Below are 288,358 nucleotides of genomic sequence, written 5' to 3' on the forward strand. Positions count from 1 at the left end.
CTTCTTGGGGCATGCCCCGCAAAGGGCCCTGTTCAGGGCTGGTAAGGTAAAAGAGCTTTGAACTTTAGTAATTTAGAATAGGGTAGGGCATTTTTTTATTTTGGGGGGGCTTTGTTATTTTATTAGCGGGCTTAGAGTAGGTGTAATTAGTTTAAAATTGTTGTAATATTTTTCTTATGTTTGTAAATATTTTTTTATTTTTTGTAACTTAGTTCTTTTTTATTTTTTGTACTTTAGTTAGTTTATTTCATTGTAGTTATTTGTAGGTGTTGTATTTAATTAATTTATTGATAGTGTAGTGTTAGGTTTAATTGTAGGTAATTGTAGGTATTTTATTTAATTAATTTAATGATAGTGTAGTGTTAGGTTTAATTGTAACTTAGGTTAGGATTTATTTTACAGGTAATTTTGTACTTATTTTAACTAGGTAACTATTAAATAGTTCTTAACTATTTAATAGCTATTGTACCTGGTTAAAATAAATACAAAGGGGGGAACTTCCGGGCGGCGGCCATGACTGGTCGCACTTCTGTGAGCTGCTCCAGCTTCCCTGAGCTTACCACCAAATATAGCCCTCTACACGAAGCATTTAATACTAAATTTGGCATATCTGAAACCTACTATTAAAAGCCTACCTAGCGAGACCATCTTTACCAGGATTGCTGTTAGCTGCAGAGCCCGGAGCCACTTTGAAGGCCAGAACATCGGCCACGTGAAATACCCCCCAGCAGGTTGCTTCACAGCTCCTGTTGTTAGTCTGCACTATAAGTGTATCTGTAATCTCCTATCTAATGTGCTGACCTGCGATCTATGCAAGAGATCATTATGGACAAGACAAGTTCCACTGTTGTTCTACAAGCACTGCGTGAACTCCTCTCCGATCACCATGCGGCCTTGGAAGAAGAGCTGATAGCAGCATATAATTTCGGAGCCTTCATAGCACCTCAACAAACCACCTCGGTCAGGTCTATTTCAGTGACACAGTTAGATGATAGTGCTCTGGGGCCCCAGCACTGTATACTTACCCTGGCTGAGACGCATAACCCACTCATCACTGCAGGATCTATTGTTAGAGAGAAGGCCTCCGCAGATGTAAAGCCCACACAGCCTACAGTCGATTATGCAACTGCTGCAAATTACGGCAAAGGGACTGCAGGTGAGACCCAGTCAGCTTCTCTCTTCATCGAGGACCATGCACACAAGAGAGCCCCCGCAAAACGACCACTCCGTGATCACAGAGGTAAAGGGGCTCAATCACAGAGACTAGTAGTGACTAAACAATTTGGGAAAAGCCCCGGTTACACTGATGGGTGGCTGCTTAATTGGGACATTACTCGGACACAGAAACACTGTCTTGCTGCCATCACATATGTAGGGCTTAGACTTTGGGCTACTTGGCGAGCAACTAATAACAATGACTATGCCAGAGAGATCCGCACAGGAGTTGGCTGAGCTGAAGTGTTTAATCAGTACCATGCTAAATATTCTATTTACAGTTACCCAGCTTTGTTTGCAAGTTTCATTACTATTATTCCTAGTGTTTATAATGTGTGGTACAATCTGAATTTCTCAGTGACTCTCTATGTTGTTTTACTTTTGCCTGCATATAAGCCATAGCCTTCTCTCATACTTGTTCTCTAGCATTCAGGGGTATGCCTTTCCTCATATACTGTAGCTACTGACATTGTGGCATTAACCTCAAAGCATATATTTACTCAATGCTTACTTTATCCGCGCAGGAGTTGGCTGAGCTGAAGTGTTTAATCAGTACCATGCTAAATACTATATTTACAGTTACCCAGCTTTGTTATGATTCCTAGTGTTTATAATGTGTGGTACAATCTGAATTTCTCAGCAATTCTATATGTTGTTTTACTTTTGCCTGCATACAAGCCATAGCCTTCTCTCATACTTGTTCTCTAACATTCAGGGGTATGCCTCTCCTCATAAACTTTAGCTACTGATATTGTGGCATTAACCTCAAAGCATATGTTTACTCAATGCTTACTTTATTGTATTATCTACCTGTTGTGCGGTGGTGCATGGCCTGCGGCCGGGGTCGTGCACTTTACGCAGAGTGCCATAATCAGCTTTTATGCATAGCAGAACAGGCTGAGTAATTCTGGGTCCAAGTTGAGGTTGTCCATATAGGTAACCTCTAAAGATATTGTTATTAATATAGCTGATCCCCTATATCCATAGTTAAGCACAGGTTTAAGTTTGAAGGTCACATCAAAAACCACTTTTCTTTTTTTATTAATATGGTTGATCCCCTATATCCATAGTTAAGCACAGGTTTTAAGTTTTAAGATCACATCAAAAACCCCTTCTCTTTTTTCCCACCTTGCTCATGCTAAACAGTTGCATAAAAAGTCCTGAGATTTTTTCCTTTTTTTTGTTTTTGTTTTTTCTCTCTAAGTGGGTCAGCACAGACAATTTATGTTACAGCATATAACACCATCATTCCATCAAGTTGGTAACAAATATTTTAAAACTCAACCTATCTGTTCAAATATTGTATCTATTGTTGCCTCCTTAACTATGCCTTGTTACTACAAAACATTTAAATTACCATACGGTAACATTTTCAGTTATCAGTTATAGCATTCTACTTCTTTATTAAAAAATAGAGGTTCTCATTTAAAGATCCAAAAGTGGTCTTTTACATTTGAAATAGCCCCCTATATATGATTATATACCACTGGTTGAGGTCCAAGAGTGGCCTCTGTTATTATCTAGGGAGCATATAGAGTGCTAGGCATTGTACTTTCACAACGCAATATTGAATTATTTTTTTTTCTTCAGGTATGCATTGTGTCTCTACTCAAATCTATGTTATAATCTACCTGTTATCTTTTTTTTTTTATTTTATTGTGACGCTTTGTTTATTATATTCTATGTATGCCTTATTCTGAACCTCAATAAAAATATATATAAAAAAAAGAAAAATAAATACAAAGTTGCCTGTAAAATAAATATTAATCTTAAAATAGCTACAATGTAATTATAATTTATATTGTAGCTATATTAGGATTTATTTTACAGGTAAGTATTTAGTTTTAAATAGGAATAATTTATTTAATAAGAGTTAATTTATTTTGTTAGAATAAAATTATATTTAACTTAGGGGGGTGTTAGGGTTAGAATTAGCTTTAGGGGTTAAAAAATTAATTAGAATAGCGGTGAGCTCCGGTCGGCAGATTAGGGGTTAATTATTGTAGGTAGCTGGCGGCGACGTTGTGGGGGGCAGATTAGAGGTTAATAAATATAATATAGGGGTCGGCGGTGTTAGGGGAAGCAGATTAGGGGTACATAGCTATAATGTAGGTGGCGGCTCTTTGCGGTCGGCAGATTAGGGGTTAATTATTGTAGGTAGCTGGCTGCGACGTTGTGGGGGGCAGGTTAGGGGTTAATAAATATAATATAGGGGTCGGCAGTGTTAGGGGCAGCAGATTAGGGGTACATAAGTATAACGTAGGTGGCGGTCGGCAGATTAGGGGTTAAAAAAATGTAATCGAGTGTCGGCGATGTGGGGGGGCCTCGGTTTAGGGGTACATAGGTAGTTTATGGGTGTTAGTGTACTTTAGGGCACAGTAGTTAAGAGCTTTATGAACCGGTGTTAGCCCAGAAAGCTCTTAACTACTGACTTTTTTCTGCGGCTGGAGTTTTGTCGTTAGATTTCTAACGCTCACTTCAGACACGACTCTAAATACCGGAGTTAGAAAGATCCCATTGAAAAGATAGGATACGCAATTGACGTAAGGGGATCTGCGGTATGGAAAAGTCACGGCTGAAAAGTGAGCGTTAGACCCTTTTTTTAATGACTCCAAATACCGGCGGTAGCCTAAAACCAGCGTTAGGAGCCTCTAACGCTGGTTTTCACGGCTACCGCCAAACTCCAAATCCAGGCCTAAGTTGATATTTAAAAAAGCAAATTCTCTGTTTTAGTGTTTTTTAATAAGTGTATTACTTTCTAACACCTAGATTACGAGTCTTGCGTTAGCCTTAAAAAGCAGCATTGAGGGGTCCCAACGCTGCTTTTTAACGCCCGCTGGTATTACGAGTCAGGCAGGTACAGGTGTACCGCTCACTTTTTTTCGGCGATTTTCACATACCGCAAATCCCCTTTAGTCAATTGCATATCCTATCTTTTTAATGGGATTTTCCTAACGCCGGTATTACGATTGCTGGAAAAAGTGAGTGGTAGACTAACGCCGTAACATAAACTCTTAACTAAAGTGCTACAAAGTACACTAACACCCATAAACTACCTATTAACCCCTAAACCAAGGCCCCCCCCCCCCACATCGCAAACAGTTAAATAAAAATTTTAACCCCTAATCTGCAGTTCGGACATCGCCGCCACTGTAATAAATATATTAACCCCTAAAAGGCCGCACTCCCGCCTCGCAAACACTGCTTACATTTTATTAACCCCTAATCTGCCGTCCCTAACATCGCCGACACCTATCTACATTTATTAACCCCTAATCTGCCGCCCCCAATGTTGCCGCTACTATATTAAATTTATTAACCCCTAAACCTAAGTCTAACCCTAAGTCTAACACCCCCTAACTTAAATATAATTTAAATCAAAAGAAATAAAATTACTATGATTAAATAAATTAATCATATTTAAAACTATATACTTACCGATAAAATAAACCCTAAGATAGCTACAATATAACTAATAGTTACATTGTAGCTAGTTTAGGATTTATATTTATTTTACAGGCAACTTTGTATTTATTTTAACTAGGTACAATAGTTATTAACTATTTAATAACTACCTAGTTAAAATAAGTACAAATTTACCTGTAAAATAAATCCTAACCTAAATTACAATTACACCTAACACTACACTATAATAAAATTAATTACCTAAACTAACTACAATTAATTACAATTAAATTAAATAAACTAAATTACGAAAAAAAAACACAATTACAGAATGTAAAAAAATAATTAAACATTTTTTAAGATAATTACACCTACTCTAATCCCCCTAATAAAATAAAAAAGCCCCCCAAAATAATAAAATTCCCTACCTACTAAATTACAAATAGCCCTTAAAAGGGCCTTTTGTGGGGCATTGCCCCAAAGTAATCAGCTCTTTTACCTGTAAAAAAAAATACAATACCCCCCAACATTAAAACCCACCACCCACACACCCAACCCTACTCTAAAACCCACCCAATCCCCCCTTAAAAAACCTAACACTACCCCCTTGAATATCACCCTACCTTGAGACGTCTTCACCCAGCCGGGCACAAGTGGACCTCCAGAGGGGCAGAAGTCTTCATCCGATCCGGCCAGAAGAGGACATCCAGACCGGCAGAAGTCTTCATCCAGGCGGCATCTTCTATCTTCTTCTATGCGGAGCGGGTCCATCTTGAAGACATCCGACGCAGAGCATCCTCTTCCATCCAACGGCGACTGAAGAATGAAGGTTCCTTTAAGTGACGTCATCCAAGATGGCGTCCCTTCAATTCCGATTGGCTGATAGAATCCTATCAGCCAATCGGAATTAAGGTAGGAAAAATCCTATTGGCTGATGCAATCAGCCAATAGGATTGAGCTTGCATTCTATTGGCTGATTGGAACAGCCAATAGAATGCAAGCTCAATCCTATTGGCTGATTGGATCAGCCAATAGGATTGAACTTCAATTCTATTGGCTGATTGCATCAGCCAATAGGATTTTTCCTACCTTAATTGGCTGATAGGATTCTATCAACCAATCGGGATTGAAGGGACGCCATCTTGGATGACGTCACTTAAAGGAACCTTCATTCTTCAGTCGCCGTTGGATGGAAGAGGATGCTCCGCGTCGGATGTCTTCAAGATGGACCCGCTCCGTTCCGGATGGAAGAAGATAGAAGATGCCGCCTGGATAAAGACTTCTGCCGGTCTGGATGTCCTCTTCTGGCCGGATCGGATGAAGACTTCTGCCCCTCTGGAGGTCCACTTGTGCCCGGCTGGGTGAAGACATCTCAAGGTAGGGTGATCTTCAAGGGGGTAGTGTTAGGTTTTTTAAGGGGGGATTGGGTGGGTTTTAGAGTAGGGTTGGGTGTGTGGGTGGTGGGTTTTAATGTTGGGGGGGTATTGTATTTTTTTTTACAGGTAAAAGAGCTGATTACTTTGGGGCAATGCCCCACAAAGGGCCCTTTTAAGGGCTATTTGTAATTTAGTATAGGGTAGGGAATTTTATTATTTTGGAGGGCTTTTTTATTTTATTAGGAGGATTAGAGTAGGTGTAATTAGCTTAAAAAAATTTAATTATTTTTTATTTTCCGTAATTTAGTTTATTTAATTTAATTGTAAATAATTGTAGTTAGTTTAGGTAATTAATTTAATTATAGTGTAGTGTTAGGTGTAATTGTAATTTAGGTTAGGATTTATTTTACAGGTAAATTTGTATTTATTTTAACTAGGTAGTTATTAAATAGCTAACAACTATTTAATAACTATTGTACCTAGTTAAAATAAATACAAAGTTGCCTGTAAAATAAATATAAATCCTAAGCTAGCAACAATGTAACTATTAGTTATATTGTAGCTATCTTAGGGTTTATTTTATCGGTAAGTATTTAGTTTTAAATAGGATTAATTTATTTGATTATAGAAATTTTATTTATATTTATTTAAATTATATTTAAGTTAGGGGGTGTTAGGGTTCGACTTAGGTTTAGGGGTTAATAAATTTAATATAGTTGCGGTGAAGTTGGGGGCTGCAGATTAGGGGTTAATAAGTGTAAGATTAGGGGTGTTTAGACTTGGGGTTCATGTTAGGGTGTTAGGTGTAGACATAACTTTTGTTTCTAGCAATGCGCTAGGAGCTGAACGCTGTTTTTTTTCAGCCAGTTCAGCCCCATTGTTTCCTATGGGGAAATCGTGCACAAGCACGTTCAGCCAGCTCACCGCTGATTTAAGCAACACTGGTATTGAGGTGAGATGTGGAGCTAAATTCTGCTCAACGCTCACTTTTCTGAGGCTAACGCCGGCTTGCAGAAAACTCGTAATACCAGCGTTGTCTTAAGTGAGCGGTGAGAAAAAAAGGCTTGTTAGCCCCGCACACCATTACCGACAAAAACTCGTAATCTAGGCGTCTGTTACTAAGTAAAAAAACACAAGCAGCACATTTCACTACACTACACCGTGACCATGTCTTATAATCTCCCGGCAGCAAACAATTATTTTAATTTCAATAAAAAATAAAAATGCATAAAAATAACCCTGGAAATATGGGCCGATTAATTTCCCAGCTACTACAGGAGCCACAACACAATCAGTGGCAGCCCCCACTATAGACACAGCCACAACAGCAATAATGGTGCAACTCTCTGCCACTGCCTGCTGCACCAGCAGAAGTGCTAGAGACAGAGGTAGACGGCATGTTGTTTCTGTGGCTGGCACCCCACCACTCAAAAAGCATGCTAGTTCTTCCTTTCTGGAATCTCAGCCACAGCCATCAGCTGAAACAGAAACTAGTAGTATAACAACTGGCAGAGTGTTTGAAATGTTAGGGTCACGACCTGCGGCCAGTGCTGCATGTAAATTATTTGTTACTGACCCACTTAAAAAAAGTAGCAGTGCAAGTACCACCAGCATTGCTACTGTGACCAAAACACCAATCCATAGCCTCCTCCACTCCCGCCTTCAGTGCCACAGTCACCAGCAGTCCCCTCTTGTTCCCAGAACTTAGTAGTACTCCCTGTGGGCAAGAAGTAACCAGCAGCAGCAGGCCTGAGGAAGAGGAGCTTAGCCTAATGTTAACACCAAAAACTAAGCAAGCGTTAGATGCCAGTCTCATTCCTGTCACTGCCCAAATATGTACTGACCTTGCTTTGAAGAGGAGGAATTAGATTACAAAGAATAGCCAGATGTGTCTGTAATAGAGGAGAGTTCAAGATATGAGTGTATAAACACTGCCTCTCCTCAGCCATCACCACCTCTTTCTGGTAGTTCTTCTGGAGCTGTGCCAATTCAAAAATAACATAGTGACAGCCCAGAACTAGTTCCAGTTCATCCTCTGCAAGGGCTAGGCCTAGTCCTCCTTCTACCAAGGCAGACACTGAGCAGCAGCCCCCCTCTACCTCACGGTGTGCAGCAGCTGGTTCAGCTGTGGAAAAGTGTGGGAGATGGCAGTTTGCAGAAAAGATATTAGCTATGGTAAAGTGTTGAGACATCTTACGAGCTCAGGGATGAAGCAACACTTAAATTCATACCTTAGGGCTATTCTTCTTGGTAGGAGCATCACTGCCACAGAAAACCACAGCACCCCAAGACTGCCATTGACCTCCAGTAGTAGCAATACCAACAGCCAGGACAAAAGAAAAGCTTCAACGTCAAATGTCCTCTCAAGAGCAGGGTCAGAGAAAACGTCAGGTCAGGGCAGTCGTCAGCAGTCGTCAGCAGCAGCAGCCCATCCTTGAAGAGTTTGGTAGTTTTCATTTAAGGGGGTTGTGCAAAAAGCAGTCCAATAAGGGGACACGTCTTATTGGACAGTTTATTGCTATCGGAAGTGCTACTTTTTCAATGATTGAAGGAGAGCCCTTTAAGTAGATGTAAGAGGCCATGAACCCACTATACCATGTACTGTCTCAAACCACCTTTAACAGAAAGGTGATGCATTTACTTTACTATTCCCGCGTGGTAATGGTGAAGGAAGAGGAGCCTGCACTTCACTTCCGACCGATGGAGTACATCCAGCGCACAGCATGCATTTCTATAATTGACAGCGCACTGGTGGCAATGCAATGCCTCTAGGGAGAGAACCGTGGCTGAAAGTACGGGAACTTGGGTATAATTCCTTTCTTCTCCACACTGAGGTTATGGATGAACAGCACACCTCTGCAAATATATTTGCAGGTATGAAAAGAATAATGGAGTGATGGGTTGGAGAGTTGGGACAAGTGTTCACATAGGCTTCATAGTTACAGATGGAGCAGTGAACATGGTCAAAGCCCCTTGAGATAGGGATTTTGTGGGTCTGCCTTGTGTGGTGCACATCCTATATCTGGTTGTGAGAGTCTCTCTCCCAAGAGATGGTGAAGGTAGGCTAGCTAGCATCATAGATTGGTGTTGTAAGATCACTAACACTTCCACCTTAGTGTAAAGGCTAGCCAGATGGTTATGTAAGGAAAAGACAGGGCACGTCTGCCCCAGCGCTGCCTTGTTCAAGATAAGATGAGACTACCCGCTGGAATTCTACTTTGAACGTGCTTGAGCATATCCTTAAACAGCAGAGGGCAATCCACTCTATATCTTCCCAAGAGAACATTCGGCGACAAACCCTCTTGGCAGAGATGAATGGCTGAAAATCAGGCAGGTAGTGGAAGTCCTTAAGCCATTCAGGGATGCCACTCAAAACCTATGCAAAGATAGTGCAAGCCTGGGTCAGGTAGTACCAATATTTCACCACCTGATCAGCACTATGAACAGCTTCCTTCATGGCACCGATTACTGAGACTTTGATAGTGCTGTTCTGCCCTTCTGCCGCCTTCCACACCATGGATCTGTTGAAGCTACTACACTCTTGTTGTGACTGTTTGACCTCTGTTGTTTACCAAACATATATTTAATTAAATCCTTTGCCTACCGCTAGGGTGAAGGATCCAAGGTCGCAGCGCCAATTACTGAGACTTTGATAGTGCTGTTCTGCTCCTGTGTCCACAAGCTGCCGTCTTACACCATGGGGTAGATTTATAAAATTTTGGACGGACATGATCTGCTGTAGCTCATCATCGCTAAATGCCGACAGTATATGCTGTCGGCATTTAACATTGCACAAGCATTTCTAGTGAAATGCTTGTGCAATGCCATCCCCTGCACATTCGCGGCCAATCGGCTGCTAGCAGTGGATATCAATCATGATGATTGCAGTCCACCACCTCAGACGTGGCTGATGAGTTAAGGAGCAGCAGTTTTAAGACCGCTGCTTCTTAACTTAAAGTTTCCTGCGAGCCGGAAACTTTGGGGGTAGATTGCAGTATCCGCTACTTGATAAATCTACCCCCCATGAGCTTGTTGAAGCTACTACACTCTTTTTGTGACAGTCTGTATCTGTTTATCAAACATATATTTAATTCAATCCTTTGCACACTGCTAGGGGGAAGGAACCAAGGTCTCAGCGCCAATTACTGAGACTTTGATGATAGTACTGTTCTGCTCCTGTGTCCACAAGCTTTTTACTACAAACTTCCTATGTAGTGTATCTTTTAGAGTGTAGTTGTGGAATGAAGTATGTAGGTCGTACGAAGAGGTGCCTATCTAAGAGATTTAGCGAACATGTTTATAATATTAAGAAGCCGATCTTAAAACATAGTGTACCAATCCACTTCTCCCAAAAACATGCTTGTGATCCCAAATGCCTGACTGTGATGGGCATAGAAATGGTTAAACCAAGTTCCAGGGGTGGTGACAGACTTTTGTCCCTCAGGCGCAGAGAGACTTTTTGGATATACAAATTGGGAACTCTTGCGCCTAAGGGCCTAAATGTTGATCTAGATGTGGCAGCATATATAACATAACTCAATAAATTATAATATAAGATATGTGAATAATTATTTTTATTTTTATGAATTGATATGTTTTATTATTATATATATCTTTTAGTATTTATATTGTAGTTATATGTAAAAAAAATGTTTTATATATATTTATGGAATGTGGTATATTGTTGCCTTTTATGAAGTGTGTTAATTTTAATCATTTATGGATTTATTTATGATAATTTTATCAATGGTAATGAATTTTTAGGACAATTGATTGATCAGATTTTTTTAGGTATATTTATATATTTTATTGTGTAGAGATATTAACTTACCCATTGGTAATGAGATAATAGCAAGTAGAAAATATAGTATAAATATTTAGGATTTTAATTATATGATGTTACATTTATTAATTTTATCCTTCATTTTCATCTCAGTGTATATATGTGCCTCCTTTTGATCAATTATGTTATTTTATTAATTAGGTTAGATTGCAAATATTGATGTAATTTCTGATATATGAATAGGATAGTATGTAAAATTGTCATATAACTTTTGGCCAATATCATGTAAATATGAAGCGTAATAACAAGTTCAACAGACAGATGGTGCTGTTGCACTGGATATAAATAAGAAATGACGATACAGCAAGATAGATCATCATTCCTCTTGAGAAAGCGCCCAGTAGGGGGCGAGAAACGCGTTGAGGCTGCAAGCTTTGGGAGTCTGTGTGCGCAAGGACTAAGGGAAACTTGTATCAGCTGTTTGTCGGGTGTTGATGTCACACGCCGACCGGAAAATCTGCTGCTGCTTCTCCAAGTGTCCTCAGACCACACAAGAACTCGGCGATATTGCCATTTTGAGAAAAGAAACCTTTCTGTGCATGTTTATATGCCTAATATTGTGAATATTTTGGCATATATATTTTTACTGTTAATAAAGTGCTTGTTCACACAATATTGCACTATTGGAGTCCACCTTTTTGTATTCACAGACTGCGCTGTTTTTTGTGGGATTGGAGTTAATAAGTTTATTGAAGCTAATACTCTCTTGTTGTGACTGTCTGTGTCTGTTTAACAGCATATATTTAATTCAATCATTTGCCCACCGCTCGGGTGAAGTATCCAAAGTCTTGGAACCAACTACTGAGATTCTGATGATAGTACTGTTATGCTCCTGTGTTCCCAGAGGCAGAACTTTTTTCACTTTCTGCAATGAGATTTTTTTAGTGACAATTTTTCTGCAGTATCTCTGAGGAGTCGGTGTTGCTGTGTTTGTTACCCTTACCCAGTGAGCATGGACAGCTTAATACACAGCCTTGCTGCTGTAGGTTCCCACAGTGTCAGTCTGTGAACCTGCTCTGCTGTACTGCTGGGGTCTATATGCTTTGCATGACAGCACAAGGGGCTAGATTCACACATCACTTCCCTTTGTGCTGTGGCCTTTTCTTTTATTGCCAGGTCCCACAGTTTCAGCACATGAAGACCCTGGGAGAAAGGAGCAACTCCTGTGCATTACAGTCACTTCCTTACCCCTCTTCTGCCAAATGTTTCTCCTCAGCGGAGCAAGAACAAATGTCCACTTATTTTTAAACCCTGACTACCAGAGAGGATTGCAAGTGTAATGCAGTGCACTACAGCCCTCTTTGGCAGCCATTAGGTTAACTGCTCTGCCTTCTAGCTACACACACACAAAATATATATATCCCTCTGAGGAGGAAGGAAACTTTGAAACGCGTCAGGGACGGTGTTCTTATATGTATTGAGTGATTGTTATCCTGAAGTGGTATTCTCTCCGGTATCCATTTGACTCTGTATAATATTGTCTCTATTTTATGCCTTACTCTTACCTCATATTGATTGAGGTCTGACTTGTGAGTGGGATTGTCTTAATCTGTGTGTTTTAAGTGTTTGAAATAAATGTACTTCACTATTTTTGGCAAATTTTTTCTCTCACATATGCTTGTTCTCAATATTTGAGATGAAGTAAGAATGTATACCAAGGAAGTCTAACTAACATATGTTAGGATCTGCACAGCTGAGTAACTCTTCTGGTTCTTTTCCTGTTTACAAGCCTGGAGACACCAGCGAGTGGGGCATTCTTTCTATACGACGACTACTTACCTCATATTGATTGAGGTTCCTAGAAGTAAGTGTGTGGTGATAGGGGATTCACACCCCATAATATTTTGTATACCATACTATCTATATATACACACAGTCTTTTGTTCATATATATATATATATATATATATATATATATATATATATATATATATATATATATACATATACACATATATATATATACATATATATACATATACACATATATATATATATACATATATATATACACACATATATATATATATATACATATATATATACACACATATATACACACACACACACACATACGTACGTGTATGTATATATATATTCAGTATATATACACACACACATACAGTATATATACACACACACGTACGTGTGTGTGTATATATATATATATATATATATATATATATATATATATATATATATATATATATATATATATATATATATATATATAGAGACTAGAGAGAAATGCACTCACAGGAACGAACAACCAGCTCAATATCAGCCTGTTCTATGGTGATTCACCACCTGGGTGCAACTTCTTTTAGCCCAGTAATGCTTTTCACAGAGTAGAATTCTCCTGTAGTATATCAGTCTGACCCCGCCCATTACGGCCAGTCCAGCACCGAAATACCAGGCAACTCCTCTCTGAACAAGGAACACAGCAACCCCAGACAATCGTTTCGGCCTTCATTGGGCCTCGTCAGTGAGGTGTAGCAGTATTCCTCTAAGCACACTGAGCAAGGGGTCCACGTCTGGGTTACCCTTTTTCACATAGGGAGACTAGAGAAAAATGCACTCACAGGAACGAACAACCAGCTCAATATCATTGTTAGCCTGTTCTATGGTGATTCACCACCTGGGTGCAACTTCTTTTAGCCCAGTAATGCTTTTCACAGAGTAGAATTCTCCTGTAGTATATCAGTCTGACCCCGCCCATTACGGCCAGTCCAGCACCGAAATACCAGGCAACTCCTCTCTGAACAAGGAACACAGCAACCCCAGATGATCGTTTCGGCCTTCATTGGGCCTCGTCAGTGAGGTGTAGCAGTATTCCTCTAAGCACACTGAGCAAGGGGTCCACGTCTGGGTTACCCTTTTTCACATAGGGAGACTAGAGAGAAATGCACTCACAGGAACGAACAACCAGCTCAATATCATTGTTAGCCTGTTCTATGTTGATTCACCATCTGGGTGCAACTTCTTTTAGCCCAGTAATGCTTTTCACAGAGTAGAATTCTCCTGTAGTATATCACTCTGACCCCGCCCATTATGGCCAGTCCAGCACCGAAATACCAGGCAACTCCTCTCTGAACAAGGAACACAGCAACCCCAGACGATCGTTTCGGCCTTCATTGGGCCTCATCAGTGAGGTGTAGCAGTATTCCTCTAAGCACACTGAGCAAGGGGTCCACGTCTGGGTTACCCTTTTTCACATAGGGAGACTAGAGAGAAATGCACTCACAGGAACGAACAACCAGCTCAATATCATTGTTAGCCTGTTCTATGGTGATTCACCACCTGGGTGCAACTTCTTTTAGCCCAGTAATGCTTTTCACAGAGTAGAATTCTCCTGTAGTATATCAGTCTGACCCCACCCATTACGGCCAGTCCAGCACCGAAATACCAGGCAACTCCTCTCTGAACAAGGAACACAGCAACCCCAGATGATCGTTTCGGCCTTCATTGGGCCTCGTCAGTGAGATGTAGCAGTATTCCTCTAAGCACACTGAGCAAGGGGTCCACGTCTGGGTTTCCCTTTTTTACATAGGGAGACTAGAGAGAAATGCACTCACAGGAACGAACAACCAGCTCAATATCATTGTTAGCCTGTTCTATGGTGATTCACCACCTGGGTGCAACTTCTTTTAGCCCAGTAATGCTTTTCACAGAGTAGAATTCTCCTGTAGTATATCAGTCTGACCCCGCCCATTACAGCCAGTCCAGCACCGAAATACCAGGCAACTCCTCTCTGAACAATATATATATATATTATATATATATAATATAATATATATATATAAATAAACAAACACAAATATTAATTCCAGTAAGGAGATATTTAAAAAAAAATCATCAGAGGAAGCCTGGGATAGAAACACTACATATAATGCTGCTGTATTTTATTTAACTGTGTTTATTATGTTATTATGTTAATAGCCAGTCCATTTAAATATTGTTTTCTTTGTTATACATGACAAAGGCTGAAGCTTTCCCAACTGAGTTAATGGGATATTCACAATGGCCTGGAAAGGGTCCACAACCCCATTTTATGAATACTGTGCATAGCCAATTAACTTATTTAGGAAAGTTTCAGCCTTTGTTATGTATATACACACACATACATTTATTAAAGTTCAAAAAATAATCTGGCTCCTAAGTATTTTGGTTGGCTCCTAGACTTTGTTAAGCCCTGACTTACCTGTTTTGCAATATGCTGTTACTCTACATTGTGCACCGCACTGGAGTTCAGGAAGGGGGAAGAAATTGAAGCAGAGAGAGGAACGATGTAAATATTTACATTGAGAAAGAACGGAACAATGCCACCTACAGGTAGAAATGAAAAGTGCAGGCACAAATTTTATTTTAACTGTCACTGACTGCTCCGTTCTTTCTGCAGACATGAGGCATTTTCTGCTATAAGATTTCACATCGCAGCATGTTCTGCCTTGGGGCCTGTGTCCACAAGCTACCTGCCTTCCATACCATGAGTTTGTCTGATGGCTGTTGTTTATTAAACATATTTAATTAAATCCTTCACCCACCACCAGGATGAGGGACCAGATACTCTTAGCACCAATTACTGAGACTATATTTCTGCTGCTGCCGCCTGCCCTACACCCTATAAAAATGTTACCAGGCTTCTACATGCTATACTCTGGATGCTAAAATTAATAAATATTCTATAGTTCATACAATGTTAGGATGAGGAACCAGATAGTCTCAGCGCCAGTTACAGAGACTTTCTGCTGCTGCTGCCATCCTATACTATCTAAAAATGCGGCCTGCTTTCCTCCACACTTTAAGTTCTACACACTACACTCTGGGTGCTAAAATGCAAAACAACACATATCCAATCCTTCACTCATTGCCAGGATGAGGGAACTAAAATCTCAGTGCCAATTACTGAGGCTTTGTCTTCCTGCTGTTGTATCAAAACATAATGTTGCCTTTAATCCAATGGTGTGGATCCTTAGGGAACAGAGCATGGCTGTCTCCATGGAACAGACCCCTCCGGATGATGATACATACAAATTATCCTTCACCCACCTCCAAGGTGAGTGACACAAAGTCTTAGTGCTAGTAATTACTGAGACTCTAAGACTTCATCATCTTTCTTCATCATCTTTCCAAAAACCAAATTATAAACAACCTTTCTAACTAACTAGCTAGTGCTACTAATTATCATTAACCTTTAGACCAAACCAACCTCTCTAACTTAACACTAGTATTACTCTAACTCATCTCATTCTCCAGTCTCTTGCGTCTCTACTACTAGTTCCAACCCTTCACCTTCCAAGTGTGAGCATTAACAAAAGCATAACCGTAACCTAACCAACCTCACAAGAGCTGCTGGTGCAATGCTGAATATGGAGAGCGTATTGCTCTCCGCATTCAGCGATGTCTGTCGGACCTGATCCATACTGTCGGATCAGGTCCGACAGACATTTGGTAAATAGGCCTCTGTGTGTGTTGTATTTGTTCTTTGTTGTACTTGTTATCATTTGTAATAACTTGTACTAATTTATTTTATTAACAAAAACACTGGAACCAGGTGGCACACAGCAAATTCACTCATTTCCTGCTAACTCATATTGCAAACTTATTATCAGCAGCTGGTATAATGTATTCTAATCTCTTTAAAGCAGGTGCCAGGCACAATCTAAAAAAACAACAAAAGCCAGAGGGGGCTCTATGTCAGGGCGTGTCTGGAGAGACCACTGTACTCTGTAATGGATCCATGATTTTGTCCTCAGAATGTTGGTACCATGATGCCGGCCGGGATACTTTAGTTTTGATGGAAATGTCATGAGAGAGGAGAATTTCCTGGCAGTAATTATAAGTAAGTATAATCCATCCCACCCCCTCAGAGGTATAAACATGAACATAAAAGTATTTTTTCAGCCCATGAACTTCAGCTTTTCATCAAGGTGTCATCAAAGGCGCATGCACTGCACAAACACCTATATTATCTTTTTCATCATAGGTTTGGATGGAAAAGAAGAAACACACAACGCTGAAGCTTGTCTTCTGTCCTGTCTACCTGCATAGTTACTGTACTTTTAAGTAATATTTTTAGTTTTACCAAAAATGTAGTGCACAAAATTTTGATATATAAATAAAAGATTAAGTTTAAAAACGGCATAGAATGACAAAGCTAAAGCTAATATAGATGATTACAGCTTCAAAATGGCTCAAATCTGCACTGTAGCTCAAAACGAAAATTTTAGTTAAAAAATAAAAATTTGAACAAAATTAATTTGAAATAAATGCGTCCATGAATGAAAATGAAGTAAATGTTCCCCTTGCACATCTCTAGTCTATACATAGGTGCAGTGACGTGCCATCATATGAGGCAGGTGAGGCAGTGCTTCATCTGCTAATGAGAGAAGAAAATTTTAAGGAAGATTAAAAAAAAAAAAAAAAAAAAAAGTGGTCTCATTGTTAATGATGCATCATGGTCATGCATAAATGTTTACTACACCCTCATGCCCCCCCAGGTCCGTCTGAATGATCTCAATCTGATTGATTTTTAATGAGTCGCGAAAACCAGCGCCACCCAGTGGTGCTTCTTCGCGGCTCATTTCTTCCTAATAGAGGCACCCGAATCTGCAACCGCCCTTGCTATAGAGCCAATCAGCGGAGTGCATGCACTTTGAAAAAATGAGTGACGTCCGAGTCACATGGACTGGAGGGAAGAGAAAGTTCGCATGTGTGACTGTGTGACGCCGGAGAGTTGGAGACAGATGAGACACGGGCGTGAGAGAGAAAGTGGCAGCAGCAAGATAGGAGGACAGGACTACTAGGAGACTGAGTGCACTGTGCAGTGAGTGGCGTGCACTGTTGACTGTGTGACTCGAGTGAGGTTGAGGACCTGCCCTGGAGGGTAAGTGGGTAAAGTATGTGGCTCATGCAGTACAGTACTACTTTTACCTTTTTTTTTTAACTTTTGTTAGTTTCACGTGTGATGTATGTGATTGTGACTCACTGTATCTATCTAGATAGCAGCCGGCCAGACTACTCTGTAAAGTGCTAACTGGCACATCCCTAATGTCTCTTCCTTTTTATAACGGTGTGCCACTGCTGACCACCTCCTCACTTACTGCCTGAGGGATTTTATTTGGTTTTTCAGCTCCCTATTTTTGGGAGACATTTGTTAACCCTTATTCTGCACAAGTCGTGAAGCAGCCAGGGCTGCCAACTAGCAAAGAAAGCTTTTGGAGGTGAAGGGAGTGGGGACACAGGCCCCAATAATCCAAATTGCATGTCTTAGTTCATGTAGTAAAAGTTCTGGTATCCTTTCATGCAAATCTTAAGTCTTGTGCTGCCCACTGCATGTTGCTTCTTTTATTGTCAGCTCAAGAGTACACTTTTGAACTTTTATTCTCCCATGCTTTTATAGAACCATATCTGTATTGGTAGGTATAGGGACACTGGATTAGGTAGGAAATTCCTAGTACCTAATCCAGTGTCCATATACCAAACCAATACAGATATGGTTCTATAAAAGCATAGGAGAAAAAAAAAGGTCAAAAGTGTACCCTTGAGCTGACAATAAAAGAAGCAACATGCACGGAGCAGCACAAGACTTATGGGTTGCATGAAAGGATACCAGAACTTTTACTACATAAACTAAGATATGCAATTTGGGCCTGTGTCCCCTCACCTCCAAAAGCTTTTTTTGTTAGTTGGCAGCCCTGGATGCTTCATGATTTGTGCAGCATAAGGGTTAACAAATGCCTCCCAAAATTAGGGGGCTGAAAAATCAAATTCCTCAGGCAGTGAGGAGGTAGTCAGCACAGTTATAAATAGAAAGAGACTTCAGGGAGGTGCCAGTTAGCACTTTACAGAGAGACTGACTATGATCTGTAAAGTGAAGAGAAAAAGAACCTCTCATATAAGAGGTTCTCTTTTTCTTTACTTTACAGAGCACAGTCAATCTCTCTGTAAAGTGCTAACTGGCAGCTCTCTGTTGTCTCTTCCTTTTTATAACTGCTGACTACCTCCTCACTGCCTGAGGAATTTGGTTTTTTAGCCCCCTATTTTTGGGAGGCATTTGTTAACCCTTATTGTTTTGTGCATACACAGCCTTACAAGAGGAGAAGTTAAGACTAGAAGAAGAGGCATTATATATATATGCTGCACAAGTCTTGAAGCAGCCAGGGCTGCCAACTAGCAAAGGAAGCTTTTGGAGGTGAGGGGACACAGGCCCCAATTGCATATCTTAGTTAATGTAGTACTTTACAGAGAGACTGACTGTGCTCTGTAAATTGAAGAGAAAGAGAACCTATGAGATATATTCTCTTCCTCTTCACTAGTTTACACTACAAAGCACAGTCAGTCTCTCTGTTAACTGACACTTCCCTGCCTCTTCCTTTTAAAACTGCACTGCTGACCACCTCCTCACCACCTGAGGGATTTGGTTTTTCAGCCCCCTATTTTTGGGAGGCATTTGTTAACCCTTATGTTGCAGAAGTTGTGAAGCAGCCAGGGCTGCCAACAAGCAAAGAAAGCTTTTGGAGGTGAGGGGACACAATTGCATATCTTAGTTCATGTAGTAAAGGTTCTGGTATCCTTTCATGCAACTCCTAAGTCTCATGCTGCCCACTGCATGTTGCTTCTTTTATTGTCAGCTCAAGAGTACACTTTTGACCTTTTTTCTCCTATGCTTTTATGGAACCATATCTGTATTGGTTTGGTATATGGACACTGGATTAGGTACTAAGAATTTCCTACCTAATCCAGTGTCCATATACCTACCAATACAGATATGGTTCTATAAAAACATGGGAGAAAAAAAAAGGTCAAAAGTATACTCTTGAGCTGCCAGTTAAAGAAACAACATGCAAAAATGTTAACAAATGCCTCCCAAATATAGGGGTCTGAAAAACCAAATCCCTCAGGTGGTGAGGAGGTGGTCAGCAGTGCAGTTTTAAAAGGAAGAGGCAGGGAAGTGTCAGTTAACAGAGAGACTGACTGTGCTTTGTAGTGTAAGCTAGTGAAGAGGAAGAGAATATATCTCATAGGTTCTCTTTCTCATCACTTTACAGAGCACAGTCAGTCTCTCTGTAAAGTGCTAACTGGCACCTCCCTGATGTCTCTTCCTTTTTATATATGGGCTTCTCGGGCGTATCAAAGCCAGTGCCTCACAAGCTTCTGACCTCACCGCACGTCACTGCATAGGTGTGTGCAGAATATGTACAATTCTAATGCAGAGCAGTCTTTTATTAGTACAGGGTTGCAGGGTCATCTATCTATCATTTATCTTTCTATCTATCCCCAAAATAATTATTACTCCCAATAACTTCCATTATAGCTTCATATAACATTTCATTATAACTGTTTCTTTTGTTTCATATAACCTCTAGCTCTGACTTTGCTATTATTCATTATGTTAACCTTTATGTTCTTTCCTTATAACTTCTATTGCCCCATATAACTGATCCAAGTTTCTGACTGTTACAAAAAGCAGAAGTCAGGTTGTTGTTGACTCACATATTAAATGATTATGTAATTTATGCAACAAACACACTATTATACATATATGCTGAATCCTTGGTATAACGGTATACTGGTCATAAGACAGCTAACAGAAAATAACTTTAATAAATGCAAATTTTTTTATATATATATATATATATATACACGATTCATTGGGTTTACACATTATGGGCTAGATTACAAGTGGAGCTCTAATTATCTCTTGCGCACAAGTGAAATTAGCGCTCCACTGAGTAACGCCAGCGCACACAAATGTGCACTAGTATTACTAGTTAAGCACAATGTGATCCCAGCTCATGTTCGCATTGCTAGGAAGCATTGCGCTCACGAGATTGTTAATATGTGTATTTACACATAAATATATATGTATATAAGCATATACATATATAAATACAGGGAACACACAGTTCCCATAGATTGCAATATAAAGGCACTTTTCAGTTTTGTTCTAACACCCCACTCTCGCCAACTTTACCCCTAAAATACTGATCTCTGGATAATTTTATAACCGCTAATTGCTACCGCGACCACTTGTAACGGCTGGTTATTTATCATGCGCCTACAAACATATCAGTCATCTGCATGGGGCAGCATTGCACCAGCAGTTCACAAGAACTGCTGGTGCAATGATAAATGTCGACAGTGTATGCTACATCGTATCATGTCCGCTCGCACTATGATAAATCGACCCCATATTATCTACATATACTTCTTAAATTGGTGTCAAGAGCCATTTCAGAGTATCTTGTACATGCGCAACATAAAATAATTATTCCAGATCATCTTTGAATACAAATGTAACAAAAAGGCCAGTTTGGGACTTTAGCAAGTGTCTTTAGGTGTCACATTCAGTAACTAAAAATGGACTACAAACCTGTTAAAAAGTATTGAGAAAATTTTGGTGTCATTGCCTCCCACAGTAAAGTAAAGTAAAACGCCTCTTGGCTAGATTGTTTCTAACAATAATTTCAACCCTTTAGGACATTTCACCTGCAATTTTAAGTGGGTACCTATATAACATAGCACTATTATGATGATGCTTATAACATTGGGCAGAGCATACTGAGGTAGGCTCATGAGCATTCACATGTTTTGAGCACTACTTGCATAAGATTGTAGAAAACACAACTGCCACAAACTGCACGTTACTGAGCCTATCCAGGTATTCAGTTATGGAAATTAATTGCATTTCAACATGTTGAAATGTTTTTTAAAAATTGCATATTTTAATTGAATCATGAAAGTACTATTCTTTTTTACCTTTTACTTCTTAAATTATTGCATTTGGTAGGTTATTTGAAAATGTATTTTTATATACTGTGTATATATATATATATATATATATATATATATATATATATATATATATACACACATATACATACATACACACTATGAGTAAAGAAAGACTAAATTACATACATTACTGTCACTTTAAAGAAAGGGAAATTTGCACACAAAAACGTTTTAGAGAGAACAAAGTTCCTCTCGTGTTTATTAGCTGCAACTTGCAGGTGTCAGAATTAGATATCATTTACAAGGATAAAAGTGATATATGTGACATTCAAATAAGCAAACAGTATGAAAACAAAACAAACATATATACAAAAGAAATTGGAACAAATACAGGAGGATACTAACTCCCAGGGTAAAGAGGCTAATACGGTAAATATGTATACAAATGATAGCAAACAAACTTCTGCTAATTAAGCTGGCCAGCTAACTACTGTAAACAGACCAAACATGGGGGTACCTCCCAAAAACTGTAGAGAGAACTGTATAATGGAGGCTTGTAAACAGTTAGTAGAAAAATGGCTGCGTCATGCCATAAAGCTGTACAAACAAACTGCATGCTCCTCTTATTGGAGCTTCCAAAGCTCATAGCAGTGATGTCACAGTAAGGGTGTGTCAGCAGCCATACACACCTCTCCTCCAATTGGTGGAATCTCAATCACTCTGCACAAATCACAACAGAGCCCGTCCTGGCTCAAACAATTGTGATACAAAAGACTGTAGATTAGTGCATAGGTAGATTGTCAAGCTGAGAGCAAAGCGTGGCTATCTCAACTCTTGCAGTGTACTCCGTTCAATACACACTTGCTTGGCGGGGTAAAGCCGGACACATTTCTCAGGTCACTCCTGGATATCCGGAAGACTCCTCCCACCAGCTTCACAGGACACTGCAAACTCACAGACCTCACACGATGCAAAGTCAAATGTCCCAATTTTCAATGAGAATAATGAACACAGATGTTAGCAGTGTCCACATACAAGCAACACATTCAGTGTCCAGGTAAACACACTTGGTGCCAACATCATAAGCGTTTCACCCCCACAAATCTCATGTGTGTCAGGGGCTTCCTCAGGGCATGATTAGTAACTCAGAACCACCTCCTTTTATAGCACCTGTCTGTGCTCAGGTGATCCACCTCTTAATTACTTAAAGTGAACTTGCATATCATGCTGCAACTTATACATACATGCAAAGAACAAAGTTATACCCAGGTTAAACACATACTATAAACAGATAGCTTAAGTAATAGCAACATTATTCCTAGTGCACATTAACACAGCTATATGTCTATCAACTGCTGACACATATATCACAAAGTGATATGGCACTCACTCTCATAAATTCAAAGTGTTAGATAGGAAAGATACTAATATTATTTAAGAAAAGTTTCAGGTAACTAGCTGGATTTGAACTCACAACCTTTGGCTTGGGAGGCAGTTAACCTAACTACTGGGCCACAGCAACCTCAAAGGAACAATAGGGAACATGTCTCAGATTAAAAGATGTTAACACATTATAAAAAACAAGCATATTCACACCTTTCATTAAGGCCAGAAGGGAATTTAGTCCCCAGCCTAAAAATCCATTTAGCTTCTTTTTGAAGCAGAACTTTATTATTATCACCACCTCTCCCAAAGGAAATGCAATTATCAATTATTACAAAAGTAAGGGAGTGCACATCAGCATTATGTGCAAGCGCAAAATGTTTTGCCACATTAGTGTCCCTTAATTTTATAATGTCATCTCTATGTTCTTGTACCTTTTGGTTTTACCAACATAAAAGACCGGGCACGAACACCGTAGGAGATAAATTACCCCTGTAGAATTACAGTTGTAAAAGTATCTGATGTCATAGCTGTCATGAGATGCAGGACATATGCAGGACACAGCAATGATGGTACAACTCTATTTTATTACAGAGCATAGCAATACACATCCAGACAGGTTGATTGTACTAAACTAACTGCGACACAGACACCGGACCTAAGCCCCGCCCACATGCTAGTGACATCACATCCTGCTATCATCACATCTTCCCCTTTTTCAAAGGCAAAGCATACATTTGCATATATTAAATAACAAGGTACACCAACAGGGTATACAACAACATTTTGTTTTAGAACATTATAGAAACAGATAGATTAGAAAACATGAACAAATAAATTACATCCTGACTTGGACATCGGGGTAGACTACCCTAGTCCACAGTGACCATGGGATTATTCTGCCCATACTTCCGGTCACTGTTCTAGCTAAAGTCAGTCCCTGTATCGGGCCGGAAGCCTCACCACTCTTCCGCTTGATGTAACTTTGCATGAACTGTCCTCTGATACAGAAGATGGTGAACAAGAGTCTGCTGGAGGCAAAGATATATCCCCGCTATGATCTTGCTGAGGGGAAGGCACCTCTCTTAGAACAGGAGATCCCACCGGCGGTGGTACTGAGGTATCCGGTTCCAGACTCTCAGGTACAGGCTGAAGATGTCTTCGGTTACGGCGTGTAACCGTCCCTCCCTCTGTAAGGACTGTGTAAGACCTTGGTTCTGGAGAGCGGCCCACTACCGTAGCAGGCGTCTTCCATTTCTTCTCATCATCCAGTTTAATTCTGACACTTTGGCCCGCTTTCAGTTCCTGTAAAGGCCTGACAGAATGTCTCCTGTCGTAGAAGAAACGATAACCCTTTTTGGCCTCTTCATCCCTCCTAAGGACTTCGTCCCGAGGAACAGGGCCAGGCGGCTTGAAGACACCCACTGAGGGTAAAGTGGTGCGAATCTGGCGTCCTAGCATCAGCTGTGCCGGGCTAAACCCGGTGGCTTGAATGGGCGTCGCCCTGTATGACAAGAGGGCTAGGTACGGTTCAGATTGCTTTAGAATGAATTTTGTTGTTTGAACTGCCCTTTCAGCCATTCCGTTGGCCTGCGGATAATGTGGACTTGACGTGGAATGTACAAAATCATATTCCCTGCTGAAAGCACTGAACTCTGTAGAAGCGAACTGCATGCCATTATCACTCACCAGCTCCATTGGAATGCCCCAGCGGGCGAACAAGCTCTTCAGGCGAATGATAACGGCCTGACTTGTGATATCATTCAGGGGTGCTATTTCCAAATACCTGGAATAGTAGTCGATAACAACAAGAAACTTTTTCCCGTGCAGTTCGCACAAATCAGCAGCTATTTTCTGCCACGGCCCCGCAGGCAGCGGAGTAGACATTAAGGGCTCCCTTCTCTGAGTAGGCCGGCGTTCCCGGCAAAAGGCACATTTAGACACGTGATTTGCAATGTCGGAGCTGATCCCAGGCCACCACACAGCTGTAGCTGCTCTTTCTCTGCACTTTGTAATGCCTAAGTGGCCATCGTGAATCCTGTTTAACATCTCCTTCCTCATGCTGACAGGAATTACAATACGGTCTTGGAACAGCACCAACCCCTCCAGCTCCGTGAGCTGTGACCTCTCTGGCTGGTAAGCATTTAAAGACATCCAGGCTGCCCGGCTCTCGGGCCAGCCATCTCTTATGTACCTTATAACTTCTTGCAGATCTGTGTCCAAATATGTCTCTTTCTTTATCTCTTCCAGTTTCCTTGAAGAAATGGACTTAGAGGCCAGAACTGAATCAACATACACTTTTACATCCGACTCTGTGGAGGATTCTTCAGCAGCAGCCAGCGGGAGCCTGGACAGTGTATCTGCCACAACCAGCTGCTTCCCCGGCACATGCACTGCCTGAACATTGAACCTGAGCAGTCTCATTAAAAGTCTCTGGCATCTCAAGGGTGTTTTGTCGATGTCATAAGAATTGATAAGAGGGACTAGCGGTTTGTGGTCAGTTTCCAGACTAAATTTCTCCAAACCCACTAGATAACGCTGAAAGCGCTCACAGGCCCAAACTGCAGCCAGGCACTCTTTCTCAATTTGAGCGTATTTCGACTCCGCAGCCGTCAGTGTGCGGGAACAGTAGGCGATGGGCTGTAGTTTGTTGTCATTCAGCTGCAGGAGTGCAGCCCCCAACCCATAACTGCTTGCATCAGCACTAACCACAGTCTTTTTTGAAGGGTCGTAGAACCCCAGCACTGGGGCAGACCCCAGTAGGGACTTAGCATGCAGGAACGCTTTTTCTTGTGAGGGTCCCCAGACCCAGGCAACATCTTTTTTAAGCAACTCCGTGATAGGGTGCAAAACTGTAGATAAATCTGGAAGAAACTTGCCAACGTAATTTACTAGGCCCAATATCTGTCTCAGCTCATGTACATCAGAAGGGCTTTTCATCTGTTCGATAGCCCGAATTTTCTCGGGGTCCGGCTTGATGCCATCCCCGTTGATGATATGCCCAAAGTAGCATAATTCAGTTTTCCTAAAATGACATTTTTCTTTATTCAGCTTCAGCCCAGACTCTTTGATAGCCTGCAGCACACAACTCAAACGCTGATCATGCTCCTCCACTGTAGACCCATACACTAGAATGTCGTCCATGACGACTGCTGTGCCCACGTGGCCACTCAGGAGAGAACTCATTTCCCTCTGAAAGATCTCAGGAGCGGAGGATATCCCAAAGGGAAGTCTGCAGAAACAGAACCGACCTACCGGAGTGATAAAGGTAGTCAGTTTGCGGCACTTTGGATCCAGGGGGATCTGCCAAAAGCCGCTAGAAGCGTCTAATGTGGAAAAGAACTTCGCCCCAGCCAACTTCGGGGCTATATCTTCCAGTGTCGGCAGCACAAATCTCTCCCTCTTCACTGCCTCATTCAACCTTTTCAGGTCCACACAGATGCGCACCTTTCCGTTTTTCTTTGCAACTGGAACAATGGGGGCACACCAATCAGTTGCTTCAACAACCTCTTCAATAACCCCCATAGACTTCATGCGCATGAGCTCTTTCTCCACTTGAGGCATGAGCGGGAACGGAATTCTACGAGGAGTAGAAATACTGTACGGGACTGCGTCACTTTTAAGTGCTATACGGACAGGTTTGCAGCTCAGTAGGCCCAACTCGCCAAACATATCTTCAGAGATCTCATTCACTCTGGCCACGAGGCCCAAGTCACAGGCTGCTTTTCTGCTCAATAAACTGTTAACACACTGACCTCGGATCACATGCACCCACATGGTGAACTTCCTTTGTTTGTACTCACAGCTGGCAAGAAATTTCCCCACACAATCAATGCGGCCACCAGGACTATGAACATTTGTAGTAACCTTCGCCAGCTGGGGCTGTCGAGGCAGTCTCATAAATTCAGCAAAAGACATTACAGTGATATCAGCTCCTGTGTCAATCTTAAAATCAACATTGGCTCCCATTACAGTAAAGGTAACTTTCCAATCTTCCTCTGAGCTTGTCCGTTCCACAACAGACCCCACAAAAGACACTTCCTGACCCTCCTGGTCACTGTCCACCTGCATCTCCTTAATGTATTCAGTTTTACACACCACTTCAAAATGGCCTATTCTGTTACATTTTCTGCATCTTTTATCTCTGGCCGGGCATATAGCACTCTGATCATGAGCCCGGTAGCACCGTGTGCATCGGCCATGTTGCGCCCATCCACTTCTAGGCCTTTCCAGTACTTTAGATCTACCGCTCACACTGTGCCTTTCACTAGTAATTTTCCTAGACTGTTGCACTTCATCCACAATACTCTCAGACCTCAGATCAGCACTTTGCTTTTTCACCAGTTCACTCTGGCGGGCCATCCTAATAGCCCCGTCTAATGTTAAATCAGGCTCTAACTGCAGCTTCAGGGAGACTTCAGCATCTGCAATTCCAATAACTATTCTGTCTCTGATTTGCTCTTCTTTAGCAACACCAAACTCACAGAATTCAGCTAATTCATACAGGCTGCGCACAAATGACTCCACAGATTCTCCCACACGCTGATTACGTTTGTGAAAACAAGCTCTCTCATGAATCACATTTCTTTTGGGCACAAAGTGGGCACTGAGTTTATCCATAACTATATCAAAGTTAACTTCTTCCCCTTCTTGGAAAGTAAAAGCATTGAACACTGGCTCTACATCTTTCCCCATAGAGTATAAAAGAGAATTAACTTGTACTTCACCACTCTCCTTGTTCAGTTTGGATGCAATCCTGAAGCGCTGAAACCGCTGACGCCATGTGGGCCAAGCTGCAGGCTGAGAAAAGTCAAAAGGCTCAGGTGGGGTAAACTTTGACATCGTCATCATCAGAAACAGAAGCGTAGTCCAGAACTTCTGACACCATGTCATGAGATGCAGGACATATGCAGGACACAGCAATGATGGTACAACTCTATTTTATTACAGAGCATAGCAATACACATCCAGACAGGTTGATTGTACTAAACTAACTGCGACACAGACACCGGACCTAAGCCCCGCCCACATGCTAGTGACATCACATCCTGCTATCATCACAATAGCGTTTTACACCATCTACAGAAAAGGTTTTGGTACTATCCATATGGGTACAGTAAACACAATGGCCGCAAGGAAAGCTTCCCTTAATTCCTTTATTTTTACGAAGCAAATCAGAACTTGATGGCCCTTTGATAAATTGGCTTTTCACCAACTTATCTTTTAAACTGAAAGCCTTTCTTGCAGCCATTGAGGTTACCCTACCTACTGCTTCACCTACTTTCTAATCCATTAACAAAAGATACCAATTTTACTTAATAATTAACCTAATGTCCTCCCATTGTTTGTTATATCTGGTAATAAACCTTATGCTGTTGGACATCGGTCTCTCTTTCTTTTTATAGAGGATATCATCTCTTGACTAAGCTTTGAAAAATGTAGTAGGGGATAGTAGGAGTTAGTCAATAATTAGATGTAGTTCCTATTTTGTAAATCACAGAGGGTATATAATATACCAGTACTTAGTAGTCACTTATAATAGTTGTGGTGCACATCTAATGTGGATTCTTAAAGGGTAGAACTAAACAACTAGGAATACTAATTGTACAAAGAGATACGCTTAGAATTAGAAAAGAATGCCACATAGAAAATTATTTCTTTAACTCCAAATGGTCATATGAATATGAAAATTACTCTATTAATTTAAAATGTTCCATTACATTCATACTTTAATACTTTATTGTTTTAACTAGGAACAAACATTCACACAGAAGTAGCCTGAAAGGGTTAAAAACACTTAAACCCAGGAGAATATATTGTAAGCAATGTTCTATGTTTTCTGCCTGATGCCCACAGATTTATAATAAAGGATAAGCTAAGCCCTTACAATCCGAGGGCTATTTTACTTTTAAATAGTTATATATTCTAAGGTAAATGGTAGGCACCAGGATTAAACAAATATAATGATAGATTCAGATTCTATTGTTCACTAGGCAAGCAGTTAAAAGAGCGACAGACAGGAGAGAACTAGCTTCTCCTGCTGGACCCCTGACGCGCGTTTCACAGAACGCTTCCTCAGAGGGGGTGCGGGCCGCTGCTATTCGGCGTTATTTATGTTGGTGGTTGTCCCACCTCAAGCCCCTGATTTGTTGTCCCTCTCGATTTCTAATGGTTCTGATTGGATGCTCATTCTGTCGGTAATATGAATAGACAGTGACATCCGGTATTGCGTAGCGAGAGGAGGGAGTGTGAGTAAGGGACCGTATGCGATGTTGTTAGAAGGCCAATCAGTACCAAGTAAACAAGGGGTGTGTATGTTCTGTGGTAATGATTGGCTGATCGCTGCGGATTGTAAATAAGGCATGGAGGCTTAAGCATTATTATGTATCTTACCATACCACTACTAGTTAGTGATTTGTTATATCGTACCGTAATAGCATAATTGAGATCTTAGTCTTTAGGGCAAATACATAAAATATGAGATTCGTAAGCGGGCGCGTTACGGGATATATCGAGATTATTCAAGGGTTGTGAAACCGATTGCTGCATACTATTAGGAGGATAAGGAACAGACTGTAGTCTAGCTGCTACTTAATCATTATTATTAAAATGTGCATATAGTGCATTCTGACAAATAGGTTAACCTTTGAACAATTGATTATCATCTCTTGACTGCTTTCTTGCTTTCCAAAAGGCTTTCTTTATGCAATTTTGAGAATAGTCTCTTTTCAAGAAACGTTTCCTCATCAAAGAGGCATGATAGTCAAAGCTCTTGAGGGAGGAACAATTCCTTTTCAGGCGCAGAAACTGGCCATAGGGAACACCTTTTTTAAGGTGGTCCATATGTCCACTGTCCGCGTGTAGTACGCTATTCGTTGCCGTGAGCGTCCTAAAATTTTCAGTCAAAATCTCCTGTCCTTCCCTCATGATAGTAATGTCCAGGAAGGACAGGGACTTATTACTGGTCTCAGAGGTCAAAAAAATATTCCTAGCATTCTTATTAAGAATTGATACAAATTCTTTAAACTCATCTGCAGTACCATCCCATAGGATGAACACGTCATCCACATAGCGTACCCATATCCGTACATGATCCTCCACAATATCACTGTATTTATCGAACACATCCTCAAGTTCCCAGGCCCCTAGATGTAAACATGCATAGGTGGGGGCACAAACTGCCCCCATGGCTGTACCTCTCAGCTGTCGGTACATTTTGCCATCGGACATGAAAACATTGTATTCCAATACAAATTTTAATAGCGAGATCACAAAATCAGTATGTTCTTTAAATTCTGGGCCTCTACTATTCAAGAAACACTCCGCAGCTTCCAAACCAGTATTATGAGGAATTGACGAGTACAAACTTTCCACATCTAGTGATGCCAGAATACACGTATATATGTACCTTTTTGTATACTTCATTATGGGATAGATTAAAAGTGGAGCACAAAAATGTTAGCACTTATGTGTGTTAACATCGCTTGAGCGCAATCAATAGTGCTTCTATTTCTGTGCTCATATTAAGTCCAAAGTTATTTTTACCGCTTGAGCAATAGTCTAGTGCACTATAATAACTGGACTTGGAAATCCACAATTATGAAACTTAAATTACAGGAAAAGGGAGCAAAATAAATAATGAAAGTATACTGCAAATTTGTTTTACTATGCATAATTTAAAATATTATGGCTGATGGTGGAGCCTCTGGCGATCAGACTTCGGAAGACCCCGATTATTCAAAGCCTGGTGCTTTATGACACCCCGCACACTTTAGCGCTTTTCGCAAATGACTTAACAGTGTTCTTATCAGAGCCGGAGGATTCGCTCCCGGAGCTGTTCAAAATTCTGGCTGAGTTTGCGGACTTATCGTATTATAAACTTAACAATAATAAGACAGAAGCATTTGATCTGGGGTTGGTCACCACCAGATTGGATAATCTGAGGAAACTATATCCATTTTAGTGGTCCACAAATGGCCTAAAACATTTAGGAATAATACTTTCTCATGATCCCAAGATAATTATAACTAAAAACTATGAGTCCCTCCTTCATGACCTTAGTCAGACGACTAGGAGATGGTCGGCTTCGGAGGTTTCATGGACAGGTAGGGTGATGGCCCTAAAGATGCTGCTGCTCCCTAGATTGACTTATCTCTTCAGGTGTCTTCCTGTGGCTGTCCCTGCCTACCTTCTTAATCATTTCCAGTCAGTCTTCACTAAATTTATCTGGAAGGGCGACCTCCGAGGCTATCTCTCCCTCAATTACAAAAGCCCAAGAAATGCGGTGGTATCTCGGCTCCTAATATTGTTCATTATTATAGGGCGGCCATGCTCTCGCATATAGCAGCTTGGGGGGTTCAGGCCTGTACTTCACGTTGGTTCCAGATAGAACAGGCTTCGTTGCCAGCTGCAGTTGATCTGACTGACCTGATCTGCATCCCGGATCATGCTGATATCATCAAAGGAATTCATGGCCGCATAATAAAGACTTGTTTACAATGTTGGAGGGAGCTTCGCTTTCATAAAATGGTTGCACCACACCCCTCACCAATCCATTCAATTAAGGCATTAATGCAGTGCCTTCCCAATTCGAGACCTAGGAGGTGGGATACTCTGGGAATCAGGCAGGTCTCGGACCTCTACAGGGGTGACACCCTAATGCTACCGCCTAATGATTACCTGCTAGAAGACTTTCCTAGGGACCTACAATTTGAGTATCTTAGGTTAACGTCGCTTCTCCTGTCCTGGGGTTTTCCCAGTCCAGGCACCCGCTCTCTTACTCAATGGGAAAGAAGATGGATGGCGGGCAGATCTCTTCGGGGTACCCTTTCGTTCCACTATAAGCTTTTATTCGACTCCCCACATTTTGTCAAAACACCTTCCACAAGGGACTGGGAGAGGGATCTGGGAGTAGTGTATCCAGACAGGGTCTGGCAGCGCTCTCTCCAGGACATCAACACTGCAGTCCGCTGCTCTAATTTGTTTGAACTATACATTAAAATATTACTCAGATGGCATTGGGTCCTGACCAGGTTGCATAGAATCTTTCTTCTAAGATCGCTGGAGTGTTGGAGGGGATGTGCACAGAGAGGCACTCACCTACATGTCTGGTGGGATTGCCATAAGCTAGGGAGCTTCTGGGCCCAGGTGACAGACTTATTATTCCATTTGCACCTGGTGAAGCGACTCACGGGGGACACAGCACTCTTCCACCTGGGATTACGGGAACTTCCAAAGCCGGCAAGAACACTGTGTGTTATCATCCTCCTGGCCGCTAAGCTAGTGATAGCTAGACAAGGGGCTAGAGACTCCCCTTTAACAATGATACCAGTACTAGAAACCCTTGACTATATACAGAAAATGGAAGAATACTCATCCCATATGTACGTCTGGTACATATGGGATGGGTACCGGAAGAACAGCTTACATCTTGACTTGACTGTTTAAACTAAGTGAATAGCGAGATGATGTTCTATGCCAAGGTGAGGCTACTGGCGGACAGGCTCCTGTTCCCCTCCTTGACCTCCAACCGACCTCCAACAGACCATCCCTCTCACTCTCACTATCCAGTCATACCATTGCCTATCTCTCTTCCCCTCCCCTTCCCCCCCCCATTTTTTTTTCTCCTTCTCTTCCCTCCCCTTCTAAAAGTTCCAGGGTATAGTCATGATCCTTCTGAAGTTCTTCGGGTTCCCTTTTCAAACACACTATAATGTTTGTATTTCATATTTTCACTGTTATATATTTTATTATGATTGTTGTTCTCAACCTAATGCTAGTATAGCTGTTCATGCCTAAACATGAGAAAAACTAAGCATACTGCTTCCTTAACACTGTATTTGTTGTCATTGACTCTTCAAGATATTAATGGTGTGCCTACAGCTGTACCTCAGGTTTCAGGTCCCTTGGGTGGATCTCTCTAGTGTTGAGGACACTGTGAAGTTATAGCAATAAAATTGAGGTGGTATAATGAAGGGCAATCTTTCGAATTGGTTACTCAGGAACCGACTTTATTAATACTTGTTGTATTGAACTGTGTATCCAATAAAAATTATTCCTATTCTAATACCCACTTTAAAAAAAAACAAACACCCCAAAATAAAAAAACCCTAATCTATAATAAACTACCAATAGCCCTTAAAAGGGCCTTTTTGTGGGGCATTGCCCTAAAGAAACCAGCTCTTTTGCTACAAAATAAAAACAACCCCCCCCTAACATTACAAACCCCCACCCACCCCAAACCCACAAAATAAAAAAAACCTAACTAAAAAAAACTAATCTAAAAAATAAAATAAAAGAAACACTATAAAAAAAAACTAATCTACCCATTGCCCTGAAAAGGGCATTTGTATATGCATTGCCCTTAAAAGGGCATTCAGCTCTTTTAAGATTGCCCATTAGCCCTAATCTGAAAAAAAAACACCCCAAAAAAACCTACCACTAACCCCTCTTTTCAGGGCAATGGGTAGATTAGTTTTTTTTACAGTGTTTCTTTTATTTTATATGTTTGGAGGGTGGGGGTTTTTAATGTTAGAGGGGGTTTGTTTTTATTTTTTTTTATCAAAAAAGCTGATTTCTTTAGGGCAATGCCCTACAAAAGGCAATTTTAAGGGCCCCCAAAAGGCCCTTTTTAAGGGCCCTTGGTAGTTTATTATAGATTAGGTTTTTTTTTATTTTGGGGTGTTTTGTTTTTTATAAAACGGGGTATTAGAATAGGAATAATTTTTATTGTTTTGGATAATTTCGTTTGTTATTTTTTGTAATGGTAGTTTTTTTTATTTTTTGTAATTTTAGTTTTTATTATTTTTTTGTAATGGTAGTTTTTTTTATTTTTGTAATGTTAGGTTTTAGTGTAAGACAGCTTAGATTTTACTTATATTTCACAGGTAAGTTTGTATTTATTTTAACTAGGTAGTAAGTAAATAGTTAATAACTATTTACTAACTAGTCTACCTAGTTAGCTATATTGTAGCTAGCTTAGGTTTTATTTTTATTTCACAGGTAAGTTTGTATTTAGTTTTAAATAGGTATTATTTAGTTAATAATTGTAACTTTAATTATGTTAAAGTTAGGGGGTGTTAGGTTTAGGGTTAGGTTTAGGGGTTAATATTGTTTAATTTAGGTTGTTGCGATGTGGGGGCCAGTGGTTTAGGGGTTAATAGGTTTAGTTAGTGTTGGCAATGTTTGGGAACGGCGGCTAAGGGGTTAATAGGTTTAGTTAGTGTTGGCGATGTTTGGGAACGGCGGTTTAGGGGTTAAAAGGTTTAGGTAGTGTTGGCGATGTGGGGGTGCGGTTTAGGGGTTAATAGTTTTAGTTAGTGTCGGCGATGTTAGGGAACGGTGGTTTAGGGTTTAATACCTTATTTAGTGATTTAGTTTGTGTTGCCGATGTTTGGGAACGGCGGTTTAGAGGTCAATAGGTTTAGGTAGTGTTGGCGATGTGTGTGGGGTGCAGGTTTAGGGGTTAATAAGTTTAGTTATGTTGGCGATGTGGGGGGTGCGGTTTAGGGGTTAATAGGTTTAGTGTTGGCGATGTCGGGGAACGGCGGTTTAGGGGTTAATAACTTTATTCATTTAGTTAGTGTCGGCGATGTGGGGGGGCGGAAGTTTAGGGGTTAATAGGTTTAGGTAACATAGTAACATAGTAGATGAGGATGAAAAAAGACCGAAGTCCAACAAGTTCAACCTATACAAATCTAATATACTTATAAAAAAATAAAAAATAAACTCCAGTTGAACTTAAATTAATCCCACCCATTTAATACAAACAATTATATCCATTAATTTTTAGTTCTAGCCAGAAATGTATCCAAATCATTTTTAAATGTATCTAGGGTATTGGCATTCACTACCTCCTTTGGTAATAAGATCCACAATTGTATTGCTCTTACAGTGAAAAAACGTTTCAGTTGCGGGAGATTGAATCTCCTTTCCTCCAACCTTCAATTGTGACCTCTTGTCACAATCAATTTTCTTGGAATAAACAGAGCTTCTAGATAAATTATATTTTCTCAAAGAGAGAATATATCTAAGTCTCCCAGTAGGTGGTGCTATTTGTTTAAGGCAAAAGACACAGTGAAACCTCAACACTGTGTATAGGTTAAAGGGACATGAAACCCAATTTTCTCTCTCTCTCGTGATTTAGAAAGAGCATGCAATTTTAAACAACTTTCTAATTTACTTCAATTATCTATTTTGCTTCGTTCTCTTGATATATTTTGCTGAAAAGCATATCTAGATAGGCTCAGAAACTGCTGATTGGTAGCTGCACATAGATGCCTTGTGTGATTGGCTCTCCCATGTGCATTGCTATTTCTTAAACAAAAGATTTCTAAAACATGAAGCAAATTAGATAATAGAAGTAAATTGGAATGATGTTTAAAATTGTATTCTCTACTTGAATCATGAAATACATTTTTTGGGTTTAGTGTTCCTTTAAATATCTTATGACAAAAATGTTTTTAAATGCGCCTAAGATATTTCTAAAATAGAAATTACTCAGTCTAAATTTGCATAAATTTGACATAAATTTGACATAAATTTCACATAAATTTTATAATTGAAATTACTTAGTCTGAATTTGCATGTATTTTTCACATAAATTTTAAAGATGGAGTCTGATTCCAGACTGGTTGCTCTTAAATCAGTAATTTACTTATGTATTTAATAGTAAGATATGGACTATAGAATAGATGGGGGTCTACTTGTGGATTTATATTGGATACAATTAATAGAAACTTTTTGTAAAAAAGAGAGGACAAACACTTCAAGTGTTAGAATATAAGAAAAATAATTTTACTGGTTTGTTTAAAAAGACAAGCATATAAAATATTAAATATTAAAGTAGATTTCGTTTTGAAAGATTATTTAATTAGATTTTTTCTTAGAGAAATGTAATTTTATGCTATATATATTATGCAATTGTTATATTTAAAAACCTACGGCTAGATTACGAGTTGTGCGTTAGGGTAAAAAAGCAGCGTTAAGAGGTCCTAACGCTGCTTTTTTACGCCTGCTGGTATTACGAGTCTTGAAGGTTTAGGGTCACCGCACACTTCTTTGGCCTTATCACAAAACGACTTACGCAAACTTTGTAAAGTCTTTTTTCTATGGGACTTCCATAGCGCTGGTATTACGAGTCTGTCCTGGGAGGCCAAAAAGTTAGCGATACACCCTCTACCTCCAAGATTCCTAACGCATTTAAAAGTCAGTAGTTAAGAATTTTATGGTACAACGCCGTAACATAAAACTCATAACTAAAGTGCTAAAAAGTACACTAACACCCATAAACTACATATTAACCCCTAAACCGAGGCCCTCCCGCATCGCAAACACTATAATACATTTTTTACCCCTAATCTGCCGCTCCGGACACTGCTGCCACCTACATTATATTTATTAACCCCCAATCTGCTGCCCCCAATGTCGCTGCCACCTACCTACACTTATTAACCCCTAATCTGCCACCCCCAATGTCGCCGCCACCTACCTACACTTATTAACCCATAATCTGCCGCCCCCAATGTCGCTGCCACCTACCTACACTTATTAACCCCTAATCTGCCACCCCCAACGTCGCCACCACTATAATAAACATATTAACCCCTAAACCGCCGCACTCCCGCCTAGCAAACATTAGTTAAATATTATTAACTCCTAATCTTCCGTCCCTAACATCGCCGCCACCTACCTACATTTATTAACCCCTAATCTGCCGTCCCCAACGTCGCCGCCACTATACTAAATGTATTAACCCCTAAACCTAAGTCTAACATTAACCCTAACACCCCCTAACTTAAATATAATTTAAATAAATCTAAAGAAAATTCCTATCATTAACTACATTATTCCTATTTAAAGCTAAATACTTACCTGTAAAATAAACCCTAAGCTAGCTACAATATAACTAATAGTTACATTGTAGCTAGTTTAGGATTTATTTTTATTTTACAGGCAAGTTTGTATTTATTTTAACTAGGTAGAATAGTTATAAAATAGTTATTAACTATTTAATAACTAACTAGCTAAAATAAATACAAAAGTACCTGTAAAATAAAACCTAACCTAAGTTACACTAACACCTAACACTACACTATAATTAAATAAATTAACTAAATTAACAACAATTAAATCAAATTAAATTAGCTAAAGTACAAACCCCCCCCCACTAAATTACAGAAAATAATAAACAAATTACAGATATTTAAACTAATTACACCTAATCTAATAGCCCTATCAAAATAAAAAAGCCCCCCCAAAATAAAAAAAACCCTAGTCTAAACTAAACTACCAATAGCCCTTAAAAGGGCCTTTTGCGGGGAATTGCTCTAAGGTAATCAGCTCTTTTACCTGAAAAAAAATACAAACAACCCCCAACAGTAAAACCCACCACCCACACAACCAACCTCCCAAATAAAATACTATCTAAAAAAACCTAAGCTCCCCATTGCCCTGAAAAGGGCATTTGGATGGGCATTGCCCTTAAAAGGGCAGTTAGCTCTTTTGCAGGCCCAAACCCTAACCTAAAAATAAAACCCACCCAATACACCCTTATAAAAACCTAACACTAACCCCCTGAAGATCGACTTACCAGGAGAAGTCTTCATCCAAGCCGGGCCGAAGTCCTCAACGAAGCCGGGAGAAGTCTTCATCCAAGCCGGGCGAAGTGGTCCTCCAGACGGGCAGAAGTCTTCATCCAGACGGCATCTTCTATCTTCATCCATCCGGCACGGAGCGGGTTCATCTTCAAGACATCCGACGCGGAGCATCTTCTTCATCTTAATCGGAATTAAGGTAGAAAAAATCCTATTGGCTGATGCAATCAGCCAATAGGATTGAAGTTCAATCCTATTGGCTGATCCAATCAGCCAATAGGATTGAGCTCGCATTCTATTGGCTGATTGGGGGGTTGCTTGTATTTTTTTTTTCAGGTAAAAGAGCTGATTACTTTGGGGCAATGCCCCGCAAAAGGCCCTTTTAAGGGCTATTGGTAGTTTAGTTTAGGCTAGGGTTTTTTTTATTTTGGGGGGCTTTTTTATTTTGATAGGGCTATTAGATAAGGTGTAATTAGTTTAAACATCTGTAATTTGTTTTTTATTTTCTGTAATTTAGTGGGGGGGGTTTTGTACTTTAGCTAATTTAATGTAATTGATTTAATTGTTGTTAATTTAGTTAATTTATTTAATTATAGTGTAGTGTTAGGTCTTAGTGTAACTTAGGTTAGGTTTTATTTTACAGGTACTTTTGTATTTATTTTAGCTAGGTAGTTATTAAATAGTTAATAAATATTTAATAACTATTCTACCTAGTTAAAATAAATACAAACTTGTCTGTAAAATAAAAATAGATCCTAAGCTAGCTACAATGTAACTATTAGTTATATTGTAGCTAGCTTAGGGTTTATTTTATAGGTAAGTATTTAGTTTTAAAAATGTAGTTAATGATAGGAATTTTCTTTAGATTTATTTAAATTATATTTAAGTTAGGGGTGTTAGGGTTAGGGTTAGACTTAGGTTTAGGGGTTAATACATTTAGTATAGTGGCGGTGACTTTGGGGGGCGGCAGATTAGGGGTTAATAAGTGTAGGTAGGTGGCAGCGACATTGGGGGCAGCAGATTAGGGGTTAATAAATATAATGTAGGTGTCGGCGATGTTGGGGGCAGCAGATTAGGGGTTCATAAGTATAATGTAGGTGGTGGCAGTGTCCAGAGCAGCAGATAAGGGGTTAATAAGAATAATGTAGGTATCTGAGATGTCAGGGGCAGCAGATTAGCGGTTAATAAGTGTAAGATTAGGGGTGTTTAGACTCTGGGTTCACGTTAGGGTGTTAGGTCTAGACATAACTTTTATTTCCCCATAGGAATCAATGGGGCTGCGTTACTGAGTTTTACGCTGCTCTTTTGCAGGTGTTAGACTTTTTCTCAGCCGGCTCTCCCCGTTGATTCCTATGGGGAAATCATGCACAAGCACGTACGACCAGCTCACCGCTGACTTAAGCATCGCTGGTATTGGAGTGCGGTAATGAGCAAAATTTTGCTCAACGCTCACTTCTTGTCTTTTAATGACGGGTTTCTGAAAACTCGTAATAGCAGCGCTGCAGGTAAGTGAGCGGTGAGAGAAAACTGCTCGTTAGCACCGCATAGCCTCTAACGCAAAACTCGTAATCTAGGCCCTACATAGGGTTAAACGGATCCGTTTCAACTATCTAAAACTCTTTCATATAAAATAGAAAACTCTTTATGTTGACATGTGTTTATGTGATATAAATCTATATTGTCTTATTTGAAGTATCGGTCTGTTATGATATAGAAATAGTTTTAATTGTAGAGACAGATACAATTTTGATACAATTATATTCCGATAGTAAGTAAAAAATTGTTTAACTTTTATAACAAATGTTCCTAAAACATATTGGATTAATACACTGGAAAGCAAATTGTTAAACACATTACAATCCCATATGGATAAAACCAATGATATAGTGCTTCCCAGCGATAATTAAAGGAAGTATCATCTAGAACATACACAAGAAATTGACAGCTACTTTTATATAGAGGGCTTTGTATTTCAGACTTCAAATCTGACTGGCGGTACTGTCCCAAAATAAATGTCTGAGTTACTTGCCCGGGGCTTATGAATATTTGCTGTTACCTTCAGTTAAGGCAGAGATATCTAAACAGAAGAATTGTTCCCTCTATACCGGTATCGATCTTTTCCTCAATGTAAACGTGGGTAGACTTGGGTTTATTCTAAGAACCAAAGGTGTTTTTTCATGTACTTTACCTCTGGCTGTGATCCCAGTGTTTTCTTAGCAGCTTTTCAGATAAGGCAATTCCGTGATGCAGAACTGTGCAGACCAGGGTACGTCCTAGGAGCCAAACAAATATTCTCCTTGTATTTTTCTTCTTTTACTGCGATCCCAAATGAAGTATTCCTAGCAGTATACAGGTGGAATGTACTTCTCATACAGTTTGGCTCACAATAGGCTTACGTCCCCTTTATCGGTTCCTGCAGTGCTATATAAATGTTGCGGTTGGGACACAATAATTTATGTCCGGATCAGTTGTAAATCCAAAAGGTTAGATAACAATATGTACGTGTTTCGGCTGTCAACTGCAGCCTTTTTCAAACATACTGCTCTTCTGTGTTTTGGCGGCCTTTTTTTTAAACTATCAGGAACCCTCTTACATTGGTTACTTGAAACGGTGTCTCACTAGTTTGTAATTCCACCAATAGAGCGGTGTTGTTACCTTTTCTTGCACGATTTTGTTCTTATTCGTTCATGTCATTTTAAAAATATACGACTTTACAGATTATATTAGTCTCATCTAGACTATCTTACTTGAAACCCCTATTCTGTTTTTTTGTATAACAGGTGTATATAAATCTTCAGTTACATATTCAAAAGTTGCTATTGGATATTGGGTACTATAACATAGACTTTAGATAGTAATTCTCAAAAAAATTAAAATAGAGGGTAAATTGTTCACGAGTAGCTCAGAAACAGATAACTCAAGTGGTGATGATCAACATAACACTAAATCTTTCAGAGAAAAACAAAAAAGTTTTTTAGATCCAAAATCGAACACAAAAGGAGAAGGGGGGAGGAAACATAAACAGTCAAAGAGGGAGGAGACGATACCAAACAATGTTCCAACAGAAAGAAAAACAGAACACATAAATGTAGTCAAAATGTCCACAAAAGCCCTAAAAAATTAACACATAGAACTACTTAGTAAAGGCCTTACATTTTCCCCTACAGCAAAGTGTGACAAATTTAATCTAGTTAAAGATCTTAATTTATTTGCGAGAAAGGTTTCTTTTAAAAAAACAGTATAGACATAAGCAAAGTACTCAAACTTGGAACATGCATGAATTAGAATCTTTACAGAGTTTAGAATCCCTTGAAAAGGAAAATTTACCAACTAACCCCCAGGAACAAATAGAAGAAGATACAACTAATATTGGTTTTAGTAATCTGAAACCAAAATCTGAATACATGCCGTCTCTCTCAACAATATCCTTGGTACATAATTTCGTGAAAATGGTGGAAAAAGACATAAATCTATTGGACACAAATAGTGATTTTGTGGACAATATACGTCAGATACAAAGGAAAGCTATGAGAGAACTAATTGAAGATACATCCATTACAATAAAGCCATCGGATAAAGGTGGCAATGTAGTGATACTCAATACCAAAGATTATATAGAAGAATGTGAGAGACAGTTAAAAAACCAGAAGCAATATAAACTTTTAAAATCTGACCCAACACAGAAATATAATAATCAACTAAGGTTAATACTTTCCAAAGCCCTAGAAGAAAATTTAATAACTAAAAAGGAGTTTCTATACTTGCATGTAAAACATCCCATAATACCTACATTCTACACCATTCCAAAACTACACAAAGCTAAAATTCCTCCTCCAGGGAGACCAATAGTCTCAGGACTAGGGTCACTCACAGAAAACATTTCATAATATGTAGACTTTTGTTTAAGACCACATTTATCAAATTTACCATCATATATTAAAGATACTTTGGATGTTCTTAAAAAAATAGATGATATTACAGTAAAAACAGATACATTATTGGTCACAATAGATGTAGAAATGTTATATTCATCAATCCCACACAATTTGGGAATAGATGCATTTAAATTTTATTTACAACAAAGAAGGACAGCATACAGCAAACATACTGACTTTGTATTAGAACTATTGAAATTCATCCTGGAGCATAATTATTTCACATTTAATGGGAAATTTTATGAACAGATACTTGGAACAGCAATGGGGACTTGTTGTGCCCCAACTTATGCCTGCCTATACTTGGGGAAATGGGAACATGACTGTGTTCTTGATTGTGAATTAAATCGTAACAATAGCATTAGTTTGTGGCTAAGATTTATAGATGACATTTTAGTCATCTGGGAAAACACAGAAGACAATTTAGTCAGATTCATGGAAAAACTAAATTTAAATAAATGGAATTTGAAGTTCACTTTTTCACGAGATAAAGCAGTCATATCCTTTCTAGATCTGAATGTAATGATATCACAAAATAAGATAGAAACATCCATGTATAGAAAGCCAACAGCAGGCAACACACTTTTGGCATATAGCAGTCATCACCTGCAAAATTTAATAAACAATATACCATATGGTCAATATTTAAGACTAAAAAGAAATTGCTCTGATGAGAATAAATTTAAATTGGATGCCAGGGAGCTAAAGAATAGATTCATAGATAGAGGGTACCCAAATAAAACCTTAAAAATAGCCTACAATTGTTCAAAATTAAAAACAAGAGAGGATTTACTGTATAAAAGTAATGAGAAGAATTTACTAAACTCAAGCCCAGTTAGATTCATAACAAATTACCATAATAAATGGAAAGAAACAAGAAAGATCTTAGAAAGATATTGGCACATATTACAAGCAGAACCATCATTAGCTGAGATCATAGGGGATAAGCCCTCCCAACAGCAAGAAAAGCAAATGTTTTAAAGGACACGCTAGTAAGAAGCCATTTCAGCCACAAACCTAAATTGACTTGGTTGGAAAAATGGAGAGATAGGAATGGAAATTACAAATATAGCTATTGTTCAGTTTGTCAAAATATGGAAACAAACAGCAAATTCACTGACAAACATGGAAACACACACAAGATAAAAGGCCATATATCCTGTGGTAGTGAGGGAATTATATATATGCTATTTTGCAAGTGCCCGATGTACTACATAGGTAAAACCTATAGGGAATTACGTGAACGTATAAAAGAGCATAAAAGGGACATTAAAAATGTGAATATTAAAACTAATGCGGTAGCTAGACATTTTTTAGAGTGTCACCAAAGTAACAAAAAACTGTTGAGATTTAGAGGCTTAGAAGCAGTGAATTTCAAAGGTAGAAGGAGTGACCTGGATAAAAAAAAAACTTTTACAATTGGAATGTAAATGGATCTTTAATTTAAAATCCCTAAAACCCCTGGGTCTGAATGAGGAAATCAACTATGCTCCCTTTCTGTGAATATTGTTAAAATAGAATTGGAACCCTGATGTACGTCTAGGCTAATTACTATGTTTGACAATAGGTACAAATTAAATGTGTAAATAAGGTTGCAAGTGTAAATATAAAACCTTAGAATCCTATTATTATCTGTGTTACTGGGTCTGTTACTAGGTATATATATATATATATATATATATATATATACACATATATATACACGTATTCTTGTTATTTCTGTTTCCCTGTCCCTTTAAAGTTTCTTTAAGCTTTATTTCTGAATGCCTCGTAAGGAGCAATATTATAAATAATAGCGTTTACTATATATATCTGTATGTGAAGAACGGTCATGTTTCAGAATTTTTGTGTTATTATGTTTAACATAGCACTATAGTAACGTTTGTGGCAACAAAGTATCTATTTCAATACACTATTTCACACCTGGGAGTAAAAGAAAGGAAAAGGAGGAGTTTTCAGGCAGACTTAAGTCGCTACGGATCTGCAAGTAATTACAACTCAGCCGGAAGAAGCCTGATGATTTGTGGGTGAAACACGCGTAACTGTTGTCTAATGCTGGTGGGGAAACAGCTGAACCCTGCCGTCTATATGCTGGAGCTCCCACATTGATAGAAGTCGGGAGGAGAAGCCCTGCATGAAGTAAGGCATGGAATACACCACTAAGTGCCTTAAACACCTTGTAACATCCGTGATAGATGAAGCATATGGATCAGGTAAAATAAGTGACTTTTACTAAGCAGCGGATAAACAGTGGAATTGGTACGCTTGTTCCTAAGTCGATCTTAGGTATATTCAGAGTTGCCGTCATAGCTGTTGTGCTGTTGTGATACAGCGGAAGTATTCAGTACACCTGTCCAACCTTACATCATATTTGTACAAGGCTCTGTTGCTTCATATTGCAATTATTGCAGGATGTCCGCTTTTGGAGACCTACTTATGGAACATTTATTGTTTCACCTTGGAGACCAGGAATAAGCTTATTTTGAAAAATTATTACCCTGGGATAGAGGCCTCTATAAGGGTTATTTCTATATGACTTTTCAATGTTAAATGGGACTCTCAGCTTAATATACTAAATATATTAACTTTTTGTTGCCACATAGGATTTGTATATTTTGTATACTTTTTGTTGCTATACTTTGATTGTTGATAAACTATTTGAATTGTATCTGCTGTCCGCCTGTGATTTTAGGGTAGGCTCTAATCCTGGCTCTTTAATTTTTTCTATCCCATTGTGCTGGACTAAGAGTTACTTTGTTCTTATATAATGTATCCAATTATTTAACTCTCCGTGCACAGGTAGAGGGTGTGAATTGAGGGGTCGCCCCATATTCCGTTTACTTTTGGGGGGCATTGTATATTGAATGTAGTGCTGATATATCTTATTATATTATATATATATATATATATATATATATATATATATATATAAATATATATATATATCTTTTAGAAAAATAATATTTATATTTCAGATTTCAGATTTTAGAGATGTTTGTCTTTTTTGTCATAACCAGAGCTTCTGCCATCTCTGTATATGGGCCTTGAATATATTTATATAAAGTAATCATGTCACCTCTCAAGCGCATTTTTTCTAGGGAAAACAGACCCAGTTTGGCTAGCCTCTACTCATAGCTTAAATTCTCCATTCCCCTTATTAGCTTTGTGGCCCTTCTCTGAACTTTTTCTAGTTCTGAAATATCTTTTTTTGCGATTGGTCCCCAGAACTGCACTCCATACTCAAGGTGAGGTCTTACCAGGGATTTATAAAGTGACAGAATTATGCTTTCCTCCCTTGAATCAATGCCTCTATTATTACAGGCTAGTATCTTATTAGCCTTTAAAGGGACAGTCTACCATAGAATTGTTATTGTTTTAAAAGATAGATAATCCCTTTATTACCAATTCCCCAGTTTTGCATAACCAACACAGTTATATTAATATACTTTTTACCTCTGTGATTACCTTGTATCTAAGAACCTTCTGACAGCCCCCTGATCACATGACTGTAATTGTTTATTATCTATTTTCTTGCATTTAGCATTGCAATGTGCTAAATCTTAAATAACCCCCTGTGCCTGAACACAGTGTTATCTATATGGCCCACGTGTACTTTCTGTCTCTTTGTGTTGAAAAGAGATTTAAAAAGCATGTGATAAGAGGCAGCCCTCAAAGGCTTAGAAATTAGCATATGAGTCTGCCTAGGTTTAGTTTAAACTAAGAATACCAAGAGAAAAAAAGCAAATTTGATGATAAAAGTAAATTGGAAAGTAATAAGTTGATTAAAATTAAATGTCCTATCTGAATAATGAAAGTTTAATTTATACTAGACTTAGACTGCCCCTCTAAAGCCACTGCCCTGCATTGTGCATCCATCTTTAGCTTGTTAGCTATTACTACTCCCAAATCTCCCAGACTGTTTGGCTAAGTCTTGTCCCATTTAAATAATACATTGACTGCTTATTTTTACTTCCAAAATGTAGAACCTTGCCCTTTCCTGTATTAAATCTCATTTTCCATTTACCTGCCCATATTTCAAATTTTTGCAGATCCCTTTGTAATAAAAGTTAATCCTGCTCTGGGGGGAGGAGCCACCACTGGAGCTGAGCGGCCGCATCTCATTGTGGCTCTGGCCACACTATATATATAAAACAAATTTAACGGCCACTTAAGCTCCCTCATTTCAATAACAGCTAATACTTGTGTGACCAGTGACTTTATTAAACCAACACCGGGCAACACTGCAGCTTATAGACGCATTTTGGCTTCTGATGCTTGTCTAGCTGATCGGAGTGCTGAGCGGCGGCCATTTTAAAACCCACGCGGCATACAACTAAAGAGATAAGAAATTGGCTAATAATAGCCATATTACATTTTCCAATGACATTTATCGCGAGAGACAACATGGACCTAGCGACATTCATCCTCAGAGAGCTGAGGAAACTTCTGGACAACTACCAAGTCGAGTTTACACGCACGCTTCAGGCGGCGACTCATTTGGCCGAGGCAGATCTTACAAGCCCTGATGCCTTATATCATGTCTCCACAACCACCTGCGATGAGGCTGGCACCCTGGGGCCCCGGTGTCCATCGCTCATCCCGCATAACACACGGAGAGGCATAGAGGTGTGCTTTGTGACCGCAGCGCCCTCAGCTGAGGTGCTGACTGATAGCCCGACCAGATGTGAGGAGGCGGACATAATCTCTCCTCCACACAAATATGGATCTATGGAAACAGCATTCGGCATAGTCCCTGCAACTGCCCAGACATTCCCTAAGCTTAGAGGTTGGAAGTGCCTTCCGACGCTGCCGGAGTTGATAGCTGAGGAAATCTTTGGGGAAGTCTACCTACTTGTTGCTGTAGTTGAGAAGAACAACCTGGAACCCCTGCCAGGCTCGGAGTTACTTATTCCTAGAGGTATCGGCTAGACATGCTCTCTTGCAGACCGCTAAGCCTGCTGAGGTTTCTGAGACGATTGGTTTGAGTGCCTTTGGTCTACTGACACCTTACTATATGCTTAATGTACAGAACAATAGTCCTATGCTTTGCACAAGATAAAATGCCAAATCCCTATGTGACATATTCTATGCCTTACTTTAATAATGGCGGAGCCACATGTGTTCCTCTGTGACGCAGCTGAGTTCTTGTCGGTCCTTGAACGATTGGGCATGGGATAAGTGTATAGCCCGTAGCTATCCAGAAGCCTATATTTAGGCACAATCTTAGACGCTCTTCATGTTTGACTATACCTGTATGTGTCCCGGACATTGCTAAAAAACACATTCTTGTTTATGGACAATATCAGTACGCTTCAATGGACACCTGGCTTTGGGGGTGGCCAGATGTTAATCTATAATGGGACTGTACTTCTACACTAACTTCTAAACCAGCGTATCTGTTCCATAGTCAAGAGACTGCTTGTACTTTAATATTAAATTGCCAATTAACCAGCTTCAGGTCTTATGTGAGACATAGTACTATATGGTCAGAGGGGTCAGGTGATGTTATCATGCTCTTATTTAAGGTTGCTTGATATGCAGACTAACTAATATATATTCTCTCTACAGCTAACAACCATCGCAATCCACTCTACTGTTTAAGTTATTGCATGTACCCCATATGGTATTGTACCGTATATGATTCAGGCAATGTTATACTGTTGTCGCTTAAGGCTGCTCAATATGTATATTCTCGGTTATGCATTTAAGGGAGCCGGCATGTAACACGTTCCATTCAACTGTTTATAATATGTTCCCCATTATGTCCTGTATTTATGTTTTAGGATTGTTAGTTGGTTCTGTGCTTCACAAAAGCTGATTAAGTGGGCTTGGGCATCTTATTTTTCAAAGACCCCCTCAGCATATTATAATTATATTTATCTGGTCACCTCCCCCCCACACACTTAATGAACCTCCTTATTTAGGAGAGCTAATCATGCGGCTTATCTTTTTCTTGTGCCGCAACCTTACTACAGTTTTTATTAATAATAACCCTTGCAATATGTTTTGATGTTAATTTAATTCTACTAGTTCTACCGTAGCAGCGCCGTTTGGGTAGTCAGAGCAATATATTTACTCATCTTATCATATCCTTTGTACAGTTAACTGATTTTTTCATTTTTGCTACCATTTTAAGTGTTTATTGCATTGCCATTCCAAGGTTATAAGTTCAAAAGTGATAATTTGATTTCCTAATCTTGGCTTATATGGAAAATGACAACAAAGGGAAAAAAAGAAAAAGGGGGTTTCAGTCTCTACTATTGGAATGTCTATATTGGAAATTTTTTCTTTTTATCTATAGAGACTCTGTTAAAATGGAATACACTAATCTTGATTGTTATAATGATATGATATTCCATATACATTGTATTGTTTTCGCAAAACCTCAATAAATAAAATGTAAAAAAAAAAAAAAAAGTTAATCCTGCTCTGACCTAATGACCTTACTTAACTTAGTATCATCTGCAAAAATAGAGATGTCGCTATTTAATCTTTGCTCCAAGTCATTGATAAAAATATTAAAAAGAACAGGGCCCAGTACTGATCCCTGGGGGACTCCACTGATTACCTTTATCCAATCTGAGTATGATCCATTCACTAATACTCGTTGCTTCCTATCTTTTATCCAGTTATTTATCCATGAGCTAACATTTTCAGCTAATCCCAGGCCCTTAATTTTGTGCATTAATCTCTCATGTGGCACTGTGTCAAACGCCTTTGCAAAGTCTAAGTAAATCACATCAACTGATTCACCTTTATCTATATTTTTACTTACTTCCTCGTAGAATCTAATTAGATTAATTTGACATGATCTATTTCTCATAAAACCATGCTGATTTGAACTCATAATCATGTTTACATGAATATGCTCATCAATATAATCCGTTATAATCCCTTCAAATATCTTTACCCCTATTGATGTCAGACTAACTGGTCTATAGCTTCCGGGAACATCCCTGCTTCCCTTTTTGAAGAGTGGCACCACATCAGCTTTACGCTAATCCTGGGGTACTATGCCTGAGGATAATGAATCTTGAAAAATTAAGAGTAGTGGTTTTTCTATAACATTGCTAAGTTCCCGTAACACCCTTGAGTGTATTCCATCTGGGCCTGGAGTTTTATTTACCTTAATATTATTGAGTTTTTTCCTGATATCCTCTAGACATAACCTAGTTAATGGTAAGGGCTGGCATGTTCTAGTTTGTTCCAAAGTATCCTCCATTGGTTCCTCTCTTGTGTATACTGAAGAAAAGAACTGGTTTAGTACCTCAGCCTTCTCCCTGTCACTGTTAATCATGCTACCCTCCACGCATTTTAATGTACCTATATTGTTCTTCTTAGATTTATGTAGTTAAATAACCTTTTAGGGTTAGACTTAGAATCCTTTGCAATTAATCTTTCATTTTCAATTTTGGCTAATGTGATTGCCTTTTTGCATGCTTTGTTACATTCCTTATAAGTTTGGTATGTTGAGTCTGTGCTATTTTCTTTGAATAATTTAAATGCCCTACGTTTTTTCCTAATTTCTCTTAACACATTTTTATTTAGCCATATTGGCTTTAATTTTTTATTTTTATAACCATATGGCATATGTTGATATGTATATTTATTTAACAAAGTTTTAAACGTTATCCATTTATCCTCTGTATTTTTATTAGGTAGTGTTAGTGATGTGGGGGGACAGTGGTTTAGGGGTTAATAGCTTTATTTAGTGGTGGCAGCGGTTTTACATAATTTTGTTTCGGCAATCGCCGGCACATTAGTTACGTTAAATTTTTCGTTTTTTTTTTATCCGAAAAAACGAACGGATCCGAAACCGATATAATGTAACGTAACTAATTTGCCAAAACAATTTTTTTTTTTAAACATAACTAAACTAATTTTCCGAAACAATTAAATTTTAACCAATTGAAAACGAAACAAACCGATTTTTTTAGCGGCACACAAGTCTAATCCATATGAGCTTAGAGCTATCGAGGAAGGAGTATGTCACAAATCACAAACAAACAGGTAGAGCGCCGCTGGAGCGTCTTCCGACTCCACTTACTTAGATACCTGTATCTTCCTGTGTGGCTGCTCCTCCTAACTGTAATTCACTCAAACAATGGAGCCTTCCTGGTACTGTGGTCCGTGGGGGGTTCCCATTACAGGTATGCTGCAAAACCACCAACGCGTCTTATCGTGTGTTTCGCTCCTCCGTACATGCAGTCAGGAGCTTCTTCCTGGTGATGTCATCATCCACAGAATGGGTCCTTTTTATTGGTTTCAAAGGGTCACGTGTTCTTGCACAACACCAATTAGCAGTCAATTCCTACAGTTCATTCAGTGCAAGTCTATATGACATAGTTAAACACAGGACTATCCTTGCTTCTTTTCCCTAACAAACAAAACTATTAATTTTGTATATTGATACAGACCACATTCTAAACATAGCATAACATGAGTTTGCGTCAAAATGGAAAAGAGACAAATGTAGATAGTATCGCTATAGTACGTAGATATTCAAAAAATTACTTATCTCTTAACATAATTTGTATCAATATTCCCACCTCTTTTGCTGGGTTTAACCAACTCAATACCAGTGATAGGCAAGTCATTCATATTTGAATTGTGATATTGACAGAAATGTCTAGCAACAAGGCAATCAGTATTAACAGCCTAAATGTCATTACGATGTATAGTAATGCGTGATTGAAAATCACAGTATCTTTTACCCACGTAAAAACGTGGGCAAGGACATGATAAAAAGTAAATTACCCCTGCAGAAGAACAGTTAATAAAATATTTTATCTTATATATTTTTCCAGTTGTAGTACTGAATGTTTTTGTTCTTTGGACAAATTTACAACACACACAATGGCTGCAGGGAGAACATCCCGCTAGTTTATTGCATTTTTACTTATTGCATCAGCCAATATTGCATCAGCCAATAGGATTTTTCAACTTTAATTCCGATTGGCTGATAGAATTCTATCAGCCAATCGGAATTCAAGGGACACCATCTTGGATGACGTCACTTAAAGAAACATTCATTCGGGAAGAAGACTTCGCTTGAAGAGGATGCTCCGCGCCAGATGTCTTGAAGATGGACCCGCTCCGCGCCGGATGGATGAAGATAGAAGATGCCGTCTGGATGAAGACTTCTGCCCATCTGGAGGACCACTTCTGCCGGCTTGGATGAAGACTTCTTCCAGCTTCGTTGAGGACTTCTTGCCGCTTCGTTGAATACTTCTCCCGGCTTCGTTGAGGATGGATGTCCGGTCTTCAAAACTGTAAGTGGATCTTCGGGGGTTAGCGTTTTTTTAAAGGGTTTATTGTGTGGGTTTTATTTTTAGGTTAGGGTTTGGGCAGCAATAGCGCTAAATGCCCTTTTAAAGACAATACCCATACAAATGCTCTTTTCAGGGCAATGGGGAGCTTAGTTTTTTTTTTAGTTAGGATTTTATTGGGGGGTTGGTTTTGTGGGTGGTGGGTTTTAATGTTGGGGGGGTTGTTTGCATTTTTTTTACAGGTAAAAGAGCTGATTTCTTTGGGGCAATGCCCCGCAAAAGGCCCTTTTAAGGGCTATTGGTAGTTTAGTTTAGGCTGATTGGCTGCAAATCTGCAGGGGGTGGTATTGCACCAGCAGTTCACAAGAACTTCTGGTGCAATGATAAATGCTGAGAGCATATGCTGTCGGCATTTATCGATGTGCAGCGGACATGATACGCTATATCGTATCATGTCTGCTCGCACTATAATAAATTGACCCCCTAGAGTGCTAGACATTGTACTCTTTCTCCAGCCCTATGCTGGAACAATTCTTAGAACCGAGAAGTACACTATTAGATGCAGTGGGTTTACGGTAAACTTCAGTGGTTATTATGTTTTGCTTTTTACTGATCAAAAGATCAAGAAAATGAATACACTAATAGTCACTATTGCACGTTAGTAATATATTATAATCATTCTGATTTAACACAGAAATAAACTCAGAAAGTTCTTGTTCCTTACCTTCTACAAAATCTAAATATCATCCACATAACATATCCAGGATCCAAGTATTGAACAGGATTCTTCCCCAGTCTCTGTTTTGGCAATGAGGATCTTACTGCAACTCCAAGCATGTTTGCAATAGCCTTTACTCTAGACCAGGATGAGGAAAAAAAGGAAAAGGAGGGCATGCTTTGTGAGGGAAAAGTGCAGCAGCAGGAGGCAGATAATATTTTTTCAACTCCTTCCAGCAGCTAAAGCAGCAGCACAACACAGCTGAGTGAAGCAGCTGCATTTTGATCAGAGGCAGTAGACTGTTTGGTTGAACCCACTGAAGTGTCTCAGACATGGTAAAGGCTTATCTTTGAGAACCTTCTCTTCCCCCTACAGCAGACCCTCCAAGCTATTGGGATGACAAGAGGACTTTGTGGCCTGCCCTGGCTATAGTAGCTCCTCTCTTTTCCCCCAACGACTGTGCAAAGTGAGCAAGTGTTTTGATTAACTGGTAATATGCTGAACCCTCAGCACTCACAAATGTCTCTGTAGCTCATGGAGCAAACGGCATTTCTCAACTGTAACATTCCAAAGCTAGGTTATCCTGCCCTTAGCTTTGACACTGATTGGTTTTAAAATGTTTTCCACTCCAGCTCCTGCACTTCCTGTTCTGTGGTAGTCATCATCTGTCAATGCCAAATCCTCAGGGAACTGCTGGCTGCTGTGTTCAAGGGGTTCTAAGCATGTGTGTGTCCTCCTCCTCCCTTGTAGGTGTATTTTGGAGGATTTTGTACTGTGAGGCCTACCTAGTTTACTAACTCTGCTGATGCTACCACTCCAGCTTCTACCCTCTCTGCTCTGTGGTGGTTATCATTTGTCAATGCCAAATCCTCAGGAAACTGCTGGCCGCTGTGTCCAAGGGGGTCTGGGCACGTGTGTCCTCCTCCTCCCTTTGTGGTGTTTTTTTGAGGGTTATGTACTGTGGGGTCAGTTCAGTAACTCTGCTGCTGCCATTCCCGATCCTGACCCTCTTGCTCTGTTATGTACTGTCAGGCCTAACTAGTTCAGTAACTCTGCTGCTGCCATTCCTGATCCTGACCCTCCTGCTCTGTTATGTACTGTCAGGCCTAACTAGTTCAGTAACTCTGCTGCTGCCATTCCTGATCCTGACCCTCCTGCTCTGTTATGTACTGTCAGGCCTAACTAGTTCAGTAACTCTGCTGCCTACTGGTGCCGCTTTTCCTGCCCCTGCTCTTACTTGAACCAAGTCTCCAAGCTACCTTTTGTAATTACAAACTTGTTATGGAGCAGGTGTGTGAGAAAGTGAGAAATGTGGGTAGCATGAGAGACTTGAAAAAACAAAAAATTATAGAGTTGAATGAAGAAAAAAAAAATATTGCACAGAAAGGCTGTAGTGGTACCTTTAATTTCAGTTTGTTATTTGAATTCTCTATGTAAAACTCGTTATAGTCCCTGCATGTTTTCGTGTCCCAGTTAGCAATGAATCTTTGGATCGTTTGCATTTCCTAGCAGTGTAATTCATTTTCAGGGTTTCCCGAAGGCTTTAATGCAATGTAACGAATTACATTCATGTCAAGCAAAACTCTTATTCAAATATTCAGCCAAACTAAATGCGCCGGCAAACGAAATTCTGCCGACCAAAATCAGTAGAAAATTCTGAACTGAAAATTTCAGACAAACCAAAAATTTCCGCTGTGCACATGTGTAGAAAATTAATGGTTTACGTGTGTATGTGTGAAGTGATTTAGGCTTAAAGGGATACAAAACCAATTTTTTTTCTTTCAATATATGGATAGAGTGTGCAATTTTAAGCAATTTTCTTATTTACTCCTATTATCAATTTTTCTTCATTATCTTGGTATATTCTGTTGAATAACAGGGACGTATGCATAGGAGCCAGTCAATTTCTGGAGCACTATATGGTAGCAATTTTGCAAGAATGTTATTAATTTGCAAGAGCACTAGAGGGCAGCACTATTTCCTGCCATATAGTGCTCCAGATGCCTACCTAGGTATCTTTTCAACACAGAATATCATGGGAACGAAGCAAATTGAACGCTTTTTTAAAAACTGTCTGAACCAAAAATGGGCAGGCTCCTAAGCTTTCATTCCTGCTTTTTTAAATAAAGATACCAATAGAACAGAGAAATATAGATAATAGGAGCAATGTTTCCTCTAAGGTGCGCAACAGCGCAGCCGTGCCTCTTCCCTCCCGATGTAGCGCAGGCAGAATGTCAGGCCGCACAACACCTGAGGGATGGGGAAAGTGAGGTATCGCCAGGGTCATTTTTAGGTGAGCGCAAAGGCTCCATCAGAGGCGGGATGTGACTTGCACTTTCAGCACCATCTCAGAGCTGTATACAGGAAGCAGGCTGGATGTGTGCTGGGTACAATCTGCAGCTTTTTTAAAATTCAGCGAGGGGACTGGATTTCTCCCATGACTGCCCTCTCTATGGTACGTTTCTCATTACTGGTCATTAAACTTTTATAACATCTCTCAGATTTTGCAGGGCTAAGCGGTGCAAAGCGGCTGTTACAGATTAAATCAGCACCGCTTGGCCCTGCATATGATATGGTTGGAAAGAGCTCTGCATGTTTGTGTCTGAAAGTCTAAAGAAGTACCGTTTATTTAACCCTCTCCCTTCTGAATCACTTTACATAATAATAATAATAATAGTTAACACATATGTTAATTAGGTGTTGCTCCTGTTATTTATTCTGTTTCAATATATTTTGTGGGTGTGAAGTCTGTGCATGTATGATTGTCGTGTGTGTATGTGTGTGAATGTATGATTGTCGTGTGTGTGTATGTGTGTGAATGTATGATTGTCATGTGTGTGTGTGAATGTATGATTGTCATGTGTGTGTCTGAATGTATGATTGTCATGTGTGTGTATGTATGTGAATGTATGATTGTCATGTGTGTGTGTGTGTGTGCATGCATGATTGACGTGTGTGTGTCTGAATGTATGATTGTCATGTGTGTGTGAATGTATTATTGTCATGTGTGTGTGTGAATGTATGATTGTCATGTATGTGTGTTCATTCATTATTGCAGTGTATGTATGTGTGTGTATGAATGTATGATTGTCGTGTGTGTGTGTAAATGTATGATTGTCATGTGTGTGTGTGCATGCATGATTGACGTGTGTGTGTCTGAATGTATGATTGTCATGTGTGTGTGTGTGTGAATGTATGATTGTCATGTATGTGTGTGCATGCATTATTCCAGTGTGTGTATGTGTATGTGTGAATGTATGATTGTCATGTATGTGTGTGCATGCATTATTGCAGTGTGTGTGTGAATGTATGATTGTGATGTGTGTGTGTGTGAATGTATGATTGTCATGTGTGTGTGTGTGTGAATGTATAATTGTCTTGCGTGTGTGTGCATGCATGCATGATTGCCGTGTGTGTGTGCATGTATGATTGTCGTGTGTGTGTGTATATATATATATATATATATATATATACTGTATATATATATATAAGTGCCACACACAAGCCGCATCAAACCCGCACAAAGAAAAAAATAATTGCATGCACGGGAAAAAAATTAAAGAGAACATTGAATAGGAGTAAAGTAGAAAGTTGCTTAAAGGGACATAATACTCATATGCTAAATCACTTGAAATTGATGCAGTATAGCTGTAAAAAGCTGACAGGAAAATATCACCTGAGCATCTCTATGTAAAAAAGGAAGATATTTTACCTCACAATCTCCTCAGCTCAGCAGAGTAAGTTCTGTGTAAAAAGTTATACTTCACCTGCTCCCAGCTGCAGGTAAAAATTAAAAAAAATGAAGAAATGAACAGCAGCCAATCAGCATCAGCATTGCTGAGGTCATGAACTCTTACTGTGATCTCATGAGATTTGACATAACTCTCATGAGATTTCATAGTAAGCTTCCTTTACCTGATTGGTGAAATAATATGAGAGTGCACGATGCTAGTCCCTTCAGATGTCCCAGGACAGACACACTAAAATGCTGCTTAGAAATCCTTTACAATGGGAGGTGGCTACTGAGGTAAAATATCTTTCTTTTTTACATAGAGATGTTCAGGTGATATTTTCTAGTCAGCTTTTTACAGCTATGCTGCATCACTTTCAAGTGTTTAAACATTTGGGTATTATGGCCCTTTAAAATTGCATGCTCTATCCAAAAAGAAAAAACATTGGGTTAAGTATCCCTTTAAGATGTAAATTAAGTACTCAACTATTTGAGCTGATCTTTTAAGCTCAAGTGGCTAAGTGCTTGAGCATTATCCAATATGAATATTACTGCACACCCCCATAGAAGTCTATTATGTAAGGGAATTAACGCACCGCTGCTATATGACATGCAGATGTCAGCACACACTAGACTATCTCTTGAGCAATAAGAAATAACTTTATAATATGTAAAACTTGAAGCATTGTGGACTGGGCTCGAGCAATGTTACTCACCATAGCTCTAACATTTGTGCTCTCCACTTCTAACCGAGGCCTTTATGTGCAGATCAGGGCCTCGATCCGATATGCAGCGTCGCCCGCAAAAGCCAGCGACGCCAAATTTTGCGCTGGTTTGGTATCACATATATGGCGTAACATAGAAGTTACGCTCGTATATTTCTGCCATCGGCCGTAGTTTTTTGGCCCATAGACAGGTATACCAAACCAGCGCAGTTCTGTATCCAATATACAGCATAAGGACTTACGTGGCGAAAATGGAGAAATCTTACTCCATTTTCACCTCGCCACAAATTGCAGGCGTAGTAAGCCTTACACTGTGTATTGGAGCCCCGTAACTCCCTAAACTACCTGCAAAATAAAACCTAACACCTAACGCATGCGCAATGTCTATCTACCTGTCAACCGCAATCCCCCGCCGCAATCCCTAATAAAGTATTTAACCCCTAAACCGCCGCTCCTGGACCCCCCCGCCACGTACATTAACTACCCCCTAATGTGAGCCCCTTACTCCGCCGCCACCTACATTACCTACCCCCTAATGTGAGCCCCTTACACCACCGCCACCTACATTACCTACCCCCTAATGTGAGCCCCTTACACCGCCGCCACCTATATTAACTACCCCCTAATGTGAGCCCCTTACTCCGCCGCCACTTACATTACCTACCCCCTAATGTGATCTCCTTACACCGCCGCCACCTACATTACCTACCCCCTAATCTGAGCTCCTACCCCGCTGCCAGCTATATTAAAATTATTAACCCCTAATCTAATCCCCCTACCCCGCCGCCAGCTATATTAAAATTATTAACCCCTAATCTAATCCCCCTACCCCGCCGCCAGCTATATTAAAATTATTAACCCCTAATTTAATCCCCCTACACCGCCGCCAGCTATATTAAATTAATTAAACCCTAAAATACTAAAATATCCCTACCACTAAACCTAAGTCTAACCTACAAATAACCCTGAAAAGGGCTTTTTTTGTGTCATTACCCCAAAGTAAACAGCTCTATTGCCAACCCTTAAAAGGGCCTTTTGCGGGCCATTGCCCCAAAGTAATCAGCTCTTTTACCAGCCTTTAAAATGGCTTTTTGCGGGGCATTGTCACAAAGTAATCAGCTCTTTTGCCTATAATCTAAATCCCCCTACACCGCCGCAACCTATAATAAATGTATTACCCCCTAATCTAATCCCCCTACACCGCTGCCACCTATATTAATTATATTAACCCTAATTATATTAGGCGTAATATAGTTAATATAGTTATTATATTATATATATTAACTATATTAACCCTAATTATATTAGGGTTAATATAGTTAATATAGTTATTATATTATATATATTAATTATATTAACCATAATTATATTAGGGTTAATATAGTTATTATATTATATATATATATATTAACTATATTAACCCTAATTTTATTAGGGTTAATATAGTTAATATAGTTATTATATTATATATATATTAACTATATTAACACAAAGATAGGGGTGTCCGGAACACGGTCAGGCCATCGGTAAGCAATTTTTGAAAGGAGCTGCTATATAGAGCTACTTGGAGTGCCGTAGCCTGCCGGCTGATCAGGCCATAAAGGTGCTGGAGGAGAAATAATGGATGCAATTAAAACATGAAAGGTTCCCAAACAGAGGGCAGGCATAGTTAGAAACAGTCTAACGTGTTTCACGCCCCCTAGTGGCGCTTATTCATAGACTAGAGTAAAGGGATGCACACAGGACATTTATACCCTTAATTGTGAACAAGTTAACCCTTGTAGTCCCAAACGGAACAATAACAAGTGAAAATTTCTTTATATAAAAAACAACAGTATATTTAAAAAAACAATGATAAGCAGAGGAGAGAATATGCAGACACCTTAATAATAATATTAAACAATAAGTGGTAAGTAATAAACAAAAACCACTAGATATGACGTTTAAGGAAAACCTTAACACTAAGGCTAGGCATAATGATATCTTGGGAATAGGACCTGCAAATATATTCAAGCATAGATGTAGGATACAAAATCAATAATTGGTGAAAATTATTCCTTAAACTAATTTTTCTTTGAGGTGGTTGCAGTGGAATTAACTATAACTACATAATAGTGTAAAAAACAGCAAAACATCACTTTAAAAGTATGACCTGCTGGCAACTAATAAAAACCCTTAGCAAGAAGAATTGATTGGTGGCCAACAAAAGCTCAATATATAAGTCAGAATATTATAGCATCATTAGCCAGTCAACTATTGCATTTATCAATTATTCTAATTGTCAATAAAGTAGCTGATGTCGAACTCTTTGTTCATGCCAAGTGGTACTCTTGTCCTTAATTTCAGATTGAGCTTGCATTCTATTGGCTGATCGGAACAGCCAATAGAATGCAAGCTCAATCTGATTGGCTGATTGGATCAGCCAATTGGATTGAACTTGAATCTGATTGGCTGAATGAATCAGCCAATCAGATTTTCTTACCTTAATTCCGATTGGCTGATAGAATCCTATCAGCCAATCGGAATTCGAGGGACTCCATCTTGGATGATGTCATTTAAAGGAAACTTCATTCGTCGTTCAGTCGTCGGGCCAGCTGGATGTTCCGCGTCGGAGGTCGGAAGAAGCCGGAAGAAAGAAGATTGAAGATGCTGCTTGGAGCAAGACTTCGTCCCGATGGAGGACCTCTTCTTTGCCGCTTGGATGAAGACATCGCCGGGATGGAAGACCTCTTCTTTGCCGCTTGGATGAAGACATCGCTGGGATGGAAGACCTCTTCTTTGCCGCTTGGATGAAGACATCGCCGGGATGGAGGACCACATCTGGATGAAGAGTTCTGCCCGGCTGGGTGAAGACGACTCAAGGTAGGGAGATCTTCTGGGGGTTAGTGTTAGGTTTTTTTAAGGGGGGTTTGGGTGGGTTTAGAGTAGGGGTATGTGGGTGGTGGGTTCTAATGTTGGGGGGTGGTATTGTGTGTTTTTTTTACAGGCAAAAGAGCTGATTACTTTGGGGAAATGCCCCGCAAAAAGCCCTTTTAAGGGCTGGTAAAAGAGCTGGTTACTTTTTAATTTAGAATAGGGTAGGGAATTTTTTTTATTTTGGGGGGCTTTATTATTTTATTAGGGGGCTTAGATTAGGTGTAAGTAGCTTAAAATTCTTGTAATCTTTTTTTATTTTTTGTAATTTAGTGTTTTGGTTTTTTTGTAATTTAGTTTAGTGTATTTAATTGTATTTTAGTTTAGATATTTGTAGTTTATTTAATTTATTGATAGTGTAGGTGTATTTGTAACTTAGGTTAGGATTTATTTTACAGGTAAATTGGTAATTATTTTAACTAGGTAGCTATTAAATAGTTATTAACTATTTAATAGCTATTGTACCTAGTTAAATTAAATACAAAGTTACCTGTAAAATAAGTATAAACCGTAAAATAGCTACAATGTAATTATTAATTATATTGTAGCTATCTTAGGGTTTATTTTATAGGTAAGAATTTAGATTTAAATAGGAATAATTTAGTTAATATTATTAATATTATTTAGATTTATTTTAATAATAATTAAGTTAGGGGTGTTAGAGTTAGATAGGGTTAATATAGTTAATATATATATAATATAATAACTATATTAACTATATTAACCCTAATATAATTAGGGTTAATATAGTTAATATATATATAATATAATAACTATATTAACTATATTAACCCTAATATAATTAGGGTTAATATAGTTAATATATATAATATAATAACTATATTAACTATATTAACCCTAATATAATTAGGGTTAATATAGTTAATATAGGTGGCGGCGGTGTAGGGGGATTAGATTAGGGGGTAATACATTTATTATAGGTGGCGGCGGTGTAGGGGGATTTAGATTATAGGCAAAAGAGCTGATTACTTTGTGACAATGCCCCACAAAAAGCCCTTTTAAGGGCTGGTAAAAGAGCTGGTTACTTTGGGGCAATGGCCCGCAAAAAGCCCTTTTAAGGGCTGGCAATAGAGCTGTTTACTTTGGGGCAATGCCACGCAAAAAGCCCTTTTCAGGGCTATTTGTAGGGTTAGACTTAGGTTTAGTGGTAGGGAAATTTTAGTATTTTAGGGGTTAATTAATTTAATATAGGTGGCGGCGGTATAGGGGGATTAGATTAGGGGTTAATTAATTTAATATAGGTGGCGGCGGTATAGGGGGATTAGATTAGGGGTTAATTAATTTAATATAGGTGGTGGCGGTATAGGAGGATTAGATTAGGGGTTAATTAATTTAATATAGGTGGCAGCGGTGTAAGGGGGTCACATTAGGGGTTAATATAGTTTAAATAGGTGGCGCGGTGTAGGAGGATCATATTAGGGGGTAACATAGTTAATGTAGGTGGCAGCGGGGTAGGGGGCTCACATTAGGGGGTAATATAGATAAAATAGGTAGCAGCGGTGTAGGGGGCTCACATTAGGGGTAATATAGATAAAATAGGTAGCGGCGGTGTAGGGGGCTCACATTAGGGGGTAATATAGATAAAATAGGTAGTGGCGGTGTAGGGGGCTCACATTAGGGGATAATATAGATAATGTAGGTGGCGGCGGGGTAGGGGGCTCACATTAAGGGATAATATAGATAAAATAGGTAGTGGCGGTGTAGGGGGCTCACATTAGGGGGTAATATAGATAATGTAGCTGGCGGCGGGGTCCGGGAGCGGTGGTTTAGGGGTTAATATATTTATTGTTAGGAGTGAGAGGGGGGGTTGCGGATAGAGGGGTATACGTGTCGGGCTATGTTTGGGAGGCGTGTAAGACAGTGCGGGTGATTTTATAACTTAGTCAGGTTTTTTTATGCGGTGGCAGTTTCTAAAGTGCCGTAAGTCACTGGCGACTCCAGAAATTTGTACTCACGCAGATTTCTGGACATCGCTGGTTTGTCAGACTTATGGCACTTTAGCATCTGACGGCGCCGTATATGTGATAGATCGAGTTGCGAGCTGAAACTACGGGCGGCGCAGGTTTCCACGCTTGCGCCGAAACCTGCGCCGTATATCGGATAGCGCCCCTTGAATTTAATGTCTCTTTAAAAATGGAGCAAAATGTTTTACCTCCCGGAAATGATTAAAAAGAAAACAAAAAAATATTACAAGAATATATACATACTTATAGAACATTAATCAATTTATTGTAAAAAAGTTAAGGAAATAAACATACTTTTTAGAGGCATACTGGCACTAGGAAATAAAACTCAAATAGCTTTTAATCCCATTTTCCTGCTAAATTAAAATATTATAACAATATCAATTTTATTGGCAGAAGTTGCCATGACGTAATTGCTTTTGGTTGCCCTCCACTAACCTTGTGAGAATGTGACTCAGCTGATGTTTCCTGGGAGACATAAATAAAGGACAAACATTGCAACATATGAAAATGCATTTGATGAGACTGCTTGTGTTTTTACTCTAAACAATGCTTGTATAGGCAGCTTAGTGATAAATTATAATTTCTAATGTTCACTCAGACTGCTGTTTACCACTTAAAAGGATATGAAACCAAACCATTTTCTTTTGTGATTCAGTTTTTAAAAAGTGTCCATGAGATGACATGACTAAGAACCTATTATAGGTTTGAAACGTTTTTTCTGATGGACCCTGCTTGAAGAAATAAAGGTATTTTTATTGATTATTTGGAGGCTGGAATTTTTTTTAATTATTTCAGTGTGATTGGACCTGGCTAGTCCCTTTTCCGTGCCCCACTTTGGAGAGAGTGCTATCTTCACCTGTGGATTCTACTCCTAAGCATACGTCACTGCTATAACAGTAGATACCAAGAGAATGAAGAAAAATTAATAGAATTAGATTAGAAAGTTGTTTAAAATTGCATTCTGAATCATGAAAGAAAATGTTGGGTTTCATATCCCTTTAAGCATTCAGTATTTCTGGGTCTCCTGAGCTGTGGCTAAATTTACAAATATAGATACTACCTGTCAGGATATCTGTGAGTGTTATTAAATAATATATATATATATATATATATATATATATATATATATATATATATATATATATATATATATATATATATATAGAGAGAGAGAGAGAGAGAGAGAGAGAGAGAGAGAGAAATAGTTAGATAGATGATAGATAGATAGATATTTATCTACACATAGATATATGATAAGACCAAGAATTCATTTTATTTGTGAAACCCCCTTTTGTTCTGAAACATAGATGCGTAGAACAAAAGAAATAGACACTTGTAAAGCTCAAGATGTCACTTCAACAGACTAGCCCCCCTCTCTCATTTATCAAGGACGCATTGCAGGTCTTTGTCCCAATTCATCAAAGGAATTGTTTTCAAGTTATCTTAAAAAGATCACTTCAAAGAAAGCCTGTATTAAGAGTTCCCCTATCTGGAGGAGTGGACGCTCCGTCTGTAAGGATAATGGAATATACAACCATTCTCAAAGGATGCAGCTCATATCATCTGGGTGTTAAGTGTCCCCTACTGAGTCTCAAATACACGAAGCTGAGACGTACGTCTCATTTGAAAATAGCATTAGAAAACAGACAGACATGTTTAACCCTATGAGTGCTGAAAGCATATAAGAAATTAAATCTTGGTTTTAAAAAGATGTTAGAAATTCATCTCTATGAACTGTATAATTCTCAAAGATTTAATTGATACTCAGACTGTATAAATAACTATATATGGATCTGGGAAATGCATTTCAGATTTGTAATAGATTAAATAACAATTGTAATAATCCCATCTTAAAATATGTAACATATTTTTGTTTTTCTATCTTCCAGACATCTAAGGGACAGATTGGGCTCCAGGTGGGGCTTATAGATGCTGATACATGATTGCCTGCATGGTGTGACCTAAGTCATATCATTTAGTTACGCACTAAATATTTATATAACTGGGAAAGATAACTTTAAATTACATTTTTAAGTAGTGCAGTACCTAAGTTTTCTAACAAGGGAACCAATTCTATAATTGACCACTTAGTGACTTATGAAAATGCTTTAACCATAATGAATGTTACTAGTGAGCAGTCAAAAATTTAATTTCTGCCCTGGGTATTTGAGGGTAAACATCATAAATTATTTGCTTCACAAAAGGATATAAATATTCATTCCTGGAGTGAAACAACAATTCAGTGCAAAAAGGAGTTTGGGCAATATCGCACTAAAACCGCTTGCGAAAATAGCTGTATACGGTTTAAAATGTAGTGCCAATCAAAGCCCTATAGAATTACTTTCTGTACTAAAAAGTGCATACAGTATGGCTGAAGACTACCCCATATTTGAAAGCTCAGAATTTGTGAATTTATTTTACGAAGCATTGCCCGCGCACATCAAACTTAACTTAGCTAGAAATTTTGATGAGAACTGCTCATTGGACTGGCTTATCAAAGAGAGTACAAAGTTATACAATATTCAACAGTCCAGTGAACAGGGAGTTAAAAAGGAACCAAGGCCCAGCTCCAAAATTGTGGCAGAAACTAGGGTGTCACCTAGCCCCCTCAATTTAAAGTCTAACAAGAAAACTTATTACGGAAGTGGCCTGAGAAAACAGGCCTTCCCCACAAAGTTTTAACTCTGCCCCTCCCCCATCACAGGCCAAGGTGCAGAGAGAATATACTCAAAATGGGGGGCATACCTAAATAAATAGTTATCCCCAAAGAAATGAAAACCCACAAGGTTATCGGTATCCCCGTAAAAATAAATACCAAAAGTGGTGAAAATACTCTCAGGGTAACTAGACACCCCAAGTAAATAGTGCTCCCCAAAATATTAATGCTGAACAAGTTGAACCCCAAAGACAACCACATCAAAATTGGAACAATAGCTATGATTCTGAGGGATCCCAAGGATCCAGGAATCAATACCCTGGGATATCAAAAAATCGGTCCATGGGTAAAAATGGCTTGTCCGTTCAAGTGGGCCAACTCAGTACGCAAGTAAGTCAATTATGTACACTATTTACTAATATGAGCCAAGCTTTGACAGCTCAGAAACCTAAAAAATCCTTTTTTTTTAGGGGTACAGCCAGTGGCCAGCAGTGGGCCACAGGCACAGTAATAAATACTGCAGTATTACCTGAGAGAGAGGGGAGAGATATACCCAATAAAATGATAAATGTCAATAATGGTACTAATCATGTTCTCTCCTTGCAGTACAGAAACGGACGATTTAGCTGTGATGACCAGCAACCTCAGCCTGGAAGCTCTATTAAACCTCTTCCTTTGCAGTTTGCTCCTAACTTTATTCCCACAGATGCAGTACACAGGAACCCAATCAGCCCTATTATAGAGGAAGTGAATGGTGAGCATGAAAATTCTCCTGCATCAGGTAATGTGGCGGATTCAGGTAACTCGTGGCAAAGCCCACAGATGTGTAATCATGCCAATTTTATGTGTGAAATGGTAGAAACTGCAGGGAAATATTATTTATTAGCTGAGCTCCAGGATTCAATTGCTAACCCTATCATGGGATTAATTGATACTGGATCTCAGGCAACTATTTTATCCCATAGGTACTACACATAGCTAAATGAGCTAACACCCCACAAACCTAAGATAAAAGAATTTGATGGTTCACTAATAGGTGTTGGGGGTGACCCTCTCAAAGTCAACGGTACGGCATGGTTAAAGCTAAGACTGGGGAACAGGGTAATAAGACACCCTGTCATTATAGTGGATCTGCCAACTGATCGTTTAATAATTGGTAGTGATCTCCTGAAACGGTTAAGCACCATAATTGATTGCATAAATAATGTAATTTGGTCACAAGTAAAAAGGCCTATTAATTATGAGCGGTCTGGTATATCTCGCACCAGACATAACTGTCACGTGGTGGAAGAGAAACCAGATGCTGTGGAGATTTATTTAAGGAATAACTCTGTACCTGAAATCACTATCCTACAAATAGATGATCAGACTCCTTTAAGTGGCTCTGATGGTAATACTTTTAAAATTTTGCCTGGAAAGATAGCAAATATTTCCTTAGACAGCGATGTATTAACCATATACCTCCACAAGGGGGACCCTAAATCCCCTAAAGGGGGAGATCATTTGCAATTCCTCACAGAAATTGCGAAAGTTAAGGATGATCACTTTATCCCTATGCAAGTGCATGACCTTGGTAAAACCAAGTATGCTAAATTGAGCTTAAAACAGGAAGCTAGCTATATAAGCGAAGACTTATTGGCGCAGATCGCTGAACCTCAAGTGATTAAATATCTTTCTCCCCAAGATCTCTGGGTCCAGGACCTAGATGACAGGAGTGAAAGCTATAACATCACAGCTAAATGTTTATTAACTATCTCCATAGGAAATAAATCAGCGAAGCACCTGTTTTTAGTTTTAAATACTCCCCATAATCAAATATACATTGGCAATGATCTCTTACATAGATATGCCATACAAATAGATTTGATTAACCTTTACCTATGGAGCAGGTTAAAGGGGGACCCTGAAGTATTTCAGGATGAAAAGGCAGCCCTAAAATCAAACCTGCAATTGCCATACGCTGTGAATATGCAGGTGTCTAACGATGTTGTAATCCCTGCTGGGGCTTATAAATTCCTCTTATACCTACAGGTATAAAGAGGTCAGAAAGCTTCTGAAACACTAATTTGCCTCTCCCATAGAATACAAAATCTGGGTATAACAATGACCCATACTCCTATGGTAAATATTGGAAATATTCCAATACATGTTATTGTGCATAACATGACCCCACAGGATATAACCTTATGCAAGGGAACTACCATAGGATATGCACTGGAATCAAGTTATTACACTTTTGGATTCCAGAATAATGTAATTGGGCTTATACCTAAAGGATACTTAACTTAAGAAAATGTAATAGAACAATCTGTTGCATCTATGCCAGAGGGACTATTTACAATTCAGTCTATTTATCCCTTGAGCTCAGAGGAAGGCATCTGTAAAATTGAAGAAGCCTCCTTAGTATTTGATCAGCCGATCAAAGAGCAAGAATATCTCAGTATCCAGAATCATGGGGGCAATGTAAATTATAATCAAGGGGATCTCACCTCTAGGTTGGAAGAAGCCTATGAGATAGGACAGTCTGAAATTTTTCCGGGATTTCAGCAAATAGTAGAAGAGCAAATCTCCTTAACTAATAGCTATTCCAGTGATGATGAACGCCGACAGCTACGAGAACTCCTGATAGAGTATAAGGATATTTTTTCTAGGGATTCTTATGACTGTGGGACTACATACTTACACATTGCAAGAATCCAAACAGATCCCAATGCACCACCTGTCTTTGTTAAACAATACAGACTTCCTTTAGCCTCATGATTATGATGAAATCATAAGGAACTTGGAAGAAAGAGTTATTATTAAACAGGTGCATAGCTCTTATACCAATCCTATTCTAGGTGTTCTTAAGCCCAATGGACAATGGCGATTGTGTGCTGACTTATGACAGCTAAACAAACAAGTGTACATGTCTGGCTGGCCTGTGCCATACATTGACCAGTGTCTAGCACAGATGCAGGGATCCAAAATAGTAACTGCTATTGATTGGGCACAGGGATATTGGACCATAAAGGTACATGAGGAGGACCAGTATAAGCTTGCATTCTCGTTCCAAAAGGTCCAGTATGCATTCCAAAGGCTCCCGTTTGGATACATAAATTCAGGACATAAATTTACTGTATTCATGCATAAGGCTATGCCTGATGCACTGGAAAGGGGGACCTTATCTTATGTTGATGATGTTTTTTTTTTTTTTTTAAATATTTTTTTTATTGAAGTTAAGCATAGATCATCACAACAAGAACTCGCCCTAAGGCCAAAATTACAACAAAGAAAATAATACATTGTCTATACAGAGATATTATTGCGAAAGTAGTATACACATACATTTCAAATCTGAGTATGAAGATAGACAATATCTTAGGCGAGAGAAAATAGAACTTCATTTTGTATTATCACCGTATGAACTCCACATTTTAATAATATTTAACCTAGGACCAAACCATCAGCCTGTGGAGATTTAACATGAGTATCAGCCACTCTTGGGCTGAGATATGTAGGGGGGAGGGGGATATTCAGCGGGTAAGCACCGCTATACGCATAGGGAACAGGGGTGGGGGGACGGAGCCATATATAAATTAAGTAACATAGGGTGCCTGATTTGGACATTGAAGTGCCCGATCGTAGAAATCATATATTATTGAAGCTTATAGAACTAAGTGGGGGAATTAACAAAATCTCCTGCAGATACATATAGGCTAAGAAATAGATGGGCTGCAGAAGGGTTGATTTAAGTTGCAAAATTTATGTGACTATATGGAATGGAGCAGATATTTTATTGTTTAGACTAGTAGCTGTTGTCTTGAGTATAATTATCTAGTTATTGGCATAAGCCAAGATTTATGCGGTGTCATGCAGCAAACAGTCAATCTATCTTAGTACATATGAGAGATATTTTAAGCATATCTAAGACTTAGAATACATGAGGAAATCGTGAGAAAACATATAGTATATAACATAACATAAGAGTTGTATAACAATTAGCCAACATAAACAGATACCAGTAGGTCTAAGAATAAAATTGTGTCTATATATAATAGAATTAGTCAGGTTTTAATTACTGTTCTTTTTATGTATGAAACCGCTAAAACACATGAGAGTTTGCTAAGCGGCAAGCTTCTCCTCAGTTTTACTTCTTGATGTAGTGACAGTGTGTCATTGCAAATTATATCACGCCCTACGGCGAGTTGGTCACTTATTAGATTAATAGTTTAAAAAGGAGACCTTTAAGAAATGAAAGTTAGCCACTACTAAAATAAAACACATAACAAATACCCCATGGTAGATGTAGTGGCTCTATAGTGGGCTGTTCTGTTAACTCTAATATGTAACCTAATTTTCAGGGGGATATGTTGCGACTATCAGTAATAAACTCCTATTATGGGAAAGCAACTTGGAGGAAATCTGAGCGAAACTGACATCTAATACTCGGTTCCAGTGATTCTTGTCATAGAGAGTATTGGATAAATGTCTCCTGAATCTAGGATCATTAAGAAATAAGCTACAGAGTATAATTAGTTAGCTCTCCCCTAGATATCATCAAACAGTGTCTACTATAAGTGTATGCAGTCTGACCTACAGGAATAGCTGCTCCTCTAATAATCAGAGGATGTAGAGAAATAAGATATGGACTGGATCCTGCAAAAACAGACATCTCCTATGAAAGCATTTTCATGCCCATTGCTAATATCCTGTATGAAATATTTTAACTGTAGTGATAGGGCAAAATTATAGAAATGCTGCAAATTTGGAACTTTCAATGGAATATTTACAATTTTTACAGAGTTTTACTACTTAGTTTAAGCTGCAAAGTGAAATTGAGTATCTGCATGAATGACTATTCACATGTTCAACAATCTGAGTTATCAGGTTTGACAACTTTATATAATATCTGTCTAACCTAAAGGCAACCCCTTATCTGCTAATATATGGCTGATTAGTAGGCTTGTATAAACTTTGAGATTGAGATAAAAGCCTTGCCTGTTAAGTTAACGAACAAATGGTTACGGTGAAGGAGAAATTACATACAGACACCACAAAATGCTGTATGATTTTGTCTGAACAGAAATTTTAATATAGGCTGTTATAGTAACTGCACTAATCTCCTTCAACTTCAGATAGCTTTGCAGCCATTTTTTTTTATATCTAAGCAACCTCAGTATATCTTTCTCTGCTTGCTCAGCTATACTATGCTAGTGAGCTGAGTAGGATAGGTTAAGGGTAGCAAGCAAGCCTGGGAGTTTATACTAGATGACATAGATCACAGATCCTGCCTAATGCAACCATGAGACCCCTATACACAGCATAAATATAACCTATATAATATGAACCATAACAGCAAAAAGACTTGTACATCTAAATGTAAAACATCAGATATCACACATATGCAATATTGGTCTCATATAAACCTATAGAAATAATTAACTTGCAGGTACCAACAGGGTAAATGCTTATATGTAGGTAGGGATTGGATTTATTGATACTGTGAGAGATAGTCTGAGAGATTTCAGACCATCGTAGAATTGTGCAAACATAGGTGAGGCAAAGTAAATACAGTAAACTGTACATTTATATATTGTAGGTGTAGCGTTATAGCCTAATCTGCTTTAAAATTTGAAGCAAAATTGAAGCCTGATAACCTTTATCTATACAGTACATTATTATATCCCATTTTTCAGGCCATTAAACTTCATATAGAATATTGATAGTCCTTAAATATGGCGCCTACAGCAAGCAGAATCCAGAGTCCGAGAATGTACATAAATTAGCAAGGCTTAATAGGGCATCCCCCTAACAGTTAGCCCATCGCCAAATTAGAGTCTGACCTTCTTCAACCTATTCCAGTTCTCATGACATGTATTCCAATTAAACAAGCAACGAAGTACCCAACAGCAGCCCAAATGCATCCCAGAGCCTGTGCCATAGCTGAGCATATAGTGAAAAGGTATAGCCCTAAATTACCAGCCTGGAATAGTTCCGGAATTCTTGGGTCTGCAGGGATTCCTATGCACTGTGCAGCGGTGTCGCATGCGTGTTTCAGGGGACTGTGGTAAGGCCAGCTGCAATCATAATAAAACACAGCTGAAGCGCTAAGGGATTCCAGGCCTCCGGTGTATTTAGAAGCGATGAGTGTGTCAAGATACAGACCTGTATCACAGGGAGCCGGGCGTATATGCCTGAAGAACAAAGTCCCTGTACTTGTATGCCCCTCTAGCGTGGGGAGTTGTTTCACCGAGGACACGGGCTGAGTCTTCCTGAGCTCATTGAGCGCTGGGTGTGAAGATGAAGTCTCGATCTGCGTGTCAGCGAGATCTGGGGTTAGTCCTTCATGGCCCGGTCTGTAGTGTACACTCTGCTTACTAGGAAATAACAGGTGGTCGTCAGGCCAAGCGGGGTTGTCGCTGTCCGTGCCCCTGCACGCTATAGTTAGATCTGCAAAGTAACAGTCCATCTTAGCCTCTAAATTTTGAAGCAGGGATTGTAAGGTGGTGCGGCATCTCTCCATATTCAGGGTATATTAACCGCCACGTGGCTTAGTATCTATGAATCCAGATCTTGCCGTTATGTTGATGATAGTCAGCTCTGCAGGGACGCTGGATGGTGTCAGAGATATCTAGGCACTGCTAGGAGGTGGTGATAGCAGTTTTTTAAAGACTTATAAAGTGGTAGCTAGCCTCTTCAGCTTACAGTTAGTCAGAGCCCCATGAGTTAGCGGCCATCCATGCCAGCAGTTGGCTCCGCCCCCCATGTTGATGATGTTTTAATCAAAAGCACAGACTTTGAGAAACACATCACAGAACTTAAAGATGTCCTCAGCCAACTTAAAAGGGCAGGTATTATCCTGTATATCTTGGACGATTACACTTATGCAACATTTGGTTTCTATTTTATATGACTCACAATGAGAAATTTTGAATCTAAGAATTCTGTCTTCTGATGAGTACCAGTTACCAGATCCCATGAGTGGATCTACTTTACATTGTTGACGTTTGAATGTTCTGTTATTTAACAAAACAAATGAGGCATCACTAAGGTCAATACCATGTTCCCATTACTGTTCAGTGTATACATGTTTGTAATAAGGAATTAATGTCATGTACTATTATCTGAAATATTGTCCTTCACACTGTGATTGTAACTCTGACTTCTTTTATTGCCTCAATAAAAATATTAAAAAAAAAAAAAAAAAAAGGGCAGGTATCAAATTATCCCTACAAAAAGCTCAATGGTGCCGCTCTCGTGTAAACTTTGTAGGACATGAGGCTACTTCTGAAGGGTTAAATCCTCAGAAGAAAAAGGTGGAAGCTATAACAAATTCTAAAAACCCAACTAACTTAAAGGAATTGAGATCATTCCTGGGTAGGACAAATTATTCTCGCAAATTTATTGATAATTATGCAGAATTAGCTAAACCCCTGCTACTTCTTCTAAAGAAGGATGTGAAATGGCACTGAAGTGAGGCTTAAGAGACAGCCATCAGAGAACTGAAGAGAAAACTCACTCAAGCACCTTGCTTAGCGTACCCTGAAGGGGGTAAATCTTTCTACTTAGAGACAGTTTACACAGATATAAGCATGAGTGCTGTTTTGTACCAAAAGCATGATAGTTTAAGCAAACTCATTGCTTATGCGAGCAAAACTTTATCCCCAGTAGAAATAAAATTTAGCGATTGTGAAAAAGCCCTCTCATCTACTGTATGGGCTCTACAAAATTTCCTCAGCTATATACAGGGCGGGAAAATTATTGTAGAAACGGCCCACCAGTGAGAGAATAAGAGATGGAAATTTGTCTAATAGCCGCATAACAGCTTGGATTATTTCCTTACATGGCTGGCCTTTAGAAATTCGCTACAAGCAAAATAAAAAGAATCCAGTTGCACAGGGGCTTGCTGAGCTCCATGACTGTACTGCTAAGGATCATGGGGAAGAGTTATTAGAAGATGATTTCCTGGAGGAACAATTGCTTTCCCCATATAAAATATACAATGAGGACCATTGTCAAACATTACCTTGGGTATATGTTGATGGTTGTTCTTAACATGCCACTATTGATAATGAGCACAGATTAGTCGCTGGCATTGGTTTAACTTGGGCAAATGAATTCCCAAACATTCCTGTAGGTTTCAACATTGAACTAAGATCCAGTCAAGTTGCAGAACTAACTGCTGTTTTAAAAACCATTGAGATGGCAATTGAACACGATATTCATGAATTACTGACTCAAATTATGTGCGTGACAGTTTTGTTGAATACTTGCCAACTTGGAAAAGAAAAGGCATGCAGAAAACTAACAGCAAACCAGTCAAACATGGCAAGTTTTTCTGCAAGATTGATAATCTAGTGGTGTCCAATGATTTAACCATACACTGGAAAAAGACCAAGGGTCATTCCAGGGTTCTAGGTCCTGATAAGGAAGGCAATGATCTTGCAGATTCATTAGCCAAACAAGGAGCCATAACTGGAGAACTCCTTAATATCTGTGTGATATTGATTGCCTGGGAATGGTCAGAGAATCACCAGAAAGAATGGAAGTTTTTGAAGGACATGCTTACTACTGCACCAACTCTGCAATTCTTTGATCCAACAGCAAAAACAAAGTTGTCAACTGATGCTTCACAAAATGGATTGGGAGCAGTTCTATTTCAAAATCAAGGCTCGGGATGGATGCCTGTGGCTTATGCATCTAGGGCATTGACAGATACTGAAAAATCATATGCTCAAATTGAAAAGGAAACACTGGGACTAGTTTACGGATGTGAAAAATTTCATGTTTATTTGTATGGAAGAGTATTTTCAGCAGAAACTGATCACAAACCTTTGATTCACATCTACCAAAAGGGCTTGATAGATGCACCTCCAAGAATTCAACGTTTGTTGCTGAGACTTCAAAGGTATGACTTCACCTTGGATTTTATACCTGGCAAGGAGTTGGTGGTAGCGGATGCTCTGTCACGAGCTTACTTACCATTTAACAATGAGGACTTAGAGTTGCAGAAAGAGGTGACTGTTCACGTCAATCTGATCTTGAAGACAGCCCCGTTTAGTCATGCAATGTGGGCAGCAATAGAGCAGGCTACAGAAACAGATGCTCTTTTAAGTCAAGTGAAGAAAGCAGTTTCTAGTGGCAAATCTAAGACACTAATGCCATCACTGTATAGACCATACATTTCTGAAATTTCTTTGATAAAAGGGGTACTTTTGAAAGGACAAAAGATAATTGTACTAGCGAGTTTGCAAAGTCAAATACTGAAAAGACTACATGAAGGTCATTCAGGTATAGAAAAGACAAAAAGACGAGCTAGAGACATTTTGTACTGGCCAAATATGAATGAAAACATTGAGACAATGATCACTCAATGCCGGACTTGCCAAAAATTCAGACCTCAGTTACCTAAAGAGCCTATACTGGATACGGACTTCCCGTTGGCACCCTGGGAAAAGTTAGGAATGGACTTGTTTGTTTTCAAAAATCAGCATTATATCTTAGTAATGGATTACTTCTCTAATTACCCAGAGATAGCATTATTGGAAGATGAGTCAGCATGTACAGTGATCAAAAAAGTAAAAGCAATTTTGGCGAGACATGGCATTCCAAGAGTAATAATATCAGACAATGGTCCTCAATTCAATTGTAGAGAGTTTAGGGTTTTTGCCAGTACCTATGAATTTGAACATCGAACATCCAGCCCGGGATATCCACAAGCAAATGGATTAGCAGAAGCTGGAGTAAAAATAGTGAAAAACATACTTCGTAAAGCAACAGATGCAGACGAGGATCCATGTCTGGCTCTTCTTAGCTATAGAGCTACTCCTTTAAAATGTGGGAAGTCACCGGCAGAATTATTGTTTGGCAGACAGCTGGTCACACGAGTACCAGTTGTGAAACCTTGGAAAAGGTTCCCACAAAAACATGTAATAGAAACCAAATTGAAACTCAGAGAAAAAAGGAATGAATACTATGACCGAGCTGCAAAGCCTTTGGAGAATCTTCAGGTACAAACTCCTGTGCGAGTACAAGGTTCAAACAGCTGGAATACTGAAGGGACAGTTATCCAGCAATATTCTCCAAGATCGTATGTAGTTCAAACCAATGATGGGCAATGTTTACGTAGGAATCGTAGACATTTGATGGCTATTCCATCAGTTCACAACAATTCGGCAGTGAAGGAAACCTGTGAGGATACATTGAACACTCCATTGCAGCTGGAGAATGAAGATGCCAGAGAAACTTTGCAAAGCTCGACTGACTTGCCTGCCAGTGATGCAATGCAAACAAGGTCAGGTCGATATATCAAAAAACCTAATCGTCTAATTGAACAATGTTAAAAGGGACTGAAGTTTTTTCACATAGAAAACAGTTAAAAAAAAAAATGTACTTTAAGTTTTCTGTTTAAAAAGAAAAGAAAAAGGGAAATGTGTGATATTGAGATTATCAGTTGGTATGAACCATATCAACCTGTTGTTATGTGCACAATGGTAGAGTCAGGAAGTGCCTCTTGCATAGTGTGTGTGTGTATAGCATTCTTAATAAAGTTTACAGTTATGAAGACCTGTGCTTGATCTCCTTATAAAAACTAAGATAAAACAATATCGACCACCTAATGGGTGCAATTCAGGTAGAAGCCATTACCAGAAACCAGGCTAAACAACAGAGTGAGCATAACCTGGTACAATGGAGTCAGGATTCTCCTAGTGAGGACTTGATCACTAGTCAATAAGAAGACCCCATTGTAGGCATCTTCTATAAACACATAGAAGATCCTGAAAGCAACCCCATCTCAAAAGTGGACGGTAATGGCAAGGAAGATCTTAGAATCTTAAGGAAATCCAGATCACAATTCAAGTTGCAGGATAGTTTGTTAATTAGAACCTCAAAAACTGGTATCCAGCAATGGGTGGTACCTACAAAGTTCAGAGGTCTCATGCTTCAACATGCCCATGATGCTCTCACATCTGGTCATTGTGGCGCCAAATTAACGTATGAAATATAGTGTGATTACGCTTTTTGGCCACACATGTTGAAAGATGTTCAAACCTACTGTCAAGGTTGTTTAATCTGTCCACAGTTCCAACCCACTGTGCCAATGCATAGAGCACCATTGCAGAAAAGGGGGATGATAATGCCATGGTCAGATATACAAATTGATTTTATTGGTCCAGTAACAAGGTCATCAAGAGGTAACAAATACATGTTGACAGTGACATGCCTGTTCACTAAAACAGTAGTGCTGAAACATGCGCAGCATTGCTCATTAACCACGTGTTTTCCAGATTTGGTTTACCCCAGAGAATCGAATCCGATCGTGGAGCCCAGTTCACTAGCAAAGTGATGACCAAAATGTTGAAAATACTAGGGGTCAAAAGAAAGCTCCATATTGCATATAGAGCTGCCTCAAGTGGTGGCGTAGAGCGTTACAACCAGTCCATTGTGAAAATCCTCAAAAAGTTTCTGAGTGAAACGGGTAAAGACTGGGATGTAAAACTACCTCTAGTCCTAATGGCATTAAGAGCAACTCCAAGTAGTGCTACTAAGATGTCACCTTTTGAATTGATGACTGGTAAAAGTATGGTTCTACCTCAACATCTACTGTACCGTACATCAGACCAGAACTTGATAAATGCCGACAATACGCATCAATATGTGAAGAACCTAAGGAAGCACCCGCAATATGCCTTTGCATTTGCTCAAAGGAACATAGAGCGTGCCATCCTAGATCCCAACTACAAGTCATAGAGGGAGAATGAAGTGTCATATCCCCAAATGCACTAAAGAAATATTGTAGTTAAAGATGCCTAGCTTCAGAGGGTTAGTGTTAGGTTTTTTAAGGGTGTATTGGGTGGGTTTATTTTTTAGGTTAGGGCTTTGGGCTGCAATAGAGCTAAATGCCCTTTTAAGGGCAATGCCCATCCAAATGCCCTTTTCAGGGCAATGGGGAGCTTAGGTTTTTTTAGTTAGTATTTTATTTGGGGGGTTGGTTGTGTGGGTGGTGGGTTTTACTGTTGGGGGGGGTTGTTTGTATTTTTTTTTTACAGGTAAAAGAGCTGATTACTTTGGGGCAATGCCCCGCAAAAGGCCCTTTTAAGGGCTATTGATAGTTTAGTTTAGGCTAGGGTTTTCTTTATTTTGGGGGGGCTTTTTTTATTTTGATAGGGCTATTAGATTAGGTGTAATTAGTTTAAAGATCTGTAATTTGTTTTTTATTTTCTGTAATTTAGTTGTTTTTTTTATTAATTTAGCTAATTTAATTTAATTTATTTAATTGCTTTTAATTTAGATAATTTATTTAATTGTAGTGTAGTGTTAGGTGTTATTGTAACTTAGTTTAGGTTTTATTTTACAGGTCAATTTGTATTTATTTTAGCTAGGTAGTTATTAAATAGTTAACTATTTAATAACTATTCTACCTAGTTAAAATAAATACAAACTTGCCTGTAAAATAAAAATAAACCCTAAGCTAGTTACAATGTAACTATTAGTTATATTATAGCTAGCTTAGGGTTTATTTTATAGGTAAGTATTTAGTTTTAAATAGGAATAATGTAGTTAATGATAGTAATTTTCTTTAGATTTATTTAAATTATATTTGTTAGGGGGTGTTAGGGTTAGACTTAGGTTTAGGGGTTAATAAATTTAATATAGTGGCGGCGATGTTAGGGGCGTCAGATTTGGGGTTAAAAATATTTAACTAGTGTTTGCGAGGTGGGAGTGCAGCGGTTTAGGGGTTAATATGTTTATTATAGTGGCGGCAATGTCCGGAGCGGAAGATTATGGGTTAAAAGTTTGATTATAGTGTTTGCGATGCGGGAGGGCCTCGGTTTAGGGGTTAATAGGTAGTTTATGGGTGTTAGTGTACTTTTTAGCACTTTAGTTATGAGTTTTATGCTACCGCGTTGTAGTGTAAAACTCATAACTACTGACTTTAGAATGCGTTACGGATCTTGGAGGTAGAGGGTGTATCGCTCACTTTTTGACCTCCCATGACAGACTCGTAATACCAGCGCTATGGAAGTCCCATAGAAAAAAGGGTTTACGAAGTTTACGTAAGTCGTTTTGCGGTAAGGCCAAAGAAGTGTGCGGTACACCTATACTTGCAAGACTCGTAATAGCAGCGGTAGTGAAAAAGCAGCGTTAGGACCTGTTAACGCTGCTTTTTCAGCTTAACGCAAGACTCGTAATCTAGCCGATAGACTTTGGGCCAAGTATATCCTCTGCCATTTTGGGACACTTTCTTAAACAAAGGGAGATGAACAATTTTGAGACCTGTACCACTGCACATGGTGGATAAATCCTTCTTAGATGACCCACAAAAAATTCTGGAAACTGAATAATCATTTGGTTATGTTGTAATGTATGGCAGTGACTATAATTTAATATTTGAAAGCAAATACATTTGTTATTGCTACAGTAATTTAAAAGGGCACTTCGTATTTTATTCTATATATCCATAGTCCTGTGTAGTCTTAGCTAGTCATATAAATTGGCTGTTTGCATTAATAATATACAGCCAGATTACGAGTATTGCGTTATGGCTGGCTCGCTAATAACTTTCAAGTTATTTCCACCACTCACCTTTAATAGCGCTGCTATTACAGGTTTGCAAAAAACGGGCGATATGGCTGCGTTGAGCTCCATACCGCATACAAATACCAGCGCTGCTTTGAGCTGCTGTTACGTGCTCGTGCACGATTTCCCCATAGACATCAATGGGGAGAGCCGGGTAAAAAAACCTAACACCTGCAATCACGGAGCGTAAAGCTCCGTAGCGCAGCCCCATTGATGTCTATGGGGAAAGAAAATGTATATTTAAACATAACACCCTAACATAAACCCAGAATCTGCTGCCCCTAACATCACCGCCACCTACATTACACTTATTAACCCCTAATCTGCTGCCCCCAATGTCGCCGCCACCTACATTAATTTTTTAACCTCTAATCTGCCGCCCCCAAAATTGCCGCCACCTAACTACACTTATTAACCCCTAATCTGCTGCCCCCAATGTCGCCGCCACTATACTAAGTATAATAAGTTATTAACCCCTAAACCTAACCCTAAGTCTAACCCTAACGTAACCCTAACACCCACTAACTTTAACCTAATTAAAATAATTCCAAATAAAAATTACAATTACTACCTAAATTATTCCAAACTAAATAAATACTTACCTGTAAAATAAAACCTAAGCTAGCTACAATATAACTAATAGTTATATTGTATCTAGCTTATGTTATATTTTTATTTCACAGGTAAGTTTGTATTTATTTTAACTAGGTTGATTAGTTAGTAAATAGTTATTAACTATTTACTTACTACCTAGTAAAAATAAATACAAATTTACCTGTGAAATAAAACCTAACCTGTCTTACAGTTAAACCTAACATTACTCTAAAATTAAATAAATTACATTAATGAAATACAATTAACTAAACTGCAAAATAAAAAATACTGTTGCACAAAATAAAAAAGCAATTATCAAATATTTAAACTAATTACACCTAATCTAATAGCCCTATCAAAATAAAAAAGCCCCCCAAAATAATAAAACCCCTAGCCTACACTAAACTGCCAATAGCCCTTAAAAGGGCCTTTTGCGGGGCATTGCCCCAAAGAAATGCAGCTCTTTTACCTGTAAAGAAAAATACAAACAACCCCCCAATAGTAAAACCCACCACCCACACAACCAACCCCCCATTTAGCTCTTTTACATTGCCCAAAACCCTAAGCTAAAAATAAAACCCACCCAATAAACCCTTAAAACAACCTAACACTAACCCCCGAAGATCCACTTACAGTTTTGGAAGACCGGACATCCATCCTCATCCAGCCGGGAGAAGTCTTCATCCAAGCAGCAGGAAGTCCTCAACGAAGCCGGGAGAAGTCTTCAACCAAGTGGCAAGAAGTCATCCTCCAGGCGGGCAGAAGTCTTCATCCAGACAGCATCTGCTATCTTCATCCTTCAGACATGGAGCGGCTCCATCTTCAAGACATCCGGCGTGGAGCATCCTCTTCATACGGTCCCACTGAAGGTTCCCTTTAAGGGACGTCATCCAAGATGGTGTCCCTTGAATTCCGATTGGTTGATAGAATTCTATCAGCCAATAGGAATTAAAGGGTAAAAAATCCTATTGGCTGATGCAATCAGCCAATAGGATTGAGCTTTAATCCTATTGGCTGATCCAATCAGCCAATAGGATTGATCTCACATTCTATTGGCTGACTGGAACAGCCAATAGAATGCAAGCTCAATCCCATTGGCTGATTGGGTCAGCCAATCGGAATTCGAAGGACCCCATCTTTGATGACGTCCATTAAAGGGAACCTTCAGTGTACGGCTGGGGCCGTATAAAGAGGATGCTCTGCGCCAGATGTCTTGAAGATGGAGCCGCTCCGCGTCAGAAGGATGAAGATTCCATCTGGGTGAAGACTTCTGCCCGCCTGGAGGACGACTTCTTGCTGCTTGGATGAAGACTTCTCCCGGCTTGTCCGGAGCGGCAGATTAGGGGTTAATAATTTTATTTTAGTGTTTGAGATGCGGGAGGACCTCGGTTTAGGTGTTATGGGTGTTAGTGTACTTTTTAACACTTTAGTTATGAGTTTTATGGTACAGCTTTGTAGCGCAAAACTCATAACTACTGACTTTCAGGTGGCGGTACAGATCTTGTAGTTATAGGCTGTACCGCTCACTTTTTGGCCGGACAGGCAAACTCGTAATACTGGCACTATGGAAGTCCCATTGAAAAAGGACTTTTTGAAAGGTGCAGTAGTTACGTTGCGTGACGGCCAAAAAGGTGTGCGGTACACCTATACCTACAAGACTCGTAATAGCAGTGGTAGTGAAAAAGCAGCGTTATGAGCCATAACACAAAACTCTTAATCTAGCTGATATACAATTTCTGATGTTTCTAATTGAAGTTATATAGAATCATTTGTGGGCTTAATAACTTAATTATACTTGTCTGAAAGTTATCTTAAATCTATTGAAACCCAGTAAAATTTGTGTGAAGTATCTTGGTATATTGTTTATCTAAACACTGTGAAGTTAGTGTTCCATATTCTGGTATTTTATTGTGGTATTTTAATGCGATTCATTGTGAGTAAGGTTATTTTTAAAGATATATTTTTATGATCGGTTGTATAGAATATTATAACATCATAAGCCTGTATAATTTGATTCATAGTCTGGTTTCTATAAATATATTGCAATGTGTATATAAATCTTAACTAATCTAAAGAATTTATGAATAATTATTAATTTCAATTGTTTCGTATATACATTTTAATTGGGGGTTTGTTATAAAGAATAATAACAAATTAATTGTATTATAACCCTGGTATATACTAACATACCAGTAGGAAGTTGCTTATGCACTGCATAATTGTACATGCTTTATTCCACATCCTTCTGGTGGTGATATATGTGTTACAAGTAGTTACTTAAAAAAAATATATGTTCTGTGTTTGTTGCTGGTAGCTATCAAGGGTAAAATTACTGCTCTGTGTGTGTACCTGGTAGTCAAGGGAAGGGACGAATCATAGCTGTCAGAAAAGGAGAATCAAATAACTACTCTTTGTTTGTTACCATGAGACAAGGTATAAACATATAAGTGGTAGTGAAAGGGGACTTAAAATCACAGTGTTTGTTACTAGCAGCCAGGAGGGGGTTAAATCATTTCTTTGTTACTGGAAGCAATGAGGGGGTTAGATCACTACTTTTTGTTACTGTCAATCAAGTTGAAAAATTGAAAAATGACATGACAGAGCAGACTTGGGTTGGAGCTTAATGTATAGCTTTTGGAAAGGACCATGGCCTGACCCTACCACAGTCATTCTCTGGGGATATAGGATTTTCATAGAGGACAGTGGGTAATCCTGCTCCTCAGGTGGTATTCATAAGATAAACAAATGTATTTTATAGTTATCAAAATAGGTTAGTTCAGCCTGGTGTAAAGAACCACACAAGATTCCTTTCTACTCTTTACCATATGCCTCTTTGTGCATTCCCAGGTAATTATTCACTTAAACTGCAAAAATGTGTGTAGAATACAATTCCCCCTTTAAAATGCTTCTCATTGGAAAATTGGATTCTCCTGTTGCTGTTATGTATTCAAACTGGAATAAAATTCTTCTTTTGAAAAAGAAATCTCTTGTTAAATAACAAAAAAATAATATTTATTTTATGTTCAGAATCAAGTTTATTATAAAACAAGTTTCTTTACAAAGATAACAAAAGCGATACACATAATCGCCATACCTTTTTTCAGGAGAGTATTTTTTTTTCTATTCTTTTATTGATAATCCACCAATAAAATAATCAATTTTTAAAAGTTTTGAATGTGTAGAAAAAGAAATTATGAGACCTACGGGTACCATTGGCTAAACTTTCATCTTTTAGACAAAGTACAAATACAATTTCAAAAAGGTACAGTCTGTTTTATGGAAAATGTTGGTATTTTGTTAAAGTTAACCTAAATGTAGAAATATGATGTATTATACTTTTTTGTGTATTGCCATACTCTATATTAAAAATATTAGGAGCCATTACTTCATCGGAAACAACAGATATGAGGCCATTTGCCTATATTATACTCATTCTTTCAATCCATATGAGATTCAGGGAAAAAAAATTAAAACATTGAAATTCCTTATAAATAAATAAAAAAAAAACAATTAAGATCAGATATATTGGATGGTCAGACCATTCTGCTTTTCATTTATTTATATATTTTATTACATTTGCTGGGATCTAGTAAAGTGATGAGTGGTTTGCACTGATTTATAGAATTACAATTAGAGGCTAAAGGTTGCATGGTTCCCAGCTAGACCAGCAATTCTAAATAACTGGAAGCCTCTGCACCATAACCTACATATATAATGGTTTGCAACACCGTTATAATAAGCTCAGAAGATACAAGAGACTAAGGGGCTGACTATCTATTCCTCGCCAGATCAGATGTTTTCACGCTGACCCTCGTAAGGGCGAGAGGTCTCCTATTGAAGTTAATGGAGCTCGCTCGAAAAGGAAACTGCTATGTAGAGCAAAGTTAGAAGTGAGCAGGGGGTGCACTTTAAAAATGAAATCCTGCAGCCAATATACATCACATTACGCTGCTTTCTGAGTATAGCATCTTACAATAGCCTCTATTTTCACATGTATGTGTCTTTCTATTATATTAAAGGGAAAGTCTTCTACCAAAAATGTTATTGTTTAGAAAGATAGATAATCCCTTTATTATCCATTCCCCAGTTTTGCATAACCACAAATTTATATTAATATACTTTTTTTTACCTCCGTGATTACCTTGTATCTAAGCCTCTGCAGACTGCCCCCTTATTTCAATTCTTTTGACAGGCTTGCATTTTAGCCAATCAGTGCTGAATCTTTAATCAACTCCACGGGAGTAAGCACAATGTTATCTATTTGGCACACATGAACTAGTGCTGTCTAGCTGTCAAAAACTGTCAAAATGCACTGAGATAAGAGGCAACCTTCAAGGGCTTAGAAATTAGCATATGAGCCTACCTAGGTATAGCTTTCTACAAAGAATACCAAGAGAATAAAGCAAATTTGATGATAAAAGTACATTGGAAAGTTCTTTAAAATTACATGTCCTATCTGAATCATGAAAGTTTTATTTTGACTAGACTGTCCCTTTAAGTATTTTGAGTATTTTGTGACAACCTCGACACCTTTTAGTTTGCAAGAAAAAACAGTGAGAACTGAAAGGTGGAAATGTTTAGAGAATTATGCTGAGAATTGATAGAAAATTTCATATAAGCCCATGAAACGCCCATGTTCAGCCAATTTTCTGAAAGCATTGTATTTTGATGTGATATGATTTTTGGTGAAGAATTTGTTACGATTTTTGATTCACCTTAAAGGGACACAAAACCCAAATTTTTTCTTTCATGATTCAGATAGAGCAATTTTAAGCAACTTTATAATTTACTTCTATTATACATTTTTCTTTGTTCTCTTGCTATCTTTATTTGAAAAAGAAGGCATCTAAGCTAAGGAGCCAGACATTTTTTTGGTTCAGACCAATGGACAGCACTTTTTTATTAGTGGGTGCATTTAGCCACCAATCAGCAAGCACAACACAGATTGTGAACAAAAAATGGGCCGACTTCTAAACTTACATTATTGATTTTCAGATAAAGATAGCAAGAGAATGAAGAAAAATTGATAATAGGAGTAAATTAGAAAGTTGCTTAAAATTGCATGCTCTATCTGAATCAAGAAAGAAAAAATTTGGGTTCAGTGTCCCTTTAAAGGGACATAAAACCCACAATTTTTCTTTTGTGATTCAGATAGCACATACACGCTTTAACAACTTTCCAATTTTATTCTATTATCAATTTTTCTTGGTTTTCTTGTTATCCTTTGTTGAGAAGCAAGAAGATAAGCTCAGGAGTGCTTGTCTATGAGGCACTATATGGCAGCAGTTTTGCAACAACGTTATACATCAGCAAGAGCAATAGATGGCAGCACTATTTCCTGTCATGTGCATGCTACCTATCTAGATATCTTTTCAACAAAGAATAACATGGGAAAAAAACAAATCGATAATAGAAGTAAATTGAAAACATTTTTAAAATTGTATTCTTTATCTGAATCATAGTCCTTTAGATAATTGTCCCATATATTAGTAAGCTGAGTTTGCAAAAGTTAGAAACTATCGGCTAGATTTAGAGCTTTGCGGCCAAAGGGGTGCGTTAGCTACGCGTGGTTTTTTCCCCCCGAACCTTTTAAATAACGCTGGTATTTAGAGTTCTCTGAAGGGTTGTGTTAGGCTCCAAAAAGGGAGCGTACAGGCATATTTACCGCCACTTCAACTCTCAATACCAGCGTTGCTTACGGTAGCGGCTAGCTGTAAAAACGTGCTTGTGCACGATATCCCCATAGGAAACAATGGGGCAGTTTGGGCTGAAAAAAACCTAACACCTGCAAAAAAGCAGCGTTCAGCTCCTAACGCAGCCCCATTGTTTCCTATGGGGAAACAGTTTCTAAGTCTGCACCTAACACCCTAACATGAACCCCGAGTCTAAACACCCCTAACCTTACACTTATTAACCCCTAATCTGCCGCCCCCACTATCGCTGACCCCTGCATTATATTATTAACCCCTAATCTGCTGCTCCGGACACCACCGCAACCTACATTATAGCTATGTACCCCTAATCTGCTGCCCCTAACATCGCCGATACCTACATAATATTTATTAACCCCTAATCTGCCCCTCCCAACGTCGCCGCTACCTACCTACACTTATTAACCCCTAATCTGCAGACCGGACCTTGCCGCCACTATAATAAATGTATTAACCCCTAAACCACCGCACTCCAACCTCGCAAACCCTATAATAAATAGTATTAACCCCTAATCTGCCCCCCTAACATTGCCGACACCTAACTTCAAGTATTAACCCCTAATCTGCCGACCGGACCTCGCCGCTACTCTAATAAATGTATTAACCCCTAAAGCTAAGTCTAACCCTAACCCTAACACCCAATCAGATTGACCTTGCATTCTATTGGCTGATCTGAAGAGCCAATCAGATTCAAGTTCAATCCGATTGGCTGATCCAATCAGCCAATCAGATTGAGCTCGCATTCTATTGGCTGATTCAATCAGCCCATCAGATTTTTCCTACCTTAATTCCGATTGGCTGATAGAATCCTATCAGCCAATCGGAATTCGAGGGACGCCATCTTGGATGACATCACTTAAAGGAACCTTCATTCGTTGGTAGTTGTCGGTAGGAAGCGGATGTTCCGCGCCGGAAGTCTTGAAGATGGAGCCGCTCCTCGTCGGATGGATGAAGATAGAAGATGCCGCTTGGATGAAGATGTCTGCATCTAGATAGTTATTAAATAGTAAATAACTATTTAATAGCTATTGTACCTAGTTAAAATAAATACAAAGTTGCCTGTAAAATAAATATAAATCCTAAAATAGCTACAATATAACTATTCGTTATATTGTAGCTATATTAGGGTTTATTTTACAGGTAAGTATTTAGTTTTAAATAGGAAGACTTTAGTTAATAATATTTAATTTATTTTATTAGATTAAAATTATATTTAACTTAGGGGGGTGTTAGGGTTAGGGTTAGACTTAGCTTTAGGGGTTAATACATTTATTAGAGTATTGGCGCGGTCCGGTCGGCAGATTAGGGGTTAATACTTGAAGTTAGGTGTCGGCGATGTTAGGGGGGGGGGCAGATTAGGGGTTAATACTATTTATTATAGGGTTTGCAAGGCGGGAGTGTGGCGGTTTAGGGGTTAATATATTTATTATAGTGGCGGCGAGGTCCGGTCGGCAGATTAGGGGTTAATAAGTGAAGGTAGATAGCGGCGACGTTGGGAGGGGCAGATTAAGGGTTAATAAATATTATGTAGGTGTCGGCGATGTTAGGGGCAGCAGATTTGGGGTTCATAGGGATAATGTAGGTGGCGGCGGTGTGCGGTCAGCAGATTAGGGGTTAAAAAAAATTATTAGAGTGGCGGCGATGTGGGGGGACCTCGGTTTAGGGGTACATAGGTAGTTTATGGGTGTTAGTGTACTTTAGAGCACAGTAGTTAAGAGCTTTATGAACCGGCGTTAGCCCAGAAAGCTCTTAACTACTGACTTTTTTCTGCGGCTGGAGTCTTGTCGGTAGAGGGTCTACTGCTCACTTCAGCCAAGACTCTAAATACCGGCGTTAGGAAGATCCCATTTAAAGATAGGATATGCAATTGAAGTAAGGGGATCTGCGGTATGGAAAAGTCGCGGCTTGGAAGTGAGCGTTAGACCCTTTCCTGGCTGACTCTAAATACCAGCGGGCGGTAAAAAGCAGCGTTAGGAGCCCTTAACGCTGCATTTGACGGCTAACGCAGAACTCTAAATCTAGGCGTTAGTATCCAAGCCACTCACTTTGTTGATAATGATACAGTGCCCATTCTCAATATAACGTATAAAACAGTTGCTACGTATAAAACAGTTGCTACGTATAAAACAGGTGCTACGTATAAAACAGTTGCTACGTATAAAACAGGTGCTACGTATAAAACAGTTGCTACATATAAAACAGGTGCTACGTATAAAACAGTTGCTACGTATAAAACAGGTGCTACATATAAAACAGTTGTTACGTATAAAACAGGTGCTACGTATAAAACAGTTGCTACGTATAAAACAGGTGCTACGTATAAAACAGTTGCTACGTATAAAAAAGGTGCTACGTATAAAACAGGTGCTACGTATAAAACAGGTGCTAAGTTGTAAATCATGTTACTTATGTTTATCACTTTCATTCTCTTGCAACAGTTGTATGTTCAAATTAAAAATGTCCTTCACCCCCAAAGAGCATTTGCAGCAATTAGCGCGCCTCAGCAGTGCTCAGTGTACAGACCGTTTACAGACCATTCCTCTATACACACATTGGCCCCTATTTATCATAGGTCTTGCGGACCTGATCCGCACTGTCGGATCAGGTCCGCAAGACCTCGCTAAATGCGGAGAGCAATACGCTCTCCGCATTTAATATTGCACCAGCAGCTCTCAAGAGCTGCTGGTGCAACGCCGCCCCCTGCTGACTCGCGGCCAATTGGCCGCCAGCAAGGAGGTGTCAATCAACCCGATCGTATTTGATTGGGTTGATTTCCGCCGATTCCTGTCCGCCTGCTCAGGAGCAGGCGGACAGGGTTATGGAGAAGCGGTCTTTAGACCGCTGCTTCATAACTTATGTTTCTGGTGAGTCTGAAGACTCGCCAGAAACACGGGCCCACAAGCTCCCTACGGAGCTTGCTAAATGGGCCCCATTATCTCTTCACTGGTGGTTATAAAACAATAGGCACTGCGTGATTCAAAGAGCCCTCTCGGCTTTGTATAACCACAAACGAATAACAATAGCGAATCCAGCAGAACAGAGTACTTCGTAAGGGCTCACTGACAAAATGCACGAAATGCGTAGGATATTGTTGCTATTTGCACCTCAGCTGTTTGTGGTGGCTGTAAACTGTTTTTACTTTTGATGAGTAAATAGTATATTTTAAGGTTTAATTTTCTAAGTACCCCATTCTGCTGGATATTGTCCCTGTAGGGAGTAAACATATTTTTGAAAGAGGAACACAGTTAAAAGGTTCACTCAATGCTCTTTATGTGGCTGAGAGAATGTGGCTAATGCCTGACCTATGATGGGATTAATCATTCACTGTTCTATGTGTGGGTGACAGAAGAGGGGAATTATTCACTGCTATATTTTTAGTTTACAGACAGCTTCACAATGTATGTTACTGGCATTCAAAGAAGTTGAGTAAAGTTAATAACTCAGTATTAACAGAGTGACTGTGACATTTTAAGTTGCTACTGTGCTACTTTCATAGCTCACTCGTACAAATAGCAACATATATAATTTCAAAAATGTACCTTAAAGGGACAGTCTACACCAGAATTGTTATTGGTTTAAAAGATTGATAATCTCTTTATTACCCATTTCCCAGTTTTGCATAACCAACACAGTTATATTAATATACTTTTAACCTCTGTGATTATCTTGTATCTAAGCCTCTGCAAACTGCCCCTTTGTTTAAGTTCTTTTAACAGACTTGCAGTTTAGCCAATCAGTGCCTGCTCCCAGATAACTTCACGTGCGTGAGCACAGTGTTATCTATATGAAATACATGAGCTAACACCCTCTAGTGGTGAAAAACTGTTAAAATGCATTCTGAAAAGAGGTGGTCTTCAAGGTCTAAGAAATTAGAATATGAACCTCCTAGGTTAAGCTTTCAACTAAGAAAACCAAGAGAACAAAGCAAAATTAGTGATAAAAGTAAATTGGAAAATTGTTTGAAATTACATGCTGTATCTGAATCATGAAAGTTTTTTTGGCCTAGACTGTCCCTTTAAATGTACCTTGGGCTTAGCAACATATATAACTATGCATCATATGATTTGAAAACTGCATATTTCCAATTTATCATTAGATAGGAGGACAAGAGTCCCAGCTAGTAAATCTGTTTGTCTATCTTTGCGGCGAGTTGGCACAGACATTATATATCCGCTGCCCACATTTATCATTGCACAAGAAAGCTCTTGTGCAGCAATTTAACCTGCTTTTGCAAGACCTATTGTGTGAGTGCAGGGCCTGTCAATCACCCCAAGGTGATGGAGTATTTAAGAAGTAGTGTTTGTAAGGCACCTTCAAACTCCTATGCATTACTTGACCTAAAGACAAGTCCGTCTTGCTATGTCCCCTATTTCACCCTCAGTAGTAAATGCATGTTTATGCTCATCACAACTCTTTTCCAATACTCTAATTTTACAATTGACAACTGAGGCAATACTTGCTGGTTCCTGAATCAGACTAGACAAGCATATCCAAGTTAGTGTGTCTGGCCACACTGGTGTATCACAACATCTGTATGACAGTGTCACAGTGAACTGGGATGATTGAAAATTACTGAAATATATAGAGAATATGTTAATGCTGTATTTAGTATGTTTAAAATAGGTAATATGACTTCAATATGGTGTCTGACCATTGTCTGTACAGCAGAAGGCCTTCTGGGGCATTACCTGAGTACAAAATGAGTTAAGTTATCAAATGAAGAAACTGGAAGAACATAGAAGAGACCACAAAGTAAGGACAGTTATGACTTAAATGTCCATAATAAAGGACCCAATTTAGCATATATTTAAATTAATTTAGTTATTTTTAATACATTCAGACTTCAGTACTTCAGTATAACATAATATAAAAGCTACTTTAAAGTCAGAAAAATAGTCCCACGCCAAGCCATTTCAAGATGGGCGTTTTTCTTCATTCCTGATGTCCTATCAGCATTGACTTTTTCATCAAACAGTGAAACGCACATGCAATATTGCCCTGACAGTAGAAGTCAGTAAACGCCGACTGACACTAGCAGGAGAAATGGTTGCTCTTAGCAACGTTTACACAATCTCTGCAAGCATGTCAGTTTTGTCAATTTTCAAGAGCCAGGAGCTTATTAACATGATATTTATATATTTAAAAAACTGACAGCATAAAACTATTACAGGATATAAAAACATATTTAAATAAGTGTATATAATTTGTTTAGACTATTATATGAAATACAATTTGCTATTAAAATTAACAAAATACTCATACCGTCAAAATAAATTCTTTCTATAGAAAAATTAGTCATCCAAGGAGTCATCCAAGGAGAAAGGGCTAAAGCTTCAAATTATTCAAATAACAGGTTCCAAAATGAAATTATAGCAGCGACTATAGGCTTTCAGTGAATGAAGCCACTGGCAAGCTCAAAAACATGAGAGGATATAAAGTGGTAAACTACTTGAAGCTCCTTTTATGCAGACTGTCATCTGCTTTGAAGGCGCTTCAAAGGCCACCATAGCAACCATTGTCAATGAGCTCCCTCCTGATCGCTCACAGAGAATCCGGATAACTTTTTGATTGACGTTTTCTAGCCTGCGCTTGCGTGCCGAAGCTGTGAGGATAAAGAGAATAGCTGGATTGCACTAGCACCAATTTACTGGTCTGTTATAAGACTCAATGGATCATTGGATGAAGAATTGTAGTTTTCAATGTGCAGTAGGAACGATATCTGTTAAAAAACAAATTACATGTAATAGATGTATATTTGTGAATTTTTAAGCAATTCAAGTACTGTTTAATAACTCCTTGATGAAAAATGACTATAACGGCCCTTTAATAATAATACTGTATTGAAAGAATCTTCCAGGGAGTTTGATATTCTTAAACCACAAGATTTCACCTTATATGGATACTGTGATAACACACATTGAGGGATAAAAAACATTCATTTCATTGTTGTAATAAAAAAAGTAATGGTTTATACTTAAACGGAAGCATCACAATATATATTTTTCTTCCTTTTTAAAGGAGTTTACCTTTTATTTTTATTTAAACTTCAGTTTTGCAGGGTCCATTACATACCGACATAAACTAATGTCATAAATTTGCAAGAGTAAACTAAGCTGGTGTTCTGTCAGAAGAGCTAATTCATCAGACTAAAAGTGACATTCAATCAGCTGTCTGATAACAAATCCATATCGCGCATGCTCTCCTCATGGTAGTCTCATTCCAAAGTGACTACGCCATAACCTAAAGTTCGCTCTTCTGATAGAACACCACACGCACTAACAGCCGTTGGACTCTAACGTGTCACTTGTCAGTGAGCGTTTGGTATTCACTGCTGTGTCACTTAAAGGGACAGTATACTCTGAAATTGAAACGTCAAAATTACATGTGCAACATGTATTTAACATTAGTTTCATTCATCAAATTGTAAAAGAAAAGTTTTTATCCTATATATTTTCTCATCAAATTTTTACCCCTTGTGTATTCACTGTCCGCCTCCATGACCGCAGCTTTTTTTCCCTATATTTGAAGAATTACCACTCAACCTATAGTGGTGATATCTGTCGCGCTATGTACCAGCTATGAGAACGCGCACACGATGACATTGTCAGCTTCTGGTTTCCTCTATTCCTAGTTATGCGCAGTAGCATTATCTAAAAATAAAAAATGCTTGTTATACACAGAAGCATGAGCGAGCGTCAGTGGGAGGAAAAGAAACTGGGCGTCACATCATTTGCATGTGAGAAGTACAGAGTCGGTCTATACCGCCCACATTTGAGATGCCGTGGAGGAGTTGGAAAACGGACGTCGATTAACGGTTAGGCTGCAATAATTATTATTTCATAAAACATGTTAGAATTAATATTTTTTTAAATTTAACAATGCGGTTCTAATGTAAGGATATAGAGGAGGTTAGCGTTAGCTTTTACAACGTCTGAATTTACTGACCCTTTAATACTAATACTGATAGTGTTACCTTTATTACGTGTGTACAGTAATAATACTTCTTATGGTCACTCTCTGAACGATTATATCTTATTTATATGTGTATTGTCAAAAGAGCGTATTCATCAGATATAACCACGCAGCGAGTGAACATTAGAAATATTATTACTGCACACACGTAATAAAGGTAACACTATCAGTATTAGTATTAAAGAACCAGTCAACACAGTAGATTTGCATAATTAATAAATGCAAGATAACAAGACAATGCAATAGCACTTAGTCTGAACTTCAAATGAGTAGTAGATTTTTTTTCTGACAATTTTAAAAGTTATGTCTTTTTCCACTTCCCCTGTACCATGTGACAGCCATCAGCCAATCACAAATGCATACACGTACCATGTGACAGCCATCAGCCATTCACAAATGCATACACACTTATTCTTGCACATGCTCAGTAGGAGCTGGTGACTCAAAACGTTTAAATATAAAAAGAATGTGCACATTTTGTTAATGGAAGTAAATTGGAAAGTTGTTTAAAATGGCATGCTGTATCTGAATAATGAAAGTTTAATTTTGATTGAATGTCCCTTTAAGTGACACAGCAGTGAGTACCACACGCTCATTGACAAGACAGACACATATAAATACGATATAACCATGCAGCGAGTGAACATAACAAGTATTATTACTGTACACTAAGAGATCTGTTGGAAGGGATCAGGAAAGCATGAGGAGAGATCCCTACACTACAGAAATTAAAAATAAATACATTTAAAAAATGGTGCACAGCTGCAATTAGCTGGCTTCTAATTGGCAAAAAAACAATAACAAAGCCATGCATGTCTGTTCTGTCTGAACATAGGGGATCCCAAATGAGCTTTTACAACCATTTGTCTTATGACTGCAGTAGTTTGCAAAAAAGTTTTTTTTTTTATGATCGTATTTGACGTCCAAATAGTAGCATCAAATATACCAAAATGAACCTAGATCAATTCCTTGGGTGGCCTACTTTAACAATATATATATAGTTTTCATAAATAAAAAATAAACATCTAGATTACGAGTTTATGTCGGTAAGGCTTGCGGCTCTAACGCTCCTTTTTGTCTCACTGCTCCCTTAAGCCAACGCTGGTATTACAGGTTTTTTAAACCTGGCGTTAGCCGCAAAAAGGTGAGCGTTGAGCAAAATTTAGCTCCACATCTCACCTCAATACCAGCGTTGCTTACGGTAGCGGTAAGCTGGCTAAACATAGGAAACAATGGGGCTGAGCTGGCTGGAAAAAAACCTAACACCTGCAAAAAAGCAGAGTTCAGCTCCTAACGCAGCCCCATTGTTTCCTATGGGGAAAGAAAAAATATGTCTGCACCTAACACCCTAACATGAACCCCGAGTCTAAACACCCCGAATCTTACACTTATTAACCCCTAATTGATCTTGCATTCTATTGGCTGATCCAATCAGCCAATCGGATTGAACTTCAATCCGATTGGCTGATTAAATCAACCAATCAGATTTTTCCTACCTTAATTCCGATTGGCTGATAGAATCCTATCAGCCAATCGGAATTCGAGGGACGCCATCTTGGATGTCGTCATTTAAAGGAACCGTCATTCGTCGTTAGTCGTCGTGCTGGAAGGATGCTCCGCGCCGGATGTCTTCAAGATGGAGTCGCTCCTCGTCGGATGGAAGAAGATAGAAGATGCCGCTTGGATGAAGCCTTCTCCCGGTTTGGATGTCCTCTTCTGCCCGGATAGGATGAAGACTTCTGCCGGTCTTGATGTCCTCTTCTGCCCCATTGGATGAAGACTTCTGGCCGGATCGGATGACCACTTGTGCCCGGCTGGGTGAAGACGGCTCAAGGTAGGGTGATCTTCAATGGGGTAGTGTTAGGTTTTTTTAAGGGGGTATTGGGTGGGTTTTAGAGTAGGGGTGTGTGGATGGTGGGTTGTAATGTTGGGGGGTATTGTATTTTTTTTTTACAGGTAAAAGAGCTGATTACTTTGGGGCAATGCCCCGCAAAAAGCCCTTTTAAGGGCAATTTGTAATTTAGTATAGGGTAGGGCATTTTATTATTTTGGGGGGCTTTTTTATTTTATTAGGGGGCTTAGATTAGTTGTAATTAGTTTAAACTTCTTGTAAAAAAAAAATCTGTAATTTAGTGGGGGGGTTTTTCCGTAATTTAGTTTATTGAATTTAATTGTAATTAATTGTAGGTAGTTTAGGTAATTTATTTAATGATAGTGTAGTGTTAGATGTAATTGTAACTTAGGTTAGGATTTATTTTACAGGTAATTTTGTACTTATTTTAGCTAGGTAGTTATTAAATAGTTATTAACTATTTAATAACTATTGTACCTAGTTAAAATAAATACAAAGTTGCCTGTGAAATAAATATAGATCCTAAGATAGCTACAATGTAACTATTAGTTATATTGTAGCTAGCTTAGGGTTTATTTTATAGGTAAGTATTTAGTTTTCAATAGGAATAATTTATTTAATTTTGTTAAATTTATTTCGTTTAATTTAAATTATATTTAAGTTAGGGGGGGTTAGGGTAAGGTTTAGACTTAGGTTTAGGGGTTAATACCTTTAATATAGTAGCGGCGATGTTGGGGGTGGCAGATTAGGGGTTAATAAATGTAAGTAGGTGTCGGCGATGTTAGGGCAGGCAGATTAGGGGTTAATACAATTTAACTAGCGTTTGAGAGGCGGGAGTGCGGGGGTTTAGGAGTTAATACATTTATTAAAGTGGCGGCGATGTCCGGTCGGCAGATTAGGGGTTAATAATTGTAGGTAGGTGGCAGTGACGTTGGGGGCGGCAGATTAGGGGTTAATAAATATAATGTAGGTGTCGGCGATGTTAGGGGCAGCAGATTAGGGGTTCATACGTTTTTGGGGGTGTTACCTCCGAAACGTTGTGGTTGTTTGGATCTTATCCCATGTAAGTGAATAAAAGGATTTTTTGCATGAATTGAAGACCACCTTTTTCCTTTTGTTTTTGGCAGTTCTCACTGTGGGACTCCTAACAGGGTTGTGCTGGCTTCTTCTTTTCAATAACTTAAATTATGCTTACCTGATAATTTTCTTCTGACAGGAAGAGTCCACAGCTGCATTCATTACTTTTGGGAATTCAGAACCTGGCCACCAGGAGGAGGCAAAGACACCCCAGCCAAAGGCTTAAATACCTCCCCCACTTCCCTCATCCCCCAGTCATTCTGCCAAGGGAACATGGAACAGTAGGAGAAATATCAGGGTGAAAAAGGTGCCAGAAGAAGAAACTAAACTACGGCCGCCTCATTGATAAAACGCGCGGGGAGCTGTGGACTCTTCCCATCAGAAGAAAAGAAAATTATCAGGTAAGCATAATTTAAGTTTTTCTTCTTAAACGGGAAGAGTCCACAGCTGCATTCATTACTTTTGGGAAAACAATAACCAAGCTATAGGGGACACTGAATGCAAACAAAGGACGAGTACAGAAGGCGGTCCCTTCGAAAAGGCACCATAGCTTGGTATTACCCATAAAAAACAGTATAAAAGAAACAAGGTAACTGCCCATCAGTTGAACTCGCAACCTTAGCCATGTGGGCAACTGGCAACCCATCAGGCTGAACAAGCTCCTTAGATGAAGAGCCAAAATCCTCCCAGGATCATACTCCCAGAAATCCCTTTACTACACAAGGAAGACCATAGAAAACCCCACAACTCCTCTGCAGGGCGAACCAGGCGCGGTTGCCGGGGAAAAAAGGGGTAGAAACTCAACCCCTGTGCTCCCTCTTATGAGAGTGTGCGATACGCAGAAACAAAAGAAGACGACATATCCGCACTTCTAAACTCAGATGACCAGACCACCCTAAAATGGAAAAAAGCAGTCCCAGCAACCTCAATAGGTACCGGTGACTACCACAAGAAAAACAAACACCCCTGTAAGATACCATGATAGAACGATAAAACATCATCCAAACTGGTACCCGGGCTATCCAGCGGTCATCCAGACCTCCAAACCCTTGGGAATGGGGAAACTCCGGTTCCGAGGCCAAGGACCTCCAGAACCCACGAGGAGACATAGACAGGTCTGCACCTGGACCCCAACCTAAGGAAAATGGTAGAGGAACAAACCCTCTGACACTCTGTTCACTGAGGATGAGGAGCAGGTTGATGTATAAGAAAACAAAAACACCCCCTCAAGTAATTGGATAAAATAAACATAACACAAACACGTGGGTGACATGAACCATAAGGAACAGCAGCTAGAGCCAGACCAGTACCTGCCTGGTACAAGGAACTCCCCTGAACTGTCCAAGGTCCAAGAAAAAAACAAAGCCCCAAAGGGATCGATAACATAAACTATAATCATATAGAATGAGCAGGTTCTAAGGAAGTGCACACGCGAGCACAAAATCGGAAGTATCAGTTCCAGAGAAGAAATGTTCCCACAATGGACAATTATAACAGACATGAGCTTCATAAAACAAATCAAAAATATCCTAACCAGATTCAAATAAAAGAAAGGCAGCACCCTAGGGTGAACGACCAAAGAAAACAGCACGCCGACCAAACCAGTTGAACTGGAACAGATACTTAAAAGAAAGAAAAAAACGGAGACGTTAAAGAGATTGTCTTCATCCCTACATGTCTAACCCAGTTTGCCGTCCGGCACAGAAGATCGAGGATCCCTCAGTCCAGTAGGGCTGGAATCCTCCACCAAAACATAGCTTAGTAGAACACGCAGACGTGCCCGTCTATAACAGAAGGAAAAATGATCCCCTGCCGGGTCAATGGATGTCCCCAGCCTGAGGGTAGGGCCCCTGAAGCCTCAGAGATGATCGCTTCCCCAGATGGTCTAACTGACTCAGGCGATCCCACGCCCGACGAACCCTGGTTAACAGAACACGGACAGTATCTTAAAAATACCTCTCTAGAGAGATAAAAATATGCCAATGCCATAGATATGGCCATGCGGAACCATGCCGTAACCTCTGGAGGAAACAAGCCGCCTTCCGGAGAAGGAGTAACGGCCATAGGAACACCTGCTTGCGTAGCAAAGAAGGTTCTGGGGCACGCGCCTCGTAGGACATGGAATCCTCAGGGGCGGATGGCTCAGCGCACTCCTGATTCGGGGGAAGAGAGTACTCTAGAATGACAATCGGCACATAACTGATGGGCATGGATAACCCGGACCGTTTCATATTTGTTGCAAGACGTATACTCTGAATCAGAGATATCTGTCCCAAAAAAATCAGAATCCTCGATAACTTGGAGATTATAATTATGGACAAACACTAAGGGCACCTTACACTCCCCAATGGCTGGGGCACTCACCACCTCCCATGAACCAGACAACTAACGAACAGACTCTCTCCGTCGCCACTCGGTCAAGGTGCGGAAATGGAATACAATGTGATCACACCCGTCACGAGGTGCATCGTGTAAGCCAAAAAAGCATGCCAGTCCCTAGGACCACACAATCTGATGATATAAGGCTGTTATATCTGAATAGCCATGAGCCCAAGTATCACTACACATTAGCAGACAAAATCACATAACAAACATGATACCCCCTGTTCAATAACCCCCTTAAGGAGATATTAACCCTTGATTCTATTTAAGATAAAGGAGTCCCACTGGGGCCCTGGCTTCTTTCATTAACATATCGAAATAAAATTAAACGATCTTACCGGAATCTACGCCATGGAACAGAAACACAGCCCTTCAAGTGTGACAGATAGTAGCATCGCTTACGACATGGACTTGAGAGATAAAAGGCAGGCAGTGAAACTCGTCAACGCTGATTGCCCAGGAGCTGTTAATATGAGTCGGGATGGTTTCGCAGAAAGAACTCCCCCTGCATCTCCGGACTCTAACTTTCATCCATGCTCTCCCTGAGAGGCTGACAGGATTACTTAAAACTCCAGTCCCATTTCGAAGAATACTACCCTCCTAAAGAGACTTCTTCAATCTTCTTCAATCTTCTAACACTTCTCTGCCAACCTCCTGTGACGAAAGGCAAAGAATGTTGGGGATGAGGGAAGTGGGGGAGGTATTTAAGCCTTTGGCTGGGGTGTCTTTGCCTCCTCCTGGTGGCCAGATTCTGAATTCCCAAAAGTAATAAATGCAGCTGTGGACTCTTCCCGTTTAAGAAGAAAATATATGTTTTATACCTTATGCGAGGTTGCACAAAAGACAACGTATCCTGAGTTACCAGTTACGCTCCACTTGTAATCTAGCCCATAGTAAAGTAGGATCGGTAATGCAAAATGTGCATGCTCCTCTTAACTAAATTGTGAGCTTGAGTGCTTTACAACTTGCAGTGTACTTAGGATAAACGTCAATCTACTATTAACGGTAATTCAAAGGTAGGGATCATCTTTCCTTTTGTTTCACGTTGTCGAATAGTGTAAAGTCATTGTCCAATATATGTAATTTACCATGTACAGGGCTGAGCAATATGAGACTACAGTTGTGAACCCATAAACCTGTGACTTAAAAGGGACAGAAACCCAGAATATTATAAACAACTTTGAAATGTACTTCTATTATTAAATTGTCTTTGATCTGTTTGTATCTTTTGTTGAAAAGCAGGTATGTAAGCTCAGGAGAATGCACATGTCTGGAGCTCTGTGTGTCAACAGTTTTCCATGAATGCTATCTATTTGCAAGAGCACTATATGGCAGCACTATTTCCTGCTATGTAGTGCTCCAGACACCTACCTAGGTATCCCTTCAACAAAGAATACCATAGGAACAAAGTAAATTTGATAATAGAAATAAATTGGAAAGTTTTTTTTAAATGAACACAGAAAGTAACCAAAATGGATCAGCAAACTATGTCTATAATCTATTGTATATAAAGAGTAAATTATGAATAACAAAGTTATCTATTCATACCCCATATTCATAATAGATTCAACAGATGTTAACATGAGTCTATACCTCAATGCAAACAATGCTTTTTAGAAGGTATAACCTATTAAACACAATTAGGGGCCTAGTTATTAAGCCGTCAACCTCAAATACGCTGGAATTCCGCAGCGTATTTGTGGCGAGGCTGATTCGCCTTAGTTATCAAAGGCTCGAGACCGGCAAAAGTAGAATTTTGTGACGTAAACTTCGATCCGCCGGACTCAGTCCGACACAGATCGATTCTTACGTCACTCCAGATGTTCCGCACACAAGTGCGGCACATTCTCACTACTTTTGCTAGTTATCAAAAAACTAGCAGGTACGCTCGGCACTTTTACGGCCCAGCGTACCTGGTTTTCAAAGCGCCAGCCTGGAGGCGGTGGATCCCATAGGAATCAATGGGAGTCTGACCATAGCGAAAGTACAAGTTCGCTGCTGACAGACATCCCATTGATTCCTATGGGAGCTGTCTACACCTAACACCCTAACATGTACCCCGAGTCTAAACACCGCTAATCTGACCCCCCCTACACCGCCGCAACTAAATAAAGTTATTACCCCCTAAACCGCCGCTCCCGGAGCCCACCGCAACTATAATAAATGTATTAACCCCTAAACCGCCGCTCCCTGAACCCGCCGCAACCTATATTAAATGTATTAACCCCTATCCTGCCCCCCCTACACCGTCGCCACCTATAATAAATTTATTAACCCCTATCCTGCCCCCCACTACGCCGCCGCCACTGTAATAAAATTATTAACCCCTAAACCTAAGTCTAACCCTAACCCTAACGCCCCCCTAACTTAAATAATTAATTAAATAAATCTAAATAAATTAACTCTTATTAACTAAATGAATCCTATTTAAAACTAAATACTTACCTTTAAAATAAACCCTAATATAGCTACAATATAATTAATAATTATATTATAGCTATCTTAGGATTTATATTTATTTTACAGGTAACTTTGTATTTATTTTAGCTAGTTAGAATAGTTATTAAATAGTTATTAACTATTTAATAACTACCTAGCTAAAAGAAATACAAAATTACCTGTAAAATAAATCCTAACTTAAGTTACAATTAAACCTAACACTACACTATCATTAAATTAACTAAATAAACTACCTACAAATAACTACAATTAAATACAATTACATAAACTAACTAAAGTACAAAAAATAAAAAAAGCTAAGTTACAAAAAATAAAAAAATAAGTTACAAACACGTTAAAAATATTACAACAATTTTAAGCTACTTACACCTAATCTAAGCCCCCTAATAAAATAACAAACCCCCCAAAATAAGAAAAATCCCTACCCTATTCTAAATTAAATAAATTTCAAAGCTCTTTTACCTTACCAGCCCTTAAAAGGGCCATTTGTGGGGGCATGCCCCAAAAAGTTCAGCTCTTTTGCCTGTAAAAGAAAAATACAACCCCCCCCCAACATTAAAACCCACCACCCACACACCCCTAATCTAACCCAAACCCCCCTTACAAAAACCTAACACTAATCCCCTGAAGATCATCCTACCTTGAGTCGTCTTCACTCAGCCGAGCCACCGATGGAACTGAAGAGGACATCCGGAGCGGAAGAAGTTAATCCTCCAAGCGGCGCTGAAGAAATCTTCCATCCGATGAAGTCATCATCCAGGCGGCGCTGAAGAAGTCTTTGATCCGGCCGATGTCATCTTCCAAGAGGCGCTGAAGATGTCTTCTATCCGGGTGAAGTCATCTTCCAAGCCGGGTCTTGAATCTTCCTTCCGCCGACGCGGAACCACCTTCTTCACCGACGGACTACGACGAATGACGGCTCCTTTAAGGGACGTCATCCAAGATGGCGTCCCCTCAATTCCGATTGGCTGATAGGATTCTATCAGCCAATCGGAATTAAGGTAGGAAAATCTGATTGGCTGATGGAATCAGCCAATCAGATTCAAGTTCAATCCGATTGGCTGATCCAATCAGCCAATCAGATTGAGCTCGCATTCTATTGGCTGATCGGAACAGCCAATAGAATGCGAGCTCAATCTGATTGGCTGATTCCATCAGCCAATCAGATTTTTCCTACCTTAATTCCGATTGGCTGATAGAATCCTATCAGCCAATCGGAATTGAGGGGACGCCATCTTGGATGACGTCCCTTAAAGGAGCCGTCATTCGTCGTAGTCCGTCGGTGAAGAAGGTGGTTCCGCGTCGGCGGAAGGAAGATTCAAGACCCGGCTTGGAAGATGACTTCACCCGGATAGAAGACATCTTCAGCGCCTCTTGGAAGATGACATCGGCCGGATCAAAGACTTCTTCAGCGCCGCCTGGATGATGACTTCATCGGAGGGAAGATTTCTTCAGCGCCGCTTGGAGGATTAACTTCTTCCGCTCCGGATGTCCTCTTCAGTTCCATCGGTGGCTCGGCTGAGTGAAGACGACTCAAGGTAGGATGATCTTCAGGGGATTAGTGTTAGGTTTTGTAAGGGGGGTTTGGGTTAGATTAGGGGTATGTGGGTGGTGGGTTTTAATGTTGGGGGGGTTGTATTTTTCTTTTACAGGCAAAAGAGCTGAACTTTTTGGGGCATGGCCCCACAAATGGCCCTTTTAAGGGCTGGTAAGGTAAAAGAGCTTTGAAATTTATTTAATTTAGAATAGGGTAGGGATTTTTCTTATTTTGGGGGGTTTGTTATTTTATTAGGGGGCTTAGATTAGGTGTAAGTAGCTTAAAATTGTTGTAATATTTTTAACATGTTTGTAACTTAATTTTTTATTTTTTGTAACTTAGCTTTTTTTATTTTTTGTACTTTAGTTAGTTTATGTAATTGTATTTAATTGTAGTTATTTGTAGGTAGTTTATTTAGTTAATTTAATGATAGTGTAGTATTAGGTTTAATTGTAACTTAGGTTAGGATTTATTTTACAGGTAATTTTGTATTTCTTTTAGCTAGGTAGTTATTAAATAGTTAATAACTATTTAATAACTATTCTAACTAGCTAAAATAAATACAAAGTTACCTGTAAAATAAATATAAATCCTAAGATAGCTATAATATAATTATTAATTATATTGTAGCTATCTTAGGGTTTATTTTACAGGTAAGTATTTAGTTTTAAATAGTAATAATTTATTAAAGTATAGTGTAGTGTTAGGTGTAATTGTAACTTAGGTTAGGATTTATTTCACAGGTACATTTCTCTTTATTTTAGCTAGGTAAGCTATTAAATAGTTAATAACTATTTAATAGTTATTGTACATGGTTAAAATAAATTGAAAGTTACCTGTCAAATAAATATAAATCCTAAGATAGCTAGAATATAATTCTTATTTATATTGTAGCTATATTAGGGTTTATTTTAAAGGTAAGTATTTAGTTTTAAATAGGATTCATTTAGTTAATAAGAGTTAATTTATTTAGATTTATTTAATTAATATTTAAGTTAGGGGGGCGTTAGGGTTAGACTTAGGTTTAGGGGTTAATAATTTTATTACAGTGGCGGCGGCGTAGTGGGGGGCAGGATAGGGGTTAATAAATTTATTATAGGTGGCGACGGTGTAGGGGGGGCAGGATAGGGGTTAATAGGTTTAATATAGGTTGCGGCGGGTTCATGGAGCGGCGGTTTAGGGGTTAAACTATTTATTTAGTTGCGGAGAGGTGAGGGATCAGCAGGATAGGGGTTAATAATTTTATAATAGAGGGCGACGGTGTAGGGGGGGCAGGATAGGGGTTACTAGGTATACTGTAGGTGGCAGCGGTGTCCGGGAGCGGCGGTTTAGGGGTTAATACATTTATAAGAGTTGCGGCAGGGTCTAGGAGCGGCGGTTTAGGGGTTAATACATTTATAAGAGTTGCGGCGGGGTCTAGGAGCGGCGGTTTAGGGGTTAGTAACTTTATTTAGTTGCGGGGGGCTCCGGGGGCGCCGGGATAGGGGGTAGAACAGTGCAGTTTAGTGTGAGTGCTTAGTGACAGGCTAGCAATAAAGCTGGGAAAAAGCCGAAGGGCAGCGAGATCGGATGAGTGATAACTGTCACAGTCCGCTGCTCATCGCCCCGCGGCTTTTTGACAGCTTTATTTGATAACTTAGGCGAACGTATTCAAGGTCCGCGGCGGCGAAGGTAGGCGAGCTTAGGCGGGCGTATTGGGCCGGCGAAGCCAGAAAAGTAGACGGCTTGATAACTACCCCCCTATGTCCATAAGTCATGGGGGGTGCTCACTGGCCTAATTATGACTTAACAAAAAGGGAAAAGGACAGAAAAGTGGACAGTTTAAGAGCACTCGTAATGTATAAGATTCTTAGTAACTGGCAGGGGAGATCCCCAAAAACAGGGGGAAATCCAATAAATAAAACTTAACGTTTAATATTGACTATTAAAATATGGAACAAACAGTGTGTGCATTAAAACTTATATTAATTAAAAATGTAAAGAGTACCAGTATTCACAAAGGTTTATTATAGCAAGAAGTCAAATAAGTCCTGTAACTCACACAGCTCAGCACAAACAAGGAATGGCTCACGTACCACACAAGAAAATTAACTAGAAAGAAGGATTGACCTCGCAACGATTACTTCTAAAAAATGCAGTTCTGGTGTTAGTAAGTGCTGGTCTGTGTGATCAATTAACAGGAGTAAAGAGCGCTAAGTATATTAGCAAACTGACTAAATAATAGAGGCAAATATAGTGAACACTGGTCTCTATGAGCGTCTGATGCGCATTTCGTCGTAAACGCGGCTTTCTCAAAGGCTAACCCGAGACATATTTAGTCCAATCAGGGGTTAGTATTGTCACACACCCCAGTCTAGGCCTATCACAGTCCTAGGAAACTGATTGGATAAGGAAACGTCACATGGGTTGTCTTAGCCAATAGAACCATTGCATCCTGTATAGTGACATTATCCCATGAAACTAAGATTGACAGGGTTAAAATACCCTGCATTCATATCGTTACAGGGCTTGTATTAGGATTCGATATTAGTCATAAGTCAGATACAGTCTGATATAATCATACCACATGATATCTCTGACAGATATGTTGATTCTTATATTGCTTGGAGATAGAGCCTATCATGAAACAGATTGCAAACAAATCAATCGATGGCTAATACCACATTGGTGATGATATGTGTATCAAATCATCCACACCCATATAAGAAAGGGAGTATTGTTAAAAAAAAATATAAATAAAAGTCAGAGATAATGTTACATGACATACATATCATAGCCTTAGCTATAAACTTATATGTATCAAGTATAGTTAACATTATGAGTTGGACAAAGTTACCTGCATACAATATAAGGACATCTCCTTAACATGAAGTCTTATAGATCATATTGGGATTCATTTTCACTTTTATTTTTTATCTTAAGGTATGGTTAGAAAAAAGAGAAGATAAATAGAAAATCTGTACAAATGATTGGATTATACCTTATCTAGTGCTTATATGGACTGTCATGAGATGCAGGACATATGCAGGACACAGCAATGATGGTACAACTCTATTTTATTACTGAGCATAGCAATACACATCCAGACAGGTTGATTGTACTAAACTAACTGCGACACAGACACCGGACCTAAGCCCCGCCCACATGCTAGTGACATCACATCCTGCTATCATCACATCTTCCCCTTTTTCAAAGGCAAAGCATACATTCGCATATATTAAATAACAAGGTACACCAACAGGGTATACAACAACATTTTGTTTTAGAACATTATAAAAACAGACAGATTAGAAAACATGAACAAATAAATTACATCCTGACTTGGACATCGGGGTAGACTACCCTAGTCCACAGTGACCATGGGATTATTCTGCCCATACTTCCGGTCACTGTTCTAGCTAAAGTCAGTCCCTGTATCGGGCCGGAAGCCTCACCACTCTTCCGCTTGATGTAACTTTGCATGAACTGTCCTCTGATACAGAAGATGGTGAACAAGAGTCTGCTGGAGGCAAAGATATATCCCCGCTATGATCTTGCTGAGGGGAAGGCACCTCCCTTAGAACAGGGGATCCCACCGGCGGTGGTACTGAGGTATCCGGTTCCAGACTCTCAGGTACAGGCTGAAGATGTCTTCGGTTATGGCGTGTAACCGTCCCTCCCTCTGTAAGGACTGTGTAAGACCTTGGTTCTGGAGAGCGGCCCACTACCGTAGCAGGCGTCTTCCATTTCTTCTCATCATCCAGTTTAATTCTGACACTTTGGCCCGCTTTCAGTTCCTGTAAAGGCCTGACAGAATGTCTCCTGTCGTAGAAGAAACGATAACCCTTTTTGGCCTCTTCATCCCTCCTAAGGACTTCGTCCCGAGGAACAGGGCCAGGCGGCTTGAAGACACCCACTGAGGGTAAAGTGGTGCGAATCTGGCGTCCTAGCATCAGCTGTGCCGGGCTAAACCCGGTGGCTTGAATGGGCGTCGCCCTGTATGACAAGAGGGCTAGGTACGGTTCAGATTGCTTTAGAATGAATTTTGTTGTTTGAACTGCCCTTTCAGCCATTCCGTTGGCCTGCGGATAATGTGGACTTGACGTGGAATGTACAAAATCATATTCCCTGCTGAAAGCACTGAACTCTGTAGAAGCGAACTGCATGCCATTATCACTCACCAGCTCCATTGGAATGCCCCAGCGGGCGAACAAGCTCTTCAGGCGAATGATAACAGCCTGACTTGTGATATCATTCAGGGGTGCTATTTCCAAATACCTGGAATAGTAGTCGATAACAACAAGAAACTTTTTCCCGTGCAGTTCGCACAAATCAGCAGCTATTTTCTGCCACGGCCCCGCAGGCAGCGGAGTAGACATTAAGGGCTCCCTTCTCTGAGTAGGCCGGCGTTCCCGGCAAAAGGCACATTTAGACACGTGATTTGCAATGTCGGAGCTGATCCCAGGCCACCACACAGCTGTAGCTGCCCTTTCTCTGCACTTTGTGATGCCTAAGTGCCCATCGTGTATCCTGTTCAACATCTCCTTCCTCATGCTGACAGGAATTACAATACGGTCTTGGAACAGCACCAACCCCTCCAGCTCCGTGAGCTGCGACCTCTCTGGCTGGTAAGCATTTAAAGACATCCAGGCTGCCCGGCTCTCGGGCCAGCCATCTCTTATGTACCTTATAACTTCTTGCAGATCTGTGTCCAAATATGTCTCTTTCTTTATCTCTTCCAGTTTCCTTGAAGAAATGGACTTAGAGGCCAGAACTGAATCAACATACACTTTTACATCCGACTCTGTGGAGGATTCTTCAGCAGCAGCCAGCGGGAGCCTGGACAGTGTATCTGCCACAACCAGCTGCTTCCCCGGCACATGCACTGCCTGAACATTGAACCTGAGTAGTCTCATTAAAAGTCTCTGGCATCTCAAGGGTGTTTTGTCGATGTCATAAGAATTGATAAGAGGGACTAGCGGTTTGTGGTCAGTTTCCAGACTAAATTTCTCCAAACCCACTAGATAACGCTGAAAACGCTCACAGGCCCAAACTGCAGCCAGGCACTCTTTCTCAATTTGAGCGTATTTCGACTCCGCAGCCGTCAGTGTGCGGGAACAGTAGGCGATGGGCTGTAGTTTGTTGTCATTCAGCTGCAGGAGTGCAGCCCCCAACCCATAACTGCTTGCATCAGCACTAACCACAGTCTTTTTTGAAGGGTCGTAGAACCCCAGCACTGGGGCAGACCCCAGCAGGGACTTAGCATGCAGGAACGCTTTTTCTTGTGAGGGTCCCCAGACCCAGGCAACATCTTTCTTAAGCAACTCCGTGATAGGGTGCAAAACTGTAGATAAATCTGGAAGAAACTTGCCCACGTAATTTACAAGGCCCAATATCTGTCTCAGCTCATGTACATCAGAAGGGCTTTTCATCTGTTCGATAGCCCGAATTTTCTCGGGGTCCGGCTTGATGCCATCCCCGTTGATGATATGCCCAAAGTAGCATAATTCAGTTTTCCTAAAATGACATTTTTCTTTATTCAGCTTCAGCCCAGACTCTTTGATAGCCTGCAGCACACAACTCAAACGCTGATCATGCTCCTCCACTGTAGACCCATACACTAGAATGTCGTCCATGACGACTGCTGTGCCCACGTGGCCACTCAGGAGAGAACTCATTTCCCTCTGAAAGATCTCAGGAGCGGAGGATATCCCAAAGGGAAGTCTGCAGAAACAGAACCGACCTACCGGAGTGATAAAGGTAGTCAGTTTGCGGCACTTTGGATCCAGGGGGATCTGCCAAAAGCCGCTAGAAGCGTCTAATGTGGAAAAGAACTTCGCCCCAGCCAACTTCGGGGCTATATCTTCCAGTGTCGGCAGCACAAATCTCTCCCTCTTCACTGCCTCATTCAACCTTTTCAGGTCCACACAGATGCACACCTTTCCGTTTTTCTTTGCAACTGGAACAATGGGGGCACACCAATCAGTTGCTTCAACAACCTCTTCAATAACCCCCATAGACTTCATGCGCATGAGCTCTTTCTCCACTTGAGGCATGAGCGGGAACGGAATTCTACGAGGAGTAGAAATACTGTACGGGACTGCGTCACTTTTAAGTGCTATACGGACAGGTTTGCAGCTCAGTAGGCCCAACTCGCCAAACATATCTTCAGAGATCTCATTCACTCTGGCCACGAGGCCCAAGTCACAGGCTGCTTTTCTGCTCAATAAACTGTTAACACACTGACCTCGGATCACATGCACCCACATGGTGAACTTCCTTTGTTTGTACTCACAGCTGGCAAGAAATTTCCCCACACAATCAATGCGGCCACCAGGACTATGAACATTTGTAGTAACCTTCGCCAGCTGGGGCTGTCGAGGCAGTTTCATAAATTCAGCAAAAGACATTACAGTGATATCAGCTCCTGTGTCAATCTTAAAATCAACATTGGCTCCCATTACAGTAAAGGTAACTTTCCAATCTTCCTCTGAGCTTGTCCGTTCCACAACAGACCCCACAAAAGACACTTCCTGACCCTCCTGGTCACTGTCCACCTGCATCTCCTTAATGTATTCAGTTTTACACACCACTTCAAAATGGCCTATTCTGTTACATTTTCTGCATCTTTTATCTCTGGCCGGGCATATAGCACTCTGATCATGAGCCCGGTAGCACCGTGTGCATCGGCCATGTTGCGCCCATCCACTTCTAGGCCTTTCCAGTACTTTAGATCTACCGCTCACACTGTGCCTTTCACTAGTAATTTTCCTAGACTGTTGCACTTCATCCACAATACTCTCAGACCTCAGATCAGCACTTTGCTTTTTCACCAGTTCACTCTGGCGGGCCATCCTAATAGCCCCGTCTAATGTTAAATCAGGCTCTAACTGCAGCTTCAGGGAGACTTCAGCATCTGCAATTCCAATAACTATTCTGTCTCTGATTTGCTCTTCTTTAGCAACACCAAACTCACAGAATTCAGCTAATTCATACAGGCTGCGCACAAATGACTCCACAGATTCTCCCACACGCTGATTACGTTTGTGAAAACAAGCTCTCTCATGAATCACATTTCTTTTGGGCACAAAGTGGGCACTGAGTTTATCCATAACTATATCAAAGTTAACTTCTTCCCCTTCTTGGAAAGTAAAAGCATTGAACACTGGCTCTACATCTTTCCCCATAGAGTATAAAAGAGAATTAACTTGTACTTCACCACTCTCCTTGTTCAGTTTGGATGCAATCCTGAAGCGCTGAAACCGCTGACGCCATGTGGGCCAAGCTGCAGGCTGAGAAAAGTCAAAAGACTCAGGTGGGGTAAACTTTGACATCGTCATCATCAGAAACAGAAGCGTAGTCCAGAACTTCTGACACCATGTCATGAGATGCAGGACATATGCAGGACACAGCAATGATGGTACAACTCTATTTTATTACTGAGCATAGCAATACACATCCAGACAGGTTGATTGTACTAAACTAACTGCGACACAGACACCGGACCTAAGCCCCGCCCACATGCTAGTGACATCACATCCTGCTATCATCACATGGACCTTATTCCACTATTGATTTTGAAATATAGATAGCAGGAAAAGTAAAAAACTATACTGATAACTATGTCTAATTCCTAAAATGTCCTGTGATATCAGGGGCCTACCTGAATACGCTATGACTAATATTGTTAATATTGGAGGATTTGTTTGTGCAAGAAGAGAAGAGACCATTCTCTCCCATATATTGCTTCATAGGAATTATCCATATCCATCTTGTTCATTCAAGCCATTTGGTGTAAGTGTATTTAGCCAGAAGACCACCTACATTCTGCTTGTAATAACATTGTTTCAACATTCCCAACTCTTATACCTGGTTTGATAGCTTGAAGTACTGAAACTTTTAGGTCTGGTTTAGTTCCATGTTTGTAAAATAATGATGGGCAACAGGAGTCAGGTTTTTATCCTTTTTCTTGTCATTTTCACAATTCTTAATATTATTTATATGTTCACCTAATCTTATTCGGAGTTCTCGTGTAGTAATCCCTATATATCTTATAACACATTTGCATAGGAGGCAATGGACAACATTTTTTGTCCTGCAATTGGCGAAACCGTACAGAAACTGCATGAGCCACATGTATATGTTCCACAAATATTTCTGTTGCTTGGGTTCTTTCTAATGAAATGACTCCTCACTAGTTTATTGCCAATCGTGTGGGCCCTTCTCCAACTGGTACTGATTTTGATACCCACAAATTGGAGTTAAGTATTTCATTAATCACTTTATGATCTTCATTGAATGATTTAACAAATTTCACTGTTTCGTCAGTGGTATTCATTTTCCTTTTGGGAACTAGTAGTTGGTCTCTAGAAGTGCTTTTAGCTCTCTGAAATGCTATACAGATTATTTTGCGTGTATATCCTCTTTCTTTCAGGCGTGATCTTAATTCTTTTGCTCGTTAATAAAACACAGCATCATCTGTACAGTTTCTCCTTATTCTAAGGAATTCCCCAGTAGGGATAGCTTTCTTTGTTTGCCAAGTATGACAACTGTCAAACTGTAGTATTGAGTTAGTCGCTGTTTCTTTCCTGTAGAGATCAGTTTTTAGTTTATTATGTTCATCCTTATAAATTATCACATCTAAAAACTCCACCCTTTCTTTGCTCATATTATAGGTGAGTTTTAGGTTAAAGGGACACTGAACCCACATTTTTTCTTTTGTGATTCAGATAGAGCATGCAATTTTAAGCAACTTTCTAATTTACTCCTATTATCAAATGCCAGCTCAATCCTATTGGATGATTGGATCAGCCAATAGGATTGAACTTCAATCCTATTGGCTGATTGCATTTTTTCTACCATAATTCCAATTGGCTGATAGAATTCTATCAGCCAATCGGAATTTAAGGGACGCCATCTTGGATGACATCATTTAAAGAAACCTTCATTCTTCAGTTGGACTTTGTTTGAAGAGGATGCTCTGCGTCAGATATCTTGAAGATGGAGCCGCTCCGCGCCGGGTGGATGAAGATAGAAGATGCCGCCTGGATGAAGACTTCTGCCGTCTGGAGGTCCTCTTCTTCCCGTATTCGATGAAGACTTCTGCCTGTATGGAGGACCACTTCGCCCGGCTTCGTTGAGGACTTCGGCCCGATTGGGTGAAGACTTCTCAAGGTAGGGTGATCTTCAAGGGGTTAGTGTTAGGTGTTATTAAGGGGGGATTGGGTGGGTTTTAAAGTAGGGTTGGGTATGTGGGTGGTGGGTTTTAATGTTGGGGGGTATTGTACTTTTTTTACAGGTAAAAGAGCTGATTACTTTGCGGCAATGCCCCGCAAAAGGTCCTTTTAAGGGCTATTTGTAATTTAGTATAGGGTAGGGATTTTTATTATTTTGGGGGGCTTTTTATTTTATTAGGGGGATTAGATTAGATGTAATTAGTTTAAAAAACTTGTAATTATTTTATTATTTTCTGTAATTTAGTGGGGGGGGGGGGTTTCGTACTTTAGATAATTTATTTAAATTGTATTTAATTTTGTTTAGTTTAGTTAATTAATTTTATTATAGTGTAGTGTTAGGTGTACTTAGGTTAGGATTTATTTTACAGGTAAATTTGAATTTATTTTAACTTGTTAGCTATTAAATAGTTAATAACTATTTAATAACTATTGTACCTAGTTAAAATAGATACAAAGTTGCCTGTGAAATAAAAAACATAATTTATGCTTACCTGATAAATTCCTTTCTTCTGTAGTGTGATCAGTCCACGGGTCATCATTACTTCTGGGATATTACTCCTCCCCAACAGGAAGTGCAAGAGGATTCACCCAGCAGAGCTGCATATAGCTCCTCCCCTCTATGTCACTCCCAGTCATTCGACCAAGGACCAACGAGAAAGGAAAAGCCAAGGGTGAAGTGGTGACTGGAGTATAAATTAAAAAATATTTACCTGCCTTAAAAACAGGGCGGGCCGTGGACTGATCACACTACAGAAGAAAGGAATTTATCAGGTAAGCATAAATTATGTTTTCTTCTGTTAAGTGTGATCAGTCCACGGGTCATTATTACTTCTGGGATACCAATACCAAAGCAAAAGTACACGGATGACGGGAGGGATAGGCAGGCTCTTTATACAGAAGGAACCACTGCCTGAAGAACCTTTCTCCCAAAAATAGCCTCCGATGAAGCAAAAGTGTCAAATTTGTAAAATTTGGAAAAAGTATGAAGCGAAGACCAAGTTGCAGCCTTGCAAATCTGTTCAACAGAGGCCTCATTCTTGAAGGCCCAAGTGGAAGCCACAGCTCTAGTAGAATGAGCTGTAATTCTTTCAGGAGGCTGCTGTCCAGCAGTCTCATAAGCTAAACGAATTATGCTACGAAGCCAAAAAGAAAGAGAGGTAGCGGAAGCTTTTTGACCTCTCCTCTGCCCAGAGTAAATGACAAACATAGAAGACGTTTGTCGAAATTCCTTAGTTGCCTGTAAGTAAAATTTTAGAGCACGGACTACATCCAGGTTGTGCAGTAGACGTTCCTTCTTTGAAGAAGGATTTGGGCATAAAGAAGGCACAACAATCTCTTGATTGATATTCCTGTTAGTAACTACCTTAGGTAAGAACCCAGGTTTAGTACGCAGGACTACCTTATCCGAATGAAAAATCAAATAAGGAGAATCACAATGTAAGGCTGATAATTCAGAGACTCTTCGAGCCGAGGAAATAGCCATTAAAAATAGAACTTTCCAAGATAACAACTTTATATCAATGGAATGAAGGGGTTCAAACGGAACGCCCTGTAAAACATTAAGAACAAGGTTTAAACTCCATGGTGGAGCAACAATTTTAAACACAGGCTTAATCCTGGCCAAAGCCTGACAAAAAGCCTGGACGTCAGGAACTTCTGACAGACGTTTGTGTAACAGAATGGACAGAGCTGAGATCTGTCCCTTTAATGAACTAGCAGATAAACCCTTTTCTAAACCTTCTTGTAGAAAAGACAATATCCTAGGAATCCTAACCTTACTCCAAGAGTAACCTTTGGATTCACACCAATATAGGTATTTACGCCATATCTTATGGTAAATCTTTCTGGTAACAGGTTTCCTAGCCTGTATTAAGGTATCAATAACTGACTCAGAAAACCCACGTCTTGATAAAATCAAGCGTTCAATTTCCAAGCAGTCAGCTTCAGAGAAGTTAGATTTTGATGTTTGAAGGGACCCTGTATCAGAAGGTCCTGTTTCAGAGGTAGAGACCAAGGTGGACAGGATGACATGTCCACCAGGTCTGCATACCAAGTCCTGCGTGGCCACGCAGGTGCTATTAGAATCACTGATGCTCTCTCTTGTTTGATTCTGGCAATCAAACGAGGAAGCAACGGGAAGGGTGGAAACACGTAAGCCATCCTGAAGTCCCAAGGTGCTGTCAGAGCATCTATCAGGACTGCTCCTGGGTCCCTGGATCTGGACCCGTAACGAGGAAGCTTGGCGTTCTGTCGAGACGCCATGAGATCTATCTCTGGTTTGCCCCAACGTCGAAGTATTTGGGCAAAGACCTCCGGATGAAGTTCCCACTCCCCCGGATGAAAAGTCTGACGACTTAAGAAATCCGCCTCCCAGTTCTCCACTCCCGGGATGTGGATTGCTGACAGGTGGCAAGAGTGAGACTCTGCCCAGCGAATTATCTTTGATACTTCCATCATAGCTAGGGAGCTTCTTGTCCCTCCCTGATGGTTGATGTAAGCTACAGTCGTGATGTTGTCCGACTGAAACCTGATGAACCCCCGAGTTGTCAACTGGGGCCAAGCCAGGAGGGCATTGAGAACTGCTCTCAATTCCAGAATGTTTATTGGCAGGAGACTCTCCTCCTGACTCCATTGTCCCTGAGCCTTCAGAGAATTCCAGACGGCACCCCAACCTAGAAGGCTGGCGTCTGTTGTTACAATTGTCCAGTCTGGTCTGCTGAATGGCATCCCCCTGGACAGATGTGGTTGAGAAAGCCACCATAGAAGAGAATTTCTGGTCTCTTGATCCAGATTCAGAGAAGGGGATAAGTCTGAGTAATCCCCATTCCACTGACTTAGCATGCACAGTTGCAGTGGTCTGAGGTGTAAGCGTGCAAAGGGTACTATGTCCATTGCCGCTACCATTAAGCCGATTACCTCCATGCATTGAGCCACTGACGGGTGTTGAATGGAATGAAGGGTGCGGCAAGCACTTTGAAGTCTTGTTAGCCTGTCCTCTGTCAGGTAAATCTTCATTTCTACAGAATCTATAAGAGTCCCCAGGAAGGGAACTCTTGTGAGTGGAACGAGTGAACTTTTCTTTTCGTTCACCTTCCATCCATGTGACCTTAGAAATGCCAGCACTAACTCTGTATGAGACTTGGCAGTTTGAAAGCTTGAAGCTTGTATCAGAATGTCGTCTAGGTATGGAGCTACCGAGATTCCCCGCGGTCTTAGTACCGCCAGAAGAGCACCCAGAACCTTTGTGAAGATTCTTGGAGCTGTAGCCAATCCGAATGGAAGAGCCACAAACTGGTAATGCCTGTCTAGGAAGGCAAACCTTAGGTACCGATAATGATCTTTGTGAATCGGTATGTGAAGGTAAGCATCTTTTAAATCTACAGTGGTCATGTACTGACCCTCTTGGATCATAGGTAAAATTGTCCGAATAGTCTCCATCTTGAACGATGGAACTCTTAGGAATTTGTTTAGGATCTTTAAGTCCAGGATTGGTCTGAAAGTTCCCTCTTTTTTGGGAACCACAAACAGATTTGAGTAAAACCCCTGTCCCTGTTCCGATCGTGGAACTGGATGGATTACTCCCATTAACAAGAGCTCTTGTACGCAGCGTAGAAACGCCTCTTTCTTTGTCTGGATTGTTGACAATCTTGACAGATGAAATCTCTCTCTTGGAGGAGAGTATTTGAAGTCCAGAAGGTATCCCTGAGATATTATCTCTAGCGCCCAGGGATCCTGAACATCTCTTGCCCAAGCCTGGGCGAAGAGAGAAAGTCTGCCCCCCACTAGATCCGATCCCGGATCGGGGGCCCTCAATTCATGCTGTTTTAGGGGCAGCAGCAGGTTTCCCAGTCTGCTTGCCCTTGTTCCAGGACTGGTTAGGTTTCCAGCCTTGTCTGTAGCGAGCAACAGCTCCTTCCTGTTTTGGTGCAGAGGAAGTTGATGCTGCTCCTGCTTTGAAATTATGAAAGGAACGAAAATTAGACTGTCTAGTCTTGGCTTTGGCTTTGTCCTGAGGCAGGGCATGGCCTTTACCTCCTGTAATGTCAGCGATAATCTCTTTCAACCCGGGCCCGAATAAGGTCTGCCCTTTGAAAGGTATATTAAGCAATTTAGACTTAGAAGTAACATCAGCTGACCAGGATTTTAGCCACAGCGCCCTGCGTGCCTGAATGGCGAATCCTGAATTCTTCGCCGTAAGTTTAGTAAGATGTACTACGGCCTCCGAAATGAATGAATTAGCTAGTTTAAGGACTCTAAGCCTGTCCGTAATGTCGTCCAGAGTAGCTGAACCAATGTTCTCTTCCAGAGACTCAATCCAGAATGCCGCTGCAGCCGTGATCGGCGCAATGCATGCAAGGGGTTGCAATATAAAACCTTGTTGAACAAACATTTTCTTAAGGTAACCCTCTAACTTTTTATCCATTGGATCTGAAAAAGCACAGCTATCCTCCACCGGGATAGTGGTACGCTTAGCTAAGGTAGAAACTGCTCCCTCCACCTTAGGGACCGTTTGCCATAAGTCCCTTGTGGTGGCGTCTATTGGAAACATTTTTCTAAATATCGGAGGGGGTGAGAACGGCACACCGGGTCTATCCCACTCCTTAGTAACAATTTCAGTAAGTCTCTTAGGTATAGGAAAAACCTCAGTACTCGTCGGTACCGCAAAATATTTATCCAACCTACACATTTTCTCTGGTATTGCAACTGTGTTACAATCGTTCAGAGCTGCTAACACCTCCCCTAGTAATACACGGAGGTTTTCCAGTTTAAATTTAAAATTTGAAATATCTGAATCCAGTCTGTTTGGATCAGAACCGTCACCCACAGAATGAAGTTCTCCGTCCTCATGTTCTGCCACCTGTGACGCAGTGTCTGACATGGCCCTAATATTATCAGCGCATTCTGTTCTCACCCCAGAGTGATCACGCTTACCTCTTAGTTCTGGTAATTTAGCCAAAACCTCAGTCATAATAGTAGCCATATCCTGTAATGTGATTTGTAATGGCCGCCCAGATGTACTCGGCGCTACAATATCACGCACCTCCCTCTGAGCGGGAGATGTAGGTACTGACACGTGAGGCGAGTTAGTCGGCATAACTCTCCCCTCGTTGTTTGGTGAAATTTGTTCAATTTGTACAGATTGACTTTTATTTAAAGTAGCATCAATACAGTTAGTACATAAATTTCTATTGGGCTCCACTTTGGCATTGCAACAAATGACACAGGTATCATCCTCTGAATCAGACATGTTTAACACACTAGCAAATAAACTTGCAACTTGGAAATACAATTCAATTAGAATAATATTAAAACGTACTGTGCCTTTAAGAAGCACAGAAGATCTATGACAGTTGAAAATTAATAAATTGAAACAGTTATAGCCTCAATCCTTGTAAACAACACAACTTTAGCAAAGGTTTAATCCCATTAGCAAAGATAACAAATTCTGAAAGCAGGAAACAAATTACAGAATAAACGTTTTTTATCTCAGTCAAACTATAATTCTCACAGCTCTGCTGAGAGAAATTACCTCCCTCAAAATAAGTTTTGAAGACCCCTGAGCTCTGTAGAGATGAACCGGATCATGCAGGGAATACAATGAGTTGCTGACTGAAATATTTGATGCGTAGTAAAAGCGCCAAAAAACGGCCCCTCCCCCTCACACACAGCAGTGAGGGAGAACAGAAACTGTCAGAAAACAGATTAAGCAACTGCCAAGTGGAAAAATAGTGCCCAAACATTTATTCACTCAGTACCTCAGCAAATGAAAACGATTTTACATTCCAGCAAAAACGTTAAACATAATCTCTAGTTATTAAACAGCTTTATGTATTTCTTACAGTGTAATTCTAGTGAAGTACCATTCCCCAGAATACTGAAGTGTAAAGTATACATACATGACATTATATCGGTATGGCAGGATTTTCTCATCAATTCCATTGTCAGAAAATAAAAACTGCTACATACCTCTATGCAGATTCATCTGCCCGCTGTCCCCTGATCTGAAGTTTACCTCTCCTCAGATGGCCGAGAAACAGCAATATGATCTTAACTACTCCGGCTAAAATCATAACAAAAACTCTGGTAGATTCTTCTTCAAACTCTGCCAGAGAGATAATAACACACTCCGGTGCTATTTTAAAATAACAAACTTTTGATTGAAGATATAAAACTAAGTATAATCACCATAGTCCTCTCACACATCTAGTCGTTGGGTGCAAGAGAATGACTGGGAGTGACGTAGAGGGGAGGAGCTATATGCAGCTCTGCTGGGTGAATCCTCTTGCACTTCCTGTTGGGGAGGAGTAATATCCCAGAAGTAATGATGACCCGTGGACTGATCACACTTAACAGAAGAAATAAACCCTAAGCTAGCTACAATGTAACTATTAGTTATATTGTAGCTAGCTTAGGGTTTATTTTATAGGTAAGTATTTAGTTTTAAATATGAATTATTTAGTTAATGATAGTAATATTTATTTAGATATATTTAAATTATATTTAAATTCGGGGGGTTAGGTTTAGACTTAGGTTTAGGGGTTAATATGTTTATTATAGTGGTGGCGACGTTGGGGGCGGCAGATTAGGGGTTAATAAGTGTAGGTAGGTGGCGGCGACATTGGGGGCGACAGATTAGGGGTTAATAAATCAAATGTAGGTGTCGGCGATGTTGGGGGCAGCAGATTAGGGGTTAATAAGTATAATGTGGGTGGCGGCGGTGTCCGGAGCGGCAGATTAGGGGTTAATAATATTATGCAGGTGTCGGCGATGTCGGGGCAGCGGACATGGGGAAATTGTGCACGTGGGGAAATTGTGCACAAGCACGTTTTGCCAGCTCACCGCTACCGTAAGCAGCGCTGGTATTGAGGTGAGATGTGGAGCTAAATTTTGCTCTACGCTCACTTTTCTGCGGCTAACGCCGGGTTTCTAAAAACCCATAATACCAGCGTTGTCTGTAGGTGAGCGGTGAGGGAAAACTGCGCGTTAGCACCGCACACCATTACCGACAAAACTCGTAATCTAGGTGTATATGTCTATATACAGCTGTTCTCGATAATAGGAGGTTTTATCATTTACAACAAACCTAAATAATATGTGCCCATGTGTAAACGTATGTATCTGATGTTGATTGTCACCTAGATATATGGTGATTACAGATTAGGCTTACTATATGTATTCGTAATACACGCTGACTATAATTGATGTTTTATGGGATCATGTCACTATATGGGATGCATGATTCTATTGGCTAAGACAACCCACTTGATGTTTCCTTATCCAATCAGTTTCCTACGACTGTGATAGACCTAGACTGGGGTGTGTGACAATACTAGCCCCTGATTGGACTAAATATGTCTTTTAGGCAGGGAGGCTTCCCCAATTTGAGTTAGCGTTTGAGTAAGCCGCGTTTACGGCGAAATGTGCATCAGACGCTCATAGAGACCAGTGTTCACTATATTTGACTCTATTATTTAGTCAGTTTGCTAATATACTTAGCGCTCTTTACTCCTATTAATTGATCACACAGACCGGCACTTACTAACACCAGAATTGCTTTTTTAGAAGTAATAGTTGCGAGGTCAATCCTCTTTTCTAGTTAATTTCCTTGTGCAATGCGTGAGCCATTCCTTGTTTGTGCTGAGCTGTGTAAGTCACAGGCCTTATTTGACTTTTTGCTATAGTAAACCTTTGTGAATACTGGTGCTCTTTACATTTTTTATTAATCTAAGTTTTAATGCACACACTGTTAGTTCTATATTTTAATAGTCAATATTAAACGTTAAGTTTTATTTATTGGATTTCCCAATGTTTTTGGGGATCTCCCCTGCCAGTTACTAAGAATCTTATACATTACCAGTGCTATTAAACTGTCCACTTTTCTGTCCTTTACCCTTTTAGTTAATACAATGTATTGTAGAATAAATTAAAGGGGCATTTAAATATTTTTTATATATGAATCAGAAATGAATCACTGTTTTGCAACCCCCCCCCCCCCCCCCCGATATTTTAAAAGCATAATTTAACACATATTTTTATTGTTTTGTGGTCTCTGGCAAATTCTCATTGAAAAGTTGTTTGGATATTGTTTATCTTATCTCCAGTTAAATGAAATTACACAAAACATGCAAGTTAATTAAATAATATGCATCGCAGAGGGTTTTTTTTTCAATACAGATAATAAAACACTTTATTATGATTTACATTTTGAGATTAATGTCCCTTTAACTCTTTTCTATTGCTAGACACACTGCAAGTCATGTGATAGACCCAACAATGCTTCTATGGGTGAGAAATTAAAGCAGATTGCACACTTGCTGACCTGTGATGAAAACAACAGAAAGTACAAATTTATAATAAAGAATCATACAAAAAAGAAATACAAAGGAAAGGCTGTTTATTCTCCTCCAGCTACAAATGGTATGTATCACAGCTTACAGTATCTTGATACTGCACACTTTACAAAGCACAGAAAGGGCTGCACACTCATATCCGGAGTGGGTAGTACTGGGTACATATCCCATGCTGCCCCTGGCAGAACTCACAGCTATTGGTGCTAATCAGCACTCACAGGAAGCTTCCTTTGCTCCCAGTGACTCAGTTAACCACATACCAACTTGGGTACAAAGCCAAACACAACACACAGAAAATCTGGCATGCATAATGCTAAAATAAAACTAAACTGGAAGAGTTAGCTTCAGAATTTGGCTCAAATCTTCTGTATGGGTCTCAAACCTACAGTCACACCTGCTAGTAAACAATCAAACTGAGATACAAACAAGGGTGACACAGACTTTTGTAGTTTACCTAGTCACATACAAAACACGGAAAAGGACTACACTCTCCAACCGGATTTGGTACACTTCCCATGCCTTTGGCAAAACTCACAGCCCTCTGTGTTCACCAGCACTCGGTGCTCACTAAATCACCTTTAACCAGGAGCTAGAAGCTAGAACAACCTTCTTTGTTAAGAACTACTGACCCATTTAAATATACAATTCTCTAAAGAAAACAAACAAACTGCGAAGTCCCTAAATAATATGTGTGATACATTTATACAGAAACAAAAAAGCAACATCACTGAGATTATGAAAGAAAGAATGTTTTTTTGTTATTTTGGGGTTTTTAAATATGTTATTATAAAATGCATTAGATTTTTGTTTTCTTTAGTTTTGAAACAGTTATTATTGTGCTGAATAAACCTATATGATTTGCCTCTTATAGTGCAGCACTGAGGACCTACATGGGGGCCCATTTATCAATGTCTGTCCGACATGATACGCTGTAGTGTATCATGTCCGACAGACATCGCTGAATGCCGACAGCGTATTTAACATTGCACAAGCAGTTCACCAGAACTGCTTGTTCAATGCCGCCCCCTGCAGATTTGCGGCCAATCGGCCACTTGCAGCCTCAGAGGCAGCGGATCAGTTCCTAATTCCTAACTGCTGTTTCCAGCAAGCCAAACAGGGGCATTGGAACTTCATAATTCAGCCCCATGGTGTTTGTTTCTGTCACATTTCTAAAGCAAAGGAATAAAGAGGGAGCTAAAAGCTAAGTTCTCCACCACATTTAGTCAATAATGGAAATAGACACAATGGATTTAGGGTTACAACTTTACTATCGAATAAAATTAAAATGCAATATTATTACAATACAATACATAAGAGAAAATGCAAGGGACGTCTCCCTGTTTATTTAAAAATAATAAAAAAGGACTGGAGTACCACCTTAAAATTGTTTAAAAAAGGTATTTTGTATATATTTGATTTGATACAATGTGAATAAAGGTATCAGTCAAAAATCAAAAATCAGTCTGTCCCAATTTATGATATGTGGTTACAGAGTTTCTTATAATAGCTGTTCACCAAATGTTGCCACTGTGACAGATAGGGTCAGCGTGAAAATTTGTAAAGTATAGCCCCCTTTAGGGAGAATTAGACGATGGAAGACACCTTAGTATCAGATCTTTTTTTCTTACTCACACTTTCTTTTCAAAGTAGCTTACTGACGATTTTATGGCTCACGGCTTTGGAGATTGGACACAGGCAAACAGCGTCTCCCAATGCTGATCACCTTTGCTGGTGTCGGCTGAACCCGGTCAGCGTGAATGAAGACTGCTCGTTACTCCAGCGTTTGTGGTGCGCCAAGTTGATCCCAGTGCAGAAGGGATAAAGGAGATTCACACACCCGCACTTAGCGTGATACACGCGCGGGCAAAGATATAGAAAGCTAGGTACCTAGATTTTCAAATTGTGGTTAAAGTCCTTAGCAGGATACAACACAGATTCAATCTACGCGTTTCACCCGTTAGATAGGGCTTTTTCAAGATCGTGATAAAATGACATACTCTAACGAGAATTTGCTCACTATAATGACCTTTATCTATGTGTATAATGCAAGTTAAGGTGCAATAATAAAATTAAAAATACATTAGATTATTTTCTTTTTTACTGAGTTATTAATTGAACAAAAACTGCTCATACTGCTCAACCTACGCAAAATTGTTTATTTTTTTCCATTAAAGGGACAGTCAACACCAGATTTTTTGTTTAAAAAGATAGATAATCCCTTTATTACCCATTCGTCAGTTTGGCCTAACTAACACTGTTAAATTAATATACTTTTTACCTCTGTGATTAACTTGTATCTAAGCATCTTCTGACAGCCCCCTGATCACATGGCTATTCGTTTATTATCTACTAGTCCTAAAGCCTGTGTACACGGGCCATTTTTTGCAGTACAGCGGTCCCACCGCCTTGCTCTCTCTCTATATCCCCTCTCTTTTGCTCTCTCTTTCTCCCCTCTCCTTTGCTCTCTCTCCCCCCCACTCTTTTGCTCTCTCTTTCTCCCCTCTCTTTTGCTGTCTCTCTCCCCCCTCTCTTTTGCTCTCTCTCCCCCCTCTCTTTTGCTGTCTCTCTCCCTCTCTTTTGCTCTCTCTCTCCCCCTCTCTTTTGCACTCTCTCCCCCTCTCTTTTGTGCTCTCTCCCCCTCTCCCTTTTGCGCTCTCTCCCCTCTCTCTTTTGTGCTCTCTCCCCCCTCTCTTTTGCGCTCTCTCCCCCCTCTCTTTTGTGCTCTTTCCCCCCTCTCTTTTGTGCTCTCTCCCCCCTCTCTTTTGTGCTCTCTCCCCCTCACTTTTGTGCTCTCCCGCTCGCTTTTGTGCTCTCTCCCCCTTCTCTTTTGTGCTCGCTCCCCCTCTCCCTTTTGCGCTCTCTCCCCTCTCTCTTTTGTGCTCTCTCCCCCCTCTCTTTTGCGCTCTCTCCCCCTCTCTTTTGTGCTCTCTCCCCCCTCTCTTTTGTGCTCTCTCCCCCCTCTCTTTTGTGCTCTCTCCCCCTCACTTTTGTGCTCTCCCGCTCGCTTTTGTGCTCTCTCCCCCCTCTCTTTTGTGCTCTCTCCCCCTCTCTCTTTTGTGCACTCTCCCCTCTCTTTTATGCACTCTCCCCCCTCTCTTTTGTGCACTCTCCCCCTCTCTTTTGTGCACTCTCCCCCCTCTCTTTTGCTCACTATCCCCCTCTCTTTTGCTCTCTCTCTCCCCCCTCTTTTGCTCTCTCTTTCTCCCCTCTTTTCCACCTCTCTTTTTCTCTCTCTCCTCCCCCCTCTCTTTTGCTCTCTCTCTCCCCCCTCTTTTGCTCTCTAGTTCTCCCCTCTCTTTTTCCCCTCTCTTTTGCTCTCTCTCTCCCCCTCTCTTTTGCTGTCTCTCTCCCTCTTTTGCTGTCTCTCTCCCTCTTTTTTGCTCTCTCTCTTCCCCCCTCTCGTTTGCTCTCTCTCTCTCCTCTAATTTGCTCTCTCTCTCCCTCTCCTCTCTTTTGCTCTCTCTCCCTCTCTTTTGCTGTCTCTCTCCCTCTCTTTTGCTGTCTCTCTCCCCCTCTCTTTTGCGCTCTCTCCACCTCTCTTTTGCGTCTCTCCCCCCCTCTCTTTTGCGCTCTCTCCCCCTCTCTTTTGTGCTCGCCCCCTCTCCTTTGTGCTCTCCCCCCTCTCTTTTGTACTCTCCCCCTATCTTTTGTGCTCTCCCCCTCTCTTTTGTGCTCTCCCCCCCTCTCTTTTGTGCTCTCGCTCTGTCTCTTTATCCTTTCTCCTCTGTATCTCTCTCCTCTCTCTCTCTCTCCTCTCTCCCTTCTGTCTCTCCCTTTCTCCATCCCCCTCTGTCTCTCTCCCCCCTGTCTCTCTCTCTCTCTTTCTCTCTCTCTCCCCTCTCTCTCTCTCTCCCCCCCGTCTCTCTCTCTCTCCCTGTCTCTCTCTCTCTCCCCCCTTATCTCTCTATCTCTCCCCCTCTGTCTTTCTCTCTCTATCTCTCCCCCTCTGTCTCTCTCTCTCCCCTCTGTCTCTCTATCCCTATCCCTCCCCCTCTCTCTCTCTCTCCCCCTCTCTCTCCTCTCTGTCTCTCTCTCTCCCCCCTCTGTCTCTCTCTCCCCTCTGTCTCTCTCTCTCTCCTCTGTCTCTCTCTCTCTCTCTCTCTCTCCCCTCTGTCTCTCTCTCTCCCCTCTGTCTCTCTCTCTCTCCTCTGTCTCTCTCCTCTGTCTCTCTCCTCTGTCTCTCTCTCTCCTCTGTCTCTCTCTCCCTCCCCCTCTGTCTCTCCCTTTCTGCCTCCCCATCTGTCTCTCTCTCCTCTGTGTCTCTCTTTCTCTCTCCCCCTCTGTGTCTCTCTCTCTTCTCTCTCTCTTTTTCTGTCTCTCTCTCTCTCTCTCTCTCTATCAATCTCTCTCTCCCTGTCTCTCCCACCCCCTCTGTCTCTATCCTTATGTGTCTCATTCTCCCCCATGGTCTCTTTGTCTGTCTCTCTACCCTCTGTCTCTCTCTCTCCTCTGTCTCTTTGTCTCTCTCTCCCCCTCTGTCTCTCTCTCTCCTCTGTCTCTTTGTCTCTCTCTCCCCCTCTGTCTATCTCTCTCTCCCTGTCTCTCCCACCCCTTCTGTCCAATTTACATCTAATATCTAATATCCTTCATTCTCTTGATATCCTTTGTTGAAAATCATATCTAAATATGCTCAGTAGCTGCTGATAGGTGGCTGCACAATAGATACCTCATGTGATTGGCTCACCCATGTACATTGCTATTTCTTCAACAAAGGATATCTAAAGAATGAAGGCATATCCTAGCCAGTGCCTCACCTGCCTCTGACCTCACTGCACGTCATTGCTCTCCCCCCTCTCTTTTGTGCTATCTACCCCCTCTCCTTTGCTCACTCTCCCCAATCTCTTTTGCTCACTCTCCCCCCTCTCTTTATCGCCCTCTTCTGCTCTCACTATCCCCTTCCCCTTCTTTTTAGAGCTCTCTGTCTTATGATTCACTCACTGTACACAGCCACACACCCGGCATCTAGCCCCGACCAGCCCCGCCCGTGTCACGCTCGACCCCGCCCAGCCCCGTCCACGTCACGCTCTGCCCCACCCGGCCACGCCCACGCCCCATCCACGGCATGCCCGCCGGCCACGCCCACTCCACCACACGTGACGCCAAGGGGAAGTAATCAAGACAGTTAGAAGGCCAGGTGTGTTTGTCCTCGTGCGCAGTCTCTACTGCGCATGACAGCTTCGGACAAACACATTTGGCCTTTTTATTATATAGGATTGACTTTCATTTTAGCCAATTAGTGCAGTGTCTGCCACAATCCACGGGCGTGATCATAATGTTATCTATATGGCTCACATAAACTAGCTCTCCCCTGTTGTGAAAAGCAAATAAAAAAAAACATGTGATAAGTGGCAGCCTTCAAGGTCTTAGAAATTATCATATGAGCCTTCCTAGGTTTAGCTTTCAACTAAGAATACCAAGAGAACATAGCAAAATTGGGGATACAAGTAAATTGGAAAGTTATTTAAAATTACATGACCTATTTAAAACGTGAAAGGTTTTGTTTGGACTTGATTGTCCCTTTAAAGGGACATAAAAGCCAAATTTTTCTTTCATGATTCAGATAGAACATACAATTTGAAACAACTTTCCAATTTACTTCTACTATCAAATTTTCTTTTTCTTCTTCTTATCCTTTGTTGAAAACCAGGAGGATAAGTTCAGGAGTGTGCACATGCCTACAGCACTATATGGCAGCAGTTCTGCAGCAATGTTATACACTAGCAAGAGCACTAGATGGCAGCACTATTTCCTGTCATGTAATTCCTGTCAATGCTCACTACCTATCTAAATATCTAAAATAATAAGAATAACATGAGAACTAAGCAAATTTGATAATTGAAGTAAATTGGAAACTTTTTTAAAATTGTATTCTCTATCTGAATCATGGAAGAAAAAAAAATAGGGTTTACTGTCGCTTTAAGTAATTTAATCACCTTTTAGCAGCATTGCATTATAAAGTAAGTTATAAAATACATCATTGTCGCTTGTTACTCGCAGAGCTCTGTAAGGCGCACCTTGCTTACTGCACGCCGTCGCTGTACTTCTCTATATTACTTTTACACAGTTGCATTGTACATACCACATGCCTGCAACCATGTGACAACAAAACCATCGCCAGCTGTGCTGTTCCCTCTAAATATAAGAAATCATTTTATAAACTGCTAAGTAATCTTTTCCAATCGTTTCTCAAGCAGCTGAAGGAAAACACAACGGCAAAAAGGGAGTAACTCCCTAAGGCGACAGTAAAAAAACAAACCTGTTTAACTGCTTTAAATCTTTCAGTATTGTTAGAAAATAATAAAAAGACAGTAACAAGACTCAGAGTAGCAAATGTTTAAATAAATATAATGTTAACCATGGAGACTATGTGGGATTTTTTTTTAAGGATGATCCAGTCTGAAACATGTACTGTATGTTCTCTTTTCTGGTGAGGTTTGTTAGTACAAATGGTTGATCTAGTTTCTTCATAGAGAATCTGGGTTACCCCATTGGCCCTAAAAAACAAGCCCAGTTTAGCAAAGGAAAATCCAGTGCAAGAGATATTTTGCACTCACAAAATACTTAGTTATAACTAATAATAATAATACACATTTAAAAATGGATTGATTTCCAGATAAGGCCTTAGTGCTTTTTAGCCAGAATTTGACTTTAGAGCATATGTATCGTCCCTACCATACATATGACCTAATCTTTGAAATAATAGAATGATATGTCCAGGGGTATCCTGTTATATGAAGTGCCACACTGTTTTGTTTTTTCCGGCAGACACAGGGAACACAATTCTATCAATTAAATGATATATATATGACCCTGCTTCAGGATTCTGATTTTTGAATTATGCAACAAATATATGTTTATTGGATGAGCATTGTGTGGGAAGTACAAACAGACTGGGACCAAAAATAGGCCTGTGCATTTTAAGGCAGAACAGCCCACTCCTTCTCCTTTTGTTATTTAACCATGCCCCAAAAGTGATATGCTCTTTATAGTAGTATGAGACACAAAAACATTACGGGCTAGATTACGAGTGGAGTGCTTGTGAGAGAGATGATCATGTGCACCTGCAATGCTTGTGAGAGATGACCAGGCGCATCCTCACCTAGTGCCTACAGTGCTTGTGAGAGAGGTGGTCAGGTGCAGCCTCACCTAGTGCTTACAGTGCTTGTGAGAGAGATGATCATGTGCACCTGCAATGCTTGTGAGAGATGACCAGGCGCATCCTCACTCGGTGCCTACAGTGCTTGTGAGAGAGGCGGTCAGGTGCAGCCTCACTTAGTGCTTACAGTGCTTGTGAGAGAGATGATCAGGTGCATCCTTACCTAGTGCCTACAGTGCTTGTGAGAGAGATGATCAGGCGTATCCTCACCTAGTGCCCACAGTGCATGTGAGAGAAATAATCAGATGCAGCCTTACCTAGTGCCTACAGTACTTGTGGAAAGATGATCAGGTACAGCCTTACCTAGTGCCTACAGTACTTGTGAGAGAGGTAATCATGTGCAACCTCACCCCTTGTGCCTACAGTGATTGTGAGAGAGATGATCAGGTGCAGCCTTACCTAGTGCCTACAGTACTTGTGGAGAGATGATCAGGTGCAGCCTTACCTAGTGCCTACAGTACTTGTGAGAGAGGTAATCATGTGCAACCTCACCCCTTGTGCCTACAGTGATTGTGAGAGAGATGATCAGGTGCAGCCTTACCTAGTGCCTACAGTACTTGTGGAGAGATGATCAGGTGCAGCCTTACCTAGTGCCTACAGTACTTGTGAGAGAGGTAATCATGTGCAACCTCACCCCTTGTGCCTACAGTGATTGTGAGAGAGATGACCATATGCAGCCTCACCTAGTATCTGCAGTGCTTGTGAGAGAGATGATCAGGTGCAGCCTTCAATAGTATCTGCGATGCTTGTGAGAGAGGTGATCATGTGCAACCTCGTCTGGTGCCTACAATCCTTGTGAAAGAGATGATAATATGCAGCCTTACCTAGTGCCTACAGTGCTTGCAAGAGGTGTTCATATGCAGCCTCACCTAGTGCCTACAATGCTTGTGAGAGAGATTATTAGGTGCAGCTTCACCTAGTACCTACAGTGCTTGTGGTGCCTACAGTGCTTGTGAGAGAGATGGTCAGGTGCAGCCTCACCTAGTGTCCGCAGTTTTTGTAAGAGAGATCATCATGTGCAACCTCACCTAGAGTCAGATTACAAGTTGTGCGGTAAACCCGTTGCTTACATACCGTGAGAAATGGGGCTGTACCGCTATTTCCATAGCGCCGCCATTACAAGTCACCATAAAACTTTATTTTGTTGTGCGATATGGTGCGGTAAGCCACATACCTCACAAAAAACAAAGTTCTGACTTGGCGTGCTTGTGCACGTACTCCCCCATAGAGATCAATGGAGAAAAAATGTAGGGAAAAAACCTAACACCTGTGATTGCGAAATCGCTACAACATTATTTCATTCCCCATTGAAGTCTATGGAGAAAAAAAAAGTTTTACAAAAACCTAACATAAACCCCTAGTCTAATAACCCCTAAACTGCCTTTCCCCCACATTGCCAACACTAAATAAACTTATTATCCTATAAACCCGCCATCCCCCCCACATCTCAACTACTAAAATAAACCTTTTAACCCCTAAACCGCCGTCCCCCCACATCGCCAATACTAAATAAACATATTAACCCATAAACCGCCGTCTCCCCCAAATTATACTATTAACCCCTAAACCTAACACCCACTAACTTTAAATTAAAGTTATAATATACTAACTACCTTAAAATAAATAAAAACTTACCTGTGAAAAAATAAATAAAACTTAAGCTTAAACTACAAAAAAAATAACAATACTTTTTAAAAAAAATAAAAAAATTCCAAAATAAAAAAACCTACATTACCAAAAATAATAAAACCTACCATTACAAAAAAAAAAAAAAAACCGAACTTTACAAAAAATAATAAAAATCTAAAATTACACAAAATAAAAAAAATCTAAAATTAAACAAAATAAAAAAAGCTAGCATTACAGTAAAAAACAAACTACATTATTCCTATTCTAATACCACCCTGTTAAAAAACCCCACCCCAAAATAAAAAAACAACTAATCTCTAAATAAACTACCAATAGCCCTTAAAAGGGCCTTTTGTAGGGCATTGCCCTAAAGTTAAAAACTCTTAACTAAAAAACAACTAACCTACCCATTGCCCTGAAAAGGGCATTTGTATGGGCATTGCCCTAGAAGGGAATTCAGCTCTTTAAGCCCATAAAATATTAAAAAAGCTCTAATCTATTAAAAAAAAAAAAACGCCTCAAAATAAAAAAAAACCTGGCACTAACCCCAAAATCAGTACTCATCATTGCTGAAGTCCGGCGATCCATCTTCATCCAGGCATCTCCATCTTCATCCATAGCGGGTCCATCTTCTATCTCCTTGGTGGAGGCGTAGAGCATTTTTTGGAGGTGCGGAGCCGGATCGGTCGGCGGCGGCGGTCAATAGTGACGTGGAGGTCCTTTTCATGAGATTGTCCGCCGCACTCTGAAGATTGAATGCAAGATACCCCTTTTATATGGGCCCAGAGGCAGAACTTTTTTTTTTTTTTTTTTTTTTTTTAACATTTTATTTAGGCTTTATTCCACATTTACACATAATAATTGTTAACAAAAAGAACAATTCTAAAAGTACCTCATAATTAATAAATCATATTTAACGCATTTGGTCATTATATGTTCTTTTTTCATATCTATATTAAATTAAAGTCCATGATAGTCCATCAATAGACCCCTTCGGATTCCCTGGGGTCTCTTACTGTCCACATAATTATTTTCCTTAAAATGCAAGCTAAGGATTCCAAATGTATGTAAAGCCTAATAAAGCATAAAAAAATAGCAAAGGAAAATTATTCTCATGGATATAATATTGCATTGTTATTTAAAACATCTTCAGCAACAGACAATTTTTATAACTACTTTAATATAATACATAAATATATACCTCATATTTTCATTTGTAAAAGATTTTTTATATTGTAATACAGATCCAACTGATCTACTGATTGATAATATAGTTTCTCCATAGATATAGAATATTGTATTTGTGACTGCCATTCTATTATTGTTGGGGCTCTTTTCTGTTTCCATAATCTCAGTATTATCTGCTTTGCACTATTTAAAAGTATATATAATGCTTTATCATATTCTATTGATAATTTTAAAACAGGCTTGTACAATAGAACTATTGTTGGTTCTAATGGAAGTTGTATTGATAATAATTTATTTATTTCTCTAATTATTAAAGACCAATAATCAAATATTATTGGGCATGACCACAAAATATGTATCAGTGTACCTTTCTCTCCACACTCTCTCCAACATTGTCCTGAAGAGTTAGGAAATATTGTTTTAATCCTATTCGGTGTTAAATACCACCTCATCAATAATTTATAATTTGTCTCCTGTATACTGGCTGATATTGAGGTTTTTGCATGAAGTTGAAAAATTACACCCCATTCTTTTGTTGTAGGTGATACTGCTAATTCTCGTGACCAAGCTTTGGTATATGTTGGTAATTCTAAAGTTGTTGCTGTAATCAATAATTTATATACCAAAGATATTGTCCCCTTTACTAATTGGTTTCCTGAACAGATTATTTCAAAAGGGGACCTTTGTCTGACTAGTTCTATTCTCTTTGGGTGAGTAGTTAAAAATGATTTAAGCTGAAAATAGCTCAACCATGGACTTACAATCTGCACCCCATTATTAATTAATTCTAGTTGTGATTTTAGTATATTACCATTCATACGTGTATAAATTGGGATTAGATCCTCCAGAGTTCTTATATTAATATCTCCTATAAATTCACAGAATGGTAAAGAGTCATTTAATATAATAGGTGTAAGTAGGGATGGAATAGTTGTTATTGGTTTTTCCATTTTAAGAATAATATTCCATGTTCATAATAATTCTTTTAGGATAGGATATTCTTGCATTACTTTCGGCCAAGCTTTTATTGATAGCCAACACTTACCTCCTAATTGTTTACTTTGTATTATATTGTGTTCCAATTGTACCCATTCTTTCTGTTCTATATTCTTACACCAGTCAATAATCCTCTGTAATATGGATGCTCTCCTATATTTTATTAAGCATGGTACCCCTAACCCTCCCTTTTCCTTAGGGAGATACATAGTTAATCTTGATACTCTCACAGTCGTGCCGTACCATACATATTTGTTTAATAAAGATTGGAATTTATCAACATAAGAGATTGGTAAAGGGATTGGTAATGTCTGGAATAAGTATAGCAGTCTTGGTAGAATAGTCATTTTCACCGCTTGAATTCTCCCAAGCCATGATAAGTTTCTATTTTTCCATCTATTTATTTCTATTTGGGTTTCTTTAAACAGTTTATCATAATTTAGTATAACTAGTTCTTTATGACTAACTGCTATCATAATCCCCAAATATTTTATCGTATTTGAAGTTTCTTTTAAATTAACATTTTGTCTAATTAATTGTAAACTATTTCTGTCTAATCCATAACTAAGCAATTCGGATTTCGACTGATTTATAGAAAAGTTGGAATATTTACCATAATCCTTAAGTGTATTTAAAACTGCAGGGATAGATTGCACCGGGTCAGAAAGTGTAAATATAACATCGTCTGCATATAATGAAATTTTACAGCTAATGTTACCTACATTAATACCATGTATTTCTTCATTTTGTCTTACTTTGGATGCCATAATTTCTATTGCTAAAACAAATAATATTGGTGATAAAGGGCATCCCTGTCGTGTTCCATTATTTATTTTAAATGGTACCGATAAAGAGTTATTAAATTTAACAGTCGCATAAGGGGCGTTATATAAAGAAAAGATTCGTTCTACAAATAATTTACTAAAACCAAAATGATATAAAGTGAGATGCAGGAATTGCCAGTTCAGCCTATCAAAAGCTTTTTCAGCATCCATCGCCAGAAGAGTAGACGGTATACCTTTATTCTTTATATATTCTAGGATCTGTAAAACTTTATTAGTGTTATCACGCGTCTCCCTTCCTGGGACAAAGCCTACCTGGTTTAGGTGAACTAGATAGGGTAAGAAGTTATTTATCCTAGTGGCCAAAATTTTACCATATATTTTTATATCTAAATTTAAAAGAGAGATAGGTCTGTAATCACTAGGTGTTTCCATTAATTTCCCTGGCTTTGGTATAACAGCAATCCAGAACTTTTTTTCAGTGACAATTTTTCTGCAGTGTCTCTGATGAGTCGGTGTTACTGTGTTTGTTACCCTTACCCAGTGAGCATGGACAGGTTAAAGTGAATGTAATTTTTGATGCTAAAGTGCACGGTTTTTAAAACTTCGATTAAAAACAGGGGCACTTTAATTCATCAAAATTTACATTTCACTCCTGTTGTAAAAAAAAAACCTTACCTTTTAATCTTCACAGCAGCTCCAGCTTCCTCCGGTCTCACAAGCCATTTCTTATGTCAGAAATGATTGCTAGGTCATCCTCCAATCACAGCTTCCCCCCCGAGGGAATCAGTGTCTTATTCAACGCTGTGATTGGAGGAAGCCGGATGCCTCATTTTAGACCCAGGAAGAGGCTTTGAAACGGGTGGAGGAAGCTGGAGCTGCTGTGAAGATTAAAAGGTAAGTTTTTTCACAACAGGAGTGAAATGTAAATTTTGATCAATTAAAGTGTCCCTGTTTTTAATCGAAGTTTTAAAAACCGGGCACTTTTGCATCAAAATTTACATTCACTTCAATATACAGCCTTGCTGCTGTAGGTTCCCACAGTGTCAGTCTGTGAACCTGCTCTGCTGTACTGCTGGGGTCTATATGCTTTGCATGACAGCACAAGGGGCTAGATTCACGCATCACTTCCCTTTGTGCTGTGGCCTTTTCTTTTATTGCCAGGTCCCACAGTGTCAGCACATGAAGACCCTGGGAGAAAGGAGCAACTCCTGTGCATTACAGTCACTTCCTTACCCCTCTTCTGCCAGATGTTTCTCCTCAGCGGAGCAAGAAAAAATTTCCACTTATTTTTAAACCCTGACTACCAGAGAGGATTGCAAATGTAATGCAGTGCACTACAGCCCTCTTTGGCAGCCATTAGGTTAACTGCTCTGCCTTCTAGCTACACACACGTACAAATATATATATATATACTTACATACATACATACACACACATATATATATATATACATATACACACACACACATACGTAAGTGTGTGTGTGTGTGTATATATATATATATATATATATATATATATAAACACACACAAATATTGATTCCAGTAAGGAGATATTTTTAAAAAATCATCAGAGGAAGCCTGGGATAGAAACACTACATATAATATTGCTGTATTTTATTTAACTGTGTTTATTATGTTAATAGCCACCCCATGTTAATATTGTTTTCTTTGTTATACATGACAAAGGCTGAAGCTTTCCCAACTGAGTTAATGGGATATTCACAATGGCCTGGAAAGGGTCCACAACCCCATTTTCTAAATACTGTGCATAGCCAATTAACTTATTTAGGAACGTTTCAGCCTTTGTTATGTATATACACACACATACATTTATTAAAGTTCAAAAAATAATCTGGTTCCTAAGTATTTTGGTTGGCTCCTAGACTTTACTAAGCCCTGACTTACCTGTTTTGCAATCTGCTGTTACCCTACATTGTGCACCGCACTGGAGTTCAGGAAGGGGGAAGAAATTGAAGTAGAGAGAGGAACCATGTAAGTATTTACATTGAGAAAGAATGGAACAATGCCACCTACAGGTAGAAATGAAAAGTTCAGGCACACATTTTATTTTAACTGCCACTGACTGCTCTGTTCTTTCTGCAGACATGAGGCATTTTCTGTGATAAGATCGCACAATGTTCTGCATTGGGGTATATGGGTGTACCCTTGCATTCCCATTGGCTGAAAATTAAAATCAGCCAAAAGGATGATAGCTGCTTACATCCTATTGGCTGATTAGACTTTGAGCAAATCAGCCAATAGGATGTAAGCAGCTCTCATCCTATTGGCTGATTTGAATTTTTGTGAGAGATGATCAGGTGCAGCCTCATCTGGTGCCTACAGTGCTTGTGAGAGAGAAGATCAGGTGCAATCTCACCTGGTGCCTACATTGCTTGTATGAGAGATAATCAGGTGCAGCCTCACCTGGTGCCTACAGTGTTTGTGAGAGAGATGATCAGGTGCAGCCTCACCTAGTGCCTACAGTGCTTGTGAGAGGGATTATAAGGTGCAGTCTCACCTAGTGCCAGAAGTGTTAGTGATGCAAAACATAGGTTGCAGACACATTATCTCCTTGGAGGGCTGGGGAAAAGAGATAGAGCGGTAGTTGTGGATAAACAGAAGACCTGCCAATCAAGAGACACAGGTTTGCACTGGTAGCAGTGTGTGCCGCTGTGTTGTGCATGCACAGAAGTGTCCTATATCAGTGGTTGCCAACCACGGTCCTCAAGGACCCCCAACAGTCCTGGTTTTCATTATAGCTGAACCAGTGCACAGGTGAAATAATCAGCTGATGGATGAGAGCAGGTTGGTTACAGATCAGCTGATTACTTCACCTGTGCACTGGTTTAGCTATAATGAAAACCAGGACTGTTGGGGGTCCTTGAGGACCGCGGTTGGCAACCACTGTCCTATATTATGTATGTGTTTGGAGAGAGTGGGTCACATTAGTGGCTACACTGATATCGCACTAAGCCATCTCTAAAAGTGTACTTGAATGGCTGAGAAATTACTGGCATCTGTACTCTTCCAAGCAAGCTTTGGAGCTGAGTTTACCTATAAGCCGCATTATTGCTAGGGGTTCAACACATTAGCCTCAATGCACTACTGTGATCTAGCAGAATGACAAGATAAATATGTGTGTAGCAACCAATCAGCAATTAGCTCTTAACAATGCAAGCATGCTCTGAAGCTAACATTCATGATGTGCTTACAGGGGTTAAGCACATAGGTATATTGCAAGCAACAGTGTAACAATAAAAACTCAGAGCATTTACATTTTGCACTTTTGCTCCTTTAAAGTGAATGTAAATTTTGATGCTAAAGTGCCCAGTTTTTAAAAATCAGATTAAAAACAGGGGCATTTTAATTCATCAAAATTTACATTTTACTCCTGTTGTGAAAAAAAAACTTACCTTTTAATTTTGACAGCAGCTCCAGCTTCCTCCAACCGTTGCAAAGCCTCTTCCTGGGTCTAAAATGAGGAATCCGGCTTCCTCCAATCATGGCTTTGAATCAGTCACTGATTCCCCCGGGGGGGGGGAGCCGTGATTGGAGGATGACCTATCCATCATTTCTGACATCAGAAATGGCTTGCGACGACCGGGGAAAGCTGGAGCGGCTGTCAAGATTAAAAGGTAAGTATTTTTTTCACAACAGGAGTGAAATGTAAATTGTGATGAATTAAAGAGCCCCGGATTTTAATTAAATTTTTATAAACCGGGCACTTTAGCATCAAAATTTACATTCACTTTAAATAACAATAATTTGGAAATATAATGCTGGGAATTCCAAAAATGCCTTTTATGTCCACATACAAAATAAATATTAAGCTTTTTTTAATATAACTACAGAATGGGCCCTGGTTTTTATGCCAATTGCATATACTGTTTCTTTAATAAATTGGAACTGAACATTATACATAGCTGTTTCTCAGTTTAAACTGAAAAGACGTCATTGGGATTTGGGAGCTCTGAATCGTCTATACCAGGGATAGTGAACCAAGATGGTGTTCATAACAAATTGCTGGCACTCTGTTACTGGGCTACCATTATGTCCATTATGTTTGGATTTTAGTGGCTACAGTTGTAGCACCTAATCAATTATTTTTCCTATACGTCTATGATATATACCAGCAATTGGGCTTTAATTATTGATTTAGTATGGATTTATAAGAACGGCTAACTTTAACGTTTCTTTAAATGAGGAAATAGGTGACATGGGCATTTAAAGGGACATGAGACAGATTTTTTTTTCTTTTGTGTATCAGATGGGGTGTCAAATAAAAACAAACACTGATTTATTTTTATAATCAAATTTACTTGATACCTTTTTTGAAATGCAGGTAGGTTGGTTTAGGAGCGTGCATGTTTGTGGAGTAATACATGGCAGCAGTTTTATATACATTCACAAGTGCACTCGATGACAGCAGTGTTTGCTTACATACAGCACTTTAGACATGGGAATAATACCTGTCCAGGTATTTAAAAAAAAAAAAAAAAGCAATTTTTATAATAGAAGTAAATTGTAAACTTTTTGGGGGGCGCGGTTTCTTATCACTTTTTTAATATATTACTATTTTCAGTTTAGAAATATTGTCTTAAGCAGGTTTGCCAACCCTGCTCTAGACTGTAATTGAGTAAGAACTGCATAATAGCCAGACAGTAACTTGTTGAGTTGAGCAAGATGACACTGGGATAGGAAGAAGTTAATGTTGCTGTGTTGTCAGTGATCACATGATAAAACTGAGATGACAACACACGATCATAGATGCTATGTCACTCCCCCTCTTGTCTTGTCAGATGCACAGTAGGCAACTGCACGCTGGTAAAATGCATATGAGGTGTCAGTTGAAGAAACCCTCCTAACTAGGCGAGGGTGGACTATAGAGAGAGAGAGAACAGAGCATACGGATGTGGGGCAGATACTGCTAGAGAAAACAAGGAGGGGAAATACAGACTGAGAGAAGGAGAGGCATTGAAGCGCAGGGAAACCTTGCTAAAGAAATTATTATTAGGGAGTGGAGTACATACAGAGAGAGGGAGTGATTATAGCAAAGGGAGCCACAAACTCTGAAAGGGAAAATGAAACAGTGTAACAATGACTGAATGGATAGAACTGAATAAATAAGGTAGATACAGCAAGAGAGAGGATAGATCAGCAGTGCTGGAAGAAAGGCTCTTATAGTCTCTCTCCTAAGAGAGGAAAATGTGTATGAGGATCCCTAGTTTCTCTGCTGCGTAAAGGAAGCCACTTACTGTACCGGAGCATCTCTTAACATAACTGTGAGTATCAATCTGCTGTGTATGAGTGTTTGTGTTAGACAGACATACAGAAAAGTATATGCTAGAGGTAGACAGACAGAGGATAGACTGATTGATATATACATAGATAGAGTATAGATATTTATCCCTATATATAATCATGTATATATATATATATATATACACATATAGATATAGATAGGTATAGATATATATTGTACCAAGATACCATCAGAAATATGTATTTATGAATAAATAGAACATATTCTGCTATATGAAGAACACTGGAATGTGAAATATTCATATTTTTATGTCGGTTTACCGTCCTTGAGAAGATGCGATCGGGTTTGCGTGCGAGTGGGTTTTTCCCCCCACATCATTTGCTCCATTGTGATATTGTAAATTCGGGTTAACGCGCCAGTGAAAACAATTTTCTTTCAACTTGTAATACGAGCGCAACCCAAGGTGCGCAAAAAGCTTACTTCTAGCATAGTTAACGCTCCCCTTAATCTGTCCCAATGTGTTTTACCTCTTTGCAGGGGTTACACACACAATTATATGCAAGAAAAATTGCAATAATAAAATAAGAGCATTTTCTTTTTGCACTTTTATATCCCTTTAAATCTATATTTCATTCTATTGTATAATCCTTTGGTATTGGGTGGAATACAAATGTATATGTGTGTGTGTAAATAAATATATATATATATATACATTTATTTATATATTTAATATGTGATATCTCGTACAGCTAATGAGTTCTCTAGAAAATATGAGAAAACCAAAATCACGACTGCAATATCTAGAAATGGCATTTTGCGACCCTGTTCTTAAAATGTTGCTGTTTATTTCATACTTGCATTTTTGTGATTGTAATTTAAAGTAATTTTGTCCTTTAAGAAAGTGATTTCTATTAGCCATGGTGTTCTCGCGATCTGTATTTATCTATTTACTGTTCCATCTTGTTTGTTGGCGAGGTTCTTAACATATTTTTTTTATGTTTTTTAACATATTAAATCTGTCACAGTAGATGATTTTAAATATATTTTTTTAAAGATTTTTTTTTTAATAAAAAACATTTTTATGTGCCAGCAAAGACATGCCTCGCTATCTACAATGAGGTTTGGAACTTCTGCCAATATTTTAAACCTTATCATGATTTACTTATGGAATTGTAAAAAAAACTCCTGTTATGGAAGGTGATATCACTTGCAAACTTAACTTCCCAGGCACAAAATAGAGAATAAAGAACGGCACAAATAGGTGTGCTGTAGTTAAAATCCCAAATGTATTCATTAAAAGTTAAAAACAGCAACATGCAGACAGGGTATCGTCTAGGAGAGGAAGTGTCTGACGCATTTCATGCCCCCTAGTGGTGCTTACTCATAGACTGAGGTCTCTATTTTATGCCTGGCCTGATTAACTTGCGATATCAGCACTCCAAGCTGGGTGATACTTCATAATGACACATTTCTGGGTTCAGAGCTCAGAACACCGGAGGTAAGAGTGTTTGGATTAAATAATTTCCTTCGCTGTTCTTGATTTCAGGTGTAACTCTCACCAAATCAGAAAACTGTGTTTTCTCAATAATTGAAAAAACTTTTAAAAATACTTTAAAAATATTAAAAGTAAAAAAAAAAATGAGCACAGTACACCCATCATACCCATATGCAAATGGCATCCAGAAAGTGTAACACTTTTATACATGTAAATTACTTTTTTTATCTCTTAGACGTAAAAAGGTATCAATCTAAACACCACAATGTTTTTAATATTTTTTTTGAACATTTTTTAACACAGCTGTGCCCCATCTCTGTACCGTTCCATCTGCTTTTGTGAGAGGTTTTTGGTCAAATTTTGGCAGTGGTTAAAGGCCCATTTTTGGTTCAGTACCCTGGATAGCGCTTGCTGATTGGTGGTTACATTTAGCCACCAATCAGAAAGCAGAACCCAGGTGCTGAATCAAAAATGGGCCAGCTCCTATGCTTAGATTCCATCTTTCTCAAATATATACGGCTAGATTACAAGTTTTGCGTTACGGTGTGGTATGGCTATACCGCTGAAAAATTAGCCATTGCGCGTGGAATGGCAGGTAACGCATATTACAAGTCGCGGCGGAATCGCTATACTGCAAGCATTTTAGCCTTAGCGCAACCCTCCATTATGCACTCAAAAAATTTCGTTTGAGTTTTTCCATAGCGCCGTATTACAGGTTGTGCGGTCCGGCTAAAATGCTTGCATTACAGTCTATACCGCTGTGAGCCATTTCGCGATCTGAGACTAGTAGTTATGGATTTTGCGAAACAAAAATGTTTCACAAAACTCATAACTAAAATGTTACAAAGTACACTAACACCCATAAACTACCTATTAACCCCCAAACCGCTACCCTCCCACATCGCAAATACTAAAATAAACCTATTAACCCCTAAACCGCGGACCCCCCACATCGCCAACACTAAATAAATCTAGTAACCCTTAAACCGCTGGCCCCCACATCGCCAAGACTATAATAAAGTATTAACCCCTAAACTGCCTGCCCCCCACATCGAAAATTAATAAACTAAAGCTATTAACCCCTAAACTGCCAGCCCCCTCACATCGCAAAACACTAAATTAAACTATTAACCCCTAAACCTAACACCCTCCTAACTTTAAATTAAAAGTTACAATATAGCTATCCTAAAATAAATAAAAACTTACCTGTGAAATAAAAAAAACTAAGATTAAACTATAAATTAACCTAATATAACTATTCTAATAAAATAAAATAAACTACCAATTAAAAATCCTAAATTACATGATTAAAAAACCTAGCACTACGAAAAAATAAAAAACCTAAATTACAAATTTAAATAAACCTAATACTGCGAAAAAATAAAAAACCTAAATTACAAATTTAAATAAACCTAATACTGCGAAAAAATAAAAAAAAATCTAACATTACAAAAAAAGATTACAAAAAATACAAAAATAAATTATCCAAAATAATAAAAATTGCACCTAATTTAATAGCCCTATCAGGCCTTGGATTTTGTGCAGTATGGAACTTAACGCACCATAACGCACAGCAACAAAGAGGTTTTTCAGTAACTCATAATGGAAGCGATATGGAAAGTGCGATACCGCTAATTTTTTTGCGTTCTTACGCATCCAGTATAGCGCAAAACTCGTAATCTAGGAGAAAGATAGCAAGAGAAAGAAGAAAAATTGATAATAGGTGTAAATTAGAAAGTTGCTTAAAATTACATGCTCTGTCTGAATCATGAAAGAAAAAAATTGGATTTAGTGTCCCTTTAAACTGCAGGAAATTATGGCAAAAAAATCAAGTCCTTTTCATTGGGGGTTTTTTTAATTTATTTTTATTCTATGCTCTATCTGAATCATGAAACAAAAAATTGGGTTTGGTGGCTAGAAATTGTGGTTGGTAGAAAAAAGGGAAAATAAAAATACCCCACACACCTCACAAAAATAACCCATGGCTGGCAGAGTCCTGCACAAGTGATTCATTTAATGGCAAAACCAAAAACAATTTTTGGGTTTAGAGACTAATGAATCACATAGACATGGTTGTGGGGAATGGTGGGTAAAGCACCTGCATGTTTGTACAGAAGGGCTGGGGGAGTGATGTATGTACATGTGTGTGTATATGTATGTATGTGTACATGTGTGTATGTGTATACATGTGTGTATGTGTATGTACATGTTTGTGTGTATGTGTGTATGTATGTGTGTACATGTGTGTGTATGGGTGTACATGTGTGTATGTATGTGTGTACATGTGTGTGTGTGTGTGTATGTATGTGTGTACATGTGTGTGTGTATGTGTATGTATGTGTGTATGGGTATATGTGTGTATGTATGTACATGTTTGTGTGTATGTATGTGTGTACATGTGTATGTATGTGTGTACATGTGTGTGTATGTGTGTACATGTGTGTGTATGTCTGTACATGTGTGTACATGTGCGTGTATGTGTATGTATGTGTGTACATGTGTGTATGTGTTTACATATGTGTGTATGTGTATGTACATGTATGTGTGTACATGTGTATGTATGTGTACATTTGTGTGTATGTGTGTACATGTGCGTGTATGTATGTATGTGTGTGTGTGTACATATGTGTATGTGTCTACATGTGCGTGTATGTGTATGTATGTCTGTACATGTTTGTGTGTATGTGTGTCTATATGTGTACATGTGTGTGTATGTGTATGTATGTATGTACATGTGTGTGTAGATATGTGTGTATGTATGTATGTGTGTGCACATGTGTGTGTATGTGTTTACATGTGCATGTGTATGTATGTGTGTATGTGTGTGTGTGTTTGTATGTGTGTGTGTGTGTGTGTGTGGTTGTTTGTGTATGTATGTGTGTACATGTGTGTGTTTGTGTGTACATGTGTGTATGTATGTGTGTACATGTGTGTGTGTGTCTGTGTGTGTATGTGTATGTATATGTGCGTGTATGTGTATGGTATGTGTGCCACATGTGTGTGTATGTGTATGTATGTGTGTACATGTGTGGTATTGTGTATACATGTGCATGTGTGTATGTATGTATGTATGTGTGTGTACATGTGTGTATAAATGTGTGTGTATGTGTATGTATGTGTGTACATGTGTGTATATGTGTGTACATGTGTGCGTATGTATGTGTATATGTATGTATGTGTGTATGTATGTGTGTGTATGTATGTATGTGTGTATGTGTGTGCAATGTGTGTATATGTATGTGTGTGTACAGTATGTGTGTATTTATGTGTGTATATGTATGTGTGTGTACAGTATGTGTATGTGCATATGTGTGTGTATATATGTGTGTTTGTGTACTGTATGTGTGTATGTATGTATGCATGTGTGTGTATGTAGGTATGTGTATGTATGTATATATATATATGTGTGTGTGCATGTGTGTATATGTATGTGTGTGTGTACAGTATGTGTGCATGTATGTGTGTATGTGTGCATATCTATGTGTGTGTGTGTGCATGTGTGTATTTATGTGTGTGTATGTATGTATGTATGTATGTGTGTATATGTGTGTGTGTACAGTATGTGAGTATCTATGTGTGCATGTGTGTGTGCATATGTATGTGTGTGTGTGTATCTGTGTGTGCATGTGTGTATATGTGTGTGTACAGTATGTGTGTGTGTGTGTGTATATATGTATGTATGTGTGTGTACAGTATGTGTGTGTGTGTGTGTGTATATGTATGTATGTATGTATGTATGTGTGTGTACAGTATGTGTGTGTGTGTATATGTATGTATGTATGTGTGTGTACAGTATGTGTGTGTGTGTGTGTGTATATGTATGTATGTATGTGTGTGTGTGTGTGTATATGTATGTATGTATGTGTGTGTACAGTATGTGTGTGTGTGTGTGTATATGTATGTATGTATGTGTGTGTACAGTATGTGTGTGTGTGTGTGTGTATATGTATGTATGTATGTGTGTGTACAGTATGTGTGTGTGTGTATATGTATGTATGTATGTATGTATGTATGTGTGTGTACAGTATGTGTGTGTGTGTATATGTATGTATGTGTACAGTATGTGTGTGTGTGTGTATATGTATGTATGTATGTGTGTGTACAGTATGTGTGTGTGTGTGTGTGTATATGTGTATGTATGTGTGTGTACAGTATGTGTGTGTGTATATGTATGTATGTATGTGTGTGTACAGTATGTGTGTGTGTGTGTGTATATGTATGTATGTATGTGTGTGTACAGTATGTGTGTGTGTGTGTGTGTGTGTATATGTATGTATGTATGTGTGTGTACAGTATGTGTGTGTGTGTGTATATGTATGTATGTATGTGTGTGTACAGTATGTGTGTGTGTGTGTATATGTATGTATGTGTGTGTACAGTATGTGTGTGTGTATATGTATGTATGTGTGTGTACAGTATGTGTGTGTATATGTATGTATGTGTGTGTACAGTATATGTGTGTGTGTGTGTATATGTATGTATGTATGTGTGTGTACAGTATGTGTGTGTGTGTGTGTGTATATGTATGTATGTGTGTGTACAGTATGTGTGTGTGTGTGTGTGTATATGTATGTATGTGTGTGTACAGTATGTGTGTGTGTGTGTATATGTATGTATGTGTGTGTACAGTATGTGTGTGTGTATATGTATGTATGTGTGTGTACAGTATATGTATGTATGTGTGTGTACAGTATGTGTGTGTGTGTATATGTATGTATGTGTGTGTACAGTATGTGTGTGTGTATATGTGTGTGTATATATGTGTGTTTGTGTACTGTATGTGTGTATGTATGTATGTGTGTGTGTGTGTGTATATGTATGTATGTGTGTGTACAGTATGTGTGTGTGTATATGTATGTATGTGTGTGTACAGTATGTGTGTGTGTGTATATGTATGTATGTATGTGTGTGTACAGTATGTGTGTGTGTGTGTGTGTGTGTGTATATGTATGTATGTATGTGTGTACGTTTAATTGTGGGAGAATGGTGAGGGTTTGTGGGTAAGAGTAGCAGAGCATTTTTATGCAAAAAGCTGGGAAGAGCATCTGTGTGTGAGTGTGAAAACATGGGAGAGTGCCTGAAGGGTGTAACTAGGAGTACTCTGTCTTGCATAAGGGTGAGTGTCCTTGCATTGTGAGTGGTCATACGATTGGGAAAAAAACATGGCAGTGACCGGGTAATGCCGAAGTAATCATTAAATAATAACAATGAACAGAATCACTGTACAGTACTAATTTTGTGTTTGTTTTTTAACTTTTAGCATTTTTGAGCTTTGTTCTTTTGGGAACTTCTTACAATGTTGCCTTAGGTCAGATTTGTCATTTTGTAAGGGAGGCAGATGGCTGTTGTTACTTTCATTCAGAGAATGTTCTGTCTGACTGATTTAGTGGCACTGTGGCATTGTACATAATGGGATATGATTCAGATACAGCATGAAAGTTTAAGACACTTTTTAATTTACTTCTATTATACATAGTACTTCCTTCTCCTAGTATTGTTTGTTGACAAGCATATATAGGTAGGCTCTGGAGCAGTATTGCAGTGCTGGAGAGAGCTGCTGTTTGGTGACCACTCACACATTCATCTTCTCATTGGCTTACAAGTTGTGTTGAGATTGCTGATTTGGGCGCTGATGTTAACTATGGGCCATTTTACAAATGGAGCGCTATTAAACATGTTTGCTAGAGCACTAATTGCGCTAAAAATTCTCACCACGAATCTGATGCGCGCAAAAAGCCGAACTTAGAATATATTTAGCTCTATAACATATACCCCCCATAGAAGTTAATGTAGGGGAAAAAAAGTTGAAAAAGAACACACAAAACCCGATCACATATTCTCATGTGAGCTAACTCCAACATGAAAAATATAAATATTTCACATTCCAATGTTTCTCACATTGCAGAATATATTCTATTTATTCATAAATACATCTCTCTCTTCTCTCTCTCTCTCTTCCTCTCTCTCTCTCTCTCTCTCTCTCTCTCTCTCCTCATCTCTCTCTCTCTCTCTCCTCTCTCTCTCATCTCTCTCTCTCTCCTCTCTCTCTCTCTCTATATATATATTATATATATATATAATAACTCATTGTGTAGTTCATTAACAAATCTAGACAGGCCCAGAGGCTTGTTTTCCCACAGAAAACCTCTAAATTACATTGTTTCCATTGCAGCAAAGGATTCTGGGTAAGATATGCAAATGAAGTACACAATGACAGCAGACTGAAGTAAAAAGGTGTGTCATTGTGTACTTCAATTTGCAAATCTTACCCAGAATCCTTTGCTGCATTGGAAACAATGTAATTTAGAGGTTTTCTGTGGGAAAACAAGCCTCTGGGCCTGTCTAGATTTGTTAATGAACTACACAATGAGTTATTTTTTCTATATTTTGTGCGTAGTGTAGGATTTTAAACTCGCCTTTTATCTCCCCCTAATTTATATATATATGATTTTTTGGTACAAATGTATATCTTTACCTATATATAATTATAGATGATTATATATACATGCTGCAGGAGCAGAAAATATATCCTGTGTGAAACAATTGAAAATGGATTTACAAATCTCAAAAGGTCTTGAATCTGATCATTCAAATTGACAGGAAGTTTTTTTCCTGTTAGGTTTGAATATCACGGATGACAGAGAGGATTTTCAGTGCAAAAAATAGATTTGAATACCATGATTGACGATTTTTAGTAAAAAACAAATAGATTTGAAAACCAAATAGATTTGAAAACTGCTAATAGAACTAGAATAAAGTCTGCTATGCTTTAGTGCTTTTGGAAATAAAAATAAAAGATCTCTTCAAAAAGCACTGAGATGTGAAACAAAAGTCTTGTAAAGCTGTAAAATCTTTCAAAATTAAACAGAGAAATTAAAAGACTTTATATAAAATAAGATTGCAGTGCAAATAAGTATATATACTGTATTGTATTTGTTAATAGATCGTTTTATACTTTGTCACTGACTAAAATAGTTTATAAATGTTATTTCTGAATTATGAAGAGAATAAAAAAGGAGGGACATTATTTTTGTATTTTTCCTTTGTAAATTGTAAAATGAGTCCTATTGTGAATGCAGACGGGCAGCTGGCACTGCAGGATAGGACCCATGTCTGTGTATAAGTTGCCATAACTTTGTCTGGGCCTGCAGAGATACTTGGAGAAGCTGGCAGCTTTCCATTTAGGCCCATTCAGTAGATGAATGCTCCAGTGATTACAGAACTATAGCTGCCCATTATTACTTACTAAAAAGAACTTGTGTCTTTTAAATTAACTTTAACAAATATATGACGGTTTTACAGTTTTTAAATGGTTCGAAAAATAAATTCAAATAGTTTTGACTAGGTTCAAACATGGTTAGAACACATTGAATAGAAAATTGTATTGTGATTTGTAATAGGCTGGTAGAGAGTTTTAAAGGAGCATTAGTCTGCAAACGTTACTTACGCTAATTGTTTAGAGCATGCCTTTATATATTGCTGACCCTATCTAGTTAGCTGTGCAATTAAGGGCTACAATTTAAATGTGTGCTCATTGTTAAGTTACCAATAAATATGCAAGGGCTAAACTGAATAAAAATATTTTCATCTTCTACTTCACTGCACTGCACTGTCTTGTAAGTGATGGTTATTATTGTCATGATAAAAAAGAAATACAAATAAATAGAACAGACTAAACAAAACAAAGGCAAGATGAGGAGAGTCCTGCTCCAAGGAACTTACAATCTACAGGTTGAAGGGTGGTGAAAAAGAGTGAGGTCCCTAAATAGGCTCCAGAGCTTATAGAGGGTACCTTCAAAAATGTACAACTGGCCCTTTGCCCCCCTGGGTCCACAGTGCTGGCTATACTCTATTATACCTAACCTTTAGTTATTACTCAGCAATAACTAATCTGCTGGCTATACTCTATTGTACCCTAACCTATAGGTATTACTCAGCAATACCTAACCTGCTAGCTATACTCTATTGTACCTAACTTATAGTTATTACTCTGCAATACCTAACCTGCTGGCTATATTCTATTGTACCTAACCTATAGTTATTACTCGGCAATACCTAACCTGCTGGCTATACTCTATTATACCTAACCTATAGTTATTACTCAGCAATAACTAACCTGCTGGACATACCGTACTCTATTGTACCTAACCTATAGTTATTACACTGCAATAACTAACCTGCTGGCTATACTCTATTGTACCTAACCTATAGTTATTACACTGCAATAACTAACCTGCTGGCTATACTCTATTGTACCTAACCTATAGTTATTACACTGCAATAACTAACCTGCTGGATACACTCTATTGTACCTAACCTATAGTTATTACTCTGCAATACCTAACCTGCTGGCTATTACTCTATTGTACCTAACCTATAGTTATTACACTGCAATATCTAATCTGCTGGTCACACTCTATTGTACCTAACCTATAGTTATTACACTGCAATATCTAATCTGCTGGTCACACTCTATTGTACCTAACCTATAGTTATTACTGTGCAATATCTAACCTGCTGGCTATATTCTATTGTACCTAACCTATAGTTTATTACTGTGCAATATCTAACCTGCTGGCTATTACGCTATTGTACCTAACCAATAGTTATTACTCTGCAATACCTAGCCTGCTGGTCATACTCTAATTTTATCTGATGCCCATTCTCATTATACTTATCCTGTTGTGCATATAATTTTAAGACCTGTTATGCATATTCTGCCATTACCAAACCTGCAGTGCACATTTTACTATTCTAGTTCTGCTGTTGACCTTCTTCAGCCTATTGGCTAAGCTATATATCTTTTTGGCTATATATCCTCCTGGCAATTTTCCATTCTTCAGCTTCTGCGAGACTCAAACCTCACCTTGTGGTCCTCCACTTCTCCTTTACAGTTCTGCTGTTCTATAGAAGTGTCTACTACTGCTTTTGGAATTACCCCGTCCAGTTGCTGTTATCCACTAACAATGAATACTTCAGTTAAGCTGTACACATTCTATAATGCAATATCTGATCTGTTCACACGTTCCTAGCTACCTGTTACCCAACCCCCAACCTACTCAATAGAGGACTTTGGTGCAAAAAAAAATTTGGCCCCCAAAGGTAACTTGATAGTAAGCAATAGTAATAATACACATACTGCTCTGTATAATCATTTTGAATATAGATAAATAGACCAGCAACCTGCATTGATAAAAGTCTCCCCTGCATTAGGATTGCACATGTTTTACACACACCTAGGTATAGACTGCCTGCTATGGGCCCCCCTCCACCTGCTACACCTATGGTAGCTCCGCCCCTGCTAGTGTGACAAACACTGACCTTGCAGCACCTTTTTCTAGGAAAAACATGTGACCTATTTTTTTTTATCTGTTTTGCTTTTAGCTTTTCATGAATTCTCGTACAAAGGTGGATCTGAAAATTAACATTATTGGTCCAATGGGGTAAGAATAAAAAATAAGATCTATAATAGTAATTTGCCATTATGTATATCTAACAGACAGTAACTAAACTAGCAGCCTGCATAAAGTTAAAGGGACATGAAAAAAAAATATTTGTTCATGATTCAGAGAATACAGTTTTTAAACAACTTTCCAATTTACTTCTATTATCTAATTGCTTCATTCTCTTGGGTATCCTTGTTGAAAAAATGACATGCACTACTTGGAGTTAGCTGAATGCATTGGGTGAGCCAATAACATGAGCATATATGTGCAGCCACTAATCACAGTTTCCTGAGCCTACCTAGGTATCCTGTTCAAACAAAGTAGACGACGGGAACAAAACAAATTACATAATAGGTTTCATGTCCCTGTAATGTATGCATAAAATCCTTCCTGTTTTATTTGTTGTTTAAAAAAAAATGTTTTCTTTCTAATACTAAAAATAATTTAATTCCCAGACAAATGTGGTTCCAATAATAATGTAATAAACTATTGGAAAGTCCATTTAAATCTTTCAGTTATGTTAGTTTTCCACTTTCCAGCTACAGATATTTTCTGAATGCGTCCATCAGAGTTTCATAAAAAAATTGCTTAAAGGAACATAGCAGTTCACATATATAGTGCAGCTATATATAGTATATAATTTAATGTGTGCCTTTTGTAAATGTTCCACAGACCTTACACTCAACATTTAATCCTATAAAAAGTTTAATTAAGGAGAATGAAATAACATTCAACTATATATTCATTATTTATGTTAATAAATACCTCTGAAACATTAGTATGTTCCACTCCCTTCAGAGAGCCGTGTCTATCACATTTAAAGGGACATAAATGAGTAAAAAAAAAATGCTCTAAATGTGTTTTAATTAATTGAGCATTTTATTATTGCACTGTTGCTGCAGAGTGAGTAAACACATTGTTAAAGGGACAGTCTAATCAAAAATAAACTTTCTTGATTTAGATAGGGCACGCAATTTTAAACAACTTTCCAATTTACTTTTATCATCATTCTTTTGGTATTCTTTGTTGCTAAACCTAGGTAGACTCATATGTTAATTTCTAAGCCCTTGAAGTTTGGCCTCTTATTTCAGGGCATTTTGATAGTTTTTCACAGATAGACAGCACTTAATGTGTTCCACATAGATAGCATTGTGCTCACGCCCGTGAAGTTATTTATGAGTCAGCACTGATTTGCTAAAATGCAAGTCTGTCAAAAGAACTGAAATAAGGGTGCAGTCTGCAGAGGCTTAGATACAAGGATAATCACAGAGGTAAAAAAAGTGTATTAATGTATTAATATAATTGTGTTGGTTATGCAAAACTGGGGAATAGGTAATAAAGGAATTATGTATCTTTTTAAACAATAAAATTTCTGGAGTTGACTGTCCCTTTAAAGTCAGCTCCAGAGCACCAACACACTACTGGGAGCTACCTGAACACATCTGGGGCCAAGATTACATATGTGGCCGCAGGCTTCAGCGCAACTACTGAAACCTGCGTCGCCCGTAAATTCACCTCACACATCGGGGAATCACATAAATCGAGCCGGCAGTTCATAAACTGCCGTAAGTCGGATAAATTGGTGATTTCCAGAAATGTGCGTAAATACACATTTCTGGAGTCGCCAGTGACTTACGGCAGTTTAGTAACTGCCGGCGTGTAATAAAAACACAAATAATCCTACATCGCCCGTAAAAGTCTAACCTGCCTCACAAAATAAACCTGACACGTAAAAAAAACCTATACCCGCCATCACCCTACATCACAAATACTAATAAATGTATTAACCTCTAAACGTCACCCCCACAAGGCAACATACCTTAATAAACTATTAACCCCTAATCCGCCATCCCCCCCCCACATCGCAACTAATAATAAAAGGGATTAACCCCTAAACCGACATCCCCCCACAACACAATATACCTTAATAAACTATTAACCGCTAATCCCGCCGCACCCACATCACAATCTACCTAATAAATGATATTAACCCCTAAACCTCCATCCCCCACAACGCAATATACCTAATTACCCTATTAACCCCCTAATCTGCCATTGCCCCATAACACATTAAACTTAATTAACCTATTACCTCCTAAATCGCCATCCCCCACAACGCAAATACCTAATTTAATCACTAAGCCCCCTAACCTAACACCCCGTAAATTAACCCCAATTAGATCAAATAAAAACTACTAAGTTAAAATTAAATAAAAAAACCTAACATTACAAAAAATAAAAAAGTCTAAAATTACAGAAAAAATAAACAAAATTATTAAAAATAAAAAATTAAACTAATCTAATACGCCTATAAAAATAAAAAAGCCCCCCAAAATAAAAACACCCCCCTAATCTAAACTAAACTACTAAAATCCCTTAAAAGGGCCTTTTGTAGGGCATTGCCCTAAGTTAAACAGCTCTTTTACATAAAAAAATACTAAGTCCCCCCTAACAGTAAAACCCCCCCACCCACCAAACCCCCCAAAATAAAAAACCTAACACTAAAAAAACCTAAGCTGACCATTGCCCCTAAAGGGGCTTTTGTATGGGCATTGCCCTTAAAAGGGCAATCAGCTCTTTTGCAGCCCATGAAAATAAAAAAGACCCCCCAAAATAAAACACCCCCTAATCTAAACTAAACAACCAATAGCCCTTAAAAGGGCCTTTTGTAGGGCATTGCCCTAAGTTAAACAGCTCTTTTACATAAAAAAAATACTAAGTCCCCCCTAACAGTAAAACCCCCCAAAATAAAAAACCTAACACTAAAAGAACCTGAGCAAAACCATTGCCCCTAAAGGGGCATTTGTATGGGCATTGCCCTTAAAAGGGCAATCAGCTCTTTTGCAGCCATGAAAATAAGAAAATCCCTAATCTAAAAAAAAAAGCCACCCCAAAAAAATAAAAATAAAAAGTCTAACCCCCAAATAGGTACTCACCGTTCCTGAAGTCCGGTGAAGGTATTCCTCTAGGCGGTGACATCTTCTTCAGGTGTGGGACCGCTTCTATCTTCATCCAGGGCAAAGGCAGCGGAGAGCAGAGGTGACTGCGGAGCAAGAATGCCGGCCGTGGAGCCATCCAGCGTGGAGGATCCTCTTCATGTGGTCACCGCCGCACACTGAAGATTGAATGCATGGTACCTGTTTTATATTTGGGTACCTTGTATTTCTATTGGCTGAAATTTTCAAATCAGCCAATAGGTTGAGAGCTACTAAAATTCTATTGTCTGTCACCTCCACTCCACGCCGCTTCGCCCTGAATGAAGATAGAAGAGGTCCCCGCACTGAAAGAAGATGTCGCCGCCTGGAAGAAGACCTTCACCGCCTGGGCTGCAAAAGAGCTGATTGCCCTTTTAAGGGCAATGCCCATACAAATGCCCCTTTAGGGCAATGGGTATCTTAGGTTTTTTTGGTGTTAGGTTTTTTTTTTATTTTGGAGGGTTTGGTGGGTGGGGGGGGTTTACTGTTAGGGGGGACAGTATTTTTTTTTATCTAAATGAGCTGTTTCACTTAGGGTAATGCCCTACAAAAGGCCCTTTTAAGGGCTATTGGTAGTTTAGATTAGGGGGGTGTTTTTATTTTGGGGGGGGTATTTTCATAGGGGATATTAGATTAGGTTTAATAGTTTAATTTTTGATAATGTGGTTTATTTTTTTGTAATTTTAGATTTACTTATTTTAATTATTTAATTAGGTTGTTTTTTAAGTAATGTTAGTTTTTTTTATTAATTTTATCTTAGTATTTTTTATTTTATCTAATTGGGGTTATTTTAGGGGGTGTTAGGTTAGGGGGCTTAGTGATTAAATTAGTTATTTGCATTGTGGGGGGATGGCGGTTTAGGGGTTAATAGGTTAATTAGGTTTAATGTGTTGTGGCAGAATGGCAGATTAGGGGTTAATCACTTTATTAGGTATATTGCGTTGGGGGTTGGCGGTTTAGGGGTTAATAGTTTAATTAGATATTTTGCGAAGTGGGGGTTGGGGGATTAAAGGGTTAATAGATTTTATTTAGCTATTGCGGTGGGGGGATGACGGTTGACAGGTAGATATTGCACATGTGTTAGGTGTTAGTTTGAACTTCCAGAGAGATACGGTACTTATATATTCAGCGCAAAGCTTGCTGCGTCTGCCTATGTGTGGCAAGGTGAAAATGAAGTAAAATTTCTCCATTTTCGCTACGTAACTCCTTGCGCTGAATATATGATACTGATTTGCAACACCGTTCTATGTTAGTTTATGGGAGTAAAATTAGCAGGCAACGGGTGAAATATACGTGCCGCATTTATATGCGGCGCTGTATATGTGATAGCAATACCCGACTAAAAACTGGAGACACCTGCTTTTGCAGGCGACGCCGCATATGTAATCTTGCCCCTGGTGAGCCAATGTCTAGCTACCAGTAATGCCTGAGCCCATATAGGTATGTTTTTATAAGAAAAAGTTACAAAGAAATAAAGTACACTTAGTAATAAAAGTAAATTGTAAAGTCTCTTAAAATTACATGCTCTGATGCAATCAATTATGGTGAACTTTACCTGATAATGCAGCATTGTACACAGTGATTGGTTAGATCAGAGCACTTGCTCAATCGCATCTGCCCCTGCGCCTGTAGTACTTTTCCCTCCCCTAAAATTAGTGCACCCTCATCTTACTCCAGCCTTGGGTTTGCTGTTTAAAAAATGTAAATTTACATGTGAAGTTTCAATGTCCCTTTAAATTTTTAATGTTACATATGAACAAATAAATATGTAATTTTAAATTAGTAACAATATGTAGCAGGAATATTGTCTACTACGAAATAAAAATGGCACAAAATTTACATAAAAGTTGCATTTGAAATGAACACAGTAGTGAATGTTAAATTTGATCAGAATTAATTTTATAATGTACTTTGGGTGCACACGTTTCTTTTAAAAAATATCATTGTCATCAATGGTACTTGGAGTACGTCAGGTAAAATATTTGCTCCTGTGCAAGCCAAAACAATGTCATATATCTAAATAAAACAGTACTCACTTGAGGTTTATTTGTTTGTAAGTAGTCTTTGTTTAGAACACTGGTATTTGTGGTAATTACTATTTTATGTTGCCCTTATTTCAAATTACTGGATAACACTAAGTACAGAATCTCAGGTACACGTAAGTAGTGAGAATGAAGTAAACATTACTTAAAGGGATATGACATCCAAAATGTTTTCCTTCATGATTCAAACATAGCATACCATTTTATTAAAATGGTATGCTATGTTTGAATCATGAAGGAAAACATGATTCCTATCTAGGTGTGCTTTTTAACAAAGGATACCAAGAAAACTAAGCAAATTAGAGAACAGAAGTTAATTGGAAAGTTGTTTAAAATGATTTTAAACAACTTTCAATTAACTTCTGTTCTCTAATTTGCTTAGTTTCTTGGTATCCTTTGTTGAAAAGCACCACCTAGATAGGCTCAGGAACTGTGAGCTAGCTGCTGATTGGTGGCTGCAAATAAATGCCTCTTGTCATTGGCTTACTGATGTGTTCAGCTAGCTCCCAGTAGTGCATTGCTACTTCATAAAGGATACCAAGAGAGTGATGCAAAATGTATAATATAAATAAATTAAAAAGTAGATTAAAAATGTATGCTGTATCTAGATCATGAAAAATAAATTTTGGGTTTCATGTCCCTTTAGTCATTATGGTATTTTTGCATGAGAATATTTTGCTTGTTTTCATCATGTAATGATTTCTGAATCTCATGGCATTGTCAGTACGTTGTTCTTATGATCACAATCCCCTCAAGCTCAAAATTTTACCTCTAGAAAACAATATGAAGTTATCTTTATTGTTAAAGGGTCATTTAATTTTTTTAAAATTTATGATTCAGATAAAAACTTACATTTTTAAACAATGTTCCAGATTACTTCTAATATCAATTTTGCTTCATTCTCTTGGTATCCTTTGTTGAAGGAGCAGCAATGCTGACTGGGAGCTAGCTGAACACATCAGTAAGCCAATTTCAAGAGGCATATATGTGCATCCACCAATCAGCAGCTTGCTCACAACTCCTGAGCTTACCTAGATGTGCTTTTCAACAAAGGATAGCTGAGCAAATTAGATAATCTTCCTATTTCGTAATCCAAAAAGTATAGGATTAAGGACAAAACATAAATTGGTCTATAAGGATATTGTCTACAAAAAACACATTCTATGTAAGCTATCATTTTATATTAGAGGTAGCATTGGATTGTTTTGTACTACAGTGTTCTGTTTCTGTTATTTAATATCTTTTATTGCCTGGCTTACACCTGCGGCTGAGTCATAACAGGTTAAAGAGAAGCCTACATGTCTCTAACATTTCATACACCACTGAGTGTTATAACAGGCTCAGCCTTGGGTTGTGTGATTTATAAACAATACCGTATGTGGGTGTGTGTGATTTATAAACAATACTGTATGTGGGTTGTGTGATTTATAAACAATACTGTATGTGATGTGTGTGATTTATAAACAATACTGTATGTGGTGTGTGTGTGATTTATAAACAATACTGTATGTGGTGTGTGTGTGATTTATAAACAATACTGTATGTGGTGTGTGTGATTTATAAACAATACTGTATGTGGTGTGTGTGATTTATAAACAATACTGTATGTGGTGTGTGTGACTTATAAACAATACGTATGTGGTGTGTGTGATTTATAAACAATACTGTATGTGATGTGTGTGATTTATAAACAATACTGTATTGTGGTGTGTGTGTGATTTATAAACAATACTGTATGTGGTGTGTGTGTGATTTATAAACAATACTGTATGTGGTGTGTGTGATTTATAAACAATACTGTATGTGGTGTGTGTGATTTATAAACAATACTGTATGTGGTGTGTGTGACTTATAAACAATACCGTATGTGGTGTGTGTGATTTATAAACAATACCGTATGTGGTGTGTGTGATTTATAAACAATACTGTATGTGGTGTGTGTGATTTATAAACAATGCCGTATGTGGTGTGTGTGATTTATAAACAATACCGTATGTGGTGTGTGTGATTTATAAACAATACCGTATGTGGTGTGTGTGATTTATAAACAATACCATATGTGGTGCGTGTGATTTATAAACAATACTGTATGTGGTAGTGTGTGATTTATAAACAATACCGTATGTGGTGTGTGTGATTTATAAACAATACCATATGTGGTGTGTGTGATTTATAAACAATACTGTATGTGGTGTGTGTGATTTATAAACAATACCGTATGTGGTGTGTGTGATTTATAAACAATACTGTATGTGGGTTGTGTGATTTATAAACAATACCGTATGTGGTGTGTGTGATTTATAAACAATACTGTATGTGGGGTGTGTGATTTATAAACAATACTGTATGTGGTGTGTGTGATTTATAAACAATACTGTATGTGGTGTGTGTGTGATTTATAAACAATACTGTATGTGGTGTGTGTGATTTATAAACAATACTGTATGTGGTGTGTGTGATTTATAAACAATACTGTATGTGTGTGTGTGTGACTTATAAACAATACCGTATGTGGTGTGTGTGATTTATAAACAATACCGTATGTGGTGTGTGTGATTTATAAACAATACTGTATGTGGTGTGTGTGATTTATAACAATGCCGTATGTGGTGTGTGTGATTTATAAACAATACCGTATGTGGTGTGTGTGATTTATAAACAATACCGTATGTGGTGTTGTGTGATTTATAAACAATACCGTATGTGGTGTGTGTGATTTATAAACAATACCATATGTGGTGTGTGTGATTTATAAACAATACTGTATGTGGTGTGTGTGATTTATAAACAATACCGTATGTGGTGTGTGTGTGATTTATAAACAATACCATATGTGGTGTGTGTGATTTATAAACAATACTGTATGTGGTGTGTGTGATTTATAAACAATACCGTATGTGGTTGTGTGTGATTTATAAACAATACTGTATGTGGGTTGTGTGATTTATAAACAATACCGTATGTGGTGTGTGTGATTTATAAACAATACCATATGTGGTGTGTGTGATTTATAAACAATACTGTATGTGGTGTGTGTGATTTATAAACAATACCGTATGTGGTGTGTGTGATTTATAAACAATACTGTATGTGGTGTGTGTGATTTATAAACAATACTGTATGTGGTGTGTGTGTGATTTATAAACAATACCGTATGTGGTGTGTGTGATTTATAAACAATACCGTATGTGGTGTGTGTGATTTATAAACAATACTGTATGTGGTGTGTGTGATTTATAAACAATACCGTATGTGGTGTGTGTGATTTATAAACAATACTGTATGTGGGTTGTGTGATTTATAAACAATACTGTATGTGGTGTGTGTGATTTATAAACAATGCCGTATGTGGTGTGTGTGATTTATAAACAATACCGTATGTGGTGTGTGTGATTTATAAACAATACCGTATGTGGTGTGTGTGATTTATAAAAAATACTGTATGTGGTGTGTGTGATTTATAAACAATACTGTATGTGGTGTGTGTGATTTATAAACAATACCGTATGTGGTGTGTGTGATTTATAAACAATACTGTATGTGGTGTGTGTGATTTATAAACAATACCGTATGTGGTGTGTGTGATTTATAAACAATACTGTATGTGGTGTGTGTGATTTATAAACAATACTGTATGTGGTGTGTATGATTTATAAACAATACTGTATGTGGTGTGTGTGATTTATAAACAATACTCTATGTGGTGTGTGTGATTTATAAACAATACTGTATGTGGTGTGTATGATTTATAAACAATACTGTATGTGGTGTGTGTGATTTATAAACAATACTGTATGTGGTGTGTGTGATTTATAAACAATACCGTATGTGGTGTGTGTGATTTATAAACAATACTGTATGTGGTGTGTGTGATTTATAAACAATACCGTATAAACTGTATGTGGTGTGTGTGATTTATAAACAATACTGTATGTGGTGTGTGTGATTTATAAACAATACCGTATGTGGTGTGTGTGATTTATAAACAATACTGTATGTGGTGTGTGTGATTTATAAACAATACTGTATGTGGGTTGTGTGATTTATAAACAATACTGTATGTGGTGTGTGTGATTTATAAACAATACTGTATGTGGGTTGTGTGATTTATAAACAAAACTGTATGTGGTGTGTGTGATTTATAAACAATACCGTATGTGGTGTTGTGTGATTTATAAACAATACCGTATGTGGTGTGTGTGATTTATAAACAATACCGTATGTGGTGTGTGTGATTTATAAACAATACCGTATGTGGTGTGTGTGATTTATAAACAATACTGTATGTGGTGTGTGTGATTTATAAACCAATACTGTATGTGATGTGTGTGATTTATAAACAATACTGTATGTGGTGTGTGTGATTTATAAACAATACCGTATGTGGTGTGTGTGATTTATAAACAATACCGTATGTGGTGTGTGTGATTTATAAACAATACCGTATGTGGTGTGTGTGATTTATAAACAATACCGTATGTGGTGTGTGTGATTTATAAACAATACTGTATGTGGTGTGTGTGATTTATAAACAATACTGTATGTGGTGTGTGTGATTTATAAACAATACCCTATGTGGTGTGTGTGATTTATAAACAATACTGTATGTGGTGTGTGTGATTTATAAACAATACCGTATAAACTGTATGTGGTGTGTGTGATTTATAAACAATACCGTCTGTGGTGTGTGTGATTTATAAACAATACCGTATGTGGTGTGTGTGATTTATAAACAATACTGTATGTGGTGTGTGTAATTTATAAACAATACTGTATGTGGGCTGTGGGATTTATAAACAATACTGTATGTGGTGTGTGTGATTTATAAACAATACTGTATGTGGGCTGTGGGATTTATAAACAATACTGCATGTGGTGTGTGTGATTTATAAACAATACTGTATGTGGGTTGTGTGATTTATAAACAAAACTGTATGTGGTGTGTGTGATTTATAAACAATACTGTATGTGGTGTGTGTGATTTATAAACAATACTGTATGTGGGTTGTGTGATTTATAAACAATACTGTATGTGGGTTGTGTGATTTATAAACAATACTGTATGTGGTGTGTGTGATTTATAAACAATACCGTATGTGGTGTGTGTGATTTATAAACAATACCATATGTGGGCTGTGGGATTTATAAACAATACTGTATGTGGTGTGTGTGATTTATAAACAATACTGTATGTGGTGTGTGTGATTTATAAACAAAACTGTATGTGGTGTGTGTGTGATTTATAAACAATACTGTATGTGGTGTGTGTTATTTATAAACAATACTGTATGTCGGGTTGTGTGATTTATAAAAAATACTGTATGTGGGTTGTGTGATTTATAAACAATACTGTATGTGGGTGTGTGTGATTTATGAACAATACCGTATGTGGTGTGTGTGATTTATAAACAATACTGTATGTGGTGTGTGTTTGATTTATAAACAATACCATATGTGGTGTGTGTGATTTATAAACAATACTGTATGTGGTGTGTGTGATTTATAAACAATACTGTATGTGGTGTGTGTGATTTATAAACAATACTGTATGTGGTGTGTGTGATTTATAAACAATACAGTATGTGGTGTGTGTGATTTATAAACAATACAGTATGTGGTGTGTGTGATTTATAAACAATACTGTATGCAGGTTGTGTGATTTATAAACAATACTGTATGTGGTGTGTGTGATTTATAAACAATACTGTATGTGGTGTGTGTGATTTATAAACAATACTGTATGTGGGTTGTGTGATTTATAAACAATACTGTATGTGGGTTGTGTTATTTATAAACAATACTGTATGTGGTGTGTGTGATTTATAAACAATACTGTATGTGGTGTGTGTGATTTATAAACAATACCGTATGTGGTGTGTGTGATTTATAAACAATACCGTATGTGGTGTGTGATATATAAACAATACTGTATGTGGGTTGTGTGATTTATAAACAATACTGTATGTGGTGTGTGTGATTTATAAACAAAACTGTATGTGGTGTATGTGATTTATAAACAATACTGTATGTGGTGTGTGTGATTTATAAACAATACTGTATGTGGTGTGTGTGATTTATAAACAATACTGTATGTGGTGTGTGTGAATAACTGTACTGCACTCTGTAGTTTTTTTAATAACAGCACTCCCAAAGGCAGGACATGCTGTCATCTGAGATATCATTGCAGAAAATGCAGCAAGTATACAGACAGAATGAAACACATGCAAGAACTCTTAGTGCTTTTGTTTTACAGCGCTGCTTTTTAAAATGTTCCTTAAAGGGACAGTATACACCAATTTTCATTTAACTGCATGTAATAGACACTACTATAAAGAATAATATGCACAGATACTGATATAAAAATGCAGTATAAAACCATTTAAAAATGTACTTAGAAGCTCCCAGTTTAGCTCTGTTGAAAAGGTACTGGAACACCCACTACAAGTAGTTCTATAGCAAAAAAAGCAGACACTCCCCCTCCCCCTTCCTCTGCATATGAAAAGACTCTTACACAAACAGGAGCTAGCTGGAGTAGGTATACATTAGTATTCTAAAGCTTTGGGGCTTTTATATACAGGTAGCCCTCAGTTTACGCCGGGGTTAGGTTCCAGGAGGAATTTTTGTAAATCGAAACAGTTGTAAATTGAAACCCAGTTTATAATGAAAGTCAATGGGAAGTGAGGAGGTTAGGTACCAGGCCCCACTCAAAATTGTCATAAGTAACACCTAATACATTATTTTTAAAGCTTTGAAATGAAGACTTTAAATGCTAAACAGCATTATAAACCTAATAATATAGATTGTATCATCATCAAACTAAGTTTAATGAACAAAAACATTTGCTAACAGCACCTATTTAAATAATCACACAACAGACTTCAGAATCATCATCATCAAACTAAGTTTAATAAACAAAAAGGTTTTTTTTCCTTGCATTTTTCTGCAATCAGTTTTCTGCATTGTTATCATGTTAGATAATATTGAGTCTGCACCTATTCTATGCATTTCAATCTGCAGTGATTAAGCAGTTAGGCACCCTCACCTCAGGCTGCTGGACAGGAAGATAATAGGGAAGTGGCAGCTAAAACTTGTTGCTCGATAGCTAATGTCTGCTCTGTGTACACAGATCATTTTCAGGCTGTTAAGTTGCATAACTTTGCTGCAAAACAAGCGGACAGCTCCACCTACTGGCTATTTTAATTAGTGCACTTTGCTTTCCAAAGCTTTTCAAAAGAAGTCACATGACTGAAAAAAAGGTTGTTATTCTGAAACGGCGCAAATTGAATCTCAGATCTGTTCTGATTTAGATTGAAATTTGACACTTTACCATATTCCTCAAATTCTCGCAATGTTTCTGGAAGTGATATAAGTGGGTGGGATATGGACAACAAAACATCGTCAGCATATAATGATAATTTGTGTTTTTGTTCTCCTATTCTAATTCCTGATATCAATGCATTTTCCTAATCTTCTGAACTAATACTTCGATTGTGAGTGCGAATAGCAGTGGGGAAAGTGGACACCCCTGTTGGGTCCCGATAGATATGCTAAAAGGTTCTGAGAGAATATTATTTATTTTCAACCTGTGCTGACGGTTCTGTATACAAGGAGAAGACCTTATGTATAAATGATGCCCAAATTTCATCTTTGACAGGACTGCTTTCAGAAAATTCCAGCTGACCCTGTCAAAGGTTTTTTCTGCATCGGTGGAAAACAATATAATCAGTATTTTGTTATTCTGAGCATAATTCACTAATAGCGAAGCCTTTATAGTATTATCTCTAGCCTCTCGGCCAGGTACAAAACCTACTTGGTCTGGTGAGATTAATTTCGGGAGGAATTTATTTTATCTGGTGGATAGGATCTTTGCAAAAAAAAATTATATCAACATTGAGGAGCGAGATGGGCCCACAATTTTCAGGTTGATCTGCTCTTTTCCCAGGTTTTGGGATAGTAGAAATGTGAGCAGACAGCATGGCAAAGGGACAGCCCTGTGATTCTTCCAATGAATTGAATAAAGAAGATAATGTGGTGCCAATATTGTTTTTAAGAGTTTGTAATATTTGGTACCAAACCCATCAGGACAAGGACTCTTGCCTGATGTTAGATTTTCAATAGTCTTTAGGACTTCCTCAGCAGATATGGGAGCTTCTAGCTCGTCCGCTTCTTCTCGCGTCAGTGAGGGAAGTGTGACTTTGTCTAAGTACTGTTTAATGTCCGAAGGAATTGTTTGTTCGCAGAGGTCCCCCGAACGGTGTTCGGAAGGCTCTCAGGTTGTATAAGTTGTGGTAGTAGATCTGAAGGACCTCTGCTGTAGCTGGGCTATCAGTGCATTAAGTGTTGTTTTGGCATAAGCAATTGGTTTTAAACTCCTTAAGTGACAGATATTTTATAACAATGCTCTGCCTTTAAGATCCAACCATATTAATTTTTCAGATGAAATTTACATTTTAGAAATTTTTATAAAAAATCAAATAAAACTATAGCAAATATCAATTCTGATAGTTTAGACAGACTTGTGAAGTATAAAATAAATGTAGATAACTTTATCTTGAATCACAGGCTGTATATACAGGGAGTGCAGAATTATTAGGGCAAGTTGTATTTTTGAGGATTAATTTTATTATTGAACAACAACCATGTTCTCAATGAACCCAAAAAACTCATTAATATCAAAGCTGAATAGTTTTGGAAGTAGTTTTTAGTTTGTTTTTAGTTATAGCTATTTTAGGGGGATATCTGTGTGTGCAGGTGACTATTACTATGCATAATTATTAGGCAACTTAACAAAAAACAAATATATACCCATTTCAATTATTTATTTTTACCAGTGAAACCAATATAACATCTCAACATTCACAAAATATACATTTCTGACATTCAAAAACAAAACAAAAACAAATCAGTGACCAATATAGGCCACCTTTCTTTGCAAGGACACTCAAAAGCCTGCCATCCATGGATTCTGTCAGTGTTTTGATCTGTTCACCATCAACATTGCGTGCAGCAGCAACCACAGCCTCCCAGACACTGTTCAGAGAGGTGTTACTATTTTCCCTCCTTGTAAATCTCACATTTGATGATGGACCACAGGTTCTCAATGGGGTTCAGATCAGGTGAACAAGGAGGCCATGTCATTAGATTTTCTTCTTTTATACCCTTTCTTGCCAGCCACGCTGTGGAGTACTTGGACGTGTGTGATGGAGCATTGTCCTGCATGAAAATCATGTTTTTCTTGAAGGATGCAGACTTCTTCCTGTACCACTGCTTGAAGAAGGTGTCTTCCAGAAACTGGCAGTAGGACTGGGAGTTGAGCTTGACTCCATCCTCAACCCGAAAAGGCCCCCACAAGCTCATCTTTGATGATACCAGCCCAAACCAGTACTCCACCTCCACCTTGCTGGCGTCTGAGTCGGACTGGAGCTCTCTGCCCTTTACCAATCCAGCCACGGGCCCATCCATCTGGCCCATCAAGACTCACTCTCATTTCATTCAGTCCATAAAACCTTAGAAAAATCAGTCTTGAGATATTTCTTGGCCCAGTCTTGACGTTTCAGCTTGTGTGTCTTGTTCAGTGGTGGTCGTCTTTCAGCCTTTCTTACCTTGGCCATGTCTCTGAGTATTGCACACCTTGTGCTTTTGGGCACTCCAGTGATGTTGCAGCTCTGAAATATGGCCAAACTGGTGGCAAGTGGCATCTTGGCAGCTGCATGCTTGACTTTTCCTCAGTTCATGGGCAGTTATTTTGCGCCTTGGTTTTTTCCACAGAGATGCACATCACCTAATATGCTTAATTGGTAGTAGGCTTTCGAGGCCTATACAGCTTGGAGTAAGACAACATGCATAAAGAGGATGATGTGGTCAAAATACTCATTTGCCTAATAATTCTGCACTCCCTGTATATATATATATATATATAGTATATATTATATATATATATATATACCATTCAGTACAGCAATAATACTTTACATACCCTGTAAAAACGTCTCTAACAAACTTCAGGTTTTCCATTAGTCTGACGGAGCACTAGGAGGAAGAGAGAGTATCTTACCTTTGCCAGGCTTTGCTATTAGTGAACTGTGGAAGACAGGCTGGGTAAACATGCTGGCTGTCACATCGGTGCAAGGAGAGAAAGGTCTGTGGAGAGACTTTAGAGAGACAGTGCATAGCGCAGCACACAGAGCAGGGTGAGCCCTGCAACCTGCATTGATACACACATGTTGCTGCTGGATTATTTAAATTATGAGCAGTGTATCTGTTCCAGCAGCAACTACTTTATGGGAAACAGGCAAATTGTAGATGCAGTGTTGTGTGACATTTATGCCGACACTGTCAAATGCTACTTCATTGCGTGTCATCCCTGCCTGGTTACCAAAGCAGTATCTCAGTTTTCCCATCCCTGGAAACAACCCTGAGCAAAGTAATTGCTCCACTGCTCCAGGCTTACTGAAGGGTGCAGGTCTGCTCATCTGCTATGCTGCTTGAAAGTAAGGCTCTAAGAAATCCTGCGCTCTGAAATAGCGCTCTACTTCACCTGCTGTGAAGAGAGGTATGGAGTGGATTCACTAGGGATTGGTGTCACCCCTCCCCAGGGTGTCACCCGGTGTGGTCCACAACCCCCGAACCCCCCTAGTGACACCACTGGCACCAGCAATTTTTCCAAGCGCCTGTTAACACTCATTTTACAAGTTGAAAGTAAAACATTTTAACGTGAGCAAACCCAACGTGTGCTAACTAAAGGACTTCGGATAATGCAACCATGTAAACTTATTGGTTCAGAACCTGAGTTACACTTGCTTATTGGTAAATGTAGCCACCAATAAGCAAGCACTATCCAGGGTGCTGAACCTAAAATGGGCCAGCTCATAAGCTTTAAATTCCAGCTTTTTAATTAAAGATAGCAAGAGAACGAAGAAAAAATGATAGTAGGAGTAAATTAGAAAGTTGCTTAAAAATGCTGCTCTATCTGTATAATTAAAGGGTTAGCAAACCCCAAAAATGTTATTGTTTAAAAAGATAGATAATCTCTTTATTTAGCATTCCCTAGTTTTGAATAACCAACACTGTTATAGAAATATACTTTTTATCTCTGTAATTACCTTGTATCTAAGCTTCTGCAGACTTGCCTCCTTATCTCAGATCTTTTGACCGACTGGCATTTTATGCAAATAGTGCTGACTCTTAAATAACTTCATGTGCATGAGCACAATGTTAATTATATTAAACACGATGAACTAACACCCTCTAGCTGTGAAAAACTGTCAAAATGTATTCAAATTAGAGGGAGCCTTCAAGGGCTTAGAAACTAGCATATGAGCCTGCTAGGTTAAGCTTTCAACTAAGAATACCAAGAGAACAAGCAAATTTTATGATAAAAGTAAATTAGAAAGTTGTTTAAAATGACATGCCATATCTGAATCATGAAAGTTTAATTTGGACTTTACTATCCCTAAATTAAAGGGAAAAAAAATGGGTTTAGTTTCCTTTAAATAGGCATGAAGCCCATATTTTTTCCTTTCTTGATTCAGATAGTACATGCAATTTTTAACATCTTTCTAATGTACTTCTATTTTCAAAAATTTCTTGGTATCCCTTGCTGAATAGCATACCTAGGTAGGCTCAGGATCTGCAATGCACTACTGGGAGCTAGCTGCTAATTGATGGCTGCACAAACATGCCTCTTGTCATTAGCTCACTCAGGCCTAGATTTAGAGTTCGGCGGTAGCCGTCAAAACCAGCGTTAGAGGCTCCTAACGCTGGTTTTGGCCGCCCGCTGGTATTTGGAGTCAGTGATTAAAGGGTCTAACGCTCACTTTACAGCCGCGACTTTTCCATACCGCAGATCCCCCTACGCCATTTGCGTAGCCTATCTTTTCAATGGGATCTTTCTAACGCCGGTATTTAGAGTCGTGTCTGCAGTGAGCGTTGAGCTCTAACGACAAGATTCCAGCCGCCTGAAAATAGCAGGAGTAAGAGCTTTCTGGCTAACGCCGGTTTATAAAGCTCTTAACTACTGTACCCTAAAGTACACTAACACCCATAAACTACCTATGTACCCCTAAACCGAGCTCCCCCCACATCGCCGCCACTCGATTAAAAATTTTAACCCCTAATCTTCCGACCGCCACCTACGTTATACTTATGTACCCCTAATCTGCTGCCCCTAACCCCGCCGACCCCGATATTACATTTATTAACCCCGAACCTGCCCCCCACAACGTCACCCGCCAGCTACTTAAATAATTAACCCCTAATCTTCCGACCGCAAAGCGCCGCCACCTACGTTATCCCTATGTACCCCTAATCTGCTACCCCTAACACCGCCGACCCCTATATTATATTTATTATCCCCTAATCTGCCCCCCTCAACGTCGCCGACACCTGCCTACACTTATTAACCCCTAATCTGCAGAGCGGACCGCACCGCTACTATAATAAAGTTATTAACCCCTAACCCGCCTCACTAACCCTATCATAAATAGTATTAACCCCTAATCTGCCCTCCCTAACATCGCCGACACCTACCTTTCAATTATTAACCCCTAATCTTCCGATCGGAGCTCACCGCTATTCTAATAAATGTATTAACCCCTAAAGCTAAGTCTAACCCTAACACTAACACCCCCCTAACTTAATATAATTTTAATCTAACGAAATAAATTAACTCTTATTAAATAAATTAATCCTATTTAAAGCTAAATACTTACCTGTAAAATAAATCCTAATATAGCTACAATATAAATTATAATTATATTATAGCTATTTTAGGATTAATATTTATTTTACAGGCAACTTGGTATTTATTTTAACTAGGTACAATAGCTATTAAATAGTTAAGAACTATTTAATAGTTACCTAGTTAAAATAATAACAAATTTACCTGTAAAATAAATCCTAACCTAAGATATAATTAAACCTAACACTACCCTATCAATAAAATAATTAAATAAACTACCTACAATTACCTACAATTAACCTAACACTACACTATCAATAAATAAATTAAACACAATTCCTACAAATAAATACAATTAAATAAACTAGCTAAAGTACAAAAATAAAAAAGAACTAAGTTACAGAAAATAAAAAAAATATTTACAAACATAAGAAAATATTACAACAATTTTAAACTAATTACACCTACTCTAAGCCCCCTAATAAAATAACAAAGCCCCCCAAAATAAAAAATTCCCTACCCTATTCTAAATTAAAAAGTTACAAGCTCTTTTACCTTACCAGCCCTGAACAGGGCCCTTTGCGGGGCATGCCCCAAGAAGTTCAGCTCTTTTGCCTGTAAAAGAAAACATACAATACCCCCCCCCCAACATTACAACCCACCACCCACATACCCCTAATCTAACCCAAACCACCCTTAAATAAACCTAACACTAAGGCCCCTGAAGATCTTCCTACCTTGTCTTCACCATACCATGGTTCACCGATCCGTCCTGGCTCCGATATCTTCATCCAACCCAAGCGGGGGCTAGACATCCACTGAAGAAGTCCAGAAGAGGGTCAAAGTCTTCCTCCTATCCGGCAAGAAGAGGACATCCGGACCGGCAAACATCTTCTCCAAGCGGCATCTTCTATCTTCTTCCATCCGGTGCGGAGCGGGTCCATCTTGAAGCAGGCGACGCGGATCCATCCTCTTCTTCCGATGTCTCCGACGAATGGACGGTTCCTTTAAGGGACGTCATCCAAGATGGCGTCCCTCGAATTCCGATTGGCTGATAGGATTCTATCAGCCAATCGGAATTAAGGTAGGAATTTTCTGATTGGCTGATGGAATCAGCCAATCAGAATCTAGTTCAATCCGATTGGCCGATCCAATCAGCAATCAGATTGAGCTCGCATTCTATTGGCTGATCGGAACAGCCAATAGAATGCGAGCTCAATCTGATTGGCTGATTGGATCAGCCAATCGGATTGAACTTGATTCTGATTGGCTGATTCCATCAGCCAATCAGAAAATTCCTACCTTAATTCCGATTGGCTGATAGAATCCTATCAGCCAATCGGAATTCGAGGGACGCCATCTTGGATGACGTCCCTTAAAGGAACCGTCATTCGTCGGGAGACATCGGAAGAAGAGGATGGATCCGCGTCGCCTGCTTCAAAGATGGACCCGCTCCGCACCGGATGGAAGAAGATAGAAGATGCCGCTTGGAGAAGATGTTTGCCGGTCCGGATGTCCTCTTCTTGCCGGATAGGAGGAAGACTTTGGACCCTCTTCTGGACTTCTTCAGTGGATGTCTAGCCCCGCTTGGGTTGGATGAAGATATCGGAGCCAGGAGGATCGGTGAACCTGGTATGGTGAAGACAAGGTAGGAAGATCTTCAGGGGCTTAGTGTTAGGTTTATTTAAGGGTGGTTTGGGTTAGATTAGGGGTATGTGGGGTGGTGGGTTGTAATGTTGGGGGGGGGGGTATTGTATGTTTTCTTTTACAGGCAAAAGAGCTGAAACTTCTTGGGGCATGCCCGCAAAGGGCCCTGTTCAGGGCTGGTAAGGTAAAGAGCTTGTAACTTTTTAAATTTAGAATAGGGTAGGGAATTTTTTATTTTGGGGGCTTGTTATTTTATTAGGGGGCTTAGAGTAGGTGTAATTAGTTTAAAATTGTTGTAATATTTTTCTTATGTTTGTAAATATTTTTTTATTTTCTGTAACTTAGTTCTTTTTTATACTTTAGCTAGTTTATTTAATTGTATTTATTTGTAGCAATTGTATTTAATTTATTTATTGATAGTGTAGTGTTAGGTTAATTGTAGGTAATTGTAGGTAGTTTATTTAATTATTTTATTGATAGGGTAGTGTTAGGTTTAATTATATCTTCGGTTAGGATTTATTTTACAGGTAATTTTGTATTTATTTTAACTAGGTAACTATTAAATAGGTATTCAACTATTAATAGCTATTGTACCTGGTTAAAATAAATACCAAGTTGCCTGTAAAATAAATATTAATCCTAAAATAGCTAAAATATAATTATAATTTATATTGTAGCTATATTAGGGTTTATTTTACAGGTAAGTATTTAGCTTTAAATAGGATTAATTTATTTAATAAGAGTTAATTTATTTCGTTATATGTCAAATTATATTAAGTTAGGGGGGTGTTAGTGTTAGGGTTAGACTTAGCTTTAGGGGTTAATACATTTATTAGAATAGCGGTGAGCTACGATCGGAAGATTAGGGGTTAATAATTGAAGGTAGGTGTCGGCGATGTTAGGGAGGGCAGATTAGGGGTTAATACTATTTATGATAGGGTTAGTGAGACGGATTAGGGGTTAATAACTTTATTATAGTAGCGCTCAGGTCCGCTCGGCAGATTAGGGGTTAATAAGTGTAGGCAGGTGTCGGCGACGTTGTGGGGGGCAGATTAGGGGTTAATAAATATAACATAGGGGGTCGGCGATGTTAGGGCAGCAGATTAGGGTACATAAGGAAAACGTAGGTTGCGGCGGTTTACGGAGCGGAAGATTAGGGGTTAAAACTGTAATGCAGGGGTCAGCGATAGCCGGGGGGCGGCAGATTAGGGGTTAATAAGTGTAAGGTTAGGGGTGTTTAGACTCGGGGTACATGTTAGGGGTGTTAGGTGCAGACGTAGGAAGTGTTTCCCCATAGGAAAACAATGGGGCTGCGTTAGGAGTGAACGCTGCTTTTTTGCAGGTGTTTTAGGTTTTTTTTTCAGCTCAAACAGCCCCATTGTTTCTATGGGAGAATCGTGCACGAGCACGTTTTTGAGGCCGGCCGCGTCCGTAAGCAACTCTGGTATCGAGAGTTGCATTTGCGGTAAAAATGCCCTACGCTCCCTTTTTTGGAGCCTAACGCAGCATTTGTTTTAACTCTCGATACCAGAGTTAAATTTATGGTGCGGCCCAGAAAAAAGCACCGCGGAGGTTAACAGCCCTTTTACCGCCGAACTCTAAATCTAGGCCTCAGTGTGATCAGCAAGGTCCCAGTAGTCTATTGTTGCTCCTTTAACAAAGGATACCAAAATAATTAAGTAAGTTTGGTAATAGAAATAAATAGGAAAGTTGTTTAAATGTGTATGCCCTTTCTGAATCATGAAAAAAATATTTTGTGTTTTATGTCCCTTTAAGGGATAAAGGCCTATTGTGTGGCTCCCAGAATATAATAACTTAACCATAAACCAATAAGACAAAAAAACATGAATACAAGAGAAAGAAGACCGTGTACTGGGCACATTTATAAAACTTTCAAATATAACCAAACAAAAAAACATTTCAGAACCCAGGGGAGCGTCAAGTGAGACCCTATACTCCTCATCACTACCAATGGTCTATAGCCACATGAGCTGCAATGGAGGACATTCTGCCTAAGAGTCAATGAGGTTATCAGGAGTTTCCAGGCACACACACAAAAAGAAGGGGCGCTTCAGTAGCATTCTGCCCCCCCTTGCACTTTGTCCATTTGCTCCACCTCAACCTCGCTGTTGTAATGGAAACAGGCTATGACCTCCCGCAGCTACAGTGTAATGAAAATATACCAACCTTTAAGGGTACAAGCCGCCACCAGGCCATGAAACCAGCTAAGTGTGATGAATAGAAAAACTACCACCATGGTGTTATACAGCTAGCTCAAATAACCCTATCCCTACAATGGTAAATAAAGAGCAAACAACAGTCACCAGAGAACAAATGGAGAGAAGCAGCTTCAAGCCTGTTACTGAGCCCTAAATGGTAGGCCGTAACACCCACAAGACTGCAACATATTGTTCCAGTCTTGTACTTTTCACCTTTTTACTCTTTACTCTTCCTCAGGCCTTAACCCTTAAGTTGTTCCTAGCCTATATGGCTCTACACAATGGCCTCTAGTTATCAAGCCGTCAACTGCAAATACGCTGGAATTACGCAGCGTATTTGTGGCGAGGCTGATTCGCCGTAGTTATCAAGCCCTACAGCCCGGCAAAAGTAGAATTTAGTGATGTAACCTACGATCCGCCGGACTCAGTCCCACACAGATCGATGGTTACGCTACTACAGATGTTCCGAACGCAAGTTAGGCAAAATCTGACTACTTTTGGTAGTTATCAAATACCTACCAGGTACGCTCGCCACTATTCCGGGCCAGCGTACCTGGTTTTCAATCCGCCGCCCTGGAGGCGGCGGATCCCATAGGAATCAATGGGAGTCTGACAGCAGCGAGAGCTCATGTTCGCTGCTGTCCGATATCCCATTGATTCCTATGGGAAGTGTCTGCACCTAACACCCTAACATGGACCCCGAGTCTAAACACCCCTAATCTGCCCCCCCCCTACACCGCCGCCACCTACTTTATACTTATTAACCCCTAAACCGCCGCTCCCGGACCCCTCCGCAACTAAATAAACTTATTAACCCCTAAACCGCCGCTCCCGGACCCCGCCGCAACTATAATAAATATATTAAACCCCTTTAACAAAGGATACCAAAATAATTAAGTAAGTTTGGTAATAGAAATAAATAGGAAAGTTGGTTTAAATGTGTATGCCCTTTCTGAATCATGAAAAAAATATTTTGTGTTTTATGTCCCTTTAAGGGATAAAGGCCTATTGTGTGGCTCCCCAGAATATAATAACTTAACCATAAACCAATAAGACAAAAAAACATGAATACAAGAGAAAGAAGGACCGTGTACTGGGCACATTTATAAACTTTCAAATATAACCAAACAAAAAAACATTTCAGAACCCAGGGGAGCGTCAAGTGAGACCCTATACTCCTCATCACTAACCAATGGTCTATAGCCACATGAGCTGCAATGGAGGACATTCCTCCTAAGAGTCAATGAGGTTATCAGGAGTTTCCAGCCCACACACAAAAAGAAGGGGCGCTTCAGTAGCATTCTGCCCCCCTTGCACTTTGTCCATTTGCTCCACTCAACCTCGCTGTTGTAATGGAAACAGGCTATGACCTCCCGCAGCTACAGTGTAATGAAAATATACCAACCTTTAAGGGTACAAGCCGCCCACCAGGCCATGAAACCAGCTAAGTGTGATGAATAGAAAAACTACCACCATGGTGTTATACAGCTAGCTCAATAACCCTATCCCTGCAATGGTAAATAAGAGCAAACAACAGCTCACCAGAGAACAAAATGGAGAAGCAGCTTCAAGCCTGTTACTGAGCCCTAAATGGTAGGCCCCGTAACACCCACAAGACTGCAACATATTGTTCCAGTCTTGTACTTTTCACCTTTTTACTCTTTACTCTTCCTCAGGCCTTAACCCTTAAGTTGTTCCTAGCCTATATGGCTCTACACAAGGCCTCTAGTTATCAAGCCGTCAACTGCAATACGCTGGAATTCCGTAGCGTATTGTGGCGAGGCTGATTCTCCTTAGTTATCAAGCCCTACAGCCCGGCAAAAGTAGGAATTTAGTGATGTAACCTACGATCGCCGGACTCAGTCCCACACAGATCGATGGTTACGCTACTACAGATGTTCCGAACGCAAGTTAGGCAAAATCTGACTAACTTTTGGTAGTTATCAAATACCTACCAGGTACGCTCGCCACTATTCCGGGCCAGCGTACCTGGTTTTCAATCCGCCGCCCTGGAGGCGGCGGGATCCCATAGGAATCAATGGGAGTCTGACAGCAGCGAGAGCTCATGTTCGCTGCTGTCCGATATCCCATTGATTCCTATGGGAAGTGTCTGCACCTAACACCCTAACATGGACCCCGAGTCTAAAACACCCCTAATCTGCCCCCCCCCTACACCGCCGCACCTACTTTATACTTATTAACCCCTAAACCGCCGCTCCCGGACCCCCGCCGCAACTAAAAAAACTTATTAACCCCTAAACCGCGCTCCCAGACCCCGCCGCAACTATAATAAATATATTAACCCCTAAACCGCCGCTCCCGGACCCGCCGCAACTATAATAAATATATTAACCCCTAAACCGCCGCTCCCGGACCCTGCCGCAACTATAATAAATATATTAACCCCTAATCTGCCGACCCTATACCGCCGCTACCTATCTTAAATTTATTAACCCCTATCCTGCCCCCCTATACCGCTGCCACTAAATTAAACTTATTAACCCCTAAACCTAAGTCTAACCCTAACACCCCCCTAACTTAAATATTATTTAAATAAATCGAAATAAAACTTACTATTATTAACTAAATTATTCCTATTTAAAAATAAATACTTACCGGTAAAATAAACCCTAAGATAGCTACAATATAACTAATAATTATTGTAGCTATTTTCGGGTTTATATTTATTTTACAGGCAACTTTGTATTTATTTTAACCAGGTACAATAGTTATTAAATAGTTATTAACTATTTAATAACTACCTAGTTAAAATAAAGACAAATATACCTGTAAAATAAATCCTAACCTAAGTTACAATTAAACCTAACACTACACTATCATTAAATTAATTAAATAAATTAACTACAATTACCTAAAATTAAATTAAATTAAATAAACTAAACTATAGTAAAAAAAAAAAAAAACACTAAAATTACAGGAAAAAAAAATACAAGACGTTTAAACTAATTACACCTAATCTAAGCCCCTAATAAAATAATAAAGCCCCCCAAAATAAAAAAATGCCCTACCCTATTCTAAATTACAAAGTAATAAGCTCTTTTACCTGCTTTTTGCGGGGCATTGCCCCAAAGTAATCAGCTCTTTTACCTGTAAAAAAAAATACAACCCCTCCAACAGTTAAAACCCACCACCCACATACCCCCTACTCTAACCCACCCAAACCCCCCTTAAAAAAACCTAACACTAACCCCTGAAGATCTCCCTACCTTGAGTCGTCTTCACTCAGCCGAGCGAATTCTTCATCCAAGCGGGGCAAAGAAGAGGTCCTCCATCCGGTAGAAGTCTTCATCCAAGCGGTGTCTTCTATCTTCATCCACCGCCGGCTCCATCTTCCAGACCTCCGACGCGGAACATCCTGCTGGCCCAATGGACTAACGACGAACGAAGGTTCCAATTGGCTGATAGGATTCTATCAGCCAATCGGAAATTAAGGTAGGAAAAATCCGAATAGCTGATTCAATCAGCCAATCGGATTGGCCTCGCATTCTATTGGCTGATCGGAACAGCCAATAGAATGCAAGGTCAATCCGATTGGCTGATTGAATCAGCCAATCGGATTTTTCCTACCTTAATTCTGATTGGCTGATAGAATCCTATCAGCCAATTGGAATTCGAGGGACGCCATCTTGGATGACGTCCCTTAAAGGAACCTTCATTCGCCGTTAGTCCGTCGGGCCAGCAGGATGTTCCGCGTCGGGAGGTCTGGAAGATGGAGCCGCGGTTGGATGAAGATAGAAGACCCCGCTTGGTTGAAGACTTCCTACCAGATGGAGGACCTCTTCTGCCCCGCTTGATGAAGACTTTGGCCGGATGGAGGACCTCTACTTGCCCCGCTTTGGATGAAGAATTCGGCTCAGCTGAGTGAAGACGACTCAAGGTAGGGAGATCTTCAGGGGGTTAGTGTTGGTTTTTTTAAGGGGGGTTTGGGTGGGTTAGAGTAGGGGTATGTGGGTGGTGGGTTTTAATGTTGGGGGGTGTATTTTTTTTTACAGGTAAAAGAGCTGATTACTTTGGGGCAATGCCCCGCAAAAAGCCCTTTTAAGGGCTGGTAAAAGAGCTGATTGCTTTGTAATTTAGAATAGGGTAGGGCATTTTTTTATTTTGGGGGGCTTTATTATTTTATTAGGGGGCTTAGATTAGGTGTAATTAGTTTAAACGTCTTGTATTTTTTTTCCCTGTAATTTTGTGTTTGTTTATTTTTGTACTATAGTTTAGTTTATTTAATTTAATTTAATTTTAGGTAATTGTAGTTAATTTATTTAATTAATTTAATGATAGTGTAGTGTTAGGTTTAATTGTAACTTAGGTTAGGATTTATTTTACAGGTAATTTTGTAAGTATTTTAGCTAGGTAGTTATTAAATAGTTAATAACTATTTAATAACTATGTACCTGGTTAAAATAAATACAAAGTTGCCTGTAAAATAAAAATAAATCCTAAAATAGCTACAATATTATTATTAATTATATTGTAGCTATCTTAGGGTTTATTTTACAGGTAAGTATTTATTTTAAATAGGAATAATTTAGTTAATAATAGTAAGTTTTATTTAGATTTATTAAAATAATATTAAAGTTAAGGGGGTGTTAGTGTTAGACTTAGGTTTAGGGGTTAATAAGTTTAATATAGGTGGCGGCGGGGTCCGGGAGCGGCGGTTTAGGAGTTAAACATTTAATTTCGTTGCGCCGGGGTCCAGGAGCGGCGGTTTACGGGTTAATGAGTTTAATGTAAGTGGCGGCGGTGTAGTGGGGGGCAGGATAGGGGTTAATAAATGTAATGTAGGTGGCGGTGTGCTCCGGTTGCGGTGGTATAGGGGTTAATACATTTATTAGAGTTGCGGCGGGGTCCGGGATCCGCAGGATAGGGGTTAATAACTTTAATATAGGTGGCGGCGGTATAGGGGGCGGCAGATTAGGGGTTAATAGGTATAATGTAGGTGGCGGCAGGGTCCGGGAGCGGTGGTTTAGGGGTTAATACATTTATTAGAGTTGCGGCGGGGTCCAGGAGCAGCGGTTTAGGGGTAATAACTTTATTTAGTTGCGGGGGGCTCCGGGAGCGGCGGTTTAGGGGGTAAAAAAGTGTAGTTTAGTGTGGGTGCTTAGTGACAGGCTAGCAAGAAAGCTGCCAAGAAGCCGATGAGCAGCGAGATCGATGATTGTTAGTTAACAACAGTCCGCTGCTCATTGCATCGTACTTGGTGCGCGGCTTCTTGACAGCTTTCTTGATAACTTTGGCGAACGTATTCAGGTCCGCGGCAGTGATGGTAGGCGAGCTTAGGCGAGCGTATTGGGCAGGCGAATGCAGGAAAGTAGATGGCTTCATAACTGGAGGCCAATATGTTTACATTTTTTAATAGCCCACCAAAAAAGCAATTGTACTTATTAACATGCTTTAACATTAATGTAGCCAAAATAGGTTTTCAATTAGCTAAGACTGGGATAATTTGCTTAAAAAAGCCTGTATTAGAATACCAATGTCAAATTGTCCCCATGAAATTTATAGAGGTGTTATGGAACGGATTTCGTATTCAAAAGCTTGCAGTTTGTCAAATATATCAAGGTTTGCAAATGGATTGGAATGTCATAGAATCTGAGAACCTTGTAAAAAAGCAATACAAGACACTTTGCACAGGAATTCCCACTGGAATGGGGATATTAAACAAAACTGTTAAACAAGCAAAATCATCTAAGGAGTATAATCATTTCTGCTATTGTGAGTCCCAACACACTTTAAAAGGCTATTGTACAACTGAGACTGCCCTTAGCTCTTTTGGCCTCTGTGACACTGCTCTTTCCTGGCTTCACTCCTATCTTTCTCACATATCTTTTTCTGTGTCATTTTTCCGGCGACTCCTCCTCTCCAATGCCTCTGTCTATTGAAGTACCTCAATGATCTGTTCTGAGTCCTCTACTCTTCTCCATTTATACTTCTTCGCTGGGTAAACTTATCAACACCCCCCACTGCTGTGTTCACCAATCTTCAGGATATGAATCCGCTTGCAGTCTTAGTGTGGAGGAGTAGTGAGTAATGACTGGAGTATTCATCTGTGGGAGAGCCTTTTGGGTTATACTGTGTATGGTAATGAACTGTTTTGCCCATCATTCTATGGATGTTTGAAAACGTAATCAATCCGCTCTCTCACTCTACCTCTCTCATGGTGGATACCCCACACTTGGCTGTCATTATTTGGAGTTCTGTGGTGATGCTGTATGTGTTCATATGCTCCAGGCTGGTTTGAGCAACTGACCGACTGCTTTGCAATATCAGTGCCATGCTGCTTTATTTATTTGCAACTGCTACTAATTGTTATCTTCAAGCACTGTGACTGGTGCTTTCATCTTGCAACTAACTTTTTTGCATTCATATGTGGATTTACAACTGTTGCTGCTTTACTTGATACAGCTTACACCTAATTTTCATCTGCATCAGGACACTTATTGCCGGCTTAGGCTATGTTTTGGAGATGAATGAATGAGGGGCCCATGTGTTTGTCTGTTCTATGTGTGTTTCTGTGTTGTTTTCTAATATCCATTACGGATTTATAGTGTAATTTTGCTTTTTTCTTTGTGTATTTTTTATTAAATTAAATCATTATTTGTCCTAATTTAAGGTGATTGCTTTCCCCCTGGTCTTTCTGGTTATATCTTATACCGGTATAACCACTTTCTTCTATACATGATTTATGAATATTGTTTTACCAGGTAGCGTATCCCTATAACTTTAATTATTTTAAGTAAAACTGTTAATTTGAGAAATGGTTGTGCTCACTCATTTGTTCTCCTTTTTTTTTTGGTATAAACTTATCAACAGTTATGGCTTCAAATATCACCTCTTTGCTGATCACACTCATATCTAACTCTCCACCCCTGCTCTCTCTCCCTTTGTCCTCTCTCATGTCAGCAGCTGCTTATCGGCTTATCTCTAAGCTCCTTCTTATCCCCCCTCAAGCTCTACGCTAACTTCTGACTTCTCTATCCCTGTTGACAGCATCACCATTTTCCCATCGCCCCAAGTCTGCTGCCTCAGAGTTACACTTGACTCAAATCTATCCTTCGTACCCCATATCCAATCGCTTTCTACATCCTGCCGCAACAATCTATGCAATATTTCCAAGATTCGCCCTTTTCTTAACGCTAACACCACAAAGCAAATAATCAACTCCCTTGTTATTTCCTGACTTGACTACTGCAATAACCTACTTACTGGCCTTCCTCTTTCTTGCCTCTCCCCCCCTTCAATCCATCCTTAATGCCTCTGCCAGGCTGATCCACCTTTCCTGTCGCTCTGTATCTGCTGCACCTCTCTGCGAGTGCCTTCATTGGCTCCCCATTCGCAGCATAATTAAATTCAAAATTTTCACTCTTGCATACAAAGCACTCACCAACACCGCTCCCCTCTACTTATCCTCTCTAATAAACAAGTATACTCCAGCCCGCCCACTAAGATCCAACAATGACCTGCTCCTTGCATCTGCGACTATCACCTCTTCTCATGCTAGACTGCAGGACTTCTATCGTGCAGCACCTACCCTCTGGAGCACTCTTCCTCGTGCAGTCAGACTTTGTCCTAATCTTTCTTCCTTTAAATGCTCCTTGAAGACTTTTCTGTTCAGGGAAGCCTACCACCCAACTCAATAATATTTCACTTACCTAACAACATTTCCCTCATCTAACTCTGGATTAACATCTTTCTCAATCTTGCAGTCCTCATCTCCTGTTTCTCAACCTCCTACCCTTCTAGATTGTAAGTTCCCACGGGAATAGGGGCCTCAATTCCTCCTGTATGTGTTTGTAAATTTTGTCCTGTCTCTTACAAGTTTTATATTATTGTTTTATTTAAATGAACTGTATCCATGGACAGCGCTGCGGAATATGATGGTGCTTCATAAATAAAGTATAATAATAAAATAATAATGCTAAAAAAAAAAAATCACAGGTAAATGTCCTTTATTGTAAATACATTTCTCTCTTTCTCTCTCTCTCTCTCTCTCTCTCTCTCTCTCTCTCCCTCCCTCTCCCTCTCTCTATTTCTCTCTCTCTCTCTCTCTATATATATATATATATATATATATATATATACATATATCTGTATATACCTATGCCTGTATATCTATGCCGATCATTGGTTGATTTAACTTGGAACTTTTGGGGCCAATCTAGTATCGGTAGCTGGCCGAATCGTACTTGGGCTCTGGTTAGTTCCCTGGAAACCTGTGGGAGAATGTGTTCCTGCTTCACTCTGCTTCTACGAGTCAGCTGAGGTGCTCCAAAGTCTCAGTCTGCCAATTATTGCACTGGCTGTGCAACTGGGTTTGTGAGTACATTTGAGCTTCATATACTTGCTTTATCTCAGTGTCCTTACGGTATTATACTAGGCGCCTCTATTTCTCATCCTTCTTATAGTATTTGTTGTATCACCTTGACATCTTCACAAGAGAGCAGCCTCCATCGTTTTCAGCACGTTCAACACTTACTGGATTTTAATTGTATATTGTTAAGACACTTGGAAGAATCATTTCCCCGGTTTTTTGGGGTGGATAATTGATGAACACTTTTGAGGATATGACTGAGTCACGAATCATTTACTCACATTTTATTTTATTTATTATATTTTATATTTTTTATTATTATTTTTTATGATATATCACCTTTGACACTGCTTTATATTTTTTATTTGGCACTTAGTATTTTTCTGGCGCACCTTCTTATTCTAGTCTATTTTGGACTATATTTTTCTGATTACATATATAGATATTGATATGTATTTTACATGAACATTATCAGAAATATATATATATATTTAATAAAAGAAAGTAATTCTTTTTTCTATCTGCGTTTTGCGCATCGGATTTCGCAATTTAGATATAACATGGACGGGTTAGCGCACATGAAAACTTAGTAATCTTAAGGTGCATTATTAAAATATTAAATATTTAAAAAATTAATAAAACTAATAACAATTATTAAACATACTGTAATAAATTCTAAATAATCCATAGAATATATCTATATTTTTTACAGTATGTTTAATCATTTTTATTAATTGTAAAATTATTTATATTTAATATTTCAATAACTTACCTTAAGATTACTAAGTTTTCATAATAAACTTTTTATTATTAATTATATATATTTCTATATATAAATATATATGATAATGTTCGTGTAAAAGAGATAGCTCTACCTATATAACTATAGGAATAGATAAACAGGTATAGGTCTAAACAGATATTAATAAGAAATATGTATTTACAATAAAAAGGGAAATTTTTCTGAAAGTGAAGAACATTGGAATTTGAATTATGTAATACACAGTAAAACACATAAATACATAGGGGCCGATTTATCAAGGGTCGAATGGCCCCTGATGCACCTGTTTCCTCGCGAGAAACAGCGGTTATGAAGCAGCGGTCTTAAGATCGCTGCTCCTTAACTGGTCCGCTGCCTCTGAGGCTGCGGACATCAATCCGCCCAATCCTATACGATCGGGTTGATTGTCACCCCCTGACTGGCCGCAAATCTGCAGGGGGCGGCATTGCACAAGCAGTTCACCAGCGATGTCTGTCGTACATGATACGCTACATTGTATCATGTCGGATAGACATTGATAAATCGGCCCCCTAGAAACATATATATAAATTATATATGTACATTGTAGCCCTTTTGCAGTCAAATACCTGAAAATATTTTTATTCACTATTAATATTTAATAATGTGCTTCTGTATGTAGTGTAAATATTTTACATTCCAATGTTCTTCACATAATAGAAAATGTTCTATGTATTTTGAAATAGATATTCCTATATATATCTTGTGTATATCTATACCTAATATAATCATAATATATATAGGTAAAGATATACATTTTACCAAAAATCCATCAGATACATATAGAAATGTTTATTTAAGATTAAATTGAACATATTCTTCTATGTGAAGAACATTGGTAAGGGAAACATTCATAATTCATGAGCGCACTTGAATAATACTTGATCAGGTTAGTACTCGAGTATGGGTGTTAGTTTTTTTTTAGTTTTCACTCTTTATTGAAGTCTATGGGGGAATACTCTAACGTGGTCGTGTTATTCTAAGTTCCACTTTGCTCGCATCAGATTTTCACTCTCACGCTTTTAACTTTCAACTCATACTAGGAGCGCAACCCGATGTGCGCAAAAAACCTCCATCTAAAGAAGTTAATGCGTGAACGGGTGAGCTATATTGAGCTCTGCTCTTAATCTAGCCCAGAATTACATTATTCGAATGATATTGGTAAATAGTAAAGAAGCCGAAAAAAGGCGATTTTATTTAAAAGATTTTGACCATCAAACTATAAAAGATTGTAATTAACTTAGGTGGGACACCCTTCTGCACACCTGCACCCCCACTGATTCCTGGCAGAAGGCCATTCTACTGACAAAAAAGACCCTACACTGCATAACAATGTTCGAGACTTATTACAAAGTCATCTCCCACTGGTATTTAGTCCCCACTCGATTGTCTAAAATATATACAGGAACTTCGCCTCTGTGCTGGAGAGGCTGTGGCCTACAAGGCAGCATGTTGCACATCTGGTGGGAGTGCCCCAAAATTAGACCCCTCTGGGAGAAAGGACTCTGTACCCTCACTGACTTTGGCGTCAGGATGCCTGGTGGCCCGGCCCTCCTCCATCTGGGCCTCCATAACTTCCCAAAACATCAAAGCCTTCTTGGTGTGTATTTAATGTCTTCTATCAAAACCAATATAGCCCGGGTTTGGAAAAGGGAATTCTCCCCTAAATGTGAAGACATTGTAAACACGATGGCTTTTTTGTATAGCATGGAAAAGGCCATATACCTTGATCTTAACAAATCTGATTTGTTTGAAATGGCCTGGGCTGACTGGAAAGATAAGTACGACACCTTATGGTGCCCACCCGCCACAACACAGGACGCCCCACCTAATGCTTAGTGTAGCACCCACCCACTCTGCCTACAGGTCCGTACTGTTAGGCGCTTCAGCTGTAATATGTTCCCTTATCAGTGACTCGATAAATACAGTAGTCGCTTACTATCAAGGACTATACTTTTTTGACCTGTACATCTAGCCCTACTTGAACGCACTGACTTTATTATTAATTATTATCTAGCAGACTGTCTTTAACAGTTCCGTCTCTAATGTTATGGATTGTACCCGCTACCCGCGGTTCCGATCTATAACATATATTCTAGTGACGAAATCGGGCACATCACGTGATGGGAAACCACCATTTGATTGGCCCAAGGCTCCACTCTCTTTATTGGCTAGACCCAATGTGCCTATTCTCATACGCATGCGTTCTCGCTATGTAATGATCTATAGACGAACGCACACGCATGCGCAGACTGCATTAAGAAACGCCGACATATTATCCCCACATATCAAGTCAACTACTTTGTTATTACTTTATCTAGTAATACAAAATATATATACATCTATATAATACATTTCGTGTATGATATAATAGCAAATAATAATTATCATTAACATGACAATATTGTGATCATCAATTATAGGTAGAATATTTTTAGCGCTAGTGTTGACAATGCTCAGAGCGATTGGTATAACCAACGCCCATAGATGGAACCCAGCCAATAGCTATTCTCACTCATAGGATCACATTATCCTATCACGTAATCACATTCACTTGCGCTTAGCTTGGAGCCGAATAGGTCTCCAGGTACCTATGGTAACGCTACAGACATGCGCACTAGCTTCACATGCACGCCAGTTAGAAAGTCAAACTGGCGTTTTGAATAAAGTAAGCGATTTAGCTTTGAAATTAATGCACAAGCTTGGTCTATCTCGATTCACTCCCTAGTAGGAATATTCCTCATCACAAAAGGGTAATGTTATTGCATCTATAATTTAGATTAAGATAAATCAATGGCCTTAATACCAATGCCTGTTTGAGTACTATTAACACAAAGTGTATCACTTCTCTACTAGGGATCACAATGGGGCAATGCCGTTTGAGAATGATCTGTTAGAAATTATAAAATAAGGAACTGTGTAGAAATAACTAAAGTGTTTAATCTATATATGTTTAGCTTATATATTGTATATAATGAATTTTGATTGATGACTAATTTATCCATCACAAGTTACAATTGTTTTTGGTTTGCTTCACAAAAAAACATGCAAATTGTTTTTATATATATTTGTATTGTATAAACCATCTGTGATGAATTTAAGCATTGTATGTTACAATGTATATTTATATTGTGTGATTTAGAACATACAAATTGGGTATATGTAGACATTGTTGTTGTCAAAATATTTCTGCAGCTAGGATACTAATGATGTCATAGACCACACCCACAACAAGTGGTGTCAATTGTGGTAATTAGTTGGGTTAGGTATATAAAGCAAGTGTTTGTAAATTAGTACTAGGCCATATAGGCACTTTTGTTTTTGCTTGTATCTCCACTACAGAACCATACCATTTTGCCCTAGAGGTCGGTCTGCTGGGTGACTGTGATTGATCCCAGACTGCTCCTGCTGCACTAACTGAAGTGCTCCCTAGATTGTGAGTTAATATTGACACCACTAGAATATATCTACCCCGCTGAACATACAATATTGGGCCATGTGGCGCATCTGTCTTTTTATGTTTTGTAGAATATGTTCCCTCCCCCCATTCCCCTCCACCTCTCCCAAATATGTGCCTTACCCCCCCTTCCTTCCCAAAGTGCTTTATAGTGCAACCACTGGTTCTCTCACCACTAAATAGCATGTCCCTTACATTTGACCTGAGACATGATGAGAACAACTAGACTTGACTTTCAATGTGCAAATTATATTTCCTCTAGGACCCTCGGGTTCCGATACCTTATTGAATCTGTATCTGTGAGGAGGTCCTGCGAGTCCCCAATTGTTATGTTATTTTCTGAAAACCACAAATAAAATACTTTGGGAAAAAAAAAGATTGTAATTAAGGCCTATGTTTTATACTTTTTTATCATTAGTAACTAACGTGCAGTATTGTGAGCAATATAAGTAAGGTTATATACTTTGCATTATCTTTCTGGGATTTTTTCTGCAAAAAAACAACCTGTTTACATTTTTTTTTTTTTTTCTTACTCACACTTTATTTGCGCCCACACAAACCTCCTGTATTTTCATGTTATTATCATTTTCTTGCCATATTGAAAGTTGTGGGAGTGGCTAGAATTCTGCTTGCTGGGACATAGGAATGCAAGAACTCCTACAGCCTCAAGGTCTCGAGCACTGTTAGCAAATATGTAGGTTACAGGCAGCAAAGGTGAACTTTACAACGTTCAGGGCAGGGTTTATGATAGTCACATGACTTGTTACATAGATGAAAACTAAAATAAATAGCTGCAAAGTAAAGTCCTTACATATAATGGTTAATGAGGATAAGTCAAGCCACTTCTTAAATTCATGCAATGTGCTGACATTGCAAAGGTGGAAAATATATGTGACACGTGTAATGAACTTACAGGGACATTATGGTAACAAACTGCATGATATAATCTGACCATGTAATTTTAGCACTGCATGGGGTTATCATTCACTGTAATAGCCCTTTAAATTGACAATTAAATATTTTTTTGTTGCATTCATACAAGGACATTTTAACCCTTTCAGTGCAGAGGATTATGTGGTCATTGCCCACCCCATGCTCTGAGCACAGATGGTGACCACATGTCATCATTCTGGGGTTCCCCTTTTTTAGTTGGATCCTGGGGACTCCCTGCACTGCAGTCAGGAAAGGAAGTCTCCTTCCCCCATCACTGACTGCAGTGGAAAATCCCTGTGACTGACACATCACATACATATATGATGACTTCACAGGGGACAAGGAAGTTCTCTGCAGCACACTGGTTGACCCAATGTGTTTAGCTAGCTCCCAGTAGTACTTCCCTGCTCCTGAGCCTACATAGGTCTACTCTAAATGGAAAACATTGGGTGAGCCAGTAACAAGAGGCATATATGTGCAGTCACCAGGCACCAGTTATTTCTCAGTCATGCATTGCTGCTCCTGAGCCTATCTAAGTTTGCTTTTCAACAAAGGATACATAGAGATCAAAGCACATTTGATTATAGAAATAAATTGGAAATTTGTTAAAAACTGCACAGTCCATCTATCTGAATCATGTTTCTTCCTACACAGTATAAAAAAACCACGCTATATATAAACTGCCTTTTAATCTACAGAACAGGGAAGACCTCTCTGCTAAATCAGTATGTGCACAAATGGTTCTTGAATGATTATCGGAACACTCTCGGAGCCCATATTCTCTCCAAAACCATTCAACAGGACAACAATATCTTAAAGCTGCAGGTGAGATGTCTCAACTTCATATATACATATTGTACAACTGTCAATTTCCTAAAAAAATTTATTTTATTATTTTTAAAGAGACATTGTAATTCATAAATGACAGGCTCTAATTTGATAATTCATGTAATTTTTGCATTATTGATTCAGCCTAAGGGGTAGATTTATTAACTGTAGCGGATGTCCGCCCGACATCGCTAAATGCCGACAGCATACACTGTCGGCATTTAACATTGCACAAGCTTTTCTAGTGAAATGCTTGTGCAATGCTGCCCCCTGCACATTCACAGCCAATCGCTAGCAGGGGGTGTCAATCATCCCGATCGTATCTGATTGGGATGATTGCTGTCCGTCACCTCACAGGTGGTGGACGAGTTAAGGAGCAGCGGTCTTACGACCACTGCTTCTTAACTTATGTTTCTTGTAAGGATGAAGGCTCGCATGGAAACTGCTGCATTCGCAGTATGTTAAATCAGCCCCTAAGTATGAGTTTAATCCCTACAGAAGAGTTAAACTCTTAGTTTACTTCCAACTTGTGTGCCCCAAAACACTGCAGCTCCAAATCAGGACATGGCTGGTGAGCCAATAAGGAATGACAGTCTCACGCAGCTGCCAATCCCCAGGAGTTGTGGCTTTTGAATAGGAATGTACTATTTAACCCTTTTGCCAGGGGTTACGCATATAGTTAGCTTGGATCAGCTTTGCAAAAATGAGATGGTCTAACACAGTGTTTTGCAACCAGTGTGTCATGGCACACTAGTGTGCCGTGAGAGATCCTCAGGTGTGCCGCGGCAGACTGACAACAGTGCGGGGGTGTCCCTCTTTCAAATTTTGAAATATTGGGAGGTATGTGACAGGCTCATCAGGCATCATTTACAACCATGACATTGACATTCATTGACATTCATTCACAGACAATCATTATGATTGTTTGTGAATGAATGTCAATATGTCATGTATAGTTTGTAGGAGGCATGGCATGACAGCACAGTACAGTGTGTGTATGTATATATGTATATATGTATATATATATATATATATATATATATATATATATATATATATATATATATATATATATATATACTGTATCTATATCCTGTATTAGGCTACAATGTGTGATTTTGTAAAGTTTTGGGATGGTGATGTGCCACAGGATTTTTTACTGTAAAAAAGTGTGCCACGGCAACAAAAAGGTTGCAAATCACTGGTCTAACAAATCCGAGCATGTATTTTTGTATTAGAATTGCATTTTGTATTCTAGAGTCATTTATATATACAATGTTCCCAAGGACAATGTAGCAGCTCCTCACATAAATTATGGGGCATATTTATCAATGTGCGAGCGGACAGTAGTAGCCAGGGGCGAAACTACAGGGGGTGCAGAGGTTGCAATTGCGACTGGGCCCCCAAGGGCCACTGCCTGCACTGATATCATGTGAGTGTGACATGATGCTTCACTAGTGTCTCTGACTATAGGGGTCAGTCTTTCTTTTTTCCCCATTGGTGTTTATGTGTATGTGTGTATGTATGTATGTATGTATGTGACTGTGTGTGTATTTATGCATGTATGTGTGTGTGTGTATGTGTATGTGTGTATGTATGTATGTGTGTATGTGACTGTGTGTGTATTTATGCATGTATGTGTGTGTGTATGTGTGTGTGTGTGTGTATGTATGTATGTATGTATGTATGTAACTGTGTGTGTTTTTATGCATGTATGTGTGTGTGTGTGTATGTTTGTGGAACCAGCAAATTACAGACCTTGTTACTACAGCATGGGGGGGGCGGGGGGTAAACAGTGTCAGTCTATACAGTACCACTATATAAAGTACGGGGGGGGCTGGACCATGTCACAGACTACTGTGGTCACTTTATAAAGTACTGGGGCGGGTAGGGTCAGGCCAGCCATCTCACCGACAGATTACAGACTGTGTTACTGACTCACTATATACAGTACTGGTGGGTTAAACAGTGTCACTATATACAGTAATAGGGGGGTCAGACCATCTCACAGACTGTGGGCACAGGGTACCTCCTTTTGCAGACATGTAATCTGATTCACATTTTTTTCTGTGTTAAATGTAAAAAAAAAAAAAAAAAAAAAAGATATGTATCAAATTCACTTTTTTGGGGGGTGGGGGGCCCATCTTAGATTCTTGCACCTGGGCCCTGTGGTTTCTAGTTACGCCTCTAGTAGTAGCGTATCATGTCCGCTGTTGGCATTTATCATTGCACCAGCAGTTCTCGTGAACTGCTGGTGCAATGCCGTCCCCTGCAGATTTGCGGCCAATCGGCCGCTAGCAGGGGGTGTCAATCAACCCGATTGTATTCGATCGGGTTGATTTCTGTCCACGGCCTCAGAGCAGGCAGACAAATTATGGAACAGCGGTCTCCATACGGAGCTTGATAAATATGCCCCTATATCTCTAGATGTGAAAGTTGCAGCTTGTTCTGTATCTACGCATTGTCAGCTCCTGCAATGTCACTGGTTATGATAGGCACCTTATACGCACCTGACAGAGCAGGCGGCAAGTCATGAAGCAACCAACTAATCCCAAATGTAACCCTAGTACTAACTATAACACTTACCCTTGACCTGTACCTAAGCATAACAATTTTGGAAAATACCATTAATTTCTCTTCAAAACATCTTTTCCCCCTGTAATTTGTTTTAAAATACTATGAACATGTAAAACAAATGACATGCAGTTATGTAGTGCTCCCTGATCACTAGTTGACTAGCATTTGTTTTCAGTTTGACCTTTTATATAGGGTTAGACTGATGTGCCAAAGAAAAAATATGTGCTTGTCAGTGTGTAAATTATATATATATATATATATATATATATATATATATATATATATATATATATATATATGTGTATACAAGGATAGATACAGCGCCTATATATCCATTAAAATATGGGTGGTATATGGGAATATGAGTGAGAGCTAAGGATAATCAATTAAGAAAAAATAACAATTAAAAGAATATAAAAGGGGGGCGGAGCCTACTACCAAGGAGAGCAGACGTCTATGCCTGGAGCTCCTCTGCTACAAAAGGCTAAATATTGGCAAAATACCCACTTTGCTAATAACTTTAACTTCTAAAACACACAGGACTTAAGGGTAACTACTTATGCCTACTTTTTAAAAAAAAAAGAAAAGTAGAATTTGGATACACGAGCTCTGGAGCAATTTCGGAGGTATTGTGAATTGGGGCTTATCGCAGCTAACAACTTGTGACCCTGAGGAAAGCCATGCGGACTGTACTATAACTCTACATACTGCACACATTCTAATGCTACAACTCAGCCTAAACTACCAAAGTTGAACAGCTATACCACAGCATAATGGAGGATTTGGGGGAAGTAAGAGCCCTTCTAATGGATCTTGACCACCGCATGACGTGCCACTTCAACTCCCTAAGAAGCGTCATATGCGGCGGCTCTGAATACAAAGAGATATCTGCAGTTGCAGTGGCGGTAGCAGAGCGAGTAGACCTCCGGTCTCGCACACAGACACATATGGCTCCAGCTGGTGTAAAACAGATCGCCGAGACGACGATATTGCTCCGGATTCCTATGGCCTCCTCTCCCTGGACACAATATGTATCACGTGATGCCATATACACGAGGGAAGGAGCTAGATATCAGATGTCCGATGCAATGCTATCTAAGAGTGCTGATCACCTCCATGCTGTAGCCCCAGATGTAATGGGAACTGAGCCGCACTCAGGTTATTATGGGATCCTCCGCAATTTGAGGTTTAGCTCCAGCTCTCCCTGGTCCAATAAGTATTTGATCAGCAATCTTATCGATATCACTCTGATGGTCCTGGCATATTCCAGAGCCTCTCCCCTTCAGGATCTTCATCTCCTCTGCTTGGATCACCATCCCTATTGTGTCGGTAGCCGGTTCACAGACACTCTCTTGAGACATTGCTATCACTATACTAGCAGAGCTGGGGTCGGTTAGTCATAAGAGCTACACTCCGTAGTAATCTATTTTCTAAGGAAAATTTCACATATAATTCTACGGTAAAATTGAAGAGGACATTGGAACTTGTTGGGGATGGCTAGCAGCCTGAAATATATCCTCCTTTTTATTGCATGCTTTTATCTGTATATATGTTTTTTACTGTTAGAAGGGATTTAACATTTCCTAGCTCTATAAGTAATTAGATGTCCATTTAAACATGCTCCTTATTTTTCCTACATTACCTAATAGGCTGCCTAATTCTAAACTTTCTCACTCATACCTAATATGGGGACTTATAAGGGTTAAGGTTTATGAATACCCAGTTAGCATTACACCACGCTATGTCTTTATGTTATTACAGACTCCTAGATTATTATAGACATAATTATATTACCAGCTGATTTTCCAGTATAGGGGTGCCTATATGTGGTTAGATCTTCAGATTAGCTAAATAGGGTATACTTTGCTCATAAGTTTAGGTATATCTAGGCTATCTACACTCCAAGTGATTTATGCATAATCAGCTAGATCACAGCTTAAGCTTACATTTATTCACCCAGAAGCTTACTACCTTAATTTTTGCAATTACTGTTCAAGCATGTGTATATAGCCCATTATCAATATTGGTCCCCTTCTATACTATTCCTTGCAAACCTAGAGCTATGAGTCATAATACAGAGTGAGATCATATATTCCCCATATATAGGTACTTGTGAATACCATCACCCCTGTAGATTTAAACAACAAAAGCACTCAGTCTCCCCATAATATTTAATATATGGTGCGAAGAGTTCATATATACTCGCTGTCATATAAATAATTTCTAAATACGTACGACTATCCCAGTATACTGCGTAAAGTCATTTTCATGTGTTTTTATGTTAGCAGCTGTGTATATATATTTAATCAGTAGCCATGATTTTTGTTTATACTCTCTCTCGTCTAACTCCTTTGCCTTGTATTGAAACAATGAGAGGTGCAAAACTTGTATTATATACTCCCCCAGACGGGCGCTGAACCAGGGAAGCTCTTATACCGCAATTTCTGTCTCTAGTAGCACTTCAACCCATCCCATAATAATACTATATATTTTATATAATGAAGGTGACTAAAGCATATATTAGTTATCCCCCACCCCGTGCACACTACTTTGTTAGGGGCAATACACATTCGCTCTATACCTGGCAACATAGCCTTTCATAGCTTTAGAATCGTATATATGCATTGTTAATTCAGTATTCACTACACATTTTTCTAATGTGATTGCTATACTACCCTAACACGTATTGTCATAATTTTACTGCCTACTCTCCACACCATCCCCCTTTAATCTTAAGCAACTATTCTTGACATAGCCCCCTCCCCATCTAAATTAAAAAGCTTTCACAATTTAGAAGGTCTGATTTCCAACAGACTGTTTAATAAAGATAACAATAGATGCTTAAGTTAATATTACAAATGTTTTCCCTTGCTCTGATTGCGCATGTGTATAATAGATTGTTATGTGTTACCTTAGCTAACTAATCCTACTCCGTAGAGCTCGGTTTAGATAACCTATATATACAAGAGGGGAAAAGTGCTTTGGCTGCTATACAGGAATATGCCCTATCTGAGTGGGATTAGGCAGGAGGTAAGCCTTTTATGTCTATACTATTGCTAGTATGTCTTGGTTTTATATATGTGGCCACTAGTCTCATGCACTATATTTTAACCAGAGGATTTAATCCTGGCTGCCTAGAGCGGTACTACCTTGGCGACTAGCTTTAAACGTACGCATCTACATATTATATCCAAATATTCCTCCTATGCAGCCACATAATATGTGTATGATATATGCTGAGAGTCGCTAGTTTTGCAGCTAGGTGGTTCGTGTGTTTGTTACTTGCATAGTTGTTTCCTATGAGTAGTCTACTATTGGGGCCTAAGTTGCCCTAAGAGAAGGCCTTTTGAACAGAACATAATACACTACCTAGCTTGTTTTATATATCCCTCATGACATTTGATTCTCATAGGCTTAAGTGCTAATCTCTTTCAGTCTCCTGTGCCCCCTGCTCCATATCAGGATACATAGTAATACTAGGCACATTAAATGTATAAGTAGGATATATCACCAGCGCATGCGCCACAGTCATGGCATCCTCCTGCCTAACAGCTGTATTCTGGGGCCTTGGACAAGTTCCAGCTCTATACCTAAAACATTGCCTACCTGTTGTATTTATATGTTAGTTTTGAGGATATGTTTGTTTGTGTTTATATGTTCTAGTTCTCACCTCTTCTCGTTATAGCTCACTTTATTAAAAAAGGGAGCTCTTGTCAATGATAAGCCTCTCTCCTCCCTTTCCCGCCAGCGCTTATTGCCAGCGGGTCATATCCCCACTCCTTTGTCCAGCTTCGTCTATAGATGACACTCCCCTAGGAGAGGGGCTCATCCGGAGATTCTCTATATCCCGAACATTCTACAGCCCCCTTCTCCACATAATACTGCAGAGTGACTAGTAAGGCTCCTTACTTCCCATAATTGAGCTCTGGTTTTACCCTGGTCGTATATTCTACGCATTTTGTCATTATTTTCTCATTATATAAGCATAACACTATATTTAGATAATTACTTCGCTCTGATGAAGCCATGCCCATCCCAGTAGTCATGTAAATAACAGGTCCCCCCTGTGAAGCCCACCCTTATATCCATCCAATAAGTCTTTCCATACCTGCTCTTATGTCCTATTTGGCTCCGCCCCCACCATTCCCCTCCCCACTCCCCTTTGAGCGGCTCTTGCCCGCTGCGCCCCCTTATCCCTCTCCCCGCTAATTTGGTCCATAAGTGGCCAAACACAAGCCAATCCATGTTTATCTTACTTTTACTAGTTTATATAACGCTATAAATGCTTCTCATGATAATGTGGAGAATATACGCTATCTTCCCCCTCCCTCTACCCCCCATAAAACCAATATTTTATGGTGTATTTATCCATCACAAGGTGGGGTCACTTCTAGTTTACATATCATATAAAAAATAAAAACTGAGGTCTCAATTTGGATAGTCCAAACTCTTTACTAATACCTTTAATAAACGGGATTTATATGCCCCTTCTATTTAGATTTATTGCCTAGTAAACATCCATGCTCCTTCATAACACTAACCAGCTATAGCTTCTCCATTCTTTTACCACCCACCTTAGAGTACTACTCTTTAAATCTTTGAATGTATACAATGTTGGCATAACTTGTGTTGTTTACCTGGCAAGATCATGGTATTAGTAATGTACTATTCTCCTTTGTTACTATTGTTGGACGTTTCATTATTGTTATATTTGTTTATGACTTCAATAAAAAACTATTTAAAAAAAAAAAAAAAAAGAATATAAAAAAATATTAAAATAAATGATGCTAGAAAAATGATGAATATATTATGAAACAATGTTCATATGAGTCTTTAGACAATATACAGTCCGTGGTAAATCTTCACATGAAGTTGATATCAGTAAATAGATGGTATATAATACCCTTACCAGATATTACCTCAATCTAATGAGGTAAGTATGCCGCACTGGGGGTATATACAGATGGTAGAATCTTCTCCTTGTATCCAGATGTGGTGCCTCTTGGGTTTTTGTTAGCCTCCTGGAGTATGCAGGGATGTGTTTCTGGTTGTAGATAGATCCCTTGTACTTCCTTTGTGTTGGTAGTTAGCCTCTTGGAGTACCTTTTCTGTCTTGGTATAAACTTTCTCCAGCGTAAAGATACCCAGGGAGACAAGAAAGGATATATAGTGTAATACAGTTTATTTACAGTTAGGCACAGAAATATAATTCACATAGCACTCACATTTGGCATCCTCAGACTATATGAGGTATGTATATGGCACATAGGACTCCAGTGGGTCCTTCCACATATAGGTATGAGATACAGGTTCCCCAATCTTGGTATAAGACTTCGTAGTGAAGTATTATGCAACTGTTGCTGTTTCCCAAGTGAGGTAATATTGTATAATACACTTATCTCAAGAAGTAAATGCCAGCAAGCTAGCTACAAGGAGTGACACTGTTATTAAAAAGTGATTTAGATAAAACACAATTAAAATTAAGTAAATAAGAAATAAGTAGTTAGTTTCCCTGACGCGTTTCAAAGGTTTGTGTAGATAAATCCTTCTTCTTCAGAGGGTTGAGTGAGGAGCTGGGCCGTTATCGCTACTTGTACGCTTCGGGCGGCGGCACGCCCTCTGCGTACGTGAAGTCATGCGTGCCAGCGTTACGTGACGTGAGTCTCACGTTTGTATTAGACATAATGTCTATGCTGTAAAGCTTATTGATTGGTTACCTATTGCTGCGTAGTTGATTGGATTAATGCAGCCTAGGCTTGTGGGATATGTAGTTCTATAGTTGCTGCCCATAGATAACTACGATCTCTGGTGGTATAGACAAAATGTGACACTCGCAACAGTAGAATGTGTACATATTGTAATGTGTGACCTAGAAATAATGCTTGCATACATTTTTAATACCTGGACCCATAGAGATGTTGGTTGGTTAGACTCAGTAGAGGCCTGTGGGATATGTAGTTCACTAGGGAATGCCCCTCTATACATATATCTCCAATCTAGAGAGCAGTCTAACAGAGTTAGTGGCTAGATGTAATAAAAGTATTGGTGGGACATGAACATGTCATAATGTGTAATCTAAAATTGATATTCACACAGGGCGATCCCATGAAATATTTTTGCATTTTATAATACCTGGATATACAGTGATGAATACATCCTTTCTATATTTTAATAGTAAGATTGGTATGCATAGATGACATTGCATATTGGTTTCTTACTGTTAATTCTAGTTTGTGAGAGGTTTTCATATATTTGAAACACCCTTAAGTTGTTAGGTTGAGCTTAATATGGAACATGTATTGTATACTATATATCTTTGTTAAGATTTAGAGCTCTATATAGTTTCCTCTATTCTTAAATTGTGGAACCTCTTTTATGAAATTTATAGTTGAGGTTCAGTTAGTTATTGGGCCTATGTTAGAGGGCCAAATCATGTTTTATTTTAAAGATATATATTCTATTGATATATGGTATACAAGTGTTCCTTAGTATTGGGTATATGTTATATATTATGCAGGAAGGTATTGAACCTGGTAGATAGATATATATATATGTGATCAGAGTAAAACTAATTTTTATTGCTCAACTAGATATATGTGTACTCCTTACACTATATTTTTTACCTATCATTAGGTCTAATGATAGGTAAAAAATATAGTGTAAGGAGTAAGAAACCAATATGCAATGTCATCTATGCATACCAATCTTACTATTAAAATATAGAAAGGATGTATTCATCACTGTATATCCAGGTATTATAAAATGCAAAAATATTTCATGGGATCGCCCTGTGTGAATATCAATTTTAGATTACACATTATGACATGTTCATGTCCCACCAATACTTTTATTACATCTAGCCACTAACTCTGTTAGACTGCTCTCTAGATTGGAGATATATGTATAGAGGGGCATCCCCTAGTGAACTACATATCCCACAGGCCTCTACTGAGTCTAACCAACCAACATCTCTATGGGTCCAGGTATTAAAAATGTATGCAAGCATTATTTCTAGGTCACACATTACAATATGTACACATTCTAATGTTGCGAGTGTCACATTTTGTCTATACCACCAGAGATCGTAGTTATCTATGGGCAGCAACTATAGAACTACATATCCCACAAGCCTAGGCTGCATTAATCCAATCAACTACGCAGCAATAGGTAACCAATCAATAAGCTTTACAGCATAGACATTATGTCTAATACAAACGTGAGACTCACGTCACGTAACGCTGGCACGCATGACTTCACGTACGCAGAGGGCGTGCCGCCGCCCGAAGCGTACAAGTAGCGATAACGGCCCAGCTCCTCACTCAACCCTCTGAAGAAGAAGGATTTATCTACACAAACCTTTGAAACGCGTCAGGGAAACTAACTACTTATTTCTTATTTACTTAATTTTAATTGTGTTTTATCTAAATCACTTTTTAATAACAGTGTCACTCCTTGTAGCTAGCTTGCTGGCATTTACTTCTTGAGATAAGTGTATTATACAATATTACCTCACTTGGGAAACAGCAACAGTTGCATAATACTTCACTACGAAGTCTTATACCAAGATTGGGGAACCTGTATCTCATACCTATATGTGGAAGGACCCACTGGAGTCCTATGTGCCATATACATACCTCATATAGTCTGAGGATGCCAAATAAACTGTATTACACTATATATCCTTTCTTGTCTCCCTGGGTATCTTTACGCTGGAGAAAGTTTATACCAAGACAGAAAAGGTACTCCAAGAGGCTAACTACCAACACAAAGGAAGTACAAGGGATCTATCTACAACCAGAAACACATCCCTGCATACTCCAGGAGGCTAACGAAAACCCAAGAGGCACCACATCTGGATACAAGGAGAAGATTCTACCATCTGTATATACCCCCAGTGCGGCATACTTACCTCATTAGATTGAGGTAATATCTGGTAAGGGTATTATATACCATCTATTTACTGATATCAACTTCATGTGAAGATTTACCACGGACTGTATATTGTCTAAAGACTCATATGAACATTGTTTCATAATATATTCATCATTTTTCTAGCATCATTTATTTTAATATTTTTTTATATTCTTTTAATTGTTATTTTTTCTTAATTGATTATCCTTAGCTCTCACTCATATTCCCATATACCACCCATATTTTAATGGATATATAGGCGCTGTATCTATCCTTGTATACACATTTTTCACTTACTGACTGGGACCTTACATCTCAACCAGTACTTGTCTTATATAGCTGCCACTATACCCTACACAATACTGACTAGCGCCAACTATAGAGTATCACTTGTGTTTACCCAGTGTACTGAGTGAACACATTTTACTTGCTTCTCTCTCTCTCTCTATATATATATATATATATATAAAACCTGGTTCTATTTTATTTATATATATATATATATATATATATATATATATATAAAAAATTAAATTGGTTTGTTAGATATAGGGGTAGATTTACCAAGCAGCGGATGCTGCAATCTACCCCTGATGCAGAAGCCAACTAAAGGATCTTTAATTCAGCACATGAGGGATGTTTGTTTAATTCCTAATAAAACCCTCCGATGTCAGCAACCGCCAAAACATCCATTCTCCAGTAACACTATGGGGCCAGAAGACACCCAGCTGGAATCAAACTATGGCTGAGTACCGCCTCGTACTGATGATACCTACAATGAACCAAAATCTGCAAGGAGAGATAGCACTATAGAGGCGTCACAAGGTGCCGATGCTCGATGCTTCCCTGCACAGGCAACGGAACGGACCCCCATGCAGTTCAAGCTTTAGTTGGGTGCATCTCGTACACATATGGGGCAGGAACCTGATAGCAGCCTGCCATCTTTTCCCACAGGACATTCAGTGATGTCGTACGTTTGTTTCTTACAGAAAATGGCGGATTCAAATTTAATTTGGCCGGCTTTTAAACGTCTGCAACCACAGGATTGTCCCCAAGTCACAGACAATTCAACTTATGATCTTAGGGCAAGAGGAATTGCTTTACTGGTCGCCTGGTCCTCACAACAACGGACCGGTGTGCTGCCTCAAATATCTGTCTCTATAAAAAACGCTATTTATCCCAGGGACTGATTAACTACTTGCAACAAGAGAGACTGTGAAATGCGGTAACTGATCCTAGATGTATGAACATAATTTTGTCCCAGTTCACTGTTTTAACCCTGTTGGCTATTGCTTCGTTTTGGTGCAGGCATCCATAGCACTGTTGAATAATTTATTATATATTATTATTTTTCCTTTCTTTTAAAGGGACATTCCAGTCAAAATTTAAATGCACATAGATTTATTAAATCTTTGAATAGAAACATTTTTGCAATATACATGTATTGGCAAAAATGCTTCTAGTAAAAGTTAATACTGTTTTAGTGTTAACATTTTTCTCTGCACGTGCATGTGAAGCATAGATAGATATTGTCACTGCATCCACATTTTACATAATGCAGCTGCTCAGAGCACCAGTGGGGCTTGTATCATGTCAGCAATTAACAAATTGAGTCATTAACAGATGGTACAAGCACCTTAGGCTATCTGAGCAAGTGATGTGTTTAAAATGCTGGTGCACGGTGCATACTTAAATACTCTTTTGAAACAGCTTTAGCTTTTATTAGAAGCATTTTTGCTAATGAAAGTATATTACAAAACTGCTTCTATTCAATACTGAAATGCACCCATGTGGTTTCCAATTTTGGCTGGAATATCCCTTTAAGCCATTACTATTATCCTGCAGACACATCAATACTATAATTTTACAAGTACCTAAACTTCTCTGATCAGCCTCATGGTACAGATTGCCCTACTTATTTATGAACAGTTCTTATGAGAAGAATATATTCCTGAATCTCCACAAAGTGCCGCATTACACGATTCAGTATTAATTCTTCCCAGCTACTGCATTGATGTTAAATTGCAATTTACTCTACAGTCCCCAAGACATGATCAGGGATAATGTTCAGTACATGTTTTATATCTTTTATCTTTATCCTTAGTTAGATGTGAGCATACTTCATTAATTACCGCATACTACTTCTATTACCAGTTCTCTTAAAGAAAGTCTAAAGGGGGAGCTTTTCATATTTTACCTTATTTTATGTTATAGAATATATACGCTCCCAGGGGTTAAACAGATAGTTTATGTCCAGGGCTAGTACCTAACAGAACAGGATGGTTACTTATTCTATCAATGCACTTTAAAGATCAAATTCAGGATTTCCGGTGGGGGGCGCTCCAAGATGGCTGCCTTTCTTTGAAGCTCAGAGACACTTGGTGAAAGAAAACCCTTTTGCAGCCAGGATCCATTGCTATCCACGCCTCTCTTGACAGCCTTGTGTCCGAGAAACATAGTGGATAGAGAAACTATCATCTCCTCTCCCACGGAAGGCATATTAAAGGAAGAAGCCTTTTGGCGCAGTGGCGGGTCTTCAGCCGCCACACTGTACATAGTAATTATTGCATTGCAATGGAGCTGTGGGCACAGCTACTGAATCCACTAACTCCTACGTTTTAAATGATGGATACAGGAAATGATCTTACTGGACAGATAAAAATAATTTTCCTGCTGGCACTAGAACGCCTGGTCCAAAACTATAAAAAATTACATGAAGCGGTTCTGGCGACTGGGGTCCTGTAATGTGGACTCTACCAACATGAAAAACTGCTCCTCGGCACCCGAACCGCAGGACTCGCTCGCTATGGATCTGAGGGGGCTTCTCAGATCTGCCTGAAAGACTCTTGCCTTGCGACATGGAAAAATGCTTACCTCCTCTACACTCATCCATCATGAGGGCCTTTGAGCCTGAGGGGCTAGCTGCAGAGAGATGGGACATCGAGGTGCCAGCTGTATCAGGCACATTGCATGATTTCTCTTCACTGTTTGTTGCACAATATCAGTCTCCTATTGAGCTGCTTTATCTTGTATACCAGACAAGATGGCCGCCGGACTTGTGTTGTGTAACTAGGATCACCATACCTGAAAAGATACGGCATGGACTAAGTCTGCTGAAAGTCGATTTGAATTGTCGCGGAGCCGCTATTGCTGACTGTAGGAAGCGTCATGAGACCCGTTTAGATATGGGAATAGGCTGATCTGGATGTCTCCTCTGTGTATCGTAGAGGATTTGCCGCTCTCTGACCCTATATACTTGGACAAAAGTTTATGTGTACTGCTCCATAATCATAACGATGCCTCAATTCTTTAGTTAAAATGTTTGTTTATTAGGTTGTATTCTCTTGTTTATTGGCCTGATTACTGTTATGTTATGGAATTCAGAACCATCAGACCATCCTCCTTAGTTAAGGAACTACTTCACCATGAACACACCGGTTATGTATGTTTCACAATATATGAATCTGCTGATCTAGGCTATGCATATAATTCATTGCTGGATCACAGACGCTTTCTGATTTAAATGAACTCTTTAGGGATAATCTGAACGCAGCACTCATATAATCATCCTACATAACATACTGTAGATAGTTTTTTTTTAACACATTGGTTCTGGAACTCAGGCTCCAAGCGTTATAATTCGGTTGCTCCAGTTGGGGGGTTAAAGCAGCAACCTTACCGGAAAATGTATGGCAGGTACTGTCTATAATGTTCTTTTAGGGGCCTATTTATTATGTGTCTGTCCGACATGATCCGATCAGCAGATCATGTCCGACAGACATCGCTGAATGCAGAGAGCAATACGCTCTCCGCATTCAGCATTGCACCATCAGCTCTTGTGAACTGCTGGTGCAAAGCCGCCCCCTGCAAATTCACGGCCAATCGGCCGCTAGCAGGGGGGTGTCAATCAACCCGATCGTATTCGATCGGGTTGAATTGCGGCGATGTCTGTCCGCCTCCTCAGAGCAGGTGGACAGGTTATGGAGCAGCGGTCTTTAGACCGCTGCTTCATAACTGGTGTTTCTGGCGAGCTTGAAGGCATACGGAGCTTGATAAATGGGCCCCCATGTCTGGATTGGCTGAGTTCTTTGTAATTTTATTTGTTAATTTTTACGTTAGTTTGTTTAAAGTATTATAACCCTTGACACTGCTATTCATATTGTGGTAGTTCTACTATTAACTCTGTTAGACAGGACAAACGCAGTTTACAGAAGTTGAACTTGATGTTTACTTCCTATGTAATCTCCCATTATCTGTTTAGATTAAAAACTTTACTAAATCCCCTTTGGAACTTTTGAAGAACTCCCTTTTCAATCCCTATATTTTATGAAAATCTGACTATTTTAGGTTGAGTTTAGTTAAAGGGACAGTCTACACCAGAATTTTTATTGTTTTAAAAGAGAGATAATCCCTTTATTACCCCTTTATTACCCATTCCCCAGTTTTGCATAACCAACACAGTGATATTAATATACTTTTAACCTCTGTGATTATCTTGTATCTAAGCCTCTGCAAACTGCCCCTTTATTTCAGTTCTTTTGACAGACTTGCAGTTTAGCCAATCAGTGCCTGCTCCCAGATAACTTCACGTGCATGAGCACAGTGTTATCTATATGAAACACATGAACTAACACCCTCTAGTGGTGAAAAACTGTTAAAATGCATTCTGAAAAGAGGTGGCCTTCAAGGTCTAAGAGATTAGCATATGAACCTCCTAGGTTAAGATTTCAACTAAGAATACCAAGAGAACAAAGCAAAATTGGTGATAAAAGTAAATTGGAAAATTGTTTAAAATCACATGCCCTATCTGAATCCTGAAAGTTTATTTTGGACTAAACTGTCCCTTTAAGTTAAGGTACTTTACTAATTAAAAAAACAAAAAACCCAGCATTGTGGTACAGGTATATAGAACATTTTCAACCTGTTGAACACTCTAACATTTACAGCTGCAAATAAGCCTGTTTTTTTCATATAGGTGCGAATATATGTTGCTTCTTATTATTGATTTAACATTTGTACTCTTATGGTTACCTTTTAACGCATCCTGCGAGGTGCGATACTGATACGCAATGTATGAATGTACCCTTTGTTGGATATAAATAACATTTTTTTAAAAATCAAATTCAGTCAACTTTCCTGTTATACAAAACTCTTTTACTTAGTAACAAATATATCCACCATCAAGCAGTCTACCTTGGATTTTATTCTGCTTATAATAGACTTATGGCCCAGAAGGGGCTTGACAGCTCTCCTTTCCCGTAGGATTACATAGAAAATGTAATACCCTTAGACTATATATCATTATACTCTTGCCCAAATCTATAGTCAAACATTGGAACTTACAACCCTCTTGAATTAAGTGTATCTATTTCACTACCTTTAGCATACTGTTCTGCACCTGAGTGTAACCTGGTTTATCTTTTTCACAAGAACCGCTAGGCCTTAGGTTAAGTCTTGGATGAAGTTACATATTACATATTTTACCCTCTATAATGGTAAATAGAATAGCCCCTTGGGCATTTTCCTAGTTCTAATGTTTTGGCCAACGGTAGATTCGGCATGTAGTGAATTTTAATGCCTCTTTCTAACTCTATAGAAGTATTCTGACTTAAACTGAAGACTTGCAATCTGCTTGAACCATGTAAACTATCATAATATTTTTTAGTATTATACTGACAGCATAGATTTCATCATTATATTATATGGCTCAGTTGCATAGGGAAACTGCTCAGCACCTCATTCTGCTATCCCATACCTTTCGAAAATCTTTTATAAACATAGATTTGGGCACTGTTCAGTCAGACTGTTACTCATGCTAAGTCTCTCAGTATTAATCTTGATAGGACTGGATACTCCTTGTTTGTCTGTTTGTTTGTTTTGTTTGCTTGTTTGATTTGTGTGTTTGTATTTTATGTTAAGTTTAATAATGTTAAAAACTCCAATATTGTAGTACAAATACATATCTATTAGAACACTCTTCGACCCATTGAAAATGATCAAAGTTACATATATGCCAATGTATGACATCGCAATTTATTTTATTGTTATATCTGCCTTTTAACTCACCCTGAGAGGTGGGCTGATGATGCAATTTGTATTATTGTACCCTTTATTGCTCATAATTAAAAGTTTAAAAAAAAAAGACCGCTATTTGAAATATACTCTCTAGAGCATGGTTCTTTAAACTTTTTTTCCCAAGACCCAGTGCCATGATACCACAGACCTTGGCGACCCTATTTTTATGCTTGGTCTGAAAATTTGAGAAGTATTGTACAACAAGATAGCTGCAATTTTTGGCAAAGTGACTAAATTGTGTGTGTACTTGTTTCCTGATTATAGTCAAACTTCTCATACAACACACACCCCACATACACTATAATATAACACACACACAACATAGACTCTCATATAACTCACACACCACATAGACTCTCGTATAACACACATATCACATAGACTCTCATATAACACACACACCACATAGACTCTCGTATAACACACACACTACATACACTTGCATATAAAACACACACCACATATAACTCTCATATAACACAAACACAATACACTCTCATATAACACACACCACATATAACTCTCATATACCACAAACACCACATACACTCTCATATAACACACACCACATAACTCATATAACACACACACCACATAGACTCTCGTATAACACACACACTACATACACTTGCATATAAAACACACACCACATATAACTCTCATATAACACAAACACAATACACTCTCATATAACACACACCACATATAACTCTTATATAACACAAACACCACATACACTCTCATATAATACACACCACATATAACTTTCATATAAGACAAACACCACATACACTCTCATATAACACACACCACATATAACACAAACACCACATACACTTTAATATAACACACACACACACCACATACACTCTCATATAACACACACACACTCTTAAAACACACATACCACACTCTCCAATAAAACACACACACCACACACTCCCATACAACACACACACACACCACACACTCCCATAAAACACATACAACACACACACCACACACTCTCATACACACACCACACACTCTCATACAACACACACACTACACACTCTCATACAACACACACACCACACACTTTCATACAAAACGCACACCACACACTCTCATACAACACACACTCCCATACAACACACACCACACACTCTCATACAACACACACTCCCATACAACACACAACACACACTCTCATACAACACACACACTACACACTCCCATACAACACACACACCACACACTTCCATATATCAGACACACCATACACTCTCATATAACACACACTCTCAAATTATACACATATACAACCCACACACTCTCATGCATCAGACACACTCGTACAACACACACATCACACACACATTCTCATACAACATAGATCACACACACTCTCATACAACACACGCATAAGTCGCGACCAAGTAAACATGGTGTTGCGACCCAGTAATGGGTCCCGACCCGTGGTTTGAAGAACCATGCTCTAGAGGGCACTGGATTATTAAAATCAAACTGTGAAATAAAAAATCACAATGTGCAGATCTTTCTGTGTGGTCACTCAGGCTATGAAATTTACAGTATGTTTACATAGATCATATGTTATTTTTATATATTTAAAGCACACAAATGCTATCAACATAGTTAAAAGGACACAAACCCCATTTTTTTTTTTATTTCATGATTCAGATAGAGCATGCAATTTTAAGCAACTTTCTAATTTACTCCTATTATTAATGCAAATGTGCGCTGGTATTACAAGTTAGCTGCAATGTGAAAGCGACCTCATGTTCGCATTGCATGGAAACATGGTGCTCACAAGAGCGCGCTTCCATTTGCTCCAACGGGAGCATCGTTCTCATGCTGTTAGACAAGACATGAGAACTATCGCAGCGAAGGTGGTAAGTCTCGCAGCGATGGGCACCATATTGTAAATATATATGTATATGAATATTTACATATATATTTATGTGTTTATTTGTATATATACACATATTAACAAATAAATATATATGTATAAAAGCATATACATATATATTTACTGGGAACACACATTCCCTGTAGACTGCTATGTAAAGGCACTTGTCAGTGCCTTTTTATTCTAACCCCCCACAACCGCCAACTTGAAACCCTCATAACTGCTTTTTTTTTTATTTTAAATGCTACATTTTTTTTAATAAAAAAAAAACATTCTTTATTTTGCAGCCAATTGGGGTTTATTATGAAAATGAACCAAAGGTCACTTGTAATGGCTGGTTATTTATTGCGTGCCCATTTAAATTAGCTCTCCACTTGTAATCTAGCACTATATATTTTACAGAGTGTTTAATTTCCCCCTAACTCTGAGATTGGCACGTTGTGCACAACCCTCCACTGATAAATGTGTTTGAACCATGAGAAACACAGAGAATTGAGAATTCTGATTAGCCAGAAATACACTTTCTTTTTTTTTTTCTTTAAGAAATCAGGACATTTTCCCCCTAACTTAATGGTGCCCAGTAAATGCCAACAAGACAAGGTCTTCAGGTCATAACCAAAGGCACAAATGGGAGAGGCAACAACACAATGATGAGAGAGAACAGCCCTTGCTGAGACAAAAACAAATGCTGTGTTCTATGACTCAGACAATCCCGCCCAGTGGAATTAGGAGAAGTTTTTTCCAGTGACTCACATAAGAGATCATGTGTGAAAACAAAAAAGTAGTTCTTAATAAAGCTGATATTGAAAGGACTGTAAAATAGTCAGCCTAGGAATCTTATAGTTTAATTGCTAAGATTTCTTCTCTTTGGTTGAATCCTGGACACTGGTGACATTAACTGACCATTTTAATTCTTTACTAAATTCCCCCCCCCCCCCCCATCATCTTTTTTAAGTCCTTGACTTTTTTTTTTACAACCTAGTTGCCTTTCAGTTTGTTCATCATTCATGATTCATATAGAGCATGCAATTTTAAGCAAATTTCAAATTTACTTATATTATTCTTCGTTCTCTTGCAATCTATATTTAAATAGCAGGAATGTAAAGCTTAGGAGCTGGCCCATTTTTGGTTCAGAACCTGGGTTACGCTTGCTGATTGGTGGCTAAATGTAGCCACCAGTAAGCAAGCGCCATCCAGGGATCTGAACCTAAAATGGGCCATCAAGAGAACTAAGAAAAATTTATAATAGGAGCAAATTAGAAAATTGTTTAAAATTACATGCTCTTTCTGAATCATGAAAGAAACAATTTGGGTGTAGTATCCCTTTAATCCAACACAAAAACTAAATACAAAGCTTAGTTGAAGCAGTAGTGGATTGATCCCCAAAGTGCTTTGTATTTTGTGCATTTGTTGGTCTACACTTTCATGCCATATCTTGTTGTTGTTGTTTTTTGTGTAAAAAATTTGCTTTCGCTCACACAAGCCAAAAAACAATATCTGTGACCTATGTTTTCAAAATGCTGCAGATATCCTAAACCAGCTATTTGTTTTAAAGCAGCTGCTGGGCATCATTGGACAATCACAATTTTACAGAAAAGCAAGAGGTATTTAAAGGGACAGTCTACCATAGAATTGTTATTGTTTTAAAAGATAGATAATACCTTTATTACCCATTCCCCAGTTTTGCACAAACAACACAGTTATATTAATGTACTTTTTACCTCTGTGATTACCTTGTATCTAGGAACCTTCTGACAGCCCCCTGATCACATGATTGTGACTGTTTATTATCTATTGTCTTAAATTTAGCATTGTATTGTGCTAGATCTTAAATAACCCCCTGTGCCTGAACACAGTGTTATCTATATGGCCCACGTGTACTTTCTGTCTCTTTGTATTGAAAAGAGATTTATAAAGCATGTGATAAGAGGCAGCCCTCAAAGGCTTAGAAATTAGCACATGAGCCTACCTAGGTTTAGTTTAAACTAAGAACACCAAGAGAAAAAAGCAAATTTGATGATAAAAGTAAATTGGAAAGTTGATTAAAATTAAAATTCCTATCTGAATAATGAAAGTTTAATTAATACTAGACTGTCCCTTTAAAATAATTTTAAGCGGAAATTAAAGGGGCATTGTACTGTGCATCATCCCACCCTATAATATATACCCAATTATGCATTTTACCTACTGGGGTTTATTAAATTGTTTACTAATAGCTCATTACCTCTATTTTATCTTTTTAAATAGTTGCTTTTTGCCTGTTGAAACTACCACCTATAATGAACATTGCAAAACTACAGTATTCATATACAATTAACTCTTATCAGTTCCTTGCCGGAGTACGTTCTCCATTTAAAGTCTTTTTTTTTCTTTCATTTGATGCCCCTCTAGATCATCAATTAAATGCTTGCGGAGTCTTGCCCATATCTACCAATAGAGTTGTGAGACAAGTATTTGTCATCTAGTAAACAAATGATCACGGAAAATAAGTTGTTTACAAACATAAATTCTGTTGTTTCAATAGCATTTTAAACAACTTTATCTTAATTTTTTCATGTAATTTTTTTTTTTTTTTAAATGTCATTGCCGCTATGTCACGAAATGTCATGAAATGATAGCTGTTTTTGAGTACTGTCCATGAATCATCAGCAAATGTGAATACATTTTGTTTACTGCAGATTTGGGACACTGGTGGACAAGAACGTTTCCGCTCTTTGGTGTCTACATTTTACAAAGGCTCAGATGGGTGTCTGCTAGTGTTTGATGTCACAGATAAGGAAACTTTTGAATGTCTTGAGCTATGGAGGACAGATTTCTTAGACAAGATCCATCCACCCGTGGATAACTTCCCAATTATTGTACTTGGAAATAAGATTGACATCAACGACCGGCAGGTAGGAAATATATTTAGACTTTAGACTTTAGAGACCTTAGGCCGTACCTCTATGGACCTTTCAGCAGTTTTTTATAGTTTAATGCTTGTAAAGAATTAATTGTTCTTCACTTAAGGAGAAATTAGCTAAATTGTCTTAAAATGCCAATATTGACATTTCCACTGACCACCTTAACTACACCTCTGGCCCTGCTAGCCCTGATCTAAGGACTTCTTCTGGATTACTCCTCTCCAGCTCTGATCAACTAAACCCCTGCACAGACTCCAATCTAACTGTCCATGCATGCCCTCTTGCACTTCTTTAGAGTAACAATGCTGGCAGGCATGTATTATCTGATGTGTTCCCAGCTTTCACTAATAAAGGATCATGATTTGTCTTCTAAGCTGCTGGTCCTCCATATTGATTTGACCACCATTACAAGGATTCTTAAGCGTGACCTTACCCAACTGAAGTTAACCCTAAATGCAAATGATCTGCCCCCCAAAACTAGAAATATATTTATAACTGCAAACTGGTCCCACTGCTATAAACTCTATCCTGCTCCACACTCTCTATGTGATACCTCTTATTAGCATTCCTTACCATCTCCAATCATACATTACACATGATCCCCACATTAAATTTAAGAAACCCCCTCCACTATACACCCACAGCAAATCCAAGCTAAAATCAAAGAAAAAACAATAAATGTACTGTCAACGTAGGCTAAGTCTGTGTTGCAGATTGTGAGGTCTCTTGATATGTTGAGGCTCCTGGGTTTTACAGTTTCTTGGATATCAATATTATTTTTGTCTTGCCATTCAGGTTTCAAAGGAATCAGCGGTTTCTTGGTGTAAAGAAAGAGACGTTATGTATTTTGAAGTCAGCGCCAAACATGGCACCAATGTGGATCTTGCCTTCGAAACACTTGCACAGAAAGCACTATTACACGTAAGTTTTTTTATCTGTACACATGTATGTTGTTTATTTTATCAATGTGAAGGTGTTATTGTAACAAGAGATGAGAAATTAAAACTTGGTCAAATTCCTTAGGATATCAAATATCTAAATATGTTTGCATTGTGTCGGAATGATCTCTAAATGCCCTCATGTAGAGCCCTTATGCAAACTCATTCCTTTTGAACACGTTTTTCAAACCTTGTTAAAGTTGACATATTTTTTTTTATTTTTTTTATAACAATGTACTTTTCCAACTAAGGCAAAAGTGATTAATAATGGCATTTCCGGGTAAACATACAAGCACACATATTGGGTAATGTCTATGTCTAAGGGCCCTAGGCCTCCAACACTTTCTTCCTGTTTATATTTACTGATGTCACCAATAGCATGTGTATAATCAATGACCCATAAAAATTAACTTGCTTTAACATGCAGCCTTGTTTGTTCCACATATACCATAAGAGTGAAAATACTACTTCACAACTGTGTGAAGGAACCCCTAGGCAACTTCTTATTTTGCTTCATGGCAAATCTGGCAGTACAGAAAGGCTGCTTATTGTTGCTTATTAGTCTGACTAAATGGTGCTGAGGCCATTCTACCAGATATTAATTGTATATACAGTATAACACAGATCAACAAAAAACAGTTGACATGATGTTTGAACAAATTAAGGATATTTTTGGGGTTCTGACATTGACTCCAGTTTTTGAGACAATGGATACCCCTCAAATTATGATTTTACCCTAATACGAACTGTGGCTGCTGACATATGCAGTAGCTTTTGGTCTATCTTTTTAATCTGTAACACTGTTTTTATCTAATGTAATCTTTAATCTATATTATCTTTAACATTGTTTTGCAAGTTTATCCATTGCTTATAATTTCATATTCCACCAGAAGCTTGAAATGTTTTTTATTGTACAACGGTAACAGCTACACATCTCTTTCAATTGCTCACTCAAAAAAAACTTAAACAAGAATGATAAAATATTAACATGGTCTTGCAGACGCTCTGCTATCATAAGCACCAGTGGTCTATTTGTGTTGATTTAAAGACAGTGAACTTCTTGCTTGGGTATCAAAGTGGATACACAAAGTACCGTTGTTTTATCTGTGTGTGCCATAGTAGGGCAAAGCAAAATCATTGGTAAAAAGTGGCATGGCATTCAAGGGAAGACATGACTGTCAGTGCAGTGAACATCATTAAGAAACCATTGGTTGACAATATGGTCTGTTGTGTCTTGTTTAATGTAGCACATATATGTTATGTAAGGTGCGTGGCAGCGCATGCGCGCAGTGATCTGAGTAGGTTCGCACACAGAAAAAGACAGGCTGCGCATGACAGGACAGTGAGAGAGCTGGAGCGCCTAGCGTGCTGAAATCCACACAGAGCAGGAAGTGCTAGAGGCAGCGGCGGCAGCAGATCTCCTGAGCGCATTATCTGTTTTATCAAAGGTAAACCGGTGTTCTAAAGTTATGCGTCTACCCGTAGGAATGTGTATACTTCGTCACTTACTCCTTACAACAGCTGATGAGGAATTATGTGGCACGCGCACGTTACTGGTTACAACATCACAATGAACAAGCGGTCTGTCATTGGATTTTGTAACCAGAAAGGGTACTGACATTGTATTGACTAACATTGTGAGATGCGGTAGGAAAATATATTGAATATGTCTGCTACATACTATATCCCACACCTCCTCCCTCACACTATATCTCTGGTGCTTTTCTATTCTCTGATCCTTGTTCATAAACTGTCTACATTTGAAAAAAAGTGCACAGCACGATGTAAAAAAAAAAAACATCTCACAGGACGTGGAAATAAAAAAACGCAGTTTCTGAATTCCTCTAACCTAAGGAGCTGCGCTGAGCTCTTGACCCCTTGCTATATTTCTTTATTTCCACATCCTGTGAGATGTTTTTTTTACTTTTTTTCAAATGTAGACAGTTTATGAACAAGGATCAGAGAATAGAAAAGCACCAGAGATATAGTGTGAGGGAGGAGGTGTGGGATATAGTACGTAGCAGACGTATTCAATATATTTTCCTACCGCATCTCACAATATTAGTCAATACAATGTCAGTACCCTTTCTGGTTACAAAATCCAATGACAGACCGCTTGTTCATTGTGATGTTGTAACCAGTAACGTGCGCGTGCCACATAATTCCTCATCAGCTGTTGTAAGGAGTTTGGGCCTCTAGCGCATGCGCAGTGAGCGCCACAAGCCTCCACCAGCTGATTAAACGTCACCGGAAGTGACGCAGTATACAAAATCCTATGGTAGACGGATTACTTTAAGACACCGGCAGCCGCGCACCTCAAGTCATTTCCCTTCACTTTAGGTTGGAACTACACTGTCCATAATGCTGCATTGTATTACGTATAGTGAGCGCGTGAGACACAGAGCAGAGAGTTACAGGAACTGGTGGTATGCAGGAAAAAGGCTGAGATGTCTGCGGCTGAAACAATGTTATATGGGTAGAAACAAAAAAAGAGGTGAATAGAGACATGACATGTGGTGGGTATAGAGGGTAGAGAAAGATGGACACTCAAATTTGGATTAGGAAACCGACGTGGAAACATATTGTAATAAAAACGGGAAAAAGTGATAGACACAGGGAGTAGAGATAGGGACTCATACACTTTTTTTAGAGAAATATAGAGACTTGAGGGCTGAGGTTTTCAAATCTGACCTCAGGCCTCCCTAACAGGGTAGATTTTCAGGATATCTGAAGTGGAACATAATCAGCTGATTAGTAAACATGGTTATTAACCTGCTCTAACCCAAGGTAATCCTGAAAATCTGTCCTGTTAGGGAGGACTGAGGTCAGGTTTTAAAACCCCTGGTCTAGAGGGAGTGAGAGTAATAGAGACCCGAGGAAGAGTCATAAGGGAAAGATCTATAGAGATCAGAGAACAGAGTAGAAAGATTTGCTGAGATCTGGGGGAAGAGTAGAGAGAGAGAGAAAGCTGCAGAGATCTGGGGGATAGTAGAGTACTGGCCCCTGGGGCTATGGGTGCTTTGAGATATTTGTCTGCTCAGAGAAGTAGTAGCTCCGCACAGCTGTAAAAAAAATTAGAGGGAACATTGGTATGTCTATTAGTATTTTCTGTTATATAACTAGAGAAATGAAGCTATAAAGCACAGTCTAGTGACAATGGATTTTGTGTTTTTTCTTTGTAGCTTTAAAATAGTTTTGTCCAAATGGTTATGCCTGAGACCCAGTGCCATACACAAGATGTAATCAAAACACCACTATTACCCCATCTGCCAATTAATTTACCATATTGTTCATAGTATAAGAGACATCTGTTTTCATACAGCTATGTTTGTACGTTACTGCAATGTAATTATTATCACACTACTCGTTCCCAAATTAAAAGGCAAAATTATACTTTCATGATTCAGACATTGCATGTGATTTTAAACACCGGTACAATTTACTTCTATTATCTAGTTTGCTTTGTTCTCTTTGCATTATTTGTTGAAAATCATACTTAGGTAGGCTTAAATGCAGCAATGCCCTACTGGGAGCTAGCTGCTGATTGGGGGCTGTACATATATGCCTCTTGTGTTTGGCTAACCCAATTAGGGCTTCTAGTAAATTTGATAATTGAAGTACATTAGAAAGCTATTTAAAAATGTATGCTCTATCTGAACCATTAAAAAAAGTGGTTTCATGTCCCTTTAAGGCAGTGGTCTCAAAGTATGGACCCTGGGTCATATGTGGCCCTCAGGGTAGTTTAATCTGGCCCTCCCTTGTTTATTAGGTAACATTAATTTGTCCCAATCAATTTTTTGATGTTTTATACAGGCACTGACAAGATAAATATTAAGACAAGCATGCATTGTCCAGTATAGACTCCCATTATGCACTGCTTGGATAAATGTCACTTTTTATTCAGTTCCAGAATGATCACTTAACTTGGCTCTCACAAGATAAATATAGACTGTGTATGTCTATTGTGGACTACAGCTCCTACCATGCACTACTACTTGGTTAAATGTCACTTCCAGTTTCTAATATATCCAGTTCCAGAGCACTCACTCTGTTCAAGTGGCCCCCATGGGAGAAGAACACTTAGCTAGTGGACCCCCGGATGCAATGAGGTTGAGACCCCTGCTTTAAGGGAATAAGATGCTCATATTCATTGTAGGTAAACTGTTGCTTATGTGCTGATTTCATGAAATAAAGTACACACTGAGTGTACACAACATTCCAGAGCTGTGGAACAGTTAGAACTTGTTGGCAACATTTTGATACAAATTATATACAGCGGTAGCAAAGTGTTTAATAAACCATTAAATATCAATAAGCAAATTATATTCTAAACACCTCCATATTGTGTTTCTGAACTGAGAGAAATATTTATTGGTTTTAGAGAAATCTACATTTTATAGTGTATATGTTGGGACCATATCTCCAGCAAAAACTATAGTGCCATCTTGTGGTCAGGAATGCAAATTACAATGCTTTTAAATATACATATGAATTGTACTAAACAAAATTCAAAAGGGTATTTCCAGCTTCACTAGATCCTATTTTATAGTTTATTCACTAAAAGAAAAAAAAAAGAAAGAAAGAAAAGGAAAGCAGGGCATTTTAGTGAATCAGCTGCACAGAATTTCATATAAACTGAAGCTGGAGATGACAGAGAGAACTCAATGAAACCCTGTTCCTATTACTGTTCCTGTTATTAGCACTGCCATCTAGAACTCTTTTAAATGGATAACATTCTTGCAGAACTGTTTCCATATAGTGCTCCCGACATGTGCACATCCCTGAGCTTACCTACCTGCTTTTCAACAAAAGATACCAAGGGAACACATATAATATGATAATAGTAAATTAGACAGTTGTTTATTTAGTTAATTGTAATAATTTTATTTAGATTTATTTTAATTATATTTAAGTTAGGGGGTGTTAGGGTTAGGGTTAGACTTAGGTGTAGGGGTTAATAACTTTATTATAGTGGCAGCGACGTTGGGGGCGGCAGATTAGGGGTTACTAAATGTAGGTAGGTTGCGGCGACATAGGGGGCGGCAGATTAGGGGTTAATAAATAAAATGTAGGTGTCGGCGATGTTGGGGGCGGCAGATTAGGGGTTCATAAGTATAATGTAGGTGGCGGCGGTGGCGGGAGCGGCAGATTAGGGGTTAATAATATAATGTAGGTGTCGGCGATGTCGGGGGCGGCAGATTAGGGGTTAATAAGTGTAAGATTAGGGGTGTTTAGACTCTGGCTTCATGTTAGGGTGTTAGGTGTAGACATAACTTTTATTTCCCCATAGGAATCAATGGGGTTGCGTTAGGAGCTTTACGCTGCTTTTTTGCAGGTGTTAGGTTTTTTTTCAGCCGGGTCTCCCCCATTGATTCTTATGGGGAAATTGTGCACGAGCACGTTTTACCAGCTCACCGCTAACATAAGCAGCGCTGGTATTGAGATGAGATGTGGAGCAAAATTTTGCTCTTCGCTCACATTTTTGCGGCTAACGCCGGGTTGGTAAAAACCCGTAATACCAGCGTTGTCTGTAAGTGAGCGGTAAGCATAAACTGCTCGTTAGCACCGCACAGCCTCTAACGCAAAACTCGTAATCTAGGCAAGTGTTTTTAACACCTATCATGCACTAATAGACTTATGAATTCACTTGCTTCCCTTGCTTAAGAGTACATTTTGTTACTGGCTTATCTTGCAACAACATTTATAAATGTGTAGATCACATGCATTGCATTTTATACTCATTTTTTTAATTAAGTGCTGGGTAATTTTCTGTAGAAGCTATAACAATTGTTATTTCCTAGCAATAGCATAAAAAGTATTTTAGGGCTTTAACAATACCAAGGGAATGCCAGGATCTGTAAACAGCTACCCATGTACTCCATTATAACTAGAGGGTTGTGCTACCAAAAGCTTGGAACTAGAGGGTTTGAGATAGCTGTGATAAATAAATATACATTTTATAGGTAATCTCATCACTAATAAACCTGCTGATTTACAATGCAGTTAAATATGTTTAATCATTTTTACAAGTCCTCTTATTAAAACAAAAAGTCTTAGGTGAAGGATGATGATTCAGATGTTCCAATCTTAATGTATTTTATTAATGGTTGCAAATAGCTGAAAGGAATTCAAACTTACATTACTAAAGCAGAGTGGAGAATCAGAACAACTTTTTCACTTAAAGGGACAGTCTACACCAGAATTGTTATTGTTTTAACAGATAGATAATCCCTTTTTTACCCATTCCCTAGTTTTGCATAACCAACACAGTTATATTTATATATTTTTTACCTCTGTGATTATCTTGTATCTAAGCCTCTGCAGACTGCCCCTTTATTTCAGTTATTTGACAGACTTGTAGTTTAGCCAATCAGTGATGGCTCCCAGGTAACTTCACGTGCATGAGCACAGTGTTATCTATATGAAAAACATGAACTAACACCATCTAGTGGTGAAAACCCTGTTAAAATGCAAGGTCTAAGAAATTAGCATATGAACCTCCTAGGTTAAGCTTTCCACTAAGAATACCAAGAGAACAAAGAAAAATTGGTGATAAAAGTAAATTGGAAAATTGTTTAAAATTACACGCCCTATCTGAATCATGAAAGTTTTTTTTGGACTAGACTGTCCCTTTAAAGGACCATTATACTTGACATTTCAAGAACAAAATTGTGCTTGTTTCACTTTCTGCCAGGGAGGTTTGGGTTAATACTTTTAGGCAATATATGTAAGCTTTTGTTTACTTCTACTTTTTTTTTCTATAAAAAGCTGTTAGGGACAATTAACCGAGCAAAGTGCTCAGAGGGTTTATAAGTAATGATATAACATATATATATATTTAATTTATCACAGTTATCTTATATCATCTGGTTATGCTTCTGGTAGTGCAGCAATCTGTTCTTTGCTTATTTAATGCATTGTTTAGTATAGGAGGTTAGGTAAAGTAGTTTGGTCTATTTAACCAGTTTGACCTAGTGCAACATTCATATTATAGTCCTTTCACAATTATAAATTAACAACCTGTACTTACAACTCCTGCCCAACACTGTAATACTGCTACCCAAGACTGTACTAGAGATATTACCTTCTCACTGCCTACCACTTCCCAGATAAGAAAACTTCTTGGGGCAATATTGTTGTGGATATTTATCATAGCCCCAAAGAATACAGTTCGAGAGACATTGAACTAATTATTTTACTATTCATTTAATAATCGCCTTTCTTTAGTAATATCTAACAGTTGAACCTCTCACCTTCCAGCTGGTCACTTTTGCATACCCCATTGCTTGCTGGCATAATTCTTTCTAAGCAGACATAAGACCTCTCTGTGCATGATTCCCACAAATGTTCTAGAATATGGTGTTGCATTTATTTCCATTGGGCCAATAACATTTGTGTTCTTTTGTTTCAGTACCAGGAGAATATAGATAGTTGTCTCACTGACTCAATCAAGTTAACTCCAAGGGAGAAATCTGATAGTAACACATGCTGCTGACCAGATATATACATCTGCAACATCTGATCTAGAAATACATCCAGGAAATGGGACAAAGAACTCTTGAGAGCCCTCCGCACAATATGATACTGTGATATAACAGATATTGAGTGGATGAAATTTTTATAGTTTTCTAGAACACCAATAAGGGATAAGACTGCATTTTCAAAAGAAGCAAACTTGATATGGATTCTCTGTAAAAACTTTTTTACTTCTTTTTTTTATGGTAATTTTCCATTTTCTTAGTTAAACTGGGAAAGGATTGTTATATTGTAATTGTTTTAAGTGGATCGAAATAAATCAATTGAGACTCTAGTCTAAATTCAGTAAATATGGAAGTATGTCTTCAGAAAGGAAGTTCTGTCCAATTCCTGGGTTTTTCTATAGAGCGTATATACACTGAATTGAGAGATATTACTCCATAGTAAATATGCTCCTCGGAATAGCTTAGGAATTGGAGAATTTTTGTCTCACTGTAGACACAGATCTATTCTCAGTGAATCTAGGCAACTGTGCCTATATAATGAATATTTTTATTGGACAATGAATGGTATGAAATATATAGAAAATTATGTTTTATTTCTTTAATAAAAACAATCTAAATCTGTCCAAGAGTGATATATTTAGACTGATATTGCAATAAAAACAAGAGTTTCACAAAATTTGTCTTTTAATATAAATCTGAGGTGTTTGAGTCGTATACTCCAAATATTATCACATGGGAGGGATTATGTTGCTTACAATGTTCCCCAGATTCCTCCATTCCTAAATTCTTTTAGAGAATAAAGTCCATTTAGGGCTAAATCTATATATCTATATATTTTTGCTTTTCCTTGACTTCAACTTAAACTAAAGGGACACTGAACCCAATTTTTTTCTTTCATGATTCAGATAGAGCATGCAATTTTTCAGCAACTTTCTAATTTACTCCTATTATCAATTTTTCTTTGTTCTCTTGCTATCTTTTTTTTAAAAAGAAGTCATCTAAGATTTTATTTAGTTTAGAACTCTAGATAGCACTTTTTTATTGGTGGATGAATTTATCCACCAATCAGCAAGAACAACCAGGTTGTTCACCAAAAATGGACCGGCATCTAAACTTACATTCTTGCATTTCAAATAAAGATACCAAGAGAATGAAGACATTTTGATAATAGGAATAAATTAGAAAGTTGCTTAAAATGTCATGCTCTATCTGAATCACGAAAGAAAAATGTTGGGTTCAGTGTCCCTTAAGCTAACTTTCTACACTTTGAGGCAAGCATAATGTTAGATTTTTTACAATCTACTGTATATGTTATGGACCATTTTATATACTGTTGTATGTATATATATATATATGTATGAATGTATGTAGGTATACACAGTATATATATATATATATATATACACACACACACACACACACATTATTTATATACACACACACACATATATATATATACACACACACATGGTGTAGTAAACATGTTTTTTCTCTTTTTTGTATTTAACTGCGAGATTAAACTCTGGTGTTAATTTTTCCCATTTAAAAGAAAACCACCATGGCACAAAAAATGATGCACAGCTTCATAACTCAATCTAATTTTGTTTATTTCTAATAAAAAATGTTTAGAATGTCCAAAAAGGTAAAGACAAAAATATATGGACTCTGTGATATTTATATTTTATTTATAAAATATAAATCATATTTAAAATGTATTTTCTTACTATTTTTAAGAAAACCAGAAAGGTAAGATATAAAAGAAATTGACATCACAAAAAAAGCCATGCAAAAAAATAGGATGTATCATGAAACAATGGTTAAAACAATAAAAAAAAATTTCATAAATGCAAATGAAAAAATTATATGTACAGGATAAACTATATGGCAGTAGTTTTGCATCAATACTTTTAACAATGTTACAAATTGTGTGAACATTGCTGCTATCTAGTACTCAAAATCGTGTAAGATTGCTAAAGGGACATGAAACCCACATTTTTTCTTTCATGATTCAGATAGAGCATGGGATTTTAAACAACTTTCCAATTTACTTTTTTTATCAAATTTGTTTCATTCTCTTGATGTCTTTTGTTAAAGGAGCAGCAAAGCACAACTTAGGACCTAGCTGTAGATATTTGTTGAACCAATGACAAGACTGCTGCCATATAGTGCTTCAGACAGGTGCCCGCTCCTGAGCCTACCTAGGTATGCCCTTCAGCAAAGGATGCAAACTAAAAAGTAAATATACTAAATGAGAAAGGTTTTATAGTTTTAAAATTATGAATGAAACATTTTGGGTTTCATGTACCTTTAATTAGCACCCATGTACTGTAGGCAGTAAAGGCCAATAAACATCTCAGAAGACCCAGGAAAATCAGTAAGAAACCTGTGAAACAAAGCTACTTCCATGGCGGGAAACAAATGTTACAATGAATCGGAAAAAACATAATTTATGTAAGAACTTACCTGATAAATTCATTTCTTTCATATTAACAAGAGTCCATGAGCTAGTGACGTATGGGATATACATTCCTACCAGGAGGGGCAAAGTTTCCCAAACCTTAAAATGCCTATAAATACACCCCTCACCACACCCACAAATCAGTTTAACGAATAGCCAAGAAGTGGGGTGATAAGAAAAAAAGTGCGAAGCATATAAAATAAGGAATTGGAATAATTGTGCTTTATACAAAAAAATCATAACCACCACAAAAAAGGGTGGGCCTCATGGACTCTTGTTAATATGAAAGAAATGAATTTATCAGGTAAGTTCTTACATAAATTATGTTTTCTTTCATGTAATTAACAAGAGTCCATGAGCTAGTGACGTATGGGATAATGAATACCCAAGATGTGGATCTTTCCACACAAGAGTCACTAGAGAGGGAGGGATAAAATAAAGACAGCCAATTCCTGCTGAAAATAATCCACACCCAAAATAAAGTTTAATGAAAAACATAAGCAGAAGATTCAAACCGAAACCACTGCCTGAAGTACCTTTCTACCAAAAACTGCTTCAGAAGAAGAGAATACATCAAAATGGTAGAATTTAGTAAAAGTATGCAAAGAGGACCAAGTCGCTGCTTTGCAAATCTGATCAACTGAAGCTTCATTCCTAAACGCCCAGGAAGTAGAAACTGATCTAGTAGAATGAGCTGTAATCCTCTGAGGCGGAGTCTTACCCGATTTAACATAGGCAAGATGAATTAAAGATTTCAACCAGGATGCCAAAGAAATGGCAGAAGCTTTCTGGCCTTTTCTAGAACCAGAAAAGATGACAAATAGACTAGAAGTCTTTCGGAAAGATTTAGTAGCTTCAACATAATATTTCAAAGCTCTAACAACATCCAAAGAATGTAACGATTTCTCCTTAGAATTCTTAGGATTAGGACATAATGAAGGAACCACGATTTCTCTACTAATGTTGTTGGAATTCACAACCTTAGGTAAAAATTCAAAAGAAGTTCGCAACACCGCCTTATCCTGATGAAAAATCAGAAAAGGAGACTCACAAGAAAGAGCAGATAATTCAGAAACTCTTCTGGCAGAAGAGATGGCCAAAAGGAACAAAACTTTCCAAGAAAGCAATTTAATGTCCAATGAATGCATAGGTTCAAACGGAGGAGCTTGAAGAGCTCCCAGAACCAAATTCAAACTCCATGGAGGAGAAATTGACTTAATGACAGGTTTTATACGAACCAAAGCTTGTACAAAACAATGAATATCAGGAAGAATAGCAATCTTTCTGTGAAAAAGAACAGAAAGAGCAGAGATTTGTCCTTTCAAGGAACTTGCGGACAAACCCTTATCTAAACCATCCTGAAGAAATTGTAATATTCTCGGAATTCTAAAAGAATACCAAGAAAAATGATGAGTAAGACACCAAGAAATATAAGTCTTCCAGACTCTATAATATATCTCTCTAGATACAGATTTACGAGCCTGTAACATAGTATCAATCACAGAGTCAGAGAAACCTCTTTGACTAAGAATCAAGCGTTCAATCTCCATACCTTTAAATTTAAGGATTTCAGATCCGGATGGAAAAAAGGACCTTGCGACAGAAGGTCTGGTCTTAACGGAAGAGTCCATGGTTGGCAAGATGCCATCCGGACAAGATCCGCATACCAAAACCTGTGAGGCCATGCCGGAGCTATTAGCAGAACAAACGAGCATTCCCTCAGAATCTTGGAGATTACTCTTGGAAGAAGAACTAGAGGCGGAAAGATATAGGCAGGATGATACTTCCAAGGAAGTGATAATGCATCCACTGCCTCCGCCTGAGGATCCCGGGATCTGGACAGATACCTGGGAAGTTTCTTGTTTAGATGAGAGGCCATCAGATCTATCTCTGGAAGCCCCCACATTTGAACAATCTGAAGAAATACCTCTGGGTGAAGAGACCATTCGCCCGGATGCAACGTTTGGCGACTGAGATAATCCGCTTCCCAATTGTCTACACCTGGGATATGAACCGCAGAGATTAGACAGGAGCTGGATTCCGCCCAAACCAAAATTCGAGATACTTCTTTCATAGCCAGAGGACTGTGAGTCCCTCCTTGATGATTGATGTATGCCACAGTTGTGACATTGTCTGTCTGAAAACAAATGAACGATTCTCTCTTCAGAAGAGGCCAAAACTGAAGAGCTCTGAAAATTGCACGGAGTTCCAAAATATTGATCGGTAATCTCACCTCCTGAGATTCCCAAACTCCCTGTGCCGTCAGAGATCCCCACACAGCTCCCCAACCTGAGAGACTTGCATCTGTTGAAATTACAGTCCAGGTCGGAAGAACAAAAGAAGCCCCCTGAATTAAACGATGGTGATCTGTCCACCACGTTAGAGAGTGTCGAACAATCGGTTTTAAAGATATTAATTGATATATCTTCGTGTAATCCCTGCACCATTGGTTCAGCATACAGAGCTGAAGAGGTCGCATGTGAAAACGAGCAAAGGGGATCGCGTCCGATGCAGCAGTCATAAGACCTAGAATTTCCATGCATAAGGCTACCGAAGGGAATGATTGAGACTGAAGGTTTCGACAAGCTGTAATCAATTTTAGACGTCTCTTGTCTGTTAAAGACAGAGTCATGGACACTGAATCTATCTGGAAACCCAGAAAGGTTACCCTTGTTTGAGGAATCAAAGAACTTTTTGGTAAATTGATCCTCCAACCATGATCTTGAAGAAACAACACAAGTCGATTCGTATGAGACTCTGCTAAATGTAAAGACTGAGCAAGTACCAAGATATCGTCCAAATAAGGAAATACCACAATACCCTGTTCTCTGATTACAGACAGAAGGGCACCGAGAATCTTTGTGAAAATTCTTGGAGCTGTAGCAAGGCCAAACGGTAGAGCCACAAATTGGTAATGCTTGTCTAGAAAAGAGAATCTCAGGAACTGAAAATGATCTGGATGAATCGGAATATGCAGATATGCATCCTGTAAATCTATTGTGGACATATAATTCCCTTGCTGAACAAAAGGCAATATAGTCCTTACAGTTACCATCTTGAACGTTGGTATCCTTACATAACGATTCAATACTTTTAGATCCAGAACTGGTCTGAAGGAATTCTCCTTCTTTGGTACAATGAAGAGATTTGAATAAAACCCCATCCCCTGCTCCGGAACTGGAACTGGCATAATTACTCCAGCCAACTCTAGATCTGAAACACAATTCAGAAATGCTTGAGCTTTCACTGGATTTACTGGGACACGGGAAAGAAAAAATCTCTTTGCAGGAGGTCTCATCTTGAAACCAATTCTGTACCCTTCTGAAACAATGTTCTGAATCCAAAGATTGTGAACAGAATTGATCCAAATTTCTTTGAAAAAACGTAACCTGCCCCCTACCAGCTGAACTGGAATGAGGGCCGTACCTTCATGTGAACTTAGAAGCAGGCTTTGCCTTTCTAGCAGGCTTGGATTTATTCCAGACTGGAGATGGTTTCCAAACTGAAACTGCTCCTGAGGACGAAGGATCAGGCTTTTGTTCTTTGTTGAAACGAAAGGAACGAAAATGATTGTTAGCCCTGTTTTTACCTTTAAATTTTTTATCCTGTGGTAAAAAAGTTCCTTTCCCACCAGTAACAGTTGAAATAATAGAATCCAACTGAGAACCAAATAATTTGTTTCCCTGGAAAGAAATGGAAAGTAGAGTTGATTTAGAAGCCATATCAGCATTCCAAGTCTTAAGCCATAAAGCTCTTCTGGCTAAGATAGCCAGAGACATAAACCTAACATCAACTCTAATAATATCAAAAATGGCATCACAGATAAAATTATTAGCATGCTGGAGAAGAATAATAATATCATGAGAATCACGATTTGCTACTTGTTGCGCTAGGGTTTCCAACCAAAAAGTTGAAGCTGCAGCAACATCAGCCAATGATATAGCAGGTCTAAGAAGATTACCTGAACACAGATAAGCTTTTCTTAGAAAGGATTCAATTTTTCTATCTAAAGGATCCTTAAACGAGGTACCATCTGACGTAGGAATGGTAGTACGTTTAGCAAGGGTAGAAATAGCCCCATCAACTTTAGGGATTTTGTCCCAAAATTCTAACCTGTCAGGCGGAACAGGATATAATTGCTTAAAACGTTTAGAAGGAGTAAATGAATTACCCAATTTATCCCATTCTTTGGAAATCACTGCAGAAATAGCATTAGGAACAGGAAAAACTTCTGGAATAACCGCAGGAGCTTTAAAAACCTTATCCAAACGTATAGAATTAGTATCAAGAGGACTAGAATCCTCTATTTCTAAAGCAATTAGTACTTCTTTAAGTAAAGAGCGAATAAATTCCATCTTAAATAAATATGAAGATTTATCAGCATCAATCTCTGAGATAGAATCCTCTGAACCAGAAGAGTCCAAAGAATCAGAATGATGGTGTTCATTTAAAAATTCATCTGTAGAGAGAGAAGATTTAAAAGACTTTTTACGTTTACTAGAAGGAGAAATAACAGACAAAGCCTTCTTTATGGATTCAGAAACAAAATCTCTTATGTTATCAGGAACAATCTGCACCTTAGATGTTGAGGGAACTGCAACAGGCAATGGTACATTACTAAAGGAAATATTATCTGCTTTAACAAGTTTGTCATGACAATTATTACAAACAACAGCTGGAGGAATAGCTACCAAAAATTTACAGCAGATACACTTAGCTTTGGTAGATCCAGCAGGCAGTGATTTTAGGTAACACTACCAATCTGGTTGGATATTTTTACCATATTAACAGAACCAGAAATCACTAGGCTACCCTAAGTTGTAAATTTAAGCAGTGCCATTAGTATCCCCCCTCTTTTTCCTTTAGTGATTTTCCTGTAGTATCTTCTGGCTCAGATGCAACGTGAGACATCTTGCAATATGTAAGAGAAAAAACAACATATAAAGCAAAATAGATCAAATTCCTTATAAGACAGTTTCAGGAATGGGAAAGAATGCCAAATATCAAGCTTCTAGCAACCAGAAGCAAATGAAAAATGAGACTGAAATAATGTGGAGACAAAAGCGACGCCCCAAATAAGACGCCCACATTATTTGGCGCCTAAATGCTTTTGGCGCCAAAAATGACGCCACATCCGGAACGCCGACATTTTTGGCGCAAAATAACGTCAGAAAATGACGTAACTTCCGGCGACACGTATGACGCCGGAAACGGAAAAGAATTTTTGCGCCAAAAAGGTCCGCGCCAAGAATGACGCAATAAAATGAAGCATTTTCAGCCCCCGCGAGCCTAACAGCCCACAGGGAAAAAAGTCAAATTTTTGAGGTAAGAAAAATATGATAATTCAATGCATAATCCCAAATATGAAACTGACTGTCTGAAAATAAGGAAAGTTGAACATTCTGAGTCAAGGCAAATAAATGTTTGAATACATATATTTAGAACTTTATAAATAAAGTGCCCAACCATAGCTTAGAGTGTCACAGAAAATAAGACTTACTTACCCCAGGACACTCATCTACATGTTTGTAGAAAGCCAAACCAGTACTGAAACGAGAATCAGTAGAGGTAATGGTAAATATAAGAGTATATCGTCGATCTGAAAAGGGAGGTAAGAGATGAATCTCTACGACCGATAACAGAGAACCTTATGAAATAGACCCCGTAGAAGGAGATCACTGCATTCAATAGGCAATACTCTCTTCACATCCCTCTGACATTCACTGCACGCTGAGAGGAAAACCGGGCTCCAACTTGCTGCGGAGCGCATATCAACGTAGAATCTAGCACAAACTTACTTCACCACCTCCCTTGGAGGCAAAGTTTGTAAAACTGATTTGTGGGTGTGGTGAGGGGTGTATTTATAGGCATTTTAAGGTTTGGGAAACTTTGCCCCTCCTGGTAGGAATGTATATCCCATACGTCACTAGCTCATGGACTCTTGTTAATTACATGAAAGAAATATCTGATTATTCCCTTCACCATATAAAAGTTAAAGATGGACAGTTCAAAGATATGAAAGAAGGGCATTATATCCCCTCCAGAAGACAGAGAGAGAAATATGTTTAATTAAATCTTCCCAGAAAGTTCCCCCATTAAAAAGGATCTGCAATCAAAGCAGAGATACTGATTTCTCTGATATAATTGTAATACTCCTCATCAGTGATGCAGAAGGTCTAAAGCAGGGGTCCTCAAACTATGGTCCGTGGGCCGGATACAGCCAGTCAAGGTTATTTACCCGGCCCATTCAGCATGCAGGGCAAAAACGAGGAGGGTCAGGTAAGTGACCTGGCAATATACCACATTTGCACCAAATCACTGACTACCTCTCCCCCCCTGCTCCTATACCTAAACCTCGGGACTATGATACATTTGTACTATTCCCCCATGCTGTCAAAAAGCTTTGTGAACCAGAGTAGAAGAAGGAGGTGTCAGCAGGGATAGCAGATGTGATGTGTGTAAACAGTGTGGAGCCAGGGAGGAGACTAGCAACGGGAGCTTTGCACAACCTACGCATCCCCACCGGACATTGACAAGAAAGGTAACATATTCTTTTTCACAGGTTCACCTGTGGGGGTGCAGGAGGTGGGGGTGCTTTAGAGGTATGGGGGTGCTGGAGGTAAGAGGGGGGTTTGTGGGTAGTGATGTCGCGAATAGTTCGCCGGCGAATAGATCCCGGCGAACATAGCATGTTCGTGTTTGCCGCGGCGGGCAAACATATGCGATGTTCGATCCGCCCCCTATTCGTCATCATTGAGTAATACTTTGACCCTGTACCTCACAGTCAGCAGGCACATTCCAGCCAATCAGCAGCAGACCCTCCCTCCCAGACCCTCCTACCTCCTGGACAGCATCCATTTTAGATTCATTCGGAAGCTGCATTCTTAGGGAGAGGAGGGACAGTGTAGCTGCTGCTGATTGAATAGGGAAATTGATAGCTAGGCTAGTGTATTCAGTGTCCACTACAGTCCTGAAGGACTCATCTGATCTCTGCTGTAAGGACAGCACCCCAAAAAGCCCTTTTTAGGGCTAGAACATCAGTCTGTTTTTTTTTGTTTTTTTTCCTGTGTAATCTAATTGCAGTTGCCTGCCTGCCTGCCAGCATGTGTGTCAGGCACACAGCGTATACTGTGCCCACTTGCCCAGTGCCACCACTCATATCTGGTGTAACAGTAGTGTAAATTAAAAAAAAAAAAACTTTTTTGACTGTGAAACATCAGTCTGCTTGTGTAATCTAATTGCAGTTGCCTGCCTGCCAGCGTGTGTGTCAGGCTCACAGAGTATACTGTGCCCACTTGCCCAGTGCCACCACTCATATCTGGTGTAACAGTAGTGTAAATTTAAAAAAAAAACTTTTTTGACTGTGAAACATCAGTCTGCTTGTGTAATCTAATTGCAATTGCCTGCCTGCCAGCGTGTGTGTCAGGCTCACAGCGTATACTGTGCCCACTTGCCCAGTGCCACCACTCATATCTGGTGTAACAGTAGTGTAAATTTAAAAAAAAAAACTTTTTTGACTGTGAAACATCAGTCTGCTTGTGTAATCTAATTGCAGCTGCCTGCCTGCCAGCGTGTGTGTCAGGCTCACAGCGTATACTGTGCCCACTTGCCCAGTGCCACCACTCATATCGTGTTTAATAGTAGTGTACATTTAAAAAAAAAAAACTTTTTTGACTGTGAAACATCAGTCTGCTTTTTTGTGTCAGGCTCACAGCGTATACTGTGCCCACTTGCCCAGTGCCACCACTCATATCTTGTTTAATAGTAGTGTAAGTGTACATTTTAAAAAAAAAAAAATTTTGGACTGTGAAACATCAGTCTGCTTTTTTGTGTCAGGCTCACAGCGTATACTGTGCCCACTTGCCCAGTGCCACCACTCACATCTTGTTTAATAGTAGTGTAAGTGTACATTTAAAAAAAAAAAAACTTTTTGGACTGTGAAACATCAGTCTGCTTTTTGTGTCAGGCTCACAGCGTATACTGTGCCCACTTGCCCAGTGCCACCACTCATATCTTGTTTAATAGTAGTGTAAGTGAACATTTAAAAAAAAAAAAAAAAAAAACCTTTTTGGACTGTGAAACATCAGTCTGCTTTTATGTGTCAGGCTCAACTATGTAATTTTCCGTGGGAGTTTTGCCATGGATCCCCCTCCGGCATGCCACAGTCCAGGTGTTAGTCCCCTTGAAACAACTTTTCCATCACTATTGTGGCCAGAAAGAGTCCCTGTGGGTTTTAAAATTCGCCTGTCCATTGAAGTCAATGGCGGTTTGCCCGGTTCGCGAACTTTTGCGGAAGTTTGCGTTCGCGGTTCGCAAATGCAAAATTTTATGTTCGCGATATCACTATTTGTGGGCGGTGCTACCAAAGTGGGGGAATGCTTTGGAGGTGGGGAGGGGGTGTGCTACAGAAGGGGGGTGCGTTAGAGGTGTGGCGGTGCAAATTCAAGGAAAGGGGAAGCTCATCTGTGATATGCATTCACATGTAAAAGCATTTGAAGTAAAATTAGACCTCCTCATTAAGCAAGTAAAGGAGCCTTACTAATTTCTATGCATCTCTCCCCTCTGAGACTTATCTTAATCTTAGTAACCATGCACTCAAAATGGCAACCATTTTTGGTAGCACCTATGTCTGTGAACAGACTTTTTCCAGAATGAAACATCTGAAATCTCCAACCAGATCCAGACTAACTGATGATTGCTTGCATCACTTGTTACGACTAGCAGTGACAAATATGGAACCAGACATTGACCATATCATTAGCATTAGCCATATCATTAGCCAAAAGCAAGCCCATACTTCCCATTGAAATACTATTAAAGGGACATGAAACTCACTACCTGTTGAATGTACAACTGAGGAGAGAATGGCAGTTGGACTTTTCTAACTTTTTACAAAAAGATTTAGAAAACCTATGGTATTGATATCTGAAGAAAAAATGATTGGCACCCTGGGGATGTATATGTTTATGTTTATAAAAGTGTATATATATACATATATCGCAAAATATATATAAAAAAGAGAGAAAATGAAGGACATACAATACTGACCTTTAAAAGAAAGGGGGTAAAAAAGCACACAGGATATAAAGTTATAGTTAGAGAATTTATTCCAAAAATTCACACTTCAATCAGATTTGGCTCTAAGAATCCGGATAAAACAAATAATTCCTAGAGTACCAGGAAACCATATACATCATATACTACACAAAGTCTAGGCGAAACGCGTTGAATAAAAGTCTTGAAAAAGCCTTATCTATAGGCGAAACGCGTTGACGCACTATCAAGGGTTAATGAAGATAACTGTACATTTTATTATACTCTGCGCAGAGTTTTTATCAAAGAAGTTACAGAATTAATCCAACACTGTGATCTCCGATTCGACATATTAACATAGTGGAAGGAAATTAGAACCGGTAACCCCAGGAATCAATCCGCCTACTCGAGTGACAGAAGCTGCACAGAGAACCGAAAAACGAGAGGCGAGAGGAGGATTCAAAAGCGACCTTGGCCTGAAGCCAGACCACTGATGAAACGGTAAACCAACAATTCGGGGACCGGTAAAGTATACCCACTTTATATGTCGACACCATACTGAACAACCAACACTCAATGACAAACAGTGTTTATTTACATATAACCCGCTGCACATTGTACTGAACTTTCAATATATCGGCCAGCAGTGTTTGTTTCTTACCCACTACACTAATTTGGATGTGAAACTTTGACTTTTATGAACTTTTAAATATCATCTTCCATATAACTAACATCAGTTTGAATGCAAGTACGAACATTATAAACTCTCAGTCGAATGTCATTTGTTGCAAATACTGGAGTTATTTATTGCACGAATACTGAAGTCTAACGCTGAATTGTTGCAAAAAAACTGGAGCTTAATGCTGTTCATGCTAATACAATATAACAAATAAGGTGGCATAAGGTAGTTTGATACAAATCACCGGAGTCTAAATATTCAGCGATCTAGGTGTTTTTATATAAGGTGGTTAATATAAATTCCAAAACTTTGTAATACTTATTAAAGGTAGTGAGGAGACGTCCTCTGTGTGTAATTCATTTTCTATGTATAGTAGAGATTGTTTTTATGTTTAGAATACTATAAAGTTTTGATAAATAAATACGCATTCATTTTTTTCCATATTTTTTACCTTATTATTTACCATATTTTTTCTTTGTTTTTACCATTTTATTTTTATCATTATATTTATCTTAAACTTCTGATTAATTAATTTGGTTTATTAAATTGGTACAAGAATATATATTAATTTATGGTTATATAAATCTATAAATTTACATAAATTAAGTTAGTTATTTTTATTGGTGCACCTCTCTCGCTATCCAATACTCAGTACAGGTAAAGCGCTGTTTTAAACCCCATTCTTCCTACTACACAAAGTCAGCCTGCTATAGTGTCCATACAGAAATATGAAGTCCCAAACAGAGAACGACCGCAGCACAGGCTGCACTCAAGGTCTAGTTACTCACGTAACCCTCTTGTGCTTCGCACTCTAGGTCATATCTTATGCTTGCAAGCTAACTGTTCCGGAGGTATACCTCTCAGACTCCAGGCAGATAACCGCCACCTTTCTTCCTCCTCCCGGACCGTGCCAGGTAGGTGACGTGATGTAGGAGATAGTAGGTGTAACGTTGCTTGGTATGCAGTGATTTGTCAGGCTGTCACAGATCTTCCCGTATAGGCTGTCTTCCTCTTATGTCAGGTATGTGCACAATAGAATTTACTTGAATCGATATACAGCCATCCTCCAAAACGTATATGAAATAACACGGCTCTCCCATATATACAGTTCTGTACCTTCATGCTTGTAGGGACCTGTCTTGGTCAATACCACTCATCAGCGGCACTGTTGCAGTGTATCACCTTAGTGCTACTGCTTAGGTACACCTCCCAAGCGCTGCATTCAGCTGGTGAGCCTTAGTATACAAACATTTCCATAAGTGTCCCAGGAAAGTTAAACTGGTGACATATTCTTCCCACCAGTACTAGGAATACACATCTGTGCCAACGTACATTTCACCCCACATATAGCATGTGTATTCATGGTCTTTATCAGATATATTTATTTCACTCAGATTATACAGTAGTATATTTAGGTATGACACTTGCTAGAAAGGAGAACAATGAACTCTCTAAATATTATATTAATAATAATAAGATGACTTGAGAGACTGTTGCAATGCACCCAAAGATCAATGGGACTTAAAGGGACATTGTACACTATATTTTTCATTGCATAAATGTTTTGAAGATGATCCATTTTTGTAACAATATATAGTTTTGATTATTTTTAAACAATATTGTGCTGATTTTCAGACTCCTAATTAAGCTTCAGAGTTTTAGATTTATACTAATGTCTACATATTCCTGCTTGCTCCTGTTTGTCTAATGGGTCTTTAAATATGCAGGGAAGTGGGGGTGTCTCAGCCTAACCTCATCAACAGTGCTAAACTGGGAGCTTCTAAGGAAGTTTTTAAAATATTTTATACTGGATTTTATATCAGTATCTGTACATATTCTTCTTTATAGTAGTGTCTATTACATGCAGTTATATTAAAATTGGTGCACACTGTCCACACTTTAATCTCATATGTATGGATTTATTAAACCTAAGGACTTTAATCTCTATTGGAGATATGAAGCATTTATAGCTTAAATAATTCAAAGCTATCATGTAGCGTATCATGTCTGCTGCACATCGATAAATGCTGACAGCATATGCTGTCTGCATTTATCCCCAGGGAACTGCTGGTGTAATGCCTCCCCCTGCAGATTCGCGGCCAATTCGCTAGCAGGAGGTGTCAATCAACCCGATCGTATTTGATCGGGTTGATTTCTGTCCATGGCCTCAGAGCAGGCAGATAAGTTATGGAACAGCAGTCATTAGACCGCTGCTTCATAACTTCTGTTTCCGGCGAGCCTGAAGACTCGCACAGAAACGGGGGCATCAAGCTCCATACGGATCTTGATAAATCGGCCCCAAAATGTTGTCTTTATAAAGTATTACAAAAAAAAGACACAGCGTAGAGCTCAAACCTCAGATCAAAAAAATATTTTCCATTGACCCTTCAGAAAGGTGATGATGGAGGACACAGCACAGATTATTTGCAATACCTCTCCTCAGTGGAACAAGAGCTAGCATTCTAAAACTGAACACTACAACTGAATACAAGAAAATACATTGGGCTAGATCACAAGTGAGATGCAAACAGTTTTATGCAAGCGATATCTTGTTTTTGTGAGCCTTTTGATTTGCGTTGATATTACAAGTTGAGCACTATTGCCATTTACGCTTCAATCCTTACCGCAATCTGTTTTCCGAAACAAAAAAAGGTGCACAAATCACTTAAAAAATACATTACAAAGTACATTTACACTCATATTAACACTGTCTAATAAAAATTATTTTATAAAAATAGTTATAAGGGCTCAAAAAAAGTTCTCGGGTGTTAGAAAAATAAATGCCGCCAAAGTACTTTAACATAGAGACACATACAGATACATTGCTAAAGATGTATTTGTATTTATATATGTCTATATATGTGTACATATATATTAATGCTTTTTTATGTGTATATATGTATTTACAGTCATATATACACATATAAACACATAAATATATATGTACACATATATATATATATATATATTTACATATGTGCATTAGAGACCTTTGCCATTAAGAAGATTAAAACATGATAAAACATATTTATGCAATATTCATATTTAATAAAGATTTTAACTATGTATTTACTTTAAATATTTCACATTTGCTCATGTGAATATGCTATGTTGTTTGCACGATGGGTGTTTTTTTTTTTATTCTTTTTTCTCTCCATTGACTTCTATGGGGAATGTGAAAATGTGATTGTGTTTTATTTCTACTTTTTTTTCTCCATTGATTTCTATGGGGAATGCGTTATTCAGGTTACCACTTGCGCAAAATATTTTATTTTTTTACTTGTAATACGAACGCAACTAGAGCAAAAATCTTAACTCTAGCAGAAAAAAAAATGCTGTGCTACTTGTAATCTAGCCCATTGTTGGGAAAAATGTAGTAATTTCAAAAGCGGAACAGTGTCATAGAATACTATACACAGGGCCGTCTTTAACACAGGACAAAAGGGGCAGCTGTTCAGAGCCCAGTCTTTGTTGAGGGGCCCAAGAGTGCTGATGTCATGTGACATGGGACACACACACTCAGTCAGTCATAATACTGTCACAGTCAAAAGTTCTCTGCTTATATTTATTTGTGAGAAACTGTGCCAGACCGTGCCAGTGTCATATGACATGCCAAGCTAGTGCCATGTGCTGTTTTAGATGTGCACTGTGCAGCACTGAATGCTAAGCCCTAACTCGGCATCCAGCTAATCCCACTGCATAAGAAAAGGTCCTGCTGGAGTTACCACTGTTACCAGGTAACTGCTCTGGTGGTGGGGATTGTTTATGATTAGGGCTGACTGTAGGCGCATGCAGCAGAAAGCCCCTCCCCCATGCAGCATTGTCTAGTGCAGGGTGAGAGGGAACTTGTTCCTAGAAAAATTTTCTAGTTTTTTTTCTCTCTGTCTCAGATTTTACAGCTTCCCATAGTAGTTCTGCTGTTCCTGTCAGTAAACTTATATTTGTCTGCACCTCCATGCTTCCTCCTAAGTCTTTACCTTTCTTAGCTCCTGCTGGCTGCCCTAAATCTCTTTAACCAGCTAACCTCACACCAGAATCACATTCAAAAGCATATTAAATTAATCCACAGTGGAGGAATTTATATATTTATTTACTTATTAGTACCGCTTAGGTCCAGTTTCACATATTGCAATTTTTTTTTTTTAAATGATTAGCCCAGCAGTGGATGGTCCACTGCTAGGCTAATCATTTAAAAAAATATTATAAAATAAATTGATTTAGTTGTTTTTTTGGGATGTTGGGATGGAGAGCGAAATTGCATGGGGGGGGGCAAGAAAATGTTTGCCCAGGGTCCAGTCAATATTAAAGAGGGCCCTGAAAATACAATACAAAAATAATACAATAAAGAAACTCAGCATAGTAATAATTAGGGCCCAAAATCAGGGGCAGAACTACCATTGGTGCAGCAGGTGCAAGAGCTAGAGGGGGCCCAAAACAGCCAATCTATACATGGACGTATGCAGAATGTGTACAATCATAATGCATGGAAGCCTTTTATTAGTGCAAGTGGCAGGTCCATCTATCCTCAAAATCATTTTATTGAGCAAAATGTATTTCATTACTTATCAGCTAGATTACGAGTTGTGCGTTAAGGTAAAAAAGCAGCGTTAACAGGTCCTAACGCTGCTTTTTTATGCCCACTGGTATTACGAGTCTTGCAGGTATAGGTGTACTACACACTTTTTTGGCCTTACCGCAAATCAACTTACGTAAATTTCGTAACAGCTTTTTTCTATGGGACTTCCATAGTTTTTCCTGGGAGGCCAAAAAGTGAGCGGTACAGCCTATACCGACAAGATTCCTAACGCATTTTAAAGTCAGTAGTTATGAGTTTTACGCTACAAAGCTGTAGCTTATAACTAAAGTGCTAAAAAGTACACTAACACCCATAAACTACCTATTAACCCCTAAACCGAGGCCCTCCCTCATCGCAAACACTAAAATAAAATTATTAACCCCTAATCTGCCGCTCCAGACATCGCCGCCACTATAATAAACATATTAAACCCTAAACCGCCGCCATCGAAAGAAGAGGATGGTAAGCGCCGGATGTCTTGAAGATGGAGCCGCTCCCCGTCAGAAGGATGAAGATAGAAGATGCCCATCTGGAGGACCACTTCTGCCCGTCTGGAGGACCACTTCTGCCGGCTTCGTTGAGGACATCCTGCCGCTTGGATGAAGACTTCTCCCGGTAAGTGAATCTTCGGGGTTAGTGTTAGGATTTTTTAAGGGTGTATTGGGTGGGTTTATTTTTTAGGTTAGGGTTTTAGGCTGCAATAGAGCTAAATGCCCTTTTAAGGGCAATGCCCATCCAAATGCCCTTTTCAGGGCAATGGGGAGCTTAGTTTTTTTTAGTTAGGCTTTTATTTGGGAGGTTGGTTGTGTAGGTGGTGAGTTTTACTGTTGGGGAGGATTGTTTGTATTTTTTTTTTACAGGTAAAAGAGTTGATTTCTTTGGGGCAATGCCCGCAAAAGGCCCTTTTAAGGGCTATTGGTAGTTTAGTTTAGGCTAGGGTTTTGTTTTGTTTTTTGGGTGGGCTTTTTTTATTTTGATAGGGGTATTAGATTAGGTGTAATTAGTTTAAAGATCTTGTAATTTGATTTTTTATTTCCTGTAATTTAGTGTTTCTTTTTTTTGGTAATTTAGCTAATTTTATTTAATTTATTTAATTGTATTTAATGTAGGGAATTTATTTAATTGTAGTGTAGTGATAAGTGTTATTGTAACTTAGGTTAGGTTTTATTTTACAGGTAAATTTGTATAGGTAGGTAGTTATTAAATAGTTAATAACGATTTAGTAACTATTCTACCTAGTTAAAATAAATACAAACTTGCCTGTAAAATAAAAATAAACCCTAAGATAGCTACAATGTAACTATTAGTTAGTTTATAGGTATTTAGTTTTAAATAGGTATTATTTAGTTAATGATAGGAATTTTTCTTTAGATTTATTTAAATTATATTTAAGTGTTAGGGTTAGACTTAGATTTAGGGGTTAATAAATATAATATAGTGGCAGCGACGTTGGGGGCGGCAGATTAGGGGTTAATAAATGTAGGTAGGTGGCGGCGATGTTAGGGGCGGCAGATTAGGGGTTAATAAGTGTAAGATTAGGGGTGTTTAGACTCGGGGTTCATGATAGGGTGTTAGGTGTAAACATACAGGGAGTGCAGAATTATTAGGCAAATTAGTATTTTGACCACATCATCCTCTTTATGCATGTTGTCTTACTCCAAGCTGTATAGGCTCGAAAGCCTACTACCAATTAAGCATATTAGGTGATGTGCATCTCTGTAATGAGAAGGGGTGTGGTCTAATGACATCAACACCCTATATCAGGTGTGCATAATTATTAGGCAACTTCCTTTCCTTTGGCAAAATGGGTCAAAAGAAGGACTTGACAGGCTCAGAAAAGTCAAAAATAGTGAGATATCTTGCAGGGGGATGCAGCACTCTTAAAATTGCAAAGCTTCTGAAGCGTGATCATCGAACAATCAAGCGTTTCATTCAAAATAGTCAACAGGGTCGCAAGAAGCGTGTGGAAAAACCAAGGCGCAAAATAACTGCCCATGAACTGAGAAAAGTCAAGCGTGCAGCTGCCAAGATGCCACTTGCCAAAAGTTTGGCCATATTTCAGAGCTGCAACATCACTGGAGTGCCCAAAAGCACAAGGTGTGCAATGCTCAGAAACAGGGCCAAGGTAAGAAAGGCTGAAAGACGACCACCACTGAACAAGACACACAAGCTGAAACGTCAAGACTGGGCCAAGAAATATCTCAAGACTGATTTTTCTAAGGTTTTATGGACTGATGAAATGAGAGTGAGTCTTGATGGGCCAGATGGATGGGCCCGTGGCTTGATTGGTAAAGGGCAGAGAGCTCCAGTCCGACTCAGACGCCAGCAAGATGGAGGTGGAGTACTGGTTTGGGCTGGTATCATCAAAGATGAGCTTGTGGGGCCTTTTCGGGTTGAGGATGGAGTCAAGCTCAACTCCCAGTCCTACTGCCAGTTTCTGGAAGACACCTTCTTCAAGCAGTGGTGCAGGAAGAAGTCTGCATCCTTCAAGAAAAACATGATTTTCATGCAGGACAATGCTCCATCACACGCGTCCAAGTACTCCACAGCGTGGCTGGCAAGAAAGGGTATAAACGAAGAAAATCTAATGACATGGCCTCCTTGTTCACCTGATCTGAACCCCATTGAGAACCTGTGGTCCATCATCAAATGTGAGATTTACAAGGAGGGAAAACAGTACACCTCTCTGAACAGTGTCTGGGAGGCTGTGGTTGCTGCTGCACGCAATGTTGATGGTGAACAGATCAAAACACTGACAGAATCCATGGATGGCAGGCTTTTGAGTGTCCTTGCAAAGAAAGGTGGCTATATTGGTCACTGATTTGTTTTTGTTTTGTTTTTGAATGTCAGAAATGTATATTTGTGAATGTTGAGATGTTATATTGGTTTCACTGGTAAAAATAAATAATTGAAATGGGTATATATTTGTTTTTTGTTAAGTTGCCTAATAATTATGCACAGTAATAGTCACCTGCACACACAGATATCCCCCTAAAATAGCTATAACTAAAAACAAACTAAAAACTACTTCCAAAACTATTCAGCTTTGATATTAATGAGTTTTTTGGGTTCATTGAGAACATGGTTGTTGTTCAATAATAAAATTAATCCTCAAAAATACAACTTGCCTAATAATTCTGCACTCCCTGTAAATGTAGTTTCCCCATAGGAATCAATGGGGCTGCGTTACTGAGATTTACGCTGCTTTTTTGCAGGTGTTAGACTTTTTCTCAGCCGGCTCTCCCCATTGATGTCTATGTGGAAATCGAGCACGAGCACGTACAACCATCTCACCGCTCACTTAAGCAGCGCTGGTATTGGAGTGTTGTGTGGAGCGCAATTTTGCTCTATGCTCACTTCTTGCCTGTTAACGCTGGGTTGATAAAAACCCGTAATACCAGCGATGCCAGAAAGTGAGCAGTGAGAATAAACTGCAAGTTAGCAACCACCCCTGTTAACGCACAAATCATAATCTAGGCGATCGCTTTTTATTGAGTTACCTTTGGGGGCCAAAAAAAATCTTGCACCAGGACCCTCTGTTGACTAGGTCCACTACTGCCCAAAATACAGTGTTTGACTGTATTGTGGGGTAGGATTATGGTGCATTTACTCTGATAGAATAAAACATATTTGGGGAAAAAATTGTATTTTAAATTAATTGTTGTATGTTAGTGGACACAAAGCAAATGTGACTTTAAAGTTTTTGCCTGTTCAAGGATATTAAACACAAAACATTTTTTTAGATAGTGTAAAATGAAAAAAAGCTTTCCAATTTGTTTCTAATATCAAGTTTACTTAGTTTTCTTAGTATTCTTTATTGAAAATCAGGCATGTATGTTTAGGAATGGCATATGTCTGAACCACTATATGGCACTAGAATGCTTTTAACAATGTTATACATTTGCAAGAGCACTAGATGGCAGCAGTGTTTGCACAAACTGCTGTCATATAGTGCTTCAAATGTGCACAATAGGTATGTGCTTAAATAAATAAGAAAATATGATAATAGAACTTAGTACACTTGAAACTTTTAAAAAACAAATTCTTTAGGTTTCATGTCCCTTTATGTCACCTTAACTGAGTACACCCTGTATAAATACCAAGCTGCAAGAATCAGAGTCGAGGATGCTCATAATTGGTTTGTCAAGGTGAAAATGTCAATCCTGTGGCATGTGTTGTCAAATCACAGACTATTGGGAACAAAATCAACCTGAAGTGTATTAATAAGCTGAGTAGATGTTATATTCCTGCTGAGATTTTTGGAAAGGTTTCTGGATGTCTAAGATATAAGCTGACAATGACTTAGGGTTTGCAGTTCGATCTTTGTCAAGCCTGAGTTAACGTGAATCTCAGGGCATTATTTCGCTTCTACAGTATGTTGTGGCGACTTTTGTGTTGGATGAGTAAGTTATTTGAGGGACAAAACTGAGATGTCCTCTACATTTGAACGGTTAAAGGTGTGATTTGTTCATATAAAACTAAAGGAGCAAGGAAATTATTTGTGTTTGTTAAACAGAATTGTGCATTTGTGACTGACAGCCCAAAAGCAATGTTGTGTGAAATGGGTTTTTAATTAAGTAAAGGTCTTTTAAGAAAATTCATGTGAAAAATTGTCTGAAAATTGTTTTCTGAAATACTGGAACAGAGTTGTTGAGGTATCTCAATGCAAAGGGGCCGAATTATCAAGCTCCGAATAGAGCTTGATGCCCCTTGTTTCTGGCGAGCCTTCAGACTCGCTGTAAACAGTAGTTATGAAGCAGCGGTTTAAAGACCGCTGCTCCATAGCTTGTCTGCCTGCTCTGAGGCCGCAGACAGAAATCAACCCAATCGAATATGATCGGGTTGATTGACACCCCCTGCTAGCGGCCATTTGGCTGCAAATCTGCAGGGGGCGGCATTGCACCAGCAGTTCCCAAGAACTGCTGGTGCAATGATAAATGCCGACAGCGTATGCTGCCGGCATTTATCGCTGTGCGGTGGACATGATACGCAACATCGTATCATGTCCGCTCGCACATTAATAAATAGGCCCCTATGTATCTGATGAGTAAAAGCAGTAATGGCTAACCTTGGCACCTCAGATGTTTTGAAACTGCATTTCCCATGATGCTTAGGAACTTCGCAGTCTAGTTGAGCATCATGGGAAATGCAGTTCCGAAACATCAGGGATGCCAAGGTTAGCCAATACTGAGATAAAGAGACATAAATCTCATGTATCAAAATTCCTTTGGTTATTTTTGTTAAAGAGAATACCTAGGTAGGCTTAGAGGTGTGTGTGTGCGTCTGAAGCACTATGTGGCATCAGTTTTATATCAATGCCAGGACCAGAAACATGGATTCCATCAGGTTTTTCAAGTGGCGTGAGTTTATTGTCAGTTAAAAGGACATTGTACACTAGATTTTTCTTTGCATAAATGTTTTGTAGATCATCCATTTATATAGCCCATCTGGTAGTGTTTTTAAAAAAATGTATAGTTTTGCTTATTTTTTAAGAACCTTGTGCTGATTTTCAGACTCCTAACCAAGCCTCACAGTGTCAGATGTATACACGTGTTTACAGACTCCTGCAGGCTCATGTTTATGTTATCTGTCTTTTCATATGCAGGGAAGGGGGGAGCGGGAGCGTCTGATCTTTTATTTACCCAGCCCCTTTCAGTGGGTGTCACAGATTACCTCATTAACAATGCTACGTTTTTAAAAGGTTTTATACTTGATTTTTAGTTCAGCATCTGTGCATATTCCTCTATATAGCAGTGTCTATTACATGCAGTTATATGATAATTAGTGTCTACTGTCCCTTTAAGTCACTTGAGAACAATAAGAACATTTTAGCACCATTTTTTCACACTGCGGCTAGCCTATAATATTGTATACCTACCATAAAGGCAAGAGCGAGGTCCTATACAAATACATGTGGAGAGTGAGGTGCCTGCTATTGGCTGTACCAACCAGCAGGGGGAGGGGTTATTAAACATAGAGAATTCATTATTTTTTTAACAAAACAGGGTGTTTTTAAATGCAACCTTGTAATGGGTAATGATTTTATCTAAGAAAAAGAATAGTAATGCAATACAGTGGAATACACGTTTAACATTTAATTGAAGGCAATACTTATTAAGTACATAATAAAAACCTATCTTAGAGAATATGTTTATATTGAGGCTGCCTGCAATTAGCTACTGTGTGGCTGTGATTTATTAACAGTCGGCTGGTCATAGGCAACCCTCTGTATACACAGAATCTCTCTGGCCACTTCACATGGACTTTATGAAAGGACGTGACTCCTGAAATGTGCTTATATGGTGTTTCTTACATAATAACATGGAATAAGTAGCCCTTCAAGACCATGCTTCCTTCTCATAAGCTAAAAAGAATTCCCCACCATTTGTAAACATTTGCAGTTCAATTAGATTACCACATATACTGGTATTTGCATTAGTGCAAATATTAACCCCTTAAGGACCAAGGTTTTTCTCAGTATCCGTGCTTAAATGATAAAAGCAATTTTAGCATTTTTGCTCACTATTGGTTTCACCTTAATTATCCGCTCACTTGTTAAGTGCACATATATATATATATATATATATATATATATATATATATATATATATATATATATATGTAAATGTAGCATGTAGAAAGCACTCAGTGGACTTCGTAGATAAGCAAAAAACTTTTATTCCACATTTAAAATATCATGACGTTTCGGGTACCAGTCCAGTCCCTTTGTCAAATGTTTCCAACGAGACAAAACAGGCCGCTGCTTCATAATTTCTGTTTCCGGCGAGCCAGAAACACGGGCATCAAGCTCCGTACAGAGCTTGATAAATTGACCCCATATGTCTAGGTTTCCATGTAATTTTTAGGAAATACTACAAAGATGAAATTATTGGTTTAACACTAAAATGTGCTATGCTTGGATTATAAGATAAATAGCGGTCACCCAATTCAAAACTGTACTGTATATTTGTTGAATTTAGACACCCCAGGGTATATATCTACAGGATTTTGATACTTTTTGCTGAACCCTATTATTGCCAAGAGCAGAAAATAAATATATTTTAAAATGTAGGGGCAACCCCCCACCACCACCACCACACACACACGCAAAATACACATTATTAAAATAAAATGGTTTTAAAATTTTTTTTTTATTAAAAGCAAATTTATTAAAAAATATATAGAAATATACTTTATTAAAATAAATTTAACACATTTTTTGCATATGCGTTCAAAACATGGTTTCTGCGTAGGAACACGTCAAATAATTCCTGTGTGACCTTAATGTAACTGCATCTACATTACATGCCTTATAATGTAAAGTCTCGCCACTGAAAAGTTGGCTAGACAAACATGGCTGACACCTTACTCGTAACCTTTACTTTAGAATTTGCAATATATCGCCCTTCTGGCGATGGATCCTATTTAAGGTGCAGGTTACTCTCCTGGACACCCGGCTTACTCCCACAGGACATCTACATCATACTTTAGCTATACTCCACATGGAATGCCCAGCTAACTCCCTAATACCGCCTACACCTACATCATTTCTTAGCTACACTCCTCTGGAACACCCAGCTAACTCCCTAATACCGCCTACACCTACATCATTTCTTAGCTACACTCCTCTGGAACACCCAGCTAACTCCCTAATACCGCCTACACCTACATCATTTCTTAGCTACACTCCTCTGGAACACCCAGCTAACTCCCTAATACCGCCTACACCTACATCATTTCCTAGCTACACTCCTCTGGAACACCCAGCTAACTCCCTAATACCGCCTACACCTACATCATTTCCTAGCTACACTCCTCTGGAACACCCAGCTAACTCCCTAATACCGCCTACACCTACATCATTTCTTAGCTACACTCCTCTGGAACACCCAGCTAACTCCCTAATACCGCCTACACCTACATCATTTCCTAGCTACACTCCTCTGGAACACCCAGCTAACTCCCTAATACCACCTACACCTACATCATTTCTTAGCTACACTCCTCTGGAACACCCAGCTAACTCCCTAATACCGCCTACACCTACATCATACTTTAGCTACACTCCTCTGGAACACCCAGCTAACTCCCTAATACCGCCTACACCTACATCATTTCCTAGCTACACTCCTCTGGAACACCCAGCTAACTCCCTAATACCGCCTACACCTACATCATTTCTTAGCTACACTCCTCTGGAACACCTAGCTAACTCCCTAATACCGCCTACACCTACATCATTTCCTAGCTACACTCCTCTGGAACACCCAGCTAACTCCCTAATACCGCCTACACCTACATCATTTCCTAGCTACACTCCTCTGGAACACCCAGCTAACTCCCTAATACCGCCTACACCTACATCATTTCTTAGCTACACTCCTCTGGAACACCCAGCTAACTCCCTAATACCGCCTACACCTACATCATTTCTTAACTACACTCCTCTGGAACACCCAGCTAACTCCCTAATACCGCCTACACCTACATCATTTCTTAGCTACACTCCTCTGGAACACCCAGCTAACTCCCTAATACCGCCTACACCTACATCATTTCTTAGCTACACTCCTCTGGAACACCCAGCTAACTCCCTAATACCGCCTACACCTACATCATTTCTTAGCTACACTCCTCTGGAACACCCAGCTAACTCCCTAATACCGCCTACACCTACATTATTTCCTAGCTACACTCCTCTGGAACACCCAGCTAACTCCCTAATACCGCCTACACCTACATCAAATCTTAGCTACACCCCTCTGGAACACCCAGCTAACTCCCTAATACCGCCTACACCTACATCATTTCCTAGCTACACTCCTCTGGAACACCCAGCTAACTCCCTAATACCGCCTACACCTACATCATTTCTTAGCTACACTCCTCTGGAACACCCAGCTAACTCCCTAATACCGCCTACACCTACATCATACTTTAGCTACACTCCTCTGGAACACCCAGCTAACTCCCTAATACCGCCTACACCTACATCATTTCCTAGCTACACTCCTCTGGAACACCCAGCTAACTCCCTAATACAGCCTACACCTACATCATTTCTTAGCTACACTCCTCTGGAACACCCAGCTAACTCCCTAATACCGCCTACACCTACATCATTTCTTAGCTACACTCCTCTGGAACACCCAGCTAACTCCCTAATACCGCCTACACCTACATCATTTCCTAGCTACACTCCTCTGGAACACCCAGCTAACTCCCTAATACCGCCTACACCTACATCATTTCCTAGCTACACTCCTCTGGAACACCCAGCTAACTGCCTAATACCGCCTACACCTACATCATTTCCTAGCTACACTCCTCTGGAACACCCAGCTAACTCCCTAATACCGCCTACACCTACATCATTTCTTAGCTACACTCCTCTGGAACACCCAGCTAACTCCCTAATACCGCCTACACCTACATCATTTCCTAGCTACACTCCTCTGGAACACCCAGCTAACTCCCTAATACCGCCTACACCTACATCATTTCTTAGCTACACTCCTCTGGAACACCCAGCTAACTCCCTAATACCGCCTACACCTACATCATTTCTTAGCTACACTCCTCTGGAACACCCAGCTAACTCCCTAATACCGCCTACACCTACATAATTTCTTAGCTACACTCCTCTGGAACACCCAGCTAACTCCCTAATACCGCCTACACCTACATCATTTCCTAGCTACACTCCTCTGGAACACCCAGCTAACTCCCTAATACCGCCTACACCTACATCATTTCTTAGCTACACTCCTCTGGAACACCCAGCTAACTCCCTAATACCGCCTACACCTACATCATTTCTTAACTACACTCCTCTGGAACACCCAGCTAACTCCCTAATACCGCCTACACCTACATCATTTCTTAGCTACACTCCTCTGGAACACCCAGCTAACTCCCTAATACCGCCTACACCTACATCATTTCTTAGCTACACTCCTCTGGAACACCCAGCTAACTCCCTAATACCGCCTACACCTACATCATTTCTTAGCTACACTCCTCTGGAACACCCAGCTAACTCCCTAATACCGCCTACACCTACATTATTTCCTAGCTACACTCCTCTGGAACACCCAGCTAACTCCCTAATACCGCCTACACCTACATCAAATCTTAGCTACACCCCTCTGGAACACCCAGCTAACTCCCTAATACCGCCTACACCTACATCATTTCCTAGCTACACTCCTCTGGAACACCCAGCTAACTCCCTAATACCGCCTACACCTACATCATTTCTTAGCTACACTCCTCTGGAACACCCAGCTAACTCCCTAATACCGCCTACACCTACATCATACTTTAGCTACACTCCTCTGGAACACCCAGCTAACTCCCTAATACCGCCTACACCTACATCATTTCCTAGCTACACTCCTCTGGAACACCCAGCTAACTCCCTAATACAGCCTACACCTACATCATTTCTTAGCTACACTCCTCTGGAACACCCAGCTAACTCCCTAATACCGCCTACACCTACATCATTTCCTAGCTACACTCCTCTGGAACACCCAGCTAACTCCCTAATACCGCCTACACCTACATCATTTCCTAGCTACACTCCTCTGGAACACCCAGCTAACTCCCTAATACCGCCTACACCTACATCATTTCTTAGCTACACTCCTCTGGAACACCCAGCTAACTCCCTAATACCGCCTACACCTACATCATTTCCTAGCTACACTCCTCTGGAACACCCAGCTAACTCCCTAATACCGCCTACACCTACATCATTTCTTAGCTACACTCCTCTGGAACACCCAGCTAACTCCCTAATACCGCCTACACCTACATCATTTCTTAGCTACACTCCTCTGGAACACCCAGCTAACTCCCTAATACCGCCTACACCTAAATCATTTCTTAGCTACACTCCTCTGGAACACCCAGCTAACTCCCTAATACCGCCTACACCTACATCATTTCCTAGCTACACTCCTCTGGAATACCCAGCTAACTCCCTAATACCGCCTACACCTACATCATTTCTTAGCTACACTCCTCTGGAACACCCAGCTAACTCCCTAATACCGCCTACACCTACATCATTTCCTAGCTACACTCCTCTGGAACACCCAGCTAACTCCCATTGGACAACTACACCTACACCATGTCTGCAATCTACCTGACTAATAAAGTATAAAAAAAAACTCCCTATTATAACTATTGGAGCTATGTTGCTACATTTATATACAATGATAACTGATATGCATTGTCATATAAAATAACAGCTAACCCTCCAGACCTATAAGCTAACACCCCCCCCCCCCCCAAGTTACAAAAAATATCAAACACTAAAATTACTGAAAATAAAAAAACACATTGCCAAAAAAAAAAACACTACCAAGAATAATAAACCCACAGTTCAGCCTATACTAAAACTAAAGTCCCCTTTAAAAAAATAAAAAAAACACTAAAAGTTTTAGCAATAGACCTTAGAACGGCTGTTTGTAGGTATTACCCGTAAGGGATACAGCTCTTTTTCTAAAAAAAAATACTACCCAATTCTACAAGAATAGTAACCACCCCACCCCCCCACAAATAAAGCCTATCTAAAACACCTACTCTAAAAACTGCCTTGAAAATTGTATTTGGTAGGGCATTGCCCTAAAGTAATTTCAACTATTTTGCCCATTAAAAAAACAAAATTATTAAAAAAAAAAAAACTATCCTAAAAAAAACCTAAGTTAAAAAACAAACAAATTCATACAAAGAGAGAAGCGCTCTAGCAGGAATGAACAACAGCTCAGTAGCTTATTCTATGGTGAGTTACTACCTAGGAGCTCACTTGTGCTTTTACAGAGGAAAACTTTCCTGAAGTATATCAGTCTGATCCCACCAACATGGTCAGTCCAGCCCCGAAATACCAGGCAATTCTCCTCTGAACAAGGAACATGACAACCCCAGATGATCGTTTCGGCCTCCCATGGGCCTCGTCAGTGAGGTGCAGCCATATTCCTCTAAGCACACTGTGCAAGGAGTTCACAATTGTCTGGGGTTGTCATGTTCCTTGTTCAAAGAAGAATTGCCTGGTATTTCAGGGCTGGACTGACCTTACTAGGCGGGATCAGACTTAAGGAAATCTTTTTTTCTGTGAAAAGCACAACTGGGCTAAACGAAGCTGCTCTTAGCTGTTAACTTGCCATAGAACAAGCTACTGAGCTGTTGTTTGTTCCTGGTAGAGTGCGTCTCTCTTTGTATGTATTTGTATTATGACCTTGGGGAGGTCTCCCTAAGGTTGATGGGGGAAACTAAGGGGGGTAGTTATCAAGCCGTCTACTTTTCTGGCTTCGCCGGCCCAATAAGCCCGCCTAAGCTCGCCTACCTTCGCCGCCGCGGACCTGAAAAAATACGCCTAAGTTATCAAATAAAGCTGTCAAAAAGCTGCGGGGCGATGAGCAGCGGACTGTGAGAGTTATCACTCATCCGATCTCGCTGCTCTTCTGCTTTTTCCCAGCTTTATTGCTAGCCTGTCACTAAGCACTCACACTAAACTACACTGTCCTATCCCTATACCAGCGCCCCCGGAGCCCCCCGCAACTCAATAAAGTTACTAACCCCTAAACCGCCGCTCCTAGACCCTGCCGCAACTCTTATAAATGTATTAACCCCTAAACCGCCGCTCCTAGACCCCGCCGCAACTCTTATAAATGTATTAACCCCTAAACCGCCGCTCCCGGACACCGCTGCCACCTACAGTATACCTAGTAACCCCTATCCTGCCCCCCCTACACCGTCGCCCTCTATTATAAAGTTATTAACCCCTATCTTGCTGATCCCGCACCTCTCCGCAACTAAATAAATAGTTTAACCCCTAAACCGCCGCTCCCTGAACACGCCGCAACCTATATTAAACCTATTAACCCCTATCCTGCCCCCCCTACACCGTCGTCACCTATAATAAATTTATTAACCCCTAATCTGCCTCCCCTACACCGTCGCCCCCTATAATAAATTTATTAACCCCTATCCTGCCCCCCACTACGCCGCCGCCACTGTAATAAAATTATTAACCCCTAAACCTAAGTCTAACCCTAACCCTAAAGCCCCCTAACTTAAATATTAATTAAATAAATCTAAATAATATTTCTATTATTAAGTAAGTTAATCCTATTTAAAACTAAATACTTACCTATAAAATAAACCCTAAAATAGCTACAATATAAATAATAATTATATTCTAGCTATTTTAGGATTTATTTTTATTTTACAGGTACCTTTCAATTTATTTTAACTAGGTACAATAGCTATTAAATAGTAATTAACTATTTAATAGCTTACCTAGCTAAAATAAACTGAAATTTACCTGTAAAATAAATCCTAACCTAAGTTACAATTACACCTAACACTACACTATACTTTAATAAATTATTCCTATTTAAAAATAAATACTTACCTGTAAAATAAACCCTAAGATAGCTACAATATAATTGATAATTACATTGTAGCTATCTTAGGATTTATATTTATTTTACAGGTAACTTTGTATTTATTTTAGCTAGTTAGAATACAGGGAGTGCAGAATTATTAGGCAAATTAGTATTTTGACCACATCATCCTCTTTATGCATGTTGTCTTACTCCAAGCTATATAGGCTCGAAAGCCTACTACCAATTAAGCATATTAGGTGATGTGCATCTCTGTAATGAGAAGGGGTGTGGTCTAATGACATCAACACCCTATATCAGGTGTGCATAATTATTAGGCAACTTCCTTTCCTTTGGCAAAATGGGTCAAAAGAAGGACTTGACAGGCTCAGAAAAGTCAAAAATAGTGAGATATCTTGCAGAGGGATGCAGCACTCTTAAAATTGCAAAGCTTCCGAAGCGTGATCATCGAACAATCAAGCGTCTCATTCAAAATAGTCAACAGGGTCGCAAGAAGCGTGTGGAAAAACCAAGGCGCAAAATAACTGCCCATGAACTGAGAAAAGTCAAGCGTGCAGCTGCCAAGATGCCACTTGCCACCAGTTTGGCCATATTTCAGAGCTGCAACATCACTGGAGTGCCCAAAAGCACAAGGTGTGCAATACTCAGAGACATGGCCAAGGTAAGAAAGGCTGAAAGACGACCACCACTGAACAAGACACACAAGCTGAAACGTCAACACTGGGCCAAGCAATATCTCAAGACTGATTTTTCTAAGGTTTTATGGACTGATGAAATGAGAGTGAGTCTTGATGGGCCAGATGGATGGGCCCGTGGCTGGATTGGTAAAGGGCAGAGAGCTCCAGTCCGACTCAGACGCCAGCAAGGTGGAGGTGGAGTACTGGTTTGGGCTGGTATCATCAAAGATGAGCTTGTGGGGCCTTTTCGGGTTGAGGATGGAGTCAAGCTCAACTCCCAGTCCTACTGCCAGTTTCTGGAAGACACCTTCTTCAAGCAGTGCTACAGGAAGAAGTCTGCATCCTTCAAGAAAAACATGATTTTCATGCAGGACAATGCTCCATCACACGCGTCCAAGTACTCCACAGCGTGGCTGGCAAGAAAGGGTATAAAAGAAGAAAATCTAATGACATGGCCTCCTTGTTCACCTGATCTGAACCCCATTGAGAACCTGTGGTCCATCATCAAATGTGAGATTTACAAGGAGGGAAAACAGTACACCTCTCTGAACAGTGTCTGGGAGGCTGTGGTTGCTGCTGCACGCAACGTTGATGGTGAACAGATCAAAACACTGACAGAATCCATGGATGGCAGGCTTTTGAGTGTCCTTGCAAAGAAAGGTGGCTATATTGGTCACTGATTTGTTTTTGTTTTGTTTTTGAATGTCAGAAATGTATATTTGTGAATGTTGAGATGTTATATTGCTTTCACTGGTAAAAATAAATAATTGAAATGGGTATATATTTGTTTTTTGTTAAGTTGCCTAATAATTATGCACAGTAATAGTCACCTGCACACACAGATATCCCCCTAAAATAGCTATAACTAAAAACAAACTAAAAACTACTTCCAAAACTATTCAGCTTTGATATTAATGAGTTTTTTGGGTTCATTGAGAACATGGTTGTTGTTCAATAATAAAATTAATCCTCAAAAATACAACTTGCCTAATAATTCTGCACTCCCTGTAGTTATTAAATAGTTATTAACTATTTAATAACTACCTAGCTAAAAGAAATACAAAATTACCTGTAAAATAAATCCTAACCTAAGTTACAATTAAACCTAATACTACACTATCATTAAATAAATTAAATAAACTACCTACAAATAACTACAATTAAATACAATTACATAAACTAACTAAAGTACAAAAAATAAAAAAAGCTAAGTTACAAAAAATAAAAAAATAAGTTACAAACATGTTAAAAATATTACAACAATTTTAAGCTACTTACACCTAATCTAAGCCCCCTAATAAAATAACAAACCCCCCCAAAATAAAAAAAATGCCCTACCCTATTCTAAATTAAATAAAGTTCAAAGCTCTTTTACCTTACCAGCCCTTAAAAGGGCCATTTGTGGGGGCATGCCCCAAAGAAAACAGCTCTTTTGCCTGTAAAAGAAAAATACAACCCCCCCCCCAACATTAAAACCCACCACCCACATACCCCTAATCTAACCCAAACCCCCCTTACAAAAACCTAACACTAATCCCCTGAAGATCATCCTACCTTTAGTCGTCTTCACTCAGCCGAGCCACCGATGGAACCGAAGTGGACATCCGGAGAGGAAGAAGTTAAACCTCCAAGCGGTGCTGAAGAAATCTTCCATCCGATGAAGTCATCATCCAGGCGGCGCTGAAGAAAAGTCTTCGATCCGGCTGATGTCTTCTTCAAAGAGGCGCTGAAGAGGTCTTCTATCCGGGCAAAGTCATCTTCCAAGCCGGGTCTTGAATCTTCTTTCCGCCGACGCGGAACCTCCTTCTTCACCGACGGACTACGACGAATGAAGGCTCCTTTAAGGGACGTCATCCAAGATGGCGTCCCCTCAATTCCGATTGGCTGATAGCATTCTATCAGCCAATCGGAATTAAGGTAGGAAAATTCTGATTGGCTGATGGAATCAGCCAATCAGATTCAAGTTCAATCCGATTGGCTGATTCAATCAGCCAATCAGATTGAGCTTGCATTCTATTGGCTGATCGGAACAGCCAATAGAATGCGAGCTCAATCTGATTGGCTGATTCCATCAGCCAATCAGATTTTTCCTACCTTAATTCCGATTGGCTGATAGAATCCTATCAGCCAATCGGAATTGAGGGGACGCCATCTTGGATGACGTCCCTTAAAGGAGCCTTCATTCGTCGTAGTCCGTCGGTGAAGAAGGAGGTTCCGCGTCGGCGGAAAGAAGATTCAAGACCCGGCTTGGAAGATGACTTCGCCCGGATAGAAGACCTCTTCAGCGCCTCTTTGAAGATGACATCGGCCAGATCGAAGACTTTTCTTCAGCGCCGCCTGGATGATGACTTCATCGGATGGAAGATTTCTTCAGCGCCGCTTGGAGGATTAACTTCTTCCGCTCCGGATGTCCACTTCGGTTCCATCGGTGGCTCGGCTGAGTGAAGACGACTAAAGGTAGGATGATCTTCAGGGGATTAGTGTTAGGTTTTTGTAAGGGGGGTTTGGGTTAGATTAGGGGTATGTGGGTGGTGGGTTTTAATGTTGGGGGGGGGTTGTATTTTTCTTTTACAGGCAAAAGAGCTGTTTTCTTTGGGGCATGCCCCCACAAAAGGCCCTTTTAAGGGCTGGTAAGGTAAAAGAGCTTTGAACTTTATTTAATTTAGAATAGGGTAGGGCATTTTTTTATTTTGGGGGGGTTTGTTATTTTATTAGGGGGCTTAGATTAGGTGTAAGTAGCTTAAAATTGTTGTAATATTTTTAACATGTTTGTAACTTATTTTTTTATTTTTTGTAACTTAGCTTTTTTTATTTTTTGTACTTTAGTTAGTTTATGTAATTGTATTTAATTGTAGTTATTTGTAGGTAGTTTATTTAATTAATTTAATGATAGTGTAGTATTAGGTTTAATTGTAACTTAGGTTAGGATTTATTTTACAGGTAATTTTGTATTTCTTTTAGCTAGGTAGTTATTAAATAGTTAATAACTATTTAATAACTATTCTAACTAGCTAAAATAAATACGAAGTTACCTGTAAAATAAATATAAATCCTAAGATAGCTACAATATAATTATTAATTATATTGTAGCTATCTTAGGGTTTATTTTACAGGTAAGTATTTATTTTTAAATAGGAATAATTTATTAAAGTATAGTGTAGTGTTAGGTGTAATTGTAACTTAGGTTAGGATTTATTTTACAGGTAAATTTCAGTTTATTTTAGCTAGGTAAGCTATTAAATAGTTAATAACTATTTAATAGCTATTGTACCTAGTTAAAATAAATTGAAAGGTACCTGTAAAATAAAAATAAATCCTAAGATAGCTAGAATATAATTATTATTTATATTGTAGCTATATTAGGGTTTATTTTATAGGTAAGTATTTAGTTTTAAATAGGATTCATTTAGTTAATAAGAGTTAATTTATTTAGATTTATATAATTAATATTTAAGTTAGGGGGGCGTTAGGGTTAGGGTTAGACTTAGGTTTAGGGGTTAATAATTTTATTACAGTGGCGGCGGCGTAGTGGGGGGCAGGATAGGGGTTAATAAATTTATTATAGGTGGCGACGGTGTAGGGGGGGCAGATTAGGGGTTAATAAATTTATTATAGGTGGCGACGGTGTAGGGGGGGCAGGATAGGGGTTAATACATTTAATATAGGTTGCGGCGGGTTCAGGGAGCGGCGGTTTAGGGGTTAATACATTTATTATAGTTGCGGTGGGCTCCGGGAGCGGCGGTCTAGGGGTTAATATGTATAGAGTAGCTTGCGGTGGGCTCCGGGAGCGGCGGTTTAGGGGGTAATAACTTTATTTAGTTGCGGCGGTGTAGGGGGGACAGATTAGTGGTGTTTAGACTCGGGGTACATGTTAGGGTGTTAGGTGTAGACAGCTCCCATAGGAATGAATGGGATGTCTGTCAGCAGCGAACTTGTACTTTCGCTATGGTCAGACTCCCATTGATTCCTATGGGATCCGCCGCCTCCAGGGTTGGCGGTTTGAAAACCAGGTACGCTGGGCCGTAAAAGTGCCGAGCGTACCTGCTAGTTTTTTGATAACTAGCAAAAGTAGTGAGAATGTGCCGCACTTGTGTGCGGAACATCTGGAGTGACGTAAGAATCGATCTGTGTCGGACTGAGTCCGGCGGATCGAACCTTACGTCACAAAATTCTACTTTTGCCGGTCTCGAGCCTTTGATAACTAAGGCGTATCAGCCTCGCCACAAATACGCTGCGGAATTCCAGCGTATTTGAGGTTGACGGCTTGATAACTAGGCCCCTAAATGTGGACTCTTTGCCCAGTGTGCTTAGAGGAATATGACTAAACCTCACTGATGAGGTTCCCAGAAGGCAGAAACGATTGTCTGGGGTTGTCATGTTGTTCAAAGGATAATTGCCTGGTATTTCGGGGCTGGACTGACCTTACTTTGGGGGGTCAAACTGATATACTTCTGGAAAGTTTTCCTCAGTAAAAAGCCTGCATCTCCTTTAGTAGTTAGCATATCAATGACGATCAGGCTTCCTCCAATCATTGCGCGCCTCACGAGCTGGACGCCAAAGGGGACACAAAATGATTGGAGGAAGTCGGATTCGTCATTGATCTGCTCAATACTGAAGGAGATGCGGGCAGAGGTTCAGTAGTAAGTTTACAGTAACAAAAAGGTAAGTATTTTAAAAAAGAAATGTAATTGTAAAGTTTAATGACCTACAGTGCCCATGTATTTAAGATTATTTTTAAATACTGGGCTTTAAATCATTCAACTTTACCATCACTTTAAACAACTAATATAGGGGTTGATCAAAATCCTATAGAAAATCTAATTAATGATTAATCTACAAAAATCCTCATACACTTTAATAGTGACTTTTGCACAAATAATCAATAAATAATCTTTTCAAAAAGATTGTGATCGCCCCATCTTTTAAAAATAAAATATCTACATATGCTAATCTTTGCTTTGAATGCAGCAGTATATCTAGCATTGATTTACTGCTTAATGTCACTTTAAGATTTTTTAGCAGACAGAGAAACAGGTTATATAAACCCTTTAGACCGTAACTGCTCTCTAAATATTTTTGTATTTAATAAAAATGTTCTGTAAAATAGGTAATAGCTGAAAGGTATAAGGTTTTTTTTGTCTATAGAATAAAAAATGTCATTTTTAAAAACTTATTTTTTATAAATACTATAAAAGCATTAAAATATCTTTAAGAAATATACATTTAATTCAACAAAAGAAAATGACGGCAGATTATGTTACACATACGTCCCCTAAAAAAGTGAACCAACCGGCCAGACGTGTTAATAAAATTTATCAAAAACTGATAAAGCCTAAATAGTCTGGGAGAGATTTGTGGTAAGACTTTGTTATCTACTTCGATAATTTCGAAGACATTCCTGAGCAGATTAAGATATCCGTAGACATAATAAGTCTGAATATGGCGCTCGGCAATATAACCTTTTTAGCTTCTAGTAGGTGAATATGAAGTGAAAAGATTAGCACTGATTAAGATTATCTCAATTGTCCTGGCCCCTGTTAAAAGAATATATATGTACCCACAGTTAGTTAACCCTTCTAATACATACAATATTTAAAGGGACATGAACCCCAAATTGTTTCTTTTATAATTCAAATAGAGCATACAATTATAAACAACTTTACAATTAACTTCTAGCATCAAATTTGCTTAATTTTCTTGGTATCCTTTGTTGAATGATTTGTATTGCACTACTGAGAGCTAGCTGAACACATGTGGGTAGATTTACCAAGCAGCGGATGCTGCTATCTACCCCTGTACTTTACAGCTTGCCGGAAATGTAAGTTGATTGACACCCCCTGCTAGCGGCCGATTAGCCACAAATGTGCAGGGGGCGGCATTGCACAAGCATTTAACTAGAAATGCTTATGCAATGTTAAATGCCAACAGCATCGGATCATGTCCACCCGCACATTGATAAATCTACCCCATGGGCTGAATTGATGACAAGAGGCATATATGTACAGCTATCAATCAGGAGAAAGCTCCCAGGAGTGCATTGCTGCTTCTAAGTATTCTCTTCAACAAATGATACCAAGAGAATGAAGCTAATTAGATCATAAAATTAAAGGGACAAAACTCCCAAAACATTTTCATGATTTAGATAGAACATACAAATTAAAACAACTTTCCAATTTACTTCTATTATCAATTTTTCTTTGTTTTCTTGTTATCCTTTGGTGAAAGCCAGGAAGTTCAGGAGCGTGCACGTGTCTGTAGCACTATATGGCAGCAGTTTTGCAACAATGTTATACATTAGCAAGAGCACTAGATGGCAGCGCTATTTCCTGTCATGCAGTGCTCCATATGTGCACATTACCTATCTGGATATCTGTTCAACAAAGAATAAAATGAGAACGATGCAAATTTGATAATAAAAGTAAATAGGAAACTTTATAAAAATGGTATTCTCTATCTGAATCATAAAATATGTTTTATTATTTTTTTATGTCCCTTTAAACTGTAAAGTTGTTTATAAACTGTATGCTCTATCTGAATCGTACAAGTTAAATTTTGACTTTACTGTCCCTTTAATCTGCTAAGTATACGTGAAAAGATTAGGAAATTGAGCTCAAACTTCTGTTCTAATTGGATTTGCGCACTATTTTCTTAAATCTTCATTTAATTAAACCTATGCCTGCGGTGAAGGAATTTATACGGCCAGTATGAAAACATCTTATATTTCCAATATTTTGGTGATTTATCTGAACGGCGTTTGTTAGATTTTAACAATAGAAAAATACATTAATAATTGGATAAAATATTAGTAATACACTGATTTGAGAGAAAATCTTTGTCAGAAACAGGAAGTATTAAAGTTTACTAACACCTGTATCTGCAAAAAAATAATTCCATGACAAAAAGCAAAGCAAACTGTATTGAAATTGATGCAGTTTAAAGGGATAGTCTAGTCAAAATTAAACTATCATGATTCTGATAGAGCCATGCAATTTTAAGCAACTTAAATTACTCCTATTATCATTTTTTATTTGTTCTCTTTGTATCTTTATATGAAAAAGCAAGAATGTAAGCTTAGGAGCTGGCTCATTTTTGGTTGAGCACCTGGGTAGCGCTTGCTGATTGGTGGCTAAATGTAGACCCAGGTGCTGAACTAAAAATGCGATCATGAAAGTTTAATTTTGACTAGACTATCCCTTTACTCCACCGGTTGCTGCGTAATCTGAATCATAATGCCCAAAGCAAGCAACAGGCAGGATTTTGATTGTGAATAAGCTGACTTGCTTTGTCTCTGCTCCTTCTTTTTTTATATATTTATTATTACTGTATTTACTGAATTTGAATGTTGATCCTATTGCTGCTAAATGACAAGCTATTGAGTTAGGAGGTACCATCTTTTTGTAGGTACCCTGTGTCTGGCAACCCTGTATGACAGCATGACGAAAATGAAGATATTTTACTCAATTTTCAGCTTGCCACACATAGGCAGGCGCAGCAACCCTTGCACACAGTAAAAAAGCACTGTATCTTTCTGGAAGCATTAACAAGGGCTTTTTTTTATATTTAATCGGCAGAAAAAAAGGGGAATGCCCTTTTAAGGCAATGCCCATCCAAATTCCCTTTTTGGGGCAATGGGTAGCTAAGGGTTTTTTTACTTAGGATTTTCTTATTTTTGGGGGGGTTGTAATGTTAGGGAGTAATTTATTTTCTTTTTTGCAAAAGAACTGTTAACTTTAGGGCAATGCCCTCTAAAAGGCCCTTTTAAGGGTTGTTGGTATTTCTAGATTAGTAGGGGTGTTTTATTTTGGAGTGGGTTTTTTTAACGGGGGTATTAGAATAGGAATATTTTTAATTATTTTGGATAATATTGTTTGTTATTTTTTATAAGGGTAGTTTTTTTATTTTCTGTAATGTTAGGGTTTTTTGGTAATGTAGATTGTTTTATTTTTTGTAATTTTTTTTTTGTAGTATGTTTTTAATTTATTATATGTATTTTAATTGGGGTTAAGTTAGGGGGTGTTAGGTTAGGGGGTTTAGTTATTAGTTTAATACTTTACCTTGTAGGAGGTGTTGGTTTAGGGGTTAATAGTTTATTTAGATACTTTGTGTTGTGGGGGCATGGTGGTTTAGGGGTTAATAACTTTAATTAGGTACTTTGTGTTTTGGGGGGTTGGCAGTTTAGGGGTTAATCATTTTAATAGTGTTTGCGATGTGGGGGGATGGCAGTTAAGGGGTTTTGAATGGCGTTTTGATGTCTCAGTTTATTTATTTATTTTGTTTTTTATTTTTACGAGTGAATTTAACTTACAGAAAAAAAAATAGTCTTTATTTTTTAGCTACACGTGCAATATACTGGCGTAAGTTACTGGCAAAGCCAGAAATGTGTGGTTGTGCACATTTTTGAACATCACCAGTTTTTCCGACTTACACCAGTATGTCATATGGCGGCGTGTGTTATGTGAATTACCCGATGTGTGAGGTGAACTTACGGGTAGGGTTGCCAGGTGTCCGGTATCTGACCAGACAGTCTGGTATTTCTGTTTGCTGTCCGGTAATATCTATCTACATTCAAATGTCTGTTTTTTAGGGGTCCTTAACTTTCACTTTGGTGCTGTTGTGCCATACACCCCAAATAAAGACTGTCTGCCTTACAAATGTGACAATCTTCCATCCTGGCTGAGCTGCCTTTGATCACTGAAACTTACGGTCAGTGGCAAAGGGAACCTGAGTAGTGCGGCGCTCTGCTTCCGAACCTGGTGATATGTCAATCATGTGATGCTGATACCTTGAGTAGCATGGTTCTCCTCTTCTGAGTCTGAATGTGAGTGTCAGTCATGTGATGCTCTAATGTCACCAAGTCTAGCGCGGTTGCTGTGTCAGAAATCCTGCAAGGGAGTGAGTCACACTTAATACCTGACAAAGCTGTATGTGAACTTCCTTTTTGTTCCTGGCCACTAAATAAGTTTTTGTTTTGCTGTCTTTTAGAAGTTGCTCTAGCTACTACTTTAACTTTTTTTTAAAGGAACATAAACCCCCAAAAAATGATTTGATGATTTAGATGGAACATACAATTCTTAACAACTTTCCAGTTTACTTCTATTATCAAATTTGCCTCATTCTCTTGGTATCCTGTGTTGAAGAAGCAACAATGCAGTACTGGATGCCAGGTGACTCAATGACAAGAGACATATATGTACAGACACCAACCCGAAGCTAGCTCCCACTAGAACATTGCTGCTCTAGAGCCTACCTAGGTATGCTTTTCTAAAAAGCATATTCAGAGAATGAAACAAATTATATAATAGAGTTAAATTTAAAAGTTGTTTAAAATGGTATGTTCTATCTGAATCATCAAAGTTTTTGAATTACTGTCCTTTTATGTCCAGCTGCTACTCTGGATGTTTTCTATAGGAAATAGCAGATACATAGTTAATAACTGAATTTCAAATGGGCAAAAATCAGAGCAAACAAATATATTTTTAGTGTGTGATAAAACCAATAAGAAGTTCCTCACTCTCTGGACTTTTAAAGCAAATACAGGTACAAAACACTTTAGCTAGACTGCTTGGGAACAAAAAAAGGTTTGGATTTTGTAATATTTGTATATTTGCATCTGCAAAATGGGACAGTTTAAAAGAGGGGATGAGCCCAAAAGGTTATACAACAATATCTGACGTCATTAGACAATATTTACATGTCGTATCACAGATTATATATTCAACCTAAAGGTAGTTTTATATCATTTGTCATATTTTTTAGAGATCGCATCATCAGAATAAATAAATGGTAATATTTGTGGTTTTAAATAAATATAAATTAGTATTTGTATTATTGAACACAAAACCAAACTAAAGACACAAGCAGAGAAGATTATGACTTACTGAAAAGGGAAAATCATTATTTTTAATATTTTTTCGTTGAAAAAATAAATAAATAAAAATATATTCATTTAAAGTTTATATTTCAGAATAATTCTGGATTTGGGTATTTGCACCTGTAATAAAAAATGTTTAGTGATGTTTTATAACATTCTTCTTCTTCAGAACAGCCAAACTCTCTCCTCCAAAGAATGAGTATCAATGAGGTTTCCGCTAGAAAAGAAGAAAAAGCTATGAAATATACTTCTTGTGAGTTTTGCTCGGTTTTTCTTTAAAGGGACATATAGAGGATTATATTATTCTACTGCTGTTTGCATTTAACTTATGCGTTTAACCCTTGCAAACTCATTGACAAGAGGTATGCAAATTCAGTAGTAGATTGATGCTTCTGAGCCTACCTAGGTATGCTTTTTAATGAAGGATACCAAGAGAACAAAGCAAATTTGATAAGAGAAGTAAATGTAAAAGTCTCTTAAAGCTGTATGCTTTATCTCACTGATTTTCAAACCTGTCCTCAGGCCTCCCTAATAGGCCAGATTTTGAGGATATCTATACTAGAGCACAGGTGAAATAATCATCTGATTAGTTTCCATGGTTAAAGGGACACTGAACCCAAATTTTTTCCTTTCGTGATTCAGATAGAGCATGCAATTTTAAGCAACTTTCTAATTTACTCCTATTATCAATTTTTCTTCGTTCACTTGCTATCTTTATTTGAGCAAGAAGGCATCTAAGCTTCTCTTTTTGGTTCAGAACTATAGTATATATGTTAAATAAAGTGTTTTATTATTCCCCTATTATATATCATTCACATAGTGTCTAATTCAGCACTAGGCTTTAATGCCAAAAATCCTTTATCCCTCCTAATATATCCTGGTTCAGAACTCTGGACAGCATTTTTTAATTGGTGAATGAATTTATCCACCAATCAGCAAGAATAACCCAGGTTATTCATCAAAAATGGGCCGGCATCTAAACTTACATTCTTGCATTTCAAATAAAGATACCAAGAGAAAGAAGAAAATTTGATAATAGGAGTAAATTAGAAAGTTGCTTAAAATTGCATGCTCTATCTGAATCACAAAAGAAAAAATTTGGGTTCAGTGTCCCTTTAATTTACCTGCTCTAATGCAGGGTAATCGTGAAAACCTGGCCTTTTGGGAAGGCCTGGGGACAGGTTTAAAAACCAGTGCTGTATCTGAATCAACATTTAATTTTGACTTTCATGTCCTTTTGAATCTGTCAGAAAACCATTTTCACTCAGGTTTTTGCCCTAATTTTGGATTTTCCTAATTAAACAACCTTGACTACTGCAAAAAGCCGCAGAAAAATGTCCTCGTGTTTACTCAGCTGGACTGTAAAAAAACCTGACATATTGAAGATTTAAAGGGATATTGTATTGAAATATTAGTTTCATGCACATGAAAGAGCATGATTTAAACAGCAAAATATATGATTTTTTTGTTGTCTGATGAAATGTTTAACACCTAACCGAGTAGTTAGTGCATGTGTGGTGACACTTTTTTTCGGCCATGTTTGTAATGCATTGAGGTATACAAAGCCTGTATCATATAGCTGTCACTCAGTGTCCAAGATAGATTTTACTAGCTAGCCTGCTTTAATATTGGGCTGTCCGGTTGAAAACTGAACATCTGGTAACCCTAATCTTCACCAGTAATAAGCACAACTGCCTCTGCTTTACATGTGAAAATGGTCAATAGTTCAGTTTCTTCATTATGGATCAGAGTGAATCATGGTTCATAATATAAAACCTGCCCATCAAGGAATAATGGTTACACACATGCAAAACAAAACAAAAGCTCAAAAATTAAATTCTGTAGGAAAAATACTAATATTGAATTATAACGATTTAATGATTATTTTCTTATTGGCAGACCTTATTATGTCAATGACATGTATTACAGAGGCACGTTTAGTAATCTTGTCCAATTGTGGAATTTCAGGATTCATCCTCACATATGAAGAATTCTATTGCTTTATTACGCTTATCTTGTGCATATATTATTTGTACATTCTTATCTTGTATCTCTTGACATCTCTGCTACTTCTCTGCGTATAATCAGTAATTGGGCTTCTGTCTTTGGTTAGCTAATCTATCACTGATAGTGGAGGAAATAGTCTCTGCTATTTGCACAGTATGAATGACAGTCTAATCTTCCTCCTAATATAAAACTATAGATATTATTAGCATTGTAAATTGGTGCAATAAAAAGCAAGCTCTAATGCTGATAGCACTATTATACTGTCTAAATGATACTATTTTGTTGATTGATTGTGTAATAAAAATGAAACAAAACGCCATTACATGTTGAGCGCAAAAGATCACTTATGTGAAAGTGATATTTGCACTCAATTTTGTCATATCAGCGCACGTAAATGTGCGCTGGTATTACAAGTGAGGTGCAATGCGAACGCAACCTTCGCATTGTACGGAAAAATTGCACTCACAAGAGTGCACTTCCATAGGCTCCAATGGGCGAAGTGGCGCAGCCATGGGCAGCAAATATAAATATATATGTATATGAATATATACATATATATTTATGTGTTAATCTGTGTATATACACACATTAACACATAAATATATATGTATATATTCATATACATATATATTTATTGAGAACATACAGTCCCCATAGACCCGCAATGTAAAGGCATTTTTCAGTGCCATTATTTTTTCTCCTGCACCCATTACTTTTAACCCCAGTTTTTCTTTGTTTTGTTTTTAAATAAAGATGCTTTTTTAATTATTACTATTATTTTTATTATTATTATTATTATTATTAATAATAATAATAATAAAAGAAACACCACTTCAATTTGGGGTCAACAATTGGGGGACATTTAGAAAATTAACCAGAGATCTGATCTATGGTTAATTTTCTGAGCACTAATTGCTACCGCGAACTCGCGGTAGCAATAACCAGTCACTTGTAATGGGGTGCGTGATAAATTAGCACTCCACTTAAAATCTAGCCCTAAAAGGGGCATTTAAAGGCTCTAAAGGTAATATCTAGTGTGTTTTGATAGAACACTTTTTTGCTTTAAACATATTTCTTTATTTTTCTATGGGCTAGTTTACAGTGGCTTAGCAGCAGCTTACTTTTGCACACAAACAATATCAGATTTTCCCAGCTTTTGAGAACAATCACCAAAATTACAAGTTGTGCGCTAAACCCGGTGTGTAAATAATGCTAAAAATTTAGAGGTACCTCACTTTCCATAGCGCTGCCATTGCAAGGTACAGAAAAACCTTCTTGTGTTGTGCGTTATAGTGCGTTAAGCTCGATACTGCACAAAAGTCAAGGCCTGACTTGATGTGCTCATGCACGTATTCCCCCATAGACATCAATGGAGAGAAAGTGTTAGAAACAAACTAACACCTGTGATCGCGGAATGGCAACGTTTTAACGCAATTCCCATTGATGTCTATGGGGACAAGAAGATTATGTAAAAACCTAACAACCTAACATAAACCCCTAGTCTAAATCCCCCTAATTCTCGCCTCCCGACATTGGCGACACTCAATAAAGTGATTAGTCACTAAACTGCCGCCCCACGCATCTCTAACACCTAAATAAACCTATTAACCCCTAAACCGCCGACCCTCCACATTGCAACTACTATAATAAAGCTATTAACCCCTAAACTGCCGCCCCCCCCCCACATCGCAACACACTAAATTAAACTATTAACCCCTAACACCCCCCTAACTTTAAATTAAAGTTACAATATAACTATATTAAAATAAATAAAAACTTACCTGTGAAATAAAAAAAAACATAACTATTTAAAGAAAAAGAAAATTAACTAAAAATAAAAAACTAAATTATAAAATTAAAAAATCCTTACACTACGAAAAAATAAAAAAAACTAACATTACAAAAAAAATACACTAAAATTACGAAAAATAAAAAAATTTAAGATTACAAAAAAAACAAACGAAATGACCCAATATAATAAAAATTAAACCTAATCTAGTAACCCTATAAAAAACAAAAAAGCCACCCCAAAATAACCCCCTAATCTAATAATAAACTACCAATAGCCCTTAAAAGGGCCTTTTATAGGGCATTTCCCTGAAGTAATCAGCTCTTTTACCTAAACAAAAATTACAAAGTACCCCCTAACAGTAAACCACAACCAACCAACCCCCCAAAAAAACACTTTATTTTAGTGTTAGCGATGTGGGTGGGCGGCGGATTTGGGGTTAATAGGATTATGATAGTATTTGCAATGCAGGGGGGATGGCGGTTTAGGGGATAATAGTGTAGTTTATGGGTGTTAGTGTACTTATTTATAACATTATTGCTATGAGTTTTGTAAAAACATTTTTGTTTTGCAAAATCCATTACTACTGGTCTTTGATCTCTGAATGGATCACAGCGGTATAAGCCATAATGCTAGCATAATAGCCGGACTGCACAACTTGTAATAAAGGCGCAATGAAAATTCCACACTCAAAAGCCATTTTTTGAGTGCTTAATGGAGAGTTGCGGTACAGGCTAAAACGCTTGCGGTATAGCTGTACCGCCGCAACTTGAAATACGGGGGAACTGCCATTCTGCACGCAAAGGCCAATTTTTTAGCAGTATAGTCGTATTGCAAAACTTGTAATTTTGCCCAATGGAAATAGTGCTCGCGATTTACGCTCATTGGGTTAGTGTGAACGAAAACATTGTTTAAAAGGTAGTAAATTAAATAAAAGTTGTACCAAAGACACTATAAATACACTAAAATAAACTGTTACACTCATATAAACACTATCTGATAAAAACTAGTCCTATAAATATTCATAAAAAGTATTTATAAAGGTTAAAAGATATATGGCCTTATATTTGAATGCAAAGGGCTATAATATATCTATCTATTTATCTATCTCTCTCTCTATATACTGTATATAAATATGTATATGTATATATATATATATATATATATATATTGTTTTATCTGAAAAAACAAGCGCACAAGGCACCTCTCATAGTGCAAAACATTTATTAAAGTAATAGAAATTAGACAGTCACAAGGAAATTTCCCATGCAATGGCTACTCACAAAGAAACCCTCAATCAAATGAGGTAAGGTATAAGCCGCAAAGTAAAGGTACAGATGTACTTTTTTTAACTGTTGTCCAAGTGGTACTAGTCATCACAGTGGAAGACAAAGTCCTTATTTGAATTTGAGCTAAAAGCTCCACAAATGATCCATTATGGTTGAGTACCAGGGCTAACAGGGACACATTAAATCCTCCATTCATGATGAGCCTCTGATGAAGCGGTATTCCCATGAAACGTGTTAGGCCACGCCCACCTTACATCACGTTTTTACTCCTGAGCAGTATTATATTGTAACTGACGATCTGCATTTACTTAGCGTGGTAAATATACCATTGGGCATATTTATGAGACACACATTGTCCCTGGAGGATATAATGTGTCCCTAGGTGCCTTGTGCGCTTGTTTTTTCAGATAAAACAATTTTGTGAAACTCGGATTGAAAACCTGAGGGGTTCTTTAACAAGCAGCCAGCATTTCCTGTGGAGCAACAAAGGACACATTAAGAGAACATACGTTGTTATAACACATCAAAGCTAAGAACTGTGTTTTTGAAGTGATTGATTTTATTTATTTATTTACATTATATGCTTTAAAATATTGTTCTTTATTTTGGAATTATATTGAAATTATATTGTTATAGTGTGCGCAGCTGGTTTTCAGCCAGGAGCTGTGTCTCCTGACTGTTTTATATATATATATATATATATATATATATATATATATATATATATATATATATACTGTATATATATATATATACTGTATATATATATATATATATATATATATATATATTGTATATATATATATACATACAGCACACAGAGGAAGTCCAGCACTCACTTACAAGCTCTCAGCTAAGATTAAAAGCAAAAATGGAAGAGTTAATTACCGCATCTAGCCAAAGGTATATATATAGAGAGAGAAATATATATATATTTAATAATAAAAATTAAAACAAATTCTAAGTGAAGAACATAGGGATGTAAAATATGTATAACGCGATTCGTGTTTATATCATTTGTCTAAAATAGTGTCAGGTTTGCGCTCATGAAAACGTAGTTTTTTAAAGGCACATTATTGAAATTACATATAAAATATTAAAAAATATTAATAATAATTATTAAATATAATATACTGTAAAAAATTCTAAATATATAAATAATCCATAGAATATATATATATACAGTATATATATATATATATATATATATATATATATATTACAGTATCTATAATAATATTTAATATTTATTAATAATATTTTTTTATATTTTATATATAATATTTCAATAATGCATCTTCAGATAAATACGTTTTTATGTGCGTAAACCTGACACTGTGTTAGGACTAAATCTTGAAACATGAATCGTGTTACACTTATTTTACATTCCTATGTTTTCACATAGAAAAAAATGAAATTTGTATTATTAATGTATAAATAAAATAAATATATATATACCTATATATCTATAGCAATAGATATACAGGTATAGGTATATACAGATATATATAAAGAAATAAACGTATTCCTGTAAGTGAAGAACATTGAAATGGGAAATATTAATACGTCTGTCGTGTTAGCTTTTGAGCGATAAGTGTTATGTTTTTTTATTTTACGCTCTTCATTGAAGTCTCTCGGGTAAATGCATTAATGCGGTTGCCATATCCAAAGGCCGGTAGTTATCACGTGTCAGGTCTCACTTGTGTGCAAATTTCTTATTTCCAACTTGTAATACCTGTGCTGCCCAACGCATGCAAAAGTTTATGCTTGAGCGGAAACACTAAATAGCACACCACTTGTAATCTAGCCCTAAGTGTTTAATCCCTGCAAAATTATTAAATACATAATCAAAGTTGTGCTCCCCTGTCATTCCAGTGAGAACGCAGCTGGTGAGGAAATTGGAAGCAAGGATACATGTGCATACGCCAATCACTATCCGCAACTTTATCTGGAGCAGAAAGCGGGTGTTCCCAGAATACATTTCAGACTACATTTTAACACTACTGAAGGGGCAGTAAAAGTTTAAGAATATAATAAAAAATTTCAGTTGTGTGTAGTGCTTGTATAATTTATTTTGTCCCCTTTTCCTATAAACGAAAGTTGAAAAAAAAAATGATTTTTTTTTTGTATAAACTTTTTATTGAGGTAATCATGAGTTAAACATACATTCACATCATTTGGACAAATTTCAAAGTACAATGTTGGGTCATTCAAAGAATTACATGAATGAACTATATGTCCATTATATTAATATCATTAACCTCAGTTTGTTTTGATTTTTAACATGAGAGATAACGAATAGAAAGAAAGAGGAAAAGAGATGGAGAGTAGAAAAAAAAGTATTGTCCTCTTGTATAGAGCCTAAGTTCTAAAATCTGAGCTGATATGGAGGCTTTCATTGATCTTTTATATATTTTGTTCATATCCCCTATGGCTATGTTAGTGTTTCACTCCTTTTCCCAACGTTTCATATATTGGTGTTCTGTAACTAGTAGGACCTGTTGTAGCATATTATATATAACTAGTACTAAAGCCCGTGTACACGGGCCATTTTTTGCAGTACAGCGGTTCCACCCCTTGCACTCTCCCCCCTCTCTTTTGCTCTCTTTTCCCCCCTCTCTTTTGCTTTCTCTCCCCTTTCTCCTTTGCTTTCTCTCTCTCCTCTTTTGCTCTCTCTCTCCCCTCTTTTGCTCTCTCTCTCCCCTCTTTGGCTCTCCCCCCCTTTATTTGCTCTCTCTCCCCCCTCTTTTGTTCTCTCCCCCCTCTTTTGTTCTCTCCCGCCTCTTTGGCTCTCTCCCCCCCTCTTTGGCTCTCCTCCCCCCTCTTTGGCTCTCCCCCCCCCTCTTTGGCTCTCTCCCCCCCCCTCTTTGGCTCTCTCCCCTCTTTTACTCTCTCTCCTCTTTGGCTCTCTCTCTCCCCTTTGGCTCTCTCCCCCCCTTTGGCTCTCCCCCCCCCTTTGGCTCTCTCCCCCCCCCCCCTTTGCCCCCCCCCTTTGGCTCTCTCCCCCGCCTTTGGCTCTCCCCCCCTTTGGCTCTCTCCCCCCCTCTTTGGCTCTCCCCCTCCTCTTTGGCTCCCCCCCCTCTTTGGCTCTGCCCCCCCTCTTTGGCTCTGCCACCCCCTCTTTGGCTCTCTCTCCCCCCTCTTTGGCTCTCTCCCCTCTTTTGCTCACCTCTTTGGCTCTCTTTCCTCTTTGGTTCTCTCTCTCCCCCCTCTTTGGCTTTCCCCCCCCTTTATCTCTCCCCCCCCTTTGGCTCTCTCCCCCCCTCTTTGGCTCTCTCCCCCCCTCTTTGGCTCTCTCCCCCCGCTCTTTGGCTCTCCCCCCCTCTTTGGCTCTCCCCCCCCCCTCTTTGGCTCTCTCTCCCCCCTCTTTGGCTCTCTCTCCCCCCTCTTTGGCTCTCTCTCCTTTTTGGCTCTTTTCCCTCTTTGGCTCTCTCTCTCCCCCCTCTTTGGCTCTCCCCCCCCTTCTCTTTGGCTCTCCCCCCCCTCCCCCCCTTCTCTTTGGCTCTCCCCCCCTTCTCTTTGGCTCTCCCCCCCTTCTCTTTGGCTCCCCCCCTTCTCTTTGGCTCTCCCCCCCTTCTCTTTGGCTCCCCCCCCCTTCTCTTTGGCTCTCCCCCCCTTCTCTTTGGCTCTCCCCCCCCTTCTCTTTGGCTCCCCCCCCTTCTCTTTGGCTCTCCCCCCCTTCTATTTGGCTCTCCCACCCCTTCTCTTTGGCTCTCCCACCCCTTCTCTTTGGCTCTCCCCCCCTTCTCTTTGGCTCTCCCCCCCTTCTCTTTGGCTCTCCCCCCCCTTCTCTTTGGCTCTCCCCCCCCTTCTCTTTGGCTCCCCCCCGTCTCTTTGGCTCCCCCCCTTCTCTTTGGCTCTCCCCCCCCTTCTCTTTGGCTCTCCCCCCCCTTCTCTTTGGCTCTCCCCCCCCTTCTCTTTGGCTCCCCCCCTCTCTTTGGCTCTCCCCCCCCCCCTTCTCTTTGGCTCTCCCCCCCCTTCTCTTTGGCTCTCCCCCCCCTTCTCTTTGACTCTCCCCCCCTTCTCTTTGGCTCCCCCCCTTCTCTTTGGCTCTCCCCCCCCTTCTCTTTGGCTCTCCCCCCTTCTCTTTGACTCTCCCCCCCCCTTCTCTTTGACTCTCCCCCCCCTTCTCTTTGGCTCTCCCCCCCCCTTCTCTTTGGCTCTCCCCCCCCTTCTCTTTGGCTCTCCCCGCCTTCTCTTTGGCTCTCCCCCCCCTTCTCTTTGGCTCTCCCCCCCCCCTTCTCTTTGGCTCTCCCCCCGCCCTTCTCTTTGGCTCTCCCCCCCCTTCTCTTTGGCTCTCCCCCTCTTCTCTTTGGCTCTCCCCCCCCCCCTTCTCTTTGGCTCTCCCCCCCTTCTCTTTGGCTCTCCCTCCCCCTTCTCTTGTGCTCCCCCCCCCTTTGGCTCTCTCCCCCCCTCTGGCTCTCTCCCCCCCTCTTTGGCCCTTCTCCCCCCCCCTCTCCTGCTCCCTCTCTGGCTCTGTCTTCACATCACGGGACCCCGCCCGGCCACGCCCCATCGCGGCGACACCCGTCCGGCCATGCCCCTCGCGCCGCCCGGCCACGCCCCTCACGACGCCCGGCCACGCCCCCATCGCAACGCTCCCGTCGGCCACAAACAGCTGTGAGGTCTGGGGAGCGCGTGGCCACTTCTCACGCAGCAGACCTCACAGCTGTTGAGTAGCTTACCTCGCGCTCCCCAGACCTCACAGCTGTTTGTGTACCTCGCGCTCCCTATCTCAAGGCCAAGTGTGTTTGTCTCTACTGCGCATGACAGCTTCGGACAAACACACTTGGCCTTTTATAATATAGGATAGATAAGGTATAAGGTATGTCTAATTAGTGATTGTGATTTCCATAATTTTTCAAAGTTCGTCGGTGAGCGTAATTAGTTGTTTTCCCCCTTGTGCCGTTGTATAAATGAATGTACTTGTAAATAGAAAAAACATTTATGAAATATATAGAGGTTTTTTTTCTAAGAGTTTCGATCTAGAATGCATTTTTCCATCTTCTGATAGAGTGGATAGAGTGAGGTTATGTTGTCTATCTAATGGGTTTAATTTAATGATTTATTTTCCCAGGGGGAATTCCAGATTACCCAATTTCGGTGTTAAGGGTGATGGTTTAGAGGAAAGAAGTGGATACTTAACTATTAATCTATCCCACATTTTATATGTTTCTTCAATTATATAGTTATCAGGGGGATCTACCAGTTTCTCTGCATCCTCTATCCAGCACAAAGAGCCTAGATGATGATGAAGATATATTTGATGTTCTATCCTGACTCATATCTTTTCTTGGTAGTTAGTACACCAGGCTACCACTCTTTGGAGGAAGATTGCATGTCTGTATTTTGGGGTTAGGAGACCAACAGAATCTATTTCACGAGAAGAGCGGTGTGGCTGATACTTCCAAGATCGCCGGACCTGTGAGTATACTTTACCGCAGCAGGCTTTAGGAGACAGATCATACTTGCACACGAGGAGAAGACAACCATTAGGAGTCCCTAGGTGCTACCTAGGAAGAAGCGACACCGAAGCAGTTGTTTGCAAAGAACCCCAAGACATTGAGGTGCCAGCCTGAGGACGCCGTTAAAATCAGGACGAGCCAGGCTAATTGGTGGAAAGTGCAGCAGTCTCACAAGGATTGTTTGTTTGCCCAGCACCCACTCCAGTCCAGTAAGAAACCTGACACAAAAGTCAGTACATCAGTAAGTTTATTATTATAAGAATATGATTAACTTATACTAAGTTGTCAAAAAGACAGAAGGAACTCTTTCCAATTCACTAAGGGGTTAATGTATTGAAGGAATGTCATCAGAAGTGGAATAAAGTATCAAAGTTCTAACTGACAGTATACCAAAAAAGACATTCATTAATACATTTTGTCTAGCCCAGTGATGTGCAGTCACTAGAGGCAGGTGAGGCAGTGCTTCACCTCTCATATGGGCAAAAATATATATATATTTTTTATTGGCTTTTAAAAATAAAAAAAAATTGTAATTTTTTTTTCCCCAGCATTTTTTTTCCTCACAGCTATATATTGTGCAATGAAGAGGCACAAGCAGGTCTGCCCACCATTACACAACATGCTGCACCACCTACTGGATGCAAGTGGTTAAGATCATTGCATGGCCCATTAACTGCTTATTTGAGGCAGTCCTATTTGGGCTGACCCAATCCAGTGAGAGGCATTAGTAAGTGGAACTTAGGGTTGGGGCTGGATGTTAAATCATATAAAACAAAACAAAAACGGAAAAAAAACACTTTCATATATTTTGTTGCTGTCCTGTGAATCTGCTAGCTTTGCTAAAGTGAAAAAGAGAGTTCTGTTCTTCCCCTCTAAGTGCAGTGGAATGTGCCACTGTCACTTCCTGAATCCTTATACAGAGAAGGAATAGAGGCAGAGAGAGCAGTGTTTCAGCCACATCTTATTAAAGTAAGATTTTACTGAAAGGGATTCTGTTAGTGAAAATGATAATTTAATGAATGTGGTTTAGTGTTTTTTTTACTCTTTTACAACAGGGTCGTTTTGTATTTTGTTTACTCAAACTTTACACCCACTAACTTAGCAGCTTGCCTCTGTACTTCACACTAAGTTATAGACTCATTTTCTGAACTCTCTGTAGCTCTGCTGTTTTATTACTTTAAAATGCAGTGGTCCCTCTCCCCCCCCCCCCTTGTGTGTGTGTGTCTCTCTCTATCTATCCATCTCTCTCCTTATGTGTTGTTCTCCCCATGGTCTCTTTCTCTCTCTGTCTCTCTTCCTCCCCCTCTGACTCTCATCCCTTATGTGTCTCTCTAACCCTCTGTGTGTGATTGTGTCTCTCTCTCTCTCTAACCCTCTGTGTGTGATTGTGTCTTTCTCTCTAACCCTCTGTGTGTGATTGTGTCTCTCTCTCTCTCTAACCTTCTGTGTATGATTGTGTCTCTCTCTATTTCTCTCTCTAACCCTCTGTGTGTGATTGTGTCTCTCTCTTTCTCTCTCACCCTCTGTGTGCGATTGTGTCTCTCTTTCTCTCTCTCTAACCCTCTGTGTGTGATTGTGTCTCTCTCTTTCTCTCTAACCCTCTGTGTCTCTCTCCCTCGTCTCTCTCTCCCTTTCCCCCCGAGTGCTTTTCTGTGTTTCTGTCTACCTTTTATTTATTTAATTAATGAATTGGTAGTGCCATCTGATGGTGTGGCTTTATTTAAAGGGATGGGGTCAAGCTCCCCACCATCTTTTAATTTCACCAGCCGCCAATGGATCAAGACATTTTTATATTTACTGAATAATGAAAGAATCTATAAGCATAATTTGCAGCATTAAAGTGGTCTAGCCACTTATTGACACAAATTTCTCAAAGGAAGGAAACAGGAGAGTAGAATATTAAAACAATAGATGCCAAAAAAGTTTTTTCAACATCGTATGATATTTTTCACAACTGTATATTTTTGCAGTCCAAATTTTGAAATCGATTTCTGAGCCATTGTGTCGATTCATTTTTTGCTAAGAACATTTTTTAATCACCACACATTTTTAATCAAAATTTTATAAAGGATAATCAATTGATAAAGTTATAATCAAATTAATGAACGTTCATGCATTTTTAATACATATTGTTATTTTGTAAATCTTGTGTTGACTAATTAAAATCATTAATATTTAATAGAGTCTCTTGAATTTATAAAACAATAAAATTATTGTATATATATGAAATGTGTTAAGGTCATTTTTTAGTATAAAGAATCAATTTAACAGGCAATGGTGAATTAACACTTTATTTAAAATTCTATATACAGTTAGCCGTAGGCGCCACCTCACAACTTTTGTCACGTCTGTATTTTTGCAAGTCGGAACTCCCAGACTCCCTGATATTTTAGGAAGACACATTAATTTTGTATTGATTCTAGGGTGTTTTCTGTCCCAGATATAGTCGTTAATAAGTTTCTGTAGGGAAGATATGTAGAGGGGTGGAAAAGAGATTGGTATGGTTTGGAAAATATACAAGAGTCTAGGTATATTGGTTCATGGTTATTGCCCCCATTCTACCCAACCAGCAAAGGTGTTTAGATCTCCAAGATCTAAGATCAGCTATTATGATTTTTTTAAGCGTGTAATAATTGAAAGCCATTAGGTCCGAAAGTTTGTGAGTTAGGATTCCTAAATATTTAATAGATGCTTTTTGCCATCTAAAAGGACATATTTTTTGTGTAAGGTATAATTCTTCCAAGCTTAAGTTGAGAATTATGATTTCTGACTTTGAAAAGTTAATTAAAAAGTTTAAAATCTTTCAAAAATTCTGGGATTGATATACTAGGTATAGTTAGAGTTAGTAATATATCGTCCTCAAAAAGAGACAGACAGATAGCTCAGCATGCTAAGGCACTGTGGCTGAGCTCTGTAGCAACCCAAAGGTTGCAGGTTTGATCCTTGACGAGGTCCACTCAGCCTTTCATCCTTCCAAGCGTGATAAAAGGAGCAGAGCCTTGATACCCTTACGGGGGATTAGCTGTACTTTATAAGTATCCAATACAGACAGCTTGTATACGTCAGTTTCAAGTTGTATGCCGATGATGGCATTATTTTCCCATATTTTTATGGTTAGGATTTCAATAGCACAGGAAAATAGAAGAGGCATTAAGGGGCATCCCTGTCTAGTGTGATATTTTTTATATAGAAGAATTCAGAGAGTGTGCCATTTATTTGGATTCGAGCACTGGGATTCTGATATAGGGCGAAAAATCTTGCCTAATATGCCTTCTCCAAATCCATATCGCTCTAATGACTGGTATAGAAACGTCAAATCTATGTGATCAAACGCTTTCTCTGCATTCGTAGAGATTAAGACTGTTTGGGTATTGGAGTTAAGGGCATTTTGAATTAAATGAAGTGAGCGAATGGTGTTATCTTTTGCTTCCCTGTTCATAATGAATCCAACTTGATCTCCATGTATAAGATGGAGTAGAATAGGGCATATTCTATTTGCTAATATTTTGGCAAATATCTTTGAATTTGTATTCAAAAGGGAGATCGGCCTATAGTTCATTACCTGGTCAATGGGTTTTCCAGGTTTGGGCAGCAGAACTATCGTGGCCTCTAGTGACTGTCTTAGGAAGGGGTTAGTTTTGTCTATCCCATTATAGAAATTACATAACTGGTGAACTAACTCTGTTTGAAATTTCTTATAATAGAGGTTTCTGAATCCATCACGACCAGGGACTTTACCATTAGGTAAATGGTTAATAACATTAATTATTTCCTCAGTTTGGATTAGTTGGTCTAGATGGTCCTGTTGTTCTTTTGACAGTGTTAGGATCTGTAGATTATCTAAATATTGTGAAATATATTTTTGTAAAGATTTATCATGTGAGGAAGATATGGGATCTGTTTCTTTCAAATTGTAGAGGCCTTCAAAATAATCCCTAAACGCTCTAGCTATGGTAGAGGTATAAAGACATAGGAGCCCTTTTGCATTTTTATTTGACATAATAAAAGATTTGTTAGTTCGCCCGCAGAGCTTCCTGGCCTGGAATCTTCTGCTTTTATTATCACTATCGAAGTAAATTTAAGATGTAAGGCTTTTTGTTTGCATATATACAAAAGCTGTGTATTCATATCCTATCTCTTTTTATGTAGCTCTTTGTGTATAAATTCATCCTTTGGATGTTGTTTGTGTTGAGATTCTAGTATAGCTATTTGAGATAGGGTTTCGTCCAGTCTAGCTCTTTTTTGTTTAAGTAGTAAGGCTTTAAGGCTGGTACACTCACCTCTTATTACGCTTTTATGCGCTTCCCATATAATTCTATTATCCATATGTGGATTATTATTAAGATTATTAAAATCAAATTATTCATTGATGGATTTTCCCATTTTCTCAACTACCCATTTTCTCAACTACAAGTGAATCTTCTAGTAAGGAGAGGTCAAATTTCCAGTTTAGGGTTTTAATAGGGATATTAGGCCATTTTATGTTGCAACTTACTATAGAGTGATCTGACCAGGTGCATGAAAGAATTTTGCTAATTATTACATATGAAAAACTGGTAATAACAATAAATATGATTATGTAATCTATTCTAGAGAATAGTTTATGAGGGGCAGAATAGATGATATAGTCTTTAATTGATGGATTGGGTAGTCTCCATATTGTTTAATTGCTTCCAACCTTTTTGATGGGATAGATAAGTGTGGAGATCAGTCTATGGCAGGATCAAGTGGGAGATTAAGATCACCTCCTATAATTAAAGCACCTTTCCTTATCTCATGCATTTTATTAGTACATACAGCACTGGTCATATCTATTTCCTGCATACAGCACTGGTCATGTCTATACCCTGCACACAGCACTGGTCATATCTATTCCCTGCATACCGTGCTGGTCATATCTATACCCTGCACACAGCACTGGTCATATCTATACCCTGCACATAGCACTGGTCATATCCATACCCTGCATACAGTATTGGTCATATCTATACCTTGCACACAGCACTGGTCATATTTATACCCTGCACATAGCACTGGTCATATCCATACCCTGCGTACAGTGCTGGTCATATCTTTACCCTGCACACAGCACTGGCCATATCTATTCCCTGCATACAGCACTGATCATATCTATACCCTGCATACAGCACTGGTCATATCTATACCCTGCACATAGCACTGGTCATATCTATACCCTGCACATAACACTGGTCATATCTATACCCTGCAAACAGTACTGGTCATATTTATACCCTGCATACATTACTGGTCATATCCATAACCTGCATACAGTACTGGTCATATCTATGCCCTGCACATAGCACTGGTCATATCTATGCCCTGCTGCACATAGCACTGGTCATATCTATACCCTGCACATAGCACTAATCATATCTATACCCTGCACATAGCACTGGTCATATCTATATTCTGCATATAGCACTGGTCATATCTATACCCTGCACACAGCACTGGTCATATCCATAACCTGCACACAGCACTGGTCATGTCTATACCCTACATACAGCACTGGTCATGTCTATTCCCTGCATAAAGTACTGGTCATATGTATTCCCTACATAAAGTACTGGTTATATCCCTTCCCTGCAAACAGCACTGGTCATATCTTTACCCTGCATACAGCACTGGTCATATCCATACCCTGCATACAGCATTGGTCAAATATCCATACCCTGCATACAGCACTGGTCATATCTATACCCTGCATACAGCACTGGTCATATCCATACCCTGCATACAGTACTGGTCATATCTATACCCTGCACACAGCTCTGGTAATATCTATACCCTGCATACAGCACTGGTCATATCTATACCCTGCACACAGCACTGGTCATATCCGTTCCCTGCATGCAGCACTGGTTATATCTATACCCTGCACACAGCACTGGTCATATCTATACCCTGCATACAGCACTGGTCATATCTATATCCTGCATACACTGCATACAGCACTGATCATATCCATACCCTGGATACAGTACTGGTCATATATATACCCTGCATACAGAACTGGTCATATCCATACCCTGCATACAGCATTGGTCATATCTATACCCTGCATACAGCACTGGTCATATCTATATCCTGCATACACTGCATACAGCACTGATCATATCCATACCCTGGATACAGTACTGGTCATATATATACCCTGCATACAGAACTGGTCATATCCATACCCTGCATACAGCATTGGTCATATCTATACCCTGCACACAGCACTGGTCATATGTATACCCTGCATACAGCACTGGTCATATCTATACCCTGCATACAGCATTGATTATATCTATACCCTGCATGCAGCACTGGTCAAATATCCATACCCTGCATACAGCACTGGTCATATCTATACCCTGCATAAACAATTGGTCATATCTGTACCCTGCACACAGCACTGGTCATATCTGTACCCTGCACACAGCACTGGTCATATCTATACCCTGCAAACAGCACAGGTCAAATCTATACCCTACATACAGCACTGGTCATATCTATACCCTGCATACAGCACTGGTCATATCCATACCCTGCATACAGCACTGGTCATATCCATATCCTGCATACGACACTGGTAATATCTATACCCTGCATACAGCACTGATCATATCTATACCCTGCATAAAGCACTGGTCATATCTATACCCTGCATACAGCACTGGTCATATCTATACCCTGCATACAGTACTGATCACATCTATAACCTGCATACAGTACTGGTCATATCCATACACTGCATACAGCACTGGTCATATCTATATCCTGCATACAGCAATAGTTATATCTATACCCTGCATACAGCACTTGTCATATCTATACCCTGCAAACAGTATGGGTCATATCTATACCCTGCATACAACACTGATCATATTTATACCCTGCATACAGCACTGGTCATATATATACCCTGCATACAGCACTGGTCATATCCATACCCTGCATACAGCATTTGTCATATCTATACCCTGCACACAGCACTGGTCATATGTATACCCTGCATACAGCACTGGTCATATCTATACCCTGCATACAGCATTGATTATATCTATACCCTGCATACAGCACTGGTCAAATATCCATACCCTGCATACAGTACTGGTCATATCTATACCCTGCATAAACAATTGGTCATATCTGTACCTGCACACAGCACTGGTCATATCTATACCCTGCATACAGCACTAATCATATCTATACCCTGCATACAGCACTGGTCATATATCTGCCCTGCATAAAGTACTGGTTATATATATACCCTGCAAACAGAACTGATCATATATGTACCCTTCATATAACACTAGTCATATCTATACCCTGCATACAACTAGTCATATATACTGTATACCCTGCACACAGCACTGGTCATATATCTGCCCTGCATAAAGTACTGGTTATATATATACCCTGCATACAGCACTGGTCATATATATACCCTGCACAAAGCACTTGTCATATCTATACCCTGCATACAGCACTGGTCATATATATACCCTGCACAAAGCACTTGTCATATCTATATCCTGCATACAGCACTGGTCATACCTAAACCCTGCATACAGCACTGGAGTGGTCATATCTATACCATGCATATAGCACTGGTCATATATATACCCTGCATACAGCACTGGTCATATCTATACCCTGCATTCAGCACTGGTCAAATCCATACCCTACATAAAGCACTAATCACATTTATACCCTGCACACAGCACTGGTCATATCCATACCCTGCATACAGCACTGGTCATATCTATACCCTGCATACACAATTGGTTATATCTATACACTGCATACAGCACTGGCCATATTCATACCCCGCACACAGCACTAGTCAAATATATACCCTGCATACAGCTCTGGTCATAACTATACCCTGCATACAGCACTGGTCATATCCATACCCTGCATACAGCACTGGTCATCTCTATACCCTGCATAAAGAACTGATCATATTTATACCCTGCATACAGTACTGGTCATATCCATACCCTGCATACAGCACTGGTCATATCTATACCCTGCATACAGTACTGGTCATATCTATACCCATCATACAATACTGGTCATATCCATACCCTGCATATAGCACTGGTCATATCCATACCCTGCATACAGCACTGGTAATATCTATACCCTGCATACAGCACTTTTCATACCTATACCCTGTAAACAGCACTGGTCATATCTATACCCTCCATACAGCACTGGTCATGCCTATACACTCCATACAGCACTGGTCATACCTATAACCTCCATACAGTACTGGTCATATCTATACCCTGCATACAGCACTGGTCATATCTATACCTTGCATATAGCACTGATCATATCTATTCCCTGCACACAGTACTGGTCATATCCATACCCTGCACACAGCACTGGTCATATCCATTCCCTGCATACAGCACTGGACATATCTATACCCTGCATACAGCACTGGTCATATCTATACCCTGCATACAGTACTGGTCATATCTATATCCTGCATACAGCACTGGTCATATCTATACCCTGCACACAGCCCTGGTCATATCCGTTCCCTGCATACAGTACTGGTCATATCTATACCCTGCATACAGCACTGGTCATATCTATACCCTGCATACAGCACTGGTCATATCTATACCCTGCATACAGCACTGGACATATCTATACCCTGCATACAGCACTGGTCATATCCATTCCCTGCATACAGCACTGGTCATATCCATACCCTGCATACAGAACTGATCATATATACTGTATACCCTGCATACAGCACTGGTTATATCTATATCCTGCATACAGCTCTGGTCATATATATACTCTGCATACAGCACTGGTCATATATATACCCTGCACACAGCACTGGTCATATATTTACCCTGAATACAGCACTGGTCATATCTATTTCCTGCATACAGCATTGGTCATATCTATACCCTGCACACAGCACTGGTCATATGTATACCCTGCATACAGCACTGGTCATAGCTTTACCCTGCATACAGCACTGGTCAAATCTATACCCTGCATACAGCACTGGTCATATCTATACCCTGCATACAGCATTGGTCAAATATCCATACCCTGCATACAGCACTGGTCATATCTATACCCTGCATACAGCACTGGTCATATCTATACCCTGCATAAAAAATTGGGCATATCTGTACCCTGCATACAGCACTGGTCATATATATACCCTGCACAAAGCACTTGTCATATATATACCCTGCACAAAGCACTTGTCATATCTATATCCTGCATACAGCACTGGTCATACCTAAACCCTGCATACAGCACTGGAGTGGTCATATCTATACCATGCATATAGCACTGGTCATATATATACCCTGCATACAGCACTGGTCATATCTATACCCTGCATTCAGCACTGGTCAAATCCATACCCTACATAAAGCACTAATCACATTTATACCCTGCACACAGCACTGGTCATATCCATACCCTGCATACAGCACTGGTCATATCTATACCCTGCATACACAATTGGTTATATCTATACACTGCATACAGCACTGGCCATATTCATACCCCGCACACAGCACTAGTCAAATATATACCCTGCATACAGCTCTGGTCATAACTATACCCTGCATACAGCACTGGTCATATCCATACCCTGCATACAGCACTGGTCATCTCTATACCCTGCATAAAGAACTGATCATATTTATACCCTGCATACAGTACTGGTCATATCCATACCCTGCATACAGCACTGGTCATATCTATACCCTGCATACAGTACTGGTCATATCTATACCCATCATACAATACTGGTCATATCCATACCCTGCATATAGCACTGGTCATATCCATACCCTGCATACAGCACTGGTAATATCTATACCCTGCATACAGCACTTTTCATACCTATACCCTGTAAACAGCACTGGTCATATCTATACCCTCCATACAGCACTGGTCATGCCTATACACTCCATACAGCACTGGTCATACCTATAACCTCCATACAGTACTGGTCATATCTATACCCTGCATACAGCACTGGTCATATCTATACCTTGCATATAGCACTGATCATATCTATTCCCTGCACACAGTACTGGTCATATCCATACCCTGCACACAGCACTGGTCATATCCATTCCCTGCATACAGCACTGGACATATCTATACCCTGCATACAGCACTGGTCATATCTATACCCTGCATACAGTACTGGTCATATCTATATCCTGCATACAGCACTGGTCATATCTATACCCTGCACACAGCCCTGGTCATATCCGTTCCCTGCATACAGTACTGGTCATATCTATACCCTGCATACAGCACTGGTCATATCTATACCCTGCATACAGCACTGGTCATATCTATACCCTGCATACAGCACTGGACATATCTATACCCTGCATACAGCACTGGTCATATCCATTCCCTGCATACAGCACTGGTCATATCCATACCCTGCATACAGAACTGATCATATATACTGTATACCCTGCATACAGCACTGGTTATATCTATATCCTGCATACAGCTCTGGTCATATATATACTCTGCATACAGCACTGGTCATATATATACCCTGCACACAGCACTGGTCATATATTTACCCTGAATACAGCACTGGTTATATCTATTTCCTGCATACAGCATTGGTCATATCTATACCCTGCACACAGCACTGGTCATATATATACCCTGCATACAGCACTGGTCATAGCTTTACCCTGCATACAGCACTGGTCAAATCTATACCCTGCATACAGCACTGGTCATATCTATACCCTGCATACAGCATTGGTCAAATATCCATACCCTGCATACAGCACTGGTCATATCTATACCCTGCATACAGCACTGGTCATATCTATACCCTGCATAAAAAATTGGGCATATCTGTACCCTGCATACAGCTCTGATCATATCTATACCCTGCACACAGCACTGGTCAAATCTATAACCTGCATAGAGCACTGGTAATATCTATACCCTGCATACAGCACTGGTCGTATCCATACCCTGCAAACAGCACTGGTCATATCCATACCCTGCATACAGCACTGGTCATATCCATACCCTGCATACAACACTGGTAATATCTATACCCTGCATGCAGCACTGATCATATCTATACCCTGCATAAAGCACTGGTCAAATCTATACCCTGCATACAGCACTGGTCATATCTATACCCTGCATACAGCACTGGTCATAGCTATACCCTGCATACAGTACTGATCACATCTATACCCTGCATACAGCACTGGTCAAATCTATAACCTGCATAGAGCACTGGTAATATCTATACCCTGCATACAGCACTGGTCGTATCCATACCCTGCAAACAGCACTGGTCATATCCATACCCTGCATACAGCACTGGTCATATCCATACCCTGCATACAACACTGGTAATATCTATACCCTGCATGCAGCACTGATCATATCTATACCCTGCATACAGCACTGGTCATATCTATACCCTGCATACAGTACTGGTCATATCTATATCCTGCATACAGCACTGGTCATATCTATACCCTGCACACAGCCCTGGTCATATCCGTTCCCTGCATACAGTACTGGTCATATCTATACCCTGCATACAGCACTGGTCATATCTATACCCTGCATACAGCACTGGTCATATCTATACCCTGCATACAGCACTGGACATATCCATACCCTGCATACAGCACTGGTCATATCCATTCCCTGCATACAGCACTGGTCATATCCATACCCTGCATACAGAACTGATCATATATACTGTATACCCTGCATACAGCACTGGTTATATCTATATCCTGCATACAGCTCTGGTCATATATATACTCTGCATACAGCACTGGTCATATATATACCCTGCACACAGCACTGGTCATATATTTACCCTGAATACAGCACTGGTCATATCTATTTCCTGCATACAGCATTGGTCATATCTATACCCTGCACACAGCACTGGTCATATATATACCCTGCATACAGCACTGGTCATAGCTTTACCCTGCATACAGCACTGGTCAAATCTATACCCTGCATACAGCACTGGTCAAATCTATACCCTGCATACAGCACTGGTCATATCTATACCCTGCATACAGCATTGGTCAAATATCCATACCCTGCATACAGCACTGGTCATATCTATACCCTGCATACAGCACTGGTCATATCTATACCCTGCATAAAAAATTGGGCATATCTGTACCCTGCATACAGCACTGGTCATATATATACCCTGCACAAAGCACTTGTCATATATATACCCTGCACAAAGCACTTGTCATATCTATATCCTGCATACAGCACTGGTCATACCTAAACCCTGCATACAGCACTGGAGTGGTCATATCTATACCATGCATATAGCACTGGTCATATATATACCCTGCATACAGCACTGGTCATATCTATACCCTGCATTCAGCACTGGTCAAATCCATACCCTACATAAAGCACTAATCACATTTATACCCTGCACACAGCACTGGTCATATCCATACCCTGCATACAGCACTGGTCATATCTATACCCTGCATACACAATTGGTTATATCTATACACTGCATACAGCACTGGCCATATTCATACCCCGCACACAGCACTAGTCAAATATATACCCTGCATACAGCTCTGGTCATAACTATACCCTGCATACAGCACTGGTCATATCCATACCCTGCATACAGCACTGGTCATCTCTATACCCTGCATAAAGAACTGATCATATTTATACCCTGCATACAGTACTGGTCATATCCATACCCTGCATACAGCACTGGTCATATCTATACCCTGCATACAGTACTGGTCATATCTATACCCATCATACAATACTGGTCATATCCATACCCTGCATATAGCACTGGTCATATCCATACCCTGCATACAGCACTGGTAATATCTATACCCTGCATACAGCACTTTTCATACCTATACCCTGTAAACAGCACTGGTCATATCTATACCCTCCATACAGCACTGGTCATGCCTATACACTCCATACAGCACTGGTCATACCTATAACCTCCATACAGTACTGGTCATATCTATACCCTGCATACAGCACTGGTCATATCTATACCTTGCATATAGCACTGATCATATCTATTCCCTGCACACAGTACTGGTCATATCCATACCCTGCACACAGCACTGGTCATATCCATTCCCTGCATACAGCACTGGACATATCTATACCCTGCATACAGCACTGGTCATATCTATACCCTGCATACAGTACTGGTCATATCTATATCCTGCATACAGCACTGGTCATATCTATACCCTGCACACAGCCCTGGTCATATCCGTTCCCTGCATACAGTACTGGTCATATCTATACCCTGCATACAGCACTGGTCATATCTATACCCTGCATACAGCACTGGTCATATCTATACCCTGCATACAGCACTGGACATATCTATACCCTGCATACAGCACTGGTCATATCCATTCCCTGCATACAGCACTGGTCATATCCATACCCTGCATACAGAACTGATCATATATACTGTATACCCTGCATACAGCACTGGTTATATCTATATCCTGCATACAGCTCTGGTCATATATATACTCTGCATACAGCACTGGTCATATATATACCCTGCACACAGCACTGGTCATATATTTACCCTGAATACAGCACTGGTCATATCTATTTCCTGCATACAGCATTGGTCATATCTATACCCTGCACACAGCACTGGTCATATATATACCCTGCATACAGCACTGGTCATAGCTTTACCCTGCATACAGCACTGGTCAAATCTATACCCTGCATACAGCACTGGTCATATCTATACCCTGCATACAGCATTGGTCAAATATCCATACCCTGCATACAGCACTGGTCATATCTATACCCTGCATACAGCACTGGTCATATCTATACCCTGCATAAAAAATTGGGCATATCTGTACCCTGCATACAGCTCTGATCATATCTATACCCTGCACACAGCACTGGTCAAATCTATAACCTGCATAGAGCACTGGTAATATCTATACCCTGCATACAGCACTGGTCGTATCCATACCCTGCAAACAGCACTGGTCATATCCATACCCTGCATACAGCACTGGTCATATCCATACCCTGCATACAACACTGGTAATATCTATACCCTGCATGCAGCACTGATCATATCTATACCCTGCATAAAGCACTGGTCAAATCTATACCCTGCATACAGCACTGGTCATATCTATACCCTGCATACAGCACTGGTCATAGCTATACCCTGCATACAGTACTGATCACATCTATACCCTGCATACAGTACTGGTCATATCCATACACTAAATACAGCACTGGTCAAATCTATATCCTGCATACAGCACTTGTCATATCTATACCCTGCATACAATACGGGTCATATCTATACCCTGCATACAATACTGATCATATCTATACCCTGAATACAGCACTGACCATTCCTATACCCTACATACAGCACTTGTCATATCCATACCCTGCATACATTACTGGTTTTATATATATATATATATATATATATATATATACAAAACACGGAAGGGGACTGCACTCTCATACTGGACCGGGTACACATCCTATGACCCTGCAACATGCTCAGCCCTGGGTGCTCACGGGCACTCACAGGAAGCTGCGCTGTTCCCTTGTTCCCAGTTTGTTTGGAAAGGAACTTGACGTGGTACCTGGGCTTGTCCCTTTTGGCCAGATGTGGTAACTAACCTTTCCATTTTTGCTTTTAAATCTTAGCTGAGAGCTTGTAAGTAAGTGTTGGACATTCTCTGTGTGTTGTATTAATTTGTTTTGTAATTTTCCCTATGGTTCTTGCACCGAGACCAGTCTGGGGTTAACTGCCTGTGACTCTGGGGACAGCGCAGCTTCCTGTGAGTGCCCGTGAGCACCCAGGGCTGAGCATGTTGCAGGGTCATGGGATGTGTACCCTGTCCAGTATGAGAGTGAAGTCCCCTTCCGTGTTTTGTATATGTCTAGGGTGATTACATAAGCCTGTGCACCCTTCCCTTGTTCCCAGTTTGTTTGGATTTGAAAGCTTGCATTGTGTGGCTGGTTTAGGGTCCCAAGTATTGGAAAGGACCTTGACGTGGTACCTGGGCTTGTCCCATTTGGCCAGATGCGGTAACTAACCTTTCCATTTTTGCTTTTAAATCTTAGCTGAGAGCTTGTGAGTGCTGGACTTTCTCTGTGTTATATATATATATATAAAAAAAAAAAAACCTGCACAATGGAGCGCAACATGGATCCCAATGTCAGTGTAAGTGGGTAATCTTCATAAGGCACAGGTGGAGAGAGGGTATAGGGATCATATCCCAATATAATGCTTCAATGCAGTGACCAAGTGTGCAAGCGCACGAAACGTTTGCTGATCCACCTGTTCACTTACCTGTTTTTGCACTTTTTCTGTGCCTGACCGCTTTTAACTTTGTATGATTTTAATACAACTAAATAAAAAAAATTGATTTCTTATGGGCTTGGAGCTCTGTTTCTTTTCCCATATCCTGGATATATATATATATATATATATATATATATATATATATATACCCTGCATACTGTACTGGTCATATCCATACCCTGCACACAGCACTAGTTATATCTATACCCTGCATACAGCACTGGTCATATCCATACCCTGCACACAGCACTAGTTATATCTATACCCTGCATACAGCACTTGTCATACCTATACTCTGCATACAGTACTGATCATATCTATACTATACCCTTGCATACAGCACTGGTCCTATCTATACCCTGCATACAGCACTGACCATATCTATACCCTGCATACAGCACTGGTCACATCTATACCCTGCATACAGCACTGACCATATCTATACCCTACATACAGCACTGGTCACATCTATACACTGCATACAGCACTGGTCATATCCATACCCTACATTACTGGTTATATATATATATATATATATATATATATATATAAATATATATATATATATATATATATATAAATCAAAAGAGAGAGAACAGCACTCCATGAGATAGAACAGAAGCTGGAATAACTTCCATGCATGTTCATTGTTTTTGTAACTCCCCAGGGTGCACGTTCTTTTAGCACACTATGCCCCTTCACAGAGAAAAAATATCCTGAAGCATATCAGTCTGACCCTGCCCAATGACAGTCCAGCGCCGAAACAGCAGGCAATTCTTCTCTGAACAAGGGAAGCAACAACCCCAGACGATCGTTTCGGCCTCCTATAGGCCTCGTCAGTGAGGTGCAGTTGTATCTCTCTAAGGGCAAATGTGCATGGAGTCCACGTTTGGCTTCCCCATTACTCTTAGGGTGACCCAAGAGCAATTTGCATAAAAATCGAAAGAGAGAGAACAGCACTCCATATATATATATATACCCTGCATACAGTACTGGTCATATCTATACCCTACATACAGCACTGGTCATATATATACCCTACATACAGCACTGGTCATATATATACTCTGCATACAGTACTGGTCATATCTATACCCTGCATATAGCACTAGTCATATCTATACCCTGCACACAGCACTGGTCATACATATACCCTACACAAAGCACTTGTCATATCTACACCCTGCATACAGCACTGGTCATACCTATACCCTCCATACAGTACTGGTCATATCTATACCCTCCATACAGTACTGGTCATATCTATACCCTCCATACAGTACTGGTCATATCTATACCCGGCATATAGCACTGGTCATATCAATACCCTGCACACAGCACTGATCATATCTATACCCGGCATATAGCACTGGTCATATCTATACCCTGCATTCAGCACTGGTCATATCCATACCCTGCATAAAGCACTAATAAAATTTATACCCTGCATACAGCACTGGTCATATCTATACCCTGCATACAGCACTGGTCATATCTATACCCTGCATACACAATTGGTTATATCTATACCCTGCATACAGCACTAGCCATATTCATACACTGCACACAGTACTAGTCAATTCTATACCCTGCATACAGCACTGGTCATATCTATACAGCACTGGTCATAGCCATACACTGCATACAGCACTGGTCATATCCATACACTGCATACAGTACTGGTCATATCCATACAATGCATACAGCATTGGTCATATCTATACCCTGCACACAGCACTGGTCATATATGTACCCTGCAAACACAATTGGTCATAGCTATACCCTGCATACAGCACTGGTCATATCCATACCCTGCATACAGCACTTGTCATCTCTATACCCTGCATACAGAATGATCATATTTATACCCTGCCTACAGTACTAGTCATATCCATACCCTGCATACAGCACTGGTCATATCTATATCCTGCATACACACAAATTATGACCAGTGCTGTATGCAGAGTACAGATATAGCTATACCCTGCATACAGTACTGGTCATATCCATACTCTGCATACCGCACTGGTCATATCTATCATATCTATACCCTGCATACAGCATTGATGATATATATACCCTGCATACAGCACTGGTCATATCTATACCCTGCACACAGCACTGGACATATATTTACCCTGAATACAGCACTGGTCATATCTATATCCTGCATACAGCATTGGTCATATCTATACCCTGCACACAGCACTGGTCATATATATACCCTGCATACAGCACTGGTCATAGCTTTACCCTGCATACAGCACTGGTCATATCTATACTCTGCATACAGCACTGGTCATATCTATACCCTGCATACAGTACTGGTCATATCTATACCCTGCATACAGCACTGGTCATATCCATACCCTGCATACAGCATTGGTCATATCTATACCCTGCACATAGCACTGGTCATATCCATACCCTACATACAGTACTGATCTTATCTATACCCTGCATACAGCACTGGTCATATCCATACCCTGCATACAGCATTGGTCATATCTATACCCTGCACACAGCACTGGTCATATGTATACCCTGCATACAGCACTGGTCATATCTATACCCTGCATACAGCATTGATTATATCTATACCCTGCATACAGCACTGGTCAAATATCCATACCCTGCATACAGCACTGGTCATATCTATACCCTGCATAAACAATTGGTCATATCTGTACCCTGCACACAGCACTGGTCATATCTTTACCCTGCACACAGCACTGGTCATATCTATACCCTGCACACAGCACAGGTCAAATCTATACCCTGCATACAGCACTGGTCATATCTATACCCTGCATACAGCACTGGTCATATCCATACCCTGCATACAGCACTGGTCATATTCATACCCTGCATACGACACTGGTAATATCTATACCCTGCATACAGCACTGATCATATCTATACCCTGCATAAAGCATTGGTCATATCTATACCCTGCATACAGCACTGGTCATATCTATACCCTGCATACAGTACTGATCACATCTATAACCTGCATACAGTACTGGTCATATCAATACACTGCATACAGCACTGGTCATATCTATATCCTGCATACAGCACTAGTTATATCTATACCCTGCACACAGCACTTGTCATATCTATACCCTGCATACCGTATGGGTCATATCTATACCCTGCATACAATACTGATCATATTTATACCCTGCATACAGCACTGGTCATATCTATACCCTGCATACAGCACTGATCATATCCATACCCTGGATACAGTACTGGTCATATATATACCCTGCATACAGCACTGGTCATATCCATACCCTGCATACAGCATTGGTCAAATCTATACCCTGCACACAGCACTGGTCATATGTATACCCTGCATACAGCACTGGTCATATCTATACCCTGCATACAGCATTGATTATATCTATACCCTGCATACAGCACTGGTCAAATATCCATACCCTGCATACAGCACTGGTCATATCTATACCCTGCATAAACAATTGGTCATATCTGTACCCTGCACACAGCACTGGTCATATCTGTACCCTGCACATAGCACTGGTCATATCTATACCCTGCACACAGCACAGGTCAAATCTATACCCTGCATACAGCACTGGTCATATCTATACCCTGCATACAGCACTGGTCATATCCATACCCTGCATACAGCACTGGTCATATCCATACCCTGCATACGACACTGGTAATATCTATACCCTGCATACAGCACTGATCATATCTATACCCTGCATAAAGCACTGGTCATATCTATACCCTGCATACAGTACTGATCACATCTATAACCTGCATACAGTACTGGTCATATCCATACACTGCATACAGCACTGGTCATATCTATATCCTGCATACAGCACTAGTTATATCTATACCCTGCATACAGCACTTGTCATATCTATACCCTGTATACAGTATGGGTCATATCTATACCCTGCATACAATACTGATCATATTTATACCCTGCATACAGCACTGGTCTTATCTATACCCTGCATACAGCACTGACCATATATATACCCTGCATACAGCACTGGTCACATCTATACCATACCCTGCATACATTACTGGTTTTATATATATATATATATATATATATATATATATATATATATATATATATATATATATATATACCCTGCATACAGTACTGGTCATATCTATACCCTACATACAGCACTGGTCATATCTATACAGTGCATACAGCACTGGTCATATCTATACCCCTGTTTACATCACTGGTTATATCTATACCATGTATACAGCACTGGTGTGACTGTGTGTACATATGTATTTAAGTGCATTGGAGCCCTTTGCAGTAAAGTAGATTAAAGCATGTAGAAACGATATTTATTTATGCAACTATGAAACTATATTTATTTATGCAATTTTCAAATTTAATAAAGATTTTAACTATGTATTTACTGTACATATTTCACATTCCAATGTTCTGTACATAGCACTATGTATTCTAAATATAAATTCCTATATATATCTTTATATATCTATACCTATATAAAATCATCTATATATAGGTATAAATCTATTTTGTATGAAAATACCATCAGAAATATATGAAAATATTTATTTAAGAATACATAGAAAATATTCTGCTGAGTGAAGAATATTGGAATGTGAAATATTCATATCTTCATGTCGGGTTAGTGCACATGAGAATATGCGATCGGGTTCGTTTTTTTTCCACTTTTTTGCTCCATTGACATCTATGGGGAAATATGTGAACGCACATGTGATATTCTAAGTTCAGCTTTTTGTGCTTGTTGGGTTAGCACAAGAGTAAAAACAGTTTACTTTCTAACCCGATGCATTCAAAAAGCTTACTCATAGAGCAATTAACTTAACGCTGGAGCTGGATTCTTAATTAGCACTCACTTGTAATCTGGCCCTATGTGTGCAACCCTTTGACAGGGGATATCAGGCTTTTTGGCACCTAATGTGTTAAATGGAGTTTGTTCCCCCTTTAAGCTGGAATGTTTTCTGTGACATGCAGGTAACATTGTTATGGCTATATTGTGTCCATGGCAACATTATAACTAAATTATTTTGGCAGATGCAATACTGTCGTCATCATCAGTAGACATGCCCAATGACAACCACTAGAAAGAACTAAATGCATTTGAGCCGACACCAGGCCAGATATACTTGTCAAAGGATCCATATTAAAGCCACACAGAACAAGTGAAACAATCACTACATCTGTGCCACAGTGAAACAATCACTGCATCTGTGCCGCATCTTGAAAGGTGTGTAGTCACAAGCAACACGTCTTAAATGAGAGACAGACATGTTGGTAGAGACTTGCTGGATATGCGCACAATTCTCCCATATGTGTAGCCTTGAAATCAATGTTTATGACCCCTATGTGACTTTTTAAGAATTGTTTTTATATGCTATTCTGGTTAGATTAAAACATATTTTGAAGGTTTTCCACACCTTTCCTACAGAGCCATAGTACGTCTGTATTAACTGAGTAAGACCTTGGCACATATTTATTTTATTGGTGTCCTACATGGTACTACCCTATGAACCTTTTTATTCCTTTTGACTTTAAAAAAAAAGGTTTGGAAATACCCAGAGAACAGCTTCTGATAACATTAAAAGTGGAGGTTTCTGCAAATCTGGACATTTCTAAAACTAGTAAGTCAATTTGTGCACAGTGATTTCACTACACATTGTTTTTGTTTGCTTGTATCATTTGTGTGTGCTATTTCAATGAACTGTTAATTATTATTATTTTAAACACAACTGTATGTTGAAGGAAACACATGCAGTACTTTTAAAATTATTTTGCTGTTTTGTTCTTGTATTCCTCCATCAAATTTGATCACAAGTTGAAAAGAATGTACCCAGAGTGATGGCCCAATCATTGCATCAGTCTCTAATCTCATGCACCCCTGCCAAACAGAGGTCAAGTCACCAATAGCCCAAAGATAAAGGTGTCAGGGAGTAGCAGAACTGAGAGAAAGAGGACATGCAGGAGTTTTTATGGGATACAGGCCAACCTGTCATATACAAATTGGTGTTAGTGATGTATGAACCTGAAGTGAGCAATTCATCTGTTAGCAAGTGTCTCCCAAACAAGCTCTGGGGCATTCCTAACGTGAAAGGTCTTCTTGTACCCTGGCACATGACTTGCTGGAAGGCAAAGATGCATGAGATTGGAAAGATAGGGAAGCTTTGCAGGTCATCACTCCATAATGTAAGTACAGTGACTGGCAGAGCATCATTCCCTATAAGAATTGGTAAACATGCAAGAACATTCTTCTCAGTAGAGCCAGGTGGTGAGTTGCTCTGTGCGTTAAACAGAATCTATGAAGCTCCTGGTGCTAATGCAGAGATTCTTTCTTAGTTCTTAAAGAGAGACAGCTTAATATATCTGTGACAAATCATAGACTAGTCATGCATTATTTATTTATTTATTATTGTTATCTTTTATTTATAAAGTACCATAAAATGACTTAGAAATGAACAATCCGTGGCATTATAGAGATAGGTAGATAGTTGTCATAACAGACAGATACAAATAGGCCCATTTATCAAGCTCCGAATGGAGCTTGAGGGCCCGTGTTTCTGGTGAGCCTGCAGGCTCGCCAGAAACAACAGTTATGAAGAAGCGGTCTGAAGACCGCTGCTCCATAACCTGTCCACCTGCTCTGAGCAGACGGACAGAGATCGCCACAATTCAACCCGATCGAGTACGATCGTGTTGATTGACACCCCCTGCTGGCCGCGAATCTGCAGGGGGCGGCGTTGCACCAGCAGCTCACAAGAGCTGCTGGTCCAATGCTGAATACGGAGAGCGTATTGCTCTCCGCATTCAGCGAGGTCTGTCGGACCTGATCTGCACTGTCGGATCAGGTCCGAAAGACCTTTAATAAATAGGCCTCAATGAGTGCATTTTTGTAGACGTTTGTTAGTATTCTCTTGAATATAAACATAGGATTTTATTGTTTTAAATAACATAAAAGAGTTAATACAATCTACAAAGCCATATACACAACAATCTAGATTTAGTAAATCGCACAAAACTATTATCTCTCTGAGAAAAATTTGCCACAACATCAAAACTTGAAAATTTTACAATGCCAAGAGATTGAAATTGAAATGTTAATATTTCTTTTGTAAAAGAGTCCATTCTAAAATATACCCAAAGAAACATTGGGGCCTATTTATCAAATGTCTTGCAGACCTGATCCGACAGTGCGGATCAGGTCCGCAAGACATCGCTGAATGCAGAGAGCAATACGCTCTCCGTATTCAGCATTGCACCAGCAGTTCACAAGAGCTGCTGGTGCAACGCCGCCCCCTGCAGACTCGCGGCCAATGGTGTATTCGATCGGGTTGAATTGCGGTGATTCCTGTCCGCCTGCTCAGAGCAGGCGGACAGGGTTATGGAGCAGCGGTCTTTAGACCGCTGCTTCATAACTGTTGTTTCTGGCGAGTCTTCAGACTCGCCAGAAACACGGGCCCACAAGCTCCGTTCGGAGCTTGATAAATGGGCCCCTTTGTGTACACGGGCTTTGCAATACAGCGGCCCACCCCTTGCTCTCTCCCCCCTCTCTTTTCCTCTCTCTCTCTCTCCCCTCTCTCTTGATCTCTCTCTTCCCCCTCTCTTTTGCGCTCTCTCTCTCTCTGCCCCCCCCTCTCTTTTGCTCTCTCTCTCTCCCCTCTCTCTTTTGCTCTCGCTCTTTCTCCCCCTCTCTCTTTTTGCACTCTCTCTCTCTTCCCCCTCTCTTGCTCTCTCTCTTTCCCCTCTCTTTTGTGCTCTCTCCCCCTCTCTTTTGCTCTCTCTCCCCTATCTTTTGCTCTATCTCTCCCCCCTCTCTTTTGCTCTCTTTCCCCCTTCTCTTTTGCTCTCTCTCTCTCCCCCTCTCTTTTGCTCTCTCTCTTCCCCCTCTCTTTTGCTCTCTCCCCCTCTCTTTCTCTCTCTCTCTCTCTCTCTCTCTCCCCTCTCTTTTGCTCTCTATCTTCCCCCTCTCTTTTGCGCTCTCTCTCCCCCTTCTCATTTGCTCTCTCTCTCTCTCTCTCTCTCTCCCCTCCCTCTCTTTTGCTCTCTTTCCCCTTTCTCTTTTGCTATCTCTCTCTCCCCCCTCTCTTTTGCTCTCTCTCTTCTCCCTCTCTTTTGTGCTCTCTCTCTTCCCCCTCTCTTTTGCTCTCTCTCCCCCCTCTCTTTTGCGCTCTCTCTCTCCCCCTTCTATTTTGCTTTCTCTCTTCCCCCTCTCTTTTGCTCTCTCTCTCCCCTCTCTTTTTCTCTCTCTCTCCCACCTCTCTTTTGCTCTCTCTCTTTTCCCCCTATCTCTTGCTTTCTCTTTTCGCCCCCTCTATTTTGCTCTCTCTCCCCCTCTCTACCCCCTCTCTTTTGGTCTCTCCCCTTTTTTTTGCTCTCTCTCTCAACCCCTCTCTTTTGCTCTCTCTCTCCTCCCTTTCTTGTTTTCTCTCCCCCCCCCTCTCCTTTGCTCTCTCCCCTCTCTTTTGCTCTCTCTCTCCCCCTTTCTTTTGCTCTCTCACTCTCTCTCTCTCTCCTCCCCCTCTCTTTTGCTCTCTCTCCTCCTCTCTTTTGCTCTCTCCCCTTTTCTTTTGCTCTCTCTCTCTCCCCCCCTCTCTTTTGCTCTCTCTTTCTCCCCCCCTCTCTTTTGCTCTCTCTCTCCCCCCCCCTCTTTTGCTCTCTCTCTCTCCCCCCTCTCTTTTGCTCTCTCCCTTCCCCCTCTTATTTGCTTTCTCTCTTCACCCTCTCTTTTATGTTCTCTTTCTCCCCCTCTCTTTTGCTTTCTCTCTCTCTCTCTCACTAACCCCTCTCTTTTGCTCTCTCTCTCACTCCCCCCTCTTTTTCCTCTCTCTCTCTCCCCCCTTTCTTGCTCTCTCTCTTCCCCTTCTCTTTTGCGCTCTCTCTCCCCCTCTCTTTTGCTCTCTCTCTCCCCCCCTCTCTTTTGCTCTCTCTCTCTCCCCTCTCTTTTGCTCTCTCTCTCCCCCTCTCTTTTACTCTCTCTCTCCCCCCTCTATTTTGCTTTCTCTCTCACACCCCCTCTCTTTTGCTCTCTCTCTCCCCCCTTTCCTGCTCTCTCTCTTCCCCCTCTCTTTTGCGCTCTCTCTCCCCTTTCTCTTTTGCTCTCTCTCCCCCCTCTCTTTTGCTCTCTCGCTCTCTCCCCCTCTCTTTTGCTCTCTCTTCCCCCTCTCTTTTGTTCTCTCTCTCTCCCCTCTCTTTTGCTCTCTCTCTCCCCCTCTCTTTTGCTCTCTCTCCCCCCTCTCTTTTGCTCTCTCTTTCCCCCCTTTCTTTTGCTCTCTCTCTCTCCCCTCTCTTGTGCTATCTCTCCCCCTCTCTTTTGCTCTATCTCTCCCCCCTCTCTTTTGCTCTCTCTCCCCCCTCTCTTTTGCTTTCTCTCTCTCACTCCCCCCTCTTTTTTGCTCTTTCTCCCCCCTCTCTTTTGTGATCTCTCTCTCCCCCCTCTCTTTTGCGATCTTTCTCTCCCCCCTCTCGTTTGCGATCTCTCTCCCCTCTCTTTTGCTCTCTCTCTCCCCCCTCTCTTTTGCTCTCTCTCTCTCTTCCTCCTCTCTTTTGTTCTCTCTCTCTCCCCCTGTATTTTGCTATCTCTCTCTCTTTCTCCCCCTCTCTTTTGCTCTCTCTCTCCCCCCTCTCTTTTGCTCTCTCTCCCCCCTGTCTTTTGGTCTCTCTCTCCCCCCTCTTCTCCTCTCTTTTCCTCTCTCTCTATCCCCCTCTCTTTTGCTATCTCTCTCTCCCCCTCTCTTTTGGTCTCTCTACCCCATCTTTTGCTGTCTCTCCCCCTCTCATTTGCTCTTTCTCTCTCCCCTCTCTCTTTTGCTCTCTCTCTCTCTCTCTCCCCCTCTCTTTTGCTTTCTCTCCCCCTCTCTCTCTCCCCCTCTGTTTCTCTCTCTTTCTCCCCTCTCTTTTGCTCTCTCTCACCCTCTTTTGCTCTCTCTTCCCCATCTCTTTTGCTCTCTCCCTCTTCCCCCTCTTTTGCACTTTTTCTCATGGCCACTTCCTACCTGGGCATGCCCCCAACATGGCCACTTATTTACGGCCACATCCCCACCACTTCACCCCACCATCCATGCCCCCCTGTCCACGCCATGCCCGGTTATGCCCACATCACTGCGTCCCATCCGGCCATGCCCCTGACCACTTCCATTCGACCACGCTGGACCGCTCCCACCCGGCCACGCCCCCATCACGGCGCTCCCTCCCAGCCACGCCTTGTCCGCTTCAGCCCACTCCCTCTCATTCTCAAGGCCAGGTATGTTTGTCCTTATGCAGTCTCTACTGCGCATGGCTGCATCAGACAAACATACTTGGCCTTTTATTATATAGGATATATATATATATATAAATATACTGTATGTAGGTATAGGTATATATAGGAATATCTATTTAAAAATACATAGAAAATGTTCTACTATGTGAAGAACATTGGAATGTAAAATATTTACAGTACATACACAGTAAAACACAATATTAAATATTAATATTAAATAAAAATGATTTTTATTTTTTTCAGGTATTTGAGTGTAAAGGGCTTCAAAGTATATATACATATACTTTTTATGTGTATATATGTACATAAACATAAACACACATGTATACACATATATACATATGTATATATACTGTATATACATACATACATACATACACATATTTAAACATGTATAAGGTAAATACCTTGTCATATACAAATAAACATTTTAACCTTTATAACTTTTTTAATATTTCTATAAATATTTTTTATTAGATAGTGTATATATGACTGTAAAATTTATTTAATGTATTTATGTTG

At 39.2% G+C, this 288,358-nt stretch overlaps 1 protein-coding gene across 2 annotated transcripts; it reads left to right on the top strand.

Moving 5' to 3' along the window:
* Positions 1-43,530: 43,530 nt before the first annotated feature.
* Positions 43,531-211,540, top strand: RAB7B (RAB7B, member RAS oncogene family). Of its 2 annotated transcripts, XM_053706602.1 has the most exons (7): positions 43,531-43,701; positions 117,094-117,268; positions 145,101-145,159; positions 180,941-181,067; positions 202,221-202,436; positions 203,241-203,366; positions 210,795-211,540. In XM_053706602.1, exons 2-7 carry the CDS (start codon positions 117,266-117,268, stop codon positions 210,876-210,878), a joined length of 615 nt encoding a protein of 204 aa, XP_053562577.1. In that variant the 5' UTR covers positions 43,531-43,701; positions 117,094-117,265; the 3' UTR covers positions 210,879-211,540. The 2 variants fall into 2 exon arrangements, with proteins under 2 accessions (XP_053562577.1, XP_053562578.1); XM_053706603.1 differs by lacking the exons at positions 43,531-43,701; positions 117,094-117,268 and adding an exon at positions 133,718-134,240.
* Positions 211,541-288,358: the final 76,818 nt, after the last annotated feature.

Source organism: Bombina bombina, chromosome 3 (genome assembly GCF_027579735.1).
Source record: "Bombina bombina isolate aBomBom1 chromosome 3, aBomBom1.pri, whole genome shotgun sequence".
NCBI lineage: Eukaryota > Metazoa > Chordata > Amphibia > Anura > Bombinatoridae > Bombina > Bombina bombina.

Coding starts and splice junctions, on each gene's coding strand:
- RAB7B (XM_053706602.1), top strand. Junction 181,068..202,220: donor ACAATATCTTAAAGCTGCAG/GTGAGATGTCTC, acceptor TGTTTACTGCAG/ATTTGGGACACTGGTGGACA. Junction 203,367..210,794: donor CACAGAAAGCACTATTACAC/GTAAGTTTTTTT, acceptor CTTTTGTTTCAG/TACCAGGAGAATATAGATAG.